Below are 221,633 nucleotides of genomic sequence, written 5' to 3'. Positions count from 1 at the left end.
AACTGTAGTACCTCAGTAGATATTACCACCAGATAATAACTCTTTAGAAAGACCAGTGGAGTCAGGAGGCCTGAATTCAAATCCAGCCTCAGACAGATTGGCAGATATGGCAAGTAAAACACATTAGCCAAGGTTTTCAGGTCAGGGAAGAAAATCATTCACTCAATGAGATCATCAGACAACACTGAGAGTTCTATGATGGAGCAAACAGCACTGTTGGAAGCTTGAGTGACCCCAGATACATATGTTCCTTGACCTCACATATGTCTCCTCCCCATGAGTTCTTACAAGTACTTTTGCTTCCACTATGGTCTGATAACATGTAGGAAAATATAATCTTATGTGTATTTGGGGAAGCTTTCTTGTTACTTATTTTGGTAAATATCTATTGCCATAAATTAAAGTAACCTCTAATTAACTTGTGGGGACTTAAGGACTTTGGTTTTAAGTTAATTATGTCCCATAATATGCAGAACTTGGATGGTTTTCAGATCTACTTTTATGGAAGAGGATAATATGAATACAAGCTATTTACATATATTATACTTCTGTTCATCCAGGGATGCAACCTTGGAGTCACCCTTGACTTTTCTCTTCAATGCTGTGGAATGAAAATTTGGCCTAGAACCAGGAAAATGTGAATTCAAATCTGGTCTGAGATGCTTAGTAGATGTGAGACCTGGGAAAGCCTTTTGATCTCTCTCTGCCTTCAGCTGTAAAGTGGGAATAACAATGCTACCCATATATCATTGTTGTGAGGATTAAATGAGATAATTTAGTTCCAAGCATGTGGTAGACATTTTATAAAGATTAACTATTATTATTTGCTAAATTTTCTTGCTTCTTTTTTCACAATATCCCACTTCCATCCGGTTCTCTCTATTCATAACCACCACCCCCAATCTTGTTCAGACCCATAGCCAATCCAATCGATCCTCCTCTCAGATTCCAAAGTGATATTCCTAAAGCACAGGTGTGACCACATTCCTTTTCTGACCAAGAGCTTTCAGTTCCCCCTATCAATTTGAAGATAAAGTATAGACTCCCCAGTTTGTTATTTAAAACTCTTCACTATATGGTTCCAACTTATTTTTCCAGTTTTCCTATATTCTTCTCCTACATGCAGTCAATATTCTAATCAAATTGACCCACTTAGTTTCCTGAACTTGACTTTCCCACCTCTAAGTCTTTTAAAAGGACATTCTCCAGGCTTGGGATACACTCTTCCTCTTCTGTCTCTTGCCATCCCTTAGCTCATGTGTCACTTGCTACAGGAGACCCCTCTTCATCTCCCTAGCAGCTAGTTCTCACTCTCTTCTCATATGATGATGTATATACTCTGAGTACATGGTATATTCCTCCAATAAAATATAAACTCCTTTTAGGTTTTTATCCCAGTATCTAACATTTAGTAGACACAATGTGTCTTTGATGAGACTGAATACACCAATAATTCATTCAAAATTAGGAGTAGCTGTGCTTAGTGTGCTATAGTTATGAGTCAGGAAGACCAAGGTTAAATTTCTGCTTGAATATATGTATGTATGTATATGTGTGTGTATACACACACACAACTACGATGTGAATGGATGGAAAAAAACATAGAAAATAACTCTACATTGTATAATAATAATGGCCAAACATCATAAAAGAAGAGATGATAAAACACACTTTCCTTCCATTTGGAGAGGTGAACTATGCTTATGTAATATTATCAGACTAAGTTAACTGTGAGGTTGGTTTGCATTTTAACAACCTGAACCTCTGCTTTTTTTCTTTTCTCTTTTTTAAAAAAAATTATGTTTTTGTTAACAGGATTGCCTCACTGGGTAGGGGAAAAGAATGTATTCAGAAATGAAGGTGATATTTTAAATAAAACATCAATAAAACAAACAAAATCAACTTAACAATAAAAGTCTGTAATGTCATTGAATAGGTGAGTTTCTCTAGTCTTTAAGACTATGAGCTGAGTCCATTGAGCCATATTTGTTCTGGGTCAATCCTGAAGAGTTTGGTGCTTTAGAATGATGCCTCATTCTGGGTGTTCCTTTCATCTCATTTCTCCTCATTCCTCTGGCTATAGAGAAGACTGACCCCTGATCCAGGAAGAGCTTTCATTCCATAGATCTTAAAAGAAATGATTTTGTCCTCTTGGGCTCTTGGTTACATGTGACATAGAACTTTTTTCTTTCTGGGAATGAGTGGAGAAAGGTTGCTATCTTCCATTCCTAGAGAAATGGTAATTTCAAATACCAGTTGAAGAAGGTGCTCAGCTCAGCAACTTTGAACCTGGGCTTTAGATCTCTGACTGCCTCTACTTTTTGTGTTTCATTTGAACAACTATCCTGAGTCAGATGTTTCTATCCTGGGAGGTAATGTTGTTGTGAGTTTAAGAGACTGAGTAAGATCTGAGGTCCCTACCACCTGTTCCAAAATGAAGAACTGATTCAAAGTTGGAATGATAATTTAGCAGTCCTACAAAATGTTTTGAGTTTTGAGTATAATAGAGGTTATAAGTTACTGCTTCTTGTTTAAGTTTATGTCATTAAATATCTGTGAGACTTTTGCATTTTGTAGAATTTCATTTGGGTGAAGAAACTGTTCTATAACTGATCTGCATTATACAAATCAGTATCTTTCTCCTCCAGTTTTGGAGATTTTAGAATAGAGTAAAACATAAGATTTAAGTGATTTTTTTTCCTAAGAATCTGAAAATAAAAGGAAATAAGCATGTATTAAGCACCTACTATGTCAGACACTATTTTTGTTGATTCATTTTTCAGTTGTGTCAGACTTCTTATGACCCTTTTGGAGTTTTCTTGGCAACAATAGTAGAGTGGCTTGACATTTCCTTCTCCAGCTCATTTTACAGATGAAGAAACTGAGGCAAACAAGGGTAAGTGACTTGCCCAAGGTCCTATAGTTATTAAGTATCAAAGACCTGATTTGACTCAGGAAGATGGGTCCTTCTGACTCTAGGGTCAGCTCTCTAACTTCTGGGTCACCTAGCTGCCCTATGCTCTGTACTAAATATCAGTTGGTACTAAGTATCAATTCTTACCTTTAAAAACTTTCCTTGAATATTTTTGAAAAGAAAAAAAGTCCCTACAGGCACCAAAACATTTAAATTCACCCATTTCATGGTAGGGAAGAGCTGGACATAAGATACATGCACTTGGAGAACAGTTAAGCAAATGTTGATGCATGAATGTAATGGAACATCATGTTATAAGCAGTGATAAATATCATATATCAGAAAAGGAGAGAAAGACTAACAGAAACTGATGTAAAGTGAAGTTGACCTCAGAGTCAAGAAGACAATATGCTCTTTTTTATTTTTTTGACCACCTTTGATTTTTGGGATCCCATCAATTGTGGGATCACAAATAGAAACACATTATTGAAGACAGTTATCTTTATCTTTGTTTTAGTTATCTTTTATTATTATTATTCATCAACCTCAGTTTTGCATGGGAAGTTTTCCTTTCCATCCCAAGAAACTTTAATAGTTGGCTCATGGCTTGCCCCTTGGGAATGGGAATCCTGTGATTTCTATACTTATGAGATGTTTTAAAGGGGTGCACCAGGTCAAATCAAGAGGTATGTTCATTCTTGTGCTGGTTACTCTGGCTGGGAAGTTGGGAGAGATAGAAAATACTGTTCTTGCCTTCAGGAGATTCATGATCTAAGGGTGTCCCTCACTGATACAGTTTTGTACTTGTGGACATACAGAGAAGGTTCTGAAAGCCTCTGAGAATCCTTATCATAATATCAATATCAAACTCAGAAAACTGGAAATGTTGCAAGATAAGAAAGTAGCTTTCTGTGGAGATTGTAGGATTTCAAGCAATTTCAAGGAAAATTTTAAATAATCTTGTACAATCCCCTTATTTCAGTGATGAAAAACTGAAACTCAGTAAGGTAAAATCATATAAGATGTCAATAGTATCAGAACTTGAACACAGATACTCTGAATTTCAGATCCACTAGTTTCTCCCTTCTACCTCCAAGATTGTCTGACTTTCTTTGTGACTCAGGTCAAATCCCACCTTTCTTGACTTCTCTCCCTTTTCCTCCTGCTCCTGAATGCCTTCCATCTATATATGCATGTCTTGTATGAGTACGTAATTATCTTGAATTCTCCCCCCTGAATGGGATAAAGTCTGATATTTCTTCAGGAGGATATTATAGATTGGAAAAAGCTGAGCTATGGGTTATGTCTCTTCTGCCCCTCCTCCCCTGACAAACAACTTCTGGGATGTTGGTGAATGTTACCATGACCAAAATGTATAGAGCAAACTGACCTTGGTCCTTATCTATTGAGTCCAGATGTCCATTAGGCTGGAGGAGAAACTTGTCTCTGTTTGAATTATATGCTTTTCTTTAAATTAGCTTACACACTTAGATTGTGAAGACCACATTCTTAACTAATGAGGATGGGTCAGTGCGGGGGGATGGCATTAGGGTATATTACTCCTAGAGTCCATGTCTTGGGGCCTCATTCTCTATCTTTATGGTTGAGTGGGGCACACTTCTCAAGAATTAAATAAAGGCTTTTTCTCTTCATACCTTGAGAAATCTCTGAAATTTATTTAAGGGGGTTAAATATATACCACACACCCCCTTCCCCTTCAGGCAATGAATTCCTTGAAATCAGGGACTAATTTTTGCTTTTCTTTGCATCCTCAGTCCTTACATAGGTCAGGCACATGATAAGCATTTAACAAATGCTTATTGAATGATTGACTGATAATACCATGCAGTCTTTCACGAGATTAACCCAGTTCTGATTCTTTGAAACCTCCTCATACCTATTCTTTAGAGTCATGTCTCAAGACTTGGATGGCCATTTGTGCAGTTGCCATGAATCTTAGAATGGGCTATAGATGTAACTCATTCTGTCCTTTGTCTGTTGTTCCACTTGTTACCATCAGTCTGCTAAGGACACAATCATTACAAGCAATAGATCAACATTTCACATACAAAGGTCACCATTTGCTACCACATGAGTCTCTTTTCCCACATCAAATAATACAGTAACTTTGTAAACTCAGATTTTCTTCTTCTTCTTGAACAGTCTCTTGGCGCTAAAGAAGCCATTCTTTCTTTACTTCTTGTCTCTTGGGGAAATTGAAGAAATGTGTAGGTATGAGGAAAGCAGTAAAAACTAGAAATGCAGTAGATTTGGTCCTGGAACTTTTTGTTGGAGTGAAAGTGGTTCCTGGTGGGAGTTGTACTTTGGATATTCAAGGGCGTTTGCAGGAGCCTCACCTTTGTTTATTACATGGTGTTAATATTTACAGGAAATGAAATGAAAAAGACAATTAAAAAATCTTCTAAAATGAAGTTTGGGCATCCTCAGTACTTTGGAAACCTGGATTATGTTGCCCCCCAATGGAATATACTTCAGAAGCATAGGGGTTGTCTGATTGTTTGGTTTCTTCTCCTGTGTTTCTCCTGTTATTTAAAAAGAAGATAGCATCAGTATTGAGGATCTCTACAGACTGGTAGGGATAGGTACTAGGGCCATGATTTCCTTGAAATAGAGCAATGGTTCCCAAGTAAAACAATTTGAACTCTGGGAGTTCTCAAGGAGGACCTTTCAAGATCCTTTCAAGGAGTCTATGAGATCAAAACTGTTCTTACAATAATTTTGTCCTAACACTACTACAAAATAGCAATGTCCTAAAATTAAGACATTATTAGCTTATCACAGATCTCCTTTTTGTGACTATCTGAGAAAAAAATTTCTTCATATATAGTTCAACAAAAATAATGTATTGCATCAGTCTGAATGCAGAAGGAGAAATCAATTATCTTTTTATTAAGGCAGATTATTAAAGAGATTTCAAACAATAGCAAGACAATGCAATTCTCTCTATTTTCAATTATTTTTTCATAAAAATACTGTTACCATATGAGTTTATTTTTTTCAATTATTTAAAATATCATCAGCTTTCATTTCTAATGTGGTAAACATCAATAAATATAATCCCTGTAAACAAAAGCACTTTAGAGTACTTAACAATTTTTAAGAGTGCTAAAAGGTCCTGAGACCCAAAAGTTTGAGAAATCATTGAGAATAAGAGAATTTCTATGTGAAGAAATTTCCACAATCACTACATGCAGGTACATTTCCTGCAACTTATAGTCTCAGAATTGGCTGACTCATTAAGGAATTACTCTGGTTGATAATACAGTCAGTTTTTTTCAGAGGCAAAATTAGAAACCAGGTCTCCCTAGCTTCTATGCTGGCTTTCTATCTAGCTCTTCTATACTAACTCTCCTGTAGTTCACTAATAATGTAGAAGAAAGAACCTCCATGAAACTCTTATCTATATAAGACACAATTTTCAAATAATCACTTAAGTATTAAATACTGGGGATGAAAGAATTAAAAAATGACATATTCTCTGTCCATAAAGGTTGACATTCTACTTCATAATATAGATCACAATTTCTTAACTTAGGGTCCATAAATTTCCAAAAATATTTTGACAATTTTTTTTATATTATTTTTTGTATTCCCATGCAACTTTTTTTATACAATAAAAAATTCAATATTTTAAGGAACCTTGAGACAGTTAGAACATTGAGTGGTTTAAATGCCAACCCTTGAGTCAAGATTACTTGACTAGAAATATAGCCTCAAACACTTCTAAGTTGTATAACACTGGGCAAGTCACTTAGCCTTTCTTGCCTCAGTTTTCTCATCTGTAAAATGATCTGGAGAAGGAAGTGGTAAACCATTCCAGTATCTCTGCCAAGAAAACCCCAAATGAGTTCACAAAGAGTTGTATACAACTGGAAAAAAATGACTAAACTGCATTTTAAGGAGCTGTAGGCTTCACTAGAAGGGATAAGGCAATGTATAGGCTATTGGGTCTACAGTCAGGAAGATTTGAGTTCAAATCCTACTCTATAAATATTTACTGCATGACATGAGAAAGTTACTTAATCTACCTGTCATCATCTATAAAATGGAGATATTAGTACCTACTCCCAGTGTTGTGGTGAGGATCAAATGAAGATAGCATTCAAAAAGCATTATGTAATGGTAGCTATTATTATTCATTATAAAGCAGAGCTAGAATTTGAATTCTGTTCTTCTGAGTCCAAGGCTAACTAAATGGAGCATTGGATATAATAATTTGACCTCAGATTCTGACTAGCTATATGACCCTGGGCAAGTCACTTAACTCTGTTTACCTCAGTTTTCTCATCTATAGAATGAACTGGAAAAGGAAATGACAACCTCAGCATCTTTGCCAAGGAAAAACTCAAATGTGGTCACAAAAAGTTAGATACAGTTGAATAACTGAACAACAGTTTTGGGGTTTTTTTTTCAGGTTTTTGCAAGGCAAATGGGGTTAAGTGGCTTGCCCAAGGCCACACAGCTACGTAATTATTAAGTGACTTGAGGCCAGATTTGAACTCAGGTACTCCTGACTCCAGGGCCAGTGCTCTATCCACTGCACCTGCTGTCCCCAACAGTTTCTTAATTTAGATACTCCCCCCGCCCATTTCATCACATAGAATTGTTTGGCAAGGACTTTCAAAGACATTGCCTTTAGTATCTTCACAATAACCCTAAGAGGTAGGTAATATACATTAAGGACACAATGGCCAGTGTAAAGAATGCTGTCTCTAAAATGAAGGGAGCTAGGTTCAAATTCTGCCATTATCATTTACCACTGGTGTGATCTTGAGAAAGGTCATTTTAATTCCTAGAACTCATCTTTTTCATCTGTAAATGGAGAGGATTGAACTAGATGCCTCTAAGAGCCTTCATGATCCTGTTTTTCATTTTACAAATGGCGGACATGAAATTCAGGACAGTTATTTGATTTCTGCAAGTGGTCATAAAATCAATAAAATTATTGTTATTCTCATCTTTCAGTAGCCCAAGTCTTCCTATTTCTAGTTCAATGTTTTCCCTTTAAATCAGATGTATCATATTCAGCAAAACTCCTGAAAAGTCCAAAACACATTAAAATATCATTGGAAAAATTAACAAAATAAATAAAAATGTAATACAGCAAAAAAAGTTAGCATATGGTTTTCTAAGTCAACATGCTGCCCCCCAATGATCCATTTCAATTTGAGTTAAATACCACTTGTCAAACCCTATATCATATTTTCAGTTTCTCATTCAGTCCACCAACCCTATTGATACTTATATATGTCAAGGATGAGTGGAAGATACTCAGTGGTTGGGCATATTCTTGATGCAGGGTTTTGCAACAAGATATAATGAAAACCTATTCTAATTTACATCTTAGAGGGCGTGTCCCCATCAATGAGCTAACAGGTCCTTTAGAATATAGGGACAGTGAATTTCTAATCCTTACTACAATTAAAGTATACAGACTCTAGAAAAGGCCACTTACTTCTTTCGATCTCTGATTCCAGTATAGATTAGGAATAAAATGCCAATAACCACAATTCCCATGACTACTCCAAATACAATCATCCATATAGTGACAGGTGGCTCATAAGGTGGTGCCAGTGTGGGGGGGATGCCCACAAATTCTAATGTATTATCATTCAGTTGGAAGATATCATTGATGCGACCCCTACAGAGCCTGTAAATAAGAACACAATTAATTAGAGAACCTAAAATAGAAATAAATGAATGAATGAATATATATATATATATATATATATATATATATATATATATATATATATATATATTTGTCAAATTATGAGAAGATAGAATCCACTGGAAAGGGTCCTGACATTGAAAAAGATTAAAGACAAAAGAAAAAGGTGATGTAGAGGACAGGAAGGATAGATAGTGTCATTGGACAGACTTTGAGAAATAGTGGAGGACAGAAGGACCTGGCATGCAATAGCCCCAAGAATCATACATGACTGAACAACAAGACATCCATCTGTCTCTCTCTCTCTCTCTCTCTCTCTCTCTCTCTCTTTCTCTATCTACACATGATTGAAAACAATACAGCTATCTATCTATCTATCCATCTATCTTTCTATCAATCTATCTTTTGGTATCTGTGTTACATATATGTATATATACACATACATATAAAACTTTAAAAAATTATAAACACATATATTTACATACACACACACACACACACACACACACACACACACACACACATATATATATTTATTTATACAACATATGTCCATAAACATATATACACAATCAGGACGGCTAGGTGGTGCAGTGGATAAAGCACCTGCCCTGGAGTCAAGAGTACCTGAGTTCAAATCGGGTCTCAGACACTTAATAATTACCTAGCTGTATGGCTTCAGGCAACCCACTTAACCCCACTGTCTTGCAAAAAAAAACCCCTAAAACACGCACACACACACACATATACACATATTGAAATGAGGAATGAAGAAAGGGTATTTTGGAGTTCTTGGAATTTCATCAATTATACTCCAAGTGAAAACTTAGAGCACTTGTCACAAATTCATAATAAGTCACAAGTGGTTTCAAGGCAGTTCTATCTATACCAGATAAGATTGGTCTGTTTCCTAAAAAGGGAAAGAACAGTTGAATATTCAGCATTCTAGACTGAATTGGTAATATTTTCTCGGAATATTTACACTGATTTCTGGAGTATATTTATTTTTTCTGGTGGGAGGAGACCACCAAACCTGGGATTTCATTGGTAGAAACATCAAAGGCAAAATGTCTCTCTACCAATTCAGTCTATCAATTGTTATATGGAGTATGGAGAAGTTGGGTGACTTGTCCAAGGTCACACAATCAAAAGGTGTCAGAGGCAGGACTTTGAACCAGGGTCTTCCTGACTCCACGGTCAGTTCTTTAATCAGTATTCAAAACAGAATACTCACCTTCACTTCGTCTTCTCCAGATCCACATAGAATAATAATTACCTAAGCCATTTTATCCACTGCAGAGAGAGCACTAAATTCTAGTTAACTAGAGAGGTCTGAGGTTCATAATATCATTGAAATCTGAGAGATAAAAGACTATCCCTAGCTAAAATTCTTAGCACAGATTGTTGCTGGCATTTCAGGTCAAGATATAACTATGCCCCAAAGCATATAAGCAGAAAGGAGAAAGAGACCAAATTTGGAATGATCGTTTTTGGTCCTCAGAATTTCAGTTTGGAAATCTAGAAACAGTGGTATGTTGGTAAATGTTTATCAATTGGTTCTCCAAACAAATAAATCCCTACTTGACACACTTTTAAGTTTAATCTTCACTATTAATATTTTCCCATCACTGTTAAAAGTCTAGACAATCAACAAAACAATAAATCAAGTCAATCTCTAGCAGCTGTCAAAAGTTTATATGAGCTGAACCCAGCCTGAAGATCTTTGTGGCTAAAAGACAATTCCTTTCAGTTAGTGAATCTGAAGGCAAAGAAAATGTACAGGCCTCTAAGAACCCTTCATTCTCACCTGAGATAGGTCAAATTTCTGAGGCAAACCTACTCTAAAATCAGAACCTATTTATTCCCAAGGGACAAAGGAAATGCCTAATGTAGCTTTTGGCCTATAATAGACTCTTTAATCACAACTGTTAACAAACTGTGGAATGGCAATTAAACCTCTTGAGGATTGAGAAATCTCAGAATATGATTCTTTTTCATGTCCTTTGGTAAAAACAATCAGATGTTTTTGATTTGGTATCCCCTTCATTCATGATGATGACCTTCTTTCCAGAACATAGACACACACACACACACACACACACACACACACACACACACACACACACACAAATTTTCTTTGGAAAACAATATGTCACCTGATCGCTTTTTCTACTTCTCCTCTGGGAATTACATTGTTTTGAAGAGTAGTGACATAGAAATAGAAGGAGACCCTGGGTTTCAAATCAAACACAATTACATTTTCATCCCTAGAAAAAAACATAAGATCCATTATTATTTATGATATAGAAGCCACAATAAATAGCATGAAGTCAAAGGACACTAATCATATTCTAGAGACAATATAAGAAGGAAATAATATTCAGAAGAAAATAATAATATGTTGAGTATGAATCATCATCATCAGGTCCCAGGAACTTGGTTAGTCATTACTGATCAGTTATCATGTCCTTCAGAAGTTGTTTATTTTAACAATATTGTTGTCTGCATATAAACTGTTCTCTTAATTCTGCTTATTTTACTCTACATCAGTTCATAGAAGTCTTCCAGGTTTCTCTGAAACTTTCTTTTTTATCATTTCTTATGGCATAATAGTATTTATATTATTATATAATATTTATATATTATAATAAGTAACCCTTGTTACAAGGGTTTATTTTTTTCTAATGGGAAGAGACATTGAAAATGGGAAGGAAAATAAAGAATTGTGAATTAAAAAATGAAATGAAATTCAATTTTAAAAAGAAAAGCAGACTTCCAGCCAAGATGGTGGAGAGAAGACAGGCACAGTTCTAAAGTCTCCTGATCTCTTCCCCATCTATCACATGAAACACACCTCTTAAAAGAATTCTGATCCAGAAAACCCAGAAAGAAAAGGCAGAAGAACAGCTACCTCAGGATTTGTCTCCCGCAGCAGCCTTGGAGGAATCTGGGCGGGTGAGTCTGGGCTCCAAGGGAGGATCTGCCCCGGATCAGCCAGATTAACAGCTAAATTGGAAAGGGGAGTCTGAGGGCCCGAGAGCAAACCTGCTGGATCAGTGGTGGGGCTGGACAAAAGGGGCCTGGGTCCGTGGGGAAGCAGAGAGGCGCTGCTGTTGGTGCTGTCCCCCTGGAGCTCCGGGACCAGGCTGGAGGAAGTATTCTGGTGCAGGAGAATGGAAGACACCATCCCTAGGCTTCTCGGGTCTGAGAAACTCTGAGGGCACAACTCCATTGCACAGAGGCTTCTCCTCAAACAAAGGCAAACTACTTCTGCCTCAGGCCCAGGTGTGTGAGCAGAAGAACCAGCCCAGCTGAGGAATGACCTCAGGCCAGGGTAATGCCCACCACTGAGTGAAGGCAAAAGAATTCAATAGTTCCAACTCCTGCCTTTGGGCAAAGGGAGAAGGCCTCCCAACCAAGGTCACAGACACTCCAGAGAGGCCAACCAGCACCTCTTACTGGCCAGCCAGAGAAACTGCACTCAGTAAAGCCTTTAGCGATCCCAAGCCCAGGTGAACCAGCCCCCCCCCCTCAAATCAAGGTCTTAGCATAATGAAGAAGGGTCAGCAGAAAGGTGGATCCATAGAAAAATTCCTGGAAGGGAAAGACCCCAACTCAGAGAGACCTGGAACCTCTGAGGAGAATACAATCTGGTCTCCAGCACAGAAAGACTTCCTTGAAGAAATAAGTAGGTGTAAAAGCAGAAGATGATTATAGTAAGCTGCTGTTTGATAAACCCAAAGAGTCTGGCCATTGGGATAAAAACCCCCTCTTTGATAAAAAATTGCTGGGAAAATTGGAATTTAGTATGGAAGAAACTTAGATTAGACCAACACCTCACACCCTTTACCAAGGTAAGATCCAAATGGTTACAGGACATAGACATAAAAAACAATACTATAAGCAAATTAGAAGATCAAGGACTAGTCTACCTGTCAGATCTATGGAAAGGGGAGCAGTTTATGACTAAGGAAGAGTTGGAGAACATCACCAATATCCAATTAGATGATTTCGATTACATTAAATTAAAAAGTTTTTGCACAGATAAAACCAACGTAACCAAGATCAAAAGAAATGTAGTAAATTGGGAAACAATCTTTACAACTAATGATTCTGACAAAGGACTCATTTCTAAAATATACAGAGAACTGAGTCATATTTTTAAAACAAAAAGACACTCCCCAATTGACAAATGGTCAAAGGATATGCAAAGGCAATTTTCAGATGAGGAGATCAAAGTAATTCATAGCCATATGAAAAAATGCTCTAAATCATTAATTATTAGAGAAATGCAAATTAAAGCTTCTCTAAGCTACCTCCTCATAACTCTCAGATTGGCCAGTATAACCAGGAAGGATAATGATCATTGTTGGAAAGGATGTAGGAAATCTGGGACACTATTACACTGTTGGTGGAGCTGTGAACTCATCCAACTCTTCTGGAGAGCTATTTGGAACTATGCCCAAATGGCAACAAAAATGTGCATACCCTTTGACCCAACAATACCACTACTGGGTCTATACCCTGAAGAGATGAAGAAAAAGGGTAAAAACATTACTTGTACAAAAATATTTATAGCAGCCCTGTTTGTGGTGGCAAAGAATTGGAAATCCAGTAAATGTCCTTCAATTGGGAAATGGCTTAGCAAACTGTGGTATATGTATGTCATGGAACACTATTGTTCTATAAGAAACCAGGAGGGACGGGATTTCAGGGAAACCTGGAGGGATTTGCATGAACTGATGCTGAGTGAGATGAGCAGATCCAGAAAAACACCGTACACCCTAACAGCAACATGGGAGTGATGTTCAACCTTGAAGGACTTCCTCATTCCATCAGGGCAACAATCAGGAACAATTTTGGGCTGTCTGCAAAGGAGAATACCATCTGTATCCAGATAAGGAGCTGTGGAGTTTGAACAAAGTGCAAGGACTATTCCCTTTAATTTAGAAAAAAAAGACAGATAGCTTATTGTCTGATCTTGTTACCTCTTAGACTTCTCTTGTCTTTAAGGATATGATTTCTCTCTCATCACACCCAATTTGGATCAAGTTACAACATGGAAACAAATAAAGACTGACAGAGTGCTCTCTGTGGGGGGGGGAGGGAAGCAAGATTGGGGGAAAATGTAAAACTCAATATCTTTAATAAAAATAAATTTAAATTAAGAAAAAAGAAAAGCATTAAGAATATGGAAAAGTGCCGTGATAAGGGGTAGAAGCATAATATAGGGTAGAGATGGGTACAATTTTTCATTATCCTTTCTCTATTTCAGGCAAAATTATGAAGGAAGTTATGTTTTGCTTCTTACTTCCTTTTTGGTCCCATTTGCTCATTATCTCATATTCTTGGGTCCTCAGTGCCTCATACTGCCCTATGACTTTTCAAAGACCCCAATTGGGGTCCCCAGACTAATTTTTAATTCTGGTTTCAAGCACTTACTAGACACTGCACAAGTCACTTAATCTCTACATCAGTTTCCTCATTTGTAAGATGGGGATGATAATGGCACTTGCCATTATAGGGTAAGAGTTATTGTAAGGATCAAATGAGAAAATTTTTCTAAGGAGATTAGTACTGTGTCCCATAGGGAAGAGACAGTAGGAAAGGGAAGGGAAGGAAATAAGCATTTATAGAGTGCTCAAAACTACAGTAAGACTTTTGGAATGGGGGAGAGAGAGAGAGAGAGAGAGAGAGAGAGAGAGAGAGAGAGAGAGAGAGAGAGAGACAGAGAGACAGAGAGACAGAGAGAGAGAGACAGAGAGACAGAGACAGAGAGACAGAGAGAGAGACAGAGAGAGAGAAAAGTTGAAAGAGAAAAAGAGGAATGAAGGGAGGGAGGGGGAGAAGGAAGGAGGGAGGAACAGTTTTATAGCTTTAAGTTTTAATAACTTAAAACTGAAATAACCTATGTGTATTAGTTAGGAGGCTCATAGACCTAGAGCTGAAATAAACTTCATTGGCCATGAACAGTTGAGGAAACTGAGATCAGCAAGGTGAAGTGACCTCTCACAGGGTGACAAAAGTAGTATTGGGGGAGATTTGAAGTCAGATTCTCCAATCTGACTTGACTATATTATATCATCATGCTTCCTTTACATAGGTCCACAATATTTCCCCCATAACTTTCACCTCCTTAATACACACACACACACACACACACACACACCCACACACACACACACACACACACACACACACACACACACAAACACACCCTCCTTCCAAGCTTCCTCCTGACGTGGTCCAGTATTAGTACTAGCAGATGAGAGAAACTGAGTACAGCCGAGCACTTGCCCTAGTCAACATAGGGAGTACTAAGTTATGGTTCTGGAGTCATTGGACCTTAGTTCTACTCTCATGTCTAATGCTTCCTAACTACGTGATGCCAGAAAAGTGATCACTCTGACTCTTAGCTTTTTTATCTGTAAAAAGTTGCTATTGTTCAGTCATTTCCATCTCTTTGTGATCTCATTTGGAATTTTCTTGGCAAAGATACTTGAGTGGTTTGCCATTTCCTTCTCCAGGTCATTTTATAGATGAGGAAACTGAGGCAAAAAAGTATTAAGTGATTTGTTCAGAGTCACACAGCTAATAAGTGTTTGAAGCTGGACTTAAAGTCTTGAAGATGAGTCTTCTTTGGCTCCCAACTAGCACTCATTCTATCTGTGTCATGTCTGCTCCCTGGGCAAGATGTCTGTGGTCAAAAAGGGAGAAGTAGAGCAAGGAAAGAAATACAGATTGGCTGGCCAAAATGGATGCTCCAGGAGGAACTCATTAATAGGAAAAAAAAACAGAAAATCATTGTAGGCATTCCATTTGCCAGATTGAAACATATACTATTCACTTTGTTTTTTTCATCCTGATTTCCTTGCAAGCCTTTATAACCAGGACAACATTCTTTAGACTACCAGTCCCCCTCAACTAGTTAGTGGGCAAAAAGTGTTCTCATTTTTCAGGTAACATGAAACAATCCAAGAAGAATAGTAATATCACATGCTGCCTTTACAAGAGCATCTGAGAAAAAAGACAAAGTGTTAAGAGGGGTGATTTTGTATCATGAGGGGAATATCTAAAATAGCTTGAGTTGGTTGGAGAAATAGTTAGACAAAAAAGGAGAGTTGGTCATTTCTGTTCGTAGGACTCAGGCAAAATAAGATAGATAAAACTACTACCATCACCATCCTTCTACCCCCTGGAAAGTTTTCTTATGTGAAGCAATATACAATTCACCCAAACTCTATGATAACTAATACAATGAAAAGATCCCTTACTGGTACTGGAGAAGACCTTCAGGTTAAACTGAATACCATCCCTTCCCCCCAAACCCCATCCCCACCAACACTAAGAGTTGAGCCAAGAACCCAATATAGTCACTCACGTAAAAGGGATGGTCTGATTTTTTTCTTTTAAAAAATACTGTCTCATGATAAAAGCAATTGATGACTTGAACAGATAAATTTCATTTTGATTCCAGTCATACTGTAGAGGGAGAAAAGGAAAGAATGTAAGCATGTGAGGGAAGAAACTGTTTCTCTTTTGTAGTTGTATTCCTAGTTCCCAGAACTATGAATAGTATATAATCAGTAACTTATAAATGTTTGTTGAGTGACTAATTACTTACCAAGGGTAATTTAATGAGACAAAAACTGATGATCATCAACTATCTGTTCTGAATCTGAGGTTTCTCAAGTTCACTTCTTTGATCTTCCAAGTGAGGTAAAATACCTATGCTTGCTCTGCAAGGTATGTATTTCAAATTTGTTTTTTCCAGGCTAGTCCTGACTCTAGTATGTATTCTTAATGATTTTTAATATAGAATGCCCCAAAATTCTTAGTGTAGTTTTAAACATTAATAGCTTACAAGTACACTAAGACTTTTGGAATGCCCTGTATATACCATTTTTTTCCATTTGCTAGTCTTATTGAGCACAGTAACCTGAATGACATTTTGGATCTTTCCAACTTTGCAATCCTTCCTATTCATTATAGAAAAAAAAAGAGTTCAACCATCATATAGATGCTTCACAAAGCCATTTTTACAAATGCTTCAACTTCATTTATTCAATAGCTATTGGTCTTGAAGACAAAATATGAGAGATGAATAATTATAGACTTCTCTAGATACAGAAGTGATTTTAAAAAAAGGGTTGAATCTCATCACAGGCTTAACATTACCATAGCTAGAACAGGCAACTAGAACCAAAGGATAACTATTTTTTCCAGGCAACTGACAGATACCAGTTAGCTGAGATCTATAACTCTTAGGAAGAAAATAGGATCAGAGATTTATAACTGGAAAGGACATTTGTCCCAGTCTCTCATTTTACATAGGGGGGGAAACTGAGGTCCAGCATTGCCCAAGTTTAAACAATAGTAAGTTACAGTGTCACAATTCAAACTCAGTACCTCTGACTCCAAATCCTTTGTACCAGACTGCCTCCTGTTCTAAGTTTGACATTCCTTGACATTATGATCCTTGTTAAAATATACAATGGGTCTCCTTGGCCATCCATAATTCTTTGCATTTTTATCAAATATTTAAATCCTACAATGAATGAGTGGTGTAGAGAGTGAATAATAAATGCTAATTGATTTGTTGATTAGTTTTAGCTAATAATAATAGTAGTGTGTACACTACTTCAATTGTTTGACTAGAAGAAAGAATATGTGTTCTCTTAGCTATATATATATATATATATATATATATATATATATATATATATATATACAAATTTGAGATAATTCTTTCAGGTAGAGAAACAAGAAATATGGCAGATTAGTTTCATTTTTTAATTTTTTCAAACATTAGAATTGATATTTGTTATGGCACATTTTATAAGGTTCATCTTTTTTTGTTCAATCGAGTCTGACTCTTCATGACCCCATTTAGGATTTTCTTGAAATTGAAGTGGTTTGCCATTTTCTTCTCCAGATCATTTTACAGATGAGGAAACTGAGGCAAAATGGCTTAAGCAACTTTCTCAGGGGCACATAGAAGTATCTAAGATTCTAAAATGAAACTAAACTTATGGGTGGGTCAGCAGCATCTTTCTCTGATATGAATAATAGTATCTTTGAATCTTATTTACATAATTTTCATACTTTTGCCCAGAAATCTCATTAATTACTATAACAACTTAAAGTGGTTATAAAAATAATAGCAATAGCAATAATAATTATTATAATAACAACTCACAGGTGTTAATATATCACTTAATGTTTTGAAAGCTCTTTATATGTATACTATTCAATTTTAACAACTTTTTGGGACAGGTAGGGAGAATATTATTCCCTTCCTCCTATTTAGCAAATAAGGAAACTGAGATGCAAAACCTTTAAGTAGAACTTAATGTTAAGCGAGTTATGGAAGAACTAAAACTTGAACCTATGTCCTCTGACTGTAAGTCTAGGGTCCTTTCCAGTTACAATTTGTTTTCAGTCATGTCAGATTCTTTGTGACAATTTGAGGTTTTCATGGCAAAGACACCAAAATGGTTTGCTGTCTCCTTTTCCAGCTCATTTTATAGAATGGAGGCAGAAGGGTTATGTGACTTGACCAGGATCACACAACTACTGTCTGAAACCAGATTTCAACTTGAGAAAATGAGTCTTTCTGAATTCAGGCTCCAGAACTTTATAACTGTGCTCCCTAGCTGCCTTTTCCAGTATACTTACCCAAACAGGCATCCCCAGAGAAAATTAAATACTAAAGGAAAAAAGTTTACATAGTAAAGTTATTAGGAGAATATATTTGTGCTGATGGTTTCTTATCTCACCCTCTTTTTTAATACAGAGCAAGAAAATAATGGAATGAGGAGTTGTTCAAGTTACTTACTGCATTATCTCCAAATGCTGATTTCAGACTTATCCTCACTTTGATTCTCTCTTCATCTGATTTAAAAGAAATGTCAAGATTAACTGCACTTTCATTTTTCTCTAGTGCTTGAATGTGAAATGAAGGAGAAGGAAAGGAGGTAGTGAGATCGAGATAGGAGTTACTAGATTTTTCTCTCGATAATCTTAATTCTCCCTTTCTTACAAGATTGAACACTTTCCAGAATGACCTTCCTATGATTTTTTTCCACTTTCTCTTTTCTTCTTTCCATTTTCCCTTCTCTTTTTTTCTATTTCTCTTCTCTTAATATACAAAATGATAGATGAGAGAGGTGGCAATAGTGAGGATTAGGAGAAATATTACTTTCCTCCTCTTCCCTCCCTCAGTTTTAAACTCTAAATCCTACAATATATTTAGTACAATATCAATGATAGAACAATTGAAAAATCACAGAATTTTAGAAGCAGAAGAAACCTTAGAAATCATCAGAGAAGTCCCATCATTTTATAAAGAATCAGTAAATGTGTAAGGAGCCCCACTGTGTATACAGAATAGAAAAGAGGATGTATACCATCAGAGATAATGCAATATTCATCCATTCATTCTCCAGATATTAATTTAGCATTTACTCTGTGGAAAGTATTATACTATGTATGTGGAATGACTGATTGGGGACTGTAGAAAGCAGAAGAGTTTAAGCCCTGAATGATTATTTGGTACTTACAAGGACTCCAGGCAGTATTCCAGCCTATAAATGCATTCTTGTTTTGTTCTTTCAGCCACGTTGATAAAGGTTCAAAGTATTCAAGCAATGGTTTTGCATCCATTGACTTACTTCCTACAACATTTTCTAATGCTTTTGTCCAAGGTTCTGATCTTCCCAACTTCAGCATAGCTCTGTACATGAAAGGAAAAGTGTTCAGTACCATACAGGAGATTCTAGATCTGTAGCCATATTGCAGTCTCATGTAACTTTGTTACTAGCAGTTAAATAAATAATTTCCTTTGATTTGGGCATTTTCTCCTATCCACATCGACCTAAGTTGTTCTGTTTTCCCTCTACACAATAATCAAAGGTAGCCATGTAGCTGTGATAGCCAAGGAGGTCTTCTCCCAGTGAGATCCAGTCATCCAATTGTTGTTCACTACATCCATAGCACAAAGTAATTGAAGAAAGATCCCTGAGATAGGATTCTTTCCTTTTTTTTCAGAAAGGCAATCAAAGGAAAATCTGGTAATGAAAGTACTAGGCAACAGAGGAAAAGGGGGGGATAGTTTCTTACTCCAGTTTTCTCCCGGCATCAATAGAGTTGGTGATATCACACTTATGGAGATCAGCTGAGGGCTGAGCAATTCTACAAAGAGCTTTATGGAACTGGAACTGATAAATAGTCCTTGTATAATATCTATATAAGAAACAAAGAGAAATCTCAATGTTAATTCCTTGGGGACAATCACAACTGGCCATGTAAGTTGTTCTTCCTCATACCACATACTCTGAAATTCAGCAATACTGGTCTTCTTGCTGTTCCTCACATAAGCTACTGATTTCCTGAGTCTAGACATTTTCACTGATTACCTTGGATCTTCTCCCCCCTCATTTCTGTCTCCTGGTTTCTTTCAAGACCCAGCTAAAATCTTGCCGCCTTTGTCCCTTAATTCTAGGGCCAGAACAGAATTTTCTGTTCTCCAATTTGGCCTTTATAAGCTTGTTTATATAGATATAGTTGTCTCTCTCATTAGACTGTGAGCTCATAGAGGGCAGGGGCTTTTTTTTATCTTTGTTTACCCAGCACTCAGTTCAGTGACTGTCATACAGTAGGTATGAATAAAGACTTATTAACTGACTGACTGACTGAAATTCCCATTGACTCTATCTAAGGGTGTGCTTTTCAAACCACAGGTCCTAGAAAATCCTAGTTTTCTATTGTTATGAAGAATCATTCCCAAAGCACTGCAAGACCTGCTTTAGAATAATTTCTACAATATAATTTGATCAGGAGCTATGGATTATAATGCTTGATTATAGTGGTATCCTCTCAATTAGTAGTATTAGTTCTAGACAAATCACTTTCTTCTAAGACTGACTTTTCTCCTCTTTAAAATGAGGGTGTTCTTAACCTGGAATCCAATGAACCTGGATGAGGAAAAAATACATTTTTATTTTAATATAATTGTCTTCCTTTATAATCCTACATTTTCTATAGTATGCATTTAAATATTGTGACTTCATCTGTACTACTAAAAGAGGTCCACCACATTATAGTCAGTTGTCTGTATCACATAGTATCACATACTAAACAATGAGGATGAAACTATTACCTGATGAAGGAATAATCATTAGCAACATGAAACAGAGCAGCAGGGTCACAGTAGGTTTCATCATGGGGCAGGGGCTCCACCACACCAACTATCTCACGCCTTGGGAGGGAAAAAAAGGGAATCTTGTAGTGAGAATGTTCCTCCATCAGAAGGCAAAATAATATCTATTTGGCCACAATGAATATGATCTCATAAGCCAATGATGTTGATGTTGGCACAAGACAGAGTTTGGAAAACTATAGCTTGTGCTTTTAATCCCTTTTGAATTAACCTGCAAGTTAAAAATGGTTTTTACATTTTAAAATCTAATAAAACTCTATTTAAATATATAAAAAACACTCTTTTCTTTTAAGTCAAACAAAAACAGGAGGCAGGATGGACAGGATTGGGGGGGCATAGTTTGTTGACCATAAGGGATCAAAGAGAGGCAACAGGATATTATGGGTAGAAAGTTGGTTTCAAGCTATGGTGGGAGGGAGAGAAGGTGAAGGGGAAGCAGTTCGATGGCACAAAAGTTAGAATGCTGGGTCTGTAATCAGGAAGACTCATCTTCCTGGGTTCAGATCTGGCTTCTCAGACTTAATAGCTGTTTGATCATGGGTAAGGATGTTCCTTTTATTCATCTTACTAAAACTTCAAAGTATTTTTTTCATTTAACAACTAAAATTTACTTTAAAATACAATTTAAAAATAAAACAAAAAGGGTTTTTTTTGATAGCACCTGACAAAAATTCTATTAATTTCCATGATATTTAATTTTAACTAGAAAATGAATTAACTGACCAAGTTGACCAAAACAAATTTAAGTTTCCTACCTTCCTATTTTAGAAAATGAAACACTAGGTGTTCTAGGATTAAATTCTTTGACTCTGATTGATTCAAAGAGCTATATAAGCCTTGTTCTTACCTACTTTTAAATGATTAATTCAGTCAAAAAATGTTATCACATAGTCAACAAGACGGAGTAATTTCAACCTCACCCTTACATTAATAATCAATTGGAATCCCAGCACCATTTTGATATGATAGAAAAAAGAGTTGGAAAAATTATTTTATTTTATTCACTTCTGAACTCAGATTGGGGAAGGGGAAGCAGCTAAATGGCACAATAGATGGAATATTGGGCCTGGAGTCGAGAAGACTCATCTTCCTAAGTTCATATCTGGCCTCTCAGACACTTAATAGCTATGGGACCCTGAGTAAGTCACTTAACCTTGCATGCCTCAGTTTCTTCATTTGAACTGGAGAAGGAAATGTCACTATTAATATGTCTATTAAGAAAATCCCAAGTGATGTCATGAAAAGTCAGACACAACTGAAATAAGTTAGCAATGACAAACTTAATGACTTTTTTACAGTAACTCACCCAAATTGGGTCATGAAGAATGAGACATAACTGAAATGACTTCATCACAAATTTTATCTCTATCATTATTACAAATTAGTTGGGATACAGGGTTTGAAGAGTCTCACTCATTTTTACTTTACCACCAACTGGAAAATGGGATGTAAATGCAAAGGACAAAAATTAACTTGAATGAATTCAGCTCATGGATAAGATCCCAATATTTATTTAACTTCAGCAAAATGAATTTTTTCAATAATATCTTGAAAAGCTAAAAACCAAAATGAATAGTTTTGTTTTGTAACTGTGATTGTTCAGCTAACAGTGACTTCAAAGACTTCAGTTGGAACCCTATTTCTTGTGAAATCTTATCTTCTTTGTTTTTGTTTTTGCTATTTTACAAGGCAATGGGGTTAAAGTGACCAGCCCAAGGTCACATAACCAAGTAACCATCAGGTGTCTGAGGTCGGCTCTGAACTCAGGCCCTCCCCATTCCAGTACTCCATCCACTTTGCCACCCAGCTGCCTTAAATATTATCTATTAGTGTATTTTGCACAAGATGCCCTCTAAGAAGGTAAAATTTAAAAAAAATTAAAGTTAGTTTTAGAGATAAAATTGACACATCCTAGCAATAACTTGGATAGAGGTGATGGTGGTAGTGGTAAGATATTGAGGTGTTCTAAGTTGCAAGCCTGAGGGACTGGAAGGATGTTGCCTTCTATAGTAATAAGGAAGGAAGGGTTTATGGAAAAGATAATGAGTTATGTTTTGAAAATGTTGAATTTAAGGTATCTACTGAACATCAAGCTTGAGATGTCTGAAAGGTTGTTGGAGATGTGAGACTTTAGATCAGAAGAAAGATTAGAGCAGAATAGGAAAGTTTGAGAATCACCAGTTTAGAGATAGTAATTATATCCATGGCATCTAACGAGATCACAAAGTAAAATAATATAGAAGGAGAAGAGAATAGGGTCCAGGAAAGAATCCTTAGAAACGGCTATGGTTTGCGGCTCTGATCTGGATCAGGATCCAGCAAAAGGAGACTAAGAAGGTATGGTCAAAGAAGTAGGAGGAAAATCAGGCGAGTAGGGTTTCCTGAAAATCTAAAGAGAAGAAAGATCCAAGGAGAAGTGATCAACAAAGTTAAAGGCTGCAGAGAGGTCAAAAAGTATGATGATTGAGAAATTGGTCACCAAACAATTTAAGAATGTCAAAGATGATATTAACTGATTTAAAAAATAAACTGGGTATCAACTGTTTATAGTATCTGAAGAGACAAAATATTCACTTGTCAAAATACAGCACAAAAGTGGATATTTGATCCTGGTGGTATTTATAGAAATGTCATTAGCAACTATTGAGACTATTTTTCTAATTAATATTATCTGTTGAACATCATTAGGGAAGGTCAAAATTAAATCATTTTAGAAGTGATTACTCAGCATTTCAAGGAGATTGTTCCACACAATTTGTCATTAAATGGTCATAATTGAGTCAGATTAGCAAGATTTAGAAATAAACTTTTCTCAGAATTAATTTTTTTCACTGTGATTCCTTACTAATTTCTCACCACAGATCATACAGAACAAAGTCACAGTCAATGACTTCATTAGACTTTGGTTATTAGACTTTGGTTATATTATCATTCTTATCATTCTTCTTATTTAGATAAATAAGGCTGCTTGGCCACATTCAACAGCACATCATTAGGTTTTTCTTCATTAAAACTTAACCACTAAAATTAACTCAACAGTTTTAGTGATTTTATAATATTTGTTATCTTCAGAATCTCTTACCAATGTGAATTTTATTTGGTCTATCATCAGAGAGAAAACAAATAGCAATAAGATCAAAATATTTCATTATATATTGAAATCACATATACTTTTCAAGTATGATAAGGACAGCTAGAAAAATTGAGACTAGATTTCTAATATTTTTATCTCTTTAATATCACAGACTTCATTATCAGTTACACTGTTTGATAGTTTTGAATTTAAACTGGCAGAATATTCTATACTTTACTATTTGTTTTCACAAATGGTAGTCATAGATTTAGTCAGAGATGGTTCCTTTGATGACATTTAGTCCTACGTTTTCTTTTTTTAAAGGAAAAAAATAAGGTCTGTGGAGGGAAATGACTTGATTAAAGGTGTTAAATTGCACAGATGGGATTTGAATTCACATCCTTTGACTCCAAATCTAGTCTTCCTCTCAGATCTGATAACTTGGAAAATAAAGACTCAGTCAAACCTCTTGTTATGAATAAAAATCTATTTAAGAGACATATAGAGCATAAGAATCTCATAAAGGGCTTTTTTTGGCCTTCCTTCTCTCCCTGACACCAAATTATTCATTAATTCTATCAATTCAGGGAAAAAATTCCCTTGAGTCAATCTGGATTAATGTAAATTAATTTTTCACTTTTCACTTGGTATTGTTAAATCAAATTAGTATAGTCTCAATGAAATTGGACTAAAAACTAGAACTAGATTATAGAGATAGAGTTACCTATTGGTCACAAAGAAATATTGATTTAATAAACTTCACATTTTTTTAAATGTAGCTAAGTAGGAATTGATTTCTAATGTGAAAAGACTACTTGTTGGTGTTCAAACATTCCTCCCTCTTCATGATCCTACTGGAGTTTTCTTAGCCAAAATACTGAAGTGATATATCATTTTACAAATGAGGGAACTGAGACAAACAGGGTTAAGCCTGTTCCATATTCCAGGTTCAAAGCTCTCTCTTCTGTCAACAAGCTACCCTAGAAACAGATTACTTCATCTCATCTCTTTAATATCTATAAAACTTTGCCCAAACCGCTATTCTTTTGTTCATGTTACCCCATGATTTTCCCCCTTCTTCAGTTTCCTCTCCTTTCCTCTCTAGTTGTCTAAATCCTTTATGACTCAACTCAAACCCAGTTTCTACTATGAAACTTATTTAGCCTGCAATGATCCAATGATCTCTCTCTCTCTCTCTCTCTCTCTCTCTCTCTCTCTCTCTCTCTCTCTCTCTCTCTCTCTCTCTCCCCTCCCACCTGCCCTCATATCATCTATTGTCTACATCAATCCTGGGTACTTACATGTTATCTTTTTTATTATTGCTTTTTTATATTTTAGTTGCCTTACCTTCAAGGCTGGCCAGTAAAAGCAATGTATTAATGCCAAAGAGCTATAAAAATAACACAAGAAAAGTTTCTTATAGTGTTGGATAGAGTCTCTGCATTGGATTTCTTGGGAAACATGGACAGGACAAATGATACTTAATGAGAAGTTGTAGATTTTGATCTGTATCCATGGAGCAACCATAGATTCACCTAAGTACTAAAAATTTCTACTTCTTCAGCAAGATTGTAAACTCTACAAAAGCAAATATCTTTTTATTATAATTTCCTACAATATAGCCCCTAGCACAGTGTCTGGTTCTGAGCAAAGGCTCAATAAATATCTGTTACTTACTTCATCTCCCACCACTTTTTCATCCATTCTTCTTTGGAAATTTCACCCTTGAAGACCATCCATCTCCACTTCTCTAGCATGTAAGTAAAGGGCATTGTTCCAACAATGGTGAGGGCTTGCTTGAACAGAAAATTTATTTCTGTCTCTGAAAGTTAAAATGGCAAAAGAGTAGACATTAGCTCATTGGCAGGCAGATTTCAGAAAAAACTTGGAAAGGCTTTACTTGAGCTAATGCTGAGTGAAGAGAACAGAACCACGAGAACATTCTATACATTAACAGCAAAATTGTGAGACTCAACTCTTCTGAGAAATACAGAGATCAAAGAGAATCCCAAAAGACAAAGTGATGGAAAATGTTATCTACAACCAGAGAAAAAAATTATGGAGTCTACATGTAGAGCAAAACAGACTATTTTCACTCTTTTTTAAAATTTGTTTTTTCTTTCTCTTGATTTTTTCCATTTTGTTCTGATTCTTCTATCATAAAATGACTACTATGGAAATATGTTTAACATGATTATATATATACAGATCCTATATAAAATTACTCACTGTCAAGAAGAGGGGGGAGAGAAGGGAGAGAGGGGAAAATATTTGTAACTCACAATCTTACAAAAATGAATGCTGAAAACTATCTTTACATGTAATTGGAAAAATAAAATACTATTAATAGAAAATAAAGATAAGAATACTAACTGATGCTAAATACTTCTCAATACAAACTTTTCTTTCTATTAGATCACAATAAGTCATATGCAAAATAATACAATAATAACAAAATAATACAATCATTTTTTCATTATCTCTGATATGAGAAAGTTAGGCCCAATTTTATTACTTAATTAATTTTATTTCTATCATTAGTTTCTACCTTTTCACCTAACTCATTTTCCACCAGAACTAATGAACTTTTTTGAATTGTGGCACTAAAGAAGATTTTGAGAGTCTCCTGGACAGCAAGGAGGTTAAATCTTAAAGATTTTAATTACTAAAGTCAATTCTTAAAGATTAATTCAAGTCATTCATGGAAAGGTCAAACAATGAAGTTAAAGCTTTGACAATATAATGAGACGATAAGATTCATTGGAAAAGACCTTGATGTTGGGTAAGATTGAAGACATAGGGAAACAAGGGCAGCAGAAGATGAGATGTTTAGACAGTGTCGTGAAATTGGATAGACTTTGGTAGATAGTGGAGATAGAATGACCTGGCATGCTATGGTCCATGAGGTCACAAAGAGTCTGATATGGCTGAATGAATGAGCAACAACAAAGTGAACACTAGCCTGAATTGTCATCTACTTTCCCTGATCTTTTTTTAAATCCTCTTATGAAGATACCAACAAAAGAAGGATATATTTATTAAGTGTCTTCTATGTACCAACCACTGTACTAAGCCCTTTCCAAATATTAATTCATTTGGTCTTCACAATAAACCTGGGAGGTTATTAAATGACTTGCCTAAGGTCACAAAGCTATTAAGTGTCTAAGGCTAGATTTGAACTCAGATCTTTCTGATTCTAGGTATAGAACTTTATCCATTGAGCTAGCTCTAGTATTAAATAGTTTAAAAAATCATATTCATAGCATTGTTAGCCTAATAGGATCCTTAGAGATCATTTTAATCACCCCTTTTTGAAGTATATGTCTTTAATAAATTAATAAATGTTTGTTGAAGTGAATTAAGGTAAAAAAATCTGGCTTCCTGTCTTGATTCTGACACTAAATTGTTTGGATCCTATATGGCATATTCATTCACTTAATCTCTCTTTTATAAAAGGAAGGGAACAGGACTTGATAATTTTTAAATTTCCTTCTAGCTCTAATTTTCTATGAATATGTAAGTGTCTCAGGAGGTTGTGCTACCTGACAAGATTTGTAACTTTAGAGTAGAAGACAATATTCTTTTCCTCCCTCCTCTGGGTCCTGTTTTTGAAATGGAGATATGACCACACTTCCTAAATCATACCTTTCCTTGACCACCTTATAAACCTACTCCCTTATCACCACCTTCACTCTATTTAGCATGCCAGATGAAAAAATAATGAAAAAGAACACTTAACTGCCAAGTAATTTTCTCCTCACTACATTCCCTAAGCTATTAGTTCATGGTTTCAGTTGGGGATAAAATAAAACGGAGGACCCATATCCAAATAATTTAGTCATCTCTGCTATTGGAAGGTTCATTAGAGTTATTAATAAAAAAATCATAACAGATTATAGACTGAAGCAAACTATTTTTCACTTTCATTCTTTTTGTTGAAGTCTTTGTACAAAATGACTAATATGGAAATGCTTTATACATGATTGCATATGTGCAAACTATATCTTATTGATTACCATCCCAGAGAGGGAGAGCAGGAAGGAGGGATAGGATTTGGAATTTGAAGCATAAAAAGAAAAACTGTCTTAAAACTGCAAATATTTGAAGAAAAATAAAGTATTATTAAAAATCAAAATTCACAAGAATTATATGGCTAAAGCCCCTAGATATGCAGAGAAGTCTTTCCCTATTGTCTCAAACATCTGTCAATCTGTCACCTTCAAGTCCTATCTCCTCTCTCTCTCTCTCTCTCTCTCTCTCTCTCTCTCTCTCTCATTCTCTCTCCCTCTCCCTCTTACCCCACTTCAATCATTCTTTGCACTGCTTACCCTGTGTTCATTCTTTTTTTCAATGAAACTTAAATCAAATTTTCTGCACTTGAGTTCTCATTCAAATCAGTTGACACATACTGTCCATCAGAACTTACAGTTCCCAGAAGTCTTATGCAGCTACATTTAAGAAGCCTCCTCCTATCTGCAGTGCAGTGTCCTCAAAATCTGGTTACATCAACTTAAAAATAATTTAATCTGGGCTCTGCCACTAATGCATGATCTGCTTGTTCATAGGCAAATATCTCTCAGCCTCAGTTTCTTCATTTACAAATTGAGGGGTTGGATGAGAAGACCTCCAAGGATACCTTCCTGCTAAAATAATCCTTTATTAGATGATCTCCTGTGTCTCTTGCCGTCTTAACATTCTAGGATTCTATTATTTCTTTTGTTATATGGAGACAGGAGTGTGAATAATAAGAAAGGAATTTTAAAAGCAATTTAAGTCTTTCCAAGAAAACTGTCCTAGGCCCATTTTGCACCTTCCTTCTTTTGAACCCTAGCAGATCAATGGTTATAGATGTTTAACATGGTATATTAGATACAGGGTATGTCTCCATCATTGGGGGAAAAAACCCAAAACAGTATGAAAATTTACCAGGATCCTCCTGAAAAGTTGGTGGTAGGAGACCAAGAGCTTTTAAATGTGTAGGTGTAGCTGCTGAGAGAGACATGATTTCTCCAACTGCCTCATGGAACCCTTCATTGGCCCCACTTCTCAGTAGATAAGGTTGGTTAGTATATGCCATGTCATACTGGATATGACCCATCTCATGATGGGCAGTCAAAAAGTCATCCATTGTCACTTTTGTGCACATCTTAATCCTATATTTAAATGAAGAATAAAACAAATTAAAATTAGTCATTCAATGTCCATGCCATCTAATCCTTGCTTGGAGTTTGCTCTTCATGATTTTTTAAAAAGAAGCCTAATAACAGTCTTTCAAAGTCACCAAATTTAGAAAAATACTACCAGGCTGACAAAACAGTCACAGATTCCATATGCACACTTCTTCTGCCTCCAAACAATGCTACATATTTCCACCATTCTCTCAACCACTGGGTTGTTAGAGCTATGTTCATATTCTTCTAACTAAACTTTCTGAGAAACATGAGAATCTGATACCAGTACCTGAAATCCCCTTTCCCAAGATCCCAGGCTGTAGGATGGCAAACCACTTTTCTGCCATCATTAGGCTCTGTGAGCATTGAGTTGTTCCAGAAACCCTCAGTCATGTGAGGGAGGCCAACAGATACAAAGAATTTATCAGCTTCTTCAAATATTCTTTTTGCATCCCAATTCTGAAAGGTTTAAGAATATCAAGTTAGTATGTAGCAAGAGTTTAAGGAAGGTTCATAAAGCCATCTGTGGTTTCAAAGGGGGGTGGGTATGATAGTACTTGGGCTTCTGCCAGATCCCATGGTCTAATGGGAAGCTGGATACATCTCAGTGGCATATATGGGATAACCCTGACTTAGGAACTTTGGGGAGGGTATGGGATGGGGCAGGGGAAACCACAGCTGGGTGCTGCCAACCTTGATAACTCTGCCTATGGAGCTGAAATCACAGAAAAAAAGATTTTCCTACTATAGAGTGATCATTCAACTCTAAGATCTAATTGAAATATTCAAGACTAACTTTTAATCACAAAGAAAAGTTCCATTCTCATGTCTTTTCCTCCCATTTATCCTTTCTTTGGATGAGGATTCTGCTAAGAAGATAATAGCAAAGAGGCACCATGGCACTGTAGTTAGATAATCTTGGAGCCATAAAGATCAAGCCTTAACTCTGATATATTTTGGTAGTATGATCTTAGTCAAGTCATTAATCTCTCAGTGCTCTTGGCAAAATTCTGAGACTACATACAAGATGCAGAAGAACTGACCTCAGAAGGAAGCTTTTTGTACATGGGATTTTATGTTTTATTATGTGGGAAAGAAATCACAGATCTAGTCACTATTTTTGAATAATAATAGGATCAAAAATTAGAACATTATCTTTACTATTGTTGCTTGATATATAATCAACCTAAGATAAATGATTGTGTGGATACTAAATCAGAATTCAGTAGGGGAGGGGAACTATTCATGTCAAGGACAAGTTTCCTGGCTTTAAATACATAAAAATTAAATATTAATAAGTATCTAAAGCTGTCCAGGTGATATTCTTGTATTCTTCCATCCTAATGATTGTCAGACACTTATTAACCTTTGGTAATACTGATGTCAAACAATCAATCAGAGCTATCTCCTTCCTCAGAAAATTTGGGGAAATCTGAAATTGAATGTCATGAAGCAAGGATCAATACTATACCTATTTTTCAAGGACCTCAAGACTAATGATTCTGAGAACCAAAACATCAATACTAGCTCATCCTCAAGAACAATGACTCTGAGAGTCAAAATATCAATACTATCTAATTTTACAAAGGAAAAATGCCACAATGGGGAAAACTTTAATTTGGTCTAGAAATTTCTATACATTTTTTACATAGCTTTTCATATCAATGACTAAAACCGGATAGGCAGGAGGGCATTTAATAGAAATAAGCTGAAACTCAAATTTACAAATATTATGCTCAAGATACCTGCTCCTTCATAGTGTTAGTCACATCAATGTTAGGTTTTTCTGGATAGGGCACTGTCAGTGAATATAGATTTGTCCAAAATCTGCCCCACATATCACCTGTAATAAAGAAAAGTTCAGCCAAGGCCATAAGAAAGGCAAGAAAAAAATCACAGTTACCAAATAATGTTTGAATTGTAAGGTTCATGATTCTTCAGACATTGTTATGAATTTTAAAAATTCTTTTTTCCTCACTTGCCCATTTATCTTGCCCAAGTCCGTACCTTAATACCTTTTGTTCTCCCTCATATATTTTCCTCTATCATCCATAAATTCATCAAAGTAGGGATAATAAAACTTAAAAGTATAAAAATTATATAGAATTTGAATGAATCTGTTCTGAGGCTTCCATTTAACTATTAGGCCCAATGCTGCTTATGTTATGGGCAGAAAAAGTTCCTACTCAGAACTTCTACTCTATATTCCACTAATGAAGATTTTTTGAGGACTATTTCATTTTATTTTATTTTTTACTTCTTTGCACAGTGCTTTGCATATGATAGACAATAGTATATAGCCTAGTTATATGACGTTGTCCAAGGACCAGCTCAGCTAAATCTTGAAAGACTCATGAAGAGGTTGATTTCAAGGTAATGATTTTTTAAGTCAAAGCAAATTTGAATGGTCATTTCCTTTGTCATAGAGGACATGTAATCAGCATCGATGAAGAGAGAACTCATGTCTATAAAATTGCAGACTGATGTACTAAAAAACTATTGGTTAATAATTATTAATGATAATAAATAATAGGGCCCAAGTTTCCAGTCAAATTTGGAGAAATTTGTATTCAATTCTCCTAATTGATGGAGAGAATGTTGGCAGGATACTCCTTTGCTTTCAGGAGGGAGAGTTGACAAAAGAGTTTAGAGATACAAAGCATTCTTCATTATTTCTACAATATACACAGCTTCAGAGAGCTTCTCTTTAGTAGGGAGATAAGAGACCCTCTTGCTGGCATATAAAAAGAGATAGCAGTTTAACATGTCCCTGATTTTCAGCATGCCTCCCTAGAGATTTCAGGGAATTTTTCTTTGGGTAAAATTGGGGTTTCTCTCGCTATCTCACTCTTAGAGAGAATATTCACTGACTAAGTGTATTTTCTGTCCAATTCTTATCTGTGTAACTCTTTGCTATTTCTTTCATAAATGGATTTATTCATTGTTCAATATTTGAACTCAGTTCTTCCTGGCTTTGAAGTGAACTGTCTATATTTTGCAAAACACCCCAAGTGGTGATGGTTGAAACCAGATTAAAATGCAATTGAAAATTGTTTAACAAAATAAAAATATATACAATACAACATAGATAATGATACTTTATAATTTTCCAAGTCAATATGTGGCCCACAGGAATTCCTTTCTGAGTTTACAACCAAAGACTATGTCCTGCTTAGATAATAGTTTAGTTATTATCATTACTGCTGACTTTATCCATAGTTAAAATGTTAGTATCAGAGACAAAATTTGAACTCTTGACTCCTGACCCTATATCCAAAGTGATTTCCACTATTACTGTTATCCATCTTGGGTTGTAAACCTCAAGAAGGAAGGGTAAATTCCCTCCCAGCAGATCTTGGGATTACCTAGCAAGGAAATGCACCTGCTGCTCTAAGTCTACCCACCTCTGCACATTCCAACTCCCCAACTTTTCCCATACCTGAAGCCAATGATAGGAAGGGGTCAACAGTATAGGATGCAGTGAATTCTGGGACATAGCCTGATCTCCCTTTGAGCTGATGTAGAATAATAGTGGTCTATGACTTAAGAATTGCTGGCAAATCATATTACCTACTCAAGACAGGGAATACTGACAACTTGAGACATTTTGAGTAATTCCCATCCAAGTGCTCAAAATGAGGTAGAACAAGTATTGTCTGGACAAATAAAAAGCAGTGCTTTGAGTGAAGGGAGTTCCTTCATGTTAGAAGCAATAGGATTCTGGCAAACACAAAATTGGTGATGAGGATTGTTATGAAACTAAAATTAACAGGAGACTTTGGTTGATACTATTGTATTTGTACCAAGCAGAGAAACACAGGGACTAAGTATAATTAGAGGATAATTCTCAGTCTGACTAATTGAGAACTTTTGAATATTCTGATCTAAAATTTGTTTACAAGAACAGAAAGCTCCTATGATTGTTTTTATTGTTTTTGGGTGGGGGAAAGTTGCTCTCACCTTGCAGCTATACTGAAAGCAAGACAATGCATCTTGCTAGGAATTTCTCTTTAGCTACCTGTAGAAGTCAGTTAAGGGGCTACCATAGGGCACAATGGATAAAGAGTTGGGCTAGGTATCAGGAAGGTTCATCTATCTGAATTCAAATTCACCTTCAAACACTCACTAGCTATGTGACCCTTTGCAAATCACTTCATTCTATTTGCCTTAGTTTCCTTGTCTATAAAATGATCTGGAGAAGCAAATGGTGAACTACTCCAGTGAATTGGATACAAATAGTGTGTCCAGTTGTGTCCACAGTGAATTGGACACAAGTTAAAAAATGACTGACCACAAGAGTTCCCTAAACTTACAGAAGAGGGCAGCAGAAAACAACACCTGATTTATAAATTATTGGCAGAGAGCCTCTGTCCACTCCTCAACCAGAGGCATACTCATACCTCTAAAGAAAACATACACATTTAGAATCTTTGGAGCAAGGCTTTTAAGTTTTGAATCTCTTATTTATTCAATAAAATTTTCTCTTCCACTCTAATAAACATTTTCTGATTTGTGATTTGTGATACTGTGAACTAACTGCTTGGGTATGCAACAATGTTTTAGTTTTTTTGCTTGTTTGTTTTTATTTTTGTATTTTAGGGTTTACTAGGTGAGGGAATGGACAACAAGAGAAACAAGAAAAAATATCTAGGTTGGCTACCCCCATTGAATTTAAGGTCCTCAGGGTCAAAAATTTGTTCCATTTTGAGATCTGAAGTTCCTTGCACAATGCCTGATACACCAAAGGGGTATAATAAATGCTTATAGATTTACTAATTGATGTATTTTCCAGATACAGGACAGAACTGTTGCTATTGGCTTTCTCTGAGAAAAGGCCATTGTGTGGGCAATTCATTTTGATCTGTGTCTACCTTCTGGTACTAAATCCTTTTTGATCATCAAAGGGTTTTAGTCCTTAGATCTATAACTAGCAATTTTGTGATATGCCTGAGGCAAGCTTCACAATACTCAATTTAGGAACAAACCTGCAGATTATCTAACTTCAAAATCAACTTTTAAAGATACATTAAAAAATTTAAAAAATAAAGATATATTAAATGGAGAGAGGAGTTTAATTATGGGAGGAAAGGGAGTTAGATGAAATAGGGACACTACTCTGGGGATATAAATTACTATTTTAATTAATCAGATGAAGATTCAATTATGTCTAGATGCCAGATCTGGGCTTGGGAAACACAAAAATTTCTAAATACAAGTTTTTCTAAATTTCAACTCTGTCATTAAGGCTCTGTTTGTTCCTGTGCCCAAAGGGAAAAAACACCCCATGACCAATTTAAATAAATTGTAAAAACAGGGGCAGTTGGGTGGTGTGGTGGATAGAGCACAGGCTCTGGAGCCAGGAGGATCTGAGTTCAAATATAGCCTCAGACACGTAATAATTACCTAGCTGTGTGACCTTGAGCAAGTCACTTTAACCCTATTGCCTTCCAAAAACAAAAAACAAAACCAAACATAAATCATAAAAAGATTGCAGATTGTCTTTTATTACCAAGCAAATGAGCAGGAAGACCCCCAATTTCACTGATTATAGATCCATAGGTGGCTATCATCTTTCTCCTCACATAGGCATGTAGCTGTTCATACAGTGGTTTTATCTGAAAAAAATCAACAAAATATGAAGGACAGCAAAGTATACAGCAGTTCATGCTCTCCTCGCATGTTCCTAATTTCAGAAGTTAGACCTTTGTTATACACTATTAGCATATGAGGAAAATTTTTCTCCCACTCTGAGAAGTATGGAAAAACCAAAGGTATTTCTTCTATTCCTTTTTTATGACAATTCATTCTACCCCAGGCTTAGATTTATGGATTTATACTCAGAACTTCTCTGAAGAAATACATCATTTTTAAGATGTTGCCTGATTTGATTTTTGACAACCCAGTCTTAGTTAGATAAATCTTACAAAAATCATTGAACATTCTGGGCCTCCATTTTCTCATCTCTAAGAAGATGGGGATTGGCCAGAAAGTTGAGTTATAGGAAGGAAAAAATTTGAAAAAAGCTCCAAGAGTCAAAGGAAAAGGATAGGAAACTTGCAAATTGTCCATAGGAACTTCCCTGAAGCCTTCTTAAGGCAAAAAATGAAAAATCAATAAAGAAGAAAAAGAATAAGGTTTGAAGATGGGAAGAAAATACTGTTGGAAAAAAAGGTCAAGGGATTGATCCCATTTTTCAGTTACTGTTTGAGAGCAGAAGAGAAATAAAGAATAGCGAGTAAAGGTGGGCACTTCTATAGCTTTTCCTCACCTGTCGAAATTGACAGACTGAGGGAATTGGGTTAGATATCCTCAGACTCTCCTAATGATAAAATTCTATGAGTTTATGAATTGAGGACACCTACAAAGAACTGGAAGGATGGAAAGGAAAAATCGTTCCACTAGACATTATTTCTCTCTTCTAATTAATCATCCACCACCACCCTGTGGCTCCAGTTTTCAGCACCAGGTGCAAATGAAAGTGACATTGAACTGTTTGCTACCTCCTGAAATGTATCTTCCACATCTTTCATCAGCTGAGAACGACTATAGGCATATGCACCTTGTTCTTCAACTTCATAATTTCCTCTCCAATAATCCCCATAATCTTCATAACCTTTGAAAACAAAACAAAATATTAATTCAACAAATCTTGAATACAAATTGTGTATTGGAAAAGTTGAGAAATATGGTATTTATAAAACTGACCCTGGAATAAACAGAATTTTGGTTTAAATGTGGCTTATAACACATGCTAGTTATATGACCACAGGTAAATCATAAATGGCCTAGGTCATTGATGAGAGGAAAATAAAATCATACACACAGTAGACTAGCAAGAAGGTTGGAATCAGAATGTGAAAAGCCTAAAATGTCATGCTGACTAGTTTATATTTTATCATATATGAAATAAAAGAGGCTACTAAATATTTTTATCGTGGTCAGTGATATGCTCAGATACATTCATTAGAAAGATTATTTTGGCAAACTCTGTGAAAGATTAATTATAAAAAGGAAAGGAGCAGAGAGAGGCAGATAGATCAGTTAAAAGGCTATTATATTAGCTCAGATAAGAGATAATAGGTTCTGAATTAGGATGATGGCAGCATTTGGGGAGAAAAGGGAACAGATACAAGAAATGTTATAGAAGTAGATTCAACTGGAGTTGGCAAGAGTTTGAATATGGTAGGAAAGGAAGAGAAAAGAGTCAAAAGTGGAAAATTTTGAGCCTGAATACAGAAAGGATGATAAATGATAATGATTATGATGCCAACATTTATACAGAACTTTAAGACTTGCCAAAGACTTTTCAATATTGTCTCAAGATAATCTCACAACAATTATGGGAGTAGGTGTTATTACTATCCCTATTTTATATCTTAAGAAATTGAACCAAACAGAAGTCAAATGAATTGCCCAGAATCATAGCACGAGGTAGAATTTTAAATCTGGTCTTCATGACTTCGTGGCCAGCACTTTATCCACTGATTCATCTCACTGTCTTTAGACGATAGTGCTAACAGAAATCATGATTGTTTTAGGAAGAGCTAGGACCTGAGTTCATTTTAAATTGTAGGTGGAGATGTACAGTAACCATGGGAAAAGTAGAACTGAAACTGATGGTAGAGAGTAATGGTTAATATATAGCTCAACAAATAATTAGCAGAGAGAGATGAAAAATGAAGACTTGGAAGTAAAAGAATGAAAGAAAAGAATATAAAGAAAAACAAGGACCAAAGACAGAGTCACTTAGTATCAGAAAGCTGCCAAATTAGGAAAAGTTGAAAAGAAAAGAAACAGATATGCCAAAAATTGGGAGAAATTTTCTTTTTTTTCTTTTTTTTAATTTATTTTTTATTCGCATTTTGTACAAATGTTTTTCTTTAAATTATTAAAATATACTTTTTTTACAAGTAAACAAAATACCCCTCCCCCCCCATGAATATAGATAGACTTGCTTGGGCAAAAAAAGTAAAGGGGGAGAAAAAAATTAAAATTAAAAAAAATAATAGTAATAATTGTAGGTATGGCCAAGTGGTGCAATGGACAAAGCACCAGCCCTGGAGCCACGAGCACCCGAGTCCATATCCAGCTTCGTAAACTCTATAATCACCCAGCCATGTGACATGCAAGCCACCCAATCCCCACTGCCCTGCAAAAACCAAAAAGAAGAAAAAAAAAAGACCCAAAATAAAATAAAATAGTAATAATAGTAGGGGTGGCTGGGTGGCAGACAGAGCATTGGCCCTTGAGCCAGGAGCACCTGGGTCCAAATCCGGCCCCAGACATCCAATGATCACCCTGCTATGTGGCCCCAGCCAGGCCACCCAGCCCCACTTGCCCTGTACCCTCCCCCAAATAATAACAAAAAATGTGTTTCAGTCTTTGTTCCAACACCATCAACTCTGTCATGAGTGGATCACATTCTTTATGATAAGTCGATCACAAAAGTTACTTCCATATTTTTCCAATGTTGCCATTGCTGATCACAACTCCCTCCTTTCTTATTTCTCCACTACCATGTACTATATTTTTTCTCTCCTTTCACTCTGACTCTGCTGTAGGGTCGCTGAGTGGCGCAGCAGACAGATCCCTGGTCCTGGGGCCAAGAAGCCCTGAGCCCCCATACCACCCCTTAGGCCCAGAATCCATCTGGCCCTATGGTCCTGGGCAGGCCATCCAATCTCAGCCCCTTGCAAGAAGTAAAAAAAGAAACTATGTTATATCTGACCACTCTCCCCCCATGGTCCATCCTCTCCTCCTTTATTCACATCCCACCCCTTCCCCCTGCTCCCCCCTCCTTCTTACTCCAGTTGTCTATACCCCATTGAGTATATTTGCTGTTTCCTCTCCTAGCCATCTCTGATGAGAGCAAAGGTTCCCTCATTCCCCCTTGCCTCCCCACCTTCCATATCATTGCAATAGCTCATTGTAATAAAAAAATCTTATTATGTGAAATAGCTTGGACTATTCCCCCTTTCCTTTTTCTTTCTCCCATTCCATTTCCCTTTTTTCTCATTGACTCCATTTTTACACCATATTTTATCTTCGAATTCAGCTTTCTTCTGTGCTTCCACTATAAAAGCTCCCTCTACCTGCTCTATTAACTGAGATGGTTCATATGAATATTATCAGTATCATTTTTCTATACATGCAGTTCATCCTCATTAAGTCCCTCCTATTTCCCCCCATCTCCTCCAATCTCCATGCTTCACCTGAGTCCTGTATCTGAAGATCAAACCTTCTGTTCAGCTCTGGCCATTCCAAAAGGAACCTTTGAAATTCCCCTGGTTCATTGAAAGTCCATCTTTTTCCCTGGAAGAGGACATTCAGCCTTGCTGGGTAGTTCATTCTTGGCTGCATTCTAAGCTCTTTTTGCCTTCCAGTATATTGTATTCCAAGCCCTACGAGCTTCCAATGTAGCTGCTGCTAAGTCCTGTGTGATCCTGACTGCAGCTCCACGATATTTAAACTGTGTCCTTCTGGCTGCTTGTAATATTTTCTCTTTGACTTGGGAGTTCTGGAACTTGGCTATAATATTCCTAGGGGTTGGTTTTTTGGGATCTCTTTCTCTGGGTGATCGGTGGATTCTCTCCATTTCTATTTTGCTCTCTGCTTCTAGAATATCAAGGTAATTTTCCTGTAGTAATTCTTTGAAAATGATGTCAAGGCTCTTTTCCTGATCATGACTATCAGGTATTCCAATAATTTTCAAATTATCTTTCCTAAGTCTGTTTTCCATATCAGTTGTTTTTTCAATGAGATATTTCACATTTTCTTCTAATTTTTCATTTTTTTGGTTTTGAAGTATTGATTCCTGATTTGTGGTAAATTCATCAATCTCCCTGAATTCTATTCTTTGTCTGAAGGATTTATTCTCCTCGGAGAGTTTTCTTATCTCTTTTTCGATCTGGCCAATTTTGCTTTTTAAAGCATTCTTCTCCTCAATAACTTTTTGAACTGTTTTGTCCATTTGACCTAAACTGTTTTTTAGCAGGCTATTTTCTTCAGCATTTTTTTTGGATTTCCTTGACTAAGCTGCTGACTTCATTTTCATGTTTTTCCTGCATCTCTCTCCTTTCTTTTCCCAGTTTTTCTTCCAACTCCCTCATTTGATTTTCAAAGTCTTTTTTGAGCTCTGTGATAGCCTGAGTCCAATTTCTGTTTTTCTTGGTGTCTTTAGATGCAGGAGCTTGTGCTTCCTCATCTTCAGACTGAGTATTTTGATCTTTCTTGGGCTCATTTGCAAAATATTTCTCAATGGTCTTCCTCTTGTTTCTTTGTTTGTTCATTTTCCCAGCCTAAGCCTGTTTTTGGGGGGTGCTTCCTGAGCTTTTGGGACACTCCCACAAGGGTCTCAGTGTGTGAGGCTCTGTCCTCCCTCCTAGTCTGTGAGTGACCATAAGCACTTCCCTCTGCCATGGGGCTGAGGTGGGGGGGAGCCCTGCTGTTCTATGGGGGGGGGGGGCTAGACTGCGATCAGGATCTGAATGTGGTCAGAGCTCCAGAGTCCTGTTCCAGGGGCAGAGGACAGAGCTCTGCAGTCTCTCTTCACTCCCCTCCCTCAGCTCAATGGGCTCATGCCCTGGGGGCTCCTGCTTACAGGCTCTGCCTGCTTCTGTGTTGGGTCTGGGCTGCAGAAAGACCAAGCTGCTCCCTGTGTGCCCTGAGGGCTGGGCTCCAGGTGCTTGCTCTGGCAGAGGTCCCCCACTGTTCGCCCACTTTGTGCCGGTGCTCCCCGGGGTGCAGTTCAGGAGACCCCCGCTGCTGTGAGCTGAGGCTCCCAACGCCCTGGAGCTGCTTACTGGAGGCTGAAGTTCTTTTGCTCTGGCGGGCCACCCCTCTGGCGGGCCGCCCCTCTGGCCCCAGGGAGCAGAGCCTTTCTGCTCTTTTCCAGGTTACCTTGAGTAGGAGAACTGCCTCACTGGGTCCCTTTATGGGTTCTGTCTCTCGAAAGTTTAGTTAGAGTCCTTAGTTTATGAGTTTTTATCAGAGAGCTCCTAAGACTCAATCCCTTCATGTCGCCATCTTGGCTCTGCCCCCAGAAATTTTCTTTTAACCATGCAAATATGTCAAATTTGTGCACAATTTAAACCATTGTTATTTAGTTGTTTTAGTTGTTTCTGACTCTTTGTGACCCCATTTGAGGATTTGGGGTAAAGATACTGAAATAATTTGATATTTTCTTCTTCAGTTCATTTTACAGATGAATGAACTGAGTCAAATAGGGTTAAGTGACTTGCCCAGGGTAACAATGCCATTGAATGTCTGAGGCTGAATTTGAACTTAGGTCTTCCTGACAGTACTGCTAATGTTTTATTTATTGCAAAACATAGTTGTGTTGTCAAAGAATACAAAAGTTTATAAACAGTCCCCACTCCTCTGAAGTTTCTGTCACTTAACCACTTTTTATCAGTGTCAGAGAGATGAACCACACAGGGCAATGGTAAAACCAGTGAATACTTCTCATCTTGGAGAGGCTTGAATCCTGTTCTCATCAGAAACTTTAGAGATCATGATCACTCAGAAAAGTCTAGACTGATAGCCAGAGAGTTATATTATTTACTTGTTCAATAATATTTTATAATTTTTGTGGGATTTGGTTTCAATTTTTATTCAGAGGAGTTAAAGACTGAGGAAAGGTAGATGCAGGAAATGCAGAACATATAAAGAATTTTATAAGAAAATGATTGCCAATTAAATCCCCCATCTCCCATGGGATTAAATTCTAGAACTGGAGTCAGGAAGACCTGAGTTTAAATCTCACGCAAGACATCTACTATCTATATTACCTTGGGCAAGTCACTTAACCATTTTCTACCTCAATTTCCTTGACTGTAAAATGGTTAAAAAAAAGTAACACATACCTCCCACGGGTATTGTGAGGATCAAATGATATAATATTTGTAAAGCTTTAGCATACTGCTTAAGCATATATTAAGCACTTAATAAATTCTTGTTCTTTTCTCCCTCCCTGACTTCTCCCTCCCTCTCTCCTTTCTTTCCTTCCCACCTTCCTTCCTTCCTTCGTTCCTTCCTTTCCTTCCTTATTTCCTCCTTTCCTTCCCTTTCCTTTCCTTTCTTCTTCCTTTCTTCCTTCTTTTATTCCCTCTAGCTTGCCTCCAAAGTAGACCTTCAGGTCTTTCAAAGGTAAGCTGCATGACTACTTTTGAGAGTAGTTATAGGTTTCTTGATAGTATAAGTTAGACTTAAACGTTCAGAGGATATGGGTTCAGTTGCCAGCTTTTCTGTTTGCCATATGACTGAATTCCTTTCATCTTTTTTGGCTCCCAATTTATAGGTATACCTTGTTTAATTATGGTTCACTTTCTAGCTGATATTGAATTTATTTATTTATTTATTTGTTTTTACAATTAAATGTTTGCAGCAATCCTGCAAGTCTATAGGTCACCATTTTTCCAATAGCATGTACTCAAATCATTCTCTATGTTACATTTTGATCATTCTTATAAGATTTCAGACCTCTTCATTATTTATTATTATTGTTGTTGTTGTTACTATATTTGTCATGGTGATCTGTGATCAGTGATCTTTGAGGTTACTATTGCAATTACTATTGTAATCTGGGGAGCCACAAACCACGCCCATATAATACAGCAAACCTAACCTATAAATGTTGCCTGTTACCCATCTCTCTCCTCCTTGGGCCTTCCTATTCCCTGAGACTCAACAATAATGAAGAATATTACATATAATTAGTTGATAAAGCAGCAGTAGGTTTTGAGAGGATTGACTCCAGTTTTGAAAGAAGTTCTATTGTAGTGGGTAAAATGCTATCAAACAGTACTGCCTGTTGCACAGAAGAGTCAATCAATGTGACAAACTTTATTGTCTTAATTTAAGAAATTATCACAACCACTCCAGCTCTCAACCACCACTACCCTAGTAAGTCAGCAGCCATTAACTTTGAGGCAAAACCCTCCACCAGTCAAAAGATTACAATTAACCAAAAGCTCAGATGATGATAAGCATTTTTTAAGAAATAAAATTTTTTAATTATATACATTTTAGACATAATACTATTGTACACTCAATAGACTACAATTTAATGCAAACATAAATTTTATATGCATTGGAAAACCAAAAGATTCAAGTGCAATGTTCACTTTATTGAGGTGATAAAGAATGGAACCTGCAATACCTCAGAGGTATACTCAAATGTATCTGTAAAATGAAGGGCTGCATTAGATAACCTCTAAGAAACTTTTCAATTTTTCTAAATTTATGAATTATGGATCCTTTCCAGTTCTGATCTAGTTGTAGTCTTTGCTCTGTTAATGGCAAACTGGTGGTTGAGACTTTGGTTGAATCAGGTAGCTGCTCTACAAAGTTATTAAGTGCTTTCAATGTCCCAGGCAACATGATAAGTGCTAAAAATACAAATTCAAACAAAAAGAAAGAGGGTACCTGCCCCTGAGTTGTTTGCATTTTAATGGAAGTACATAAAAGAAAACTAAAATCAGGCTAGGAGATGTGTTCCAGGAGCATGAAAGAAGAATTCAGAGTGTAGTCTAGTCAGAAATGAAAATGAAGCTGGCCTGGAAGGTCCTCCTGACAATTTTTTTAGGGTTGTTTTCTCATCTATATAAAAGGGGGGTATCAAAATCAAATAGAATCAAATTCCTGCAGGCTGCAGATTGACTTAGAAAAATCACAATTTAACAATATCTATGTAGTGTTTTATTTATATTTATTTTGTTAAACATCTCCCAATGCATTTTATTCTGGTTCAGTGCAACTCAGGGAGTTCCAACTCAAAGAATCTATACTTCTCTGAGATACAAAACTGTTTCCAATATCTTCTAAGAGTCCTTTAGAACTCCAAAGGTACTAAATACTTAATTAGGTAAGGTCAGGTAAGCTGAAAAAAAAGATGACCTTACTTCAAGAACTCCTGAAAGGTTGAGACAATTAAAAATTGGAGAAAGTAAATTTGCCATTGTTTTGATCTTTGTAAGATCTTCCCAAATATTCTCAGCCAGCAGAAATCCCTAAATTCAGAGAGAGCCTTGAACCTTGGTTAGGCATTGGAAAAGTCGCTGATTTTCATTTATGAGAAATATGCTCCTTCTAGAAGATACAATATTAAACTTACCATTTCCTTTTGCAAGTTCATTTTTTAGTTCCACATATTCTTCATACAATGGCCTCATTTGTTTGCCAACTTTAGCTCTCCAACCTTCCCAGGCCCATAACCTTTCATAATAATTTCTGCTCTCTTCCATAATTTTGTCCAAACCTATGAAAGTGGATATGTATATATTTATAGTCTAAATGGTAATAACAACTTACAAGTCATTTAAATAGTATTCCTAGAAAGAATAATATAGAATAATATAACATAGAAATTTCAATTCTTAAAAGGTAAATGAAAATTAATAGGCATAAAATTCTTATAGAGGTTGACCAAAATGTTATGAGACTTTATGTGTTTAAATTAATTATTTTAAACATAAATAACTACAAAAAAGTTTAGTTATTTATAGTGAATGCTAATGTAATAGAATTTTTAAAGAAATACCTAGTCTGTTTTCAACTAACTGGAGGATTAGACACAGTAAAGTCCCACCCACTTTATAGGACTGCTGTGAGGAGATACTGTAAAGTCTACACCACTATATTGATTACTAATCAACCAATTAATATATAGCAAGTACTACAATATACCATTATGCTAGACTTTGTATATATAAAATACAAAATTTAAATAGTCTCTGTGCCCAAGAAGCTGCCTTCTATGGGGGGAAGCAACATATTTACATATGGGCATATGCAAAATTAATTCAAGGTAATTAAAGGGCATTAACAATTTTTAAGTTAATGAATTAAACTTTGAGGGGAATTCAGGATTCTAAAATGTGGAACTATAGAGGGAGAATATTACATGAGTGGGATAACAGCCTGTGGCTTGAGTGAGGAGGCTGGTTTAGTTGGATTGCATGAAGAGGAGTTATGTCTACTAAGACTGGAGAGGGAAAGTGATGACAGGTTAAATATATATATATATCAATCCCTAAGACATGCACACATTTCAAAAACTAAAACCCATTGTCATTTGGAAAACCTGGAAGTGGATGGAAATGGTTTGAAATATAGAGAGTACCTGGTTCAAGGATCAAACATTCCTGAGGATTCCTTGGGTTACAGACTGTTCCCGTGCTGTAGAGAGTACTCATAGTATTCAAGATTGTATTCAGCTAGAATCAAAATATTACATTGTTAGAAAAACCATGACAGAAAATAAATCCAGGATAATTAAGGCTAACATGCTGGCCCTCTGTCTGAAAATGGAATGATTGCTTCATATATATTTTAAACTTCTAGGTGGAACAGTGTATGGAACTCTGGGCTGGGAGTTAGGAAGATCTGAGTTCAAATCCAGCCTCAGGCTTTACATATTGTGTGGTGCTGGGCAAGTCACTTAACCTTGAGGTGACTCAGTTTCTTCATCTATAAAATAAGGGAGAATAATATTACCTGCCTCATAGGGACATTATAAGGATCATATAGTATAACATAGGTAAAGTGCTTTGCACATCTTCAAGGTGTCATATATAAATGTTATTATTATTTTTGTTATGATGATGATGATAATGATGATTAGTGAGGTAGTCTGGTATGGTAGATATAGAACCATACCTGGAATAGATAATACCTGGTTCAAATTTTTCTTCAAATATCTTTTAGCTTGTGTAACCCTGAACAACATGTTTAACCAATTAAAGTCTCAGTTTTCTCACTAACAAAATAAAGATAAAAATAACACCCACTTTACATGGTTGCTGTGAAGGTCAAATGAGAAAATACTGCAATTCTACAAGATTATATTTACCTCATTATATCTCAACTCATTATTTATTGACCCCAAAGAAAATATCTGTCCAGATATAGGTAGCATATTTCTGTCTTTCAAATATGAATATTTGTATAAAAGCTGAGGCAGTTGTTTTGCAGTGGGTGTTTGTGTGTGTGTATATATAGATACTATGAAAAATAGTATATATATATTTGCCATATAATATAGTATATACTATATTATATATCCTTTAATATATTTATTTTATCAAAAGATGTTTCATTTTAGAGATTTGGTTTATATTCTGAAGAGAATGCCTGTGAAAGAAAGAGAAAATATTTCCTGAAGGTGAGAGCTTGAGGTAGAAAGACTAGAAATGATTAATTTTCCCACTGTCTTTCTTCCAAATTGCCTACCTCATTACCACTAATTCTTTCTGAGAAAATTTAGTACAAATAATAGATTAATTTCTTTCCAAAGAACAACAGAAATATTATTCCTGTTTTTCCACCCCCACTGTAGGAAGTTATTTAAGTTATTTGTTCAGACATAGGGCTTCTTTAGGGATGCTTTTCTCCTCAAGTATTATCCTCTAATACCCAACAAGGCTGAAAAATTCTACTGTTCTATGGTAGGAAAATACACTGCAATCAAGATTGTGTTATAGTAAAAGAATAAGCCTGGAATTATGATCTAGGCTTAAAATTCTACTTACAACCAGTCATTTAACATTTCTGCACCTCAACTTCCACATCTCTCAAATGGGGATGATGCTACTTGTAACAGAATTATTGTAAGGAGCATGCCCATGTAAACCATGAAGTGTTGCATAAATATAGATGATGATGATGATGATGATGATTATATAACAGATTCAGAAGTAAATGAGATTATGCTATTGTACAGTTGTTTTCAGTCATGTTCAAATCCTCATAACTCATGTAGGGTTTTCTTGACAAAGATACTGTCATTTCCTTCTCCAGAACATTTTACAGATGAAGAAACTGAGGCAAATGGGGTTAAGTGACTTGCCCAGGGTCACACAACTAGTAAGAGTCTGAGGCTGGATTTTAATTCAGAAGTTTTCTTGACCCCAGACTCAACATTCTGTGCACTCTGGCACCCCTAGTGGTCCTAGAGGAGACTACAGAAGTTGGCTGATTAAATACCTTCATTTTACATTTGAGGAAATTGAGATCCAGTGGGGTAAACTGTCCTAAACACATAGCACAGTGCCTGAAATACTGTAAGGGAAACTGAGGCCCACAGAAATTACAGTTCTTGGGCAAAACCACACAAAGCATAAATGAAAGAAATAGGATTCAAATGTAGATCCTTTGACTGCAAATGCCAGATTTTTTTTCATTCTGACTTTCATTATTCAATTTTTTTTTAGAAAATCCATAATTTCATTGGTATCAGCATTTTTTCCAGTAATATAAGGACACATCACATTCCCTCCATTTCCATAAGTTTCTGTGACCAAAACAATTCATTACTTAGTGGCCAATTTCTGGTAATAAAACTTACTGAAGTCTGCTAAGCTGATTCCTTAAGTAGAGACAGATAGACCAGTCTTTCCAGTCAGGGAGAATCTGGCACAAATCTCGAGAAGGGGTTGTTTCATTTTTTGTATTATATCCCCAGTAAACTGGTACAGTGTCTGGCACATAAATACTAGGGTAGGCAATTGATTTATCTTTGGGTCCATGCTGTAATAATACATCAGAGTAGGACTTCAGTGAAAAAAGTAGTTGTAATTATTATTAAAAGATTGGGAGAAAAAAAACTTTGGGTAGCTTTGTACAATGTGGTAGAGATTGAAAATCTCTGCACATACAGATATGACATACTAAAGCCAGTTAACATACTTTAAGCCTTGGAAAAAACAAAATTATTAGAAGAATGATCATAGATGAATATCAGGTAAACTTGAGCTGATGGACATATTGATTTTTTAAATATTCTTGCTCGTTTAGTTTTTCACTATTGTTAAGTTTCCAGTTTTCTTGCAGTCCTGTGTACAGCAAAACTGAATCGATCAGTCCTCTGAATGACATTTGCAGAGCTGCCCTAGATCTCAGAGAAATGGGAAACCCTATTTTATAAGATCTTCACTACTTGCAATGCATAATTCAGTATCATAAAATGCAAATAGGAACTACAGTGATCACAGACAGGAAGCTAAAGCAATGGACAGAGCCAAAAAAGAGCAGGGTCCAAATTATTACAAATACTGATCAGTGTGATCTTGAACAAGTCAGCCCATCTTGATATGCCTTATTTTTCTCATCTATAAAATTAGTGTTTGATTAGATAATCCCTAATCTAGTATGTTACTAAATAATCCATTTCTCATTCTAAATTTTTTTGCTAAAATCCTTTCTTGCTCTAAACTATTTTATTCTAAGTCAATCAAAGATGCTACTACAACAAAAAATAACAGATAAAAAGAAGTTAATCATAATGCATCTCTAGAAATAAGGTTTTCCTTTTGAATGTTAATATTTTTATTTTCCCACTTACATATAGAAGCAATTTTTAAACTTCATCTTTTTTACAGTTTTGAGTTACAAATTATTTTCCTCTTTCCCTTGCCTCTTCATTGAGAAGGTAAGCAATTTGATATAGATTACACATGTGCAGTTATGCAAAACATATTTCCAAGTTAGTCATTCTTTGAAAGAAAATAGACAATAATAAAGAAAAGTAAAGCCAGTAAAAAAAAGTATGCTTCTATTTGCATTCAGAATCCATCAGTTTTCTCTGGAGGTAGATAGCATATTTCATGATAGTTCCTTCAGAATGGTCTTGAATATTTGTATTGTCAGGAATATCCAAGTCATTCACAATTAATCATTATATAATATTGCCTTTACTGTGTAAAATGATCTCCTGGTTCTGCTCATTTCACTATGCATCAGTGCATGTAAATCTTTCCAGGTTTTTCTGAAAGTTTCCCAGAGAACTGGGATTCTTTCTTTCTTTTTATTTGTGTACAAGTGATTTTTTTATATAATACTAAAATATTCTTGTTTAAGAGTAAACATAATACCCCCAAAAAATATTGACCTCATGAGAAATAAAGTAAAGGAAAGAAAAAAAATGTGCTTCAGTCTGTGTTCAGACACCACCAGCTGTCTCAGGTGGATCACATTCTTTATAAGTCCATCACAAAAGCTACTTCCATATTTTTCCACCATTGCCATGCTGATCGCAAATCACTCCACCCATACCTCCCCACTATAATATACTATATTTTCACTCTCCTTTCACTCTATCCCTCTTCTAAAATGTGCTGTAGGGTAGCTCAGTGGTGCAGTGGACTGATCACTGACCCTGGGGCCAAGAGGCCCTGAGATCATATATCACCCCTGTGGCCCAGCAACTACTCCACCCTGTGGTCCTGGACAGGCCATCCAATCTCAGCCTCTTGAAAGAAGTAAAAAAAAATGTGTTATATCTGACCCCTCTCCCCCACAATCCATCATCTCTTCCATCACCCATATCCCCCCTTCTCCCATCCCCATTCTCTCCTTTTTACTCTAGATGTCTATACCCCATTGAGTGTATATGCTGTTTCCTCTCCAAGCCACCTCTGATGAAAGCAAAGGTTCCCTCATTCCCCAAAGGTTCCCTCATTCCTCCTTGCCTTCCCCCTTCCATATCATTGCAATAGCTCATTGCAATAAAAAAATCTTATTATACTAAATATCTTATACTATTCCACCTCTCCTTTCTCTTACTCCCAGTACATTTCCGTTTTAGCCATTGACTCCATTTTTACAATATATTATATCTTCAAATTCAGTTCTCTCCTATGTTTCATCTATACAAGCTCCTTCTACCTGCTCTATTAAATGAGAAGTTTTATATGAGTATTATCAGTATCATTCTTCTATGCAGGAATACATGCAGTTCATCATCATTAAGTCCCTCATGTTTTACCCTTTTCCTCTGCTCTCTATGCTTCACCTGAGTCTTGTATTTGAAGGTCAAACTTTCTGTTCAGCTCTGGTTGTTTCAACAGGAACATTTGAAATTCCCCTGGTTCATTGAAAGTCCATCTTTTCCCCTGGAAGAGGTTGTTCAGTTTTGCTAGGTAGTTGATTCTCAGTTGCATTCCAAGCTCTTTTGCTTTCCAGAATATTATATTCCAAGCCCTATGAGCCCTTAATGTAGTTGCTGCTAAATCCTGTGATCCTGACTGTATCACCATGATACTTGAATTGTGCCCTTCTGGCTACTTGTAATATTTTCTCATTGACTTGGGTGTTTTGGAACTTGGCTATAATATTCCTGGGGGTTAGTTTTTTTTTTTGGATCTCTTTCCAGGTGAGATCGGTGGATTCCCTCCATTTCTATTTTGCCCTCTACTTCTAGGATATCTGGGCAATTTTCCTGTAGAAATTCTTTTAAAATGAAGTCAAAGCTATTTTCCTGATCATGACTTTCAGGTATCCCAATAATTTTTAAATTATCTTTCCTGAATTTGTTTTCCAGATTAGTTGTTTTGCCAATGAGATGTTTCACATTTTCTTCTAATTTTTCATTCTTTTGGTGTTAAAGTATTGTGTCTTGACTTCTTGTAAAGTCAACAGCTTCCTTTAGGTCCATTCTATATCTAAAGGATTTGTTTTCCTCAGAGAGCTTTCTTATCTCTTTTTTTTCCCATCTGGCCGATTCTGCTTTTTAAAGTATTCTTCTCCTCAATAACCTTTTGAACTGTTTTATACATTTGACTTATGCTGGTTTTTAAATGTTATTTTCTTCAGCATTTCTTTGGATCACCTTGACTAAGCTGCTGACTTCATTTTCATGTTTTTCCTGCATCTCTCTCATTTCTTTTCCCAATTTTTCTTCTATCTCCCTTACTTGATTTTCAAAATCTTTTTTGAGCTTTGTCATAGCCTGAGCCCAATTTCCGTTTTTTTCTTGAAGTCTTCAGATGCAAGAGCTTGTACTTCCTTATCTTCAGATTGAGTATTTTAATCCTTCTTGGGATCATAAACAATATATTTCTCAATGATGTTTTTCTTTTTTCTCTGTTTATTCATTTCTCCAGCCTGTGCCTGGTTTGGGGATTCTTCCTGACTTTTTAAGTATTATTGGGGCACCCCCCCCACCAAGGATCTCAGTGTGTGAAGCTTTGACTTCCCTCCTGGTCTGTGAATGACCACAATCGTACCCCTCTGCTACAGGGCTGAGCTGGTGGGGGGGGCTGTTCTATGGGGGGTGGGGCTAGATTGCAATCAGGTTCTGAATGTGGTCAGAGCCCCAGAGTCCTGTTCTTGGTACAGAGGACAGCTCTATGAAGTCTCTTTCCACTCCCCTACCTTCAGTGGGCTGAGTATGCAAAGCTCAGTTGCCTGGGGGGTCCTGCTTGTTGACTCCATGCCTCCTTCTGTTTCCTGGATCTGGGCTGCCAAGGCCACTGATGCTGAGCTGACCTGATGAATGCTGCAACCACCCTGAGAGTCTGGGCTTCTCAAGATCACTCTGGCAGAGGTCCCCTCCACTGGTCCTCCAATTTGTACCCAGTGCTCCATGGGATGTAGGTCAGGAAACTGCCCCCACTGGCATGAGCCAAGGATCCCAGGCCCCTGTGAGGCTGAAGCTTCTTCACTCTGGAAAGCTGCCCCTCTAACCCTGTGGGGCAGACCCTTTCCATTATTTTCCAGGTTACCTTGGGCTGGAGAATTGCCTCACTGGATATTTCTGTGGGTTCTGTCTCTCAAAAATTTAGTTAGAGTCATAATTTTAAGATTTTTGAAATATAATGGAGAAAACACCTAGGAAAGACTCTTCTGTTGCCATCTTGGCTCCACCCCCGGAACTAGAGCTGGGATTCTTAACCCAGCATCTGTGAACTGTTTTTATATAACTAGGTAGATTATAGATACCCCTATAGGTGACAGACAGATAAAAAGGAGAGGGAAAAAGAGAGATAGAAGGAAACAGACAGAGACAAATAAATAGATGACAGCTATTTAGAAATATCAGGAAGATGGATGATAGCAACATCTAGATATCTTCATGTATTTAAGAATTTATAATGTATATTTATCTATATCATGACATAATATATAAAAATGTGCTATGTGTAGAGATAAATATATAAATTATATGTAGAGATTCTATCTTTGTAGCTATCTCAATCTCTGTAGATTGCTATCTGTAGAAACTGAGATAGGTAGAGGTGATACAGATATAGATATCTGTCTAAAAAGAGAGAAAAATAGATGTCAACCTAATGATAGAGTTACTGACCCAGCATTTCAATATAATTGACTTTCTTTGAAATGTATATATTTAATTTTATGCATTTAAAAAAGATTATTTTAAGTTCATAGTCTTCACAAGACTTTCAAAAGATTCTATGACATATAGCAGATTAAGAAACCTTGTGCTTAGAATAAAGAAGAAATTTGGTCAGATCATTTCAGGAAGAGAATAAAAACTTTATGGCAAAAAGAAGAATAATTAGGGATTCAGTTTCTTTATAGGTCTGTCTGAAAAATGAAAGTATTTGATGCTGCCAAATAATAACAACAATAATAATAATAACAACCACAGCTCACATTTTGTTATCTTTTCTTGGTATTACAATAACCTAGCTGAGGGAGGTAGAGCAGGTATTATGAGTCTCTTTTAAAAACTGAGGTTAGGTGAGTTATCTGAGGAGAACCACCCCTATAGACTTCTAGCCCAGTGTTTTTTCCACAGCACCAGGGCAATGGGGTCTTCTTCTGAATTAAATCCACCTTTCAGAGCATCCTGGACCTTGGAAAGCAAACTCATACACAAAATTCCCTTGAAAATCAGTAAGATATTTGTAGATCAGTTTCATTTTCTAAAAGGTTAAGAAAATTCCTACCTCTTATATTGCATGCTACCTCCCTCTATTTCCCACCAAGTAGCATTTTAGCTTTAGGGCAGCTAAATGGTGAAGTGGATAGTGTGGTGGACCTGGGGTCAAGAAGATTTGGGTTCAAATCCAGCTTCAATCACCTATTAGTTGTGTGAGCCTGGGACACTCACTTAACTTTCCTAATCTGTAAAATGAACTGGAGATGGAAATGGCAAAAAACACTAGTATCTTTGCCAAAAAAAGGTCACAAAGAATAGAAACTATTGAAAAATGACTAAACATCTAGTGACCAGCACATTAGATTTAGCCAACTTACCCGTGCATTCTTCTCAGCTGATAACACCGCAGCTCCTTTCTGTTGGAGAGACTTAAGTTGAAGTTTGATCTGGGGATCTGAAATTTCATTTAGTGAAAATTTTCTGGAAGCATTGGATTGGAGATTATAAAATTCAGACCACCTGGCTGCTGCTTCATTCTGTAACGCAAAAAGAGGAAGTCAGAATCATTGAACTGCTTCAACAGATGTGAATGAGGGATGTAGTAAAGGCAAGCCCCTGGGAGAGAATGCTTCTTGAGGAGAATCTAATTTTTTCCCCAAAAGACTTAATTCTCTTCTTTGTTCAGGGTCAAAACTCAAAGCTATGGTTTATCTACGAACTCTCTGGGATCAAATTCCTACTCTTTATCCTTAGTTATTATCCATGTTGTTGGGGCAGCTAGGTGGTGCAGTGGATAGAGCACTAGTCCTGAAGTCAGGAGGACCTGAGTTCAAATATGTCCTCAGACACCTAATAATTGCCAAGCTGTGGGACCTTGGAAGTCACTTAACCCCATTGTCTTAAATAATAAAAATTAAAAAAAAATTATCCCTGTTGTTGCTGCTGCTGCTGCTGCTTCCAAACCATACCATCAGAGACTATGGCTATGAATCCATTGGGACTGTATATCCTCATCTTTAACCCTGTCCAGCTGACTCCTTTTTTATCTCTCACTCTGAACTATATTCAAATAAAATTTGTCATTGCCTCTGGCTATAGTGTATCAGTGGACTTGTCCTAATATTCCATTCACCATTCCTGAGACTTTCCAAGCTATTATAAGCTTCCCTGGCTATTACTCTCCTTTAAAGTAGTCTTTCACTTTTTAAACAAATTCTTCATGGGCTGACACTCTTTAGTTCTTATATTTAAATCCTTATTGCTTTCTACAGTGCATCACATATAGCAAAAATTTATGAATAAATGAAAATGCTCTTTCTCTCCATTCTTAAATAGCTTACTTAATTCTCTTGTTTCTCCAGAGCTCAAAGATTAGGGTCAGCAGGTTAACATACATTTTGGGTCTAATGACCATACTTTCCAAGTCCAGTTTCTAGGAGTTTAAGACCCTTTCCTTATCTTCCTTGAACTGCAGAGACTTAAGAATTTTTGTCCTTAACAGCCTGACATAATAAAGGTGAGAGTTTATTGGTCATCAAAAGAACAATTGTGAACTAGTAACAACAATATGAAAGAATTCTTTAAATCACTAAAATTTAAAATACAAAAAATACAAATCAAAAATTTTGAAGTTTCATTTCACATTCATTGAATTGGGAATGATGACAAAATATGGGAATAGTCAATGTTTAGAAGTGGTAGAGAAAGAGAAGTATACTTGAGGCATTGTTGGTGGATAGGTGAATTAGAACAATTATTAGATGGAGTGGAGAAAATCTATACTCTGACCCAGAAATTCTACTGTTAGCCACAAATGCTAAGTATGCTACATAAAGAAAGGATTCATATTCAAAATATTTCTGGCACTATTTTTTTGTATTGTGAAGAACTAGAAACAAAATAGGTGTACATAAATTGTCTATACGTGGCAAATATTTGTAATGACATGTTACAAGATGCTACCTTTGATCCAGCAATACCACTACTGGGTCTGTACCCTGAAGAGATTATGAAAAAGGGTAAAAGCATCACCCGTACAAAAATGTTCATAGCAGCTCTGTTTGTGGTGGCAAAGAAAATGGCTTAAAAACTGTGGTATATGTATGTGATGGAACACCATGGTTTTATTAGAAACCAGGAGAGATGGGAATTCAGAGAAGCCTGGAAGGATTTGCATGAACCGATGCTGAGCAAGATGAGCAGAACCAGAAGAACATTATACACCCTAACAGCAACATGGGAGTGACGATCAACCTTAATATACTTGCTCATACCAACAGGGCAGCAAGTAGGCACAATTTTGGGGTGTCTGTGATGGAGAATGATATCTGTATCCTGAGAAAGAATTGTGGAGTTTGAACAAAGACCAAGGACTATTACCTTTAATTTTCAAAAATGCTGTCTTATTATGTAATTCTGCTATATCTCATACTATTTGTTTCTTCCTTAAGGATATGAATTCTCTCTCATCACATTCAACTTAGATAAATCCATACTATGGGAATGATGTAAAGACTAACAAACTGCCTTCTATGGGGGTGGGTGGGGGGAGGGAAGTGAGATTGAGGGAAAAAATGTAAAACTAAGAATAAATAAAACCTTTCTACATAAAAAAGAAATGAACAAAATGAGTACAGAGAAATATGGAAAGGTTTCCAAGAATTATGCAAAGTAAGCAAAGCCAAGAAAATAATATTATGCAAAAATTATATCATCAACATATATAGAAAGTGTAATCACCACAAAAATACTCAGATTTGGATGTTGGGAAATTATAAAGAACAAGTTTGACTCCAAAGAAGAGACAGATAGAAGAAGCCTCTTCCTGTACCTTTGTAAAGGTGGGGAGTCCATGATGTGGAATGCTGAACTAATGTTAGATTTTCTTAAAAATGTACTTATTATTTGATTGGGGGAGGGGTTTCTCCCTTTCCTTTCTCTATTCCTTTTTCTTTTTCTTCTTTTTTTTTAAGTTTTTGCAAGGCAAACAGGGTTAAGTGGCTTGCCCAAGGCCACATGGCTAGGTAATTATTAAGTGTCTGAGACCGGATTTGAACTCAGGTACTCCTGACTCCAGGGCCAGTGCTTTATCCACTATGCCACTTAGCCACCCCTCTCTATTCCTTTTTAAGGAAAAAATTCTGTGCTATAAGGGATAGCTGTTTGAGAAAGGCAAAGGAGGAATTCAAGGGAAAAAATAAGTTATGTTAAAATAAAAAATATCAATAAAAAACCCTATTCCTTAAAATTGGGGTTTGTGGATACTATTAAGGGCAAAACTTTAAAGCTCCTAATACCAATGTTTGAGGGAGAGAATGCCCACTAAAGCATTTTAAGAATGGGAATTCTAAAAGCTCTATGATACTGTAGAATCTCTTATCCTGTAAAACAATCCTCACTCAGGCATCAAATTGGATTTAAGAGGGATTCAGTGATGGGACCTACAAAATTGTTTGGAATTTTTTGACAAATAAACAGAAAGTTTGTGCAAGGTAATCCAATATGTTCACCATTTGGCAGATTTTTAAAAATCTATCCATGCACTTCCTGATTTTCTCTTCAGAATTCTATCAAGCAGGTAGGCTTTCTTAATCTTGTAAATTACTTCCAAGCTTAGCATGTCCAAAATTTACTCTCATTTCCTATCTTCTTCAGTTTAAAATCCCATTTCTGTCTCCTATGGCAACTAGGACTTGCTATACCTTAAATCAATTCAGTTCAATTTATTAATGATTAGATGGATACTCATTGGAACAAACCTCCAGATCAAGACCTGCATTGAATACAGAGGAAGTATTAGAAATTTTCCTTACCCTTTAGAAGTTCCTATGTGTCTTTTGGTCCAACCTTTCATTTTACATATGAGGAAAGTGGGATGCAGATAAGATGCCCATAAGAAAGACAAGAAACTAAGAACAATTAAATAATAGTGAATGACTATATATGGCTAGATACCCAATAAGTGGTTTAGAGGGTTTTAAGTGGCTTATAGGCAATTGATGCTAAAGGAATTCAGAGGGAGCAAATAAATATGGAAGACCATGGTTGGGAAAGCCTTCATGAAGGTAGTAGGACTTGATCTGAGTGTAACCAAAAATGTTTGAAGAGCACTGCTTTAGAAGAGTAATCTGACAACACTGATGAAAAAAGAAGGGCAGGGAAACCTACAGCATCAGTCCAAGTAAGAGATAATGAGGTCTGAAGTGGGAATGATAAGGAGGGAGACAGATATTATTTCATATCACGAAAATCTCAGTTCCTATTAATAGAAGAATAGGCTGTACTGTAGAAAAGAATCAAAGGGCAGGAGACAGGTGCTAGAAACAAGAAATGAGTCTAGTTAGACTCCTCACCAAAATTCCATTCCTTTTCTCTGTCCTTATATTTCATTCTTTCCATCATCACTCATCCAAATTCCAACCCCAAGTCAAAAACTTACAGGACTAGCTCGCAATTAAATATTTCATTAAAATTTTAAAATTTCTGGAACTTATAAAACTACTCCCTAAGGACCTATAATTTCCTCTAGTCATTTTTATAAAGAATAGGTGTATTTATATAAGGCTCTTTGCTTCCATCTGGTACTTTTAGCCTCAGACCTCTGCACTTTAGAAACACTAGAACAATGGCTCTCTAATTACACCCTCTTTTTTTTTGACCTGATGGTTTTCTTTGTAATGTTATTTTAAGTGTTTTTACTGTCCACAAACTATTACTACTCAATCAAAATAAAGTGAAACCTCAAATTGTTCTTCAATAGAATGAAAGACCGTATACCCTGATTGCACAATCCAGAAGGCAGATTTTTTTTCTTTTTAAATGAACTCTACAAGTCTACAATGTTTTTCCACACAGCCTCTAACCACTGTAGAATATTAAAAAGAGAAGATTGTTCATGATGTTTTTTAAAATAGACATTAAGAAAGGAAAAGCAGCAAAAGCCAAAGTAAAAAAAAGTCTTGGCAGCTCTGGGTATTTGGTGATTCTGAAGACTATATTTATCATACATTTGTTCTGTTCTAGAAAGATTCAAACTCAAAAGCATATTAGGGATTCTCTAATCTAATTCCTGGGCAGCTAGATGGCACAGTGGATAGAGTGTCAAGCCTGGGGTCAGTTGGAGTCCACCTCCTGAGTTCAAATCAGGCTTCAGTTATTACCTGTATGACCCTGGGAAAGTCACTTAAGCCCCTTTGCCTTAGTTTCCTCATTTGTAAACTGAGCTGGAGTAAATGACAAAACACTCAAGTATCTTTGCAATAAAATCCTAAATGGGGTCATGAAGACTCGATTGAACAGCAACAAACCCAATTCTTCCATTTTAAAATGCTGTTTCCTTCAAGAAGTACAGTAGGGAGAGACAAAAGAGTGTCATAGCTGGTGACAAGGATGGACTTAAATCTAGTTGCTCTTTCTAGGGCAATGAGTATTAATTACACTCTTATGTGATCATGTTTTCTTTTATTCACTAAAATGTAAGCTCTCTGAGGCCAGCTCTTAAATTCATAGAATCATACTCTTGAGGTAGAAGAGAACCTGGGGTTGTTTGGTTCAAGTTCCTCAAATTACAGATGAGGAAACTGAGGCTCAGGAAGGCCTAAATAACTTCTCAGTATCATACTGTTACCTTTTGTAATCTTTGCATACCTAACACATGACCCCCAAAGCTTAATACTGTGTCACAAAAAGGCAATTAAAAGTGTGGCTTGCTAAATTCAATTAAACTAACCATATTGAAAATAAATGAAAATGGTTGAGGGGAAGGAAAACAATCTTTCTGACTTCTACCTACCAATTGCTGCAGTTTGAGACTGCAAACTGCTTTGAAAAAAGCCCAGAAATATATTGCATTTTTGTTCTAAGTAATCATTGCAACATAAGCCCATCCATGGTAAGTTTTTTGCCCATTTATCCTACTTTGGAAAGCTGATTTTTTAAAATAGTATTGTGAGGTTTATTTGTGCAGAGGAACTATCCCAGAGTTGCTCTTTTTATAGGAAACAACTCATCCTTTTCAATACTCTCTGAGTCAACTTTTGCTTTGACTGAGTGATAGCAAAACATTATCTTATCACAATGGATGTAAGAGATGAGAACAGGTCAAAGGCAGAAACTGTAAAAGAGTTGAATGTGAATTTAGGAATTATGTACTTCAATGCTTTCATTTTACAGATCTTAGATTTAAAGCTACAAGGGACCTCAAAAGTCAACTAGTCCAGCTCTCTCATTTTACCGATGAGGAAACTGAGGGTAGAGAGGATAAGTGATTTGCCCAAAACTATGCAGGTAATAACAGTAAAGAACAGTCAGGTGGTGCAGTGTATAGAGGAGTGAGCCTGGAGTCAGAAAGACTCATTTTTTTAAGTCCAAATCTAGCCTCATACACTTACTAGTTTGTGACCTGGGCACATCACTTAATCCTGCTTATCTCAATTTTCTCAGCTGTAAAATGACTTGTAGGACACAATGGCAAAACGTTCCAGGATCTTTGCCACGAAAACCCCAACTGGGGTCAACATGAATTAGACACAACTGAAATGACTAACCAACAATAGTAGCAAAATTAGTACACAGAGTAACTAAGTATTCTGACCAAATATCCCTCATACTTTTGGTTTAATTACAGTGGTGTCTGGCCCAAAGATCAAAGAGTTGTAGGGACTCCCCCCGAAGTCATAAAGGCAGGGGCAGCTTTCCCAGATCTCACAATAATAATGCCAGAACAGAAGAAAAGAGTTCACTCCTTTGGACTAAGAATCTCATAGTTCTTAGATCATCTATTAAACATTAACTCAAGTGTAGGTACTCTAGCTGTGAGATCTTTGCCCAAGTGATCTGACATCCTTTTGGAAGAACTGAAACACATTGGGAATTATCATGTTGAGGTAAACAAAGGCAGAAGGCAAATGGAAGTCACAACTAAATGAAAGGAAAGCATACATATTCTCCTCATCATTTCAGGGGATACTGGGTCAACTCAATTTGCAGAGTTCCTGATGAGCATAAACAAATCTTAAAAATAATTGCCAGATTATGCTCCATTCTTCTGTTGCAAGAGACAGAAAAGGCAGAGATAAAGAACTTGAGACAAAGAACTTGACAAGATCCTCCAACCCAATTTATACTTCCTATTTTAGGAGCTTACTGGCTAAGAAAGGGCACAGAAGAAAAGGAAAATTATTTTGGAAAATATAGCTCTGGTTTGAGAAACTAAAGAGATTAAAGACTTGTAGGCTACTCAGAAGATTTATGCCTATCTCTCATGAATATTTCCTCCCAAAGAAAGTAAAGTTGGCAGTTTCTTAGCAGAAAGGAAATGATTGGTTGTGGGAGTTATATAAAACCAGTTGTCTGTATGTAAATTCTGATCAATTAATTAGATTTGAAGTTGGATCAGAGGAAAGTAGACGAGAAGTTATTATGAAAATATCAATAGCCCCCTACTTATTATATGCCAATAAGAGAGAAATGCCAAAAATGTAATAAATAGGAAAAGATAAATATATTGACCTTAATTGATTACCATTTCTTCAAAGAAATGAACTGATGTAATGTGGGCAGCTAGGTGACTTAAGGGATAAAATGCTAACCCTGGAGACAGGAAGACTAATTTTCCTGATTTCAAATCCAAACTCAGATGCTTCATTTGACTCTGTTTTAATTAAGTCATTTGTAAAATGAGTTGGAGAAGGACACAATGGCTAAACAATCTAGCATTTTTTGCAAGAAGACCCTAAATGAGGTCATGAAAAGTCAGATACAGCTGAAAACTACTGAGCAACAATAAAGTGGAACCCACAATAAAGAGTCATTTGGAGATCAGAAACTCCTACAAAGTTATTTCTGAAGCAGTTCAGAAGGTAGGGAAAAATTATGTGAAGTTTCATAAACAGGAAAAATGAAAACAAGTCTATAGAAAGTTTGTTGTGAGACTTGCCGAAACCAATAATTCCATGAATGGAGATCTAGAGATAATTATAGGATCAAGTTACACCTTGAAGTGAGACTTTTGAACCTATTGAATCCAAAGCCTTCCTTTTACAGATGAGGACACCGAGGCTCAGAGAATATATGTGTCTTCTCTTAGCTGTCTTAAGGTACCTAGATGGCACAATAAATAGTGCTGAACATAAATTCAAGAAGATCTAAATTCAAATCCCACCTCAGACACTTCATTATGTGAAAGAAACTCATTTATCTTCTGCCTTAGTTTTCTCAACAATTAATAGGTATAATAATAGCATTTATCTCTTAGGATTGTTGGGAGGATTAAATGCTGTAATATAAGGAAAGTGTTTAGTATAGTGTCTTGCTTATAGTAGGCATCTAATAAATGCTTGCTTCCTTTTTTCCTTGACTAAAGTCACAAAGCTACTAAGTGTCCAAGGCAGGATTCAAATTCATGTCTTCCTGAGACCAACTCTAGTGCTCTATCTACTACAGCATCTAGTTGCTTCAGTAATGATAAAATTGTCATGTGGATACAAATAGACCAAAAATAGGAAAAAAACTGACATTATTTCAGTGATTTTTAGCATTTTTGACAACGGAACCATCAAATTTGCATTCTATTACCTCAGCTGCTCATGATATAAAGAAGTTAAAATCATACTAAATAGCAACTTACAATGATGAAGTTGAGAAGAGAGAGATTTTATCAGAGCAGTATAAACCAAGCAAGTCTAGCCAAAGACAACACAAATCTGAAAGCATTGAGAGATCTTTTTATAAGATAATTTAGGGAAAGAAAAATTCCCCCTAAAATGGAAAAAAAAATTAAGGTGATTCATTCATTGGAATTGGAATTTTTAACTTGTAAAATCTTTTTGGACCACACCCAAAGGGCAACAAAAATGTGCATACCCTTTGATCCAGCATACCCCAAAGAGATGATGAAAAAGGGTCAAAACATCACTTTCCCAAAGAACTGGAAATCAAGTAAATGTCCTTCATTTGGGAATGACTTAGCAAACTGTGGTATATGCATGTCATGGAACACTATTGTTTATTAGAAACAAGGAGGGATGGGAATTCAGGGAAGCCTGGAGGGATCTGAGTGAGATAAGCAGAACCAGAAAAACATTGTACACTCTAACATCAACACGGGGGTGATGATCAACCTTGATGGACTCTCTCATTCCATCAGCACAACAATCAGGGACAATTTGGGGCTATCTGCAATGGAGAATACCATCTGTATCCAGAGAAAGAACTGTGGAGTTTGAACAAAGACCAAGGACTATTACTTTTAATTTAGAAAAAGAAACTGATATTGTCTGATCTTGCTATCTCTTATATTTTATGTTTCTTCTTTAAGGATATGATTTCTCTCTCACAATCTGGATCAAATTATACCATGGAAACAATGTAAAGACTGGCAAATTGCCTTCTTTGGGGGGGGGAAGTAAGATTAGGGGGAAAATTGTAAAACTCAAAATAAATGAAATCTTTAAAAAATCTTTTTGGAAAGGTTTATGACTATCAGTACAAGTTATAAAAATAATCACACTATTTAGTCCAATGATTCCACTATTAGAAATAAAACCTGAATTTAATCTTTTAATTTTATTATTTTAAAAGTAATAGTTTTATTTTTAAAATTATATTTTCAAATTTTATAGCAGCATCATATAGATATATATTATATGAAGATATTACATTATATACATATACATATATGATTACACAAACTTAGAACTTAAATATTTAATGGTAGAATATTAAGCTCTATGTCTAATTGAGATATCAATATAATAAAATACAAACAAGACTGAATTGCATGAAGAATACAAACAAATCTGGAAGGAAATTTTATATAATGTCAAGCAATAAAAAAGCAAAACTAGAAGAATGCATACTATATCATATAAGAAAAAGTGAATGAGACTATATGGGAAAAAATGGACAAGATGATGTTCTTATAAGGACAGGGAGGGAATGACTAAAAAAAGTGTTTTGATACTTTATGTATGAATATATGTATGTATGTATTTAAATTAATTAATGTAAAATGTTACTAAACAATTGAGTCAAATGCACTGAAATACAATATTAATTCCATAATTCCAAAAATAATTCAATTTTAAAATACATTTTATCTATCCTCTTAAAAAAAAGGAATCAAGATATCATCAATGACTACCAACCTTGCTTTCTCATCCTTATAAATTCTATTTAGGCATGATTTGCTCATATATCTAGGGTATCCTTGATGAAAATAAGAAGGAAGAAAAGAATTTTGGACATTATTCTTTACCAAAAATAATTGCATTTTTTTAAGTCATCCAAGTGCTTGAAAAGAAGTAATTAATATAATAGGTAAGTAGCTCAGTATATGGAATGCTGGATCTGAGGTCAGAAAGACCTGAATTCAAATCCAGTCTCAGATACTTGTTAGATTTATGACCCTAGGTAAGTCATTTAACTTCTTGCCTTAATCCAAAAGAGAAGGAAATAGTAAAATACTCCAGTGTCTTTGTCAAGAAAACTCTGAGGACAGTATAGTCAGTGGGGTCTCAAAGAGTTAAACATAACTAAACAACAATTAATATGAGTTCAATTTTTAATTATTCATTGATTATAAAAAAAATTGAATCAGTAGAGTAAAATTAACCTTAAAATCTCTCTAAATTCAGCAAGAAGCCTCTCATGTAAATGTTAAGACCATACAGGATCTTTAAAAAAATGAAATTCCTGAGTTTATTCTGTTTTATGTCTGCATGCTATTATCAAGAGAAGGACATATTCTTGCCCAAGTACTAGCCTCAAAGTTGTGCTCTGAAAGGTCCAAATGGAAAAAGAGATTCTCTGGGGATGTTAAGTTTTTCCAGATGCTCTTGTTTGTGAATGATATTGTCCTGATGGAATCAAATGTTTTATAGGACCTCCTCTATAAGATCCATAATTACTCAGAAGGGATAGTCATAGCTCTTCAGATAGGGGAAATTAAATGGTTGAAAAGTTCCTACTATTCAGGCAATGGCATGTTTTGGATAATTAATCTGCTGAGTTGATACAACAGTATGATAATCTGGAACAGGCACTATAGATAGACAATTAGTTACATTCAGAATTGAATTGAAAGGAAAAGGGTAACCTGAACTGCATCTGGGAAATGTGAAGTCTTTTTTTACAATCTCATGCTGTTCCACAGTATAAAACAATTTTTTATCACAAATATTTTTTCAGGGAAATGATTGGTGACCTTTGGTCACCATGATACCCAAAGAGTCACAGTTATAGACAATAGGACAGTAGAGAGATAAATATGCTGGATATAAACATCCTATTTCCAATTGAGACTCAAATTTAACAAATGGTTTAAGGGACATCACTGAAGAAATATAAGAGCAGAAAAGTAAGTGAGAGAAGATGGCCAGTCTCAGAGTTTTACTGGTTAAAAAAAATAAAGAAAGGGGGAAAAAACAGGAAAGAAAGACCTAGAGGAAGACCTTCAGCATGTGAAGTGGATCCTGTGTATGTTCCTTGAGGCAAAAGACTGATTCACTTTTGTCTTTGAATACTTCAATGCCTCGCACATAGTAGGCACTTGATAAATAAAAATAAAAATTGATTATTTATCAATAAATCAAAACTGATTGATTCAATGCCTTTTCCCAATGATATTCTTACTAGATTGTAATATCTTGGAGTCTATCATTTTGTTAAGGAGAATTCCATGATCTCCCTCTAACATTTGCCAACATATTTATGTTTTAACGAGTACATCCTCCTAGATGTCCTTCTTCACATGCATTTTTTAAATAAAAAGAAAATTTTGAATAATTTAGAAAACCTTCATATGTTGAATAGTTTCCTAATAGTTTGCCCTTTGAGATCATTGAACTGATCAAAGCAGGTAGGGATCATTGTACCTTTTGTCCTCAAAAGGTATCATCCAAATGTGAGCTGTTTTTTCTTTTAAGTCATAAGGGGTTTTATACTCAGTGTTAAAAATAACATAGCTTCTGAGTAATGATTTCCTCTCTGGATAAGAAAAGAGACCTGATCATTAAACAATAGCCTTCATTCACTTCTTTAGGACTATAGAAAGTTGGAAGGAATAGTAGATTTGATATCTAAAAACATGGGCTGGGGCATCTTGGTGGCACAGTCAGTAGATTACCAGCCTTGGAGTCAGGAGGACCTTAGTTCAAATCCAGTCTCAGACAAATAATTATTTCCTATTCATGTGACATTGTTCAAATCACTTGACCCCACTGCCTTGTAAAAACTAAAAAGACAAAAAAAACCAAACAAACATGGATTTAAATCCTGGGTCTTTTTGCTTTCAGTCTTATCTAGGAGGAATTACTTAAGCTCTCTGGTCTCCAGTTTCTTATCTACAAAATTGCTCAGTGATGTTAGCCAAAATCTTAAGGTTTTTTTTTTTAAGAGAATCATTGAGTCTCACAGAATGTCTAGTCCTCAAAAGTAAATAAGGGTTACTGTATACCTGATGCCTGATTCAAAAGATCTCTTTCTTTTTGTTAGGAAGACCTAGACAAAAGCCAAACTCTAATATAACTAGGGCAAACTCTGAGTGTGTTTTAAAGAGTATGCCAAAGATTATGACTGAAAAGAAGTCATCAAGTTTGAACCAAAATCCACATAAACTCATCAGTTCTCCATTACAGACCACAATATGGGTCACATTTATGGGATATTTTCTCATCTATTATGAAGAGTCATCTTCATGAAAATTTGGAAGGTTCAGTTCCTACCTTCTTTCACCTTAGGCACACCTTAGGCACATAAGGAACAAAAATTCTTTCATTCCTCCATTGCAGATATTCTCCCTCAAACACACTTCATAAGGAACTTGTTATAAAGGCAACAGGGATAAGCTAATGATAGATCTTTGCTTTCATTTACATTCCCATCCACATATGTCTGTACAAAAGGCTGTGCCTGAAGCACACAGGCTTATCTAATTCTCCAACTCTTTCACAAATTGTCCACTTCTCATTGTATGACTATCCACCGGGAGCCACATATAGGGTTTCTAACTATAAATAATGTCTCAGGGTGGCTAGGTGGCGCAGTGTGGCTAGAGCACCGGCCCTGGAGTCAGAAGTACCTGAGTTCAAATCCGACCTCAGACACTTAATAATTACCTAGCTGTGTGGCCTTGGGCAAGCCACTTAACCCCATTGCCTTGCAAAAAAAAAAAAAAAACCCTAAAAAGAATAAAAATAAAAAAATAAGAAAAAACAATGTCTCTATGGAAGAACTATTTCTCTTTTCACCAATACTACTTAGAAAATCACACTTTGTATGGATCTCAGTATCTCAGAGTACTTTTCATTCTTCCTTGAAAATGGGTAGATTCCAGCTAACCATTTATTTGCTGGGTAATATAATGTAAAGAGAGCAGGGTTTCATGTAGACAGGAAACTTGGGTTCTTCTACTAAGTGGTAACTTGGACAAGTCACTTAAAGTCTTTACACCTCAGTTTCTCTATTTGCAGAGTGGGGAGAATATTTGTACCACCTACTCACAAAATCAAAGCACAAAGTAATATATCACAAGCATTTTATGTTCTCTGAATTTTGTATCTCCACCAATGCATAAAAGTACTTTGTACGGTGTATCACTGCACAGTTGCATTTAATTGTCTTGTCTGTTGAATGAATGAATTTATGGACTGGCATTTTTCCTATAATGAAGTCAATATATTTCTTCTGCTTAGCTAGGTACAAACTCTTCTAAGTGTTTTATGTTACCACTTGTTGCTTCTGCTCTAATAGATAAGTATAGGCAAAGTGATAACAGTATAATAGTTAATGATCCAAGGATTATTTCAGCAAACATTTCTATATTTCATTTATAACAAGTGTTAAGTCCTGACATCCAGATGCATAGTGCAAATATTCTCCAGATCTCTCCCTATCTGTTACAGCTAATCATAATCTACCACCACCATAATTAATGAATTGAATCAGTTATAAACCAATGAAAATTAATAAAAATCATACTATCATTTCATCACTAGATAGAAAGAAGCCAAAAATGCATAAATAACCATTTTAGAGAAAATGCTTTGTATAAACTACTAAGAATCCACTCATTCATCTATTTATTCAATACCATTTAAGCATCTACTGTATATACAAAGTTTCATGATCCCTGGCCTCATGGAACTTAAATAAACACAGAATGTTATCTGATAAATGCGTCAGAAATGTACGAAATAAATTCTTCTCCATGGAATTTGATAAAATATAGGATACCAATAAAGATCTAAAGTTACTGATTCTCCTAACATTAAGAAACTTTAGTTAAGAATAACAACAAATCTATTTACTGTTTTAAACTGAGGCAATAGGTTTTGGAAAGACTGGTAGTCAAGTGTATATTGTAGGCAGTCAACAATTTACTACTTCACTGTGTATATCATGGTCATCTTCTAATAGGACACATTTTTTTAACTTCTGAGCTATTTTTTTAAAAGCAGAGAACCTAGAAAGTGCTACAAATTGCTTCTCAGGTAGCATTATCTTTCTTTCCAGCACCCATTATTGCCATCCCTGCTCAATCTGGCAGAGACATCTAGCATGAAGTCTTCATTGGTCTAAAAGGTAGCCCTTAGGGAGCTGAATTGATTGGCTGATCATAGACTGCTTCTTTTTGCCTCTCATATTTGGGGACTATGAGGAAATCTGGGAAACTATTGGGATTGAAATACATATTTATATGTTCCGTAACTGAAATGAGCCAAATTGTCATAGAAAATTAAATAGGCCTTTTTAAATTTACAATGAAATGTTTTCTAACTTTTATAAACCAGGCAGAATATCATGGCTTTCCCAGGACATCTTAGAATCTATGTAAGATGGTTTAAATATAGTTCTGCTTGGAGGCCTCTGGATAGACTAGGTGACCTTTGGAAGTCCCTTAGAGCTCTGTGACAACTAGGATAAGAATTCCCAAGTCACCACTTATCCAACACATGGGCAGGGTTTAATTACTAGCCAACCTTTATCCTAAGAATAATTTAATGTTCTTCAAAATTCCCTACTTACACAAAGTTGCATATGTACTTTTGTGGCACTGAAGTTTGGGTCATTATCAATTTAATAAGGGATCACATTTATTTAGAAATACAATGAAACTGTAAGTGAGATGAGAATTTATAGATGCCAATTTTGCATAAGGCAGGAGCTAACTGGCTGGAAATTGTTCACAGGCTAATTGATTTAGAGTTGAAGACACCTTAAAGATCAATGAGTTTAAACCCCTTATTTTACAGATGAGAAAACTAAGATCCAAAAGAAGATAAGTGATTTGCCCAAAGTCACAAAACAAGTAAGTAGCAGTCGGTCTAAATCTAGAGTTCTTTCCATCATACCAGTTAAATTTAATCATTCTGGGAATCTTGAATAAAAGAGATGAAGGTGAAAGCACCCCCCCCCCCAATTCCATTCAAAATTCAGCTTGACTCTTAAACCTCATTATTTTTCATTTTGGTAGTTGTGATTCAGCTCAATCTCATCCCTAAAAAACAGCAAATACTCATACATAATTTTGAGAACTCACCATCTTTTGGATGTTTTCTTCAGTAATATTAGTATTATAATCCCAAGAAGCAAGTGAACTTTGATAAGATAGCTCTTCTGCTTCATTATTAAAGTTTTTCAGAAATTCTCCAGCAGCTTCTTCTGTGGTTTGAGCAGCAGTGACAGCCACAAGGCTGACAAAGAACCAGAGAGGGTCCAACATCTTTTCCTGTGAGCCAAGATCCCATCCACTGAGCAAATTTCCCTCAAGCAAATCTCTTCATGGATTTTTCTCTCCCATCAGCCTTTGAACTTGGGTTGGGCGCTGAGGACTTTAAAAAAAGGCAGTAAATAATCTGTTGAACTATTATAGTTTTCATCCAGGAAAAGACACACATGTAAACAGCTTTAAGAATGATTACAAAAAAAAAGAAAAAAAGAAAGAAATCAGGTAAACAAATGTTAATTATTAACTTGAAAGAACCATAACACTAGTAGCATTTTATGATCTTATCAAAAGCTTTTACTTTTAGTTAATATTTCCCTAGAAAGCTGTCAAAGATATACTCAGGGTCCTATAGTATGATAGTGTGTTCAAAGAAAGTCAGAATTATGACCTAAAAGTAGCTAAAGCATTGTAATCCTCACTTGCAGACCTATAAAGAGCCAATGAAATAACCATTGGATGTACCCACCAGATTTCAAAATGATTATGTCCTGGTTGAGTACACTGCTCTAAGACAGAAAAATTGCTTCTTAGTCAATATGGTTTTAATCATTAAAAAGAAGGGAGATCGGGGCAGCTAGGTGGCGCAGTGGATAAAGCACCAGCCCTGGAGTCAGGAGTACCTGGGTTCAAATCCGGTGTCAGACACTTAATAATTACCTAGCTGTGTGGCCTTGGGCAAGCCACTTAACCCCATTTGCCTTGCAAAAACCTTTAAAAAAAGGGGGAGATCTTGTAGGGAGAAAATAATAAAATGAATAGTAGATATGATTTTTCCCAAATATATGAAAATATCATATTTAATTATTTGAAAAAATAGTTTATATTTGTAGAGCAAGGAGTTTTTCCTGGTTCACTGTCTTCTAGTGCTTTCCATCCAAAGTTAATTTGTGTCTATTCTATATCATATAAAATGTTGCTGTTGGTTGTTTCTGTTGTATCTGACTCTTTGTGACCTTATTTGGAGTATCCATGGCAAAGATATTTGCCATTTTATAGATGAGGAAACTGAGGCAAACAGGATTAAGTGACTTGCCCAAGATCAAATAGCTAGTTATGTGTCTAAGATCACATTTGAACTCAGGTCTTCTTGACTTCAAGCCTGACTCTCTCTATCCATTGTGCCACCTAACTGACTACATGGTGCACATGCTTGTCTGTATATACATATATTATATTGTTTCCTTCATTAGACTAATCATCTTGAGAGTGGACATCATCATTTTTGCCACCTGAAGAGTACCAACATGTTCATTTCATAAATGCATTCAATCATTCATTGAACAAATATTCATTAAATATTTACTATAAGTAAAAGAAAGATAGTATGTTGGGTGTTAATATACTTTTTTGGTCTGGATTTATGATTTTATCAATGTAAGGAACTCTTTTAAAAAGGAAGTCTGCCTTACTAACAGCCATACTCCCAGTGCTTAGAATGGTATCCTCAATGTAAATGCTTAATAGCAATCATGAATTTAACTATGGTGCAGATAGGCAACTGTTCCTCAGTATACAGATTTGGAGATATCGCTGGAGCACTGAGGAATGAAATGATTTCTCCATGGTCAGTCACACTGCTAGAATGAGTCAGAAATTGTACTTGAATCCATGTTATGGAGTCATTATGTGGGTTATTAAGATTTTCAAGCAGGGGCTTCTAGGTGGCATAGTGGATAAAGCACCGGCCTTTGGAGTCAGGAGTACCTGGGTTCAAATCCGGTCTCAGACACTTAATAATTACCTAGCTGTGTGGCCTTGGGCAAGCCACTTAACCCCACTGCCTTGCAAAAACCTAAAAAAAAATATTTTCAAGCTTAACTCACTCAGAAACAATCCACTACCTTTTTTGACTTCCACCAAAATAGCCATCAAATATTCTTTTTTATTTGTGCAGCATTTTCTTCCTTAAAATAAGAGTTTTCTGGGGACAGCTAGGTGACACAGTGGATAGAGCACCGGCCCTGGAGTCAGGAGTACCTGAGTTCAAATCTGGTCTCAGACACTTAATAATTACCTAGCTGTGTGGCTTTGGGCAAGCCACTTAACACCATTGCCTTGTAAAAACTAAAAAAATAAAATAAAATAAGAGTTTTCTGCATTTGTCTTTAGTAATGTTCAATACTGTACAAAGTTAAGATACAATGGGGTTTTCTGTCCTTAGGCAACTAAGTCTAGCCATTTAATTGCTTCCATCAAGTATAGAAAAGAAAGAAAATCAGTATAAATAAAACATTTAAATACATTAAAAATTCAGAAGGGAGATTGAAAAAAGAACAATTTTTTACTAACTTATTAAGTTTAATATATAGTTAAAAATAAAATGTGCATGGCAGTAACTGTACCATTTAATGCACAATCTTAGGTGGTATAATGAATAGAATAATGGATCTGGAGTCAGGAAACATTTGCTCATTGTCTGGGCTCAAACACATACTAGCTGTGTGACCCTGGTTAAATCATTTTACCTTGTTTACCTCAGTTTCTTCATCTGTGAAATGAACTGGAGAAGGAAATGATAAATCTGCTAAGAAAACCCCAAATGAGGTCACAAAGTCTCAGTCATGAAGGAACAATAAAAGTAACAAATATATAAGAATATTTGTTGATAACTGTTAAATTCATAACAAAAAATTAAGATTCAAGAATTTTAGTCTAGAAAAGAGATAAGACATGATATTATATGATATGTTCAACAAGGAACTATTTGACATCTGAGAAGGACAATCATAATCAACTGGGAAGAATTTCATTTTCTTTGTTTCTGAAGCTACTATCATTGGGTCCATTTGGCCCTTTGGCTATTTTTGAATTCTAACCCTCCTCTGTACAGTACTAGTTATCACTCCAATCTAGAGTCAACTCAATACTTACTAAATTTGCTCTCTGGTGCATCCTTCTAGGCATTAATGTTTCAGACTTAGTCAAAGACTGGCCCTTCAGATACCTTCTTCTTTGTTTTACCAATTAAAAACCCACCTAGATTAAACTAAAGAACTTGAAGAGTTCCCATATTTTTTCTCAGTGTTCTAATTTCTCAACTTTAGTCACCAAACCTCTTAGAACCCCCAGTTCCCTTGCCTACTCCTTCAAAAGGTCTTACTTGATTTCTCCAGGTATCACCTCTGCCTCTCAGTATCCCTAGCTTCCTTGTTGACTCCCAAAGATCTTGATCTGTCAAAATATAACTCATTAGTAGAATATAAGTTCCTTAAAGGAAGGCTGGCTCACTCTTATGTACCCCTACATACTGATATACTAGACTCTTGATAAGTGTATTTATTGAAAGATATCTGTTTATCATCTTAGAATGGGTAATTCTATTCCTAGGCAAGAAATTCTTGCAGTGTTAACACAGAAATTCCCTCTCCTCTAACTTAATCCATAGATGGCACAATGTATACAGCAGCAGAACTGGAATCAGGAATACTCATCTTTCTAGGTTCAAATCTGGTCTCACAAATCATTCAAGTTTTCTCATTTGTAAAATGAACTAGGGAAGAAAATGGCAAACCACTCCAATATCTTTGCCAAGAAAATCCCAAATGAGATCATAGAGTCTGATATATTCAACAACAAGACTGTTTGTTTTAAAATAAAAATAGCTAAAAAATTTTAAAAAATTAAAAAAGCTAAAAAGAGTACTAACAATAGAAAAAGGGATAAGGAGGTAAGGCAATTCCTACGTTCCATGAAGATGGTATGGTTAGCTCAGTTATTATGACTGCATTCAAATCAAAATGTAATGTCCTCTTCTCAAAAGGAAATCAACAAAAGAGACCAAATAAAAGTGAAAATGAAAAACAAAATAAAATCATACCTGTTTGGTTGTGGCCTTTCAACCCTTGCAAAAGCAGAAATGAAACTCTACTCTTAAGAAAGAAAGAAACAAGGGACGAAAAGTGACTACAGCAATGGAGATTCCTCAAAACTATGCTGGGTAAAATCTGTTACTTTAAGAAAAACAAAAATAAAACTCGACCTAGGTAACTTCCTGAAATTCTCAGTAACTTGAGAGGAACAAAAGAATGGGGTATATTTTCAATTTGGTTCACTGAAGCATAACACAAGATTAATATATCAAATTTCAAGGAAGAGGTGAAGCAAGGTGTTGAGTCTTGAGGTCAGATGGATAAAGGTCCTGAATTTATTCCTATAAGAGGTAAAAAAAGGAATTGAGGCAATCAAAGATTTTACAGTAAATTTCCAGGAAAAAATAATTGTTCATAAGGATACTTCAAGGAAAAAATTCTAGCACTAAGGGAATTGTCTTTATTATTCATTATCTACCCAGACTTAAACAAGTAAGATATTTATTTGTTTTGACTGCTTCTAAACAGACCTTTACTAGACAGAGAAAATGGATGAGGATGATACTCATGGGAGCAAAAACTCTTACGGCACAGGCAAGAGACATGTTTTGACTGATTGCTTTGGAGACAAGTGCCAATCATGACAAATGATAGGAGTCACAGACCAGAAGTAAAAAAATAAGTGAAATCATCCAGGAAGGAAAATGGGAGCAGAAGAAATAGGAAAATGAAGATATTCTATATCAAAGATCTCAGTAAGGTTCCATTAGATTCTAAAATACGATAATACCATAACACAGAATATTTCAAATAATTTAGTAATTGCTATTTTTATGGTAAAGAAAAATCTCATTTATGCTGAAATGTTGATTGAATGCTATGCCATATCACAAAATGTACTTTTCAACAAAGAGGTGAAGACAAAATACAAAAAGGCACAGTCACTGTGTTAATTGATTTTGCTCAATTCTTTCCCATGGTACAAGAGATAGTTCAAAAATTGAGAATTGGGAAATAATAGGAAATCATTCTGACATAAAAACAAAAGGCATCAATAACAATAAAAAATGAGGAAGGATAGAGGTTGATAGATAGATCTATATAGGACCAATGTTGTTCATTCTCTGTTTTCAAAAATAACAAGAATCACAAGGGTGATATCTTGACTTTCACTTGTATTGCATTTAAATGAGTCAGAGTTGTACCAAATTATCTGCTTCACCTCTCCTCTAGAGTCATTGAAGTCTAGTGACAAGATGACCTGAGAAGCAGCAAATGACCTTGACCTTTCTAAATTAACATCTTTTCTAGGCTTCAGTTTGACTGAGATAATGTTCTTTCAATGGCTAAGTGATAGGTAAGCATTGAGACAAAAGATGACCTAATTTACCACCACAAATAATATCAGTCTGGGAGGGCAAGATTTTCTTGTCTTGCAAATTGCAATTTAAACTCATGGATAGACATACTAATAGATAGATGAATGTAAATTACTTCTAAGTAATTTCTAGACAGTAATTACTAGAAGCTTAATATAGTAAAAACAGCATTGGAGTAGAATTTAGAACCATCTCCTGCAATGGCTAAAATGATAATATTGAGTTTGTTAATGTCTTGGAAACTTAGCCACATTTGGAAAAAGGAAACAATAATTCTGAACTACTTACCTCAAATAACATCTCTTTGTGAGCCTAAGAAAAGTGTTTTTGTTTTGGAAGTCTTTATAACCAATACTTCAATAGTTATACACAAATCTATCTATCTCTCTGTTAAGATAGAAATATACAGAAAACTGTTATTTATCTAATAGTCAGGGAAGTTCTCAATAGGTGAATATTCCTGACAATACTTATCTCATTATATAATGAAATTCTATTTTTTTCAAAAATTTAGCCAATAATAATGGATCCTGTAGAGTACCATGTCATATAAGATCCATAGATATTTTGTAAGAGTATGGAAATATTAACTCTTAATAAGTTCAAATTTGGTCTCAGAAACTAACCATGTGACCCTGGGCAAGTCACTTAATCTTGTTTGCCTCAGTTTCCTTATCTGTCAAATGAAATGGAGACAGGAATGGCAAACCACTACAGAATCTTTGTCAAGAAAACCTAGATGGTATCAAGAAGAATTAGACTCAACTGAAATGACTGGACAACAATAATAGAATGGAAATATTTACAAAATTACAGGCCTTGGGAACTTAACATGTTCAAATAATATTTCTCCCCAATTCAGTCCTCTTCTGAACTTCTCTATTACTATTAAGGATACACCCATCCTTCCAGCTATCTTATTTTGTAATCTTAGTGTCATCTTTGATATCTCACTCTCACTTGTCCCACACATTCCAATTCATTTTCTCTTCTTGTTACTCTCATCACAATATTTTTTTCATCCTTCCTTTCCTCATACTCACATAACCACCCCCCTGGTTCAGGAACTCACAACTTCTTACCTGAACAATTGTTATTAACTCCTCTTTTGGTTCCCAAGTCTCTCCCCATTCCAATCCATTCTCTGCTCAGAAGTCAGTGATGGCTCTAAATGGCAGATCTAATCCCTACTCAGGAACCTCTTCCTATATTTAAGTAATTTTACAATTATGTTTGACTCTTAATGGACTCACTGGGTGTTTTCTTGACAGAAATACTGGAGTATCTTCCTTCTTCAATTCATTATACATTTGAGAGGTTCCTTCTTACACATTATTTCTTTTACATGGAACTCCAATATCCACCTAATATCCAGCCTACCTGTCATTTCACAAGCAATCCTCTCTAGTCTGTGCTTTTGCACTGGCCATTCCCTATGCCTAAAATACACTAACTCTTCAGCTCTGTCTCTTGAAATTTCAGGCATCCTTCAAAACTCAAATTAAGGGCTTCCTTCTAAATAAAACTTTTCCAATCAATTCCACTCTCCACCCCACTCCCATAATCACCCAAGATGCAAAATGACTTTCTCCCAAAACTATTTTGCATTCATTGCTTATATTATGTATATACTTACATATGTATACATGTTGCTTCACTCATTAGAATGTAAGCTCCCTGAAGGCAGTTACTGTCTCTATTTATCCCCAGCACTTAACACAAAACCTGGCAGGAGCTTAATCAAGGTGTGTTGATTTTTACTGATTGTTCATAGAGGTGAGTAGCTCAGCTTAGCTCTCAGTTCTTCTCTGCTCAGAAAAAGTAAGAGTCTGAGTGTTTGTAACCAGGAGAAAGGTTAGTCAGAAATTTCTGGCAAGAAGAATTATTGTGCTGTGGGACACCGCCTGGGTTGAGGGTCCTGGTGACTTCCAAGAGAAACATTTTTGACAGGAAGCCAAAAGGGGTTGGCTTTGGAACTCAGGCAGGAAAAGACTCTACTTCTTCAGGGACCCCAAGGTTGCTAGAAGGGAGAAAAATTCAGTAAAGGCCCAGGAATAGGAGTTAATTAACAAAAAAGATCATTCACAACAAAATTCCCCAAAGAAGAAAGGATTAGAGATTGACTGAATAGGAGAGTAAAAAGAGAATCTTGAGGATCTTGCCAGGGAATCCATATGCCAAGGGCAGGTTTATAGGGAACAGGTAGCAATGATTAAGAGACCAGTTTGTGTGTGTTTTTCTGTTTATGTGTGTCTGTACACATGCATGGGTTTAGGTTCTGCCTGAACCAGAAGTAAACTAATTTCAAGAGTTGAAGGCTGGGGATCTGGGCAGGCCAAGAATGTAGAGACCATAATTCGCCTTGGTTGTTTTTTTTTGTTTTTTTTAATTTACTAACTACCTCCAAGAAAACAGGCATCACTAGGAAACTTACTGGCTTTTTCACAGAATTCATGTGTTTACCCTTCTATTATCTTTGTTAGCCTTATGTGACAAGAAACAACATGATTTATCTCTGGGATGACCTGTCTTTATCTCTGGGAGAGGAAGGGAAAGAGGGAAGGGTCAGGGTGTACAGTCTAGGACAGTAATTGGAGACCACTGAGTTCAGTGCTCCAGACAGAAGACTGTGTGTATACAAGACAGGGAATCAAACCAACTTCAGACAGCTGTGTGGCAATGCTATAATTTCCATAGATAAGGAGAGGATTGTTGATACTAGGATCAGAGTATTTGAGACATTTTCAGAGGATTCATCTTATCAGTGATGTAATATCTCTCCAGATAGTTTAGTTGTACCCGTACCCACCAAGGCTATTCCAAAACATTTTTCTTTCTCTTTAGGCCCCCAAACTTAATTTCTTAGGTTCAGCAGGTGACTAAGGACACACACACACACACACACACGCACACGCACGCACGCATGCACGCACAATATGATCCTGCACACTGCCTTGATGCCTAGTTCACAAAAATAAATAATTAACAAAGGAGACTCCAGGGACTCCCTCCCCCAAAGCCATATCCACAGGATTTCCTCTCAGGCCTGTCCCACCCCTTACTCCAGGTGCAAAATAAAATTGCTAATTCTCAATTAAAAAAGAGGAAGTATCCTCTGATATAAGTATCACCCTCATCTCAAAATTACTCAATTTCTTCATCTATTTGTCCTCTGACCTAATACAAATTATTCATTTTCTAGTTTGAGTGAATTTTCTGAAGAAACAGTATGGTTTAGTGAAAAGGTCTCTGGACTTGGAACCTAGGGTATGAGTTCAAGCTCCAGCATTCCACATCTGGGTTAAGGCAAGAAATTTAACCTTTCTAAAACTTACTGGTACCATCTTCCTCATAAGGTGGCTATAAGGAAAACATTTTGTAAACAATCAAACCCTTTGTGACCTTATATTATTATTATTTTCCTTTTCTAATGTTGAAAAATATTTATCCACAAAGTTCTATTTAAAATAGCCTATGAGGTTTTAGGCTTTCTCCCTTTCCCCAGGTATGTTATAAATTTGACCAGATAGGTGGTACAACGAATACAGCACCAGATTGGGAGTCTGTACCTGAGTTCAACTCCATTCTTAAGATTCTTTCTGTGTGACCCTCGGCAAATCACTTAACCCTGTTTGCCTCAGCAATGATCTGGAGAGGAAAATGCCAAACCACTTCTGTATCTTTGCCAAGAAAACCCCAAATGGGATCACAAAGAGTTGGACATGATTGAAAATGATTAAACAGGGGCAGCTAGTGGCACAGTGGATAGAACACCAACCCTGGAGTCAGGAGGACCTGAGTTCAAATGTGACCTCAGACACTTAATAATTGCCTATTATGTGACCTTAGGCAAGTCACTTAACACCATTGCCTTAAGTAATTAAAAATTTTTTTTAAAAGAAAATGAATAATAGCAAAAAAAGTTATAAATAACAATTCTTTGAAAGTAGATGGTTTCTATGGTCTTTTCTATTTCTCATATTCTGTGACTGTCTCAGAGGAAAAAAATATCCCTTTTGCTTTTCAAGGCTAAATCTAACACCTATGCTCTTGGTCCCATCCTCTAGGACCCTACTTTATCAATTACTATTTTATTTTATATCTTCACTCTTTCTATTGGTTTCTTTTTCAAGTCTCTCATCCACACCAAACCCATTCTTGATCCTGTCTTCCTACTCTCTGTTAATGGCATCACTATGCTCCTAGACACAAGATATGAAATCTCAAAAAGTTGCCAAATCCTATCAGTTTCCATGTCTGATGTATTTTCCATGTATTCTCCTCTACTTTTTCAGTCCTATTGCTACTACTTTAGTTCAGACCCTCACTTACTCCTGAATGGTATCTCAATAACTTCTTTTCTAGTTCTCTTGCCTTTAGTACCTCTACCTCCAAACCATCCTATAAACCCACTTCCTAAAGTACAGTTATGATGGTGATACTTCCTTGCTCAAAACACCTCAATGGCTCCCAATTGTCTATGGAATAACATACAAATTTATTGAAAATCATCTATTTTCTGCCTCCAACCTGCCTTTCCAATTTCACACAATTCCCTTTCACATTTTTTGCTTTCCTATCAAAATTAACATCTTACCATTCCCTGAACGCGTCTGCATTTTCTTGCCAATCTTTCTTTTCTACCTAAACTTCTCTCCCCCCAACATTATCTCACCCTTCAGAATACTGCTCTTCAGGATCCTATTCAAGGCCCAGATCAAAGAATAGCTCCCAAATATTGATTGAGTATTTCAGGTTTGCAAATAACTTTCTTCACTACAATTCATCGGGTGGGTGATAAAAGGAGGTAGGAGGGAACAAGGGAAAAGAATAAATGTTTATTAAATGACTACTTTGTATTGGGCATTGTGCCAAACACTTTACAAATATTTGATTTAATTCTCACAACAAAAATGCTGAGATGTAGAAGCTGTTATTATGAACATTTTACAAATGAGAAAATTGAGGTAGTTAAGTGACTTCCTCAGTGTTACTTTGGTACCAAGTTCTGAGGTCAGGTTTGAACCACATTTTTCTGATTACAGAAAATCCATTGAGTTAGCAAGAAACATTGGAATCTCCAATTTACAGATGAGTGAATTGAAATTCACAGTTAAGTGACTTCCCCAAAATCCCACAGCTAATGTCAAAGCCAAAACTGGATCCCAACTCAGTCCAGGTTTCTTATCATTTATCCTTTTCTAGGCATGACATCTTACTATTCAAATGGCATCTCAACTGGAAGTTACTTTTCCTTCTTCTGTCATGGTGTTTTGTTTGAACTTAGCATGTATGCCACCATCATTTCCATATATGCCTTATTTCCAGGAAGACTTCAAGCTCTTAGAGGGGCAGGAACCATCATTGAAATTATATTGTCTGGTCTATCACTGTAGCCAAACACTCCCTTCAGTTACCTGACAATGGACATTTCATATTTCAGTTGTTTTTTTAACTGTAGGTTGTTTAGTTGTGTCTGACTTTTTGTGGACCATACAGTCCATGGGGTTTTCTTGTCAGGGATACCAGAATATTTCCTTATCCATTGGACTAAGGCAAACAGGTTAAATGACTTGCTCAGAGTTAAACAGTTAATAAGTGTCTGAGGCCACATTTGAACTCAGGTCTTCCTGACTTCAGGCCCAGTGTTCTAGCCACAGAGCCTCTAAAATACTGAATAAATATTTGTGAAATAGAATAGAAAGGAATGGGTTTTATTATAATAAAATCTATAACCTGAGCCAACATGCAAATATAATAAACTCCCTCAAAAATTTAGTTAGTTGCAAATGGAATGGTAAAATCTTTGACCTACTGAAGTTTCCAAGTTCTGAAGAATAAAGTGTTGATTAAATATATTAAACAATTGTCTAGAAAAATAAAAGCACAAGTACAAAATGCTAGATGAGTACAATCCCTTAAAAGAACATCATGTAATTCCTGGGCCCCATGATGTTAGAAGAATTTCAAGAGTTCAGGGTAAAACAAAAACAAAATCAAAGAATGACTTAAGACTAAAACCTTTAAAAAAAATAAAAAGAGACAAGTTTATTTAACCTAGAAACATGTTTTTAAAACCAGACCTCTGATTCTATCCACACAGGGAGCCCCCAGTAAGAAAATTCCTCTGCCAATGTAGGTCAAGATAAACTGAACAATTTATAATATTGAAGAGCTGCCTGGAGTTCTACGATGTTAAGGGACTTGTCCAAGGTCACACAGCCAGCATGCATCACAGAAGGGAGTTGAAGTCAGGTTTTTCTGACTCCAGAAAGCTCTTATCCATTATGATATACTACCTCTTTCAGAGAAACATTGAGATATGGATCCATAAGCTGATGTCCAAATATTCTCCATCTCTAAATCAGAGGAATTGGGTTTAAACTGAAGGTTGGGGTTTATTACTATTCAGAGTATCCCCAAAGTATTAGTATCTAAGACTTGTTGTTGGTCACTTGTTTTCTTAGTATCTGGCTCTTTGTGATCTCATTTGGGCTTTTCTTGGCAAAGAGACTAGAATTGTTTAATTTGTCCTTCTTCAGATGAGAAAAATAAGGGTGAAGTGACTTGTCCAAAGTCATATAATTAGTAAGTGTCTAAGAGTAGATTTGAACTCATGTCTTCCTGACTCCAGGTCTAGTGCTCTATCTGTTGCGCCACCTAGCAACTATTAGGACATTTTTTAAGCATAAGTAACTTAGATTTTTGATAATCCTGTAATTATTGATGAGTTTCTCAAAATTCTGGGTTGTAAACTAGGAATAGGTTGCTGAGGTAGACTTTCCTAATAAGTTTCACATCTTTCATCTATAAGCTGAGAACCTTAATTCCTGCTTTCTCTACTTCATGGAGTTTCTATAATTATGAGTCAAATGATATTAATAAACCTAAAAATGCCTTGGAAAAAAGAATAATACCTTTATCAAATAAAAAACACTGTTCTATAAATGAAAGAATGAAATTATTCTCCAATGGTCTTAAAACCTTTAGTTTTTAGTCAAAAAAGGAAGCCAGAAAGGATATATTTGGGGGGAATTTAACTTTAAATATAGATTAAAATATAGATTTCACTTAATTAAATATAGATTTCACTTAAAATATAGGTGTAGATTAAAAGATATATAGAGATTATACTTAAAGGCTGTGGTCCAAGGGAGGTCGGCCCATCAGGGTAAAATATATACATACACATTTACTCATTCATTCATATATATTTGTTCTTGTTAAACAGATTACTTGACTCCAAGCTGACTTCAGGATCCTACATCTACACAATCAATTCATTTCAATCCAATAACCATATAATAAGTGCCTAAAATGTGTCAGGCACTTTGCTAAGCCCTGGAGATAAGAAAAGAGTTGGAAAAGACAGATCCTTCCCTCAAGGAGCTTACAATCTAATGATTGTAATATATTTGTCTCTATACAATATATATTTCCTTCCAGAATTTATTCTTCCATTAGTATAGACTTTCTCTCCAACAATTTAGATAGCTATCCACTTCCACTCTCCGGGGAGAACAATAGCAATGAACAGGTTAAGATGCTAATGCTAAAAAAAGAACATACTATCCCTTTGCAACCAGCAGAGAGCAAAAACAGAACTCGTAGGTCGATCTAGAAGATCACTCATATCTAGGGTTATTAATGACTCTGGGAAGGTGAATTCTCAGATTAATGGAATTAATGGTCATTGATTCAATGTTTCTGTTTTGTTCTCTTTATAATAAGACTATTAACCTTGTACTTGCAGACAGAGCACATATCTCAATTATCTTGCAAAGATATAATGCAGAGAGTTTCCCAGGATTCCTATATGAGGGTTATAAGCCAAGAGAAATGACAAAATTCAAAGACTCTGTGAATATTTTATATAAACACATATACACATATGTGAATATATGATGTATGACTATGCCTATAGCTATGTGTTTATATCTACATACATGTATACACATGTATATGTATGTGAGTTGTATAGGCAACACACACATATGGGGGCACAATAGATAGAATTTCAGATCTAATGGAGTTAGGAAGATGTGAGACCTCAGATACTAACTGTGCTAACCTTTATTTGTCTCAATTTCCTCATCTGTAAAATGAGGATAATAAGAGTACTACCTCCCAAAATTGTTGAGAGGACCAAGTGAGATAATAATTTTAAAGTACTTAATGCAGTTTGCATTTGATAAACACTTTTAAAATGTGGATATTATCATGCGGATATATGTTACAAAGCTAAAACAAAAATTGTGCTCTAACAAATGGAAGAATTGCAATTAGTCGTGCAAATATATTAGGAGAAGAAATTCTACCAACCCTTTTTCTCCTCAAATGATTTCTGTATGATTTTTGAAAGTATCATTTTACTTAATCTGCTCTCTCAGCTTGTTTTAAGCCATTGTCTTGAAGGAAACAATCTCCTTGTTTCCTTCGATTGAGGCAATACTAAAATGAACTTTGATATTCTTTTTTTGTAGACTGACAGATGATGTGTAAACAACAGTTATTAAACATTTAAATTAATAATCCTTCAGAATTTAAATGGGTCCATAATCATCAGAAACAGATATGTCAGAACTTGGAGCATTCTTAACATGCTACTACCGAAGAGTTACATCTTTCTTACTTCCCCAGTTTTTGTATTCTTTTGACTTTCACTAACCACTATGGATCTACCTGGTGGTATCCTGGAAGGAAACTAGTCTACTTTGCATGGTAATAACTTACTCTACCCTTATACATTACTTACCAGAAAAGAGGTCATTCTAACTCAATGAATGGAAACTCCCTGAGACCTTTGAGGCCCTGCTTTAATAAACTACAAAGGAATGAAAAAAATAGAATATGTGACTCACTCCAAGACCCAGAGTAACTAACTTTAATTCTCGGTGTCAAAAGTTTTAAGTACACTTATAATTAGTGAGCCTTTATAGCAGTTTCATTTGTACTAATGAATTGAGAACCAATCAGTTTGATTTCTAAAAACAAATCTCAGATCAATTATTTGGATATAATATATGGACTGGTTGATTGAATATTCAATTCTAGCTACATTTATTAAATCCTTATGATGGGTAATATATGGAACACAAAATATAGCGGCTAGAGAGCTAGGCTTGGGGTTAGAAGACCAGAGGTCACATACCATCTCTGACATTTATTAGTTGCACAACTCTGGGCAAATCCCTTAACTGGTCTGTGTTTTAGGAGACTTTCTAGGACTTATTTAGGATCTGAGATGTAGAACTGGAGAGACCTCAGGGACTACAGGAGTTCTTAACATTTTTGGTGTATAGGCCCTTTTGTCAACTGGATAAATAATTTTATACATATACATATACATATATATATATATATATTTATACATGTATGTGTGTATGCATATGTATAGATACATACATAGGAAATCTATTTTATTGAAATAAAATTACAATTTTTTTAAAAAAAGAACATTAAACCCTAGGTAAGAATTCCCAACTCTAGTTAAATCCCTTTATTTCATCGGTAAGGAAAATGAATTTAGGAGTCTAGGTGAGTTGATTGCATTGTCCAAAGTTACTCAGGTAATAAATTCCAGAGGTGGAATTTGAACCCAGTTCTGATTACAGAGGCTGTTTTTTTCCCAACAATACAACAATCTAATAAGTCACAGATTACTGTTCCCACCCCATGATGATGAAATGACATTTCCTTCTCAATTTTGGAATTTGCAATGGAGGAGCATTGTAGAGAAGCAACCTAATCTTTGGGCACTGCATCTGTCTAACCATCTTCAGTTGGAAGACCAGAACACAGTAGACCAATTAGCTTATAACCCATCAGTTCTGAATTAGGCATCAAACATTTGGCAAATAAATGATTCCCTTTTACATCCCAAGCACTGTCCTGTTAATTCAAACAGTTTCTCATTCATGATTCTCTATGCCCCATATTTTTGGGCCTTTGGAAAGGGTCTGATATGTTCTCCTTTAGAGGCTCCTTGGTTGTTCAGTGGACTGACAGAAATCTGGAACTGGAGTCAGGAAGAGCTTTGTCAAATCTGGACTTAAGACACTTTAATTAGCTCTGTGACTCTGTGTGAGTCCCTTGACCTCTGTCTCTTTCAGTTTCTTCAATGTAAAATGGAAATAAAAATAGACCCTACTTTACAGGGTTATTATTGCAAGGATCTAGATCATCTAGTCTTACTCCATACTCTTAACTAGTAATCATTAAGTCTTGTTAAACCCATTGTTTCCTATAGATAACTCATTTTACTTTTGATTACTTATTTCTAAGAATATTTAGACATCAAGACTAAGTATATTTCTTCAAAGCTTCTCATTACTTATACACTTAGCTTGTTTGCTTTAGTCCACTAGATAAGGAAATGGCACACCCCTCCAGTATCTTTGCTTAAAGAATTCAAGGAGAATTTGTCTAATCTCTCTAATAATGTAACTCCTTAAAGGTAGTTATCATGGTCTCCTATCTCCTCTTCTTTAAACTAAACATCATTTCCTTTAACCAAACCTTTTATGATTGACAAGGTGGAAAATTCCTTATTCTCCTGAATCCTCATGGCCCCAGAGAAAGGGTATTTTTCCCCCTGAAACTGAATTAAGTTTATGGAAGTTTCATAAATATTACTTACACCTTAAGCTTGGCCTTTAAAAGAGAGATTAGATACAGAAGTTTGAATGGACAAAGTTTTCTTAGGAGTAGATGTGAAACTCAGGAAACAGTTATTACTCTGGAGAGATACCTGTGTATCCAGGTAACAAAGTACTTTGTGTATCAGGGTACTGATGCCAGATGGATACACAGAAGAAGAGTGAAGAAAGGTCTTTCTAAAGCAAATGACTGTGAAGGAGAAAAGAAACCCACAGATGCAGAGGCACCAAGTAAATAGAAACTTGGGGAGAAAACAACTCATTCAAGCAATATACATAGGGACCCATATAACTCCAAATGGAAATGTGCAGATAAAGATAGGAAAAGGAAGACGTATCAGTTCAATGGGAAAATACTATGTGGAAGAGCAAGAGTGACCTATTTTTTTTTACTCATATTGAGCTGTATGGACTGTGTAGGTCCCAAGAGAAGTTATCGAGAAAGGAGGGTTAGAGGCAGCTAGGTGGCTCCGTGGACAGAGGACTGACCCTGGAGTCAGGAGGACCTAAGTTCAAATCTAGCCTCAGACACTTAATAATTACCTAGCTGTGTGACCTTGGGCAAGTCACTTAACCCCATTGCCTTGCAAGGAAAAAAAGACAAAAAAAAGGGAAGGTTTCAAATTATACAATAACAATAATGTTGTAAAATCAATGCAATGCAATGTAATGATCAGCCATGATTTCAGAGGACTGATGGCAAAACAGTCTACCTACCTTCTCTACCTACCTTCTCCATTGAGTTACAAAGAGTCAGAATACATAACAGAACAAACACACACTCATACATATAAATATATATGTACGAGTATATGTGTTATATGTATAAATACATGTGTTTTAGAGTGTATATACATATATATGTATATATATACATATATATATATGTATATATATATATATACATACACACACATACTCAGAGGACTTGAAAAGACAAGGATTGTGCCTCATTTTATACTGGCCATGAATCCCTTTCCCTAGAAAGGAGGCTCTATCCAAAGTACATAAGTATTGATGATTGTAAAAGTTTACAAGGACCCCACATGGTAGGAAAAAGTTAAATGATATAATCAGGAGAAACACATAGTTATTATTAAGAATCCTTCAAGACCAAATGCAAACTATATGAGGCTAGAACCTTAGATTTTAGGCCACAGGTTACATGCCCTTTGCTTGATTATCTCATTGCCATCCCTGACCCTGAACTCTCACTCAAATGAACTCCATCCTAATTCTTTAATTAGAATATCAGAGCCTTTTCCTCTGACAGCTTCATCAGACCACCACTTGATGCTTCCCTGAACACTAGGGAGCCCTCACCTATGGACTAGATTCCTTGACATAAAAACTTCAAGCTAGCTTTCTAAACCCAGCCTCCAATGAACAGTTTGCATAGTCGACAAACAACCTATCCTAGAAGACTGTCCTTGAAGTATTGATGTTGCATTCATACCAACCCCTTATTGTCATATTTTACAGTCTCTTATTATATCTTGTATTCTAGGAAAGGCTAGTGACAACTTTTATTACTTAAATATGACATAGGATGGAAAAGAGATCACCGTGACAATGCATCAGATCAAGTCTCAGCCTTCACCCATAGTACATAACCAAGTTTCAACACCTAGAACAAGAAAAAGAAAAGAAATACTTGTCAATTAAAAAAAATAAAGTAAAATTTTTATTTTTTTTTAATTTTTGCACTTGATAGTAAATCTCAGCTGAAATTTTCCAGATCAGTTTATACCAGAGACTCAACAGAAAAATAGACTCAATCTGAATCCTTGTCACCCAGTCACACGTTCCACAGATTGATTTCTATTATTGTGTAGGTCAGTGAGAGGGTTACTACAATCAGGAAGAAAGGGTCATTGTTCTGTAGAACAGGAAGGCCGAGTCTAATGAGAATCACAGTTTCTCTTCCCCTTGGAGGCTGTCTATGAGCTGATAATAAAAGTAGAAATAGTCCAAATGGGCTGTGGATAGATAGGATATCATTCTGTAACTGTTATCAAACATTTTGGAAGATTATTTTGGAGGCAGCTAGATCATCTAGTAGATAGAATGCTGAGTGTAGCTAGGGTCAGGAAGATGTGGTTCATATCTGGCCTTAGATACTCACTATTTGTGTGACTCTTGGCAAGCTACTTAACCTCTACATACTTCAGTTTCTTCATAAAATGAGGATAATAACACCTATCTCTAAGGGTTTTTGTACATATCTGTCAAGCTCTTAGTACAGTGTCTAATGTAGAGTAGGTGTTATAGAAATGTTAGTGATGTTGATAAGGATGGAGAAGATGGAGTAAGAAAACCAGTTGTTTTGTGCACAATTTAGTACTAGGGATTTTGGCTACTTGGCTTCCCTAAGTGTCTATTTTCCTTTCTTCTGTGTGTCTTTGATGAAAGTCTCACCATTTAGTTGCCCATATATCTCAAGCAGAGTATTATCAAGCTATTAGGAAACACTTTGTTTATCAGCGCTAAGGCCCAGCAGGCAGGTTTTATCCTGAGTTTGGCATAACCACAATCCTTTATACTCACTTCTGAATGATCTCTCCCACTAGCAAAATCATAAAATTATTGTATTGCATTTACCAGCACAAGGGGTTTTCTGGGTTCTTGTGAGTACCTGATGTATGTATACTCTGGTTTTGAAACCTTGCTATAAATCAAACTTTTCACATTATTTTTGCTATCTCTCATTGTTGGGACAACAAATCCCACACTGGGATTATAGTCACTGGTATAAGTACTGAGATTTGGCCACAATAAAGTGGGCCCACAGCCCACTAGAAGCAGGGACCCAGTACATGTATCTAATCTGCTTCCTTGCTTGCAAGTCATTTCCCTCACTTTGAAATTAAATTTCTGTTTGGCTCCTGACTTTCCTGACTCAAGTGTGCTTTGTTTGGCTCCAGCCACAAGTTAGAGGATGGTTCTGTCCAGTTAACAGTATATGCTAAGGGGTTGGGAAGTGATGTCTCTGTTTCAAAAGATCAACACAATTGCATACTTGACTAAATCTTCTAGTCCCTCCCTATTCTCTTAAGCATACCGTGCTATACACTACATCAAAAAGCATGGAAGCATAGGTTATTCAAGAGTTAGGGTCTGCAGACCTGAAGGTGCCATGGAGGTGGAGTAATCAATTGTGCCTGTTGGAGTGGGAAAGAAATACTTGTGCTTTTTCAAAGGGTAGTAGGAAGCTAGGTGATAACACAAATGGTACTCTCCAGGTACATTCTGGAGACACATAGGTACTTGGTAACTGGCCTAGTACTTAAACATAGCTTTTTCAAATATTGCTCTTATGGAAAAATGCTTTCCAAGTTCAAACCAAATAATTTTCAAATGAACAAAAGTCATTCATAAAACATCTTGATTCTCTAGTTGGATTTCAGAATCTAAGAGAACTGGGTTGAAATACCACCTCAAACACACACTAGTCATGTGAGGTCAGAATGTCTGTCTCCTCATCTGTAAAATGGGGATAATAATGGAATCTGCTTGCCAGGGTTGTTATAAGGGTATAACATATGAAAAGTGCTTAGCAAACTTCAGAGTGATATAGAAATACTAGGAATTATTATTCTCCTTCATAAAGTGGGAATCTGCCTATATATGATAGGATCATGCATGTGGGTAAAAGCAGTACCACTGAAGTAAAAAAGGATCTGAGGCTAGAGATGATTAAGAAGACTTAAATGTACCCAAAATACTATGGAAAAGCTATGAAAAGTTTATGAAAAATGATTAATTTTGAACATCCTGAGGCCTGGCTTCATTTTCATAATAACAGAACCTTGAGAATTGGGAAGGACCCTGGAGGTCATCCTGTCCTGGTAAAGAATCTCTGTTTTAATTTACTTGCAGGAGTTTATTTGCTCTTTACTGTAAGTCCTCCAGTGAGGGGAAGACTTCTAAGGCAGTGCCTTCTCATAAATAGAAGGGGGACAATTTGTTTGAATGGAAAAATGGCTGAATTTAGAGTCTGAAGACATGAGTTTGAATCTCACTTCTTTCACTTAATATCTTTGACCTCAGGCAAATCATTTTCCCTCTTCTGTTCTGTTTCCTTAACTATGAAAAATTCGACTATATGACCTCTCTGATTCTCTTCTTCCAACCATCTTTTGAAATCAGCTAAGAGATGGTAGTGTGGAAATGAAATCTTAAGAAGGACCCAGAACTGTCCCCTCAGAGACAGAAACTGATTTTCCTAAAACAGAATTCATAGTGAATGACCACAGTCATATTCTGCTTCAACCCAGCTTCTTCCTGTTGCTTTTTTTATTTTAATTTTAATTTTTTCTCTCCCCTTTACTTTATTGCTTATGCAGGTCTATATTTTCTTGGGAGGAGGGGGCATTATGTTTACTCTTAAACAAGAATATTTTAGTAATGTATAAAAAATTATTTGTACAAAATAAGAATAAAAAATAAATTAATTTTAAAAAAGAAAACAAGGGAAAAAAACAAAAAAAATAATAAAAAAAATTAAGTGAAGCTAGATCCTGTGGTCATAGTACAGATCTGGTGAACTCTGGAATAGACACCATTTTCATGGATGGAGGATTTGTTCAACACTTGCATGAATAATGAATGAAAGGCTACTTTTCAAGGGAGTGAATATATAGTATCAGGAACTCTCAGAACTCTAGATGAGGGGGCAGCTAGGTGGCACAGTGGATAGAGCACTGGCCTTGGAGTCTAGGAGTACCCGAGTTCAAATCCAGTCTCAGACACTTAATAATTACTTAACTGTGTGGCCTTGGACAAGCCGCTTAACCCCATTGCCTTGCAAAAAAAAAAAAAAAGAACTCTAGATGAGAACTGGATCACTTCTAGACTGTCAAGCTGTTAACCATCATTGTTTTTAAAAGTCATGAACCCCCCCCAAAAGTCATGAAACGAAGAATAAATATGAGACAATACCCACCTCCTTCATCTCTCAGCAGAGGTGAGAGGTCCACAGATTTGGTACATTGCTCATATTTTTACTTTTTGATGTATTAATTAATTATGCTGATTTTTTACCTTTTCTGTTAAAAATATTAGTTTTATATGCTGGATGTTTTATATGAGATACATTTACATAGCCCATATATTCTATCCCTAGTTGTATGAGATAGTTCTTTGGGGAAAGAAATGATGGGAAAAATCCAAACGATATAAATAAAAATTTATTTTTAAGAAAAGCAATAGGAAAATAAGGGAGGGAGGATACAAGTAATAACCTTTCTTATTTGACAAATGCATTTCTAGCCTTTACTGTAAAAGTGTTTTAATTATAGAAGGAAAATTTATATTTTTTATAAAGTAGTTCATATAAAGCATAATGGGTCATTTAAATACTTTTGTACCATTGTTTTAAGGTAATAATCCCTACCTTTTTAAGTTTGGGTTTTCTCCACCTTGACCTTGACATCTAGGCAAAAAGCCTTCCAGTTCTACTCTCTGCTTGGTTTTTAAAGATTATAATTGATCTTTAGTGATTTCCAATAAGTAATTTCCAAACTTTTGATTTTGTGCCTTTATAAGCCTAAAAATTCTAAGCATGTGCTCCCATTATGCATATATTTACAAGTTATATTCATATTTTACTTTACTAATATTTATACAATTACAAAATAATTAAAATTTTAAGGTATCAAATTAAAAATTACATATTTTAGATTAGAGTTAACAGGGAGTCCCTGGAATTTATTGGGTAGCAGAGCCAAATGATCAAGCTTATTCTTTAAGAACCCACTTTGACAACTATGTGGAGATTGGATTAAAGAAGGAAAAACTGAAGCAGGGAAGACCAAAGAAAGGCAAGAATTGATGAAAGATTGAATCAGAGAGGTAGCTATGGGTGGGTCCAGATATTAGAGATCTTACGAGGGTAAGATCTGGCAAATTTTCCAACTGATTGGATTAAGTAGGCTTTGAAAGAGTGATGAGTCCAAGAAGACACTTCAGATGAGTAAGAAAAGAACAATTTCCTAGACTGTGATAGGGAAGTTTTGGAGAAAATAATGATGTAATGAGATTTGGGAAAGTCCCAGTCCACTCATGCCTCTTCATCCTCTTCAGCTCTCTCTATCCCATCTAGAACAAAATAGACTTGGTAGAGGTAGGGGTGGTTGGAAGAGAATGTGGGGGTAAGGGGTTGAAAGACTCTTACTCACCAGTCATTGCCCTCAGTTCAGAACTCCCTTCCAGGAATACCTGTCCTGCACAGCCACCTGAGATTGGGAGAAAGGGATGAATTTGTTGAGAGAAAAGTAAATTCCAAGGAAGTGTTAATAATATTGCTCTGAGGGGCCTGGGGATTGCCCAGAAGAAGGAGGAATATATGAAAGTTTAGGGACTGTTGGAGAAAAGTTCTACAACTGGCTAGTGAAAGGAGGCTCAAAGACTGATTGGTTAATCCCACTCTCTGATTTGTTGAGCACATACCCCTTGTAGGTCAAACCATAATCCTTTTGGGATTTGTTCAAGGTCCAAATTGTAGAGATGGCAAAAGATGTCTTGTGGCAAGGACATAAACAATCCTCACAATGATTATCGTAACCTAAATAAAATAAAACTCCACTAAAAGGCAACTGTACTCAAGATAAAATGCAAGAACCTTATCTTGGCTCCTGAAGTCAGAAAAAAATAGCATGCCTACCTCCAGCTGAGTTAGGGATGGGACAGATGTAGAGAATCCCATGAATTGCAACTGTAACTGTCAAATATGAACATGTTGTTCCTACCATTTGATTTTGCTGAGTTATTTTCTTTGTTTAAAGAAAAAGTTCAAATGGACTGGGGAATGAAGGAGGTAGGGATAGGGACTCCATGGTTATTATTGTTTAAATCAGTAGCATTAAAAAAAGGATTCAATTAAAAATATTTATAACTGTCTTCTATCACTGCTTGGGACTTAAATCTATAGTTTATTTGTATGCTTTATGCAAAAGAGGAAGTTTCTCTTGCACTTACACTAGTAAAATTAAGTTGAATTAAAAAGTCTGTGAGGTCTCTTTCAACTCTAGAGTTATGATCCTATGGGGAGGAGGAAATAGAAGCAGAATAATTCCAATATCAAACATATGACACCCCTTTGTATCATTCTCCAAAAATCTCTTTTGTTCATTCATTTCAATCATGTCTGACTCCTCATGACCCCATTTGGAGTTTTCTTGGCAAAGATACTGCAGTAGTTTGCCATTTCTTTCTCCAGCTCATTTTACAGATGAGGAAACTGAGGCAACTTGCCCAAGGTCACACACCTAGTATATGTCTGAGTTCAGAGTTAAACTCAGCAAGTTGAGTCTTCCTGACTCAGGCCTGGTTCTTTATCCACTGCACCACTTGACTGCCTGTGCTAAGAATCTCTAGCTTCCTTCAAAGCTCAACTCCAGTGTTCCCTTTTACCTAAGACCTTCCTGATGCCCACCACCCTCCCACCCCCCATAGTTAGTACCTCCACAAAATAATTTTCTTGCATTTACTTCTACCTGTATATCTTATTTCACACTCTTCTACTAGTATTTTTTTTTTACACAAAGGAATGTAAGTTCCTTTAGGGTAGGGACTGTTTCATTTTTTTCCTTCTGTCACCAACTCCTAACATAGTATCTTACCTTAACTTCATTTATTTAATCATCCACTCATTTATTTATTTGTTTATCCATCTATCTATTGGACTTGTGATTTCATTCATGTAAGGAGCTCCTGGTGAAGAACTTCATCTCCCATTGTATTTTGCCATCTTTTCTGAAATTTATGATAATGATGATGATAATAGCAAATTGTTATACAGTCCTTACCATGTGCCAGGTACTTTATAATTATTATCTCATTTGATCTTCATAATAACCCTGGGAAGGGGCGGCTAGATTGTGCAGTGGATAGAGCACCGGCCCTGGAGTCAGGAGTACCTGCGTTCAAATCCGGTCTCAGACATTTAATAATTACCTATCTGTGTGGCCTTGGGCAAGCCACTTAACCCCATTGCCTTGCAAAAACCTAAAAAAAAACCCATAATAACCCTGGGAGGGAGGAACTATTATTCTCCTCATTTTACAGATACAGAAATTGAGACAAACAGGAGTTAAGTGACCAGCCCAAACTCACACAGTTAGTAAGCATCTGAGACCACATTTGAACTCAAGTCTTGACTTAGCATGCTATCCATTGTACCACCTAATTCTCCAACAAGGAATTGTTGAGCAGTTCTGTATACCCTTTCAGAATCAAAATTAGGTCTCCTTTGTTAGTTGTTAATATGTTTTAGACTTTAGAAAACTTTAACTGGCTATTTTTTATGTTTGCCATAAAATACAAAATCTATCTATCTTGAAAGGCAAGCTAACTGTTATTCTTTCTCTTCTCTGACTTATTTAAAATCAGGCTCACATAGTATACAACTATTCTTTCATCATTCTTTTTCCCAGTCTTATCTCCCTCAAAATTCCATGAGAACAGATTGCATCCTTTCCAAAGCTCACCATGGTGTTGGATGCATAATGATACCTCAGTGATACTCATTGATTAAAATCTTCAGTGGAACACCTATATTAATTTGGAGAGTTTAAATTACAAATGTAATTTTTATCTCCTTTTTAGATCAGAAAACATTCATTAACCATATATTATGAGCAGGGGGCTATGTTAGTTAGGGACAGATAGAAATTTGATTCAACTCATGGTCCCTACCCTTATGGGTCTAACAGTGTCTAATAATAAGAAAATATTACAAATATACAAATAACTAAAAATTCAGAATACGGAGATAGAAATGACTTATAAAATCACCTAATCCAACCTCTTTATTTTTATAGATGAATATATTGCAACCTAGAGAGAGATAGATACACACAGATAGTAGAACTGAACTTAAAACCTGAAAATTTTCACTTTTTCTACTCAACAAAAATGGAACATGTCAATGCAAATAAGATGTAAAGTTTCCCAAAAGTCTGAAACAGAAAAAGATTTTCATGGTATAATGTTTTGGTCTCAGTAGAGTGTAGAAGAGGCTTCCTGGAGGTGCATTTGAGTTGGGAGTAGAAGAATAGTTGGGACATTGGGAGGGAGGAGGCCAAATTCTAGGATTAGGGAACTATGAGAGGAAGAGCCTAAGTGTCAAAACTGTTCAATTAGTTTTGCCAGACCCAGTAGCTATTTTGTACTTGTTTTTATTGGAAGCTGATAAAATGGTGTCAATCACTTGGTATGGATGGTTTGAGAATGTTGGAATGTTTCTGGAATTAACTAATATGCTGACTGCTTTCTAACACGTAATCAGAAACATGTCTAAGCATCTGTGGACTAGAATGTCTGAATAGCATCCTAATCTACCTGACAATAAGTTACAAATGGGCACATGATGAGCATATACTAATTCTTACTTTTCTTAGGAGAGGGGATGTGACTTTTCAAGGTAATTGAGAAAGTGCTTAAGCTGATGGAAAACCACTTTATTTCCAGGCTTTGTTTTGCCACAAGGGGTCTAAAATGACAAAGACAAAGTGACTCTTGGGCTAAAGGAGCTGTCTTTTGATTAGTTTGTGGGAATTTCCCATATCTAGTAACAGTTTTAGACCAGTTCTTAACATCATAGAATCCTGGATAGAGAAAATACATTGAACAGGCTAGTGAAATAGGTATATACTATAACAATCAAAGAATCAAAGTTAGAATTGGGACCTTTGAGGCCATCTATAGCAACCTCTCCCTACTTCATTTTTGCAGTTGAAAAAACTGAGACTCTGAGGGGTTAAATAATTTGATCAGGATTATACTAGTACTAAGAGTTAAGTCAACAAGCATTTATGAACCACCTTCTATGTGCCAGGCACTAGATTCCAAATTCAGTACTTTTTCTAATGTATCAGAATGTATTTCCATGTTATACTTTAGATCATAGACCTAGAGTTGGAAGTAAAATCTTTTTGTTGCTGTTGTTCTGCTGTTTTTCAATTATGTCTGACATTTCATGATTCCATTTGGGGTTTTCTTGGCAAAGGTACTAGAGTGGTCTGCCAGTTCTTTCTCCAGTTCATTTTGCAGATGAGGAAACTGAGTCAAACAGGGTTGCACAGCTACTGTCTAAGGTCAGATTTGAACACAGGTTTTCCTGACTCCAGGCTGGGCACTCTATTTATTATGTCATCTACCTACTCCTAGAAGCATCTAATCCAACTATCTCATTTTACAGAAAAAAAAAATACTAAGACCCAGGGAGTTTCAATGATTTACAAAGGTACCATAGGCAGAAAGTGGTAGAGGTTGGGGTTGAACACTGGTTCTCTGATGCCAGAGCAATTGTTCTTTCTCCTATATTCACATAAATTGTTAACATGGATATGCAGATGAATATTTAATAACCAGTTCCCCAAAAAACACACTTTAAATTTAATTTCCAATTTCTCCATTGTGATTTTTAATTCTAGACAAACAACAAAGTGATAAATCAAGCAATGATTTGTAACATTTGATTCCTAGATATAAATGATTACAACAGAAAATTTAACAATCTGCTCTCCCTAGTAGTAGTCTTAGCTGACTTCAGCATACCTCAATAATAAATGTTAAAGGCAAGATTCAAACACAGGTTTCCTCAACTTAATGTTTAGTGCCTTATTCCCTATAGATCCAAAAAGATCCAAATCCTTGAAAAGAGTTCTAATATTTCATTAAAAGCAGTACCTTAGATTTGTTCTTAGTGGTTACACATCCCAAGAAAAAAATGAGAACAATCCAATTCCTTTGAGCTTTTAACCAAAAAACAAATACAAAACTATTTGGTCTTTGCATGAGTTAAACAAGTCATCTATAATCATAATTAAGTTGTCCATGTTTACATGGAGAAGGTTGCTATGTATGCATGGACAAAAAGCTTAAGCAGCATCCCCAGGGTTACTGTAGTTATTTACACTTACAGAACAAACCCAGTAATAAAACCTACAATTGGGAACTAGGTAATGGCAGTTTAAAAACTGGGACCATAAAATCAAAGGCATTATTTTATGGATCCCAAAGATGTTGGAGTTTTGAAAAGGCAACATATGTGTCTAGGGTAAAAGGAAAGTAAGCAGTATGTCTGAAGTGATTTAGATATAGAAGAACAAGGAGGTAACATTTATAGGAAGGATGAGTAGATATACTGCATTAAGGAAGCCAGGGAATCTGAACTGTGGTTGTAACAAATTGCCATTGCAGGAAATAGCCTTGAAGATTTTATTAGTCAGTCTCCCATTCTGAGACTTCCCCTGCTAAAAGGTGACAAGAGCGAAAGGAGACCTCTTTATGAAGAAATAGTGTGGTTTTTGGAGATGTGTTGTTCCTGGTTGGTTTTCTTATGCTCTCCTGTGCTCTGTGTATTCTGAGAATGTCTTGTGGGTTGTGTTTTACTATATGTTACAAAGAGAACAAAGGGTTTGTGTGGTGCTGCCTCTGAATCATAAGGTCAGTAGTAGCTACAGCCTGGACAAGATCTTCTAAGGAGTCATTCCTTATTATCTCAGAATTGTTTATATCAGAAGTCAGGGCAAACTTGTCAGAAGGAAGTTTAAAGTCTAAGAAAAAGGGGTGAGGAGCATTAGAAGCCTTAGTTCAAGTTCCAGCTCCTCAGTTGTGAGTACATAAATGTCACTGAGTCTGCTTCCTCATCAGTAAATTGTAAGGAATTATAGGAGATGACTTATAAGATCTCTTCTAGTTCTTTAAGTTTTCTTACAGAAGTTTTCTATGATTCTGAGATCTACAGAAATTAGGACAGTAAAGTAAAACAAAACAAAAACCCCCAGCAAGAAAGCAGATTCACGAGACAAGGGAAAACTTTGGTAACTAAAGCTCAGGATTTCATATATATATATATGCTTCTGATTAGACCAAGTAAGCCTGATTTTAGACTTGCAAATGAATATAATTGAAATCTAATTGAGAAAACATGATTAAAGTAGAATATGAGAATGAGGATAGAACTCAACCTTTATCTTTACTTATCTGGGGAACTCCCAGATGAGAAAATTTCTCCCAGTAATTTCTTTAAGTAGCCCAGAACTCTGAGAATTTAAATGACTTTCCCAAGGTCACAAAGCAGCCATATGACCAGAGTAAGAGGTGAACCCCAGCCTTCCTGGCTTTGAGATTCTCTCTCTATTCACCACTGTCTCCCTAGGGTATAAAAGAGGGAGGACAGATACAGATACATCCTGATATTTTGGGAGGGCTAATGTGCCAGTGCTGTCAAAAACAAATTTGTCAAAATGGCTCACTTTAATGTAGGCATAGAAGAATCAAATTACCAATCAAGAAGTATGCTGGAGTTATTGTTGTTCAGTTGTTTTAATCATGCCTGACTCTTCATAAGTCCATTTTGCGATTCTCCTGGCAAAGGTACTGGAGTGATTTATCATTTCTTTCCCTAGTTCATTTTACAGATGAGGAAATAAGACTAACAAGGTTATGTGACTTGTCCAGTATATATCTGAGGCTGTATTTGAGCTGACATCTTCCTGACTCCAGGGAATGAGGCACTTAGCTGCCCAATTTCAGTTGTGTCCAAGACTTCATGATTACAGAGGACAGCTAGATGGCTCAGTGGATAGACCACCAGTCCTGGATCAAATTGGGCCTCAGATACTACCTAGCTGTGTGATCTTGGGCAGGTCACTTAACCCCATTGCCTTGAAAAAAAAAAACAAGAATTCATGATTCCTTTACAGGGTTTTCTTGACAAAGATACTAAAGTGATTTGGCATTTCCTTCTCTAGATTACATACAACTTGTATGTGTCTGAGATAAAATTTAAATGCAAGAAGACTGGTTTTCTTGATTACAGACCTAGCACTCTTCCATTGTGCCACATAGCTGCCTAACTGGAGCTAAATTATTAAATTTTGAATGTATTTACCCTTTGAAAACTGGCAAAAGCTACAATTAATAAGCAAATCATGGTTTGATCTACTGTTCTGTAGATTATCTAGACTCATGAAAATGATGAAGAAAATATTAATAAGACAAATTTAGCTTTAAAGTGTATCATGCATTTCTGAAATCCAGTTGTGAAATATTTGTCAGCATATTTCTGTCAATGGTTGAACTTCCCACCTTCCCCAGTAATATGCAAGAAATCACCTCTATTGTAGGCTCACAGTCTATTTCAAAATTCTGGAAAACGTGGAAGAGTCAAGACTTACTGTCATATTTCATCTGCATGACAACTGCTAGAACCTAATAAATGAACTCATGCAGTAAGTAGAAGTTGTGATTATATCAGTGTCTTGACAGCTGTTGTTCTTCCTTCATTTTCCATGAGGACCAATGATATCACATGTCTTGACTTGCTGGTGAATTGAGTTTAAGTGAGGCAAAGTTGCACAAAGTCATCTATCTTATTCTCTCTTCCAGAAGTCTAGTGACAAAACAAAAGTCAAATATATGGCAATGATCTGTGATGCAGTGGATGACCTTTGAATCTTTGATATCAGAGCAACTTCTTGACAATATGATTGAAAATCTCTTTCATTGTGCTTTTATAAGGATGCACCTAATTCCATGCCCCTAATTCCATGCCCCTCTATCCCACCACAGTGGGTATCCCAGTGACTGGGATTGTCTTTCTTTCTATCCCAATTCCTGCCTTCACACTAGGGGGAAATTTAAAACACATATTGGTACTATTTCAAATACCCTCACTTCCTAGTTCCTTAATTTACTCTGTTCCTATGACCTACCCCTTACCCTTAGTCATACACAGATAATGTTCTCTATTTCTTTCCTCTTCTTTCTTCCCTCTTCATCACTCAGACATCTCCCCCCACTCTTTTCCTTCACTAGTGTCTAATATAAAAAGGTAGCCCTATTTTGCCAATATGCCTCACTCAACAAGCACTGTTGATTCCATCTCCTGATACCTAACCTTGTGGATGGCTTCAACCTGATATGTGTCCCCCTCAGAGAAGTAACCAAACTTTTTGGGAGCTCTCCTTGGTGCTGCTAATGAAATTAATTCTGCTCTACTTTATATTATGTTAAATCCCTCTGAATTAATCAAGTAACTAACCTATTTATTATGCCATGGATCCCTTTAGCTTTCTGGTGACCCCTTCACAGAATAATTTTTAAATATATAAACTAAAATATACTTTACAAAGAATACCTAAATATTAAAACAAACAACAAAAATGTTCACAGAACTGAAGTTAAGAATGCCTTTTGTTGGGGCAGCTAGGTGGCACAGTGGATAGAGCACCAGCCCTGCAGTCAGGAGTACCTAAGTTCAAATCCAGCCTCAGACATTTAATAATTGCCTAGCTATGTGACCTTGAGCAAGTCACTTAACCCCATTGCCCTGAAAAAAAATAAAAGAATGTCTATTATTTAGGAGGTGAAGTGAATGATGGAATAGAGGAGGCAGCCCAGAGAAACTCTCCAACATCCCCCTCCAAACAACTTTAAAATAATGTCTCGAATCAATTTTGGAGTGGCAGAAACAACAAAAGATCAAAGTATGACATTTGTCCAATCTAAGACAACTTAGGATAGTGTCAAGAGATGTCTATGAAATCAGGATGGGGCCAGTTCAGAGCTCATGCAGCACAAGAAGTAGTCTAAGAAGTGGTTGTAACAGCAGAAGAAATAGCTTAAAAAACTCTCAGCCCAGAGATGGTAAGGGGGTTGAACAAGTATTTTTAAAAAATGATTATGAGGTACATTTTGCTCACACTTGGTATAGTTGGCACTTATTGGTGACTTTATGGCCCATATATAGCTCTGGGTAATAGTTCCATAGTGGAGAGGAGTACTTGTGGTTGGTCATAAAGAATCATGGATCCTGGTCACAGTTGCAAAGTAGAGAGGATCATAAGCACCTTGGACTGCAAGGGAGTAGAGGTCTTTCCTGAGTAAAAATCAGAGCACAGACCAGGAGAGCAGTAACAACACTTCACACCACCCTGGAAACATAAATAAATTTACAGATCCCTAGAACTAGCTCTGAAAGCACCATCATGAAAAAGTCTGAATATCACCCCTTGGTGAGCAGAGCCAAACTAACATAAAATTCAAAGTCAAAAACAGACTAGAAAAATGAACAAATAATTTTTTAAAAAAAGAACTTGACCATAGAAAGTCACTACAGTGTGAGGGAAGACAAAGACTCTATCTTATAAGAAGACTACAATGTAAAAAAAAATCTATAGGCAAAGGTCTCAAGGAAAACTGACAATTTGACCCAAGACCAGTAAGAATTCTAGAAGAGTTAAAGACATAAGAGTAGTAGAGAATAAGTTGGAGAAAGAAATGAGTGATGGAAGAAAAATATGAAAATAGAATTAACAACTTGGCTAAAGAAGCATACACACACAAAAAAATACTGAGGAAAATAATACCTTACAAAACAGAATTGCCCTAATGGTAAAAGAGGCACAAAAATTCACTGAAGAAAAGAATTCCTTTAAAAGCAGATTAGGCCAAATCAGAGGAAAAAAGTAAAAACACTCACTGAAAAGAATTCCTTAAAAATTAGAATTGCAACTGGAAGCTTATGAGACTTCAAAAAACAATACAACAAATTCAAAAGAATGAAAAAATAAAATAAAAAGCAACTGACCTGGAAAATAGATCTAGAAGATATAATTTAAGAATTATTGAACTACCTGAAAGCCATGATCAAAAATGAGCCTAGAAATCAGATTTCAAGGAAAGTCACCCTGATATCCTAGAACCAGAGGATGAATGGAAATTAAAATATGCCACAGCTTATTCAGCCATTCCCAAATTGATGGTCATCCCATCAATTTCCAATATTTTACCACAACAAAAATGATTTATATAAATATTTTTGCACATGTATATCCTTTCTCCTTTTTTATGATCTCTTTGGTATGTAGAACTAGTAATGGTATTGTTGGATGAATGGGTAAGTACAATTTGGTTGCCCTTTGTGCATAGTTCCAAATTGCTCTCCAGAATGGATAGATCAGTTCAGCACTCTACAAACAATGTATTAATGTCCCAATTTTTCCACATCCCCTACAACTTTTATCTTTTTCATTATTTTGGTCATATTAGCCAGTCTGATCTGTGTGTGGTATTACCTTAGAGTTGATGTGATTTGTATTTCTCTATTATTTCTTCATATGTCTATAAAAAGCTTTGATTTCTTCATCTGAAAACTAACCTTTGACCATTTATCAATTGAGGAGTGGTTTGAATTCTCAAAGGTTGCTCTGTTTTCTACATATTTGAGAAATGAGACCTTTATCAAAGATTTTTGCTGTAAAGATTATTTCCCACCTTTCTGTTTCCTTCTAATTTTGGTTGCTTGTTTGTATAAAAACTGGTTCTTTTAATTTAATCAAAATTATATATTTTACATATCATCATAACTTACTTATAACTTAAATCATAACTTACTGTAACTTACTTCTTTAAGGACTTGGATGCTATTCCATTTGCTGTATTTATGTTTAGTATTGCTTCATTGTCTATGGTACTTTTGATCTCTTTTAATTAGTTCTATTTTTGCTTTTACTTTTTCTGAGATCAGTATTGCTACCCCTGCTTTTTTTTAACTTCCACAGAAGCATAACAGATTCTGTTCCAGTCCATTACCTGTGTGTATCTGTTTAGATGTGTGTCTGTTTAAGTCACTTCAAATGTGTTTCTTGTAACAACATATTGTATGAATATGAGTTTTGATCCACACTGTTATCCACCTCTATTTTATGGAAAAGTCAATCATATTTACATTCAGTTATGACTACTAACTATTTCCCACCATCCTATTTTCCCTCCTGTTTGTCTTCTCTCTTTTCACCCTTTCCTTCCTCACCAGCATTTTTTTCTGTCTCCTGCCTCCCCTGATCCATTCTGCCTTCTGTCAGTTCCCTCCTCACCCATTCAATTTACTTAATATCTTCATCTCCTACTTCTCTGAAGGGCAAGATGGATTTCTATATTCAAATGATTGTGCATATTTTCCCTCTTTGAGTCAATACTAATGAGAGAAATATTCAAGTGATGCCCACCACCCATCTTCCTATCTTCCTCTGCACTGTAATAAACCTTTTGTACCTCTTCATGTGAAATAATTTACCCCATCCTACCTCTCCTTTCTACACCCAATGTACTCTTCTTTCCCATCCCTTAATTAATTTTATATCATTCCCTCAAATACACATTATGTAAATTATAGTTGTATTATTTGTGATACAATTTTAATGAATTACAAGTATTATCTTCCCCTAAGAGATATAAACAATTTAGCTCCATTAAATTCCTAATGGTTTTTCCCACTTTTTACCTGTTTATGTTTTTCTTGGGTCTTGATATTGGAGATCAAATTTTTAATTTAATTCTGGTCTTCTCATTATGAAAGCTTGAAATCCTTCTACTTAATTAGATGTTCATTTTTTCCCTTGATGTATTATTATGCTTAATTTTTCCAGATAAGTGATTCTTGGTTGTAGTTCTAGTTTCTTTGATTTCCAGAATATCATGTTTCATGATCTCCAATTCTTTAATGTTGCAGCTACAAAGTACTGTATAATTTGCTTGTGGCTCCCTGATATGTCAATTGTTTCTTTCGAATCATTTTCAGTATTTTTTCCTTTATTAATAGTTTTGAAATTTGGCTACAATGTTCCTTGGAATTTTTATTTTGGGATCTCTTTCCTGAGGTGATAGTGGATTCTTTCAATGCCTATTTTGTCCTCTGATTCCAGGAAAACAGAGCAATTTTCCTTAATAATTTCCTGAAAGGGGGCAGCTAGGTGGTACAGTGGACAGAACACCAGCCCTGGAGTCAGGAAGATCTAAGTTCAAATCCAGCCTCAAGCACCTAATAATTATCTAGCTGTATGATCTTGGGCAAGTCACTTAACACCACTGTCTTGCAAAAAAAATTCTGAAAGATGCTGTCCAGGTCCTTATTTTGAATAAGGCTTTCAAGCAGTCCAATGATTCTGATATTGTCCCACCTGGATCTATTTTTAGGTCAGTTGTTTTTCCAAAAGAAGTATTTTACATTTTCTTCTACTTTTTCATTCTTTTGAATTTGTTTGATTGATTCTTGATATCTGATAGAGTCATTAGCTTCCACTTGCCCAATTCTAACTTTTAATTCATTGTTTTCTACAATAAGCTTTTTGTATTTTCTTTTCTTTTTCATCAATTATACTTTTTAAGGAGTTGCTTTCTTCAGTGGATTTTTTGGATCTCCTTTTCCATTTGATCAATTCTACTTTTTAAACAATTGTTTTCTTTTCCCAAGTTGCTCCTTTTTCATAATTCTCTTGCATCTTTTCCCAAATTGCACTTTTTTCATAATTCTCTTGCATCACTCTCATTTCTTTTACCAATATGCCTTCTACCTCTCCTATATGATTTTTTAAAGCTCCTTTTTGAGTTCTCTCTTGACTTCTTTCTGGGGCTGAGATTACTTCCCATTTTCCTTAGGGTTTTACCCATAGGTGTTTTGAAATTCTTGTCCTCTTCTGAGTTTGGGGCTTGATCTTCTCTGATGCCTTAATTTCTTTGGTCAGATTCTTTTTTTTGGTTTTGGCTCATTTTTTTTGAACTTTTTTAAAACTTTGATCTCCACTCTCATGGTATGAGGGGACTTTATCAGGCTTCTTGTGTCAGGACCTGCAGGTTTTGAATGTTTACATGGTACTACACTGATGTTTCCCAGAAGTCCATGAGGGGCTGGCATATCTGGTGCTGCCCTGAGTGAGTGATGTAGAGGTTTCTGGCTAGGCTGGAGCTGTAGGCATCTGCCAGCATACCTGGTGCTGAGTCAGGTCCTAGTGCTAGTATCTGGGTTGTGCTGAGGTTGTTGGGATGTTTCTGCATTTCCCCAGAGACACACTGAAGTACATGGCCATCTGGCTACTGGAATATGCTGTAGCAAGTGGCAGGGGCCTAGCCCTGGGGACTGCTTATTTGTTTAGACACCTGGAGGGTTGGCTCAGGATTAAGCTAAAGCACATGGAAGTCTGGTTACTAAGGGTCACCCATTTCATCTGTATAGGTTTTTGAAACAATACTCTCTCTTGATTCTACGCATATCTATCTGACCACTCATCAAGTCTCCTTTACTGAAACCTCATATATGTTAATCCAACATTGGTGTCCCACCAGGTCCTTCTTCCTTTCTGTGCTGCTTCACATATTGATCACATGATTTTCCTTGAATTTAATTAATATCTCTATGCTGATGATTCTCGACTCAATCTATCTCAATAGTCCTCTATCCTTCTATTTCAAAATGCCTTTCATAAATTCAAAAATGTATGTCGAATAGACATCTTAAATTCAACATGTCCAAAACTGAATTTGTTATTTTTCCTAAGAAACCTTTCCTACTGTCTACTTTCTCTATTATTATATTTTATATCTCTCAGGTTCACAATCTCTGAGCCATCCTGAATTCCTCACTATTTCTCAATTCCATAAGTAATTTTTTCTAAAGTCTGTCATTTTCATGTTTGTAACCTTTTTTGAACATGCTCCTTTTTCTCCTATGACACTGATATTAGCCTTCATCATCTGACTCCTGGACTATTACAAATAGCATTGTTGATTCTTCAAATTTCTTGATGCTCCAATTCATCTTCCATTTAGTCACAAAAGTTATTTTTCTAAAGTGAAGGTCCAACTATGTCCCCCACCAATTAAAAAACACTGTACCACTTAGTTTTACCCCCTTACAGATCAATGTGATGCAGAGTGCTGAACTGATCACAAACTCATCCTCTCTAAGCTAAATATTCATATTCAACCAAAAAAGAAGTCCCAAGGCAAAGAAGAATTAATGTCAAAAGATTAGAGTGCTTCTTTGAGAAAGAACAGTTTGTTGCTAACTTGGAGGACAAGTTGAGTCAATACATAGTTGGCAACAGTAAAGCAACAGTGGGCAACTTTCACAGATTTGGTGTTCAGTACTGCATTTGCTCATTCAGATCAAACATCACAAACATCATAAACATCAAGACTGGTTTGATTAAAATTATGGAGAAATACAGAAACTGCTAAATGAAAAAGGAGAACTTCACAGGGTTTATCAGCAGGATAATTCATCCATTTCCAAAAGGGTAGAATTTAATGCTATCAAAAGTAAAGTACAAGTGAAGCCTAAAGATATGGTTCAGTAAGAAGGCAGACAGAATTAAATTTTATGTAGATAGTAATAATTCAAAGTGCTTTTATGATGCCCTGAAGGTAATTTATGGGCCAAGAACATATGGCCATTTCAACTATTCAGTGCTGATGGAGTCACATTGATTAGTGATAGATGCAAGAACCTGGAGAGATAGGTTGAATGCTTCCATAGTTCTTAACAGATGGTCATTAATCAATGCAGAAACCATTTACTGTTTACCTCAAGTTGAAGTCAATATACTTGTAGTAGAATTTCCAACTGAAGAAGAGGTTTTGAATGCCATTACTGTCCTTTCAGATAATACCTTGTGCTTCTATTCCAGTTGAGATTTACAAGGCAGGGAGGCAATGGACTCATACAAAAGCTGACTGAAATTTTCAAGGATGCCTCCATTGTCCATCTATATAAAGATAAAGAGAATAGGGGGGCAGAGCCAAGATGGTGACAAGAACAGATTGTGTCTTAGGTGCTCTCTCATAAAACTCACAAGCTAAGGACTCTTAACTAAATTTTCGAGAGACAGAAACCACAGAGGGACCCAATGAGGCAGTTCTCCTACTCAAGATAACCTGGAAAAAAGCAGAAAGGCTCTGCTCTCCGGGGTCGGAGGGGCAGCCCACCAGAGGGGTGGCCTGCCAGAGCGAAAGAACTTCAGCCTCCTGGAGGCAGCCCCAGGGCAGCTCACAGCAGCGGGGGAGTTTCCTGAGCTATACCCCAGGGAGCACCAGGCACAAATTGGAGGAACAGCAGGGGGACCTCTGCCAGAGAGAGCAGGAGCACATGAAGCCCAACCCTCAGGGCATACAGAGAGCAGCTTGGCCAGCACAGCCAAGTTCCAGGAAACAGAAGCAGGTGGAGCAGGTAAGCAGGAGGCCCCAGGGCATGAGCCCATTGAGCTGAGGGAAGGGAGTGAAGAGAGACTGTGGAGCTCTGCCCCTGGAACAGGACTCTGGGGCTCTGAACACATTCAGATCCTGATAGCAGTCTAGCCCTCCCCCCCAATAGAACAGCAGGTGCCCCCTCCACCTCAGCCCTGTGGCAGACGGGGGCGCATATGGTCACTCACAGAGCAGGAGGCAGGACAGAGCCTCACACACTGAGACCCTTGTGGGAGTGTCCCAAAAGCTCAGGAAGCACCCCCAAAACAGGCTAAGGCTGGGAAAATGAGCAAGCAGAGAAACAAGAGGAAGACCATTGAGAAATATTTTGTATATGAGCCCAAGAAGGATCAAAATACTCAGTCTGAAGATGAGGAAGCACAAGCTCCTGCATCTGAAAACTCCAAGAAAAACAGAAATTGGGCTCAGGCTATGACAGAGCTCAAAAAAAGACTTTGAAAATCAAATGAGGGTGTTAGAAGAAAAACTGGGAAAAGAAATGAGAGAGATGCAGGAAAAACATGAAAATGAAGTCAGCAGCCTAGTCAAGGAAATCCTAAAAAATGCTGAAGAAAATAGCATGCTAAAAACCAGCTTAGGTCAAATGGATAAAACAGTTCAAAAAGTTATTGAGGAGAAGAATGCCTTAAAAAGCAAAATTGGCCAGATGGAAAAAGAGATAAGAAAACTCTCTGAGGGGAACAAATCCTTTAGACAAAGAATAGAACTCTGGAGATTGGTGAATTTACGAGAAACCAGGACTCAATACTTCAAAACCAAAAGAAAAATGAAAAATTAGATGAATATGTGAAACATCTCATTGAAAAAACAACTGATATGGAAAACAGACTTAGGAAAGATAATTTAAAAATTTTTGGAATACCTGAAAGTCATGATCAGAAAAAGAGCCTTGACATCATTTTCAAAGAATTACTACAGGAAAATTGCCCTGATATTCTAGAAGCAGAGGGCAAAAATAGAAATGGAGAGAATCCACTGATCCCCCCTGAGAAAGAGATTCCCAAAAAACCAATCCTTAGGAATATTATAGCCAAATTCCAGAACTCCCAAGTCAAAGAGAAAATATTACAAGCAGTCAGAAGGACACAGTTCAAATATCATGGAGCTGTAGTCAGGATCACACAGGACTTAGCAGTAACTACATTGGAAGCTCATAGGGCTTGGAATATAATATACTGGAAGGCAAAAGAGTTTGGAATGCAACCAAGAATCAACTACCCAGCAAATCTTCCAGGGAAAAAAGATGGACTTTCAATGAACCAGGGGAATTTCAAATGTTCCTGTTAGAATGGCCAGAGCTGAACAGAAGGTTTGATCTTCAGATATAGGACTCAGGGGAAGAATGGAGATTGGAGAAGAGGGGGAAAATATGACAGACTTAATGAGGATGAACTGCATGTATTCCTGCATAGAAAAAGGACACTGAAAATACTCATATGAATCTTCTCAGTTAATAGAGCAGGTAGAGGGAGCTTTTATAGTTGAAGCACAGGAGAAAGTTGAATTCTAAGAAAAATATGGTGTAAAAATGGAGTCAATAGAAAAAAAGGGAAATGGAATGGGAGAAAGAAAAAGGAGAGGGGGAATAGGCCAAGATATTTCATATAATAAGATTTCTCTTTATTACAATGAGCTATTGCAATGATATGGAAGGGAAGAAGGCAAGGGGGAATAAGGGAATCTTCACTCTCATCAGAGGTGGTTAGGAGAGGAAACAGCATATATACTCAATGGGGTATAGGCATCTGGAGTAAGAAGTGGGGGGGACAGGGGGAAGGGGGGGTGATGTGAGTGATGGAGGAGAGGATGGAGCATGGGGGGGGGAATGGTCAGATAATAACACATTTTCTTTTTTACTTCTTGCAAGGGGATGGGATTGGAAGGCCTGTCTGGGACCATAGGGCCAGGTGGATGCTGGGCCTAAGGGGTGGTATGGGGGCTCAGGGCCTCTTGGCCCCAGAGCCGGGGATCTGTCTGCTGCACCACTCAGCTACCCTACAGCAGAGTCAAAGTGAAAGGAGAGAGGAAATACAGTACATGGTAGTGGAGAAATATGAAAGGAGGGAGTTGTGATCAGCAATGGCAGCGGTGGAAAAACATGAAAGTAACTTTTGTGATGGACTTATCATAAAGAATATAATCCACTCGCAACAGAGTTGTTGGTGTTGGAACAAAGACACAAGCACATTTTTTAATATTATTATTTTTTGGGGGGGTGCAGGGCAAATGGGGCTGAGTGGCCTGCCTGGGGCCACATAGCAGGGTGATCGTTGGGTGTCTGAGGCTGGATTTGGACCCGGGTGCTCCTGGCTCAAGGGCTAATGCTCTGTCCGCCACCCAGCCACCCCTACTATTATTATTACTATTTTATTTTATTTTGGGTCTTTTGTTTCTTTTTTTGGCTTTTGCAGGGCAGTGGGGTTCGGGTATCTTACATGTCACACGGCTGGGTGATTGTTGGGTGTACGGGGCTAGATGTGGGCTTGGGTGCTCATGACACCAGGGCTGGTGCTCCATCCATTGTGCCACCTGGCCATACCTACAATTATTACTATTATTTTTTTAATTTTAATTTTTTTCTCTCCCCTTTATGTTATTGCTCAAGCAAGTCTATATTTATGGGGGAGGGTGGTATTTCATTTACTCTTAAACAAGAATATTTTATTGATGTATAAAAAATTATTTGTACAAAATGAGAATAAATATTAAATATAAAAAAGATAAAGGGAATAGAATTGTCCTGTTATAGTCACAGGAGTCTTTCTCTCTTAGTCATTGCAGGCAAGATTCTTGCCAGATTTCTCCTAAATAGCTTAATCCTTCATTTGGAAGATGGTCTTCTACCTGAGAGCCAGTATGGCTTCAGAAAGGGTCAAGGGACAATCAAAATGGTGTTTACTGCCCAACAATTCCAGAAAAAAAATGGCAGGAGCAGAGTAGAGGCCTGTATGCAATGTTTATACATCTGACCAAGACCTTGGATACCATCAGTCATGAGGGTTTATGGAAGATTATGTCAAAATTTGGTTGCCTGGAGAAGTTCACCAATATTGTACATTAATTTCATGATAGTGTGCTTGCCCGGGTTCTGGATAATGGACAATGCTTTTGAGATTTCCTGATCACCAGTGGGTTAAAACAAGGCTATGTGCTTGTTCCCATGTTTTTTAGCATGATGTTTCTGGCCATGTTATCAAATGCCTTCACTGATGATGAATATGACATATAGGTTAGCTACCACACTGCCAGGAAGTTCTTCAACTTGAAAAGCTGCAAGCCAAGGCCAAAATGGAGGGAATGTTGGTGCATGGTCTCCTGTTTGCAGATGATTGTGCACTCAATGTAGCTTCTGAAACTGAGATGCAACAAAGTATGGGTATATTCTCTGCCACTTGTGCTAATTTTGGCCTAACAATTAATACCAAGAAAGCACAGGTGCTCCATCAGACAGCACCACACCATCCATATATGGAACCATAAATTACAGAAAATGAAGAAGTTCACTTATTTTGGCAGTGTCCTTTTCAGGGAGATACACATTAATAAGGAGGTTGACACACACACATAGCCTGAGTTAGCATAGTATTTGGGAGACTCCAAAAGAAAGTGTGGGAGAGATGAATTATTAGACTGACTTCCAAACTGAAGTTCTATAGAGCCATTGCGCTGACTTCATTGTTGTATGCCTGTGAAACCTGAAGGGTCTACCAATACCAAACTGAATCACTTCCATTTAAATTGTCATAAGAAGATTCTGAAGATCAGCTGGCAGAAGATACCAGACACTGAGGTCGTTCATGGAGCTAAACTGTCAAGAATCCAAACTCTACTGCAGAGAAACCAATTACAATGGACTGGCCATATTGTTTGAATGACAAACATAAGCTTTCCAAAAAAAAAGATTATTTTATGGAGAATTTACACAGAGCAAACACTCCGGTGGGGGGGGGGTAGTCAGAAGAAGTGATAAAGGGACACTCTGAAGATCTCTATTAAGAACTCTGGAATTGATTTTGCAACATGGGAGATATTGTCACAAGACAGCCCAACATGGGGTGCCCACATGACGACTTTGTGCTCTTTGAGCAAGGTAGAATTGAAGCAGCTCTAAGAAAATGTCAGATGTGTAAGCACCCCAGGTCTTCACATGGACTACTTGTGCCCAATCTGTGGTATTCTGAGCTCATATTGGTCTGATTAGCCACAGTCGTACATGCTGTAACTTATCTCTAACACAGTGATATCATTTTGGTCTTCTTTGATAACAAAGGACAACCAACCAACCAACCAATTGTACACATACATGACTGAAAACATATCTTTTTTCTTCTTGATTGAAGAGTATGCTGAACATCAGTCAAGCTATTCTGGGTTTTTGCAAGGCAAATGAGGTTAATTGGCTTGCCCAAGGCCACACAGCTAGGTAATTATTACGTGTTTGAGACCAGATTTGAACCCAGGTACTCCTGACTCCAGGGCCGGTGCTTTATCCACTGTGCCACCTAGCTGCCCCCAGTCAAGCTATTCTGGACTAATAACATCATCTGATAGACTACATGTAGCATGATCTTTAATTAAATATCTCTGCTAACTCTGAAAAATCTTCCAAGCATATTGATGTGACCCATGTAACCTTGGAAAACCTATTTTAAAAAAAAGAGGCCAGATAACTTCACATACTGAAATTTGAATGTCACCCTACCAGAGCACTTATACTCTGTGATGTGGTCTATACTACTGTAGGATCAAGTTCATCATGAAGGAAGCTTTCCATTGAACACTTGTTAGTCCTCACCACTGGATGTATCCTTCTGGGGATTTCCTATTTAAAGAGAACCTACTCAAAGAGAAGCAGAAGACCTTGGGTTTTTTTTAATTAAAAGGGAAGGCATTTGATGGCATAGGATAGAAAGAAAGAACTAATAAAGCATTTTCTCTGTAAAATGTGATCTACTTGGTCACAAATACACATATAATTGATGTTCAGGACACAATCATTGAGGAGCAACTTACCTTCTGACTCTATGGAGCTGCCATTGTCTTCTGGTGATGTCATCCCATCACTACCCACTAGATTTACATGACCTGAAGTCTCTGGTAGCCATTGTTCTCTGCTGCTCTGGGGTGACCTTTGTTTGATGGTTCTCTGATGTTTGGGTAGTGGTTATTATCTCTAATGGTTGGGTAGTGGTTGTTATCGTTGCCAGGTGTGGCTCGACTGGTTCTGAAGGAATGGAATTTCTCTCAATTTATATCTTCTGTCTTCAACTGGAGTCCTTAGCCAGGGTGCTACTTCTTCCTCACACTTAAAGTACAGAAACTTTTTGCCATAGCCCTTTTAGAAGAGCATAAATCTACTATTACCCAGTTATCAAACTAGGAGAAAAAAAATCCACAGTGGTATTCCCCCCCCCCCCACACACACACACACACATAAGGAAGACAGAGCTGGTCTTTTGAAGTCAGGGTATAATGGACATTTTCTCTACACACAAAGATTCCTCCTTGTCCCCTGGGTACCAAGCTCTTTGGAACACAGAGGAGCCTTCAGGCTTTAATCTATTGATATTTTCTTTTTTTAATCCAAACTCATTTTATTGCCCCTTCCCTTAAGAAGAAATTACAGAGAAGCCTTAAGCCAAAAACTGAATTGCAAACATCTTGGAGTGCCTAAAAGGATTTTCATCATTATGTCTACCAGTCTTCTTAGATATATTCTTCCCACCCTAACCATTATATTTCTGAGCTAGAGGAAGAAGCTATAAATTGAGAGAAATTCCATTCCTTCAGAACCAGTCGAGCCATACCTGGCAACGATAATAACCACTACCCAAACTTTAGAGAATCATCAAACAATGGTCACCCTAGAGCAGCAGAGAACAATGGCTACCAGGGACTACAGGTCATGTAAATCTAGTGGGTAGTGATGCAGTGACATCACCAGAAGACAATGGCAGCTCCATAGAGTCATTATATTGCTGAGCTAGAGGAAGCAGAAGTCAAGGGAGTGGATTGTAGAAGATGCTGTGGGCTTTTTTGCTCCCTTTTCCCCTCCAGCTTTGCCTGAAAAAAAATCTGGTCTACCCCTTATCTGGTCAGATTGAGATATGGTATGATTAATATTCCTTTGGGATCCCTGCCCCTGTATACATATTTTCCCCCCTCCTGCTTCACTCCGGTGTTGACATATATTTAACTATAGTAGGATTTTAAAAAATCTATTCTTCTATTTTCCTTTGTAGCAATCCAAATGAGTCCAGAACCACAGAAAAGATTAGGAGGGTGGTTATAGATCCAGTGGGTAGTTTTTTTTTTGGTTTGTTTTTTAACTAGAATCAGTTGAGTATATCAGAGTGCTATACAAAGTAAGACTAGTTGATGCCTAATCTGTTTTACCTGGGGTTAAAAAAATACACAGAAATGCACCTTTGAAAAATACAAACTAAGACACTAGCAATTACATAACTAAGCAAAGAATCTAAAAGAGAGGAGCAATTTCAACTTGGTAAAGTCAAGGGAGAAGATCCATGGAGAGATTCCAGAGTATGGACAGATTTTAACATAAAAAGAAACAATATCTTGGGTAATAGCACCTTCAATTAGGAGGAAAGAAGGATTATGATGACTTCAAGAAGTCCTGGAGTTATTGCTTTTATGACAAAGATCCCTCTACCTTCAGAGTCCTAATAAATGCATGATATTATATATTTTTCATATGGATGATATATGCATACATACACAAATATCCATATATATGTGTATATATAATACATGCATATGATTCAGTGGAATGTCACAGTATCTAATGCTGAAGTCAAAGGATATGGGTTCAAATCCTACCTCCAATATTTATTATCTATGTAACTTTGTGCAAGTAATTTAATGAGAGAGCTAGAGTTAATGGCTTCTGAAGTCTTTTTCAATTCTAGATCTATGACCCTTTTCCATCTTCCTTCCACCACTCACAAGTCAATATTTTTCTGACATATAAATAGATATTACTTTGAATCCTTTTCCTTTTAACTTCTTTCTAGTTGCTCTAAGAAAATCCCTCTCCTTTCTTCTCTTTACATTCTACTTCTGAGATTGACATTATTATGCAAATTATTAATTAAAATAAACCTAGTAGTACTAGTGATTTATATGTATCAAGAGAAAGGAAAAGTGTTTTCCTTTGAGATTAGAAATGAAGCATCTCTTTCTTGGTTTGTTTGATTTTAGTCTTTTCTTTTACAACATGACTAATATGAAAATATGTTTTCCAGAATATATAACCTATATCAAATTGTTTACCTTTTTAGTGAAGGGTTAGTCCAGGAAGGAGAGAGAATTAGGAACTCCAGATTAACATGTGTTAATCTCTACAGTTTGTCCTAATAAAGGGCAAATAACATTAGGTCATCATATGTTAACCTTCAGAATTTGGTCTCAAAAAAGAACAAAAAGAATCAGGATAACATACGTGATTATTAGATCTCTCTAAGTTTATGAATGTATGGAGTCTGACTAGAAAACTGGACCCCAAAATGGAGTTATGGGGAATGATATTTATATAAATCCATAATCAGAAGGTTAGATCTGATAAAGTTCCTTCTGAGATTGCTCCTCAAGAGAGTGCTCACTCCATGTCACCTTCACTAGGTATGGAGTGTCTGTCATCAGAAATTTCCCAGGGGGAGTTTCCCCTCCCAACTCAGATATGCTAAAGATGTTCACAATGATGAGAATCTTCTGCTTCCAGAATGTTGGCATCATCCAGTGATCATTGATACAGTGGAGAGATTCTTTTTATTTATTAAAGAGAGAAAACTGATTAAATTTGCTTGGTTTTTAGATGACATTATGACATGTAATTGGGAAATTTTATATATGTGTGCATATGTATATGTATGTATATATGTATATGTGTATCATCTGGGGTAAACTTTCACATATACATATGGGACCCTAAGAAACTATCTCCAATTCTAGGGGTGATGTAGCTCAGTTCCTCCTCAAAACCATAATTCATAAGCCTAAACTGATTTTTTCTATCAAGTTTCATCAGCCTGTCAGAATATAGACCAGTTTAATGGGTAATTAGTTAACACAGGACCAGCGCTGGAGTCAGGAGGACCTGAATTCAAATCCTACCTCAGACACTTAATAATTGACTAGCTGTGATAGTTTGGGCAAGTCACTTAATCCCATTGCTTTAATGAAATGTTTTTCAAAAAAATAAATATAGACCAGTTCAAAACAAAAAACATGTATATTCTCCAACAAGTTAATACACAGTCATAGCAGAGGGAATACATGAAGGGACAAGACATGGTATAGACATACTAGGAGAAGATACATGAGGACGTATAATAAATGAACATGAATGTCAGGGCAAATTGTAGAGGGCAAAAACTCAGAAGAATTCACCCTTTTGGTGCTCCCTGTTGTTGTCCTCTGGTGATGTGATCCTGATGTTCTCTACAACATACCTTGTTCTGATCATGCTTATCATGGCTCTAATGGGCACCATTATCTCTGCTGTGAACATGGCTACTCAGATCCTGTCTGTTAAAAATCAACTGGGCTAAGATACAAGTCATCAGAAAGCTTCTCTCTGACAAGGACAAGGTAAACTTTTTAGTGCAGAATACCTGGAACTGTAAGCTGCTATACCAAGTTAAGCAATCAACAGAAGCAAGCCAGACTATCCAAGGCTATATTTATTCAATATTTTATTGCTCTTCACCTTCTGCTCCACATTTTAATTTATCATGCACATAAATATAAGCCACCAAGTCTTTTAAGTTTTATACTATATTCTAGAAAATTCAAAACCTCTTTGTCTCCTCATTGTTATAATAAAAAAAATTATTTCAACCTCCAAAACTTTTGAAAGCACCGAGAAGTTCTTTTCATAATTCCAGCAAAGGTCTATCTCTTCTTATACTTTGTTACATAATTACCCCTTCCATATCATGGGGATTAAGGAAATGGTACCCCTGTGATCTGGAAAATCCAGATCACATTTTGGATCTCTGTTTGTACCAAAGAGGAAGTCAGAATTATTATGGTATTAAAAGATAAAATATGTTGATATTATATATAAAATACTATATGTTTTAAAAATTAATTTCTGAATTTCTAAACTTTTTCTGTCATCTGCTGGGCTTGGTGTGTCATCTTAGACTTCTGCAAAACTCTAAGAAAATTCCCCATTAAATTTCTTAAGCTAACCTGTGATATATTGAAACCATGGTGGGAAAGTCGTGATATGGAAGGGAATGGAAATGGCACTACTTATAGGTCTTATTTTATATAGTTCATATCCATATTTCCCCATAAATCTTCCAGAGATGCTCTACCTAATATGTTGTAAACCCAATTCTTAATTCTTTTCTTTTTAATTAGAATTTCTCTGTTTTCTCACAATATATGACTGACTTACCTTCTTTACTTGTCTTAAATTCCTGATAATTAATTTTACATCATCCCTGATAAGCAAGTTGTCCCTATAACTTACTTGTGCCCACTACATAATTTCCATTTGCTCTTTATCTCTTTAATTTTTTCCAAGATTGCAGTGCTTCATAAAACATAGTTAAAGCATCATTAGGAAAGTTTCCTTTAATTCTTTTCATTAAAAACTGGTTTTAGTGACCAGACTTAATGCCAAATAAAAATGTTAGTTCTTATTAAATTATAATAATTTTTCATCATTGTCTTTCACTATTAACATTACAAGAGTTCTGTTTTCAGGGCAGTTAGGTAGTGCAGTGATTAGAGCACAGATTCTGAAGTCAGGAGGACCTGAGTTCAAATGTGACCTCAGACATGTAATACTTGCCTAGCTGGGTGACCTTGAGCAAGTCACTTAACCTCCTTGCCTTAAAAATTTTTTTTAAAAACTTGCAAAAGAAGAGTCCTGTTTTCTACTATTTTAATCAAATGTGTACAGTATTTCAACTACATCATGGGCTAAATTGAATTTTATGGATTGGCCCAACAGCTTAAAACATCATTTATAACTGGGTTTTATTGGGGGGGGGGATATATTCCAAATTCGTTACGATCTCTTTTAAAGAACCTTTTGGAAGACAACCCATTCAGAGAGAATTCTAGTACCTTAATTGTTAATTAACAGTTGGCTGTCAGAGCCAAGATGGTAACAGGAGAAGAGGCTCTCCTAGGTGTTCTCTCCATAATATTTCAAAAACCTTAAAATTATTACTCTAAGTTTTTGAGAGACAGAATCCACAGAAATATACAGTGAGGCAATTCTCCAGACCAAGGTAAACTGGAAAATAGTGGGAAAACTCCACTCCATGGTGTTAGAGTGGCAGCCCCACCAGAGTGAAGAAACTTCAGCCTTCCAGAAAGACCCCAGGGTACCTGGGAGCCACAGCTCCCACAGCATAAGCAGCTTCCTGACTTCCACCCCAGGAAGCACCAGGCACAACTTGGAGGATCATGGGGACCTCTGCCAGAGTGAGTGCCTGAAGCCCAGTGCAGCAGTTGCAGTGGCAGCACAGATCCAGGAAACTAAAGCAGGTGTGGAGCAAGCAAGCATTAGCCTCCAGGCAACTGAGCCCTGAGTGTTCAGCACAATGAAGGTAGCAGAGGTAGACTTCCTGAGGTCTGGAACAGGACTCTGGGGCTCTGACCGCATTCAGATCCTGATTGCAATCTAGGCCCCCCCCATAGAACAGGACCCCCACCTCAGCCCCGTGGTGGGAGGGGGGGTGCTTATGGTCATTCACAGACCAGGAAGGAAGTCAGAGCTTCACACACTGAGATCCTTGTTGGGGGGATGCCCCAATAGTATTCAAAAACTCAGGAAGCACCCCAAAACCAGGTACAGGCTGAAGAAATGAGTAAACAGAGAAAAAAGAAGAACACCAATGAGTAATACATTGTTTTTGATCCCAAGAACGATCAAAATACTCAATCTGAAGATGAGGAAGTACAAGCTCTTGCATCTAAAGACACCAAGAAAAATGGAAATTGGGCTCAGACTATGATAGAGCTCAAAAAAGATTTTGAAAATCAAGTAAGGGAGATAGAAGAAAAATTGGGAAAAGAAATGAGAGAGATGCAGAAAAAACATGAAAATGAAGTCAGCAGCTTAGTCAAAGTGATCCAAAAAAATGCTGAAGAAAAAAAATGTTAAAAACCAGAATAGGTCAAATGTATAAAACAGCTCAAAAAGTTATTGAGGAGAAGAATGCTTCAAAAAGCAGAATTGGCCAGATGGAAAAAGAAATAAGAAAGCTCTCTGAGGAAAACAAATCCTTCAGATGTAGAATGGAACTGAGAGAGGCTGCTTATTTTACAAGAAATCAGAACACAATACTTCAAAACCAAAAGAATGAAAAATTAGAAGAAAATGTGAAACATCTCACTGAAAAAACAACTGATATGGAAAACAGGTTTCAAAAAGATAATCTAAAAATTATTGGAATACCTGAAAGTCATGATCAGGAAAAGAGCCTTGACATCATTTTCAAAGCATTACTGCAGGAAAATTTCCCTGATACCTTAGAAGCAGAAGGCAAAATAGAAATTGAGAGAATCCACTGATCTCCCACTGACAGAGATCCAAAAAAATACAATCCCCAGAAATATTATAGCCATCCAGAATTCCCAAGTCAAAAATAAAATAATACAAGCATCCAGAAGGACACAATTCAAATAGTGTGTAGCTGCAGTCAGAATCACATAGGACTTAGCAGCAACTACATTAAGGGCTTGGAAGGCAAAAGAGCTTGGAATGCAACCAAGAATCAACTACCCAGCAAAACTGAACATCCTTCCAGGGGAAAAGATGGATTTTCGATGAACCAGGGGAAATTCAATTGTTGCTGTTGAAATAACCAGAGCTGAACAGAAAGTTTGACTTTCAAATACAGGACTCAGGTGAAGCATAGAGAGTGGAGGGGAAGGGTAAAATATGAGGGACTTAATGATGATGAACTTCATCTATACTCCTGCATAGAAAAATGATATTGATAATACGTGAAACTTCTCATTTAATAGAGCATGTAGAAGGAGCTTATGTAGATGAAGCCCAGGAGAGAGCTGAATTTGAAGATATGATATATATTGTAAAAATGGAGCCAATGGCTAAAAGGGAAATGTACTGGGAATAAGAGAAAGGAGAGGTGGATTAGACTAATATATATATATATATATATATATATATATATATATATATATATATATATATATTGCAATGAGCTATTGCAATGATTTGGAAGAGGGGACAGTGAGGGGGAATGAGGGAATCTTCACTCTCATCAGAAATGATTCAGAGAGTAAACAGCATATACACTCAATAGGGTATAGACATCTAGAGTAAAAAGGAGAGAAGGGGGAAAGGGGGAAGGGGGGAGATGTAGGTGATAGAGGAGAGGGTAGACCATAGGAGAGAATAGTCAGATATAACACATTTTCTTTTTTACTTCTTGCAAGGGGCTGGAATTGGGTGGCCTGTCCAGGAGCACAGGGCCTGGTGGTTGCTGGGTCTCAGGGGTGGTATGTGGGCTCCGGGCTTTTTGGCCCCAGGGCCGGTGATCAGTCCACTGTGCCACTCAGCTACCCTACAGAACATTTTAGAAGAGGGACAGAGTGAAAGTAAAGAGAAAACATATGGTAGTGGAGAGATATGAATGGAGGGAATTACAATCAGTGTCCACAACAACAGTGGAAAAATATGGAAGTAACTTTTGATGGACTTATCATAAACAATGTGATCCACCTGAGATAGAGCTGATGGTATCAGAATACAGACTGAAATGTGTTTTTTTCTCTTTTACTTTATTTCTCAAGAGGGTCTATATTTTGGGAGGGAGGGGGTATTATGTTTACTTTTAAACAAGAATATTTTAGTAATGTATAAAAAAATCACTTGTACAAAAAAAGATTTAGCTAAAAAAATTAACAGTTGGCTGCATGACAAGTGAAAAAAGAACAATTAGATGGAGTCTCTAGGATTCAGGGTAGTCAACTGTGATTAGGAACAAGGGATTGTGTGAAGTTTCAAATGGTAAATATCCACATACAAGCAGCAAGTCAGTCTTAGTCACTTGGTTTTATAGGGTGATCTGTGCTTATTTCTAAAAGAACAAAATTATTGTCCAGAACCCAGATTTGCCTCTATACCATTTTAAGGTGTTTGTGGATATGCCCAATTTTGATATTTTCCATGCATCTTCCCATTTGAGTAGAAGATCATCAAAAATTTCCATTTCCAGCCATGGCTGGTTCACTCAGACCATTACCTCTAATTTCTCCCCATTGGAAAAGTAGACTTTGATAGGCCAGTTTTGTCTTTATCTTGTTTATTTCCAGACTTCAATAACACTTCTTAAATATCTACAGCCTTGCCATGTCCCAATATACCCCGTTTTTCTACCTTCTTTTGTTTACTGTCTTCTCTTGTTAGAATATGAATTCCTAAATGTGAGGATCTAACATGCTTTTCATCTGTATCCCCAGCACTTATTACAATGCCTGAAATAAAATAATTCCTTATTAAATGCTTTATACATTCATTCATCCACTCATCCATCCATCCATCTATCTATCTGTCTGTCTGTCTCTCTGCCTGTCTGTCTGTCTATTGATGGAGACTTAGGTAATCTATGACAACCACAGACATCAGTCTTATTCCACTATTCCTCAATGAATGCCACAGTCACCCATTCATCACCCCTCCCCTACACACACACACACACACACACACACACACACACACACACACACACACACATTGGAAAAGTAACATCTAAAAAGGACCAAAAGCACCTATGTTAATTTCTGGTACTTTAATAACTCTGTGATCTCCACAATGAGGCTACTCCCATAAAAAATACATAGCACAGCTCATCAATTTCTGTCCATCCTTTGTGACTTCTGTCCATGTTCTTCCAAGAAGGGGAGAAGAAAGGAGTATCCACCCAATGTTCCTGAGGGCCTTCTTCCAGTTTTATTCAATTGGTATGGTTATCAAAGTAGCACAAAGGCTGACTCTCATTTCCCTGTGTGTTGTTGACTCACCGCTAATCAAATTGAATGAAATGTGTGCAATACTAGTCTTGTCTCTGTATCCCTATTCCTCCTTATCTTGATCCCAGTTTAGCTATCACTGCCACTTCAACAAGATGGAAGATGAAAAAAATCATTGTATAGTATAAACCTGGACCTCTGTTCATCTAACTTTGCTTAAACTTCATTTCAATCAAGGAATTAAAAAGAATTTGTAGGTTTATTCAAGAACGACTATTTGGGATGAACACGAAATCCTCATCTTGGTATTAAAAGTACTATAGTTCAGAAAAGAATGAACCTCTTCTGAGGTATAAATAAGAGTTCTATACTCTGTATACACACACACATATTTATAATGATGCATAGTGTGCTTAATAAATTTTTTGAATGAATGAATGAATGCTTCTAAATCTTCGTCTTATATATTTGAATTCATTTCCATCTGTTCACTTTTGCCCTTTTTCAGGAAGGAAAACAAGAGATAAAGAACATAAAAGCATCTTTCCAGGCAAACTCCATGAATTAGCAAAATAATGTTTGCTCTCTTTGTCTCTTAAAAAATTTTATTGATGTCTTTTGTTTTTACTTCATGTTATTTCTGATACGCCCTTCATCTTGACTTTATCTCATGGGGGGTGGTGCTTCTTGTGACAAATAAAACAAGTTAAACTAAACCAACCAATACATTGACCATGACCATAATGCACAAGAAACATTCCATATCCATAGCCTCTTACATCTCAAGTGAAAAGAGAGAGGTGCATTTTTCATCTCCCCTCCATTTAAAGATGTTATAATAGTGAGGTTCTGTATGGCTTTACTTTTCATTTATATTGCTGTAGTTGTTGAGGACTTCAAAAGTCAAGCAAAGCATTTTATCTTTAAATCTATAGATAATAGGAGGCATTGGGATTTATTGTGAAGGAATGACATTCACTTTAGAAAGATTTCATTGAAAGCCAAATAGAGTATAGAGTGGAGTGGAGTGAAAGTTGAAGCTTCAAAGACCAATCAGTTAGCTATGACAGTTATCCAGGCATACGAGTGCCTGCCTGAACTGGGGTGGCAGTTATATGAGTGTAAAGAAGAAAACAAATGCAAGACATACTGTAAAAGTAAAAAGGACAAGATTTGACAGCAAGCTGGATATGTGGGGTGAATGTGAGTAAGGAGTTGGTGTTACATTAAGGTTGTAATCATGGGCAAATGGGAGGATGGTGGTTACCTCAATAATAATCAGAAAGTTAAAAAGAAGAAACAGTTTAGGAGAGAAAATAGGAAGTTTAATATTCTTGTTGTTGTTGGCACTCTATCTGCAGCACCACTTAGCTGCCTCAAGAGAAATTTTAGTTGTTTTCATATAATTCTAATTTTTTTCCCAGAATTTTGGAGAAATTATTTTCAAGAATATTTTCCAGAAGTGGTCAGACGAATTCACAGCTCTGCTAGAAAACTGTATACCAAGAGAGCACAGTAAAATTTAAACATAATAGAATAGTTGAAATTCTAAGTCTGAATCCTTGTTATGCCATTTGCTATTTGGCCTTTAGACCATCCTCCCCTATTTTAGCCTTATCAAAAGGATGCTAATAGTATATGTAATACCTGGTGTTGACAGGAGAAAAGTGTTAATGTCTGCAAGTATTTGTTGACTTATGAGGAAAAAGTAAAAGATCTGAGTACAATTAGTACAAAGGGACTGTTCTGGGAAGAACTTGACTTATTTATCTATTCCCTTCAATGATGACATTTGCTTTATAAAAAAAAATGTAACCAGGGAAAGAAAAATAGAAAAAATGAATTTGAATCTATATTCTAATTATGAAAGAGGGCCAGATTATACTACCTACTACTCCTAAGTTAGTTCATGTTGATTAGATCTGTATATGCAACTGGTTTTAGGGGGGGGGAATGTGTGTGTGTGTGTGTGTGTATGTTTGCCAATTTCATCAAGGAACTTTTATTAAGGACATAATGCCTGGAATGAGAGGTCTACTTCAATTTCCTTTATAGCATTTTACTTCCAGTAAATATCACATAGAAATGGTTTTACTCCTGTCTTATTGTTAAACTCCCCTTGATGTTTCAAAACAGGTAGATGGTGTGGTTTCTGATTAACTTTCCTTCCATGGTAACCATGATACAAAATGTTTTCCAAAATCTAGTTCCATTTCAAAATGGAAGAAAATAAATGTATATTTTAGATTATTTTTTATTAATCACTTATCAGAGTTGCAGCCTATATCTTCCAGGATAGAAAATTTTCTAAACTAGGACTCTGAAAGGAAAAACCTTATTATATGGTAGTTCTTATTATTACAAATCTTCTGTCTGCAAAAATGTCTAAAGAGAACAGTCCATAAGTTTTCTTTATGTAATAGTTTAATAACTAGTATTTAATAACTCATATTTATGTGGTCCATTAAGGCTGCAAAGTGCTTTATCTATCAATTTAACTCTCACACCAACCCTATGAAGTAGATGTTATTATTTTCCCTATTGTTACAAATGAGGAAACTGAGACTGAGAGGAGTCAAATGATTTGTCCAGGATCATACAACTAGTAAGCAATTGAGGCAACATTTGAATTCATGTCTTCCTAATTCCAAGTCCAGCTCTTTATCCACTGCACCACTTTAGAACTTGTTCCTGGATTTTGATATGAAATGAACATCTTGGATCAAATCAAATAGCAATAGGGTCATAGATTTAAAACTAGAAGTAACCTTAAGTTACTTTGTAAGTAACCTTGTAAGTAAACTTAAAAACTCATTTGTCCAATCTCCCTTATTTTTATAGATGAGAAAACGAAGGTCCAAAGGAATACTTAGCTGAGATCACACAAGTGATAAATGGCAGAGTCAAGATCCAGACCCTAGTCCTTTGACATCAGATTCCATGCTCTTTCAAATGCGTCATGTTGACTTTGGTAAGTGAATGTGTTCCATTTGGGATAAGTTGAGCTAACCTGGAAATTCTATTGCTAGTTCAGATTAGCATTTAAGGTGTCAGCAATGATCTACATTACATGGAGGTATTTCCCTATCCTGACACTTTTCTAGGAATTATTTCATTCTCTTGGGGGCCAAGTTGTAGCCCAGGATTGCCTACAAATATTAAGGAAGAAAAAATAATTTTATCTTACTGTATTTCTGCCTTCACAAGAAATCCTATACCCCTAAGAGATCTGGGTCTATACCCTGAAGAGATGATGAAAAAGGGTAAAAACATCACTTGTACAAAAATATATTCATAGCAGCCCTGTTTGTGGTGGCAAAGAATTGGAAACCAAGTAAATGTCATTCAATTGGGGAATGACTTAGCAAACTGCGGTATATGTATGTCATGGAACACTATTGTTCTATTAGAAACCAGGAGGTATGGTAATTCAGGGAAACTTGGAGGGATTTGTATGAACTGATGCTGAGTGAGATGAACAGAACCAGAAAAAACTGTACACCCTATCAGCAACATGGGGGTGATGTTCAACCTTGATGGACTTGCTCATTCCATCAGTGCAACAACCAGTGACAATTTTGGGCTGTCTGCAATGGAGAATACCATCTGTATCCAGATAAAGAGCCATGGAGTTTGAACAAATTTCAAGGACTATTCCTTTTAATTTAGAATAAAAACAGATATCTTATTGTCTGATCTTGTTATCTCTTAAAATTTTTTGTTTCTTCCTTAAGGATGTAATTTCTCTCTCATCACACTCAATTTGGATCAATGTGCAACATGGAAACAAAATAAAGATTGCTTTCTTGAGGGGGTGGGGGTGGGGGGAAGGAAGTAAGATTGGGAGAAAATTGTGAAATTCAAAACTCGAATAAAATCTTTAAAAAATTAAAAAAAAAGAAATCCTGAATGTCCAGAAAAAAAATGAAGAAATTGAGTAATTACCCTCTGATCATTAACATTAAGCAAGCATAAGACAAGGAAAGACCATTGACCATACTCTTCAAATGGTGGTATGCACAGCTTTGGTTGTAGATACTAGAGTGGGGACAATGTGAATGAAAGAGAGGGATGAAACACAAGATCTTGAAGTACACTGAACAAGACTCAGTGACTGACTAGAAAATGGCCTGAAACAACCAAGAAAGGTTGTGAAACCAGGTTACTAGAAATAACAAAGTTTGATGACACAAATAATGAGTTCTGATTTAGACATGCTTAATTTGACATGATGAAAATAACATCAGGAAAGTATGTCCAGTGGTCAGTTGATGATATCAGAAATGAGGAGAAAAATTATCACTGAAAATATAGATTTGTCTGCATAGAGTTGATCAATGGACCTCTGGGAGCTGAGGAACTTTTCAAAAGAAAGAGATAAAAGATGAAAGAAAATTTGGGGGATACTCATTTATAGGATGAAAGATGATAATCAAGAAAAGGAGACTGGGGAAGAACAGTCAGATAAGAGGGAGAAGTAGGAAAAAAATCAGTGTCATGGAATCTGAGAAGAAGATAGCAATAAATGATATTGAAAGCTTCAGGAAGGTCAATAGGATAGGACTAGTAGGATACCCCAGAACTGAATGGTTAAGAGATTTTTTGTGGCCTTAGAGAAGATAAGACTAAGAGATATGAATTAAACTTGTAATTTTGTTGATATAGTGAACCTCTCTATACCTCATTGGTGTAAGGAGATTCCCTTTACCAACATAAGCAGGCATTTATAATCCTACAGGGAGCATTGAGAAGTGACATGTCCTAGGTTACACAGGCAGTATATATGAGAGGTATAATTTGAGCACATGTACTCCTACTTTGAAGTGGACTCACTATTCCACATTGTATCAGTATTGGAGAAAGCACTTCTATTGAGAGGTGAAGATGGAGGTTAGATTTCAAAGCGATGAAAAAGGAGTGGAAAAGGAGGAAATGGAAACAAATGTCAGCTACTCTTTCTAGGTGTCTGGCTTTGCAAAGGTGAAGATGACTGCTTAAGGGAATGACAGAGTTGAGTGAAATACTCTGAGGATTGTATTCATTGTTGTTTACTCATTTTGAAAAATACTGGAATGGTTTGCCATTTCCCTCTACAATTCATTTTTAGAGCTGAGGAAACTGAGGGACTCAGGATTAAATGATTAGCCAAGAATCGTAGAACTAATAAGTGTCTGAGGTCAGCTTTAAACTATGGAAGATGAGTCTTTCTGATTTCAGACCCAGTATATTTTATCCACTGAACTACTTAGCTGCCCAAGGATTGGGCAGACCTGGGCAGGAAAGAAGAAATAGAACAAGGAAGAATGAGGAAAGAAATCAAAGGATAAGCTCCTGAAGGAATCAGGAAGAAATAAGTATCAAGAAGCAAGTAAAATAATTTATTTTGATTGCTGTTCATCCTTTGAGTGACTCTCTAGCAAGCTACTGTAGATCTTAGCATTTAACAAGCTTTGGATCCCTTTTCAAATAAAGGAATATATTCTGGGTTCCTTTCAGGAGACTTTGACTGATTCCTAAATATACTAATATTACCCACTAAAATTCACTAAATTGACATTTGAAGGAAGATGCATCTTTTTTTCCCCCTTTGAAATAACTGACAGTGCCTTTTCTCAGTTTTCATTTTGTATCATTTGGCTTTCATTTATTAGTTCTTAATCTTATTAGTCTTCCAATAGGAATAATTTAATATGTTTTGGTATTTCAGTGAAGATAATCAAATAAACTCTATTATTACTACTGCCTCTTCCTAGCCTAATAACAAAAAAACTATCTTCTGATAGTTTGAGATGATCTCCAAAGTCTCATCATAGATACTGTGATCTAAGAAATTAAGAATTGTTTTTCTTTTTTCCTTTTTACATTCTATAATTGAAAATGATCTTTATATGGTTATTCTTAATAGCTTTTTAGTACATAACATAATTTACTCTAAAATCTTAGGAGTTCCAGGCAGCATCCTTGCACCTCACAAACAATTCTGAATAATGAATATAAAAAGGATTAAATATTTCTGATTACATAACAGAAAGACATCTATTTTTAAGACAAGCAAAGGAAAGAAAAATATCCTAATTAAACATTGCCTAAAAACTATAAATGAAAGCATAATGTTCACACTTTTAAATGGTTCACTTGAGACTTCTACCATTGAATCCATTTGATGATAATCAGGGAGAGGATAAGCGAAAAAGTACCTTAAGGTAGGAAGCATTTGCAATTTCATAAGACAGAGCAAACATAAGAATAGCATGCCTTGGAAACTGTGAACTCCAGCAACCTAGGTAGTGAGCTAATTAGTAAACTCCTGACTTATAAGATTTTGTAATGAATACCACCAAGAATCAGACAGGATCAGACAAATGCCCAGCTGGAGGTAAAGAGAGTTCCAAGACACTTTTTGCTCAGTCTCATATCTATTTTTATATTCCCTAGAAGGTTGCAAGGACTCTATGTTTATTATATTCAAATTATTTTTCTCAGGAAAATCATTAGAATTAAAATTTGGTGGCAGGGAGTGGGGAGGGCTAGTTATGATTTAATCAATATAGAGAACTCTCATAAAGAAACATCTTTTGATGCCTATCCCTAACTGTCCTGAAATTGATATTTTAGAGAGTTGCTTACAAAATGAAAAGTTAAGGGATTATCCATAATAGCATGACCAATATGTGTCAAAAGTGGAATTTGCATCTGGTTCATCTTGACTACCAGACCACCCCTCTGTCCACTAGTCACATTGCTTCCCTTTTCCAAATGATGCTGTTGAGTTGTTTCAGTGAGCTTATTTGGCCCTGGAGTGGTTCTACATTTCAAAATCATACCCCAGATATAAATTTCCTTCTAAGCTGGGCTGATTAAGGTTATAAATGAGAGGTAAGAATGAAGAATGGCATGAAATAAGTCTGGATTTCATAATCTCATGAGAGAATGATTGACCAGAGTAAGGTCATAGCACAACCCTGAGACATTTATACACATTAGAGGTTGAGCAACAATATAGCTCACTGACAGTGCCTTCTCTGACATTTGACAGCTCTATCCCATGATCACTCTAGAAAGCAACCAAAGTCAGACTTTTTTTACATTTCTACATTTCTAAAAACTACAGTTGTCTGATTCATTGGTTTTTATTTTTCCACTATTTTAATAACAATCCTAAGCCACCTCTAAAGGAAAGATGTTTCTTTTTCAAACCCTCAATGCTGGTAACATTGAATTTTTTGAATGGAAGCTAATCATGAGCTATAAGTAACCTCATTGTGTCCTTTGTGTTGGTGTCAATAAATGAAATAAATATTGTAGTGAGACTTAATGCAACTAAGTATTCTCACTCTCTATCAAATCTATAAATGAAGCATAACAAACAAGGACATAGACCAGAAAGTTTAGGTGACTTATCCAAGGTCATACAGCAAAAATGTTTGAAACGTGATTCAAATTCAGGTCTTTCTGACTCTGAATACAACTCTCTATGTCCTGGGCCACATAGTGTACCATGCTTAAATGCTTAGTAAAGTAATTGTAAGAATGACGACTAAAGGGGCAGCAAGATGGTACAATAGATGCAGCTCCAGCCCTGGAGTCAGGAAGACCTTAGTGCAAATCCAGTCTCAGACACTTACTAACTGTGTAATCTTGGACAAGTTGCTTAAACCCTATTGCCTTCCCCTCCTTCCAAAAAAAAAAAAAAAAAGAATGAAGACTAAAGAAATTCCCTGTATATCAAGAAAAGATGGGTTAAGAAACAACTAGGTTTCTTTACCCAAGAATATTCAAAGAAGTTGAACTTGTAACTTGGACTTGTGATTGGAATCCAGAACATTTGGACATGAAAACTCACCATTTGGGATGAAATAGATATCCAGTTTTGGACTCATATAATCCAAGCGATATAATTTTTACATTTTTATTGAATGGGGTATGTCCATGTTATAAACTAACAAATTGTAAAAAGTAGCAAAATAGTAGAAATGGTATGATGAATTGAACTTCATATTCAAAAATTATATAGGGAAAGGTTTACATTCAAAGAGGATCAAATTCCTCTCTCTATCTCACCCACACCCATTTTTATCAAGCCCATATAGAATAAAAGCTTCTAACTCTTCCTCATTTACCTATTTGCAATATACAAAAGGACAACATCAAAATGCTTACGTAAGGGAAAAAATATCATTTTAGGCAGTGGAATAAGTTTTCAACTATGACATTTCTCTAGTATTCTCCTTTTCCAACCATTTAAACAAAATCTCCTTAGGCCATCTAAGCACAAAGAAAAATAGAATCATAAGAGCACAGTTTTACAGTTGAATAGGTTCCTAGATGTCACCTTATCCAACTCTTTCACCATACAGATTATTCAGATAATAAATGGCAATACCAAGGATGTGCTGAAACCTCCTCAAACTAGCATACCAGAGTTGATTGTTAAATTTTAAGGCAGAACATTATTACACTTTGGAAATCAATATATGCTATGAATGAAGGCTTGATTTATTGCTTGTTTTTCCAGTTTAAGAAAGTCATGAAGAAAATATTAATTATGCAGATTAAACTTTAAAAAGTATGCCATGTGTTCATTTTTTTGAAGACTGATTGCTAAATGTACCAGCGCACATATCCTGCCCCCCAAAAAAGAAGAAAAATGAGCAAATAATAGACATTTTAAAATCAGTAATTAAATACATCATTTGAATATTCTCAAATCTTGTATTCTCAGAAAAATATTTACAATAGTTTGCTTAATTAATGTCTTAAGATTCAAATTACCCTTATCAACTACTTTTAGAGTCAATTTCTTCTTGTTTTGATCATCCAAATTGCTTACAAAAGAAGAAGCACAGTCAAAAAATGCCCTCTCATTCCTTGATATTTTTAGATGATCAGCAGGAAAATTGAGTTTCTTTAGGGCAATAAAAGATAACTACTTCTTATAGTGGTGTAAATTTTTCATCATCTGCTGCAAAGGATCTGTTAATACGTCCTTCTTTGGAATCCAGAGTATCACAGGGAATACCATTTTCTATTGTCACCATTGTTTCATATTTGTCGTCAACCTCACCCGTTCCTGCCGATGTTTTGCTTTTCCTAAAAGCACATGAAAAGACTCAGATGAAATTCATATTAAGATTGACTGATCATAGTGTTTTCCATGCACCTGTGAAAGGGTGAAGTTTTGGCACTAGGAAAATAGATCACTAATAAAATCAAAATTAAGTTTCCTAATTCTATGGCCTCAGTTTGGCTCTTTACTATAATAATGAATAGACACTATATAAAAAAGCAATGCAGTCTCATTTTGTTGTTCAGGCATTTCAGCTATATCTGACTCTTTGTGATCCTATTTTGGAAATCAATAAACAACAAAAAGTATTTTACAAGTAAGGGAAATTCAGGGAGATTGTGCAGCTAGTAAATAATAGAGCCAATATTCAAATTAGGTCATGTGGTAATGGATTTAGGATTTAAAGCAACTTAAAGGTCATCTAGTCCAAGCATTCCATTTTATATATAAGGAAACTATCCAAGAGATGGGACTTACCCAAAATCACATAGGTAGATAATAATATAGGAAGGATTTGAACCCATATCCTTTGACTCCATTCAGTTTTTTTAATTTTATATTACATTCAGAATCAGGTCTTCTAGCACTAAATCTGGAATTCTCATATAAAGAGGCCTGGGTTTGAAATCAAATTGAATCCCAGATTTATCATTTATTATCTGTGTGATAGTGGGCAAGTCATTTTGACTTTCATAGCCTCAGTTTTTGCATCAGTAAAATAAAAAGATTGGACTAAATGGCCTCTGAGTGGATGTTCTATCTGTATAAAATTTGAAAAGTAGTAAATTTCCAAGCATTAAAAAAATCTTTATATATTCTTCTTCCTTATCACTGCTCCTCACAAAAAAAAGGATAGTTTAGAAAATGGAAAATGATGAGGCATAAAATGAGATAGTAACAATAAATTGATTATCTTTGGATAAAAGTAGATTCATCATCAAAAAAAAAGATACTAAGGGAAATTACTGAAACTATTGATCTAATTGAAGCAGTGTCAGCAGTAATTATACCCACATTGTTCTTTTTATTTTAACCTTTAGATAGTTGTTCAAAGTCTAAGAAATAGCTGTGTACCACAAAAAAGCATCAAAGTTATGGTCATTTGAAATGATAAAAAGCTCAAAGGTTATCTTGTAGTGAGACACTCCTCTACCATATCTATCATAAACTGACTCATTCACTGGCTATGCATTGCTCTTAATAAGAATAATAAAACTGAATTTTATTTCTGGAGTCATTCTGATTAATCATTTTCCTAAGGGAATTTTTCCTTTCTAAAAATAAAATTGGGTGCTAATTAGCTCCCTTCTTCTGGAGTGGTGTATGAATTTCATGGGGAAAGAAGGAATTTTCATTTTGTGATGGCAATAAAAATAATTATGCGTGTGTGCTTCCTACTGACAACAGGTGACTCAAAAATGTTTGACTTGACCACATAAAATTAGATTTAGCTGGTTTCTCCATTTTTAGCTAATTGTCAGTTGAGTTCTGAATTTCCAGTCATATACATGTTTCATCTCTCTTTTCTTAGATTCTTAGTTCTGTGATTTTTAAGAATGGATATTATTCCTGAGAAATGTACAAAAGTTGAAGATCTTAAAGAGTACTCTTCAATGAATGCTAGCTGTAATGCAGTATGGAGATATCAAGTCTCTCAAAATCCACAATGAAGTAAGATCAGTTGCACTAAAACATAAAGGAAAGTCAAAAACGAAAAATAATGTCATGCACCGAAAAAGTACTGCTGCAAAATGGCCTGATTTAATCCTCAGAAAATAAGTGATTACCTTTAGAGTGATCTAGCACCTGGAAGGGTTGTCATTGATCCTTCTACAGTGTAGCATAGACTTCTTGAAGTTAAAAGACCATAGTGAAGATAAGTTAGCAGTTGCTAAACATTATTATATATATATATAAAAGACTAGGATACTGAAGATTAAAAAAGGTAATTTTTACAAGTGAAATTTGCTTTTTTGTTGTTGTTCAAAGTTGTACCAGGACATTAGACTGTGAAGCATATAAACACCAAGAAATTGATGTGGAGAGGGGAATTGTTTTAGAAGTCTTTTTCCCATTGAAGGAATATTTAACTATGAATAAATTTATATTGATATAATGACATAACAATTCCCTAATGAATTAGAATTTGGGATTCTCAATCCTAAAAGAGTTATTTGGACCTATCATGATAGGTCCATCTTAAAAGCTCTAAAAGAATATGCACAGTTTATGAAAGAGTAGCATGAGAAAAAGTTTGGGGACTTCAAAAACTGCCAAGAAGCAGCAATAATGGGGAGAAATATTATATTTTCAAGCAATGGAGATAAAGATGCTTCCCAAGACCTGGAAATTTACATGATTGAAAATTTGGATTTGAAAAGTAGACTATTAATGGCATGCATAATATCCCATGTTGGAAAAGTATGATATTATGTCCAAGAACTAAAGAAAACATGACAAAATGTTGTGAACTGGAAACATACTGTATCTATTATGGAATCTCTTTCTTCCTTCAAAATTCAGCTCAAGAACTACATCCTGCATGAAGACTTTTCTGATTGATCTTTCACAACTAATTGTGCTTTCCCCCCACAAATTACATTATATATAACTACTCTGTATTTATCCTCTTTATTGTCGTTTGTGTTCCCTTTTCCTTCTAGAAGAGAACCAATGGTTTCAAGAGGGTGATGTCCATATATATATATATATATACATATATATATATATATATATAATATATACTTATTTATCCTCTTGGTGTCTTCTGCATCTGAATACAGATATTTTCTTCCAGATATCTTTCCAAAATTATTAGGAAAGTCTTTTGCAAGGTTGAGTCAGGACAGAATGAAGTAGGGTGGGGATGTGGGATAGAAAGTTCTTTCATTAGGTTAATAGATTGAATAGGAATCAGAAATTGAACAAAGAGTATCTTTTGTGTAGACAAGATCATTTCCTTCCTACTTCTGAAGAGAAAAGTTTATTGAGTCTTTAAAAGGCAGCATTCCCTGGAGAGTTAAGGCCAGGGTTTGCCATTTGGGAAGTACTCCTTTCCACTTAATGAGAAGTACTGCTAAATATTTCTGGAAGGTACTCCATTGATTACTCCAGAAGAATAGTCCAAGAGGAATAGGACCCCAATTTACTCAAAACATACCAAAATATATATTTAAAATCTCTTTGTCTTGTTCAAAATTTTAAAAACAATGTTCGCTTTCTTCCTTCCATCCATTCTTCCTTCCTTCCCTCCCTCATTCCTTCCTTCCTTTAAAATTTTTTTTTCTTGCTTAGAATTCCCCACTTCCCCACCAATGACTAATGTGGAAATGTTTTACATGATTGCACATGAATAATCTTTATCAGATTGCTTGCTGTTTCAAGGGAATGGTGGAGTCATAGAGGGATAGATTTTGGAACTCAAAGCCTTTTTCAAAATGTTAAAAGTTGCATTTATTTGTAATTAGGGAAAATAAAATATTTTTAAAAGATGTTTAAATGTTACTTGAAATCTTGATTTAGAGAGTTTAAATAATTCAGAGGGTATGGAGGATTATGCCATCTCTAAATGTATTCACTGGATGTGGGAAGTTTTACAGAGAGAGTACCTGATTCCTGGGAAATCCGGAAGAATCCAAATGATAAGACTGGCTAATTAAGGGAAAGAATGCCTATTTTTTAGAGTAATTTGATTAGTTTAATGGATGATCCCAAATGATCAAAGAAGAGTAAATCGCTTCTTTTATATATTCTGATCACTTACCACTTATCTATATTTAGTGAAGATATTGACATAGTATAGTATTGTTACCTTCATTTGGGATGAAAACAGAAAAAAATGGAGAATCTAAAGGAGAATAATGAAATGATGGAAGTATTAGGAAATAAAAATTTATGGAAAATGAAAGGAAACAGGAAAGTAGTTGATAGAATTACAATTGAAGACAACAGTGATACATAAATATATAATAATTGTTATTTAACAATTCTTCATTGTTATAAATGGGATTAGTTGAGGTATAAGGAAGAACTTGGCATTTCTTCCACTTAACTTTGTTTTTAAGTGGTTTCCTAGGTACCCTCATATCTAGGCATGGGATTATATGAATTATGGATCCCTTCCAGTCCTCTGACTCTTAGGTTCTATACTTAGCCAGTCTATTTCTAATGTAATCTACTGTACTAAATAAGAATCTACTACACTAAATTAGACTAATTAACTTTTATTTATCCTTCTGCTTTCTTTGCTTTCCCCCTGCCACCTGGAGGAAAGAAATGAAAGGTGACTGACAGAATCTCTGTGGAGAGGCAAAGTAAGGAATTTTTGGATTTCATTTTTATCATGAATCCAAAGGCAATAAGAAACATGAACAAAAGTCCATTGGATAATAAATACAAATAGGTGTGATTACACAATTGAAAGGAGAGTCCACAGAAATGAGATCATAGATATATTAAAATAATAACATTTGAAGAAAAAGTATTCCTTAACAAACCATGAAGCACATATGCCTAAAACAATAATAAATTTATCTCTAAGGTTTTGCCATAATTTTTCTTACTACATTTGTCGATTATTGAAGAACTTTATGTTTGACCAGAAGAGTTTCCATCTGCTTTTTGTATTTGAGTCTTCAGTGATTCTGTAATGCAAATTTGTGATACTATATTCACTTCTCCTTAGCAACAGACAATGATGCTACAAATATAACTATGATCTTCTGGCAGAATATACCCTGAGGAGGAGAAAAGGTTTTATGTCCATACAACTATCTGAGAAACAAGAACAAGAAAAACTAGAAATCGATAGAAAGGACTGATGATTTTTTTAAAATTTCAAATAACTTTTTCATAAGCTTTTCCAGTTATTAACTCATGTTAAAATAAGTGTAAGAATTAATAGAAAATTTCATAATTGAACTGCTATAGCTCTGAACATTAATCATTATTTCAAGCCAGATTATCTTATATTCATTTGGCATATATTAGGCATGTACTTACATATAACTGGGGCCCAATTAATATGAATAACGAATCTGCTGAAGTGGTTGTATTATTTGAATTCACACTCCATGTTTCCATTGGACTGGAATCAATGAACATGTTTTGCCTAATTATAACCTCAAATATTGTGACTGGAATGCATATGATCACTTTTTATGATTCTTTATTGCACTCACTGGTACTTAACTATATGTATATGTTGGGGTTTTTTCCTACAGAATGTTAACTCCTTGAGAGTAGGGGTTATTTATAATTGTTGTGGAGCAGTTTTAGTTGTGTCTCACTCTTCATAATCATATTTGGTGTTTTATTGGCAAAGATACCACAATAGTTTGCTTTTTTCCTTTTCTAGCTCATTTTACAGATGAGGAAACTGAGAAAAAACAGGATTAAATGATTTGCTCAGGGTCACACAGTTAGTGTCTGTAGTCAGATTTGAACAAAGTTCTTCCTGACTCCAGTACCATCTTTCTCTCTCTGATCCTCATTTTCATCATCTATAAAATGAAAGGGTTGAGTAAAATATTCACTGCGATCCTTTCTAACTTTAATATTTTACAATCTGTACTCTATGCTATATGGAGCATTCAACCATCTACTTTCCAAATGTGCAGAAATGCATAATGTGGTCTTTGGAAAATAATTTCTATTTAAAAATAAATTTGATGCCAATATATAATCTTATTTCCTAATATTCAATGGACTAGGAACCCACTGGTGGGAATTGGGTACCAATGAGAGCCTGGATATGGTTCTGAGTCACACACACATCTAAGGAACTGAGGTGGAAGAGAGTAAGATAGATAGTCAGCATCTGAGAATTCCCAAAGAAGTCAATGACCTCACATACTCCAGTATAGCTTTGGTTCTGCCATTCCTCCTTTGTTAACAGTCCAAGGTTTGAATTGCTGACAACAGAGGCAACATTCAAGCAGAGAATAGAGCTCAAGGGGACATGTACTGTAAAATAGAAACAGACTTAATCCCCCCATTAATCATTAGTTGCTGGTTGTTGCATCGCTCCCACAGTCAGTGCTAGGAAGTTGCAATCTGGGGAGCTGTGCAGAAAATACCTAATAGCCTAAAAGCAGTCTTGCATGTCATACACCTGGATTCATGCCATCCAGTGGCCACTTCCTTCACCTAGAAACAGTTGGACGAGGTCCTTGAGCTCATTTTCTTTCCTCTCCCCAGTGTCCAATTTCCCACACCTCACTCCAACTTAGGCTGGAAAGAGGACTTTCAGAGAAAAGCTTCCATGAAATTCTACAGGCAGAGAGGTGTCTGTGATCCTTTCAAAGACCCCAGCTGAGGAAAGAAGGACTATTAGTAGCATACAATCATAAAAGTATGACTGGCCGTATTCATTGCTGAATTAAACTTTCAGCTAGGTTCTTTCATGTCCCTGATGAAAAGAATGCTTTTGATTCTGAAGAATTTCTGTACCATCCTCCTCCCTCCAAAATTTTTCCACTCTGGTTATATTCTCCTGTATAGTCCTTACAGTAGTCCCACTGCCTGCAGAAACCACTGGTTATGGGTGGCCTTGGGCGAGCCACTTAACCCCATTGCTTTACCAAAAAAAAAAAAAAAACTAAAAAAATAATATTAGAAATCACTGGCTAATCTGATCTTAAGTTTACCAGGTGAATTACTTTATCTCCCCTTTCTGCTGTTTCAGTCATGTACAACTCTGTGTGACCCCATTTGGGGTTTTCTTGGCAAAGGTACTAGAGCGGTTTGCCATTTCCCTCCCCAACACATTTTACAGATGAGGAAATTGAGGCAAACATAGTTAAGTGACTTGCCCAGGGTCACTTAAGTATCTAAGCTTGTAAGTATCTAAAACCAGATTTGAAATCAGGTCATCCTAATTCCAGGTCCAAGGCTCTAGCCATTGCTCCCACCAGCTGCTCTTCACAGACCTTAGGTTTATCTATTCCCTTCACTAGTCAGAGTGGGAATAAAGAAATACCTAGATCCCTTTTCTCCCTGACTCTTTGGGTAAATTTACATGATTTCCTTCAGGGTAAGAGTTTCTTTCCTGGCAGAGAGGAGATTTATCTGATCTTTCTATTGATGGGAGATCCTTACTAGTCTGGACTGTTGGCAGTTGGGGAGAGTCAGAAAATTGGCCTGAAATAGTTAGAGTTAATGTAGAGATTCTTAATCTGAGATTAAGAAATTAGTATATACATACACATACACATATATCTATTTTTATATAATGTGGATATATTTGAATAACTATTCTAATATAATTAATTTGCTTTGTATTATACTTTGTTTAATGCTTTTAAAATATTATTCTGAGACAGGTCCAGGACCTCCAAAAAAAGATGAAGAACCTCTGTTTTAAAGGGTGATAAATATGGATAACTATGTGCCCAGTATAAGTTAAATTGTGCTCCTCTGATTGACATCCAGTTCATGAGCATCATATCAATATGGGTCTAATAAGATAAGTTCCAGAGGGGAGAGAGAGATGAATAAACAAAAATCATTTGGTGGCAAGGGAAAAAGCATGAAAGTAATGAACCCATAAGAACATTTTTAAGGTGATAGGGCATCTAAGGTTGACCCTCAGGGTTGGATGAAGACACTGAAGACGTCTTATATGTAAGAATCTCTACTTCATCCTGTGACTATTCCAACTAGTGTTCTGAGTGTTTCTACAGTTACAAATAGACCAGACTAGCAGGGATCTCCCATGAACAGAAAAACCAGATATATTTTCCCTTTGGTCAGTGCAGAAAATCTAAGCCTGGGTAGATCACACAAACTCATATAAAGGACAACATGAAGAAGATATCTATGCATTTCTCCCCCTTCTCATTCCCATTGTATAATTTCCCCCCTTCAGCTCTCAATAATATGTAATTTCCTCACATCCAATCTATCTAGTGTATATACCCCCCTCCCCATTCACTTGTCTAGTAATGGTCCCTATTTTCCTGGTTTATATAATAATAATTGTATATTATTATATACAATGCTTCCATATCTCTTAAAAAATCATTAGGAAGACTATGTAAATTGTTGTTGGTCATCACAGGTGATTTCTTGACTAACAAGTGAACTGGATTTAAGTGAGGCAGTCATGCAAAGTCATCAACCTCTCTCTTACTGTGTCATCAAAGTTCTTTGGCAAGGCAAAAGTCAATATGACTGGTGACAGTCCCGCATGCAATGGATGCCATTGACATCTTCAATGACCTTTGTAATAAACTGTTCTCATCTGCCCAGTCCATCCCGGGAGTCTTCATATGTTTGGGATAGGTATCCCCATACAGATGAGTTTGAGGTCTATCAATATATAGATATATATTGGTCCATCTATATCTACCTTATTTAGCCAATGTGTTGAGATGGTTTTACTGGGGTTTGACTGCTGCACATACTTTTAGGAAAGTAGACACTAAAAGTAGATGAGAAGTCCTGAAAGGGGCTCAGTAAACCTTCACACCAGAAGTTATAATATTCCCTGAACACCCTAGGTTTTCTCATAACTAGGACATGGAATAAAGTCAAAAGTTCTTATTAAAATGGCTTCTCCATTCTTATAAGTACCAAGAAACCATATTGTAATTATTTCAGTATCACTAGTTTTCCACAGGTTTTATCTTTTAGCCAAGGCTACCTCCATCTTGGGAAATACCCATATATTTTTAAAGTTTCATGAATAGAGCAAAACAAAATTACCCATCTCTTAATTATCTCAGCTCACTTCATTTAGAAACACTTGGCAATATTCTAAGTTTCTTACCTTCTCCGTTGACGGATTCCTGACATAACCAGTAATATAATTCCAATTATGACAAGGCAAAATACTACACCAAACATGATAATCCAGATAGGGGTTGATGACTCAGTAGGGGGTCTAAGGGTGGCAGGAATTTCTAGAAATTCCAAAGTCTGGTCATTCAAAAGGAAAGCATTGTTGATCCTGTTTCTGTTCATCCTAAAGGAGAAAAAGTAGCAATAAAAATTTAAAACAGATGTGACTATAAACAACCTCATAAAGAGAACTACATAGTATAGATAATTACATAATACCTTTCTCTCCCTCTGAGTGTTTTCTGAATCCCAGGCATGCTCTATGTTCCTTGGTGGGTTTCAGGGCTGCTAGTGGTCAGTAATGCTGCTCTCCACTATATCAAAGTGTATTCATATATTCAAATTGTTCAATGTCTCTGGGGCAAATTAAATTACTTGGGCTTCTTCCTCCAAATTGATAGACCACAGAATTACTGAATTGGCAGCAAGGTCAGTCCTCAGAAAAAGTCTGCCTAATTTCTTTATCTTTGATGGTGGTCCTGCCACTTTACTATATCACAAATTCTCTAGGCTTCTGCCCAGCAACAATTTAGACAACTTATAGAAGATATAAATATTAAGGTGCTATCTTTCCAGGTTGACTTGCATTTTATAGCTTCTACAATCCCATTGGACATAAATCAGAAGAATGAATTTTTTTTAAAACTTCAACAAGCTGAATGCAGATAGTTTTTGAGAGAAGAGGAAATACATCCTTGAGAGTTCATCACAAAAGTATCTAGTCCATATGCTTACATCTAGTATCTGCCTGAAAAGATTCCTGATTTATGAGAGGACAATAATCTTCACATAAGTGAGAATCAGTTCTAAATCAGTTCTAAATTACTCTTCAAAATGGAGATGAGTCATTATGCAAATAATCCAAAACTCTGGATAATTTTAAATAATTTTGACTTCATTTTGGAATGTTTCTATATCCATATTCACATACTGGTGACACTGGGGGGATTTGATATTTCCAAAACAACAATTAAACTCACTGTATAAATGACTTAAGCAAAGATAAAAACTTTTCTAACTTTTTCATCCTACATATCTGTTCAAATTTTCCCATTCTATGAATGGATTATATCACCCAAAAAAACTAACCTTCAATTTCATCTTAAATAACCTTTTCCTTTAAAATGCCATTTCAAATCTTTCCTGGGTCAGTGAGTTAACTGTTTTGGCTTAATTATTTTTCTCCTCTATGTTCTGTTGGGGTAGATTAAATATTCTGCTTATGTTAAAAAAAAACACTAAGGAAGAAAATCAACAAGTTGAAATCAGGATAGTTAGTTGATGGATCTTTCTAAATGTGGTACTAGGCATACCCAATCTACCATGACTAACCCAGAATCCAGAAAAAAAATGACTTTAGGGAGATACAGTTCTGAGATTCACATTTCATACTTATTAAAGCTTAAAAAATAGAAAGAGAAGGATTGGGATTGGGAAAAGAAAAAAGAAGGAAAATTAACTGCGTGTGTTTGTATGTGTGTGGTGTGGTGTGTTTGGTGTGTGTATGTACATGTGGTGTGTGTGTGTGTGTGTGTGTGTGTGTGTGTGTGTGTATGTGTGTGACAGGGAGGGGGAGTAGGGAACAGAGGTAGGAGAAAGAGTAACCATCCAAAAGAAAAAATTTGGTGAGATTTTATTATAATCTATTAGCAGTGTTACTACATAACAACATAGAACATTAGCTACAGCTATACAGTCAATAGTCACTAAACAGTTATTAAACACGTTATAAGTGGTAGGTGGACCAGCTAGGTGCTGCAGGGTACCTGACTTGCTTGGAGTAAGGAAAACTCATTTTCTTGAATTTAAAATTATCACAGTTGTGTGACCTTGGTCAAATCATTTAACCCTGTTTGCTTCAGTTTTTTCCAGTATTATTGCCATGAAGAGTTGGATATGACTGAAACAACTGAACAACAATAACAAAGTGGTAGGTACTCTTCCAAGTATGGGGGATGGGGGAAAATACAAAAACAATTCTTGACTTGAAGGAAGTGACTATATTTTTAATGACCTGCATAAACTTGTATTTCTAGCAACATAATTAAGCTGTTGAGCTAATGAACCTTTCAGACTACTTATTTGGTCAATAATTCATCTCCAAATACTTGTTTATTTTTTATTCAAAAGCAGCAGATTTTAGAAAATAAATTAGTTGTGCACCATTTAGATTGCCTTAATTCTCACTATCCTTAGTCTTTATAGATATCTGCTACAGTTTGCTGTGAAGAAACAATCCAATGGAACAGTTGATTAGCTCTTCAAATTACATTTGTCCAATTTAATTGTCCACAAGGTACTTGAAAATGAATCCTGCCTAGAGTAACAAATGATCTGAATTTTTATTATTTTCTTGTAACAAAGAGGGTTTGTGACCCCTCCCCTCTAATTCAGTTGATGGATATGTATAATGCAGTTGCACATGATTAAGTATTAATGTGATCCTTTCATGAAGTGGAATTACTTCTCTGACGGAGTCAAGAAAGAAACAACAGGATTAGCTGTGCAAACAAATTAGCTACACTGTGGAGACTTTAAATAGCTAAATCCTGGACAAATTTCAAAAGTTTCAGAGTGGAAGAGATTACATCCCTGGAGCTGCCTGGGGTGAGAGAGAGAATTAGGGGGAGGGGTGGGAAGGAGCAGGTAATTGTCCTCCTTGAACCCCAAAAAAGTGTTTTCTTTCAAACAGGGGTCATATATTAAAAAAAAAACACCTTTCATAACTCGGTGGTGTTATAAATACAGGAAGTGGGTTGGTTCTTATTCTTTGACTAGAATTTGCCTGCCTGTGAATAATCATATTTGAAAGAGATAAATCCTGTTTTAACCAGTCCCCCATGTCTCTGAGGAGAGCTGAGTGGCCTCAGCTCCAACCTCCTGCTTCCCTTTCTGGCAGGAATTGGTCTTCATTAAAGAAGGATGGGGGAAGGAGATCCTAAATATACTAATATAATTTCTACCCTGCAAGCCACATCTAGGCAGAACAATGTAGCTAAACGTAATCTATGAGCAAACAAGCAAAACACAGTGCAGTATACCACTTTCATCATTTTCCAGACTGCACTCTTCTGGACTTCTCCATCATGCCATGATACCAAACATATATTCTCTTCCTTTCTGAGATTTTTTTTTCCTTTCAGCTTCATTTTGTGTCAGATTCCTTACTGGAGTGTAAGCTCTTTGAAGGAAGAGACTGGTAGAGGGATTTTGCTTATATTTGTATTCCTATTAATTAGCATTGTGCCTGAACCACAATGTGTCCTTAATAATTCTTGCTGCCTAAACTTGGTAAATGACTGACCCTCCCCTCATCCCCCCAACATTGTCCATGTAACTTTGAATGGAAGCTACTAGACAACTAGGAGACATTGCACTCAACACTGAACAGAGATATATTCCAAACAGCCATGGATAGAGAGAGATCCCCAAGTAGGAAGCATCTTCAAAGTGTGACTCCTGGCAGCAAAGAAGAAAATCACATTAGGGAGATGAACAGATTCAGGAACCCAGGAGAGGAATGAGTGAAGACTCTAAAAATGAGAGAAAGAATTTCCAGACCATATAGTACCAAGAGTTGTATCTTATAAGATCATAAATGTCTTAAATTTATGTCCCATGACTACAGTATTGAAGTCAGACATGACTAAAATAACAGAACAACAAAATTATATCAGGAATATACATCATAATACCCTTTGAACCAATGGAGTGGTCACTCTCTGGAAAAATCACATAAGAAAAATGTTATTTTAGTAATAATTAAATGATTAAATGTGAGTAATGTAGTCTGATATTTTGTTGCAATTTAGGGCACCCCAGTTACTGTCTTTCTAGTCAGAAGAATACTTGTCAGACCCTTAGAGGTTAACCATATAGACAATCTGGAATTCCTTTGGCGACTTTGCTATCTATACAGCACTGACAGAGGCTAATGATAAGATGGAACCTAGATGGAAATGATGGATTCTTTATCTACATATGGACAAGTCTAGTTAATTAGTGGATTAAATGAATAGTCCTATGCTAATGTATCTTTTTAAAGTTAGGGTACTAGGTGGTAGTTGGAGAGCTAAATCTGGAGTTGGGAGGTCCTAAATTTAAATCTGACCTCAGGCACTTTCTGAATGTTTGATTAATCTACTGTAAAATAGAGATAATAGATAGCACCTACCTTCAGGATTGTTGAGAGGCTCAAATGAGATAAAAGTTGCAAAGCAATTAGCATAGTGGCTGGCTCATCATAAGCACTATATAAATATTTGCTATTATTTTTATTTTAAATGATGCATCTTTAGTAGGTTCCTGAGAACTTTTCTAAATTAACATGTTAAAATGGAAATCATATAGGATTAAGAGACAGAGATCCTGAGTTTGAATCTTTCTCTTTGGGGTTTTTTTGTTTTGTTTTGTTTATTGGCTATGAAAAACGGGAAAGTCACTTAATCTCTCTGGAGCTCACTTTTCTCATCTAAAAATTAATGGACCTGACTTGATGCCCTAAATCTATATCTTCTGTCCTATGTGGCCTTAGACCACAGTCTTTGGCTGTTCCATATCCTTACTTCACTAAATTAGAACAGGTATAGGCTTTTTTAGTCTCTGTGCTTGCCTCCATGGTGTCCCCAGGCTATCTTACTAGGTTCTTGCTGCTGAGTTCTTATCTATTCCAGAGCATATATCCCTTTGTTACAAGCCAGAAATCCTGAAATGTGTAATCCTAAATTGACTCTACCAGTCAGGTGACCCAGGCACAGCTGTACAACATACTAAATACTTTCATTAAATTTTAATTCAAAAAGGGAACACTTTGGGTTATCATAGTGTATATGTACACTCTGGAGCAAGAGTTCATATAGAAAAGGGCTTTCAAAAATTGGGGGCCCAAATAATATTGCCAGAAATATTAAACATGTAAATATAAAATGAATACTGTTTGTTAATGTCATGATGAGAAGGAAAACTCTAATATTTTCAGTTGTTCAGTTATTTTTCAGTTGTGTCTGATTCTCTCTCCATCCATTTGAGTTTTCTTGGGAGAGATACTGGGGTGTTTTGCCATTTCCTTTTCCAGCTCATTTAACAGATGAGGAAACTGAGGCAAAAGGGCAAAAGTGACTGGCCTAGGGTCATACTGCATCAGACTACATTCCTGACTATATTCTATCCACTGAGTTACTTACCTACTTATAGTTACAAATAGTTGCCAGATCATGGCAGGGGCGGGGGGGGGATTCCAGTAGTAGAAGTACCATATGCCAATGAGCTCATAAGTCAGAACAAAAGAAAATTTCTTCACAGTTGGTCATGCCTAGATGATACTGTCATGACTCAGGAAGAAAGAATGAGACTAACAACTTTTGCACAACTCTGCCTTATATTAATCCAATTCACACATAAGTCAAAACATTATCTGTAGTGGCACTGGTCTTCTTTGAAAATGAAGAACAAACAAGAACATCATGTACTTTACACAAGTTCTTTTTTCTATAGCTTGACTTATTACTTCAGTTATTACTGTTATCCCTTAAAATATATATGCTTATGCTCTATATAGTGCTAAGTACCTGATCCTATTGTTTTTTAATTAAGTGGTGTGGGAGTTGTTTGTTTACTCATTTATTTTATAAAAGTTAAGAGTACTGCTTCTTAGACTATAACATGTCTTTAAAAAATGGACATTATTTCAGAAGATGATATTTAATAGCCACAGTTAATAGGATATACTTTTTTATTTCTTGGTCCACTTATATCAAGGAAGGAAAAGAATAGAATAAACTTATTTGTCATGTATCTAAACAACTTTTAGATAAATTAACATGTTTGTTCATCAAAGACAAAATAGATATAGAAGAGAATAAAATGAAGTGAAAATTACCTTATGGCTGCCTGTACCTCACTTGCAGGAAGCGTACGAATTTTGGAAGGGTCTGTAACTACAAACCAGAATGATACACGTTTTGTAATATTGCAAAGGTGGACATCAGAAATTCTGTAAATGTTGAGAACAAAGGAGAGAAAATGCATTATTAATGATATGGTGGTATATGCTATTAGACAGTGTGTATATTATGCTATTACCAATCTTCAGTGCTTATATGAATGGAAAAGCCTTTTTAATTCTGATAGGAATCCCAAAAGAAAAGCAATACAATTACTGTTCTCAAGGAACTCACATTCTAATAGGAAAAGGCAATATGCGTACACACATACATGCATGCATACATACGCATGCATGTATGTATATGGAGGATTAAGCTGAAGGAAAGATGGAAAGACCTGGGAATCCATATGGCACAAATGTAAGTAAGAATCAGTTTTCTAGGAGATTTCAAAATAATTCATTATTCTAAAATACCTGTGATTTCACTGATGTGAGTACCCCTTTAACCTATACAGGAATAAATACCCTAACCCTAAACACACATACATTTTAGGAGACCACTTATAAGAGGAGATGTGGATAAAAAGAATCCATCCCCTCTTCCTCAATTTAGTTAGGCTGGTCAATAGATAACAACAATAACCAGGCATCTGCTCAGACATACTGAAGTTTTACTGTTATAGCTGTTAAGCACCCGGGATCACCACATTTCAAGATGACAGCTAAAGGTTTCCTAAATGTGACAGAAAATCTCTTACTTTTATTCAGTTCATCAAGTCATTACCAAAGATATAAGAAGGCTGCAGTTTCTCTGAAAGGAAAGTCTCCAAAACAACAAAATCACAGATATTTTTTAAGTGTTAAACTGAATAATAGAGAGAAAAAAGCTCTTTCAAAACTTAACAGATAACCTAAGTTGACTCAGAATCATAGCTCAGTACTTTTGATTTGCCTAAGTCCTTGTAAATGAGTACTGCTATTTTTTGTTTAGTTAGTTCAGCTCTTTGACTCTTCTTAAACCTATTGGGAGTTTTCTTGGCAAAGATACTGAAGTGGTTTTCCATTTCCTTTTCCAATTCATTTTATGATGAGCTAACTGAGGCAGACAATGAATTGCCCAGGTTCACACACACCTTCTACGATTCTGAAAACAGTTTTGAATTCAGGAAGATGATTCTTCTGATCCCAAACCAGATACTCTATCCACTGGGACACCAAACTATTCTTTAGGTGGTCATTATAAATTTTTCACCTTCAAAAAATTAGAAATTGAGGGTGCCCATCACTTGGAGAATAGTTGATTAAGTTATGATATATGAATGTAATGGAGTACTACTTGTATTATAAGAAATCACAACTTTGATCAGCTTCAATCCGCCTCTCAGCAATATAATAATTCAAGATAATTCCAAAATAATTATAAAGGAAAATTCTATCTGCTTGCAGAGAAAGAATTGATAAACTTTTAATGAAAATTGAAGTATACTTTTTCATTTTTAAAATTTTTGTCTGCTTTTTTCTTTTGATCTCTTTCTTCTATCACAACATGACTAATATGGAATCATGCTTTATATTATTACATATATGACATCAAATTACTTAGCATTTTAGGAAGAGGGAAAAGGAGGGACTCAAATTTTGTAAACGTGAATGTTAAAAATTGTCTTTACATATAATTGGAAAAAGTGAAATGCTATGGAAATGAATTAATCAATTAGTTTGCTACCTTATAACAAAGTAGGTAAAATAAGGGGAAAATTCTAGCTTTATCAGACTTGTAATAAGAGTATTTTATCTATTTTGGACAGAGAAGGCTTCAATTCAACAAACATTTATCAATTACTGTATTTAAAAGATTTTTTTCTGCCTAGGGCTGTGATTTCATCAGTTAGGAATCACCTGAAACATTTGCAGGACTCCTATGAAAGATTATAAACCCTCAAAGGAGATGGTCTAACTATCCCATAAGAAAGGTCAAGTGGACAAAGAAAGCCATTTTCTCATTTATCTACTGCAACAGGTTGGACATTCATAGAACCTGTCTATCCAGTATCTGAAAGTTAGTCCTCAGAATGGAGACACATACACACACACACACACACACACAGACAAATAGAAAATAGAACATAAGAGAAGTGTAAAAAGGTTATGAGAGGTCTAAGGAAGTAAGGATCATTCCTAACTCAGTGAATCAGAGAAGAGTTCATGAAGGACGGAACACAAAAGTTGGAGTTGCATAGAGAATAGACCAGGAAGATCTGGGTTTGATTTTATACAACAGACATGAACTGTGTGACCATAGTATGTTACTTCAACTGGGAAATGAAGCTAATCATAGCTGACATTCATGTAATAATGGCTAATTCTGATATATAATCTTTAGGTTTCCAAAAAAATGCTTTGAGGTTTGCAAAGCACTTCACAATTATTATCTCAGTTGATCCTCAAAATAACCCAGGGAGGTTAATTGCTACTATCATTATTATTATTACCACTTAATAGATCAGGAAACTAAGGAAGACAATTAAGGGACTTGACCAGCATCTCAAAGTTAACAAGTATCAGAGGCTGGATTTGAATTTAGGACTATCCTAATTCTAGTTCATCTATTATCCACTGCACCACCAAATGCCTCACATTCACGTGGAGCCTTAAGTTTCATGTATTTCATTCAATAAACATTTATTAAGTACCTACTATATACTGGGCAGGGTCCTAAGTCCTGAGGATAGAAAAAGAAGTTCATTTGATCCTCAAACACTACTGTGAAGTAAATACTATAAACATTTCCATCATACTGTTTAGGAAGTCTAAAGCTCAGAGTACTTATAGGATTAGATCAAATAGCTAGTATCTGAGATAAAATTTGAACCCAGGTCTTCCAGAAACCTAGTGGAGTTCATTTCACAGTGCTGACATGAGGATTCAATAAAATACTCTATATAAGGTCCTGTATGGATTGGATTATTAACCAATGGGGATGGAACATGAAGAAATATACAGAGACAAGAAAGTATGAAGTAACCACTGGAGGAGGCTAGTGGTCATTTCAAATGATAATGACCCATTGTCATTTCAGGCTCTAATCAGTAAATCATACCGATCAATCAGATCAGTTTCATCAAAATGACAGCCCCCAAACAACCAACCCCTTAGTGTACTTTTTTTTGGGGGGCTTGCAAGGCAAATGGGGTTAAGTGGCTTGTCCAAGGCCACATACCTAGGTAATTATTAAGTGTCTGAGGCTGGATTTGTACTCAGGTACTCCTGACTCCAGGGCCAGTGCTTTATCCACTACACCACCTAGCTGCCCCCCTTTAGTATACTTTTGAAGAAAAAGAAAAGCTACCCTCTCAATCTTCTTAACATAGGTCTCCATTTCCTAGGGAGCTGGAGGTGGAATAAACTGACAGAACATTGTTACAGGAAGATTACTAAGTTCCAGAATCAGAAAACAGGAATTTGAATCCCAACTCTGGTTCTTATTCTCAATTTATATTGTGTAACTCTTGCGGTCCTCATGTATAAATAAAGGGGTAGATCCAGGTCAGAAGTTCTTAATGTTTTTGTGTCCTGGAACCTGTCTGTTGCAGCCAATGGAACAAGTGCATAAAATAAAGTACAAAGATGATATTTTAGAGGTCTTAAGAACACAGCCTTTGTCTTAAATTCAATTCAATTATATTAAAATTAAAATAACAGTCTATCTTACTCCATATCAGATTCACAGATCCCTGAAATCTATCCTCAGTTCCAAACTCCAGGTTAATAATCTCTATCTACATAATTTTAAGGGGTCTTTTGACTCTAAATTCCATGATCTTGTAACTATTAATTGCTTAACAACCTGCTAGGAATTTAACAGCACATTTGTTGTTGTTCAATCATTTTAGTCATGTCTGACTCTTTGTGATCCCTTTTGGAGTTTTCTTGGTAAAGATACTGCAGTAGTTTGTCATTTCATTTTCCAGCTCATTTTATAAATGAGGAAACTGAAGCAAACAGTTAAATGACTTGCTCAGAGTCACACAGCTAGTAAATATCTGAGACAGATCTGAACTCGGGCAATGAGCCTTCCTGACTACAGTCTTATAGTAGGAAAAATGTAATTCTAAACTATGTTCTCTGATGCACAGAGAAGTGGAAGGGAGAATGGACATCACAAGTGCCAGATGGTTGCTTATACTGGTGAGATTTACTTGACTGCTTTTGTTCATGAAGCATGAGTCTGAAATGTGTATCATCTTTGAGGGGACTAAATTGCTTCGGGGGAAGAGAGTAAAGTAGACATTGAAAACAGGACTGTTGAGGGCATTCTCAAGACTAGAAAATGGTCCATATATGAATGCACACACAAAATAGACCTTCCACTATTTGCTTTTGGATTTCTGTTCTGTTATTTCATTCAAGTGCAGAAAGAAGGTGCTGTAGTGGGAGTCAAAAATTCTTTTTCACAAAATGCCAGCTTTGGGCTGTAAACCACTATCTACCAGATACAGAGCAGTTTCACAAAAGAAACCAGATGAGAGGGCAGCTAGGTGGCTCAGTGGATAGAGCACCTGTCCTGGAGTCAGGAGTACCTGAGTTCAAATCCAGACTCAGACACTTAATAATTACCTAGCTGTGTGGCCTTAGGCAAGTCACTTAAGCACATTGCCTTGCAAAATCTTAAAAAAAAAAGAAAAAAAGAAAAAGAAACCAGAGGAGAGCAGGGTTGAACTGGGATCCTGGGAAAAGTCTTATTAGCAGTGAAGGTGAAGAGGACGACTTTCCTGCAGTCTCTCTTATTTATTATCATTAAGGGCTCTAATGATAATTAGATAATTAGATAATTTAAAAGATGCACTTTGTCCATAATCCCTCCAAAAGCTGCAGTGCTAGAGAGATTTGGAATCATACCCTGGGTACCATAGGAGGGTAAAGATGGCTGAGAGGATGGGTGAGAGGCAAACCATCTGTTTGTTCTACACTGTGGCTCTTAAAAAATTTCTCTTTCTAGGATCATAGATTTGGAGTAGGAAGACACCTTAGAGGATATCAAGTCCAATCTTCTAATTTTATTTGTGAGTCAACTGAAATACACACACATATAAATATATATTTATATGTATGTACATATATGTTTGTGTCTCTGTGTGTAAAACACATATGTGAATATAATAAAATGATGCATATGAATTAATTGCCTGTGTAATATAAAATATAGAGGACTAATCAGATTTTAGATAATTTTAAAGATTAAAGAGTAAGGCAGAGATGTTTTCCTATAATGCATTTATTTTGGATAATTTGGATTGGCATTTCACTTTTTATCAAAAGTGAATTGGGGGGGGCAGCTAGGTAGTGCAGTGGATAAAGCACTGGCCCTGGAGTCAGGAGTACCTGGCTTCAAATCCAGTCTCAGACACTTAATAATTACCTAGCTGTGTGGCCTTGGGCAAGCCACTTAACTCTATTGCCTTGCAAAAATTAAAAAAAAAAGTGAATAGGGAATAGTGTTACAGAATAGTGTCTGCTTTAATATGAAGTATTAGCCAAGTAGATGTTGGATAGTTAATGAGGAATAATTTAAGAGTGTTCAGGCTAATCCCCTGTGGATGGGCAGATGTAGTAGACCTTCAGAAAGGCTTGGAATTGTGTCCCAATGAGGAGACACTAAATAATATTTGAGTATTTATTGGCTGGTGCTTTGAGTGCAGCACCACCTAGTGGAAAAATTATATTTTACAATAACTTGATAGACATTTCATTAAAGCTATCTCTCCATAAATTTATGGAAAGTAAGCTATGAGAGAGCCTGTGAGCTACTGTTACCATTGTAACACCTAAGACATTCCCCAAGATATTCACCACTCTATATTAAGTATGGGTTATTTTCATGTTTATTACAAAGAAAAGTTCTGGAGTGGGGGTGGGGGATAGAGAAGAATATTGCAATTTATAAAAACAAAAATAATAAGACTTAAAAATGCTAAGTGCATCTTTTAGTTTTAAAGGAGAAGGGAGAAATCAATATATTATTTTGTAAAAACAGAAAATAGAATAAGGTAAATAATAATAATAACAATAGCCTTGTGACTAATTCTGATACTTAAATCACAAAGGACATCCAATATCTAAACATACTACCTACATTGAAGGGAGTATTATTACAAACTGTGGAGGAGGAAGACTATATAACGCATAAATAGATGAAAACTAGGACACTATTGTTTTTATTCTATTGAAGATTATTCAAGCATAATGTTTGTTCTTTATTATAAAGTCAAAGAATACTTTTCTTATTAGTTTAACTTTGGTTTTTATGTGCTCTTAAAAATTATTTTTTCTTTCAAAACTAAAGTATCTGTAGTTTTATTACTCACAGAGTGTTAAATTTCCTTCCTCCAAGAACCATTCCCTCTGATAACTGCTCCACAGTGATGTCTACAGGTAGAATTAATTGAGCTTAACTCAATTGAGGAAAACTCCTGAAAGGCCTCATAATATCATATGAGGCTAAATCTAGTGAAAGGAATTGATTAATAAGGAAATTAACTAAATAATTCAGTCAAAATATTACCTAAGAAATTGTAGAAAATATCTGACTTGTTGCATGAATAGGACTGTAGTATATCTTATGGAATATGCACTAAACTTCTCTGAATTTTTATTATTGGTTATATTTACTATCACAGTACCAAAGGACTCCTGTAATTTAGGAAGGAAAAAAAGGTCCCTTGCTCCTCTGAGCAAGAGTTTCTGTATCAGATGGATTTATCACTCTCCCAGGTGGCCCACCTAGTGAACCATGAAGAAAGTGTCCCTTCTAGATCTTTCTCTCACTTCAAAATTTCTTTTCATTTCTTCCATAGATTTGTTGACTATTAGTTTCATGCCATTAGTCTCAGATAACTCAGTATCTACTCTTGACTGCATTCCCAAGCAACCTAACTCTGAGAACTACTTGCATCTGTGAACTATGCTTCTTCTACTATCCTGTGGTCCTACCTTTTGACCCCTCTATGGTTTTATACTGTCTGGAATTAAATTTTGCTTCAGTGAAAGATCTGCTTATCTCTGTATTGATCTTTGATATATATGCTCATTGATATATGGTGGCAGCATGGTTAGGGTAGAGGGAAGGAAGGGCATGAACCTCTTCTCTACCCCTTCCAGAGAAGCCCTGACTCAATTCACAAATCTGGAGAGCTAGGACAGGATTACTCTGCTTCAGTAGTCAATGATTTTGATGCAAATACCCCTTGCTATAAATACCCCATGACTGGCCTAAGGGATTAGTCAAAAGTGGGTGGTAAATTCCATTGCTTCATTATCTTAAAGAGCCAGTCATTCAGTTATTATGAGTGAGAACTAAAATGACTAACCAGGAGTAGTCAAAGCTACTTATACTTATATGTATACAAGTATACTTATATACTCTACTCTATATTCTCAATTGTTTCACTAGCTAGCTGTGTGATTTGGGGGGCAGGTGAATCATTTAACCACACTGGACCCTTAGTATTCTGATATGTAAAAGAACTAGATAATCCATTTAGTCCACTAACATTTTAAAATTATAATTTCTTTAACTCTCACAATATCTTTAGACCCTAAGGTTATGTACTTCCTCTTAAAATTAGAGCATTATGTCAAAATATTCAGATTACTTTTGATGGTAGTTTTGTTTTCCAAAAAAAATAGAAACAGTAAATTCTATTAGTTATTATTAAGGCAATGAACCTTATGAATATGTAGAATTATTAGTATGCCATAAAAAATGGCAAGTCTGAGGAATTCAGAGAAGCATGCACAACCATTTAGAAAAACCAAAGTGAAGTAAGCAGAAACAAGGAAACATTATTAATTTTACAATTACTCTAACCATCTGAACAGAACAAAAAAGGAAAAATGAATATTGTATAAATATAATAGCCAACCTTAGCCTTAAAGAAGAGTTAGATGCATTTCTTTCTCTGTTTTGTAGAGACAATATAGGATTTGAATATTAACTATATATATATATATATATATATATATATATATATATATAATAAATGTATTGGTTAGTTTTGTTAACTTTTTTTCATCAAAAAATTCTTTGTTAAAAGGGATAGCTCACTGGGTAAGAAAGAGACTGATTCAGAAAGAAAGATTTTATAAAAACTGAAGATAATTAAAAAAGATAAAAATTTTTAAACTTAAGTACTTTGTATTACAAATTCATTGCAGCATGTTTTAATAAGGTTGTACCTGAAGGACAGAAGTTATATATCTTCTGCAAATATCTTCTGCAAATAAAATAAGGATATTTTACATGTACACAAAAACAGTGATTCTTTAAATGGTTCTAGGGCTATAGAAAAAAATTCAAATTAAGTAGAAATCTGGAAGGAAACTATTTATATTTGGTTATATAGTGTAGGAGAAGGAGCCTGAGAATATCTATTAGAATGGCCCCTAATAACCCCAGCACTGTATGCAAGTTAATTATTTCTCCCTCCACCTTGGTTTCCATACTTGAATACTAAAAGTTTGAATTAAATGCTCTATGAGGTTCTTTTTAATCTCTAAAATTCTAACATCCTACTTTAATAACTATTGTCAGTCAATTGTTCTTTTGTTCACTTTTTTTGGGAAGGCCATATCTGGTAGTCTCTGTAGAAGCCATTTTTCTTTTTCTACCGAGTTGGTTTATAAGAATGTATGTTGTAGGGTGGCTAGGTGGTGCAGTGGATAAAGCACTGGCCCTGGAGTCAGGAGTACCCGGGTTCAAATCTGGTCTCAGACACTTAATAATTACCTAGCTGTGTGGCCTTGGGCAAGCCACTTAACCCCATTTGCCTTGCAAAAACCTAAAAAAAAAAAAGTATGTTGTATATAATGTGTTTTGTTTTGCACATTTAGCATATATATTAATTCTAAGTTTGTATAATTCTTCCCTGTCTATTTGATAGACTAATAACCACAGTACTAACACCACAGTAAGTTCTAAATAAATCTAATTTCTAAGTGTTCCATTATTATGACAGCTATTTATTTTAAATGAATAGTTTGAGAGAAGAGAAAGAATTATAGCACAAGTTGACTTGGGGTAAACTTCAGGAACATTAAATGAGGAAATGAATTACTTCACAATGTTGACTTGGTTCATTGCCTCAATAATAACTAATAGAAGTGAAGCATTTTGAAAAGTAAAATGAATTACACACACACACACACACACACACACACACACACACACATATCCCTTCTTTGTTTGTAATAAAAGAAAAAGTCAACCAGCACACCTGCAGGTAAGAACAAATGTTTTCAAATCCTCACTCTGAATGAACTATGTGACCATAAGCAAGTGACTGAGCTAAGACTGAATTACTGATATATTGCAATAGGTGAAGTTCTCAACTCAATGTATCATGTATAATATAGTAGGGTTTTATTTTTTTAAAACATTTAGTTGTTTTCTCTATTTCAAAGACTATTTAATATTATAAAATAACCTCAGAGCTATCACTTCTCTTATTCTATCTCTACTATTTTCCTTCCCCCTTAAAAATATTTTTAGGTTTGTCAACTAGTTTGGTAGGGAGAAAGGGTGAGTGAAGTAGAAGTAGATTTCAGCTATTTCAGCCATGTGTAAATCAAAATATTATAACTATTAAATCAATATACTATTTCTATTAGGAATTATTTTTCTTTCTATTATACATGGATTTCTACTAGCCTAGAAAGAAATAATTACATTGCTGATATTTCATTGACTCAGAGATACAGTTCCCAAAGTAATGACAACCAATTCATACTAGATATATAGTTGGGAAGAAGCCAGGAAAGAATATATCATCAGGAATCATAAAACACACACACACACACACACACACACACACACACACACACACACACATACACACACGAACAGAGACACCCAGAAAGAGTATTTAAGTAGCTTGAGAAAGCTTCTTTTATTCATATATCCATATATAATTATGAAGAAATATACTTGTACAAAGGAAAATAAATTAATTCACACTAAAAGAGTAAAGTAGCTGATAGGAAAAATAATCTTCACACACACATATACATATATATTTGTATCTATTTATAGTAACAACTCACATTTGTAAAGCACTTTAAATTTTGCCAGTCAGTCAATAAGGCAACTAAGAGGCCTAGTGAATAAAGAATTGGGCAAAATCAGTGAGATTTAGACCTCACAGGATATATGACCCTTTGCAAATCAATGAATCCTGTTGGCCCCAGTTTCCTTATCTGTAAAATAACCTGCAGAATGAAATAGCAAAACACTCAAGTATCTTAAGAAAACTCTGAACAGGGTCACAAAGAATCAAATAGGATGACAATAATCTTTATTAATCAGAAGAAAGCTAAAAAATAGTTCCTTGATCACAAGAAGCTCAGAGTCTAAATGGAGGAGACAATACGCGAACAACTGTACAAAAATCTACATACAGAATAAAATGGAAATAATAAAGGAAACACACTGGAAATGGGGGTTTGCAAAGTACTCTCTACAACAGTTCTACAATATAGGTAGTACAAGTCTAATCATCCTTATTTTACAGTTAAAGAAACAGTCTCTGAAAGGTTAGTGTGTGAGAAAGAAGCTAAAAGGATGAATAAGTGGTGGCAGTTTGGGGCTACCTGGAAGATAGGAATAATGGGTCACTAGGAGAAAGTACATGATGAGCAAAATGATCATTTCTTCACAGAAATGAACAGTAACCATGTCTTGAACCACACACCAATGACCTCTTCATTGAAGACTACAGATTGTGTCAGATGGAATCTAAGTTGTTTCCTATGATCTTTCTATATGTCTGTGCATGGGTATATAATATAGATATATAACACCATGTTACATAAAATCTATAAAATGTATAGCTCACTTGCTCGGCATTTATGTAACATGAGAAGCAAAATCAATCAGTAAGTATTTATTAAACAGAACATGATGCCATTTTAGTGCATTGTCATTAGCTATTTTAATTTCTTTTTTAAGCTATCAAGATTTCAGCATAACTGATTATTGAGGATGTATATTGTTAATTTTCAATTTTTCACTTGTAATTTTAAAAATGTAGACATCAGATAAAAAAAAATTTGCAATAATTTCTTCAACAAAATATGTTGAGATAATTTTAATAGTCCACTCCCCCCCAAAAAAAATATAAATTTCTTTTATCTTTCAATATAAGAAGTGTAGATTTAATATGCTAAGATTTGGCTCTACTGACACTTTGCAATAAGGAGGCCTAAGAAGAAAACCAATTCACACTACAAAAAATAATCAAACTATTGTTTATAGACATCAAAAATTGCAGAAGACACTGATAGATGTCTGTTGTACAAGCCCCCAAGGCCACTAATCTCTTTATCATCAATACAATACTAGGCTGTTCTCCTTCAATCATAAGACTTTGTAACACAAGATTAAGCATATGACCAGTCAAAGGAAGAAATCTACTCAACTTCTTAACTCTGAAAGGATTGTTTTGGATTAGGAAATTTTTTCACCATTCTTGCTAAAATCTTGAGTTACTCTTGAGGAGTTGGTATTTTAAGAAATTTTGTGGACAAACTAGAAAGATCTCTAGAATTAAACTAAATTTAGATCTTTTGCTGCAATATATACTTTGGTAACATTCCAAATGTTCAATTTTCTGGGATTCCTATCATTCCCCATTGTCTATTTTTAAGGGAAAAAAAATCATACTACAAGAAATATGTTGGTGGCAAGTTTTTCCTTCTAAAGACCTATGGTCTTCTCTCCACTTAATATGGATTAGCTCCTTTTATATGTAATACTAGGCATTGAGGATGCAAGTTGAGATAAAAAAGACACAGTTCTTACTCTCAACAAATTCCATAAAACAAATGTACATGTTGCCCTCTTTATCCAATGAGTCAGAATGCCACTAAAATGGATGTCCTTAGAATCGGATAGAATTCATTGCTTTATTCTGAATATTAAGAGTCACATTTATCCCAGAAAATGATGAATCTTCCTTTCCCTTTTTCCCTAAGAAGAAAGAAAGCTGAAATCTACAGCAGAGAGAAATGTGCAAGTAAACTGAGGGATGCTAAAAGATCTGAGAAACTTTGATATCTTAATGAATGAAAAAAGATTGTAATTTCTCCTGCTGCTGCTGCTGCTGCTGCTGCTGCTGCTGCTGCTGCTGCTGCTGCTGCTGCCCTGAGTAGGGAGGAAGATACTTGGGAAAGATGGTGGCTGAGCAACTCAGGACCACTCAGAACTCTGATAGGCTTAGAGCTGTCCTTGTTTTCCCAAAACTACAAACCTCTTCTCTCTTCTATCTACCTCAAAGCTTACTTCTCTTTCTTGAAAGTGTTTGCATTTCTAATCATCTAGTCTCTTAAAGTCTATATTAGGATAAAACTAAAGCATTACTTGCTTAGATATATTTCATTTGCTCAAAGACAGCAGAGAGGGAGGCCATGCTTAGCTACACAAAGACCATTTTTAATTCCCTGGGTTTTTCCACTGGTCAGGACTAAACTAGAAATTTTCCTTGATTATATATTCTTATACTTCTTCAAAAGCAGGCAAAAGATTAAACAAATCCATACCAAAATCAAACCTGGAAGCTAGTTCTAGTGAGAGGTTGTTTTGGAAGGTAGAGAACTAGTTTAATTATGTTAAATATCCAATTTCTACTTCTGAAGGATGATGTGGAGGGGAGTTGACTAAGTAGAAAAGTCAGTTCACAGTTGCCTCCAAAGGGAGGGCTGGAAAAGGGTGGTTCCATTCACAAAGAGGTAAGGACCAATGAGCTCCTTCCAGTGTTCCTCTTCAGACACAAAATTCCTTCCACCAGCTAATTACATGCAAAAATAACAAATGCATGAGAGTTCCAACCCCAAGAGGTTAGGTCCAGGATTAGGGAAGAGCAAATAATAGAGAGAATGACAAGATAAAATAGATAATTTTAATTGCATAAATTTATTTTTTTTGTTTTTTTTAATTGCATAAATTTAAAAAGGTATACAAACAAATCTAATGCAGCTAAAATTGGAAGATAACTGTGCGTGGGGGGGGTTCACATAAAAGGTTTTATTTCCAAAATATAGAAGGAATTGAGTCTAATGATCAAAGGATACAAAAAGCAGTTTTCTATGAAACAAATGTGAGCTTTCACTATTGTGTGGTATAAAAATCCACTTAAAAATATAGAGACGGGGTGGGGGGGGGGGTGGCAGCTAGGCAGCACAGTGGATAAAGCACTGGCCCTGGAGTCGAGTCAGGAGCACCTGGGTTCAAATCTCAGACACTTAATAATTACCTAGCCATGTGGCCTTGGCCAAGCCACTTAACCCCATTGCCTTGCAAAAAAAAAAAAAAATAGAGAGAGACTCCTTTGAACAAAAAAAGAAAAGTTTATTTTGGTTTTTCTTGAGAAAAGGCACACTCCAAGTTTCACAAAGGACAAAGGTAGTGAAGATAAAGAAGCTACCCCTAATTAACAGTCAAGCAAGATTATATGGCCTAACTCGATCCCCTCCTCCTCCCTATCATCCCTCTCTGTTGACTCATTGATTTGTCTTCAGAGTTACATTCTACTTGTGAAAATCTACACCCAACAACAAAGAAAAGAATGAAAAGTTTTCATAAAATATTGCCTCACTGTCCAGATAGTGAGAATAACCTTCAGGACTATAACTATTTTATTGAAGTAACAGTCTACTTATCATGAAACAAAAGGAGTCTTATGAGCCTTGTTGAAATGCAAGATTTTTCTCATGGGAACAATCTACTGTTCTCCCATTTAAGATAGTTTTATCATCAAATAGGTAACTAAAAATGCAAAGTCTCTCTGGAAACAGTTCACTATTTCCACCCCCTCAGGAAAGTGCCTGGCTTGGAATGCAAGGTCTTTCTTTTAAGAATAGTCTAAGAGTAGTAGTCTGTCTTTGTTTTAATGATTTTTAACCCTGAGAGGACTTCACTAGGAATATTAACTCTGAAGAGGGAATATCTCACTCACTCTGAAAACATATTCCAAATCACTATTAAAAAAACAAAAGTTAGAAAACTTTGAGGTTCTATCTCCTATTGGCAGAAAGGAAAATAAAAATGACAAATTTTGTAGGAACTGCATGAAAACTGGTACATTAATGCATTTTTAAGGCAGAATTGTGAATTGGCATAGCCATTCTGAAAAGCAATTTGCAATTCTGCCCAGTAAGTTAATCAATTGTGCAAACTCTTTGACACAATGTCCCAAAGAGATCAAAGAATGAAGGAAAGGATCTATAAGTACAAAAGTATTTATATTAATTCTTTTTTTAATAAAACTATCTATAGCTATCACTTTTTTGCTGCCACAAATGACATCAATTAAGAATTGGTCATATAAATTATAGTATGAAATAATAAGAGTAATATTATGCCATTAGAATTTATAAAAAGGACAATTTCAGTGAAACTTGGGTAGACTCAAATGGACTATTACAGAATGAAGTATGTAGAATTGGAAGAACCATTTATATAGAACAATATCATAAAGAAAAACAACTCTTAAGAACTCTGATTAACACAGTGATGAGCCATGATTCCAAAGGGATGAAAATGAAGCATGCTACAAATGTCCTGAAAGAAAAGTCATAAGACTCAGGGTACATGGGGGCGGCTAGGTGGTGCAGTGAATAGAGCACCAACCTTGAAGTACCTGGGTTCAAATCCAACCTCAGACACTTAATAATTACCTAGCCATGTGGCCTTGGGCAAGCCACTTAACCCCATTGCCTTGAAAAATCTAAAAAAACAAAAAAGACTCAGGGTACAGAAGGAGATGAGTAATTTTAAGATATAACCAATGTGGGAATTGTCTATTAGGAGAGTTTTCCTTTTTTTAAAATTTTTCAATGGGAATTGGGGTGGGATCAGATAGAGAAGAAAGAAGACAAATATTTACTCTTGGGAAAGAATTTTAATTAAAAAAAGTATCTAGATTATCAAAAACAGACAAGGAGAAAAGAGCTTGAAAAAACAATGCAAATGAGTTTCCCTGTTAAATAATCATTAATCATTTGAGAAAGTTTTTCAGTGAAGTGGTAAACAAGACCAGATAAAAGCCTTTGAAAGCCCTATACAGCTAGGTGGTTCAGTGAACTGAGCACTGGGTTTGAAATTAAGAAGACTCATCTTCATGAGTTCAAATCTGATCTCAGACATTTACTAGCTGTGTGAATCTGGACCAAAAAAAAAAAGTTCCTTAACCCTTAGTTTCCCCATCTGTAAAATGAGCTGGAGAAGGAAATGCAAAGAAAACCACAGGATGGGGTCACAGAAAAGCAGCCATGAGTCAATAACAATGACAGTTGTTTGAATTCTTTGGGTAGATGTAATTTTATAGGGATATTTGATTATTCAATGAAAAAGTCTCAAAGCTTATCTCCAGCATTAGTTAATTTTTTTTACTTATTGACATGGCTCTTTTTCTCTGTATATATTGTACCCATCCTTGTGTGTGTGCATGTATGTAAAATAATCAACTGTGCTTCCATGATGTACTTAACTTATGAAATGTCACCCCTTCCATGTCCTCACCACTTTGTTGGAATCAGGTTCCCTAGAATTTCCATATAAGGAAGCTGAGTATGTACCAGGCCTTGGCATACAAATATATGCATACTTTAAGAAGAAATTTTTCTTAGGGCTTTTATCATACAAATTTAAGAACCATTATATTTCATTGTTTTATTTGATTTGACCTAAAGATGAACACATTGGTGAACCCACATAGTGCTCAATCATTCAAGATTCAATTATATTCAGTAATTGTACTAATTAAAGCTGGAAAGTATATAAATATGCATTAGGAAGGTTTTCTACAAAGGCTTTCTGCCTCTTAGTTAATCAGAAAGTGGAATTATCTATAATACCCACCCCCAAAGCATTATAGTTCTCCAAAATTTTATTTTAAGAGCAACTAGGTTTTAAAAAAAATTACTATTGTACTATAGCCATTTTTCCTTTAGGAAAAATAAATTCAACATTTATTCATTATTAAAGGACTTAATGAAATCAGCATAATACTATATGCAAACAGGAACATATGGAGAACCTCAATTACATCCAGCCCCAAAATACTGCAAAGCAACCAAGGTCACACACACACACACACACACACACACACACACACACACACACACACACACACACACAGAAAGAGACACAAAGACAAGGTCTGGTTAAACTATCTACACTGAAAAAAAAGCAAGCAACTGAAGGATTGTGTAATTTCTGTCTTCTACAGCTAAAAGAAAAAGCAATCTTAAATGCCTATTTTGGATAGACTGTTCAAAGGAACAAAGAGCTCAGCCTAGAGTTCAAACAGAAGATGAGAACAGATTGGGTTTCTGTAGCAAACTCTCATTTTTCAGCACAAATAATTTTTTAATGTGACTGCTAGTCATAGAATAGAACAAACTCAAGAATTTAAATTGATCACTAAAAGGGCAAAGGAAAGGCAGAGGGTAGAAATAAGCAGTCTGCAGCATGTGGTAAATAAGATATTGTGAAGGATTAATAAATGTAAAAATTACATTAACTGGTGTGTGTGTGTGGGAGAGAGAGAGAGAGAGAGAGAGAGAGAGAGAGAGAGAGAGAGAGAGAGAGAGAGAGAGAGAGAGAGAGAGAGAGAGAGAGAGAGAGAGAAACAGTGTAGGGCCCAGCTTTACTAGCTTCCTTGGATCTACCAGGTATTGTGTTGGAGGGCAACTAGGCAGCACAGTAGGTAGCACACTAAACTGAGAGTCAGAAAGAGTCATCTTTCTGAGTTCAAATCCAGTCTTTTACATTTACTATCTAAGTGACTCTGGGTAAGTCACTTAATACTGATTGCCTTAAAAAAATTTTTAAAGTCAAATACAATAGTTTTTCTTTTAGAGTGAGATATAATAAAGAGTCACTGAAGATTACTGAGTAAAGACGTGGATTATTGGCTATAAAATTTTCATTTGGGTTGGAAGATGGATTAGAGATGAAGTAGATTAGAGGCAGAGAGCAATTAGGAAACTGTTGCTAAAGTTTAGGTGAAAAGTCATAAGGGTCTAAACTGGGCAATGGCTATGTAAATAGAGGGAAGAGGAGAAATACCAGAGAATGAACTGTACTTAGGAAACTAGATGGTGATGGGAGAATAAGAAAGAGTTAAAAATCAGTTGTAAGGTTTTGAACCTAGATGATTCAAAGGCTGGGATTCACATAAACAGAAAACAAGAACTTTATGAAAATGGATGGATTTTTGGAAGAAGGTTATGAGTTCTATTTTGGATGTGTTGAGTTTGAAAGAGTCCAAGGCAGAGTCCTGGACCACACCCTGATGAGTACAAGATGTAAGTGATGCATCAAAGGACATTAACAGGAAATATTCAGACAAGTGGAAGAAGTGTTCAAATCAGTGAAATCAATGCTCTAATAAAGCACAAGTGAGGGCATTCCAGCCTTATCCCAGTTCATGCAATTATAGAAGGTGCAGATTCCCCAAACTGAATCAGTGAATCAATCTTTAGTGCTCTAGAAATAGATATATACATATTTTACACATGCATATTACATTTATATATTCATATCAATTTATTCATTCAATTATCTATCCATCTATCTTGTCTGTCTATCTATCTAGGCAGCTAGGTGATCCAGTAGATAGAGGGCCCAGCCTGGAGTCAGATAGACTTCCTTTGTTCAAATCTGATCTCAGATACTTTCTAGCTGTTTGACCCTGAGTATTAATTAATGTCTGTTTGCCTCAGTTTCCTCATCTGTAAAATAAGTTGAAGAATCAGTTTCTTTACCAAAAAAAAAACCTAAATGGGGTCATGAAGAGTTGGATACAACTGAAATGACTGAATAATAATATGTGTGTACTCACATGTAAACATATATATGTATATACATATACATATATGTATATACATTGAACCTTGGAAGAAACTGTAGCTTCTAAGAAGGAAGAAGTACATTCTGGGATTGGAGTTAGGTTCAGAAAGGCTTAGTACTAAAAAGGGAATGGCAACTACATTAATTTGACTGGAACTTAAGAGTTCAAAGAGTAACAAATTCAGAACCAGACTTGAGTCAGAATATAAAGGGATTTAAATGTCAAAGGAGTTTGCATTTTATTCTTAAAACAATAAAACAATCATCAGCTTTTTTTCACAAATATATGAAAGATTATTGAAGGAAAAAGACAGTAAAGCATGAGATTTTGCATATGAAGGGAAGACAAAAACCATTAGTACTTCTTGGAAGTATTTGCTATATTATGCAAATGTATGAGTCCCAGACACATAGTGGGTCCTAAAAGATTTAGTCGTTAATTATGATGATGTATTATCTGTTAAAATTTCTGCTTTTCAAAGAATAATTTAATTTGGCATAATTATGTTATAAAATAGCAGTATCTTTATATCATGACAACAAGATTTCTTTTTATCTCCACAACCAACTAAATGAAATTTATTCTTTAAATCTAGGAAGCTTTACAATTTTTGCACTATGACATTAAAAAAATTGTTCACTGAAGTAGGACCATTTCTTTGAATGTGGCAAGCAAGCCTAATTAAATAGTTGCTTTAAGCTCCATATTATTCTAACATCACAGACTGCCTGTCGAAAGGTTTCCATTAGGGTCATAAAATGCTACTCAGAATTATTTCCTTTCAGTACTCCTGAATGTACTAGTGGATTAAAAAATGAAAAGGAAGTAAAGTTATTGTTAATTGGATTGAGATTTATTGGATGTAAAATGAAAGAGTTTTTTTAGTCAAATCTTAAGAAATCAAAAGACTAAAGTCAGATTTACAATGATTGCTAGTAAGGTTGATCAGAAGAGTTACTATACTTTTGATGAGATCAAACTTTGCCTGATCAGATGGTTCATGTGGAAGATTGAAATGAAATAAAATGAGATACTTGAGGACCAACTAATAGTTAACAAAAAAAAATTTACTTAACCAAAGCATGGAATGAATTATCAGCATGGATAGTAGAGGGTTTAGAATATGAGATTCCAGAAGCCAAAAAAAAAGCTGGAAATACAACCAAGAATAACTTACTCAGCAAAACCAACTATAATTCTTCAGGTTAAAAAAAAAGATAATTAACAAAATAGAGAATCTCTAAGTATTTCTGATGAAAAGATTAGAGTTAAATAGAAAATTTGACATTTAAATAGAAGAACTCAAGAAAAACATGAAAAAAGAAGTGATGAAGAGTGATAATCATTAGGGACTCAATAGAGTTAAACTGTTTACATTCATATATAGGAAGATGATACATAATTAGCACAGTTAGAAAGGGTATGCTTGGACCTAGGGCATGGGTATGAGACAATTATGTTGGAATAATCTCCAGAAAAAAATGTAGGAGTGAGAAAGAGGGATATACTGGCAGGAGGGGAAAAGGATAGGTAGACTGGATCAAATTTTCTCACATAAAAGAGGCACAAGGAAGAACTTCTATGATGAGTTGCTAAGTGTGGGGGGGTGACTCTTATTGGAATTGGTTCAAAGAGGGAAGAATATATATACACATATTCACATTTAGCCAATAGGGAGATAGGAGGGGAAGGGGATAACAGATATGGAATAAAGTGATAAAGGAGAAGGCAGATTGGGGAGGTAGTAGTCAGAAGAAAGGTAGACTTTTGAGGAGGGCCCAAATTTAAAAAAAAAAAAACAGAAAAGGATAAACAGAGGAAAATGTGATGGAGGAAAATGCATAGTTAGCTATCATAACTGTGAATATGAATGATGTGAGTTAACTCATGGAAATGGAAGTAGATAATAGACTTGTGAAATCAGAATCCAACAATATGTTGCATGCAAGAGATACACATGGGACAGAAAGATACATACAGAGTTGAAATGAAGGATTGGAGCAGAATTTTATTTTACTGGAGCAGGGATAATAATCATAATATTAGATAGAACATAAGCAAAGTTAGACCTAGTTTAAAGAGATAATTGGGAATCTACATTTTATTAAAATTGCCATATGAAGTAATATCAAAATATTTTGTAGCAAGTTTCTCTGATAAAGGCTTCATTTCTCAAACACATAGGGAACTGATTATAATTTATGAAAATAAAACTATTCTCCAATTGATAAATGGCAAAAGACATGAACAGGCAATTTTCAAAAGAAGAAATAAAAGCTATCTATAGTTCTATGAAAAGATATTTTAAATTACTACTGATTAGGGAAATGCAATTTAAAACTTTTTATTTTAGTTTTGCAAGGCAATGGGGTTAAGTGGTTTGCCCAAGGCCACACAGGTAGGTAATTATTAAGTGTCTGAGGCCAGATTTGAACTCAGGTACTCCTGGCTCCAGGGCCTGTGCTCTATCCACCGTGGCACCTAGCTACCCCATAATTTAAAACACTTCTGAAGCACCACCTCACATCCCTCAAAATTACAATGCTGGAAGGGATGAGGGAAAGTAGTCACATTACTACACACTGACAGTGGTCCAACCATTCTGGAGAACGAATTTGCCTCTGTGCTCAAAGGGCTATAAAACTGTGTATACCCTTTGATCTAGCAATACCAGATCTGTATTCCAAAGACTGAAGAAAAAGAATAAGCGCCTACAAGAATATTTATCATAGCTCTTTTTTGTGATGGCAAAGAAATTGAGGGGATGCTCATCAATTGAGGAATGACTGAACAAGTTACAATATGATTGTGATGGAGTACTATTGTGCTAGAAGAAATCTCTAATAAAATTGCCAATAAATAATTTTGAAATTTTAACTATTTACTTACCCTATTGTTGCTCTGTTGGAAAATGCTCGTAAAGAGAAAGCCACCATTGCCTTGAATAGGAATTCTTCATTTCCATTCCAGGCATACTGTAAAATAAATAAAACAGAAAAAATGCTAATTTAAGAAAAAGAAAGATAAGAATACAGAATGAAAAAGAGTCCAATTATTTTGCAGGCAAACCAGGGTTTTCATATGCAAAATGTGCCTAAAGACCTTTAACTCTATATTTGCTGTTGCTTTTATCTGTTTGAGACTCATTAGAAGTGGTTGAAAGTGGAAAAATAAATGGCTGAATGTTATAAAACCCTCAGAGTTCTTTTTAAAAATAATGCCAAATGAATGGAATGGTAAGCTGCAAAGCAGCAAAACATCAAAATAGAATAAAACTTTCATTTCTGAAAACTCAGTATGTAGGGTCTTTTTGCCTCTTCAGAGGCTTTATAGCTGCAGTGATGGTCCTTCTCATAGACATGGTATACAACATCATCTGATGATTACCTCACATGATCATAGAAGTTAGCATAGAATTTGAAAAAACCTTGGAGGTCATCTAATCTAATACTACTCAAATTATAAATTTCATATACCTCTGAAGACCTCTATCAATAGGAAACTCCTTCCTGCCAACTCCACTATCCCAAAACATTTTGTTATCCCAGTTCTGAGATAGCTCAATCCAGTTTGGGGCAGTTTTAATTATTAGGAAGATATATGTTGAGTCAAAATCTTTTCTTCATTAACTTCTTCCAGTTGTTCCACCTGGCTTTGTCCTCTAGGTCAACACAGCACAAATATAATGCTTCTTCTACATGATAATTATGCATATATTTGAAGACTGATACTATGTCCCTCTCATGGCTTCTTTACTCTAGTTCTCCTTTCCTCTCTAATCAAGGCCCACAATTTTTAATCTATTTCCTCATTAATCCCATCAAACTCCTTCCAGGAAGTTATAACAACACATGAAGGTTTCATCTACCAATCTATGGCCACCATAGTTTATCTCCTCTACCTTCCCCAGATCAACCAGACCCTAGCACTGGCTACCGTGGGAAGTTTTGACCTTTAATAGGGCTGAACACTGATGTTTGGCTTCATCATTTTAAAGACCTTTCCACAATTCTTATTCTGACAGAAAAGTACCTATGCTTATAATACTATTTAGAGTATAAAGGGAAGAAAATGAATAAACTGAAATATACCAGAATTTGAGAAGGTCAGAGATTCTAATCTCTGACTAAATATCAACTGAGGACACCAGAGTTATGTGTGTGATGTCTTTTTTTTAAATTAAACTTTATTTTTCAGTTCCTTAATTTTGCAGGGAAAAGAATCAGGATTAGATTTGGACCCCATCTGTCCATGAGACAAAACCAGGAAGAAATAAACATTTAACATTAATGTTGTACCTTCCACTGTCAGGGACTGTGCTAAGGACTTTTTACAAATATTATTTCACTTAATCTAACTTGAACTAATTTCTTTCTTTACATCCAAGCCAGACTGATTTAGATATTAGTTCCTAAACTTAGATTTTTCACACCATCCCCCCCCCCACCCCGTCGGTCATCACTATATTTAACTACAAAAGAGAAAAGATAGGTATGAAAGAAGAGAGGAAGAGGAAGAAGAAAAGGAGAATAATGAATGAATGAAATATTCATGAATGAAAGGATATATCCAAAGCTAGCTCCTTGAAAGGAGATAAGCATGATCTGGAAAGAATTTGTTTTGTTTTGTTTCTTACTTCCAGTGTGGAGCCAGCCAAATTCTTTTCCACAGCAACACTTATTGCTATAAGGAAGATCAATATTTTGTTCCCATTCTATTATCCTCTTAACTTCCCTTTTCTTCTTGCCTAGCCTGAACACCATGCTCAATTATGAGTTTTCTCTTTAAATCCATAGAATCATTCTCTTGATTGACTTTCTGCTTTTCTCAACTTCCCAAGCCTTCAATAAAATCTAACTAGGACCAGATCACTATGTCACTGCCTAGAATACCCCCTCATTCATAGAGCATATGGACCCAATTGAAAACTAGGAATCCATTCCTGCTAAACCACCAAGTTGAGATCTTTTTGATCTCCCTTCCAGCAGTCTTTTCCAGCTGTACTCTCCCCCCACAGAAATCCTTCCTTCTTCCAATATTTTGTCTTTTCTTAAAATGTATGCTTCTTAAGGATGCGGCTAACTTGTGTGATTTTTTTATGCCTTAAGGACTTATTATAATACCTGACAAAAACTAAATGCTTTATCTACATCTATCATATTAATTATTTTTTTTCCATTTCCATTCCTGGATTACTGAAGAGAAAGTTACATTGTTGACTGTATTGCAAATCCATGCATCCAACTTTGGAAAGCCTTTCCTTGGCCTTGCCAATCATTTTTTTCATCTCTTATTAACACATTGCATTCTACAAAATGGAAGTTCCACACTTTTCAACTTTCCTCAAATTGCCATTTTCATTCTACCCCAGTCAGTCTATAGAATAAAAGCAGAAGTAGTTGAAGAAATTGGTTAGATTAAGTAAAACCAAAAACACCCTTCATTTTGAAAAATGAATGGGATTTAAAAATAATACAACCCAAGGTGGATGGAACCTCTAAAGTCATCTATACCAATCCACACCTGAATAAGAATTCCTGCTATGGCATATTGCATGGTGAGGTGGGGATCATTCAGCCTTCAACTGAGCATCTCTAGTGAATGGAAATCTATTACCTCTTGAGGAAGCCTTTCCTCCTTTCAAATAATTCCATTTCTCCTTGCATCCAGTCGAAATGGCCAACTTTGCAACTTCTACCCATTGCTGCCCTATTAGTAAAACAATCTAGTCTTTTTTCCCACAGTCCTTGAAATACTTAATGATTATGTTCCTCTTCCCTCTATTCCCTGACCCCCAGCATCCCATCTCAGTCTTTTTTCCTCTAAGTGCTTTCCTCCTTCCTTCTCTAACTGCATATTAGCATCATTTATTATAAAGTATATCAGAACTTTTTGTCTGCTCACTTCTTTTTTGATGGATTCTGATTTTTTTATATCTCTTAAGAATGTTATCTCTTTTAAGTATTTCTATTTTTATCTTTGAGGTAATAGTGAGGAATCAAGCTTCCTAGGGATCTCCAGGAGTCCCATAAGGTATTTTTTTTCCACAATGACCCTAAGTCACTGTAAGTGAATAGTAAGTCAGACTATAAGTGACTAGTAAGAAAGAAATACTATACTCATTAAACTCTAAGAGATTAAGCAACCTTCCTACAATTACATAGAGATGTGTATACATACAAATATACATACACATATTCACGTGTACCTACATATACATGCACACATACATACACATTGAGTATATTCCATCACTTACTTACATTCAGCAGATATGAGCGACATATATGCCAGACAAACATGGAAACAGAAAAGCAATCATTCAGAGGAAGAAACAGCTTCCAGAAACAGAACCCCTGAGTGCAAACAGCATGCTGTGGCCTCAAGGGAAGCCAATCCTAGCAATTAAATTGTATTATAGAATACACCATCTGGGAACTCAACTAAGCAACATACTCAGCAGAAATATTATCCCCAAGGGAAACTGAGTGAAGAATCTATAAAACAGCCAGCACTTAGCATTTATATATCACTTTAGTTTGCAAAGAACTTTATAAATATCTCATTTTGTCCTCCCAACACTACTAGGCAGAAGTTATTCCCCCCTTTTTACAGATGAGGAACTAAGCCAGACAGAAATTTTGTGACTTGCCCGAACACTGCTAGTAAATATCTCTCACTAAATTTGAACTCAGATCTTCCTGCTTCCAGGTTCAGCATTCTAGTTACTGAATCATCTAGATAAAGATGCTAGGTACAGTTGTAAATGCCTCGGCCAGATATGTTTCCTTTATGTCAAGTTCACTATCATTATAATCTAAATTTGTGCCCATTCTTCTTTGGGACATTGTATACATTTGTGGGAAAATGTACCCCAAGTTTTGATGGGCAGGACACTTTATATTATTTTCCTTACTATGTTATCTCAATAAATACCCTTGTTAAGACCTATTGGCTGATTGTGAATGGAAAGTAAACCAGTTGGAGTTCTAGATGACTCTAGTTTTAGAAAGGTGACCCCACAGAGTTACACATTTGAAACTGAGGGTCACAACTACCCTTTGGGTCTACACTGTGTGAGGAAAAATACTGGAGATAGCCCAAAGAAAATATTACTTTTTGTTTTTCACTTGTTTCAGTGGTGTCCAATTATTTGTGACCACCTTTGGGTTTTTTGGCAAATAGTAGTTTGCCATTCTCCAGCTCATTTTACAAATGAGGAAACCAAAGTAAACAAGGTTAAGAGACTTTTCCAGGGTCACACAGCAAGTAAGTGTCTGAGGCCAGATTTGAATTCACAAAGATAAGTCTTTCTGATTCCAGGATGGCTATCTAGTTGTCTTGTACATAATTAAGATAATTTATTAAATCTCCTCCGTTATTTCATAGTGTGGTTGTGAAGAAGAATGCCATTCTACATTGAGTATAGAATGCATGAACAGGATATGGAAGTAGATCAAATATGAGATATAATAATAATGGTTGTCTTTCATTCTCAAAGAAGATCATAACATCAGCACCAGACCATAACATAATATAAGCACATAAATTGGATTTGAATGAGGGGGTACTGTACTGAGTCATTAGCCTCACTTTCTCCCCCAGTCACCTGGATCCAGTGGCCAGATAGGAATCAGGACGAGATGGCTCTGGATGAGAGGCAATCAGGGTGATATGCAATGATATTGAAAAGACCTGATGACTAAACCAGACTGTGTTTCTGGGGTGAGAATGGTACATCAAATTGCATTAATAGGATGAGACTAGATTACGGAGATCAATGAAAGCCAGGATAATGCGTTTGTACTTTCTGTGAAGGGAAATAACCATTTTAAGTTCTTACACAAGAATGATATTGCTTGTCCTTCATTCATTTTAAAAGAAGGGCAAGGCAATGGGGGCTTAGTGACTTGCCCATGGTCACACAGCTGGGTAATTATTAAGGGTTTGAGGTCACATTTGAATTCGGGTCCCCCTGACTCTACTGCACCACCTAGCTGTCCCTTATCCTTCATCCTTGAAGACCACCTTGATATCAGGGAGGTAATACCATGTGAAGCATGTGAATTGGATTTGAGTGAGGATGGTTGCCCTAAGTCACCAACCTCACTTTGTCTTTGGGAATCATCTGGGTCCTATTCAGATATGAATCAGGATGACTGGAGATGGACCTGGTTTAAGGTAACACATGCTGACTAGGGCCATTCTACTCACTTTCCCATCTAATTGCCCTACTATGTAGGGAAATGAGGTGATAAAAAAATAATATTTATCTGTCAATAATATTACTAGTACTGTCCATAGTATTGATCTGACAGTGGTAGGGATTATGAATTGAAGTAAAGACAGAAGAAAAGGAAGTCATAAACAAGACATGAAGAGATAGGAGTCTAGACTACTAGAATGGCAGTGACATCTAGACATTTAGAAAGGCAAATTCTAGAATTATTGTATCAGAAAACTCCAAGGTTCTAAAATTTCTAGGTTGAGAAACAACAGAATTGAAAATTATTTAATGATTTAAAGTTTACAAAATGCTTTATTTACATGTATCAGCCCATCAGATTTGCACTAGAATCCTGTGATAGACATTTTTATTTTTCTCATTTTATATATAAGAAAATTGAGACTCAGAATAAGTTACTTGTCCAGTATCACACATCTGGAAAATAGAGGCTAGATTTGAACAAAGATCTTAGTGATCCCAAGTCAGACACATTATATTACTGGTCAAAATGATGGGGGCTGATTTGTATAAGAAAATGTCAATTTTGGTTCCCCCCTGAGTTAAGGGGTACTGTAGTACTTCCAGTCTCCTGCATAGGGATGTGTTTGGCCTAATTTAAAAAATAGACCAAAGGGGGTGGCTAGGTGGCATAGTGGATAAAGCACCAGCCTTGGAGTCAGGAGTACCTGGGTTCAAATCTGGTCTCAGACACTTAATAATTACCTAGCTGTGTGGCCTTGGGCAAGCCACTTAACCCCATTTTCCTTACAAAAAGCTAAAAAAAAATAGACTAAAATAGGCAAGACTCTCTAAGAATAAGACAATACAGTTGTGTAAAACTACAGTCTGATAGCTTTAATTATCAAGAGTTTAATGAAGAGCTTATTGTTATAATTAATATATTTATATTTAATTCTTCAAAAGATTCGTGATTTTGTCATTTCAGGTATTCTTTTTTATAAAAATTTTAAACTTAAATCTTCCTATATCATCCCTTTTGTCAAGTCAGTTTCCTGCCCAAAAACACTGAAAGGTTCTCCCCAGTGCTTACAAAATAAAGCCCAGCCTTTTACCTGGCATTGAGGGTAATTCACAACTGAATTTTATGCTTCTGTAGCCTCACCCCCCCATTTCTCATCTACATCTGATAACTTTTTTCTATTCATAATCATTCAAACACACTTTGTTCTTTTCTGCCACAGGGTCTTTTAAAAATACATTTCCTTCCCTGGAATACCTTCCCATTCCTTTAGGTTTCAAAATTTAGCCACCCTTCAACATTTATCTTGTCTTCTATCATCCAAAACATTTCCTCAGACAATTATAGCTCAAAATAGTTTTTCTTCTTATCTATCTAATAAAATTGTCTATACTATTTACTTTCTCATTCAATTATGTTCTGACTTGTGTGACTCATAATGGTATTTGTATTTGACATTAGACTCTTGTATTGTTATTTTGTATATCTAATTTGATATTTAAGATCATATTTTCTTTGAATGACATTCCTGTTATTTTTTCAATAAATTAAAAAAAAAATTTGATGTATGAATGCAAGATCTCTTATTGGAAGAGAGCTCTTAAGGCAATGTTTTACTCTACTAAATCAAATTTTTTGATAATCTTTTAATAATGCTCTGAAATTTTAATATACTTCTTCACAGTTTTTATAATTCTTTCCATAAATCTCTTGTGAAATATCACTGAATATTTGAGAAATTGAATACTGCTTTTTAAAGTTTCATGTAGTCATGTAATTTCCTCCTAATTAGATGGCAAAATTCTTCAGGCAAAAATATCTTTTATTGTCATTGCTGGATCTTACTGTTGACTTGATTTACTTGTCAGTTTCATTCTTATGCTTCTTTGAATTCTTCCTATTTGCCATTCCTTATTTCAAAATAGATTTGTATTGTCTTCAATGTGACTATTCTTTCTATTGGTATTGTCTGCAATTCATTCACACATATATTCTATGTTTTATCCATATCAGAAATCTTCCACAGAGGGTCCACTCATCATATCTGGATTCTTCTTTTAGATCTCTCCACGTTATCAATCAGTCAGTAAACATTGATTAAGCACCTACTATGGGCCTGGCATTGTATTAAGTGCTGGAAATGCAAAAAAGAGGTAAAAGACAGCTCCTTCCCTTTGGGAGTTTAAAATCTAATGGGCATTGGAGACAACATGCAAAGAATATTGCCATATATGTACATGCAAGTATATGTATTGACATATATGATGTTATATAGTATACATACATAGCATACAGTTTTAATTGCATTATGTTTATGCATATTTTTCTAGTCATAAAAAAACAACTTGTTTATATGAATACAGGAAGGATGACACTTAAAAGTTGAAAAAATTTTAAATATATATATATATTAGTATCAATCATAACCAGCTTGCTATCACAATATATTTGATCCAGCCTGAATATCTTGTGACAGCCAATTACCAAATTTTCAATGTAATCAATTATACCTTGGAAATTAACAAGGTTTAATTTGTTGTTTTGTTGATTGTTAAGAAAGGGATGAAGAAAATGTTAACAATTCAAATTAAACATAATAGTGTGCTGGTTTTTTTTTTTTCTGGAGAATTGGTTGTTAAACATTAACTAACGTATCCTGGCTATAATTGCCCAAATCAGGTACCATCAGTCACAAACTAGATGTCTAGAAAGGTTTCCCAAAATAGCTTGTGTCCATGGACAGTCTGTCTGTCCAAGATAAAATTTCTGAGGTACCATTCTTATGGGTTATCAATTCAATAGCTGATATAGTCCGAGTAATAGATGTTCTTTATTCATTTGGTCTTTCCTTTGTGGAGTTAAGCTGAAATGTTTTGAGTGATCATTATTCTGATTTAGGAGGCTCTTAAAGGTTCTGGAACTTGGTTTAATTTGTAGCAGATCAAATAAATTGAAGAATCCAGAAAACCTGGTATATTGTCTATAAATAATAACTCTTCCACTAGTAGTCTGAGCTGTATATCCTTAGGAACAGTCAACAAGCATATATTGCTTCCCTGCTTTGTGAATATTTTTTACTGAAATAAAGAATAAAAAGATATCACTGTTTTTAACATCTTTCAAGCAATCTAGCATAAATTTGACAAGGGGGTGAAAAAAATCTTGCTGAAGAACATTTAAGGAGGCATTTAACTTTACAGAATCAAATGCTTTTTTTTAAAAAAAGCCAATAAATAATAAGCACAGAGGGAACTTATATTCTTTACATCTTTTACTCAGTTGTATGTTTGTAAAAATAAAGTCTATTGTAAAATATCATTTTACAAAGCCTACTAAATTCCCTTCCCAAACCTTCAAGAAAACTCTCAGAGTGTGCAGATGCTAATAGAAGTTTGTGGAGAGAAATTTACACCATACATCAATATTGTAACAAATTTTCAATTCAGAAAGAATATTAAACTTAAATCAACAAAATGACTGCAGAAAATTGAAGATAAATACTGCTGCCCACCTCATGACAAGGAGGTGATAGACAAATAGCCAGGATTTGACCAAATTGGGAATTTGTTTTTCTTAACCATGCTTATGCAATACAAGGATTCTATATGTTTGTTTGTCTATTCCAAAATATATGTGGATAGAGGAAGTGGGATGAAAAAAAGTTTATTTTTGTTTAAGTAAAATTAAATCTTTAAATTTAAAAAATAATCTGCCAAAAATGTTTTGTAGATATAAGAAAGCAGATAGATTGGTAGGCAATTATTATTTTATTGTTTGCTTTCAAAGAATAATCATAAGCTCTGAAATTTCTTCTAAGAATATGACATTTCTTCTTTGGAATGTAGAAAAATCAATCTACCTCCAATACTCCAGTGCTCTACTGCCTTCAAGAATCAGCTCACAACCTCTTCTCTATGTAACCTTGGCCTTATTAGGCTACTGTTCCCATCTTGTGGTCTTCAGTACCATTTCTACTTTCTCACTTGAGACTGTAATGGTGAGTTCAAATGTAATAATATTAGAAATGATAAGGGGGCAGAGCCAAGATGGCAACAAGAAGGGATCCAGTCTTAAGAGCTCTCTGATAAAACTCATAAGCTAAGGACTCTAACTAAACTTTAGAGAGACAGAACCCACAAAGGGACCCAGTGAGGTAGTTCTCCTACTCAAGGTAACCTGGAAAAGAGCAGAAAGGCTCTGCTTCCCCGGGTCGGAGGGGCGGCCAGCCAGAGTGAGAGAACTTCAGCCTCCTGGAGGCAGCCCCAGGGTGCTGGGAGCTGCGGCTCACAGCAGCAGGGGAGTCTCCTGAGCTGCACCCCGAGGAGCACGTGGCACAAAGTGGAGGAACAGCAGGGGGACCTCTGCCAGAGCAAGCATGTGGAGCCCAGCCCTCAGGGCACACAGCATGAAGCTTGGTCTTTCCCCAGCCCTGATCCAGGAAACAGAAGCAGGTGGAGCCAGTAAGCAGAAGCCCCCAGGGCATGAGCCCATTGAGCTGAGGGAGGGGAGTGAAGAGAGACTGCAGAGCTCTTCTATCCCCTACCTCTGGAACAGGGCTCTGGGGCTCTGAACACATTCAGATCCTGATCCCAGTCTAGGCCCCCCCCCATAGAACAGCAGCTCCCCCCACCTCGGCCCATGGCAGAGGGGGGAGCTTATGGTCATTCAGAAACCAGGAGGGAGGACAGAGCCTCACACACTGAGACCCTTGTGGGAGTGTCGCAAAAGCTCAGGAAGCACCCCAAACCAGGCCCAGGCTGGGAAAATGAGCAAGCAGAGAAACAAAAGAAAGACTATTGAGAAATATTTTGCAAATGAGCCCAAGAAGGATCAAAATACTCAGTCTGAAGATGAGGAAGCACAAGCTCCTGCATCTAAAGACACCAAGAAAAACAGAAATTGGGCTCAGGCTATGCCAGAGCTCAAAAAAGACTTTGAAAATCAAATGAGGGAGTTGGAAGAAAAACTGGGAAAAGAAAGGAGAGAGATGCAGGAAAAAACATGAAAATGAAGTCAGCAGCCTAGTCAAGGAAATCCTAAAAAATGCTGAAGAAAATAGCATGCTAAAAACAAGCTTAGGTCAAATGGATAAAACAGTTCAAAACGTTATTGAGGAGAAGAATGCTTTAAAAAGCAAAATTGGCCAGATGGAAAAAGAGATAAGAAAACTCTCTGAGGAGAACAAATCCTTCAGACAAAGAATAGAATTCAGGGAGATTGATGAATTTACCAGAAATCAGGAATCAATACACAGGACTTAGCAGCAACTACACTGGAAGCTCGTAGGGCTTGGAATACAATATACCGGAAGGCAAAAGAGCTTAGAATGCAGCCAAGCATGAACTACCCAGCAAGGCTGAATGTCCTCTTCCAGGGAAAAGGATGGACTTTCAATGAACCAGGGGAATTTCAAATGTTCCTTTTGGAATGGCCAGAGCTGAACAGAAGGTTTGATCTTCAGATACAGGACTCAGGTGAAGCATGGAGACTGGAGGAGAGGGGGGAAATATGAGGGACTTAATAAGGATGAACTGCATGTATTCCTGTCTAGAAAAATGACACTGATAATACTCATATGAACCTTCTCAGTTAATAGAGCAGGTAGAGGGAGCTTTTATAGTTGAAGCACAGGAGAAAGCTGAATTCGAAGATAAAATATGGTGTAAAAATGGAGTCAATAGAAAAAAAGGGAAATGGAATGGGAGAAAGAAAAAGGAGAGGGGGAATAGGCCAAGATATTTTACATAAAAAGATTTTTTTTATTACAATGAGCTATTGCAATGATTTGGAAGGGGGAGGCAAGGGGGAATGAGGGAACCTTTGCTCTCATCAGAGATGGTTAGGAGAGGAAACAGCAAATATACTCAATGGGGTATAGACATCTGGAGTAAGGAGGGGGGAGCAGGGGGAAGGGGTGGGGCTGTGAATAAAGGAGGAGAGGATGGACCATGGGGGTGAGTGGTCAGACATAACACATTTTCTTTTTTTACTTCTTGCAAGGGGCTGGGATTGGAAGGCCTGCCCAAGACCACAGAGGGAGGTGGATTCTGGGCCTAAGAGGTGGTGTGGGGGCTCAGGGCCTCTTGGCCCCAGGACCAGGGATCTGTCTGCTGCGCCACTCAGCTACCCTACAACAGAGTCAGAGTGAAAGGAGAGAGAAAATATAGTACATGGTAGTGGAGAAGTATGAAAGGAGGGAGTTGCAGTCAGCAATGGCAATGTTGGAAAAATATGGAAGTAATTTTTGTGATGGACTTATCATAAAGAATGTGATCCACCCATGACAGAGTTGTTGGTGCTGGAACAAAGACTGAAGCACATTTTTTGTTATTATTTGGGAGAGGGTGCAGGGCAAGTGGGGCTGGGTGGCCTGCCTGGGGCCATATAGCAGGGGGATCTTTGAGTGTCTGGGGCCAGATTTGGACCCAGGTGCTCCTGGCTCAAGGGCCAATGCTCTGTCTGCCACCCAGCCACCCCTACTATTATTACTATTTTATTTTATTTTGGGTCTTTTTTTTTCTTTTTCTTCTTTTTGGTTTTTGCAGGGCAGTGGGGATCGGGTAGCTTGCATGTCACACGGCTGGGTGATTGTTGGGTTTATGAGGCTGGATATGGGCTCGGGTGCTCGTGGCTCCAGGGCTGGTGCTTTGTCCATTGTGCCACCTGGCCATACCTACAATTATTACTATTATTTTTTTAATTTTAATATTTTTTCTCTCTACTTCACTTTTTTCACCCAAGCAAGTTTATCTATATTCATGGGCGGGGAAGGGGTATTTTGTTTACTTGTAAACAAGAATATTTTATTAATATAAAAAAACATTTGTTCAAAATAACAATAAAAATAAATTTAAATTTAAAAAATCACAAAAAAAAAATGACAGCTAGCATTAAAAGTACCTACTCTCCACTAGGCACTGTTCCAAGTGCTTTTTTAAAAATATTACCTCATTTAATCCTCACAACAACCCTTGGAGGGAGATAAAGAAACTGAGATAGGGGTTAAATGACTTTCCCAATGTCAGATAGCTATTAAGTGTCACATATCTAAGCAGGATTTAAACTCAGGTCTTCCTGACTCTAGGGCTGGAGTTCTATCCCCTGTACCACATGCTTATTTTGTATAATAGAAATCTTGACATCTTGACCTTTTTTACTTATTTGGTTTGGTTTATCATCATTCTGTTCTCTTTTCTGGGGTCCTATCTGCAGCTACTGAAGAATTATTCCCTTATAAAAGTTCTCCTTTTTCTTTTTCCAAGAGTATTGTTTTGTTTATATTAATGCTAGCTAATTTTACAGTCTCTATTGTTCTGTGATTTCCTTTTGAGAATTTTCTTTTTTCCTTCTTTTTGTTTTTGTTGCTTTTTATTTTATTCAATGCATTTCTTGCAGTTTTGAGGTGATAGGAGCTGAGCTATATTTTTACTTAGCCATTTTGTATGGACTCAATAATAGTGCTATATATTTTTGTATTTCCCATATCACCTATTTCATGTGCACAAAAAACATTTAATAAATGCTTTTTTAATTTTGTCTTGTTTTAAGAATATGGGGTCATCTGGCATAAACTCCCACATTTATCTACAATTCCCATGAGCAATTCTTGCCTATTTTTCTACAGACTCAAAGAAAAGTTCTCTTTATCCTGCCCTAAAATTCACCTCTCCAACTGGATACAAGATGCCATTTATGAGGAAATCACAGAATAGTTTTATTTTTAACTTATGAACATCTCAATCAAATGTATTTTTAAATGTAGATTCTGGGAAAATGAAAAAAATAGTCCTCTTAAAAACTGGTTTTAAATATTAGATTCCATTAAAAGCTTTCCAGAGTAGCTGAAAAATAATATTAAGCAAGTCTATACAAATTTACTTCTACATAAAAGCAGGTGGAAGGAGGGAGTAGAGTGAGTTAGTAAGGATGGTTGCCAAGGAAACCATCTCCTAATGGGAAAAAAAAATAGTAATGCATTGTAGACCTGCACACAGCATGGTTGTAATCTTCCTTGTTTTTGTCTTCTTGCCACAAGGAAAAGACTAAAAAATGCTTAAAGAAAAAATCTTAGAAATTAGGAGTGCAGATAAGACCTTTCCTTAGGGGAATCATGAACCACACTGAAAGATCTATACTGCCAGTGAGAAAATAAAACGCTGAATAAAAGCTGCCTGTAACAGCTTTTAACACCAAATCTCCTCTGAAACCATAAGGAACTGGCAATAAACTGTGTATAAGCTCTGATAGACTTCAGACATTAGGGAAAGGCTCAGATTAAATGAAGGTTGTTTTCACCTTGGACTTGGTAGGAGAAATGATAGTAGAAAAACTACTAAATACTTAAAAATATTTTCTTTTAGGTTTTTTGCAAGGCAAATGGGGTTAAATGGCTTGCCCAAGGCCACACAGCTAGGTAATTATTAAGCGACTGGATTTGAACCCAGGTACTCCTGAGTCCAGGGCCAGTGCTTTATCCACTGTGCCACCTAGCCGCCTCTAAAAATATTTTAAATCAGAAAAACTAAAGATCAAGTAACATAGAAAAATGGATAAGACATACAATTTGGTGATAGGGATACTGGTTTCCCATCCCAGCAAAGTCCCTTACTTCCTGTGCATTCTTTTTTTTTAAGGCAATGGGGTTAAGTGACTTGCCCAAAGTCACATAGCTGGGTAATTATTAAGTGTCTGAGGCTGGATTTGAACTCAGGTCCTTCTGACTCCAGGGTCAGCACACTGTTCAGTGCACCACTTAGCTGCCTCTCTTCCTGTGTATTCTTTTTTTTTCTTTTTAGTTTTTGCAAGGCAATGGGGTTAAATGGCTTGCCCAAGGCCACACAGCTAGGTAATTATTAAGTGTCTGAGACCAGATTTGAACCCAGGTACTCCTGACTCCAAGGCTGGTGCTTTATCCACTACGCCACCTAGTCACCCCTCACTACACAACCTAGCCACCCCACTTACTGTGTATTCTTGATCAAATTATTTTTTTTTCTAATGGGTGTTAGTTTTCACATTTGCAAAATGAGGAAATAGAGGATTGGAAGAGATAAGACTAGACCTTCTAAAGTTTTATACATTGGTAAATCCTGTACTGTATAAGTTCCTGCTCAGCACTTAATGCATACTAACTTTGATCAATAAATTTATTCTCCTTAAGCCTGTTTCTTTACCTGCAAAATTGGGGTGATATTTGTACAGCTTCACAGAGCTGCTGGGAGGAAGATAATCAGATAAATGGGATCTATCATTAATGGCCTTGAAGCTGGGTAAGCAAGGTGCCCAGTGAGTGGAATATTCCCAATAAAACCATTTCAGGGTTAATATTCCTAGTGAAGTCCTCTCAGGGTTAAGAAATATTAAAGAAAGAACAAACTATTATTCTTAAATTATTTCTAGAAGAAAGTCCCTTGTATTCCAAACAGGTGGCTCACTCTCCTAACTTTTGATAAGACTACTTTCCCCATGAGAAAAACCTTATATTCCAAAGAAGCTCATAAGACTCCTCTTGTTTGATGATAAGTGAACTGACTGTTCCTAGATGTTGAGATCCAAGACAAGTTACATTATTTCAATAAGATAGTTATAATATTGAAGGTTATTCTCACCATCTGGATGGTGAGGTAATATTTTATGAAAACCTTTCATTCTTTTCTTTGTTGCTGGGGTAGATTTTCACAAGTAGAAAATAACTATAAAGACTAACCAAAAAGTCGACAAAGAGGGATGATAGGGAGGAGGAGGGGATCGAGTTAGGCTATATAATCTTGCTTGTCAATTCGGGGCAGCTCCTTGATCTTCATTACCTTTGTGAAACTTGGAGTATGCCCTTTTCTCCAGAAAAACCAAAATAAACTTTTTTTTTGCTCAGAGGAGTCTCTATATTTTTTAAGTGGATTTTTATCCCACACACCAGCAACTATGTCCACATAGTAGAAAGGGATAGCAAAAGTGCAGTTTGAAGTTATTAAATTTTAAACACTTTTTTCTAAAATATTAATGACTTAAAATTGAACTTCAATTTTTGAAGTATTTCATCATATTTTATTCTTCTTTTAAAATTATGTGAGATTAGAAATTTTTGTTAATTATCTTTTTGTAGCTTTTTTGATAGAAAAACATACCTGCACATTTAAAAAATAATATTGATATCTTTTGTTTTTACTTCATCTAAATTTCACTTTAGATCCTTCCCAGAAAACAATTCCATATGACAAAAAATAATTGTTTAAGGGAAAAAAGAAAGCATTCATCAAAATTGATAATTACAGTGAAAAAAAAATCTAAAAATATGCATGAGGCAGGAAGTCCTTACAAAGGAGTCTGGGGAGGTATTTTCTCATATTGTTTTTTAGGACCAAGCTTATTCTTTGTAATTTCACAAAATTTACTTTAGATTATTTAATGGTTGTTGGTCTTTCCAACTACACTCCTGTGGTCATGAGGTACATTGTTTTCTTGGCTGTACTTACTTCTTTGTAAATGAGTTCATACTTCTCTGATTATCATATTCTTTTTTTCCATATAGCAGAGTAATATTCCAATATGAACCTCAATTAGGTTAGCCATTACCCTTCAGTCCTCTCAAGACTACATTTCTGACTCTTTGGACATCTTCTATCATGTTCTCTTCTACCCACATTTCTTTTATGTATTGTCTTCCCCCATTAAAATGTAAGCTCCTTGAGGGCAAGAATTGTCTTTCTTTCTGCTTGTATTTGTATTCCCAGCAGAATAATCTCTGGAATTTAATAAGAGTTTAATTTGTTGACTCAATTTGATTAAATTTGTCTCCTGTTTAGATTTGTTTCCAAACTGTTACCATTAAAAATACTATAAAATTTGGGTGTATATCAATATTTTCATCTTATTAATGTCTTCCTTGGGGACTGGCTCAAAGAGTATAGATGTTTTAGGTACTTTATTTGCAAAATTCCAAATTGTTTTCTAAAATGGTTGTACTGATTCACATTCCACCAACAGTCCACAAGTAAACCTCATCTTTTATAATTTTTGCCAATTTTGAGGGTATGATGTAAAACCTTGTTGTTTTTATTTGAATTTTTTGTTTTTAATGATTTGGAGCACCTTTCATAAGACTGTAATTCTTTTTTTTTGGTTGGTTTTTGTTTTAGAAATATTAGTTCATATCCTTTTATAACTACCATTTTTTGAATAGGAGAATTCTATATATGATGTCTCAATGTTTTCTATTTAAAGCTGCTTTCTTCAAACAATCCTCAAATGAAGAAATTCCATTCATTTAATAACTGCTACCTAGGTAACAGGTTTGGAATCAAAGAAGAAAAATAAATGTCCTCTATATGGGTAGCATTGAAAAAATATAACCTGAAAAGTGATGGCAATCCCACAGTACCATAGATTTAGATCTGAAAGAGACCTCAGAGGTCATCTAATTCAACTTACTGATTTTACAATTTAAAAAACTGAGGCCCAGGCAATGAAAGTGACTCTTGACCAAATCATACTATCACTAAGCAACAAAACAAAAAGTTAATTTCCAATTCCTCTGATTGCAAATCTATTGGCTTTTTGTTTTTCCTTTTATATTTTTTCCCCATTGCACCCAGTTGTTCTCTTGAAGGAGTTTGTTCTTATGTTTGTATCATTCCTCTTTCATAATCAATCTCTCTTCCACTAGCTCCTTCCTCTTTCAACATGCACTAATTCCCCTATTTTGAAAAAAAAAAAGACTTGAACTTGACTCTTTACCATTCTCTTGCTTCTATCAGAATCTTTTCTGTCTTTCATTGAAAAAAATTTTGGATTAATAGTCTACACCCACTGCTTTCAATTCTTCTCACTGTCACAATTTGATCAATCTGGCTTCTAGTTTCATGATTTATCAGCTCTGTCTCTGCCTCAATCAAGAACAGAATTCACTTAGAGACTTCCATTTCATTTCTATACTTAATGACTGTGAGCCAAGAGCAAGTCATACTCAGCAAGCTCCATAAAATAATGAAAGGGATAAACTGCCTTTGCCCTAGGATTCACTGTCCTATTCACTCTTTTTTTTGCCTTTTTCTTTTTTTTATTTTATTTTTGGCAAGGCAATGGGGTTAAGTGATTTGCCCAAGGTCACAGAGTTATTAATTGTCTGAGGCCAGATTTGAACTCAGTTCTCCACACTCCAGGGATGGTCCTCTATCCACTGAGCCACCTAGTTGCCCCTGTCCTATTCACTCTTGACCTTATGCATACTTCTCTATCTGCCTGAAATTCTCCTACTGGTTTGGTCTACTTTCTGTCTGAACTGATCTGCAATTTGCTTTTCAAGATCTGTAATCTGCCCATTTTTTCCATGTGTTCTACTGGAACCTGACCCCTTATTAGACTTTGGGCATGACACACTCAAAAGGCAGGTTACTATGTGCTAAAACAGAGGGTTCCCAACTGGCACAGCAGTGATATATTAACTTCAGGGTATTAAGAAAGCTCTTGATGCAGGTAATCTGTGTGATTGGAAACTGGCACTTGGGCATTTGTGATAAAAGACAGTGAGCAATAGTTTTAGAAGTTCTGATCTATAGAGTACCTTAAATCTGGGATAATCCTATTACAGGGAATCAAACTGACTTGTGTGAGATGGGAGGGAAAATGGGTTAACTTACCATAGAGGGACTTACCATAGAGAGTTCTTGGTGAGTGACTGTGAAAGCTAAGGAAGACAGTACATTTCTGTCAGGGGAAAGATAATGAGTTCTGTATGGGATATATTGAATCTGAGGTGCTTAAAGAATATCAAGTTAAAACATCTAATGGGCAATTATCAATGCAACAATGAAACTCAGGAGTGAAACTAGAGCTCTCTTAGGAGAGAGACAAAATAAGACATCTGAGTCATCTTCATGGAAGTAATAACTGAACTGTTTGAAAAATGAAGGGAAGGGAAAAAGATAGGGAAAAAACATGGTTTAGTAATGAACTCTTGCTGTATACCCCAAGCTATTTTTGTTATTCAGAAGTGTCTAACTCTTCATGATCTCTTTTGGGGTTTTCTTAGCAAAGATGCTAGAGTAGTTTGCCATTTCCTTTTCCAGTTCATTTTACAGATTAGGAAACTCAGGCAGACAGGATTAAATGACTCACTCAGGGTCATTTAGTTAGTAAATGTCTGAAGCTGAGTTTGAATTCAGGTCTTTCTGACTTCAGACCAGGCTCTCTACCCACTTTCCTATCCTAAAGTCAGGGGGAAGAATAAATATAATGGTCCTGCTATGGACCTCAGATAAATCAGAGGAGAACCAAGGCAGAACAGTACCATGAATACCCAGGGAAGAGAGTTTCTAGAAGGGTAGTCAGCAGTGTCAAGACTGTTGACAGCAGGTCAAATTGATTGAGATTGAGAAAAGTCCATAGTTTTGGCAAAGGGATCATTGTTTACTTTGGTGAGAGCAGTTTCAGTTAGACGACAAAGTTGAAAAACAGTTTGCAAAGGGTTGAGAAGGGAGTCAATCAGTGATGAGTGGATGAAAGGAGATGAATTGGAAGCAATAAGTCTAGACAGTATTTTCTGGTTGTTAAACAGAGGAAAGATAAAAGACATTTGCTTGAAAGGATGATAGAATCAATAAAGGGAATTATAAGATGAGAGAAAGTCTAATGTGTAAGGAAGTAGCAAGGAAGGAGTAGGTAGATTGGGAGAGAATAAAGTTTAGAGCAAAGGAAGGCTTGTATTGTTAGCTGGGGAAGATAAAATATAATAAGAGCAAAGTTACAATTGCAAAGTCAGTCTTGATGAAAAGAGTCATGACTTTTGCAATATCTCTTCAGGCTCATCTTTTCAGCTACAAAAAATATACATACATTTATATATTCATATATAAACACATATACATAGAGATATCGCTCATATATACATATATATATTTTATACACACACACACACACACACACACACACGCACACATATACGTATGATGGTATTTGGCCTTCATCCTCAAAGAGGACCATGACATCAGGGAGGTGTTACCATGAATTGGATTTGAGTGAAGTGTTCTGTGTTAAGTCACCAGTCTCACTTATTCCTTCAGCATCATCTGGGTCCAGTGGTTAGGGAACAACTCTTTTGTGAATAGGCTAAGAAGATGGAGGAATATTCTAATGTAAATTCTCAAATTATGTTAAATGTCAAATTATGTTACTTTAGAACATGTATATACTTGATCTATATACTTGAAATGATTACTGAAAGTTAAGTCCATTGGTGATGGTGAGTGACCTGTGATTTTAGAAACTCTGATCTATAAGAGTACCTTAAATCTAGGGTAACCCTCTTCTGGGGAAATCAAACAGGCTTATTGAAATGGGAGTGCAGATGGGGTAACCCACAGGGTCTTACCATAGAAACAAAGTAGAGTAATGAGAATGAGAAACATTCTAAAATAACAAAAATAATAAAAATAGCTGATGTTTATATAGGCTTTAAGATTTATAAAGTCCAGTGTTCTATACACTACAACAGCTAGCTACTCACAAGGCTATATAAGAAAGGAGATTCTCAAGTTAAATACAAACAAATAAATAATGATTTATCTCTCTTTCTTTGCTCCTCCTAACATTCTAATTGATTTAATATTTTTTCATGTTAATAAATAATTGCTTAGCATTATAAATCAAAACAATCCTGGGGAAATTATCACTACTAAAAATTAGCTCCCAGGGTATACACTCCAATTAGAGAAAAACCCTTAGCTCCTATGGCATTGAATTTCACTATCAAATAGCTCTAATTGTTAGAAGGTAGTTAGTTGACACAGTAGACAGGACAGCATGCTGGACTTTGAGTCAGGAGGTCTTATCTTCCTAAATTCAAATTCAGTCTCAAATACTTCTTAGTTGTGTGATACTGGCAAGTCACTTAACCCTATTTGTCATAGTTTTGTCTTCTGTAAAAATGAATAGAGAAGGAAATGGAAAATCTTTATCTTTGTCCAGTAGCTTTGTCAAGAAAACCCTAAATTGGGTCATAAAGAGTCAGACATGAATGAACACCAGTTATTAGAAAAGTTTTTTTCATTTCCATAATTTTGCTTAAATTTACCTTTACAGCTTCCATTCCTTGCTCCCAATTCAGTTCCCTGAGACTTTTCTTCTACATATTAAATATCCCAGCCCCTTCGACAATCTTCATAGGTATGAATTCAAAGTAAACTTTTCTATATGTTCAAAGGATCCCATTCCATTCCATCTCATTCATAATGTTGCCTCTTCTATCAATCCTCTATCTCACTTATCTTCAGTCTCTCCTTGCCTGGTCTCTGCTTCTCTGTTTCCTACAACATCAAAAAATCCTTGCTTGAACCATTAAACTCCATTAGCTATTGTTCCATATCTCTTTTTCTTTTTGTGGCTAAAGTCCTTTAGGTGTCCTATAACTGATAGCTCCACTTCCTTTTCTTTCACTCTTTTTTTTTAACTTTCTACATTCTGAATTCTAACACTATCCTTTAACAAAAACTGTTCTCTTTCTAAAGTTTCTAATTGCCAAATCCAGTGAACTGTTACCATAGTTCATCTTCCTTGACCTCCCTACAGATACTTGATCATCTTCTTGATAGTCTTCTCTCTAGGTATTCATGATACCTCTCTATTTCTTCTTCTCCTACTTATTAGACGACTCCTCAGTCTCCTTCAACCAGGTCATACCTGTTAATGGGGGTGGGGGGAAGAAGAGGAATGTCCCAAGCTCTCCTAGGTTTTCTTCTTTTCCCTCTATACTATTTAGTTTAGTAATTTCAAACATTTTAAACTGTCCTAAGATGTCTTTACATCTTAAATTCAAAATGTTCAAAACAACTCATCTTTTCTCTCAAACTCTTTCATTTCCTAATGTCTTTATTAATTTCAAAGATATCACCATGCTCTCAGTCACTCAAGATTCACAATCTAGGTTTCATCCTCAAATCCTCATTCTTTCTAACCCCCCCACACACACATTCAATTTGCTGTCATGTCCTATGATTTCTTCTTTTATAACATCTCTCATTTTACTCATTTCTCTCCTCTGACCTCTGCAATCACCCAGGTATTAAACCCTTCCCAAACCATCACTCTCTGGACTATTACCTTCTGGTTGGTCTTCTTGCCTCAAATTTCTCTCTACTCTGGTCATCTTCCACTCAGCTGTCAAAGCAATCTTCCTAAAACACAGTTTTGAGCATGTCATCCCCCTATTTAAAAAGTGCCAGCATCTCCTTATTATTCTCAGAATCAAAGATAAAACCATCTGTTTGACTTTTAAAGTCCTTCATAAATATATTTTCAGTTTTTGACATCACATTCTTTCCAATGTATTCTCTCTAATCTAGAGACACTGATCTTCAGGCTGTTTCTTGCACTCCATCTCCTGATTTCTAGACATTTTCATTGTTTTTCCTTCCCCATTTCTTCTTCTCCCTGCCTCTGAGCTTCCCCGGATTCCTTTAAATCTCAACTAATGTGTCACCTTCTACAAGAAGTTTTCCCCACTCCTCCTCCACTTTTCCCCCTGGAGATTTATCTTCAATCGATCCCACTTATATCTGGTTTGAACATCACTGTTTGTATTCTGTCTCCAGCATAGTATGATAACTCCTTGAGAGGAGGCTTATTTTTTGTTGTTTTAGTTTGTTTTGTATTTTTTTTTGTCTCTCTTTGAATCTCCCAATGTTTAGCATAGTACCTGGCGCTCGGTAGTTTTTTCAATGTTTGTTGACTAACTGACTAACTGACCATTTCTGAATTCTGGATTAGTGTGCTTCCTAAACTATGGAGTCAAAACCAAACACAACACTCAACATGATGAGGAGAGGTTTCTTGGAGGATATAGGGATCTAACAGTCTTTAAAGACAAGTACAATGTATTTAGAGAACAACAAAAATGAAGGTATAGAGACAGAAATTAACATGAGAGGTAAATATGAAACAGCAAAGAAAATCATGACTTGAATGGAGGGTTCTGATTAGAATGAGAACACTGAGTAATTCTATGTCCTGTTTATAGAGTGATGGATATAAAGGACAGGGCATTGAATTTGAAATCAGGAAGACATTGGTGCAAAGTTTGCCTAAGTATGTATGAACCTGGGAAAGTCATTTCATCTCTTTGAATCTTGGGTTTATCAATTATAAAACAAGAGGGGTTGAGCTCAATGGAGTTTGTGATCCTTTCCAATTCTAAACCAATGATATTTTCTTTTTTAATGTTATTTTTATTTATTTCATAAAAATTTCTCAAATACATATAAAAGAATTTTAACATTCTTTTTCAAAATTTTGAGTTAAAAATTTCTTCCCTTCCTTTTTTTCTTAACTACTGATGAAAAATGAGACCTTGAGATAGAGAATGGATGAACTCTGAAAATAGGTTTTTTATTTATTGTCTTATTTTCTTTTGCAACGTGGTTACTATGAACATGTTTTGAATATGTTTTGCATGATTTCACATAAATAATATAAGAAGAGGGTTGAGAAAAGAGGGAGAAAATTTGCAACTCAAAATTTTTAAAACTCAATGTTAAAATTTCCTCTTCAATTAATCTCTTAGATCATCAGTTTTTCTGGTATATAATTGAGGGAGAAAGTCCAAAGAATTGTTTTAACTTCATCTCTGTTAATGGTGCATTCACCCTTTTCATTTTTTTCCTACTAGTATAAATACTAGTATTTCTTTTTTAAGAAATTAACCAATGGTTTATCTATTTTATTTAATTTTTTCATAAAATCAATTCTTTGTTCCTGCTTTGATTTTCAAAACTTCCATTTTGATGTTTAATTAGGGATTTATAAATTGTTCTTTTTCTATGTTTTTAAAATTGTTATGGGGAGGCTAGGTGGCACAGTAGGGGTGGCTAGGTGGTGCAGTGGGGGCGGCTAGGTGGTACAGTGGAGTGGCTAGGTGGCACAGTAGATAGAGCACTGGCCTTGGAGTCATGAGTACCTGAGTTCAAATCCGACCTCAGACACTTAATAATTGCCTAGCTGTGTGGCCTTGGGAAAGCCACTTAACCCCATTGCCTTGCAAAAACTAAAAAAAAATTATGCCAGTTCATTAATCTGTTCTTTCTATCTTTTATTGATGCACAGGTTTAGAAATATAAATTATCCTTTACGTGCTTATTTGGCTGCTCCCATAATTGTGTCTTTTTTTTGCTTTTCACTTTTTGTTCCTAATTTCAATGATACTTGTTGAAAAACAGATTTATGGGATGCAGAACAGAAATGTTATTGATATCTCAGTTGAAATCAAATCACTATGACTGTAACTATTCAACCAATTCTGAATATATCTAATTATGCTTCAATTTAGTTCACATCTCTGTCTCTTTTCCATAATCTTAGTATGAGAAATTTCATAAAACTTTGCTGAAAACCCAAGCAGTGAATATATAGCACTCTCCTAGGCATTCACACTCATAATGTGGGTCCCTGGAAAGTGACTGCTTGGATTCTAGAGGTATTTATGGTAGTAACTTCTACCATTATAGCTCATATGTCCCTACCAGTGTGCTTTCAGAGAACAATTAGCCCATAATTTTAATTGGTACATTGGTAAAGGCATTCATTAAGATATCCTATTAAGAATAGTAAATAAAAACCAACCCCCTCTCCCAAAACCTGGATCTCATTCTTCCATAAATTCACAGAAAGGCCATGGGAAGAATAGGCTCAAATTTAGAATACAAAAATAATGAATCTTAAATGTAGGATTGAAATTTGGCAAATGCAACTCACAAATCCCACTATTATAGGACCTAAGAGTTCTTTCTCTTTTATTCTTCTCTGTTCCCTCTAAGGGAAAGCATCTGCTGATTATGTTGTTCAACTGGCATTCTACTGTCTACTCCTTTCTTAGTCCATTTCTGGATTTCTTCTCTATCGTAAGGGGTTATATTTCTTCTCTCAGATGACGGATTTCTATATAGAGTACTTCTATCTTCTTCCTAAAGGATGCAATGTCTCCTACTGGTCCAGTAGGTCCAAGGGATATTAACAATTCATAGAAGAGGGGTATGAAAGAAGAGAAAACATTTCCTTCACCAGAACTCCATGTGAGAGTCTTTAGATTGAATTTCCCCCCCTTCAGAATTGTTTCTCTTTGTTTCTTCAGAATTGCATTATTTAGAACTTCTTTTCCCAACTAGATTGACAGAATTCTAGTCAACAGGAATCCTATCTTTCCTCTCTAAAGCATTTGAAATCTGTGAATAATAAGACTATACCCAGCTAGCATCTCTTTTATCACAAAATCTTGGGGGGGTTCACCTTTATTTCCTAAAGTTCCTATCATTTCCTATCCAATTACTTGCTAAAGAAAATTACATTCACTGATTTTTAAAGGATGAAATTATTATTATTAAGGTAAGTCAAAATGTTACTAGCTACTCTGCTTTGGGGAGAGAGAGATCCAGCACATACCTGTATAACTGAAGTTCCCCATCATTTTTTAATCTGCTTTTGGATCAAATTTGTGTTTTATTACCTGAATTTGTCTTATTCTTCTTTCTGTTTGAGTGGCCTAGGTACATTGAAATAACTAAAAAATGTAGAGAAGAATTTGATTGAATAACCTTTGAAACCCCTCCCAACTTTGAAATTGAAAATTATTCTAGGAATCAATGGAAATAAATCTTATTAATTTTTAATAAAATAGAAAACAAAAAAATCAAACTATATAGTAAGTTAGCAAAATACTTTTTAAAAGTATTTGATTCAGATATCAATGACATGAAATGGCATTTTACTTTTTCTAGTATACAACTAAAAAAATTTGTATTCAATTTGAATTCCCTAAACCTCTCTCTTTTCCTACATATATTTCCTTTACAAAACCTTCATTTTCAAAAATCAGTCTTTCAAGGGATGGCTAGGTAGCGTAGTGGATAAAGCACCGGCCCTGGAGTCAGGAGTACCTGGGTTCAAATCTGGTCTCAGACACTTAATTACCTAGCTGTGTGGCCTTGGGCAAGCCACTTAACCCCATTTGCCTTGCAAAAAAAAAAAAAACCTAAAAAAAAATCAGTCTTTCTGTATAAATTCTAATCTTTTAGAAAAGAACTGAGAAATTCTTCAGTTCCCAGCACAGAGATAAAGTTAACCCTTGCTATGTTTATTCTGCTTTTAACCAATATTTTCTCATATACTTTATCAGAATATATCACATTTCATGTCTTTCTTCTTATTTTCCCTTCAGAGAGAGACGTTTCTGTCCCCTCTAAAGATAATCTCTTCAGTAATATTCTAGATAACGTTGATTTCCACATCCTCTGACATTGTTAAACTAGTTATCCATTTCTTATTTGAAAACCCTAACCATAAATAGATTTCTTCTCTTCTATCTTGTCATGTACTAAAATATTGCTCATCCCATATACACATATTTTGCTTGACCCAGAAATCTTTTAACAACTCAATTTAATAAATATTTTTTAAGCACACATGGCAAACTTTCAGAGCACTGTGCTAAATAGTGGGAGAGATGAAGTTTGTTAAGATCATATAACATAATTTTAGATATTCAAAATTACTAGGCATCTCCTCAATTTAAAAATTCTTTGACACCCCAAAAAAGAGCTGCTATAAATATTTTTATACATACAGGCTTTTTAGTTTTTCTTTGCTCTCTTTGGGATAATGTTGGGTGAAAGCATTACACAATTCCACCAACCAAATATTAATATCCCAATTTTTCCATATCCCTCCATAATTTTCCTCTTCTCTCATAAGAACCAATTTAATAAGCATGAAGTAATACCTCAAAGTTGTTTTAATTTGTAGTTCTCTAATCAGTAAATGATTTAGAGCATTATTTCATGTGACTATAGATAGTCTTCTGAAAACTGCCTGTTTTATAATCCTTGACTAAGTCAGAAACTATTAATATATCCGATTAATCTCTGTTCATTCTGCATACCTCAAACTTCAAAATCTCACTGTTTCTTCGATTACAATTCACAACTTTTGTCTCTAATTATTAGTTACTACTCACTCTAGACTAGGGATTTTAAGTGTGTGTGTGTGTGTGTGTGTGTGTGTGTGTGTGTGTGTATTGGAGACACCTTTGGTAATCAAGTGAAGTTCATCCTAGCCCAAATTTATGTTTTTGAATAATTCAAGAAAATGCTAAATTTCAGAGACTGTTAAAAATATATGTGATTTTTATTCTCAACCAACTTCAAATATCCCTTGAAATCTATTCATGAACTTCAGTCAGAATACATATTCTAGACCCATATCATCTTACTACTGGATAGCTAGACTAGCCTCCTATGTAGTCTTACTGCCTTTAACTTCTACTTCCAATCTATTCCACATATGGCTGTCACACTAATGTCCCTAAATCATTTCTTTGAAAACACTCACTCAAAAACTTATACTGTCTCTTTATATAACATGTCAAACTCAAACCTCTCTAATCATGTTTTCAAAACTCCACTTTATCCACTTTCACTTTCCACCACTATACAATGTTATCTTCTGTTACATTAAGTTAGATCTCTCCATTGACCTCCCCATTCATCATATTTCAAATTCTATTAAAGCCTAAATTTACACTGAGACTTTGGGACACTCTGCATATGGCAAACTTCTATTGGCAGTTCTGTATTGGCTGGGCTATTTACCCTGCCTTGAAGACCAGTGTTCATCTATTCTGCCTACTGGATAGTACCCATTATTCAAAATGGGGATAAAGTCACATGTTTTACAAGAAGTTTCTTCTACTTACCTTTGTATTCTCTTGTCTCTCTGTTTTCTGAACAACTATAACCTCACAGTAAGTACCAAAAAATGTTTAATCTAGAATTGGACATATTCATTGAGTGCTATTTTTGTTTTTCCAATTGCTCTCATATAAATAAATTCTTTGAGGAAAGGGCAAGAACTGTCTCACTGATATCTAGCAAAATGACTGGCACATAGTACAAACTTTAAAAATATTAGTTGAATGAATTTCATAGCTGGGCATATACAAGATACGCAATAAATAATCTTTGAACAAAGCTTGGATTTTATGCATTACAGCAAAATTTTCATTAGAGAATATTTTCATTAACTAGATATTATAAATCTATTCCATGCATTTCAAAATGTATTATTTACATAAAAGAATTTATATTAAATCATTGTATCAAGCAAATAATATAGAGAACAGAAGTTCACAGAATTAAAGTTAGAAGGGCCTTAGAGACTGGTATTGTTCAGCCCCCCCCATTACAGATAAACTGAGGTTCAGAAAGTTGAAGTAACTTGTTCAAGATCATTGACAAAGTAGCTTACAGAGTCAGAATTTGAAGACAGATCTTTGGATTCAGTATACACTATTGTGCCAAACTATTTACTAATATCCATTACCCCAATTTTAAATTGTGAAATAATTTCTTATGGAAAAATTTATTACAGTTTGCAATGTCTATAAAGGATATAACTAAAAGAAAAAATATAATAAAATGTTCAACTTACTGCTTTATCTCCCAAAGCAGTTTTGAGACTAAGTCTCACTTTAAAAGCATTCTCTGCATCTGCCATAAAGAGAAACAACAGATCATAACAAAATTTTCAAACAGTGAAGAGCACACATTTGAATCAAATACAACTGAAACACATCAAAATTCCTAAAATGCAACACTACACTCTAGATTTTCACTGAAAGGTTTCTTATAATTATTTTAGAGTACCAGTTTTAAATTTTATTCATAATATAAACATAAAGTATGCTATGAAGATTTATAGAAATAGATTGTAAAGCTAACAATTATGTTAATCATTGAGAAAAACCGTTATTTTATTTTCAAGACTTGGAGAAACTTACCTGGTTGACAGAGCTGAGCATGAATAACAGTAATCAGTGACAAGGTAGGAAACAAAGCCACTAACATCCTGCCAGAGTGGGAATCTTAAGGTAAAGGGAAAAAACTTACTACTGTAAGGCAGTCTGAAACTTTCTGTGACCCAGGATTAGAACATCAGCTCAACAAATGAGCTACCAACTAAAAGGTTTAATAATTAACCCACATCACTACAGCTAGTACAGTTATAGATGCAGACCATTCCCTTGTCAGTTATTTACTAAAAATCTGTTTGGAAAAAGGAGATGAGTTTTTCTTCCCAAACTCTACACTAAAAATATTTCTTGTGCTTATCAAAATTTTAACCTTATATATTTTTAAATTGATGTATATTGCAAAGAAAAGAACTCTATTAGAAAATTTCCTTTGGCTCATTTTGATATGTGAGAGTTAAGATAGTTTGCTATTAGATAGAATATATGAATTTATCAGATTCACTCTCACTTTTTCTTTGATGAATGAGGAACAATACTTCCATGGAAGTACTTATCTCAGTCCTTAACTCCACAAATCACAAAACTCAGAAAAATGCTCATTTTAATCAAAGATATTTTCACTTGATATTGAAGTTCAGCAATTATGCAATATCTTTTTTATAAACAAATAAACAGTTCAACAAATAAAATTCTCCAATGTCTATCTAGTTGTTAACAAACCCACAATAAAAAAATTGAAACAAAATTTGATTTTAAATAGAAAATTAGTGAAATACATAATGGAGTAGTCTCCAAAAAGGGGTCATATTTTGATGAATTTTTCAAAATCATAAGTTAAAAACCAACTCCATAGGCCAAGTATTTCTAAGTCCTCCTTTCCCAGCTCTTTCAAATTGTGAATTAAATTTTAACTTACCTTTGTGGATGATTCCAATTCAGTAAAAAGCTTCATCTACTTCCCTTCAGGTATAAAGGATGACATCATCACATCACAGGAAAAGGTATGATAGGGGTAGAAGTAACAACAACAATTGTTCTAGTTTTTCAGTTCAAAAAAATGCCATTTTGTATAGCATATCCTTGGCACAAGCTCTTAGACGAGGTAGAGATTTGCTGAAATGGTGAAGCTATTTCCTAAAACTATTTCCTAAGTTTCCTAAAATAAATAGAAATATTAGAACAGATAAACTTGGTTTTTATACATAAATCACATAGATTTATACGATAATCAGCAAAGTGGATTAGTACCACAAACAATATTGCCATTCCAGAGACCTTTTTATATTAAGCAAGAAACTCAATGCTGGCTGTTCCTCTATATTTAGCCATTGGAATTCAAACAAATACATCATAAAAATGTTCTTTTCTCCTCCCCAAATCTTCTACCAGCCTTCCATGTGACTATAATTGAAGAGCTTAGGGATGCAGAGCTTTGGTTGACAAAAGAGTATCTAGATTTGTAAGCAAGATTGATAGACAAGTAGAATATGCATAGCAGGGACCAAATAAATATATTTGACCAATTGGGCCATGAAATATCAATTAATTCAGTCAAAATGAACTCATCATTCTCCACAAAGGAAATAAATTTGTGGTAGAATACACTGAGAAAACTTCTAATACATAGTATACATTCAACAGTAAATTAAATAAAACAAACAAATCTTATTATGTCAAATTGGTTAAAATGGAAAAATTAGAGATGGCTAGGTGGCGCAGTGGATAAAGCACTGGCCCTGGAGTCAGGAGTACCTGGGTTCAAATCCAGTCTCAGACACTTAATAATTACCTAGCTGTGTGGCCTTGGGCAAGCCACTTAACCCCATTTGCCTTGCGGAAAAAAAAAACTAAAACTAAAATGGAAAAATTAAAAGATGAATAGAATATGCTGTATAGTACATGTTTAAGTAAAAAAACCAAATAAACCCTGGTCTACCAAATTGGTCAAAACATAGAAAAATGACTTTAGAACAGTTGTGACTAACCTAAGGCCCTCAGGTCTCATGGAATCTTCAAAGCTCATTCATGTGGCCCACATTACATAACCAAAATATGATAAGTGAACACAAGCACCAATGATGCAATATCACAGACCAGTTAACCCTTAATTCTTTTTAGACTCCTGCATTTTATATCTTAGACTCTTACTTTGTTTCTAATAATAATAGTAGCTCATATCTAGATATTTTTTCTACATATCTAGAACTCTAGGATCTCCAAAGCACTTTATCTAGTTATCTCATTTGAGACTCACATTTTAGAAATCACATAAATGAAGTTGATAAAGGTTGAGTGACATGCCAAGTACCACAAAACTAGTAATATCTGAAATGTGAGTGGAACCAAAGCCTTCCCATCTTCTATACTAAGATAAGGTCGAAATGGGTACATAATTTACACTTAGAGGTTGATACCAAAAGCTAATTAGAAGAGCAAGGAAATGTTTTTTGATTAGATCTATGGAGAGGAGAAGAATTTATGACCAAAGAAGAGATAGAGAATATTACAAAAGACAAAATGAATAATTTTGATTATATTAAATTGAGAAGATTTCCCAAAAACCAATGCAGCCAAGATTAGAAGGCAAGGAGAAAACAGGGAAATATATTTTTACAGCCAGAGTTTCTGATAAAGGCCTCATTTCAAAACTATAGAGAGAACAGTCAAAAGAGAAGAATTGAAGTCGTTGCACACTTGATAAATGGTAAAGGATATGAAAAGGCAATTTTCACATGAAGAAATTAAAGCTATCTATAGTAACATGAAAAAATGCTCTAAATAGCTGATAAAGAAATACAAATTAAAACAATTCTGCAATGTCACCTCATATCTATCAGATTGGCTAATATGATAGAAAAGGGAAATGATCATTGTTGGAGGGGATATTGGAAAATCATTGATGGAGTTGAGGACTGATTCAACCATTCTGAAAAGCATTTTGGAATTATATGGACAGGGCTAGAAATCTGTGTATATCCTTTATACCAGCAATACTGCTATTAGGTCTATATCCTAAAAAAAGGAGGGGGGGGAAGATTACTTGTACAAAAATATTCATAGAAGCAATTTCTTTAGTGGTAAAGAATTGGAAATTGAGGGGATATCCATCAGTTGAAGAATGGATGAACAAGTTATACAATATTATTATATTATATATTATACTTATTTATATTATGTTGTGATGTGATGTTATGATGTTATGTTATGTTATGTTATGTTATGTTATGTTATGTTATGTTATGTTATGTTATATCATAGCATAATTCTATAAGAAAAACCTGGAAACATTTACATGAATTGATGCCAAGAGAAGTGAGCAGGACCAGGAAAACAAAATATACAATATGTCAACTATGATACGCTTAGCTCTACTCAGCAAAATAGTGTTCACAGACTATCCAAAAGATTTGTGAGAGAAAATGTCATTCACATACAGAGAGAGACCTGTGGAATCTGAATGCTGTTTAAAGTATACTATTTTCATTTTTAAAAATTTGATTTTTGTTTTTCCTTCTTATCATTTTCCCTTTTGTTTTGATTCTTCTTTCTCAGTATGACTAATATGGAAATATGTGTTTCTTGATTGTGCATGTATAACCTATACCAAATTATTTGTTCCCTTAAGATGGGAGGAGGGAAGAGTAGAAGGGAGAAAGTTTTACCAAAATAAATGTTGAAATCTGCTTTTATATATAAATGGGAAAAAAATTTAAAGAAGAGAAGGGGTGGCTAGATGGCACAGTGGATAGAGCACCAATCCTGGAGTCAGGAGTACCTGAGTTCAAATCCAGCCTCAGACACTTTATAATTACCTAGCAGTATAGCCTTGGGAAAGCCACTTAACCCCATTGCTTTGCAAAAATTCTTAAAAAAGAAGGGGGGGGGCGGAGCCAAGATGGCAACAGGAGAGTGCTGAGCCTAAGGAAGGGAGGGAGAGAGACTGCTGAGCTCTGTCCTCTGTCCCTGGAACAGGACCCTGGGGCTCTGACAACATTCAGATCCTGATGGCAGTCTAGGCCCCACATAGAAGAGCAGCCCCCCCCACCTCAGCCACATGGCAGAGAGGTGGGCTTATGATCATTCACAGACAAGGAGGGAAGACAGAGCCTCACACTCTGAGACCCTTGGGGGGGCTGTGTCCGAATAATACTCAAAAGCTCAGGAAGCACCCCAAAACCAGGTACAGGCTGGAGAAATGAGTAAGCAGAGAAAATATACTTTGCCTGTGATCCCAAGAAGGATGAAAACACTCAATCTGAAGATGAGGAAGTACAAGCTCTTGCATCTAAAGACTCCAAGAAAAACAGAAATTGGGCTCAGGCTATGACAGAGCTAAAAAAAGACTTTGAAAGTCAAGGAGGGGTGGCTAGGTCGCATAGTAGATAAAGCACCAACCTTGGAATCAGGAGTATCTGGGTTCAAATCCTGTCTCTGACACTTAATAATTACCTAGCTGTGTGGCCTTGGGCAAGCCACTTAACCCTGTCTGCCTTGCAAAAAAAAAAAAAACCTAAAAAAATTGTCAAGTGAGGGAGATAGAAGAAAAATTGGAAAAAGAAATGAGAGAGATGCAGGAAAAAAAAATATGAAAAAGAAATCAGCAGCTTAGTCAGGGAGATCCAAAAAAATGCTGAAGAAAATAACAAGTTAAAAACCAGCATAGGTCAAATGGATAAAACAGTTCAAAAAGTTATTGAGGAGGTGAAGAATGCTTTAAAAAGCAGAATTGGCCAGATGGAAAAAAAAAGATAAGAAAGCTCTCTGAGGAAAACAAATCATTCAGACAAAGAATGGAACTGAGGGAGGCTGCTGATTTTACAAGAAATCAGGACACAATACTTCAAAACCAAAAGAATGAAAAATTAGAAGAAAATGTGAAACACCTCATTGAAAAAACAACTGATATGGAAAACAGATTTAGGAAAGATAATCTAAAAATTATTGGAATAATTGAAAGCCATGATCAGGAAAAGAGCCTTGATATCATTTTCAAAGAATTACTACATGAAAATTACCCTGATATCCTAGAAACAGAGGACAAAATAGAAATTGAGAGAATCCACCAATCTCCCAGAGAAAGAGATCCCCCCAAAAAAACCCAGGAATATTATAGTCAAGTTCCAGAACTTCCAGGTCAAAGAGAAAATATTACAAGCAGCCAGAAGGACACAATTCAAATATCATAGAGCTGCAGTCAGGATCACACAGGACTTAGCAGCAACTACATTAAAAGCTTGCAGGGCTTGGAATATAATATTCCAGAAGGCAAAAGAACTTAGAATGCAACCGAGAATCAACCACCCAGCAAAACTAAACGTTCTCTTCCAGGGAAAAAGATGGACTTTCAGTGAACCAGGGGAATTTCAAATGCTCCTGTTGGAATGGCCAGAGCTGAACAGAAGGTTTGATCTTCAAATACAGGACTCAGGTGAAGCATAGATGAGTGGAGGAGAAGGGTAAAATATGAGGGACTTAATGTTGAACTACATGTATTCTTGTATAGATAAATGATACTGATAATACTCATATGAAATGTCTCATTTAAAAGAGCAGACAGAAGGAGCTTTTATAGATGAAGCACAGAAGAAAGCTGAATTTGAAGATATAATATGGTGTAAAAATGGAGTCAATAGAAAAAGGGGAAATCTAATGGGAGAAAGAAAAAGGAGAGGTGGAATAGGATAAGATATTTCATATAATAAGATCTTCCTTTATTACAATGACCTATTGCTCAGTTTTCTTATCTATCAAATGAGGTGATTGAATATAATGACTTCTAAGGTTTCTTCCAGATCAAAAGCTATGATCATACTACCATCTTATAAATCAGACTACTTTATAGCAATGTTCTTTTGCATGTCAAAAACTCAACTCCCTTGTTGGAGGGTCCAAAGACAGTAATTTTTCTCTGATGGCAAGTGGCAAAAGAACTACCTTCAGTTGGGGATGAGGGGAAGCAGTAAAGACAGAGACTCTATGAAATCTCTTAGATCACTATGTGAAGGATGGAGAGAGAAAAGATCAGCAACTAAGTATTCCAATAAGAGACTGTAACTATCACAATTGTAGAGGAAGGTGTGATAAGGATCTTATCCGTGTTGGTAGTCCTATGAAAGGAGAGAAGGTAAGACAAATGAGATGTTGATCAGTCAACCAATGAGCATTTATTAAGCACCAACTATGTTACTATGCATTTTGCTAAGTACAACATGTCAGTAGAAGTCTAAAGGTAGAATCTACAGGATTTGGGAAGTGGTTAGATATGATGACTAATAAAGAAGGAAGAATTTAGGATGGCACCAAAGTTGTATGCATGGATGAGTTATTTCTCTTCCTTTTGTGATTACTTAAATTTTTTAAAATTTATTTAAAATTTTACTGTGTAAAATTTTAGTTCAATCAGTAGCCAGTTTGGAGTCTTCCACCAACTCCAAAAAACATTTTAATACTCTTCACTAGCTTGGTTTTTGAGTTTGCTCTTTGCTTTCTGTATTGAATGTCTTGGAAAGTGCAACAGTGGGGGAGGGGATACCTTTCTGTTCTATCCTTCCACTGACATAACAAAAGGTTCAGCTGCAGAATCAAGTTAAATCAGTGAGAGGAGTTACATCTAGTACTGGGAGCTAAGACCCCATGGAGGAGATAGCATGTCTAAGTGCCAAGATTTCCTGCCAAGATTATGGTTTATGGTTTTTTCTTAAAGAGTACTTATTGTACTATTGTATGAACAGACTTCTGACCAAATGATGAAGAGAAGCCAGATACTGTTATAAGTTCTCCTGACTTTCCCTAAAAACCAACATGAGTCAGGCCTCTTAACTAATTTTGGATGGACAGAACATTCAGAAGAACAGAGGGTGACATCTTCCAGCAAGGTCTGCCATAGGGGAGCATGGACATACAGGGCAGAGAGCAGAGACCATGCAAACAGGTGGCAGAGTGAGGTCAGGGACTTACCTGAGTACCGTAGCAGAAGTCTTTGTGGTGTGGATGGTGTATGGACTGGGAGAGCTCCAGAGTGGCTGCTCAGGACACCCACTTGGCCTGGACCATGAGCCCCTATGTTACCAGAGAAGCCCATGGAGTTCCTGTGGGAGGGCCTGGATTTCTCCAGTACAAATTCAAACACAGCTCTAGGTGTTCTCACTTTGCCCTAAGGCCAGGATGTGGGAAGCAGATCTTTCCCAGCATTAACTATCCAGAGAGATCCTCTGTCATTTCTAACCCTGAAGGCCTAGCCCGAATTATGTGAGGACAACCCAAATCTAGCCCCAGGTCTAGGGAGTGGGCCACTGAAGCCTCCAGTACAGACAATCCAGAGAAATCTTGCTGGTGGGTCTATTGAGTGAACCCCTATAGTTCCTAACCCCAGTGAGCAGGGCCTCTAGGGTTATCAACACAGAAAGTTTGCAAACCAGCCCCTTCCCCCAATACAAGACCTTAGGGTGAAGAGCCAAAATGAAGAAAGATAAGTTCAAAGCAGAATATTTTGAATGTTACTTTGGAAATAAAAGCACTAGCTCAGAAAAGGATGACAGAAGATATGCTATATGTGAAGCTTTAGAGGAAATTATGAAATGTTATCCAGTGCAGAGAGACTTCTTAGAAGAGATCATAAAGAAGTTTAAAAATTGAAAGGAAAAATTTGGAAAAGAAACATAAAAAAAATTTGACATCTTACAACGTAAAATGACAGAAGAAAAAAAATTCTTTCAAAATACTATTGAACAAATGTAAAATGAAAATAATTCCCTTAAAAATACAATTGGACAAATGGAAAAAGATGACAACTCCTTCAGAAATAGAATTGACCAATTGGAAAAGGAGATGCAAAAGGTAAATGAAGAAAATTCTTCTCTAAAAGAAAGTTTGGGATCTGTAGCAACTAAACACTTCATGAGACACCAAGAATGTGTTAATAAAATTTTAAAATATAAAAAAAATAGAAGAAAATGTAAAATACCTTAGTGGTAAAACAATTGACTAATAAAATAGATCTATAAGGGGAAATTTTAGAATCACAGGACTACTTGAAAACCTTGAACAACAACAACAAAGCCTGGACCACTCTTCAGGATACAGTTAAGGAGAACTGCCCTCATGTCCTGCAACCGGAGGGCAAAATAGTCATTGAAAGAATACATCAATCCCCTCCTGAAAAGAATCTCAAAATGAAAACATCAAAGAATATTGTGACCAACCTCCAGAATTAACAGATAAAAGAGAAAATCCTGCAAACAGTCAGAAAGAAGCAATTCAAATACCAAGGAGCCAGTCAGGACTACACAGTATCTGACTGCATCAACATTAAGGGATCAAAGGCTGGAATATGATATTCTAGAGAGCAGGAGAGCTTAGATTAAAATCAAGAGTCCACAATCCAGCAAAATAGAGCCCTCTCTTTCAAGGTAAAAGGGACATTTAACAAAATAGATGACTTTCCATCTTTTCTGATGAGAGGACCAGAGCTGAAAATAGAGATAAGTGAAATTAAGCTGGAGGAAAGGAAAAAACCTGTTATCCAATATATTTAAATTGGTTACATTCTCTTCTGGTAGGAAAATTCTCATAATTCTTGAGAAATGTAATTCTAGGGGCAGAGCCAAGATGGCGACAAGAAGGGATCCAGTCTTAGGAGCTCTCTGATAAAACTCATCAGCTATGGACTCTAACTAAACTTTCCAGAGACAGAACCCACAAAGGGACCCAGTGAGGCAGTTCTCCTACTCAAGGTAACCTGGAAAAGAGCAGAAAGGCTCTGCTCCCTGGGGTCTGAGGGGTGGCCCACCAGAGCGAAAGAACTTCAGCCTCCCGGAGGCAGCCCCAGGGCGCTGGGAGTCTCAGCTCACAGCAGTGGGGGAGTCTCCTGAGCTGCACCCCGAGGAGCACCAGGCATAAAGTGGGGGAACAGTGGGGGACCTCTGCCAGAGCGAGCACATGGAGCCCAGCCCTCAGGGCACACAGGGAGCAGCTTGGTCTTTCTGCAGCTCAGAGCAGGAAACAGAAGCAGGCAGAGCCTGTAAGCAGGAGCCTCCAGGGCATGAGCCCATTGAGCTGAGGGAGGGGAATGAAGAGAAACTGTGAGCTAGGTCCCCTGCCCCTGGAACAGGACTCTGGGGCTCTGACCACATTCAGATCCTGATCCCAGTCTAGGTCCCCCCATAGAACAGCAGGCCCCCCCCCCCGACCTCAGCCATTTGAAAGAGGGAGGTGCTTATGGTCATTCACAGACCCAGGAGGGAGGACAGAGCCTCACACACTGAGACCCTTTTGGGTGTGTCCCAAAAGCTCAGGAAGCACCCCAAACCAGGCCCAGGCTGGGAAAATGAGCAAGCAGAGAAACAAAAGAAAGACTATTGAGAAATATTTTGCAAATGAGCCCAAGAAGGATCAAAATACTCAGTCTGAAGATGAGGAAGCACAAGCTCCTGCATCTAAAGACTCCAAGGAAAACAGAAATTGGGCTCAGGCTATGCCAGAGCTCAAAAAAGACTTTGAAAATCAAATGAGGGAGTTGGAAGAAAAACTGGGAAAAGAAAGGAGAGAGATGCAGGAAAAACATGAAAATGAAGTCAGCAGCTTAGTCAAGGAAATCCAAAAAAATGCTGAAGAAAATAGCATGCTAAAAACAAGCTTAGGTCAAATGGACAAAACAGTTCAAAAAGTTATGGAGGAGAAGAATGCTTTAAAAAGCAAAATTGGCCAGATGGAAAAAGAGATAAGAAAACTCTCTGAGGAGAACAAATCCTTCAGACAAAGAATAGAATTCAGGGAGATTGATGAATTTAGTAGAAATCAGGAATCAATACTTCAAAACAAAAAAATGAAAAATTAGAAGAAAATGTGAAATATCTCATTGAAAAAACAACTGATATGGAAAACAGACTTAGGAAAGATAATTTAAAAATTATTGGAATGCCTGAAAGTCATGATCAGGAAACGAGCCTTGACATCATTTTCAAAGAATTACTACAGGAAAATTGCCCTGATATTCTAGAAGGAGAGGGCAAAATAGAAATGGAGACAATCCACCGATCCCCCAGAGAAAGAGATCCCAAAAAAGCAACCCCTAGGAATATTATAGCCAAGTTCCAGAACTACCAAGTCAAAGAGAAAATATTACAAGCAGCCAGAAGGACACAGTTCAAATATCATGGAGCTGAAGTCAGGATCACACAGGACTTAGCAGCAACTACATTGGAAGCTCGTAGGGCTTGGAATACAATATACCGGAAGGCAAAAGAACTTAGAATGCAGCCAAGAATGAACTACCCAGCAAGGCTGAATGTCCTCTTCCAGGGAAAAAGATGGACTTTCAATGAACCAGGGGTATTTCAAATGTTCCTTTTGGAATGGCCAGAGCTGAACAGAAGGTTTGATCTTCAGATACAGGACTCAGGTGAAGCATGGAGATTGGAGGAGAGGGGGGAAATAGGAGGGATTTAATGAGGATGAACTGCATGTATTCCTGCATAGAAAAATGACACTGATAATACTCAGTGAACCTTCTCAGTTAATAGAGCAGGTAGAGGGAGCTTTTATAGTTGAAGCACAGGAGAAAGCTGAATTCGAAGATAAAATATGGTGTAAAAATGGAGTCAATAGAAAAAAAGGGAAATGGAATGGGAGAAAGAAAAAGGAGAGGGGGAATAGTCAAGATATTTCACATAAGATTTTTTTTTATTAAAATGAGCTATTTCAATGATATGGAAGGGGGAGGCAAGGGGGAATGAGGGAACCTTTGCTCTCATCAGAGATGGCTAGGAGAGGAAACAGCATATATACTCAATGGGGTATAGACATCTGGAGTAAGAAGGAGGGGGGAGCAGGGGGAAGGGGTGGGGATGTGAATAAAGGAGGAGAGGATGGACCATGGGAGGAGACTGGTCAGATATAACACATTTTCTTTCTTACTTCTTGCAAGGGGCTGGGATTGGAAGGCCTGCCCAGGACCATGGGGCCAGGTAGATGCTGGGCTTAATGGGTGGTATGGGGGCTCAGGGCTTCTTGGCCCCAGGACCAGGGATCTGTATGCTGAGCCAGTCAACGACCCTACAGCAGAGTCAGAGTGAAAGGAGAGAGAAAATATAGTACATGGTAGTGGAAAAATAAGAAAGGAGGGAGTTGCAATCAGCAATGGCAACAGTGGAATAATATGGAAGTAACTTTTGTGATGGACTTATCATAAAGAATGAGATCCACCCATGATAGAGTTGTTGGTGTTGGAACAAAGACTGAAACACATTTTTTGTTATTGTTATTTGGGGGAGGATGCAGGGCAAGTGGGTCTGGATGGCCTGCCTGGGGCCACATCGCAGGGTGATCTTTGGGTGTCTGGGGCCGAATTTGGACCCAGGTGCTCCTGGTTCAAGGGCCAATGCTCTGTCTGCCACCCAGCCAGCCACCCCTACTATTATTACTATTTTATTTTATTTTGGGTCTTTTTTTTTTTGGTTTTTGCAGGGCAGTGGGGATCGGGTGGCTTGCATGTCACACGGCTGGGTGATTGTTGGGTTTATGAGGCTGGATATGGACTCGGGTGCTCGTAGCTCCAGGGCTGGTGCTTCGTCCATTGTGCCACCTGGCCATACCTACATTTATTACTATTATTTATTTTTTATTTTAATTTTTTCTCTCCCCTTTACTTTTTTCACCCAAGCAAGTCTATCTATATTCATGGGGGAGGAGGGGTATTTTGTTTACTTGTAAAAAAAGAATATTTTATTAATGTAAAAAAGAACATTTGTACAAAATGAGAATAAAAAAATAAATTAAAAAAAGAATTGCAAAAAAAAGAAATGTAATTCTATTAGATGGAATATAATTAGGTAGAAGATATGAACAGTCATGATACGTCTATGACTTTGATGGAATGATTTAAAAATATATTTCATTAAAAAGGAGGACAATAAAGAGACAGGAGGAAAGGGGAGATTGAATGGGGTAAAATTCATTGCATGAAGAGGTGTAAAAGACTTATTACAATAAGGGGAGGGGAAGAAGAGAGGAAGTGAGAAACACCTGAACCTTACTCTCATTAGATTTGGCTCAAAGAGGAATTAGCACACACATTCAGTTGAATTTAGAAATTTATCTTACTTTTCAAGTATTAGGAGAGGCAAGGGGGTAGGGAGCGAAGAAGGGACTATTAGAATGGAAGGAAGAAAGAAGGGGGAGAGGGAAAGGGAAAAGAAAAGGAGGGTAGATAAAAGGGGGTAAACTCATTGAGAGAGGCAGTATTCAGAAGCAAAATACTGGGGAGGAAGGATAAGGTGAAAGAAGGGGGGAAATGGAGGGGAGATAGCATAAAGAGCAATTAAAGAGTTAGTAATTTTAACTCTGCATGTGAATGGAATGAATTCTCCTATAAAATGGAAACAGATAATGGAGTGGATTAAAAATCAGAGTCCCACAATATGCTGCTTACAAGAAACACATTTGAAGCAGAAAGATATACACACAGGGTAAAAGTAAAAGGTTAGAGCAGAATATATTGTGCTTCAACTGAAGTGAAAAAATCAGGGGTAACAATCTTTATCTGACACAAAGCAGTTACAAAAGTAGATCTCTTTAAAACAGATAAGGGAAGAAACTATATACTCCTAAAAAGTACCATATACAATGAATTGATTTCAAAATTAAATATGTATGTACAAAATGCATCAAGCTAAATGAGTTACAGGAAGACATAGAAAACAAAACTCTACTAGTGGGAGACCTCAACTTCCCTCATTCAGAATTAGATAAATCTAACCATAAAATAAACAAGAAGGAAGTTAAGTAGTAAATAGAATATTAGAAAATTTAGACATGATAGACCTTTGGAGAAAATTGAAGGGGTTTGAAAGGAATATAACTTTTTTTTCTGCAATACACGGCACCTACACAAAAATTGACCATGTATTAGGGCATTAAAAACCTCATAATCACTTGCAGAAAGGCAGAAATATTGAATGCATCTTTTTCAGACCATGATACAATAAAAATCACATGCAATAAAGGGCCATGGAGAGATAGACCTAAAACTAATTGGAAACTAAATAACCTTGTTTTAAAGAATGAATGAATCAAACAAAAAATCATAGAAAGAATTAATGATGTCATCCAAAACAATGACAACATACCAAAACTTATGGGATATAACCAAAGCAGTTATTAGGGTATATATTATATCTCTAAATGCTTACATGAATAAAATAGAGAAAGAGGAAAGCATGCAGCTAAAAATGTTAGAGAAAGAACAAATTTATAATTCCTAATTAAATGCCAAATTAGAAATTCTGAAAATTAAAAAAATTCTGAAAATTCTTAAAATTGAAGGCAAGAAAGTTATTGAACTAATGAATAAAACTAATATTGTTTTTATTAAAAAATAAAATATTTCATTAATTTTATTTAAAAAGGAGAGATAAAAACTAAATTACTAGTATAAAAATGAAAACGGTGAATTCACCAATGAGGAGGAAATTGAAGTAATAATTTGGAACAATTTTGTCAAATTGCATGCCAATAACTTTAAAGTGAAATGTATGAATATTTGCAAAAATATAAATTGCACAGAAAAGGAATTTAAAAACTTAATTTCAGGAAAATTAGTTCAATAAGCCATCAATGAATTCCCTACAGAAAAAAAATCACCAGGGCCAGATGGATTCACAAGTAAATTATATCAAACATTCAAGAAACAATTGGTTCCTTGAACAATTCTATATAAACTATTTGAAAAAATGGGTAAAAAAGGAACTCAGTCAATAGGGTGCTGATAACTAAATCAGGAAGAATCAAAACAGAGATAGAAAATTATAGATTGAATGTGGATACAAAAACTTTAAATAAAATATTAACGAAGTGATTATAGCAAGTTATTACTGGGTTAATACACTATGAACAAGTAAGCTGTGTGAATGCTGAGTTAGTTCAATATTAGGAAAACTATCAGAAAATTGACTATATCAATAACAAACCTAACAGAAATAAATGATCATCTCAACAGATGATGGAAAAGCTTTTAACAAAATACTCAAAACACTAGAGAGCAATGGAAGAAATGAATTGTTCCTCAAAATGATAAGAAGAATCTATCTGAAACATCAAGAAGCCTTATATGTAATGAGGATAAGCTAGAAGCATTCCTAATAAAATCAAAGGTAAAACAAGGATTCTTGTTATTCAGTGGTGTAATATAAATGTTAGCTTTAGCAATAAGAGAAGAAAAAAGAAATTGAAAGAATTAGAATTAGTAATGAAAAAACAAAACTCATTCTTTGTCAATGATATGATGATATACCTAGAGAACCCTACAAAGTCAAGAGAATAGGAGGTCGAATTCAACCTCAGACACTTGACTCTTACTAGCTGTGTGACCTTGGGCAAGTCATTTAAGCCTGATTGCCTCTCCCAGAACCATCTCCAGTCATCCTGATTCATATGTACCTCCCACACCAAGGTTAGAATGAAAAGGGGGCATGGCATCTTAGCTGGGTAACCTTGGGATAAAGGTTGGTAGCAAGATGTGGCTCTAGAGGAGAAAATGAGACTGGTGACTTAGTACAGCAACCCCTCACTCAAGTCCAATTCACATGATTGTCATGACATCATTCCCCTGATATCATAGTGTTCTTCAAAAATTAAGGACATTATTAAAAATTAAACATTATTATTAAGACTGAAAGAAGTGAGAAGGAAGTAAGACTAACATTCTTTTCTACTCACTGGTCTCTCTCTAAGAGCCTTCCTTCCAGCTTGAGTATAAAATTTAGCCTGAAACTGGAGGTTGCAAAGGGTCTGGGAACTTTAGCTAAAGGAGGCAGACAATGGAGTGGAAGCTTACCTACCCCTGGTTCCTGGTCTCCAGCACAGAAAGATTTCCTTGAAGAAAGCAGGAAGGAGTTTAAAAATCAATTGGAAAGGGGCGGCTAGGTGGCACAGTGGATAGAGCACCAGCCCTGGAGTCAGGAATAGCTGAGTTCAAATCTGACCTCAGACACGTAATAACTACCTAGCTGTGTGACCTTGGGCAAGCCACTTAACCCTATTGTCTTGCAAAAAAAAATCTAAAAATAAATTAATTGGAAAATTTGGGAGAGACAATTAATACCTTGCAACAAGAAAATAAACCATTGGAAAATACAATTGGACAAGTGCAAAAAGAAAATAATTCTCTCAAAACTTCAATGGGTCAAATGGAAAACTCTTTCAAAAATAGAACTGACCAATTGGAAAAGGAGCTGCAAAAGGTAAATGAAGAAAATTCTTCTCTAAAAAAAAGAATGGAGTCTATAGAAACTAATGACTTCATGATACAGTAAGAGTCTTTTAAACAAAACCAAAAAATCAAAAAAATAAAGGAAAATGTAAAATACTTCATCAGCAAAACCACTGACTTTGAGAATAGAATGAGGAGAGACAACCTGAGAATTATAGGTCTTCCTGAAAACATTGAAGAGAAAAAAAGCCTGGATTTAATATTATAGGATTTAGTGATGTAAAACTGCCCTGATATCATAGAACCAGAGGGCAAAGTCGTTATTGAAAGAATACCTTGATCCCCTCCAGAAAGAGATCCTAAAATGAAAACACCAAGGAATGTTGTGGCCAAATTCCAGGACTATCAGATAAAAGAGAAAATCCTGCAAGAAGCCAGAAAGAAACAATTTAGACACCAAAGAGTCACAGTAAGGATTACACAGGACCTGGGCTGCATCAACGTTAAGGAAGAGAAGGACCTGGAATGAGATATTCCTAAGAACAAGGGAGCATGGAATGCAGCCAAGAATCCACCCCCAGCAAAGCTTTTCTTCCTTGGGAAAAGATGGACATTTAGGGGAGGTTAGGTGGTGAAGTGGATAGAGCATCACCCTAGAGTCAGGAGTACCTGAGTTCAAATCTGGGCTCAGACATTTAATAAATAAAATACCTACCTGTGTGCCCTTAGGCAAGCCATTTAACCCCACTGCAAAAAAAGATGGACATTTAATGAAATGGAAGACTTCCAACATTTCCTGATTTAAAAAAAAAAACAAAGCTTAATAGAAAATTTGGACATCAAAAAGGAGGCTCAAGAGACATATGAAAAGGTAAAGGAAAAAAAGACTGCTATCCCAATAAGCTGAAACAGACTATATCCCCTCCTGAGAGAAAGATTTTCATAACTCTTGAGAATTGTAACTCTATTAGAGAGAATATACTTAGCCAGAAGTGATGGACATTCATGACTTTTCTGTGACTCAGACAGAATGATTAAAAAAACAATACCTCCTTAAGAAGGGAGACAGTAAGGAAACAGGAGAATGGAGGAGACTGAATGGGATAAATCTCATGGAGGTACAAAAGACCTATTGTAATAGAGGGGAAGAAAGGGAGGAGCTGAGAACCACCTGAATCTTCTTCTCATCAGACTTGGCTTAAAGTTAACTTACACAAACACTCAGTTATGTTAAGAAACTTATCTTACCTTTCAAGTATTAAAAGGGGGAAGGGGGAACAGGGAGGAGGAAAAAGAGGAACTAAAAGAAGGAAGGGAGGGAAGAAGGGGAAAAGGAAAAGAGGAAAGAAGAGGGAGGTTGATATAGGAGGGTAAACACACTGAAGAGGATGGTATTCAGAAATAAAATACTGGGGAATATGGATAAATTAATTGGAAACTAAATAACCTCAATTTAAAAATGAGTGGATCAAACAACAAATTATAGAAAAAATTAACATCCCAGATAATGACAATAATGAAACAACATACCTATGGGATTCACTCAAGGCAGCTGTCAGAGGATATATTATATCTTTAAATGCTTACATGAATAAATTAGAGAAAGAGGAAATCAATGAACTAAATATGCAACTAAAAGAATTAGAGAAAGAACAAATTAAAACCCCCCAATTACATAGCAAATTCTAAATTCTAAAAATTAAAAGAGAAATTAATAAAAATCAAAAGCAAGAAAACTAATAAACTAATAAATAAAACCAACAGTTGGTTTTATGAAAAAAAATAATAAAATTGATAAACCTCTGGTCAATTTGATTAAAAAAAGAAAGAAGAAAGCCAAATTGCTAATATCATAAATGAAAAAAGTGAACTCATCAGCAATGAGGAGGAAATTAAAATAATAATTCAGAATTATTTTGCCTAACTCTATGCCAATAAATTTGACAATCTAAGAAAAATGGATTAATATTTACAAAAATATAAGTTGCCCAGATTAAATGAAGAGGAAATTAAAAGCCTAAATAACCCAATCTGAAAAAAAGAAATTCAACAAGCCATTATTGAACTCCCTAAGAAAAAATCTCCAGGGCCAGATGGATTCACAAGTGAATTCTATCAAACATTTAAGGAACCATTGGTTCCAATTCTATATAAACTCTTTGGAAAAACGGGTGAAGACTGAACTCTCTATGACACCAATATGGCGTTGATACCTAAACCAGGAAGAGTTAAAACAGAAAAAGAAAATTATAGACCTATCTCCCTAATGAATATAGATGCCAAAATCTTAAATAAAATTTTAACAAAATGATTACAAGTTATCACTAGGATAATACACTATGACAAAGTAGGATTTATTGCAGGGATGCAGGGTTGGTTCAATATTAGGAAAACTGTTAGTATAATTAATTATATGAATACAAATCTATCAGAAATCATATGATTATATCATTAGATGCAGAAAAAGATTTTGACAAAATACAGCATCCATTCCTACTAGAAACACTAGAGAGTAGGAATAAATGGTTTGTTCCTTAGAATAATAAGCAGTATCTATCTGAAACCATCAACAAGCATTATATGCAATGGGGATAGGCTTGAGGCATTCCCAATGTGATCAGGGTGAACCAAGGATGCCCATTATCACCACTGCTATTCAATATTGTATTAGAAATGTTAGCCTCAGCAATAAGAGAAGAAAAAGAAATTGAAGGAATTAGAATTGGGAAGGAAGAGACAAAACTCTCACTCTCTGCAGATGACATGATGGTATACCTAGAGAATCCTAAAAAAAAATCTTAAAAATTACTAGAAATAATTAGCAACTTTAGCAAAGTCTCAGGATATAAAATAAGCCATCATAAACCCATGACACTTCTATATATGACTAGCAAGATACAGCAGAAAGAGCTAGAAAGAGAAATTCCATTCAATGTAACTCAAACAATGCAAAATACCTGGGAGTTTATCTGCCCAGGCAGACTCAAAAAACTTTTTGAAAACAATTACAAAACACTTCTCACACTAATAAAATCAGACTTCAATAACTAGGCAAACATCAATTGCTCATGGATAGGCAGAGCTAACATAATAAAAATGACAATTCTACCATAACTAATTACCTGTTTAGTGCCCTACCAATCAAAATTCCAAAAGAATTACTTTAATAAGTTAGAAAAAGTTGTAAGTAAATTCATATGGGGGAGGCTAGCTGGCGCAGTGGATAGAGCACTGGCCCTGGAGTCAGGAGTACCTGAGTTCAAATTTGGCCTCAGACACTTAATGATTACCTAGCTGTGTGGACTTCGGCAAGCCACTTAACCCCATTGCCTTGCAAAAAAAACAACCTAAAAAAATTCATATGAAGAAATAAAAAGTCAAGAATTTCCAGGGATTCAATGCAAAAGAAGCTGGCTTAGCCTTACCAGATCTAAAATTATATTATAAAGAATCAGTCATCAAAACTGTCTGGTATTAGCTAAGAAATAGAGTGGTAGATCAGTGGAATAGATTAAGTACAATATCAGGAAATGATTATAGTAATCTGCTGTTTGATAAACCCCAAAACCCAGCTATTGGAATAAAAACTCTTTTCGATAAAAACAAAACTGTTGCGAAAATTGGAAATTAGTATGGAAGAAACTTAGATTAGACCAACATCTCACACCCTATACCAAGAGAAGATCAAAAGATTTAGATACATAAAAAAAATTATTATAAGTAAAACTTGAAGATTAAGGAGTAGTTTACCTGTCAGATTTATGGAAAGGGAAGCAGTTTATGACCAAGGAAGAGATGGAGAAAATCATTAAAAACAAACTAAATATTTATGATTACATTAAATTAAAAAGCTTTTGCATAGATAAAACTACTGTAACCAAGATCAAAACAAATGTACTAAATTGGGAAACAATTTTTACAACTAGGATTCCTGACAAAGGACTCATTTCTAAAATATGCAGAGAACTTAGTCAATTAAAAAAAAAAAACCATTCCCCAATTGACAAATGGTCAAAGGCTATGCAAAGGCAATTTACAGATGAAGAAATCAAAACAATCCATAGTCTTATGAAAATTTGCTCTAATTCACTACTTATTAGAGAAATGAAAATTAAAGCATCTCTGAGGTACCACCTCACACCTCTCAGACTGGCCAATATGACCAGAAAGGGCAATGACCAATGTTGGAAGGGATGTGGCAAATCTGGGACACTAATACATTGTTGGTAGAGCTGTGAACTTATCCAACTTTTCTGGAGAGCAGTTTGGAATTGGGCCCAAAGGACAACAAAAATGTGCCATACCCTTCGATCCAGCGATACCACTACAGTGTTTACACCCTGAAGAGATTATGAAAAAAGGGTAAAAACATCACCTGGACAAAAATATTCATAGCAGCCCTGTTTGTGGTGGCAAAGAATTGGAAATCAAGTAAATGTCCTTCAATTGGGGAATGGCTTAATAAGCTGTGGTATATGTATGTCATGGGGCACTATTGTTCTATTAGAAACCAGGAGGGATGGGAATTCAGGGAAGCCTGAATCTTAAGCATGCTGAGATGAGCAGAACCATAAAAACATTGTATGCCTGTACATCAACATGGGGGTGATGATCAACCTTAATGGACTTGCTCATTGCTTCAGTGCAACAACTAGGGACAATTTTGGGCCATCTGCAATGGAGAATACCATCTGTATCCAGAGAAAGAACTGTGGAGTTTGAACAAAGACCAAAGACTATTACCTGCAATTTAGAAAAAAAAGGTTATCTTATTATGTAATTCAACTTAGATATATACCAATGGAAACAATGTAAAGACTAAGAGAATTCCTTCTGTGAGGGATGGGGGGAGGGAAGCAAGAATAGGGGAAAAATTGTAAAACTCAAAATTAATAAAATCTTTCTAAAGGAAAAAAATGGCACTAGTGTCCCAGTTTTCCCATATCCCCTACAACAGTGATCATTTCCCTTTTCCGTCATATTAGCCCATCTGATTATGTATAAGGTGGTACATCAAAGTCGTTTTAATTTGCATTTCTCTAATAGTGGTTTAGAGTGCTTTTTTCATATGTCTATAAATAGCTTTAATTTCTTCATAGCCTTTGAAACATTTACCAATAGTGGAATGACTTGCGTTCTTCTGTTTTGACTCAGTTCTCTCAATAGTTTAGAAATGAGGTCCTTATCAGAAACACTGGTGGTAAAAATTGTTTCCCATCTTTCTGCTTTCCTTCTAATCTTGGTTGCACTGGTTTTGTTTGTGAAAAAACTTTTCAATTTAATGTAATCAAAATTATCCATTTTGAATTTTGCAGTGCTCTCTATTCTCTTTGGTCATAAATTCTTCTCTTCATACATTTCACAGGCAAACAACCCTTCTAATTGGTTTATGGTATCACCCTTTATGTGTAAATCATGTATCCACTTCGAAGTTGTGTTTGAATATGGTGTGAGGTATTGTTCTATGCCTAGTTTCTGCAATACTATTTTCTTGTTTTCCTAGTCAAATAGTGATTTTTTTTATCCCAAAAGCTGGAATCTTTAGTTTATCAAACAGTAGACTATTAGTCATTTACTTCTGTTTCTTTTGTATCTTATCTGTTCCACAGATCCACTACTATATTTCTAAACCAGTACCAAATAGTTTTGAATAATTGATACTTTATTTTGGTTTCTTTTTTTAGGAGGTGATTGGGAAATTCTTTCAAGGATTATTTTACCCTCATTCTAGTATATTGTGGCAGTTTTCCTTGATAATTTCTTGAAAGATATTGCCCAGGCTATTTTTTTGATCATGGCTTTCAAGTAGTCTAATAATTCTTAAATTATTTCTCTTGGATCTATTTTTCAGGTCAGTTGTTTTTTTTATGAGGTACTTTATATTTTCTTCTATTTTTCCAGTCTTTTGATTTTGCTTGATGGATTCTTGAAGTATAATTTATATAGTCATTAATTTCTACTTATCTAATTCTAACTGTTAAGGATTTATTTTCTCCAGTTAGCTTTTATATCTCCTTTTCTATTTGGCCAATTCTATGGGCTTTTTTAGGTTTTTGCAAGGCAAATGGGGTTAAGTGGCTTGCCCGAGGCCACATAGCTAAGTAATTATTAAGTATCTGAGACCAGATTTGAACCCAGGCACTCTTGACTCCAGGGCTGGTGCTTTATCCACTGTGCCACCTAGCTGCCCCTGGCCAATCTATTTTGAAGGTATTTTTTTCAGTCAATTTTTGTTCTTCCTTTTTCAAGATGTTGATTTTTCTCAACCCAATTCTCTTGCATAACTCTTTTCTTTCCCAATTTTTCTTCTGCCTCTCTTATCTTGGTTTTTAAAATCCTTTTTGAGCTCTTCCAAGAGGATTCTTTGTACTTTAGAGAAATTCTTAACACCATCTGAGGTTTCACATATAAGCATTTTGCTACTGCTTCCCTCTTCTGAGATCATGTTTTAATTTTCTCTGTCACCATAGTAGCTTTCTATGATTAGAGCCCTTTTTCTTTTTTTTCTCATTTTAAAAGTTGAGTTCTGCTCTTAGGGACAAGGGGCCACAAGGGTCTGATCACTGGCTTTCCTCACTGGGGCCTCAGTTACTGGCACATTGCTCCCTACACAAGGGTAGCCTAACACAGTCCTATGCCTTTTGCCCTGGAGTTGGGGGCCCTCACTGCTGCCCTGATGCACCATTGGTCTGCCTACCCAGGACTTAGGGTCCTTAATTACCTCTCTGAACTGTGGTTAAGAGCCTTCTACTGGCTTTCCCACTCCTTGCCTCTGTTGGGGCTGCACTCCCCTTTTCCTGAAGTTCTTTCAAAATATCTTGAACTGAAAGATTTTTTTCACTCCATCTTTTCTGTGAGTTCTGTTGTTCCACAGTCTGCTTAGAGGCTTCATTTAAGTTGTTTCAGAGGAAAATTTGGAAAAGTTTAGGTAACTTCCTAGCTTTGCTCTGTCATCTTGGCTCCTTTCTCCTTAATTTCAACATATATTTATCCAGTGATTTCTTCCCTTCTGTTTACAAACATGTCCAGACATGCCCTCATCCTTAAAAAATCCCTTTCTTGATCCTACCATAATTTCAAGTTATTGTCCTTTATTATTTCTTCCCTTTCAAAGATAAAGTTGTATAAAAAGCCACCTGCATTAGTTGTCTTCCACTCTGTTCAGTCACACATATAGTCATGCAGTGAATTTCAACATTTGTCACAAGTACAATTAACTGTTATTCCATTTCCCCATATAGCTGACTTCTCCTTAAACTTATTCTTTGTTCTTGTTATGATCTCTAATTCCTTTATACCAAAAACTTTCTCAGTCTATTACTACTATTCTGATTTATTTTAATTTCTTTCCCTATCTTGATTTAGTTACCCAATTTAATTTGTCTTCTATTCATTGACTTCTATTCTCAATCCCTAATCTTATCTCTACTTATCCCTTGCAAAATTCAAATCCTAAATTACTTCCACAATCTGCCTCTTGCAGTATCTCATGTGCTAGAGATCAGTTAAAGGAAATCATAACCAAGTTGAGTGAATACACTAAAATTTTATATTATCTCAATTGGATTCTCACTGAAGCACAACACAAAACAATTTCTCCTTAATTGATTCCTAGGCTACTCCTCTGAGAAATTGTTCCAAATCATCTCTTCTCAAGCTTCCCACATCTTCCCACATTTCCCATCCACTCTCTCAGTTGAGAACATTGCCCTTACTTTAATGATAAAATTGGAACTATTTGCTATGGGTTCACTGTTTTCTCCGTCTTTTCAACTCAAAACACCTTGACAATCTATTTTAAAATCCTTATCACATGTATCAACCTGGATATATCCCAAGATTATGCTGGGCTATCTTCACTTTCTTGATTCTCTCTCTTGTTAGATTATAACATTAGATTATATATCAGGTTATTATAGATACATATTATACATATATACAATATGTGTATATAATATAATACATATGTATAATATCAGATGGTAAGCCACAAATTGTCTTACTAAGCTGCAGTCCTACATCACCAGATTTCTACTGGACCTATCCAACTGAATGTCCCTTAGGCATCTCAAATTCAACATGTCCCAAACAGAACTCATTTTTCTTCTAAAATATATTCACTGACTCCCTTAGCACCATCTTCTACCTAAAGCCTTCTATGATTTTCCCAATTAATAGTTCCCTTTTTCACAGACTACCTTCTATTAAACTAGTTTGTGTTCATTTATATTTATTCTCTTTAACACTTATTCTATTTATTTTTATACTTGTTTCTCTCAATAGGATGTGAGCTGTTTGAGGGTAAGGACTTTTCTATATTTTGCCCACCGCAATATTAGAATACAAATTTAATATACTTGTTAAGGGGTCATCAGTCATGTCTGACTGTGTACTCTTGGGCAAAGCTTTTATATCCCTACTAGGGTTTATGAATACAGGGTTAACTATCGCTTCTGTCTCTAATGAATTAAGCAAAGTGGGTGGGATGATCTTGTGAGCTTTTTAAGATTAAGAGAATTTGCCTTTAGAAGTGTAGGATCTGTAGTCCATAAAAAAAAAAAGTTTGGTTAGAAATCAGATGGTAAGGACTGAAAGAAGTCAGATGGGAAGGACTTGATCCAGCCCGGTGTTTCCAAAGACATAGACTTATCCAATGCTATGACACACTTGAAAGAGAATTGAGTAAACATGCTATGAAAACTGCTTTAAGTTTGATCTCTCCTCCCTAGAGACTGAGAAAGCATTGGGGAGTATCCTCAAAGCAGATAGTGATGGTGGGGAGATTCTTGTATTTCTTGGCTTGAAGATGTCCTCATAGTAAATATTTCTGGGGGTGGGGGGAAGCTTGTTGATTAACACTGAGCTCCTTCTTTATATTCCAGTTTAAGTCACTAGAGCCTAGAAGATAGGCCTTATAGCTGGCTATTTGAATAATTTCTAGCAATGTGGGATAATTGACTCATAAAGGTCAGGAGAGAAATCATAAGCCATATTTTTATAGATTTAGGGATTGTTAGTAATATTTTTTAGAGAGCAGTTTTATTTGAGTAGTGTCTTATTTTATATTGCAAGGGATTGAGAGATAAATGGCTTGAGAAATGGAAGGTTTGGGGTTATAGATAAATCTAATTCCTCCTCATCTTAGACATTTGTTCTTCATTCTTGAAGACGATCATGATATCAGGAAGGTGATGCCGTGACAAGCACATGAATTGGATTTGAGTGAGGGGGTGCTGTGCTGTCTCCAACCTCATATTCTCCTCTGGAGCCATCTGGGATCAGTGGCCAGGTAGGAATCAGAATGATTGGAGATGGCCCTGGATGCAAGGCAATTAGGATTAAATGAATTGCCCAAGATCACACAGCTAGAAAGTGATAAGTGAGGAAACAAACCTGTGGAATAAGGAACTTTCCCAAGGTCTAACAAGTAGTAAGCATGACTGGCAGGATATGAAACCAGTTCTTCTGAATCCAGGACCAGTGAGGATGTTTTTATTGCACTTTTGAGAGGTTAGGAAATAGTAGATAATTATAATAATAATGCTGAAGAAAGCAATTTCAATGAAACTCTAAGTGCTGATGGTGATAATAATCAGTATCATTATAAAATCATAAGATTCTGACTGGAAGTGTTCTCAGAGGACATTCAGTTCATCTTTTCACTGTCCAAAGAATTGCCTGAGGGCACATATGTTCCTAATGACTGAGATGATATATTATTTAAATGATTAACAAAAAAAAACCTGGGTCCTGAAGCAGAGAAAAGCTTATTGATCCTCCTATTTCTATTTGTTGTCTACTCTATGCCAACCAGAAAAGCATTTTCTCAGCATACATTTATTGATTTGCTCCCTGCTTAGGTAAACAAAATCTAAGTTTATAAGAGCTGGATAACCTGTACAGTTTTCTTTTGACTCATACAATATGTCCTTTTACAGACATACTAAAAGCCCTAGGGGAGACATATATGACATTTTTCTGCAATTAAGTGATCATAGCAGCAAGCTGTAGCAGACAGTGTGCCGTCTCTGGGTTAGGAGAGATGAGCACTAATTGTCCTGCTTCTCACACAAAATAGCTGACTGTGTGATCAGCGTGATCACTTGCAAAAGTCATTTAATGTTTCAGTTCTCCAAGGTAACTCTCCAAGACTATAAATGACAAAACTTATTGCTCAGTTTCAAAAATTCTCTAATCTTCTTTTGGTGAAGTATCACTGTGGAGGCCACCCCATTTTCTCACTTAAAATTATGTGATGCAACATGATTAATATGAATCCATGTTTAGCATGTTTTTCAGGGGGAGGGGGAAGGAAGGAATCAGGGAGGGAGAACAATGTGAAACTCAAAACCTTGCAAAAAAAAAAAAGACTGTTGAAAACTACCATTGCATGTAGCTGGAAAAATTATCATAAAAATGGTGAAAAAAATGTATATGGGGTCACAGTGCCCAATCTATTTTCCATAAGGACTTTTTCTTTATAATTATAATACTAGCACAAATTCTCTCTTTATCAAGTCCCACTTCCCCATTTTTTTCCTTTGGTGCAGTAAATCCTATGAAGCCAAGCCTGTTTTCTGCCTGGGCTGATTGCTAGAACTCTGGAGAAGTTTAAACTACACCTGGTCAAACACAGGACAGAGATTTTCACAGGACAAAGACTTTCACTCCGTCCTATCACTCACAGCCTATTTTCACCAGGGTCAGATCAGATATCTGTCCCTCATGCCTGTTATTGTCTTCATCATCATTTCCCTCTCTTGGTTTCCTTTAAGATCCTCCTAAAATCCCAAGTTCTACAAGAATTCTCCCAACACACTTCATGGCAGTGCCTTGCCTCTGGGCTCATCACTAATTTATTCTCCCTATATTTTGTTTCTACTTCGTGTTGTTTCAGCTTGTCTTCCCCATCAGACTATCAATTCCTTAAGAATAAGAAATGTTTTTTTTATCCTTCTATGTATCCACATATGTCTGGCACATAGTAGGTGCCTGATGACCATACCAAACACCTTGAAAGCTCCTCTCCCCATTAATGTTTCTCTCTTCCCCAAAGGACCTTAACTTATATTTTTTAATAACTCTTCCATTTCCTTAGTTGAATCCATTGAGTTTTCTCCTCTTTTTGCTCTTATTGTTAGTAAGTCTGCTGAATTACTGATAATTCTAGCTAACCTGGAAGGTGGTAATTGGATGCTATCACTCTACTGTGAATTTGTGTTCAACAAAAAATGTACTTATTCCTCTAGTAACTACTGAAATGGCTTTTCCACACCAAAGGAGATCTAGGCCATAGGACTTTGGTCATTGAAATTTTCCTACAATTCCAGTGTTAAGAGAACAGCTTCTAGAATTATTACTTCCTCTGATTCATCAGTCACACAATTCTCTAAACTGATCAAATCATCTTCAACTATCTGCTCAATTGTTGAAATGACAACACTCTGAGAAAAATAACACTACCCTAATTAGTTCAAACTATTGTCCTACCTGAAAAATAGGTTTAATTCATATTGATTCACTTCATGGTGAAGAATTAAGAAAAGTTTACAGAGTCCATATTAGAAATAAAATAAATACAAAGTAGAAGCCCAATGTGATAGGGAACAATAATAAAACAGAAAAATCTGACCAATATAGTTTCTCATAGCATTTTACAAGAAATTAGATATTGTAGTAGAATGCTGGGTCTCTAGGCAGAAGTACAACTTCAAATCCAACCTCAGACATTTGCCAGTTGTGCGGCCCTGACCAAATCATATTACTACCGCTTACTTCAGTTTTCTCAACTGTATAGTGGGTCTCATAATAGCCCTAGCTTGCCAATACTGTTAGAATTAAATGAGATATTTATAAAGTGCCTAGGTTCTTAAATGCTTATCTCTCTACTTCCTTTTTTCCCCTTCCCCTTCCTGCCTTCCTTCTTTCCTTTTTTCTTCTACCCCTCCTCTGCTTTCTTTCCACCTCTTATTCCTTCTTTTTTCATTTTTTTCTTTTCTTTCACTTCTCCTTTTCAACTCTTCTTCCTTTTTTCCTTCCTGCCTTTCAATTCTCCTTCATTACTTCCTTCTCTTTCTTTCTTCCTTTTTTTCTTTCATTTGTTTAATTCTTCATCCATAGCCTACTACTTTTCTAAAAGAGGTGGAATGTTTAATTAAGTATTTTGGGGAGACCAAATTTAGTTACTGAACTTAATCTGAATTCAGCTGACTTTCAATATTGATTTTTCTTAAGATTATTGTGGTTCTTTTTGCATATTTCTTCATATATTTAATTATTTTTTTCCAGTTTCTCATGTATCTTTATTTTGGCCTAGTTAATACATTCAGTTTGTTACACATGCTGTATTTGTGACTTTATATAAATTTACTTCTAGCTTAAAAATCTTGCAAAACACAAGTCACAATTTAAATGGTTGTTTGGTATAAATTTCCTCCTTTTTAAGTCAAACATGATAATGATTGCTTGGCATATATCATCAGGCTATGTTTCTATGATACCATTTTATCGTAGGAGATTCAATAAATATGTGTACTTATTTGATGTTGTAACTCACATTTTCCAAAATGGATTTTCTATAGTATATTCCAAGAAAGAAATATCTAAAATATAGCCTTCCCTTAAGCTGTGTTCTAAGAATTTCATGAAAAGTGAATCTGAGTATTCAGTATTTTGTAATTTAAGAAAAAATAACCATGATTCTCTGTGGTAAACGAAGATTTTTAATACTGGAAAATTTTAAACTTTTCTCTCATACCTATGCCCTCTATTTAGAAGGGGAAAGTCTTATGAAACCAGGATAGTCAAAGAGAATCATCAAATTTTTTAAGTTAATTAATAGCCATGATCATTATGAACATTGACTTTTATTTTTCACAAGTTAACATTTCTTCTGCAGAAGTTAATCTCTACTACTTGGAACTAAAAATTAACTCTGGCAAACTATGAAAATGTAATTTTTACCGATATTCAATTAACTAAGTTAAATTTAAGGAACAAATATTTCTCAAAAGGGTAAATATATACTTTCTTAATCTATGTCTTAAAGCCAATAAAACATAAATCTGATAGGAAGAGCAAGAATATGCTAAGGCTTCTGATACTGGGCTGTCTTACTTTGTAGTCAAGTATTTACTTAGTAACTTGAAAAGGATGTATTTTGTACCTTTCATGTCACTTTTTTGTTGCCAAGCATTTACTGTTGAATCATTCTGTTAGTGAGGGAAGACCTCAAGACTATTGTCAATGTAGTAAATTTTCTGATGGAGAATTTCTATTTTCTACATTTAATTCAAGATTTTGAAGATAGAAGTGAAAGAATCTGATATGTTACCTTGGAACTCTAATTAGGATTAATCTGTTATGGGGGAGAAATCCTAGATTTTTTTAAATGGAGAGTAAAATGAAGGTCTGGTCAAATTTATTGAGTGTTTCATATTACTGAACATGATGACACTTCAGGAAAACATACTACCTTAAAAGGCTATTAATGGGAACAGGGAAGAAGGGAGTTTATTAGTCTCTCATTTCACACAAGAATGCTGTCACTTTCCTATTTCCATCAAAATCAGAGAGTGATGGGGAAAGTCCATAGTGATGATAGCAGTAAAGGTTTCTGTAATGGACAAAACAAACTGGGACATCTCAAAAAAAATCATATAATATCTATTTTGGTGTTTTTTTTCCATCTAATTTCTTGACAACAAAAAAGTTTGACAAGCTAAATGAAATTCTATTTTTGAATTCCAAAAGTGTTCAGGTCAAAATCAGACAGGTGACAAATTTAGCTAGAATCGTTTAGGGAGTTTGGGAGTGACATCATTTTTTTAAGGTGATATATTTAAATTGAGTTTTTAACATTTCCTGAGTTCAAACCTGACCTCAGATACGTACTAGCTGTGTGAACCTGGGCAATCACTTAGCCCTGTTTGCCTCAGTTTCCTCATCTGTAAAATGAGCTAGAGAAATAAATGAAAACCATTCCAGTATCTCTGCCAAATGGGGTCACAAAAAGTCAGATGTGACTGAAAATGACTCAACAAGTGATATGAAATGCATTAAGTAGAAGCCTGGTTTAGTAGATGGAGGAATAACTTTGAAGTCAGAAAGACCTAAATTCAAGTCCTGCCTCTGATACAAACTTCTAGCACTAACCAACGCTACAAGACAGAGGTTCTTAACCTGGTGTCCACTAACCACCAAATATCTTTTTTTTTGTGTGCATACAAAAATAAAAATGTCTGAAACCTTGGATGGGGAAAAATAAAATTTATATCTTTAGTTTCACTAACCTTTGATTTCCTTTCTATTTTTATTTTAGAAAACCATAAGGGACACCTAAGATGGTACAAGATCACTGATTTTGGAGTCAGCAGGAACCAACCAGGTTCAAATCTAGCCTCAGATGTGTGACCCTGGTCAAGTCACTTAAATGTCTCCTAAAATAATAAAAACATTATCCTGAGAAGGGCTCCAAAGTTTTCACCAGAATAAATCACACACACACACACACACACACACACACACACACACACACCCCCCATAAAATTGAAAAATTCTGATTTAAGTTTACACAGGTGCAGAAAAAATGCTGTTCTGTATTGGTATTTTCCTTACCTGGGAGTTCTTAATGAAATCATAGGTTTGTTACTATCCAGTGCTAAATAGTATTATTATTGCATGCATACAACTATAACCATGTAGTCCCTCAGACAGGTTTGTTACTATTGCATGTATACAGCTATTACTATGTGGTCCCTAGAGTTTCATGAAAAAAAATGTTTATTTATCCCTTAGGAGGTTTCAAGAAAGCATCTCTACTGGAGGCTTTGCCCCTTTTTTGGCTGGAGAGAAGGTCCCACCATATTTTTTTTTCTTTTTTGTGTATTCAGACTTCTTTTTTTAAAAAAAAAAATTTATTTATTTATTCTTATTTTGTACAAATAATGCTTTTTTAACACATTACTAAAATATTCTTGTTTAGGAGTAAACATAATGCCCCCCCCCCCCAAAAAAAATATAGACCCGCATGAGCGATTAAGGGGAGAGGAAAAAAAATAAAAATTAAGGGCCAGAGGGATGCTGGGATTCAGACTTCTTAATGAAAGGAAACACAAAGTTAATTTTGGGACGGGACACTTCCAGGAAAGAATAGGCCCGAACGGGGCTGCGGGCAGCCCGAGGATGCCGCATGACCGCCTTGGGGGCTGGTCCGGGTGGTGGCCCCGACTGGCCCAGGCAGCGGGCATCCCTCTGCCAATTCCTCCGAGGAAAAGCCCGGGGGGCGAGGCAGCACACGGAGCTCCTCACCCGCGGGCCCCCAGGGGGAAGGCCTGGCTTCAGATCCCACCTCCTCACGTCCTGAGGGGGCCTTGGGCCGTAGGCTTGGTCCTCAGTTTCCCCTTCTGTCCAAAATACGGTCGGCAGGGCC

At 35.8% G+C, this 221,633-nt stretch overlaps 2 protein-coding genes across 17 annotated transcripts; both read right to left on the bottom strand.

Moving 5' to 3' along the window:
- Positions 1-3,306: 3,306 nt before the first annotated feature.
- ACE2 (angiotensin converting enzyme 2) lies at positions 3,307-110,105 on the bottom strand. Of its 15 annotated transcripts, XM_074192383.1 has the most exons (24): positions 109,335-110,105; positions 96,455-96,669; positions 89,447-89,503; positions 84,801-84,894; positions 81,365-81,433; positions 70,522-70,592; positions 67,233-67,524; positions 52,072-52,230; positions 44,192-44,285; positions 43,184-43,327; positions 35,571-35,683; positions 34,580-34,685; positions 30,816-30,913; positions 29,360-29,529; positions 28,826-29,052; positions 25,577-25,721; positions 20,767-20,865; positions 19,728-19,850; positions 19,169-19,341; positions 18,445-18,551; positions 15,988-16,088; positions 10,763-10,873; positions 8,391-8,585; positions 3,307-5,457 (listed from the first exon to the last, which is right to left on the bottom strand). In XM_074192383.1, exons 7-24 carry the CDS (start codon positions 67,413-67,415, stop codon positions 5,337-5,339), a joined length of 2,469 nt encoding a protein of 822 aa, XP_074048484.1. In that variant the 5' UTR covers positions 67,416-67,524; positions 70,522-70,592; positions 81,365-81,433; positions 84,801-84,894; positions 89,447-89,503; positions 96,455-96,669; positions 109,335-110,105; the 3' UTR covers positions 3,307-5,336. The 15 variants fall into 15 exon arrangements, with proteins under 15 accessions (XP_074048484.1, XP_074048481.1, XP_074048486.1 ...); XM_074192380.1 differs by lacking the exon at positions 96,455-96,669; XM_074192385.1 differs by lacking the exon at positions 96,455-96,669 and having other exon boundaries at positions 84,833-84,894.
- A 16,097-nt stretch (positions 110,106-126,202) lies between these two features.
- CLTRN (collectrin, amino acid transport regulator) lies at positions 126,203-191,172 on the bottom strand. Of its 2 annotated transcripts, XM_074192379.1 has the most exons (7): positions 191,026-191,172; positions 190,677-190,735; positions 162,895-162,980; positions 142,094-142,207; positions 136,145-136,339; positions 131,937-132,017; positions 127,308-127,397 (listed from the first exon to the last, which is right to left on the bottom strand). In XM_074192379.1, coding segments are annotated over exons 1-7 (603 nt in total). In that variant the 5' UTR covers positions 191,093-191,172; the 3' UTR covers positions 127,308-127,396. The 2 variants fall into 2 exon arrangements, with proteins under 2 accessions (XP_074048479.1, XP_074048480.1); XM_074192378.1 differs by lacking the exon at positions 131,937-132,017 and having other exon boundaries at positions 126,203-127,397; positions 191,026-191,168.
- Positions 191,173-221,633: the final 30,461 nt, after the last annotated feature.

Source organism: Macrotis lagotis, chromosome 6 (genome assembly GCF_037893015.1).
Source record: "Macrotis lagotis isolate mMagLag1 chromosome 6, bilby.v1.9.chrom.fasta, whole genome shotgun sequence".
In the NCBI taxonomy this organism is placed as follows: domain Eukaryota; kingdom Metazoa; phylum Chordata; class Mammalia; order Peramelemorphia; family Peramelidae; genus Macrotis; species Macrotis lagotis.
The sequence above is the reverse complement of the archived record's forward strand: the minus strand, read 5'-3'. Positions and strand labels throughout refer to the sequence as shown.

Bases quoted from the DNA above. Each gene is read 5' to 3' on its own strand.
- ACE2 (XM_074192383.1), bottom strand. From the start codon at position 67,415: ATGTTGGACCCTCTCTGGTTCTTTGTCAGCCTTGTGGCTGTCACTGCT. The intron at 43,328-44,191 runs GTACTCTCTATA...CCACTTTCATAG, and splicing joins ATGTTTGATCCTTGAACCAG to GTTTGGACAAAATTATGGAA. The intron at 25,722-28,825 runs GTAAATTTTCAT...TTTAACTTTCAG, and splicing joins AACTTTTCAGGAGGATCCTG to AGACAGAAATAAATTTTCTG.
- CLTRN (XM_074192378.1), bottom strand. From the start codon at position 191,092: ATGTTAGTGGCTTTGTTTCCTACCTTGTCACTGATTACTGTTATTCAT. The intron at 162,981-190,676 runs GTAAGTTGAACA...TTTATTTTACAG, and splicing joins CTGCTTTGGGAGATAAAGCA to TATGCCTGGAATGGAAATGA. The intron at 136,340-142,093 runs GTAATTTTCACT...TTTCTCCTTTAG, and splicing joins GAGGTACAGGCAGCCATAAG to GATGAACAGAAACAGGATCA.